At 39.4% G+C, this 213,174-nt stretch overlaps 2 protein-coding genes across 10 annotated transcripts; one reads left to right on the plus strand and one right to left on the minus strand.

Annotated features, from left to right (window-relative positions):
- Window positions 1-54,080: 54,080 nt before the first annotated feature.
- Window positions 54,081-118,297, plus strand: APPL2 (adaptor protein, phosphotyrosine interacting with PH domain and leucine zipper 2). Of its 3 annotated transcripts, none has more exons than XM_010599895.3 (21): window positions 54,081-54,289; window positions 64,314-64,412; window positions 82,380-82,439; window positions 82,976-83,047; window positions 86,423-86,510; window positions 89,480-89,521; window positions 89,872-89,930; window positions 90,689-90,835; window positions 95,461-95,543; window positions 100,542-100,700; window positions 102,115-102,303; window positions 103,803-103,845; window positions 103,936-103,992; window positions 104,086-104,174; window positions 106,427-106,585; window positions 106,756-106,808; window positions 109,202-109,376; window positions 114,538-114,574; window positions 114,792-114,932; window positions 115,964-116,011; window positions 117,427-118,297. In XM_010599895.3, exons 1-21 carry the CDS (start codon window positions 54,236-54,238, stop codon window positions 117,559-117,561), a joined length of 1,989 nt encoding a protein of 662 aa, XP_010598197.1. In that variant the 5' UTR covers window positions 54,081-54,235; the 3' UTR covers window positions 117,562-118,297. The 3 variants fall into 3 exon arrangements, with proteins under 3 accessions (XP_010598197.1, XP_010598203.1, XP_064139740.1); XM_010599901.3 differs by having other exon boundaries at window positions 117,641-118,297; XM_064283670.1 differs by lacking the exons at window positions 54,081-54,289; window positions 64,314-64,412; window positions 82,380-82,439 and having other exon boundaries at window positions 83,002-83,047; window positions 86,406-86,510.
- Window positions 118,298-123,493: 5,196 nt separating this feature from the next.
- WASHC4 (WASH complex subunit 4) lies at window positions 123,494-192,523 on the minus strand. Of its 7 annotated transcripts, XM_064283664.1 has the most exons (34): window positions 192,391-192,523; window positions 188,593-188,732; window positions 184,714-184,767; window positions 184,544-184,609; window positions 183,737-183,782; window positions 183,227-183,294; window positions 179,503-179,585; window positions 177,697-177,739; window positions 177,112-177,215; window positions 175,782-175,902; window positions 175,001-175,124; window positions 174,773-174,900; window positions 173,359-173,519; window positions 168,014-168,140; window positions 161,692-161,817; window positions 157,111-157,218; window positions 156,454-156,600; window positions 156,248-156,327; window positions 151,653-151,758; window positions 150,947-151,063; window positions 149,440-149,608; window positions 149,148-149,302; window positions 147,352-147,426; window positions 146,969-147,073; window positions 144,872-145,006; window positions 143,278-143,386; window positions 139,731-139,797; window positions 139,187-139,273; window positions 136,563-136,710; window positions 130,198-130,294; window positions 129,408-129,604; window positions 129,043-129,142; window positions 126,049-126,124; window positions 123,494-125,620 (listed from the first exon to the last, which is right to left on the minus strand). In XM_064283664.1, the coding sequence occupies exons 1-33, from the start codon at window positions 192,449-192,451 to the stop codon at window positions 126,057-126,059; spliced, it is 3,522 nt and encodes a 1,173-aa protein (XP_064139734.1). In that variant the 5' UTR covers window positions 192,452-192,523; the 3' UTR covers window positions 123,494-125,620; window positions 126,049-126,056. The 7 variants fall into 7 exon arrangements, with proteins under 7 accessions (XP_064139734.1, XP_003405355.1, XP_064139737.1 ...); XM_003405307.3 differs by having other exon boundaries at window positions 123,494-126,124; XM_064283667.1 differs by lacking the exon at window positions 161,692-161,817 and having other exon boundaries at window positions 123,494-126,124.
- Window positions 192,524-213,174: the final 20,651 nt, after the last annotated feature.

Raw genomic sequence — 213,174 nt, forward strand, 5'->3', positions numbered from 1 at the left:
CTCCCTCCCTCCCCCCTTCGTAACCACAAAAGTATGTGTTCTTCTCAGTTTTTACTATTTCTCAAGATCTTATAATAGTGGTCTTATACAATATTTGTTCTTTTGCCTCTAACTCATTTCGCTCAGCATAATGCCTTCCAGGTTCCTCCATGTCATGAAATGTTTCAGAGATTCGTCACTGTTCTTTATCGATGCGTAGTATTCCATTGTGTGAATATACCACAATTTATTTACCCATTCATCCGTTGACGGACACCTTGGTTGCTTCCAACTTTTTGCTATTGTAAACAGAGCTGCAATAAACATGGGTGTGCATATATCTGTTTGTGTGAAGGCTCTTGTATCTCTAGGATATATTCCGAGGAGTGGGATTTCTGGGTTGTATGGTAGTTCTATTTCTAACTGTTTAAGATAACGCCAGATAGACTTCCAAAGTGGTTGTACCATTTTACATTCCCACCAGCAGTGAATAAGAGTTCCAATCTCTCCGCAGCCTCTCCAACATTTATTATTTTGTGTTTTTTGGATTACTGCCAGCCTTGTTGGTGTGAGGTGGAATCTCATCGTAGTTTTAATTTGCATTTCTCTAATGGCTAATGATCGAGAGCATTTTCTCATGTATCTGTTGGCTGCCTGAATATCTTTTTTAGTGAAATGTGTGTTCATATCCTTTGCCCACTTCTTGATTGGGTTGTTTGTCTTTTTGTGGTTGAGTTTTGACAGAATCATGTAGATTTTAGAGATCAGGCGCTGGTCGGAGATGTCATAGCCGAAAATTCTTTCCCAGTCTGTAGGTGGTCTTTTTACTCTTTTGGTGAAGTCTTTAGATGAGCATAGATATTTGATTTTTAGGAGCTCCCAGTTATCGGGTTTCTCTTCATCATTTTTGGTAATGTTTTGTATTCTGTTTATGCCTTGTATTAGGGCTCCTAGGGTTGTCCCTATTTTTTCTTCCATGATCTTTATCATTTTAGTCTTTATGTTTAGGTCTTTGATCCACTTGGAGTTAGTTTTTGTGCATGGTGTGAGGTATGGGTCCTGTTTCATTCTTTTGCAAATGGATATCCAGTTATGCCAACACCATTTGTTGAAAAGACTATCTTTTCCCCAATCTACTCACACTGGTCCTTTGTCAAATATCAGCTGCTCATACGTGGATGGATTTATATCTGGGTTCTCAATTCTGTTCCATTGGTCTATGTGCCTGTTGTTGTACCAGTACCAGGCTGTTTTGACTACTGTGGCTGTATAATAGGTTCTGAAATCAGGTAGAGTGAGGCCTCCCACTTTCTTCTTCTTTTTCAGTAATGCTTTGCTTATCCGGGGCTTCTTTCCCTTCCATATGAAATTGGTGATTTGTCTCTCTATCCCCTTAAAATATGACATTGGAATTTGGATCGGAAGTGCGTTATATGTATAGATGGCTTTTGGTAGAATAGACATTTTTACTATGTTAAGTCTTCCTATCCATGAGCAAGGTATGTTTTTCCACTTAAGTATGTCCTTTTGAATTTCTTGTAGTAGAGCTTTGCAGTTTTCTTTGTATAGGTCTTTTACATCCTTGGTAAGATTTATTCCTAAGTATTTTATCTTCTTGGGGGCTACTGTGAATGGTATTGATTTGGTTATTTCCTCTTCGGTGTTCTTTTTGTTGATATAGAGGAATCCAAGTGATTTTTGTATGTTTATTTTATAACCTGAGACTCTGCCAAACTCTTCTATTAGTTTCAGTAGTTTTCTGGAGGATTCCTTAGGGTTTTCTGTGTATAAGATCATGTCATCTGCAAATAGTGATAACTTTATTTCCTCCTTGCCAATCTAAAAAAAAAAATACCCTTTATTTCTTTGTCTAGCCTAATTGACCTGGCTAGGACTTCAAGTACGATGTTGAATAAGAGCGGTGATAAAGGGCATCCTTGTCTGGTTCCCATTCTCAAGGGAAATGCTTTCAGGTTCTCTCCATTTAGAGTGATATTGGCTGTTGGCTTTGCATAGATGCCCTTTATTATGTTGAGGAATTTTCCTTCAATTCCTATTTTGGTAAGAGTTTTTATCATAAATGGGTGTTGGACTTTGTCAAATGCCTTTTCTGCATCTATTGATAAGATCATGTGGTTTTTATCTTTTGTTTTATTTATGTGATGGATTACATTAATGGTTTTTCTGATATTAAACCAGCCTTGCATACCTGGTATAAATCCCACTTGATCAGGGTGAATTATTTTTTTGATGTGTTGTTGGATTCTATTGGCTAGAATTTTGTTGAGGATTTTTCCATCTATGTTCATGAGGGATATAGGTCTGTAATTTTCTTTTTTTGTAATGTCTTTACCTGGTTTTGGTATCAGGGAGATGGTGGCTTCATAGAATGAGTTGGGTAGTATTCCGTCCTTTTCTATGCTTTGAAATACCTTCAGTAGTAGTGGTGTTAACTCTTCTCTGAAAGTTTGGTAGAACTCTGCAGTGAAGCCGTCCGGGCCAGGGCTTTTTTTTGTTGGAAGTTTTTTGATTACCGTTTCAATCTCTTTTTTTGTTATGGGTCTATTTAGTTGTTCTACTTCTGAATGTGTTAGTTTAGGTAGGTAGTGTTTTTCCAAGAATTCATCCATTTCTTCTAGGTTTTCAAATTTGTTAGAGTACAATTTTTCGTAGTAATCTGAAATGATTCTTTTCATTTCATTTGGTTCTGTTGTGATGTGGTCCTTCTCGTTTCTTATTCGGGTTATTTGTTTCCTTTCCTGTTTTTCTTTAGTCAGTCTAGCCAATGGTTTATCAATTTTGTTAATTTTTTCAAAGAACCAGCTTTTGGCTTTGCTAATTCTTTCAATTGTTTTTCTGTTCTCTAATTCATTTAGTTCAGCTCTAATTTTTATTATTTGTTTTCTTCTGGTGCCTGATGGGTTCTTTTGTTGCTCACTTTCTATTTGTTCAAGTTGTAGGGACAGCTCTCTGCTTTTGGCTCTTTCTTCTTTTTGTATGTGTGCATTTATCGATATAAATTGGCCTCTGAGCACTGCTTTTGCTGTGTCCCAGAGGTTTTGATAGGAAGTATTTTCATTCTCGTTGCTTTCTATGAATTTCCTTATTCCCTCCTTGATGTCTTCTATAACCCAGTCTTTTTCAGGAGGGTATTGTTCATTTTCCAAGTATTTGATATCTTTTCCCTGGTTTTTCTGTTATTGATTTCTAGTTTTATTGCCTTGTGGTCTGAGAAGATGCTTTGTAATATTTCGATGTTTTGGACTCTGCAAAGGTTTGTTTTATGACCTAATATGTGGTCTATTCTAGAGAATGTTCCATGTGCACTAGAAAAAAAAGTATACTTTGCAGCAGTTGGGTGGAGAGTTCTGTATAAGTCAATGAGGTCAAGTTGGTTGATTGTTGTAAGTAGGTCTTCCGTGTCTCTATTGAGCTTCTTACTGGATGTCCTGTCCTTCTCCGATAGTGGTGTGTTGAAGTCTCCTGCTATAAATGTGGAGGTGTCTATCTCACTTTTCAATTCTGTTAAAATTTGATTAATGTATCTTGCAGCCCTGTCATTGGGTGCATAAATATTTAATATGGTTACGTCTTCCTGATCAATTGTCCCTTTTATCATTATATAGTGTCCTTCTTTATCCTTTGTGGTGGATTTAAGTCTAAAGTCTATTTTGTCAGAAATTAATATTGCTACTCCTCTTCTTTTTTGCTTATTGTTTGCTTGATATATTTTTTTCCATCCTTTGAGTTTTAGTTTGTTTGTGTCTCTAAGTCTAAGGTGTGTCTCTTGCAGGCAGCATATAGATGGATCGTGTTTCTTTATCCAGTCCGTGACTCTCTGTCTCTTTACTGGTGCATTTAGTCCATTTACATTCAGCGTAATTATAGATAAATAAGTTTTTAGTGTTGTCATTTTGATGCCTTTTCATGTGTGTTGTTGGCAATTTCATTTTTCCACATACTTTTTTGTGCTGAGACGTTTTTCTTAGGAAATTGTGAGATCCTCATTTTCATAGTGTTTGACTTTATGTTAGTTGAGTCGTTACGTTTTTCTTGAGTTATGGAGTTGTTATACCTTTTTGTGGTTACCTTATTATTTACCCCTATTTTTCTAAGTAAAAACCTAACTTGTATCGTTCTATATCGCCTTGTATCACTCTCCACTGGCAGTTCAATGCCTCCTGTATTTAGTCCCTCTTTTTGATTATTGTGATCTTTTACCTATTGACTTCCATGATTCCCTGTTATGTGTATTGTTATTTTATTTATTTATTTTTTTAATTAATCTTAATTTGTTTGTTTTTGTGATTTCCCTATTTGAGTTGATATCAGGACATTCTGTCTTGTGACCTTGTATTGTGCTGGTATCTGATATTATTGGTTTTCTGACCAAACAATATCCTTTAGTATTTCTTGTAGCTTTGGTTTGGTTTTTGCAAATTCTCTAAACTTGTGTTTATCTGTAAATATCTTAATTTCGCCTTCATATTTCAGAGAGAGTTTTGCTGGATATATGATCCTTGGCTGGCAGTTTTTCTCCTTCAGTGCTCTGTATATGTCATCCCATTCCCTTCTTGCCTGCATGGTTTCTGCTGAGTAGTCTGAACTTATTCTTATTGATTCTCCCTTGAAGGAAACCTTTCTTTTCTCCCTGGCTGCTTTTAAAATTTTCTGTTTATCTTTGGTTTTGGCGAGTTTGATAATATGTCTTGGTGTTTTTCTTTTTGGATCAGTCTTAAATGGGGTTCGATGAGCATCTTGGATAGATATCCTTTCGTCTTTCATGATGTCAGGGAAGTTTTGTGTCAGGAGTTCTTCAACTATTTTCTCTGTGTTTTCTGTCCCCCCTCCCTGTTCTGGGACTCCAATCACTCGCAAATTATCCTTCTTGATAGAGTCCCACATGATTCTTAGGGTTTCTTCATTTTTTTTAATTCTTTTATCTGATTTTTTTTCAGCTATGTTGGTGTTGATTCCCTGGTCCTCCAGATGTCCCAGTCTGCATTCTAATTGCTCGAGTCTGCTCCTCTGACTTCCTATTGCGCTGTCTAATTCTGTAATTTTATTGTTAATCTTTTGGATTTCTACATGCTGTCTCTCTATGGATTCTTGCAACTTATTAATTTTTCCACTATGTTCTTGAATAATCTTTTTGAGTTTTTCAACAGTTTTATCGGTGTGTTCCTAGGCTTTTTCTGCAGTTTGCCTTATTTCGTTTGTGATGTCTTGAAGCATTCTGTAAATTAGTTTTTTATATTCTGTATCTGATAATTCCAGGATTGTATCTTCATTTGGGAAAGATTTTGATTCTTTTGTTTGGGGGGTTGTAGAAGCTGTCATGGTCTGCTTCTTTATGTGGTTTGATATGGACTGCGGTCTCCGAGCCATCACTGGGAAACTAGTTTTTCCAGAAAATCCGCTAAAAAAAAATGCAGTCAGATCCCTATCAGAGTTCTCCCTCTGGCTCAGGCTATTCGGATGTTAATGAAGCCGCCTGACTGGTACGCTGGCTCCAGGCTCTGAAAACAATCGCTGCCTCTCCGTATTTGTTCGTTCTCCATCTCTAAATCTGTGTTTGTTGTTCAGGGTTCGTAGATTGTCACGTATGTGATCGATTCACTTGTTTTTCCGAGTCTTTGTTGCAAGAGGGATCCGCAGTAGCGTCCACCTAGTCCGCCATCTTGGCCCCGCCTCCTCGAAAAATAAATTTTTGTACAAATAGAAAACATAATATGATATACTTATCTCAGAATATTCGTATTAATATTGCATGACCACGATAACATAGACACTGACTTAATAAAAAATTGTGAAATTCTACTTCAATAGAAACTTAATAATGTTAAAAATTGATAAAGCAAGTATAAACTATTATTTAGATATGTGAAGGCAAATACCAGAAGATACATATAAAAGAATTGAAAGTGGCTGCTTCTGGGAAAAAGAACTGGGAAGCAAGGAGGGAGTTGGGGGACTATTTTTTATTTTTAAGTCTTTTATCTTTATTTAGTGTTTTTTATCTTTGTGCATTATTTGCTTTGATAAAAATTACAAAATTAAAAGAATTTTTCCTTCCTTCCTAGAAGTATAGAACCCGGCTTCCTCCTTTATATACTGGACTGAGTCAATCCCAAACAGGATGATATGACCTAGGATTTCCTGGGATAACTCCAATAAAGAGGTTATTAAGGTCCCTGGGCACTAACTTTGGGTGTCCCTGAAGGACATAACACTGGAGTATGGGATCATTGTCTACATAAGTACACAGATGAGGTTCAAGCCTATTTTATGAAGTAAATATGGCAGGACTGGGTCTTCTGTTTCATTCTGTTCCTTTGTTCTGTCCCATTAGCCTCACGGGGAGGTGGGTCTTTTAGATAACACATTAAGGGGACAGAGAAGGAAGAAAGGAGGGAACCCAAGGGTGAAGAGACTTCAGGCCTCCATCAAATCAGGACACTGAGCAGACTGGAAGATGACTCTGGAGGAACAGTTAAAGAAATGTTTTGCTCCATTCTCTGACTCCAAGTGTGTCCATGACTGGCTACAAGAACTAGTAGGTTCTCTCAGGTCATGGACACGTCTGGTCCTGCCATTGCAGGGTACAACTACAGGGTAATGTGAGGTGTGATTCGGATTCAGTAAGCTAGAGAATCTGGCATGTGGTAGGCCTTGAACATCAGAGTTTTCTAGAAAACATAACATCTTATTTTCAGGTTATCTGTACCAGGTAATTTATAACAATAAAATTATATAAAGTTTTATACATCTGAGATTATATGATTTAATTATTTCAGAATTTTGATGGAGGATAATGCTAAGGAACAAAATTAAATTTTTTTTCTTCCATGTCCTAAAACTGTGGTCAATATCAAAAGTCATTTTCATGAAAAATGACCATGGATATTTTCACTGGATCTCATTTTCCTTCACTGAGATGTATAAAGTTTAAATTTTTCAGATGATCACGAACTCTCAGGGTCTGACCATGTATGGTCATTAAATATTTGAAAGTTTTCTTATCTGGACCAAAGTGACATTCCAATGGTGAGCTGAATTTTGGCTCTTGAAATCTTAAAACTCCCTTTATTTTTTAAACCATATTTTACCTCATCAATATCGAAGTATTAAATTTTTTACATAAAATTCAAACAGTCTGGAAGCATACAGAGTAGAAAATTAAACTCTTCCTACCCTTAACCCTACGGTCCAGTAGTTAACTACTGCTAACCATTTGGTGTACACTCATCTGTGCTTTTTTTCTATGTGTCCATTTGGGAATATGATTAAGCAACCCCTCCAAGGGTATCCTCTGATCACTGTTCCTCTCAATTTCCTGGTCCTGCTGCTGATCTTCACTCACTGGTTCCACACTCATTTTGTTGATGTGCACAATCCATTCTTCGTGGGCTATACCCTCCCACCCCCAACACCATGAGTAATTGATACATCTATAATCCATACCCCCTTGCAGGGCCCAGGAAGTGCATGTAACCATAGGGTTCCAATTTGGGACCTCATCATTCCCTTCCCTTCTCAAAACCAGCTCGGAAAAAGTAGCAGGCATTACTAAAGGGAAAAAGAAAGGATTTTAACAAGCTGAGGAAAAGAATTTTAAACTGTCTCCTAAATACTACTTTTCTCACTGACTACAGGAAAAAGCAGTCCGTGTAAACCCTTTCCCGGGTTTACATGCCAGCTCTCAATTCTATGGATTACTGGCTTTTGGTTTGATGCTGATAAGTCATATTTGCTTGCTCCTCTAAACCTAGCATCTCTCTGAATTTCTTATCACCAACCTGTTCTCTAAATCTCCTTAACCAAAAGTTAGTGCTTTGATCAATCCTTCCTTTCTCAGTCTCTACCTTACCACCTACAGATCTCTGAGTAACAACCAAAACCCAAGCTAACGGTGGAATTTGGACAAGAAAAATGGAGAGATGCTTTCAAACAAAAGGAACAAAAAAAAAAAAACAAAGATGAGGAAGTGAGTCAATGAATAATAAAGTTAGTTAGATTGAGAGAAGCCCTGTCATGGAAACAAACAACAAAGAGACCACATAGTAGGTAATTGGGAACTATTATAAGCTTCCGAGAAATATTAAAACACATTATAAAACTACAATGGTAAAAACAATGTGGTATTTGTACATGAGCCAGACATATTAAAATATGGCATATGAAAATTTAGTATGTGATGACAATGGCATTTCGAATCAGTAGGGAAAAGCATTAAGATTGGGACAAAGAAGTAGCCATCTGGAAAAAAATGAAGTTGAAGTCAAACTTCATATCTCACCCCAGAACAAATTCCAGTGAATTAAAGTTTTAAAAGTAAAAAGTGAAAGTTTACAGCTATTGTTATTTGTTGTTGTCAGGTGCAGTTGAGTAGGTTCTGACTCATAGTGACCCCATGTACAACAGAATGAAACACCGCCTGCTCCTGCGCCATCCTCACAATCATTGTTATACTTGAGCCCACTGTTGCAGCCACTGTATAAGTCCTCCTCGTTGAGGGTCTTCCTCTTTTTCACTGACTGTCTACTTTACCAACCATGATGTCCTTTTCCAGGACTGATCCCTCCTAAGAACACGTCCAAAGCACATGAAGAAGTCACGCCATCCTTGCTTCCAAGGAATATTCCGGCTATACTTCTTCCAAGACAGATTTTTCATTCTTCTGGCAGTCCAATATTCTTCATCAACACCATAAGTCAAAAGTATCATTAGTAGTTTACAGCTACTAGATAAAAACTTAGGAGAATTTTTTTAAATAAACATCAAGTATGAAAATCTTTCTAAGAATGAAACAATTCCCTAAAGTGATGGAAATACTGAGAAATTAAATTTGTCAAAACACAAGCAACAAACGAGAGGAAAAATATTTGAAGCTCTAGACTGAAGGCTAATTACTCAAAAATACAAAAAAAAAAAATTTTCAAATCAATAAGGATAATTTCATAGTCCAATAGAAGAACAGGTAAATATTATGAACAGACTGTTACTAAAAAAGAAAAAAAAAAACAACTAAATGGTCCTTAAACAGATGAAAATTAGAAAAAAGTGTAAATTACACCCACACTGAGGTAACAGTTTTCCTCCATCAGATTAGCAAACTCTGTTAGTGAGGATTTTTAGGAACTAGAGATCTTCTCACACAGAACTGGAGAGAACATAAATTGGTAATTTTTTCTGCTGGCAATACCAAAATTACGAACTCACGTAGCCTGTGATCTAGCACTTTTACTTATAAGAATTATTCTTACTGATATACCACACGTGTAAAATAATTTATATAGAAAATATTCATTGCAGAATTGTTGGTAATTGCAAAAAATTGAGAGCAATCTAAAAGCCAATCAATAGAAACCTATTTAAATTCATTTTCCATGTCATAGTGCCCTACAGTCTTTAAAAAGAATGAAAAACAGTTTTATGTATTGATATGGAATGATTTCCAAGTTATAATATATTGTTAAATGTAGAAAAGTTAAGTGCAGAACAGAACATACAATTTGCTATTACTGATAGGGAAAACAGGATGGATAAAAAGGAATGGATGGATAAGGTTTGTATTTGAGTTGGTAGTATTAAACCCATGTCATTTTCCTGGGTTTTAAGTATGTGCTATGCTTATGCAAGATGCAACCATTGGGGGACGCTGGGGAAAGTATACACAGGAAGGATTTAAAGGATTAAAATGGCTGAATGAGTGGGGAAGGTATTCTTAAGTGGGTGGACTAGGAAGACCAGTTTTTTTGTTGTTGTTGTTAATTGTCCTTTAAGTGAAAGTTTACAGATCAAGTCAGTCTCTCATACAAAAACTTATACACACCTTGCTATGCACTCCTAGTTGCTCTCCCCCTAATGACACAGCACACTCCTCAGAAGGTTCTGAGCAGTAAAGTTGTTGTTGCTGTTGGGTGCCATCAAGTCAGTTCCAACTCATAGCGACCCTATGTATCCACCCTGTGTTCCCCATGTCCATTCAACCAGCTCCTATCCCCCTCTTCCTTCTCATCTCACCTCCAGACAGGAGCTGCCCACATAGTCTCATGTGTCTACTTGAGCGAAGAAGCTCACTCTTCACCAGTATCATTTTCTGTCTTAAGAGTCCAGTCCAATCCCTGTCTGAAGAGTTGGCTTCTGGAATGGTTCCAGTCTTGGGCTAACAGAGGGTCCAGTGACATGATCTCCAGGGTCCCTCTAGTCTCGGTCAGACCATTAAGTCTGGTCTTTTTATGAGAATTTGAGATCTGCATTCCACTGTTCTTCTGCTCCATCAGGGATTCTCTGTTGTGCTTCCTGTCAGGGCAGCGATCAGTGGTAGCTGGGTACCATCACTGAAGACCAGTTTTGGCTGAGTTTTTGCAATTTCTTGTGATTCATAAACTATCTCAAAATATAAAGTTAATTTAAAATGGAATTAATATATGTAAGCATGTATAGGACGGCACAGGACAGGGCAGTGTATATATGTATTTGTGTATGAGGGCATAATATCTAGAAGGAGGGACGCAAAATCAACTGAAAACACTGATTGTCTATGGGAAGGGGAACTGAGTGGCTGAGGAGCCAGGGGGAGGTATTTCTCTGTATACTCTTTTGTTCTCTATGAATTTAAAACCTTGTTTTTAAAATACACCTTTTCAAAGAAGGTTTTGAGCAGTAAAATTGTTATTGCTGTTATGTGCTATCAAGTAAATTCCAACTCACAGCGACCCTATGTCCAACAGAAAAAAACACTGCCTGGTCCTGCACCATCCTCACAATTATTGTTATACTTGAGCCGATTGTTGCAGCCACTGCGTCAATCCATCTCCTTGAGGGTCTTCCTCTTTCTCCCTGACCCTCTACTTTACCAAGCATGATGTCCTTCTCCAGGGACTGGTCCCTCCTGATACCATGTCCAAGGTACGTAGACAAAGTCTCGCCATCTTTCTAAAGAGCATTTTGGTTGTACTTCTTCCAGATTTGTTCATTCTTCTGGCAGTCCAGGGTATATATTCAATATTCTTTGCCAAAATCATAATTCAAAGGCATCAATCCTTCTTCTGTCTTCCTTATTCATTGTCCAGCTTTCACACGCATATTAGGCAATTGAAAAGACCATGGCTTTGGTCAGGTGCACCTTAGTCCTAAAAGTGACATCTTTGCTTTTTAACACTCTAAAGAGGTCTTTTGCAGCATATTTGCCCAATGCAATGAGTCACTTCATTTCTTGATTGCTGCTTTCATGGGCATTGATTGCAGATCCAAGTAAAATGAAATCCTTGACAACTTCAATCTTTTCTCCATTTAACATGTTGCTTATTGCTGCAGTTGTGAGAATTTTTGTTTTATGTTGAGGTGCAATCCATACTGAAGGCTGTAATCTTTGATCTTCATCAGTGTTTCAAGTCCTCTTCACTTTCAGCAACCAAGGTTGTGTCATCTGCATATCGCAGGTTGTTAAATGAGTCTTCCTCCAATCCTCATGCCACATTCTTCTTCATATAGTCCAGCTTCTCTACTTGTTCAGCATATAGATTGAATAAGTATGAAAAAAGGGTACAACCCTGATGCATACCTTTCCTGATTTTAACCCACTTAGTAACCTCTTGTTCTTTTCAAACAACTGCCTCTTGGACTATACACAAGTTTTGCATGAGCACAGTTAAGTGTTCTAGAATTGCCATTCTTCTCAATGTTATCCATAATTTGTTATGACCCACATAGTCGAATGCCTTTACACAGTCAATAAAATGCAGGTAAACCTCTTTCTGATATTCTCTGCTTTCAGCCAAGATGCATCTGACATCAGCAGTGATATTCCTGACACCATATCCTCTTCTGAATCCAGCTTGACTTTCTGGCAGTTCCTTATCAATATACTGCTACAGCCGATTTTGGATGATCTTCAGCAAAATTTTGCTTGTGTGTGATACTAATGACATTGTTCGATAATTTCCACATTCGGTTGGATCACCTTTCTTTGGAATGGACACAAATATGAACCTCTTCCAGTTGGTTGGCCGAGTAGCTGTCTTCCAAATTTCTTGGCATAAACAAGTGAGCACTTGCGGTGCCACATCTGTTTACTGAAACATCTCAACTAGTATCTCGTCAGTTTCTGGAGACTTGTTTTTCCCCAACGTCTTCAGTGAACCTTGGAGTTCTTCCTTCAGTACCATCAGTTCTTGATCATATGCTACCTCCTGAAATGGCTGAACGTCAACCAATTATTTTTGGTACGTGATGAAAGTGAAGAAGAAAATGAAATCATAAGGGAGCATTAGGTTTCAACCCTGGGTTTCTCAGAATGTGATCACCCAATAGTGAGAATAGTGTTCCTCTTTAGACTTCAGAAAGGAAATGCCTGCATTTCCTAGTGTTTTGCCTTGCTCTTTTTAAAAAATAATTTGCTGAATGAGCATTTTCATACCAATGTATTAAAAAGGAATACTTAGCAAAATAATGTTAGAGATATTTGCAGTCAATCATCACTAAGATCTAAAAATAAATTTCCTTCCTTTCCGGAAATACTGATAATTTCTTAAAATTTCTTTTAATTTTATTACATATTGTTCATTAAGAAATAATTCCCAATTCCACCCTCCCTTCAGCCCCTGGTAATCACTAATAAACTTTGATCTCTATGCATTTGCCTATTCTAAATATATCATATAAGTGGGATCATACAATAATTGTCCACTTGTGTATGCCTTATTTCACTTAGCATAATGTTTTTATGGTTCATCCACACTGTAGCTTTTATCAGAACTTCATTTTCTTTATGGCTAATAGCCCATGTATGTATATGTCACAGTTTATTCATTCATCTATTGATGAACACCTGAGTTGTTTCTTCTTTTTGGCTATTGTAAATAACGCTGCAATGAACATAGATGTAAAAGAGTCTGTATGAGTTCCTTCTTTCAAGTATCTTGGCTATAAACCCAGGAATGGAATTCCTGGCTCACATGGTAATTCTATGTTTAACTTTTTGAAGAATTGCCAAACTGTTTTCCACAATAGCTGCATCATTTTACATTCCCACCAGCAATGTACCAGAGTTCCAATTTCTCCATATCCTCACCAACAATTGTTATTTTCTGTTCTTTTGATAATAACCACCCTAGTCGGTATCTCATTGTGGAAAGCATTTCTTAATAATTAAGAAATGACTCCTCACTTCCAGAAGTGATACAACCAAACAGATTTAAGAGCTAATGTTTGCCTTTTTACATCTTAAAGACACACCAAATTTAAAAACCAAGTGTTAATTGTTGGGTACTTACATGGGTTTCTTGTGAAATCAATCTTTATTAACCCACGACCAAATGCCTTGGTCTACCAGCATAAAAGGATCTCTTCAGTTTAAATTCCAAAGAGCCCTGCACAGATGTGGAGCTGAAGAACATCCCTTTCAACCCATCAATCTCCTAACTTCCTGAACCAACAACCCAACAATCCAGCTTCTGTGACCTCCAACCACTCAGCTGCACAGGCCTTAACCCTTAAAGTCATTTTTTGTATCTCTCCTGTTCACCCTCAAAATCCAATCAACCACAAGGCCTTTTCAATAAAGTGCTTGTAAAGCACTGTCCATATTTGATGTCCTCACTTCACCTTCTTTATTCAATTCAGTCCAGTCGGGCTGTCATCTCCATCATTCCTCCATTATCAAGGTCACCAATGTTCTACATCTAGGCATAGGCAGCAGCTCCCTTTCCATCTCCCTCTTAGCTCTACTTCTCAGCAACATTCCCAAGAGTTGACCATTCCCTCATTCTTAAAAGTCTTCCCTGAGCTTTTGTTAAGTCAGACTCACCTGGATTTTTCTTCTAACTCAAAGGTTAATTCTCCTCAGTCACTTTGTTTTTCCCCATTTACCAGGCACATCCCCAGTGGCACAGTGGTTAAGTGTTCAGCTGCTATGAGTCGGAATCGACTCAATGGCAACAGGTTTGATTTTTTGGTCTACCAGGTCTCTATATTTTAGGTGCCCCCCCCCGCCAGGGTTCTGCATTTCTATGCTGATGATTCCCAAGCTCCCCTTCCCCCTCAATCTCTAGACTTAAATTTATCCACTTGGAGAGACTTGCTTTTGTTTTTTCACTTTTTATTCCAATAATATTCTTTTTAACATACTCTGAGTCCCCACTAAATTAAGTTGGAAAGGTACTCATCTCTACTGAAAGCCAAGGTACTTAGGAAGATACTTAAGCAAATGCCTAATCACTTAAATCATTTTTGGAACAAGATAAAGAATAAATGAATATGTAAATCTAATATCGCTACATTCCCATACATACCGCTACATGAGATTTGGTTGATCCAATTAAAATTAACTCACGTTTACTAAGTGTCACATATGAGGAACTACACTGAGTACAAAAATGAGTGGGTCCACCAAAAGCTTCAGGCAAGTGAATAAACCGCTAAATTTTCTTGTAAAATTATAGGATATTTACTTAAATGATGCACATGTTCATAAATGGGTATTCTTAGCCTTCATCAAATTCTCAAGTGTATCAAAGTGTGTCTATCACATACAAAAAGTTAACACTCACTGATCAGAGTCACCCATGCCCACAGGAGGGTCATGGCCACAGTAGTCCTCAAGCAGCAACAGGACGTATCACCAGATGGGTAGTAGTATCTTAGTTTCAGGAGGATCTGCGCCAGGGACGAAGGAGAGTTCCAGCCAGTGGACAGAGACAAGAGCATCATCCAGCCCCTAGGGAGAGAAGACTGCCAAAAGCTCTATCCATCACCCATACAATGTGGGTGAGGGTGAAAGACTAGAATCGGGTGGCTTCTGTGGTATCCAGGGAGTCACTCAGGCTCCATAACTACCCATCTTGGGCAGTGACAGATAGTCCAATCCCCCCTGCTGTGCAAATGGGGCGTTTTACACATTTTCAGGCTTAGAAAGCACTGATTTAGGGGCTGAGTCTAAAGATTGGAACCTTCAGTAGAGCATACCCTTGGCATTCATGGATTTTGGGTGATGGTTAACTTGAGGTATGGGGACATGTACAGAAAATCAAATAACTCGACTACAAATAAGGGTAACATCTTCTCCCTGATGAGAGAAGAAAATAAATTAGGTAGACATTCCAAGAAATTTGGGATAGAAAGGATAGGAGTTGATGAACTTAGCTTTGTGAGTGAAGACGTCCAGCAAGCACTGAGCCATGCGGGTTTATAAAACTATTCGATAACCAGAGGCAGCAGTGAAGGAAAGAGATGACTTGTTGCAGAGTGCAATAATTAAGCAGCATAGAATGGTGCAAGTCTGGAGCATAGCCTGGAGCAAGACTTCTGGGTTCAAATCCTGATTCTGTCATCTGTGTGGCTGTTTGACCTCAGGAGGGTGATTAAACTACTCTGTGCCTTGGTTTCCTCATTTTTACAATGAGGGTAATAACAATACTTACACCTCATAGGATAGCTGTGATGATTAAATGGGATAGTCTTTGAAAAGGGCTGAGAACAATGTCTGTGACATAGTAAGAGCTCAAAAACGTTATTAAGTCAGGGTTGCAAACTAGCAGAAGGTCAAGTAGGTGAGGGCATATTCTGGTCTGATGAATTCATTGGTTGGCAATATGGTTGAAGATAAATAAAAATGAAAATAAAATAATGCAAAGAGGGAGTAATAGGCTTGGAGGATACAGAAGAGTCAAGAGCTAGAGGAAAAGATAAAAGGACAGAATAGGTTTGATGGACACAAGATAATAGAAGCAAACAGATATGATGTTTTGATAAAAGGGGAATTTCAGAATTTTAATTTCTAGAGATGGCTCAGTTGGAGAAACAGCAAGTCCAAGGTGAAACTAGCAAGTGGAGGTGGCCAAATGGATTGAAGACTAATGTTATTGGAACAGAAGAGTTGGGGGTCAAGAATCTGGGAGGACAGGAATATTAGGTGGCTGATCTAATGGAGGTTGAAGGTCCCAGATACAATAAATGCAGGAGAACAAATGCCGAAAAGCCAAAAGCCAAGATCCTGTAGTCCAAATTGCTTTTCCACTCTGTGAACCCTCTGTCTTTTCTCCATTTCTAAGGCATCTGAGGATCATGCATACGGTGCGTTAATGGCACAGGTTTTGGAGTCAAGTCATATTAGTTCCAGTTCTGCCTTCTGTTTATTCACTGTTAACATTAATTTCAACTCTCTATTTCTCACTTGTAAAATGGGACTCATAGTATCTGCCTAGGAGGGTTGTAACATTTAAATGAAATAATACTGTATGAAGCACTTACTGCATAGCTGTTGTTAGCTGCCATTGAGCTGGTTCCGACTCATAGCAACCCTATGCACAACAGAATGAAACACTGGCTGGTCCTGCCCCATCCTTACAATCACTGCTATGCTGGAGCTCATTGTTGCAGCCACTGTGTCAATCCACCTTGTTGAGGGTCTTCCTCTTTTCTGCTGACCCTGTACTTTGCCAACAAGCATGATCTCCTTCTCCAGGGACTGACCCCTCCTGACAACATGTCCAAAGTATGTAAGACGCAGTCTCACCATCCTTGCTTCAAAGAAGCATTCTGGTTGTACCTCTTCTAAGACAGATTTGTTCGTTCTTTTGGCAGTCCATGGTATATTCAATCTTCTTCGCCAAAATCACAATTCAAAGGTGTCAATTCTTCTTCGTTCTTCCTTATTCACTGTCCAGCTTTCACACGCACACAGTGCGATTGAAAATACCATGGCTTGGGTCAGGCGCACCTTAGTCTTCAAGGTGACACCTTTGCTTTTCAACGCTTTAAAGAGGTCCTTTGCAGCAGGTTTACTCAATGCAATGCATCTTCTGATTTCTTGACTGCTGCTTCCCTGGCTGTAGATTGTGGATCCAAGTAAAATGAAATCCCTGACAACTTCAATCTTTTCTCCATTTATCATGATGTTGCTCATTGGTCCAGTTGTGAGGATTTTTGTTTTCTTTATGTTGAGGTGCAATCCATACTGAAGGCTGTGGTCTTTGATCTTCATTAGTAAGGGCTTAAAGTCCTTTTCACTTTCAGCAAGCAAGGTTGTATCATCTGCATAACACAGGTTATTAATGAGTCTTCCTCCAATCCTGACGCCCCGTTCTTCTTCGTATAGTCCAGCTTCTTGGATTGTTGGCTCAGCATATAGACTGAGTAGGTATGGTGAAAGGATACAGCCCTGATGCACACCTTTCCTGAATTTAAACCAATCAGTAACCTTTCGTTCTGTCCGAATAACTGCCTCTTGATCTATGTACAGGTTCCTCACTAGCAGAATTAAGTGTTCTGGAATTCCCATTCTTCACAATGTTATCCATAATTTGTTATGATCCACACAGTCGAATGCCTTTGAGTAGTCAATAAAACACAGATAAACATCCTTCTGGTGTTCTCTGCATAGTTAGTGTTAGGAAAAAAAAAAAGAAGGTCTGTGTCTGATGCTCACAGCTAGGTCATTTATGCTCCTGTTGGACAGGACATCAACTTCAGACATGGCCACTCTGAGACCACAATACAGTGAGACAAAGCAAGGTCACTGTGCAGCCCATGAAACACCAAACACCCCCCTTTCACAGATAAAATGAGTGACTGCTATTTTTTTTTTTTTTTTTTTTACCAATTACAGCTTTATTCTCATCTTCTTCTGCCTTCTCTATAGATAAGATTTACCAAGATGCCCAATCATAGGATTACCCCTGCTTTCTGACAGCCTAATCTATAGTGGGCCTCCGCTACAATACATCCTCCCCAAAATTCCCCCCCAAAACCCAAAGCCAATACAGTTGCTGTTGAGTCAACTATGACTCATGGCAGCCCCACGTGTTTCATACTCCATGTTTCAGAGTAGAACTGTATTCCACAGGATTTTTGATAGCTATAATCTTAGCAGAAATTGGTGCCACTAGGTACCAATGAGTGGATATGAACTGCCACCCTTATGGTTAGTAGCCAAAAGCAAACTGTTTGCACCATCCAAGGTCCCTGAAATTACCCAACCAAACCTCAAATCCTGTGACAGTTTCTAACACTCTCTTACTGCGACATCCCTTGGTTTCTTATGATATGTGTTCTTCCTCATTGCAGTGAGGAAGAAACCCAACTTGTTCAACTACAGGTGTGTTCCTGGTAGCCTTTCGCTGAAGGACAGTGACAGTGCTCAATTAACGATAGTTATTATTTTGGGATTTAGTTTCTTTTCCTCCTCTGATGCTGGAATCTGTTTGCAAACTGTAAACGTTGTATTTCTCATTGGTATTAAATTGGAAAATTCAAAATAATCCTAGCTCTAAAGTTCTGAAAGTCTGTGAGTCTAAATTTGACACTCCCAAAGATGAAATGCATTACTTTAGTCTACGTGGATTTCATTTGAAGTACATAAAGAACAAATATCCCACTACCCATCTGGAGGTATTTATATACAGCCACTGTTCTCAGATGTTGCTGTAATAAAAAATAAATTTCAGAATGGCCAAAACCATGTGTCCTACATTAACTTGATGACATTGTGAGTTGGTTTCATTAAAAAAAAAAAAATTTGGTATTTTTAATCTCCTTGGGGATCACTGAGTGCTGCCTAAAAAGGAATTTCAAGGTAATGCAAAATACTTTTTTATCTAGAACTCCCTGCACAGTGAGTGCTAGGTTATTATTTGGCTCATAATCACCCGGCCCTTGTTAGTTCAGCATGTCCCAGATGTTACAAAGTTGTAGCCTATTTTATTTTTTTTAAAAGGCTCATTTCTGATCCAAGTACAATGAAAACTTCACAGGACGGCAGGGACATGTTGGTCCTTAGGAGTAAGGAGGGAGTCAATGGCCTTGGCATTATGAAAGGACATCTGAAGCAACTGTTAATAGACTCCTACTACTCCCTCTTTATTTTTCCCTCTCATTATATCCACTAGAAAAATCATTACAGTTCTTTTTAATTCATTGCTTTAACAGGCTGCCATTCTCTTTTTCTTTTCCCTACAACACAAAATAAACTCAGCAAACATTTTTTGAGCACCTACTACAAGCAAGGTACAGTATTACACACTGTGGAGACTATAAAGACAGATAAGACATGTCCTCACCGTAAAAGAGCTTAAGAGTGGGAGACAGGGTAGAATGAACAAGGGCACAAATGACTAGGTTCATGCAGAATGGGATAAAATGAGTTTATAAACCGTAGAGAGGTGCCTGGTTAAAAAGCATTTGAGGGAGAGAAGCTGCCATTGAAAAGGTGTCAGCTACTCCTCTAAATTGAAATAGTAAATCATCTTGCTGCAGATTTTCTTTCTTTTGGGAAGAAATACGTAGGTGGTTTCTCTTAGGGTTGTACACGAAAGGGAAGTAGGTACTTAGTGCCCTGGGAGACGATATAAGGTGACCCTCTAGATAATCAAGAGTATTAGAAGCTGTTAAATAATAAATTTTTAAAAAGAATATTACCATGACTCTGATACAAATGTAAAAGGAATATGTGTGTCAAGGGTTTCATTTAACTCATTAATTAAAGAGGGAACTAGTAGGATGTTACAATTTAAAGGAGGATTCAAGTACCACACTTACATAAGTCAATCAGGGATGCTAAAATGATTTTACAAATAGATGCAAAACAGGTTTTTATTTATTTATTTATTTATTTTTGCAGTGAGAGGGAAGATCAGTTGTCCTAGAGCAGACTTAATTTGCATGTTTATGGAAAATTATCTGCACTTCTATCAGTTATCTGCAACCTACCTGAGTTATGAAATAGCTCAAAGACAATGAAAGGCACAGAGCTACCAGAGAATGAGATAACCCAGGAAGATGTGCTAAATAACACCTCGTTTTTTGTTGAAGATGCAGTAATCTTTTAGTCCATTCAAAATTGTTCACAATTTTTTTTTCTGCAAACCTCTCTGGCTGAGATGGTCCCAGTCAAATCATACTGACAGAGGACTGCAGAGCCCCAAAGAGAAACTCTCCATAAGGGAAGGGGTGACCTAAGCTCAACACCAGGTCTTGGCATGTGGCTGAAGCAGTCCCTCTACTCCCAAGTCCCATGGCATGGTGGTCATGTTGCAGGAACGGTGACAGAGTATGCAAGTGTAAGTTCCAGAGCTGGAATGTTAGAAACCAAGCAAGAGGCCTGTGTAGGGATCTTGGCCAACAAGAGCATGACCACAGAGGAGAACAAGGGCTGATTTAGAAAATAATATTGGAGTCATTATTCCCCGTCCTTGAGTATAGAGAATGTGACCCAGCTGGAGCTGGACACACAAGGGCTCACAAGGACTCACAAGGACACATCAACTGAGCCCTGAGATAAAGACAATAGATAGGACAATCCTGGAAATTATCTTTTAGGGAAGAAAAATCTCTTTTACAGAATCTTTCACGTAAGCCAGAACACAAAAGACTTTCCACTCTTATCTTTTTATATTAACATTTAGTGAATAGAAATTTGTTGGACCAGTGAAGACCCTCCTGACTGTCCCTACTGAAACCTGTACAGATGATTGCTGAGAAGGACAATTCAAAATGTAGGGTCACAGTTTCTAGACAATCTGTGAAAAGGTGAAGCTTTCAATGGTTTTGCCCATTTTGTAGTGTTAATATATACCGATGGCTCTGTAATGTTCTTTGGACTCGGGCAGACATGGCTGTGGCAGCATGCTTGCTCATTTTTCCATTCTTGCCAATTCTGTAATATTCTCTGAACCCAGGTAGCCATTAGCTCTGGCAGCATGCTTGTCTGCTTCTCAACTTTTGTCTTTTTGAATATATGCCAAATAAAACTTTCTTTTTGCTTTACTAAACTTTGTGATTTTGTTTCCCCCTACAACAGGACCTAATAACTGTGCTACATGGGCTTTCAATGGTGGTACTAATAGTAGTTGAAAATTGGGACCCCTATTAGACTGGTCAGATTTTCTACTTCCTTGGCTTCATGAGGCGTTTGGAACTGGTTCCCTGGAGTCTGAGCATTTCAGAGCACGCAGAATTCTGAAAAACTTTAATGTTTAAAACCAAAACCCGTTGCTGTCAAGTCGATTTCAACTCATAGCGACCCTATAGGACAGGGTAGAACTGCCTCATGTGGTTTCCATGGAGCACCTGGTGGATCTGAACTGCCAGCCTTTTGGTTAGCAGCCATAGCTCTTAACCACTACACCGCCAGGGTTTCCCAATGTTTAAAGAGCAGGTAAAAAATTGAGGCTGGTAATTTCTTAGATGTAAGTTTCAGGATGGTGGTAGATATAGAAGCCAGATTGTATGTAAATAGTTAAAGAATGAGTAGACAGTTAAAAAATGAAGGCAATGAGTGAAGCTAATAATAATTAATAATAAAACAGATGTTATTCTCTAACTATTTGAAGAAACTGGAATTGGTTATTATCCAGTTAATTGTTTTTTAAAAATCACCTAAAGCATAGAATCATAAAAATTTATACTAAATACCTTAGACATTACTAGGACTTAAAACACGCAACTGCATATAGAGTCACCGTTGCTATACTACAGCCAAAACCTTTTATTAGAGTATAGATCTGGAATTGGTTCTATTTCACATTTCTTAAGTAAGCCATATCGTTTGCAGAATTATTCTAGAATTTAACAATTATCCCCAATATTTTCCATTAGTTTTACCCATATCTAATTTTGCAGTAATTCTTAGGGATTCACTTTTATCAAGTCGTTCCAAAACACTCACAAAGTATTGGAAACAGGTTCCACAGAAACAACTCTTTCTGCATTTATATGTCATTGATTTAGTACCATTTAATTATGTAGTTAGCTCAATATCATCACTTAAAACAAGGCCAGGGGCCGACTGTGGAACAGACCATTAATTGCTCATATGCAAATTCAAGTTCAAGCTAAAGAAAATTAGAACAAGTCCACGACAGCCAAAATACAACCCTAAGTATATCTCATCTAAATTTAGAGACCATCTCAAGAATAGATTTGACGCATTGAACACTAATGACTGAAGATCAGACGAGTTGTGGGATGACATCAAGGACATGATACATGAAGAATACAAAAGTTCATCAAAAAGACAGGGAAGAAAAAAAAGACCAAAACGAATATCAGAAGGGACTGTGAAACTTGCTCTTGAATGTAGAGTAGCTAAAGGAAAAGGATGAAACGATGAAGTAGGAGCTGAGCAGAAGATTTCAAAGGGCAGCTTGAGAAACCAAAGCATTATAATGAAACGTGCAAAGACCTGATAGAAAACCAAAAGGGAAGAACATGCACAGCATTTCTCAAGCAGAAATAATTGAAGGAAAAACTTAAGACTTGAGTTGCAATATTGAAGGATTCTATGGGGAAAATATTGAACAATGCAGGAAGCATCAAAAGAGATGGAATGAACACACAGAGTGACTGTAACAAAAAGAACTGTTTGATGTTCAACCATTTCAGTAGGTAGCATATGACCAAGATCCAATGGTACTGTAGGAATAAGTACAAGCTACATTGAAGGCATTGGCAAGAAACAAGGTTCCAGGAATTGATGGAATACCCACTGAGATGTTTCAACAAATTGATGCAGTACTATAGGTTCTCACTTGTCTATGCCAAGAAATTTGGACGACAGTTACCTGGCCAACCAATTGGAAGAGATCCATATTTGTGCCCATTTCAAAGAAAGGTGACCCAAAAGAATGCAGAAATTATTGAACAATATCATTAATATCACATGCAAGTAAAATTATGCTGAAGATAATACAAAAATGGTTGTAGCAGTACGTCGACAGAGAACTGCCAGAAATTCAAGTTGAATTTGAAGAGGACATGAACAAAGGATATCACTGCTGACGTCAGATGGATCTTGGCTGAAAGTGGAGAACACCAGAAAGATGTTTACCTGTGTTTTACTGACTATGCAAAGGCATTAGACTGTGTGATCATAATGAATTATGGGTAACACCGAGAAGAATGAGAATTCCAGAACACTTAATTGTGCTCATGAGGGACCTGTACATAGACCAAGAAGCAGTCATTTGAACAGGACAAGGGGATACTGCATGGTTTAAAATCAGGAAAGGTTTGTGCCAGGGTTGCATTCTTTCATCATACTTATTCAATCTGTATGCTGAGCAAATAATCTGAGGAGCCAGGGCATCAGGATTGGAGGAAGACTCATTAACAACCCATGATATGCAGGTGACACAACCTTACTTACTGAATACAGAGAGGACTTGAAGCACTTACTGATGAAGATCAAAGACTATGGCCTTCAGTATAACCTAACCCAAGCCATGGTGTTTTCAATTGCCTTATATGCATGCAAAAGCTGGACAATGAATAAGGAAGATCCAAAGAGAATCGATGCCTTTGAATTATTGTGTTCGCAAAGATAATTGAATGTACCATGGACTGCCAGAAGACTGAACAAACCTGTCTTGGAAGAAGTACGGCCAGAATATTCCTTAGAAGCAAGCATGGTGAGATTTCATCTCACATATTTTGGACATGTTATCAGGAGTGACCAGTCCCTGGAGAAGGACATCATGCTTGATAAAGGAGAGGGTAAGCAAAAAAGAGGAAGACTCTCAAGGAGATGGATTGACACAGTGGCTGCAGCAATGGACTCAAACACAGCAACAATTGTAAGGATGGCACAGGGTGGGCAATTTTTCGTTCTGTTGTGCATAGGGTGGCTATGACTCCAAACTGACTCAATGGCACCTAACAGTAACAACAACAATTATGTAGTTACAGTAACAACACAACTGAAATAAACAGGTTTGGGGCCAATTGTAACTCAAATGGTGGGAACAGTGGTCCCCAGATATTCAGCATGCCATAGGCCTGTCATTGGCATCTATCTGTATGTTTTAAGAAGCAATGGAGTGTGGGGTTCAATCCAACGACTAAGTTAAGCAGAGGATAGTGAAAAGTGCTTCTACACAATAACTAACATTTGTTGTATTCTTATTAGTGTCAAGTATCCAAAAGTGGCTTAAATTTTTTTTAAGGCTTGCATGCTTTTAGACTTTATTCTGTTACTTTAATGACTTCTTTTTTATTATTTATTTTTTAATTTTTATTGTGCTTTAAGTGAAAGTTTACAAATCAAGTCAGTCTCTCATACAAAAATTTGTTTACACCTTGCTATGTACTCCTAGTTGCTCTCCCCCTAATGAGACAGCACATTCCTTCTCTCCATCCTATATTCCCCATGTCCATTTAACCAGCTTCTATCCCCCTCTGCCTTCTCATCTCCCCTCCAGACAGGAGCTGCCCACATAGTGTCATGCGTCCACTTGAGCCAAAAGCTCACTCCTCACCAGTATCAAATGTGGCTTAAATTGTATCTCATTTAATCTTCTCAGCAAATAATGCTGTGAATATTATTATCTTCATTTTAGAATAGAAATGAGAAAATTGAAGCTCAAAGAAGTTAAGTAATTTGTCCAAGGACACAACAAGCAAATAAGTGATAATAACAAATTTTAAAACAGAAAGTCTTATTCCAAATTTGGTATTTTAACTTCTTTTGTACAATATTCCCTTTTGAGAACTTTGATGGTGAACAGGAAGAGAGGGGAAGGACAGCTTCAAAGCTGTAATATACATTAATTGTTTTGTCTCTTGGAATAGCACACTGATTTTTCTTTGGGATAACACCCCTTCCTTGCTCTCAGGTCCATGTAGATTAAGTGGAATTTACCACCATGAGCTCCATGAATGACCATGTGACCTAGAAATGGCCAATGAGACTACTTCATCCCCCAACCAATGTGACTGACTGAGAGATGGGCATATGACTCCAGCCAGGCCAATGAGTATCAGACCTAGGCTTTTCCAAGTAATGCTGGAAAAGAAGAGGATGTTTTCACCCCTTACTCTTCTACCCTGAGGATCACTAGCTGAGGACCTTGTAAGCCTACAGCTGCAGGAATATGAGTGGTGTTGGAAAAACTCTGTCTGAACTTGAAGCTAACACAGGAAAGCAAAGCTTAGACCAGTTTCTAATGCTGTACAAAACCTGGCTCCTATCCTCAAGGAACTGCTGGTTGAAGTCAAAAATCTCATGGAAATGTTAAACTTATGCCAAACAAAAAAATTTTTTTAAATGTATTTCTCTATTTGAATGTGCCTTGTCTATCTGTGTTTATTTATCCCCTTTTTTCCTTTTTGCTTCCCATCCTTCCTCCATTACCCTTCTCACCCACAATCCATACCATTACCCACTGCCGTCAAGTCTATTCCAACTCAGCAACCCTACAGGACAGAGTAGAACTGCTCCATAGGGTTTCCAAGGCTGAAATCGTTATAGAAGCAGACTGACACATCTTTCTCCCACAGAGTGGCTGGTGGATTTGAACTGCCAACCTTTGGGTTAGCAGACAAGCACTTTAACCACTGTACCACCAGGGCTCCTTCTCTAATTACGGCTAATTATAATGTTGTTTTTCAGTCTGGAAATATATTTACTGTTTAAGCTTCCAGGAAAACATGCAGATACAAAAGGACAAGTATTTTAGCTGAGGGACCTCTTTTCAAGTGAAATCTTACCTGGAATTCCAAAATATAAAATTGTAGCTATTCAGGTAAAAAGTAGTGCAGGGTACCTGAGAAACACAGGCTGACAACCTCTGCTGTGACAACTCCTTAATCCAACAAGCCCTCAGATTTGTGGTACATTGATGGTGGGTCCTGACAATGTACAGAATAGAATTTTGACAACCTTAATGATTTTTTTTAATTCTTCTAAAATCTTGTCGTATCTAAGAGGATCCATCAAACTGACATTCTGTATACTCTGCCAACATCATTATTTCTTTAAACAAGCAGAAAACTCTTTATACTCAGCAAAAAAAGAAACTATAAAGAGAAATTATCTAGTATCATCTCTCTTTCTCTCTCTTAACAACTTTGTGGCTTATAAACAGTCCCCCATGCATCTGTCAGATCTATCCTGAAGTACAATGCTGTCAATGATAGGATAATATCCACATGTCTATAAGGAAGACCAGTTAATTCAAGTTTATTCAAACTGTTATTCAAATTTACATAAAACCACTAAGGCCAAAGATGAAGAAATTGAAGATTTTTACCAACTTCTGCAGTCTGAAATTGATCAAACATGCAATCAGGATGCATTGATAATTACTAGTGATTGGAACGCGAAAGTTGGAAACAAAGAAGGATGGGTAGTTGGAAAACATGGCCTTGGTGATAGAAACGATGTCAGAGATCACATGATAGAATTTTGCAAGACCAATGACTTCTTCATTGCAAACACCTTTTTTCAACAACATAAACATACACGTGGACCTCACTGGATGGAATACTCAGCAATCAAATCAACTACATCTGTGGAGACAGACAATGGAAAAGCTCAATAACATCAATCAGAATTGGGCCAGGGACTGACTGTGGAACAGACCATCAATTGCTCACAAGCAAGTTCAAGTTGAAACTGAAGAAAATTAGAACAAGTCCATGAGAGCCAAAGTGCAACCTTGTGTATATCCCACCTGAATTTAGAGACCATCTCAAGAACAGACTTGACGAACTGAACACTAATGACCGAAGACCACACAAGTTGTGTAATTACATCAAGGACATCATATAGGACGAAACAAGAGATCATTATAAAGACAGAAAAGAAAGAACAAAATGGATGTCAGAAAAGATTCTAAAAGCTGCTCTTGAACGTCGAGCAGCTAAAGCAAAAGGAAAAAATGATGAAGTAAAAGAGCTGAACAGAAGATTTCAAAGGGCAGCTGGTGAAGACAACGTATTATAACGACACGTGTAAATACCTGGAGTTAGAAAACCAAAAGGGAAGAACACGCTCAGCATTTCTCAAGCTGAAAAAATTCAAGCCTCGAGTTGCAGTACTGAAGAATTCTGTGGGGAGAATATTAAATGCCACCCAAACCAAAACCAAGCCCAGTGGCGTCAAGTTGATTCTGACTCATAGCGACCCGAGAGAACAGAGTAGAACTGCCTCACAGAGTTTCCAAAGAGCACCTGGCGGATTCGAACTGCCAACCCTTCCATTAGCAGCCGTAGCACTTAACCACTATGCCACCAGGGTTTCCATTAAATGCCACAGGAAGCATCAAAGAAAATGGAAGGAATACACAGTCACTGTACCAAAAAGAATTTATCGATATTCAACCATTTCAGGAGGTAGTATATGATCGGGAACAAACGGTATGAAGGAAGAGGTCGAAGCTGCACTGAAGGCACTGGCAATAAACAAAGCTTCAGGAATTGATGGAATACCAACTGAGATCTTTCAACAAGTGGATGCAGCGCTGGAAGTACTCACTTGTCTATGCCAAGAAATTTGGAAGACAGCTACCTAGCCAACCAACTGGAAGAGATCCATATTTGTGCCTATTCCCAAGAAAGGTGATCCAACTGAATGTGGAAATTATTGCACAACATCATTAATATCATACGCAAGTAAATTCTGCTGAAGATCATTCAAAAGCGGCTGCAGCAGTACCTCCACAGGGAAATTCCAGAAATTCAAGTCAAATTCAGAAGAATGGGGGATATCATTTCTGAAATTAGACGAATCTTAGCTCAAAATAGAGAATACCAGAAAGATGTTTACCTGTGTTTTACTGACTATGCAAAGGCATTTGACTGTGTGGATCATAACAAATTATGGGTAACATTGAGAAAAATGAGAATTCCAGAACACTTAATTGTACTCATGAGTAACCTGTACACAGATCAAGATGCAGTTGTTTGAACAAAACAAGGGGATACTGTGTGGCTTAAAGTCAGGAAAGGTGTATGTCAGGGTTGTATCCTTTTAGCATACGTATTCAATCTGTATGCTGAGCATACAATGTGAGAAGCTGGACTATATGAAGAAGAATACGGCATCAGGATTGGAAGAAGACTCATTAACAACCTGTATTACATAGATGACACAACTTTGCTTGCTGAAAGTGAAGAGGACTTGAAACACTTACCGTTAAAGGTCAAATACCACAGCTTTCAGTATGGATTACATTTCAATATAAAGAAAACAAAAATCTCACAGATCCACCAATAAGCAACATCACGACAAACGGAGAAAGATTGAAGTTGTCAAGGATTTCATTTGACTTGGACCCACAATCAACACACATGGAAGCAGCAATCAAGAAATCAAATGGGCAAGTCTGCTGCAAAAGATCTCTTTAAATTGCTAAAAAACAAAGATGTCACCTTGAAGACTAAGGTGCGCCTGACTCAGGCCGTGGGTATTTTCAATCACATTATATGCATGCAAAGACAATGCATAAGACTGAGGAATTGACGCCTTTGAATTATGGTGTTGGCAAAGAATACTGAATATATACCATAGGCTGCCAAAAAAACAAACAAATCTGTCTTGGAAGATGTACAGCCAGAATGCTCCTTAGAAGCAAGGATGGCGAGACTGTCTCATGTACTTTGGATGTGTTATCAGGAGGATCAGTCCCTGGAGAAGGACATCATGGTTGGTAAAGTACAGGGTCAGCAAAAAAGAGGAAGACCATCTACGAGATGGACTGACACAGTGGCAGCAACAATGGGCTCAACCACAGCAACGATTGTGAGGATGGCACAGGGTGGGCAGTGTTTCGTTCTGTTGTATATAGGGTCTCTATGAGTAGGGACCGACTTGATGGCATCTAACAACAATAGACAGACAGTAGATATGGACTCAACACAGTATTTTAACTATGACAACAAATCGAAATGACTAGAAAAACAGAGAAGGGAATATCCTTGGAGAGCTCAGACCTGTGTTTCAAGCCTCTGACGTAGCAGCAGAAGTAGCCGTTATTCAGAAAAAAAAATTAAAAAGTGAATAGCTGTGATGTTTAAGGTTAGAGAATATTAAACAGTGAATCAACAAAATCCTCCCCAGCATCATCACCATCATCCCAGATGTTTTAAAGCACTGAGCTTGTGTCAGGCACTGTGTTAGGTGGGCTGCACACATCAAGCCAATCCATTCTCATCAGGGCCCTCGAAGTGAGGTACTGATATTATCCCTGAAAAATTAAGTGACTTACTTGCTCACAGTCACATAACTGGTAAGAGACAGAGCCGGAACCAGACTCCAGGTCGAGCTATCTCCAAAGCTCTTCAGAGCAACTGAAACTTGTAAGTACTGGACCTCAAGGATCCTCAATGGCCCAGGGTAGATTTACAGCCAGGGGCTTTAGCACTCCCTGTGGTTTGGTCTCACACCCCCTCTACACTAGAAGAATGACTATGTGTAAGGTTTCACAATGCCAGGAGTCATGATACCTTTTATGGCACCGTTTAGCTCAATGACCTTCAGCAGAGACCTCTCCTTCTTTTTCTCAATAGTTCTGTGAGTTAAAGAGAAACAGGTTTTATTATTACTTAATCCCATTCTACATGCGGTACTTGGTGGCTAGCGTGTGGAAGCTATGCCACCAGTATTTCAAATACCAGCAGGGTCACCCATGGTGGACAGATTTCAGTGGAGCTTCTAGACTAAGACAGACTAGGACGAAGGACCTAGCAGTCCTTCTGAAAAAACTGGCCAGTGAAAACCTCTGAATAGTGATTGTGAGAATGGCATAGGACCGGGCAGTGTTTCATTCTGTTGTACCTAGGGTTGCTATGAGCCAGAACCAACTCAACAGCACCTAACAACAACAACAACAATAATCTCATCCCAAAGGAGGAAAAACAGAGGCATAGAATGTTATGAAACTTTCCAGGGTCATACAAGAAATCTTTACTAGGAGCAAATTTCTCTATAATGAACTGCTCAGTTTCATGTACAAAGAACTTGTGGACCCAGAAGCACAGCCTGGGCCCTAAGCTTCCTAGTTCTCAATGTGTGTAGTAAGGGGCCTGAAGAGGACCTTACAAACATCACGAGAGCAAATGTGTACTAAGCTTTTACTGTGTGATGTGCATTATACTTTTTATGCTGTTGTTGTTAGGTGCCATCGAGTCAGTTCCGACTCATAGCGACCCTATGTACCACAGAACAAAACACTGCCTGGTCCTGCGGAATGCCCACAATTGTTAGGCTTGAGCCCATTGTTGCAATCACTGTGTCAACCCATCTCCTTGAGGGTCTTCTTCTTTTCCGCTGTACTTACCAAGGATGATGTTTTTCTCAAAGGACTGATCTACTTATACCTCACACCAATTCTCTGCAATAGGTACTAGTACTTCCCCCCTTTAAGGAAACGGGTTCAGAGTGGTTGAGAAACTTGCTCAAGATGACACAGCTAGCTGGGAGCAGAGCTGGGCTTCAAATTCACTCAGTCTTATTTCTCACTCATGTTCTCAATCTGGAACAAACAGGCCATGCCCAATACACAAAAGTACTACGTTCTAATTTATCTGCTTAGAATTGGAACATGTTTCCTTACAGAATAAATTTCTAAATGTTAGGACTTCCAAATCAACTTGTAGAGGCCTATTTATGCCTTGGTGTTGTTGAAATTCTCCCTATTTTCAGGGAAAATAGCAGGAACAAGCTGTTTCAATGATGGTAATGAAAAAAAATATAAAAGCAAATATACATGAATAATGAACTTTTTAAACATTGTGCACATCTTCATTAATACTAGAAGACGTAAAGGAAGTAAATGAGAATTTTTGTAGAGATTCTGAAATTTTTTTCCAACCAATTTCAAGAACTTTAGAGGTGATTACTGTCAGCCATTTGCTATGGATTCGCTCTTCCTTGGTCCAGATGCATCAGCAGCACCAATCATGTGTTCATTAAAAAAGGTAGAGGTTTTTTTGTTGTTGTTGTTTACCCAACGAGAGGTGTGCGATGCAAAAGAAAGTGCATGAACTCTGTAACTGAACAGAGGAATTAAAAATCAAAACTCTGTCAAACAGAGAAGCAATTAAGAAACCTCAGTCCCATTTTAGCAGGGCATAAATGAGTTTGTAAGTGGAAAGCATTAAATTTTGAGTTCTCTGATAATTTCTCTGAACAGAATAGGATGTGGGACCTAAAGTACCTTATAATAGATAGCTTGAGGAATTGGAGTAGCTATGTGAAAAGGCTTAAAATTAAGGAAGGTTAAGGTTTCCAAAAGCAAAGAAGTTTCTTGATTTCAACCAAATGCTTCGAAGGCCAGAGTGGCAAAGTCGGGGGCCTGGGGACCAGGGTTTCAGAGCATATCTAGGTCAATTGTCATAATAAAACGTATTAAGAAAACATTCTGCATTCCACTTCGGTGACAGGCATCTGGGGTCTTAATTGTTAACAAGTGGGCATCTAAGATGCATCAATTTGTTGCAATCCATCTGGAGCAAAGAAGAATGAAGAACACTAAAGATATATGATAAAGATGAGCCCAAGAGACAGAAAGGGCCACATAAACCAGAGACTCCATCAGCCTGGGACCAGAAGAACTAGATGGCACCCAGCTACCACCGATCACTGCCCTGACAGGGAACACAACAGAGAATCCCTGATGTAGCAGAAGAACAGTGGGATACAGATCTCAAATTCTCGTAAAAAGATCAGGCTTAATGGTCTGACTGAGACTGGAGGGTCCCTGGAGGTCATGGTCCCCAGACCCTTTGTTAGCCCAAGACTGGAACCATTCCCGAGCCAGCTCTCCAGACAGGGATTGGACTGGACTACAGGACAGATAATGATACTGGTGAGGAGTGAACTTCTTGGCTCAAGTAGACACATGAGGCTATGTGAGCAACTTCTGTCTGCAAGTGACACGAGAAGGAAGGAGGGGACAGGAGCTGGTTGAATGGACACAGGGAACACAGGGTGGAGAGGAGGAGTGTGCTATCTCATTGGGAGGAGAGCTGCTAGAAGTACATAGCAAGGTGTGTATAATTTTTTGTATGAGAGACTAACTTATTTATGAACTTTCACTTGAAGCACAATAAATACACAAACAAATTTTTTTTAAAAAAGAAAGGTTAAAGTTTATCAGGAAAAATGAAAAATGTGCAACCAATGTCACAAAATAATATGCGTATTAACTGTTTCATAAGAAATTAATTTGCTCTGTAAACTTTCATCTAAAGTACAATTTTAAAAAAAGGGAGAAATGAAATCTAAGGAGAAATTAATACATAAAAAAATCAAATCTGGTCACAGACTTGAAAGAAATCCATTTTTGACCAAATTGAGAATACTAATGAACACTGGAAGGAGATACTTATGGACTGAATTACACCCCCTCAAAAGAAATGTGGAAGTCATAACCCCTGCACCTGTAATTATGACCTTGTTGGGAAATACAGGTTTTCTTTTGTTATGTTAACAAGCTCATACCAGAATGGGGTGGGTCCTAAACCTAATCACTTCTGAGTGGTGTCTCATAAAAAGAGCAGAATAGAGAGAGATACATAGGGGAAGAGACCCTGTGAGAAACCAGTTACAAGTAAAGGAACACTAAGAAATGCCAAAGTAACTCCCAGGACTACCAACAAGGAAGGACCCTTCCCTAGAGCCAATGCTCTGATTTGGACTTCTAGCCTCCAGAACTAGGAGACAATAAATTTCTGTTCTTTAAAGCTACCCACTTGTTTGGTATGACAGCACAAGGAAACTAAGACAGAGGTTCACTGAACTGGAACCTCACCAAGATGGTCTTCATTGCGGTCAGACCATAGAAGTATAGGACAAGAAGAAACTGAAAAAGGAACCAGTTCTACTTTCTAGAACAAATGCTGGAAAATGAGGCCCTTTTGAAAGCTCAGTAACCATCCATTTTTATTGAATATTTTACCTTCTTTAATTTGTACTTTTGCAGAGAGAGAGAAAGAGAAAGAAAGAAAGAAAAACATGTAAATTTCAACATCTACTATATGAAAGCTAATTCAAAAAAGATATTTCTTTTTCCATTTGGAAAATAAGCACACGGGTAAATTACCAGTTTACATTTGGTTCCTTTTAAAGGTTCTGTAAAACAAAGAATTATTTTGTCTTTTGACAACATTCTTTTCATAAAAGAGCTATTGTCCAGGGACAGATTTCATCATTTTAGTAATGGAGTGACCCTGTGGTCACAAAATGATAAAAGAACACATAGGTCTTTTAGCCTTCTTGAGATAAGCGGTTCCCTTGGAAACCGCGGGTACCTACAGCTTCTTCATCTCTACTGGCAAGATTTGAATCAGGTCTTACATATGGAACCAAAGCACAGAGTAAGGGCAGAGAGATCCTTGAAGTCATCGGCCAGGCCACAAAATTTCCTTTTGTGTCATTTTTCTCAAAAGCTGCTTACAATCCATCCACATATGAGCAGTTGGTATTTGACAAAGGCCCCAAAACAGTTAAATGGGGAAAAGGCAGTCTTTTTAACAAATGTTGCTGGCATAACTGGATATCCATCTGCAAACAAATGAAACAAGACCCATACCTCACTCCATGCACAGAAACAAGCTCAAAATGGATCAAAGACCTAAATATAAAATTTAAAATGATAAAGATCATGGAAGAAAAAATAGGGACAACATTAGGAGCCCTAATACATGGCATAAAGAGTATACGAAACATTATTAAGAATGCAGAAGAAAAACTAGATAACTGGGAGATCCTAAATATCAAACACCTATGCTCATCTAAAGACTTCACCAAAAGAGTAAAAAGGTTACCTACAGACTGGGAAAAAGTTTTTAGCTATGACATTTCCAATCAGTGCCTGATCTCTAAAAGCTACATGATACTGCAAAAACTCAACTGCAAAAAGACAAATAACCCAATTAAAAAATGGGCAAAAGATATGATTAGACACTTCACTAAAGAAGACATTCAGGTAGCTAACAGATACATGAGGAAATGCTCACAATCATTAGCCATTAGAGAAATGCAAATCAAAACAACAATGAGATTTCATCTCACTTCAACAAAAAAAATACAAGGCTGGCATTAATCCAAAAAACACAAAATAATAAATGTTGGAGAGGCTGTGGAGAGATTGGAACACATATACACTGCTGGTGGGAACGTAAAATGGTACAACCACTTTGGAAATCGATTTCGCGCTTCCTTAAAAAGCTAGAAATAGAACCATACGATCCAGCAATCCCACTCCTTGGAATATATCCTAGAGAAATAAGAGCCCTTACACGAACAGATACATGCACACCCATGTTCACTGCCGCACTGTTTACAATAGCAAAAACATGGAAGCAACCAAAGTGCCCATCAACGGAAGGATGGATAAATAAATTATGGTATGTTCACACAATGGAATACTATGCATCCATAAAGAAGAGTGATGAATCTGTGAAACATTTCATAACATGGAGGAATCTGGAAGGCATTATGCTTAGTGAAATTAGTCAGTTGCAAAAGGACAAATATTGTATAAGACCACTATTATAAGAACTCGAGAAATAGTTTAAACAGAGAAGAAAATATTCTTTGATAGTTATGAAGGGGGGGAGGGAGGGAGGGTGGGAGAGGGATATCTAGCTAGATAGTAGATAAGAACTATTTTAGGTGACGGGAAAGATAACACACGATACAGGTGAGGTCAGCCCAACTGAACTAAACAAAAAGCAAAGAAGTTTCCAGAATAAACTGAATGCTTTGAAGGCCAGTGTAGCAGCGGTGGGGGTTTGGGGACCATGGTTTCAGGGGACATCTAAGTCAATTGGCGTAATGAAATCTATTAAGAAAACAATCTGCATCCCACCTTGGAGAGAGGCATCTGGGGTCTTAAACACCAGCGAGCAGCCATCTAAGATGCATCAATTGGTCTCAACCCACCTGGATCAAAGGAGAATGAAGAACACCAAGGACACAAGGTAATTATGAACCCAAGAGACAGAAAGGGCCACATAAACCAGAGACTACATCAGCCTGAGACTAGAAGAGCTACATGGTGCCCGGCTATGATCGATGACTGTTCTGACAGGGAACACAACAGAGAACCCCTGAAGGAGCAGGTGAGCAGTGGGATGCAGACCCCAAATTCTCATAAAAAGACCAGACTTAATGGTCTGACTGAGACTAAAAGGACCCCGGTAGTCATGGCCCCCAGACCTTCTGTTGGCCCAGGATAGGAACCATTCCCAAGGCCAACTCTTCAGACAGGGATTGGACTGGACAATGGGTTGGAGAGGGATGCTAGTGAGAAATGAGCTTCTTGGATCAGGTGGACACTTGAGACTATGTTGGCATTTTCTCCCTGGAGGGGAGATGAGAGGGTAGAGGGGGTTAGAAGCTAACAAAATGGACACGAGAAGAGAGAGTGGAGAGAGGGAGTGGGCTGTCTCATTAGGGGGAGAGCAATTGGGAATACGTAGCAAGGTGTATACTGGTTTTTGTGTGAGAGACTGACTTGATTTGTAAACTTTCACTTAAAGCACAATTAAAAAAAAAAAAAAAGCCCTGATGGCACAGTGGCTAAAGCACTCTGCCGCTAACTGAAAGGTTGGTGGTTTGAACCCACTAGCAGCTTCTTGGGAGAAAAATGTGGCAATAAAAAAAAAGTTGCTTACAGTTCTGGGAAGAACAATCCAGGTTCTGTCTGTATTGAGGATACTCAATAATGGTGCGATGATCTGACACACACGTGGCTTTTTCCTCTCCAAATGTAGGTGGTAACATATAGCACTCCTAGATCGAAGCAGCTTTGTAACAGCTGCCTTTAATAACAGGGCATCTTACCTGGCCTTGCCACTCCAAGAACTGGCCTGGCATTTAAACCTTTTTATTTTAGTTAACATGTGTTGAGTACTTGTCATGTGCCAGTGTTTGCTTGACATGCATTTTCTTAGTTAATGTTCACGGCAACTAAGGCACAGAATGGCTAAGTAACTTGCCCAAAGTCACACAGCTAGAGAGTGGCAGTGGCAGTATTCAAACCCAGAACCTGCATATTTAATCACTGTACCACACAGCCCCTCATGCTAAATATGATGAAGGCCATCTTATAACCTCTTACCCCAGAAACTTAGGCATGGCTCAGGAAGAGGAAGCTACTAGCCAGGAGGTTGATGGGTTCTTAGGAGTCTAAAACAAAAGTTCCCAGACAGGAAATTCCAAAAAAGTAAAAACAAAACAACCTCTGACTTATAAAATGACAACCCTTCTCTCAAAACTACAAAATAGGGCAAGAATTAAAGGTAAAAGTAAGCCTCAAAAAGTTAAATATAGAATTACCATAAAAAACAATCCAGCAATTCCATTCCTAGGTATATACCCAAAAGAATCAAAGACAGGTATTCAAACAAACAAATACATGTACACGACCATTCATAGCTGTGCTAGTCACGATTTTCAAAAGGTGAAAACAGCCCCATGTCCATAAATGGATGAATGGATAAACAAATTGTGGTATGTTCACATGTACATGAATGACAAATGTTCACAGCAGCACTATTCTCAATAGTAGAAAGGTGAAAACAACTGAAATGTTCATCGGCTGAAGAATGGATAAACAAACTGTGGTATATACATATAATGGAATATTATTCAGTCACTAAAAGGAATGAATACTGCTAATACATGCTGTAATATGGATGAATCTCAAAAACATGCTACGTGAAAAAAACCCAGACACAGGGGTCACATATTGTATGACTCCATTTATGTGAAATATCCAGAATAGGTAAATTCAGAGAAAGAGAAAGCAGACTGGTGGTTAACAGGGACTGGAGGGGGGCAGAAGGAGAATGAGAGTGACTGCTTAATGGGTTTCCTTCTGGGGCAACAAAAATATTTTGGAACTAGATTAAGGTGATGGTTGTGTAACATCGTGAGTACACTAAACGACAATGAATGGCATGCTTTAAAATGGTTAATTTTACGTGAACTTTAGCTCAATAAAAAAAGTGAAAGTAAAAAAGATGAAAGAATTAAGCTGTCAAGAATACAAACTCACTGAGCGACATGTGTTACAAGTTAAAGATGACAGGTATGTATTGTCTGTGCAGCTTTTATTGCATTTTATTGACAATTACATAGGGAAATTATTTCAAAACGGCCCACGCCAGTTTATTAGCATTAAAAATTCTAACTTACGCAGGATAAAACAACCTGATATGATTGCTACTTTTACATCATTTTATTTTGCCTTCATCTTTTCCTGCTGGGAGTAGCATACTTCGCACATGAACCTTGTATCGTTCCCTTGGATGTACTCCAAGTTCTCAAAGGCTCCAATATAACCCCAGGAAGACATCTGTCACAGACTCAGCAGTGCTTCAGGTGATGGTATATGTTTTCTCTTCTTCCCTACATTCCAATGAACTGAAGTTATTCTTTAGGAAGGAGCATCTTCAAATTATGTGGAATCCAATGTTGACACATGATGGCTTCTATACTTACAATTACGGTTTTGTAACATCACCATCTATGCCGTTCAAATTATTATCTGGATGTACTATGAAAGCCTTATAAGACATTTCACAGTCAACTATAAGTTTTTTCAGACTATACACGTAAACTTATATTAGAATGTATGTGTACTGGAGCAAAACAAGAAATAAATTATAATTTGAAACTTCCCATGTATGATGTATACAAAATAACTATATGTCCATATGCTTTGCTTAGTAACGGAGGGAGCCAAACATTGCCAGGATTGAGAAAAATATGGATTTCTTCCACAATGATGTCCCTTGATTTGGAAAAAGCCACTCAACTTTACCATTCCATTTCCCCATTTGTAATAATAAGCTAGATGAGATTACTTAAAACCATTAAAGCTTTTCTCCAGGAGCTCTGATTACTTTTTCAGTGAGGTTGTTGTTGTTAGGCTCTGTCGAGTTAGTTTTGACTCATAGCGACCCCATGTACAAGAGAATGAAACACTGCCTGGTCCTGTGCCATCTTCACAATCGTTGTTATGCTTGAGCCCATTGTTGCTGCCACTCTGACAATCCATCTGTTTGAGGGTCTTCCTCTTTTTCGTTGACCCTCCATGAGATTATTTTTTAATATTATAGCAGAAGTTTCATATCATACATAAATCAGCTAATTCTGCAGTACAATACATATAACCTGTCTCTAAAAAGAAGCTCTCTGCCCCATTCACATTATGCTAGGTTTTTCTTCGAGCATGGCATTTTGGGGGAGGGAATTGAACTATGGCAATAAATGATCTAAATAAGTTTCATCAGTGAAACTCAGGTATAATCATTGTATTTCAATCTTTCCTTCTGGTTTTCAGGGTGATAGTAGAGAAAGAGGGAAAGTAATCTATTCTCCTGCCCATTTCTAATTCTTTGACTGAATCCAGAGCCAAGAATCTCTTACCTACAGCTGGGAATGTTCCCACTGTTGGTTTCTGGCTTGTATCTATCATTTCTAAGAAAGTCCTCTTTATCCGTCAACGTCCCAAACAAAAGCTGTTCTCTATGAGGCCTCCTTAGACCATCCCCTACGGTCCTCCAGAAGGCTTAATCATGCCTTCCACCATGTCTAATATCACTTTGTAACTAACACTCTATTTCTGTCATCTTAACTTGTAAAACTTGTTGCTCAGTGGTTTTGAAATCTTGATGTACATCTATATCATAGCATGTATTAGCAGTATCCATTCCTTTTTATGGCTATATAATATTCAATGTAACACATAAACCATTATACTATATTTGGGGAGGAACTGCTTTTTATTTATCTTTGTATTTCAGGGCCTAAATTTATTGCACATTTATCACTGCCAGGTAACATGCTGGTCCTATTTATTGAGTTGATTCAAAGTAATGCAGTGAGGTCTCAGGAACCTCACTTAACAACCCTCACTTTAATGAATACTATGAGAAGAAATGGATGGGTTTTTGTGGCATAGACTGTTTTCGTATATCCATTTTCCCTCTCATTCATAGTAATAGAACCCCTGATTTCTGGGTGGGCACATGGCAATACAGAATAAAGATTAATTTCCTGGACTCCTTTGCAGCTAGGTATGGCCATGTGACTCAGTTCCGCCAAGGGGTTGTAGGTGGAAGTACCATGTGGTAGCTTCTAGGAGTCTTCTTGAAAAGAGAACTGACACATAACACTTACTCTTTCTTCTCTGCCCCTTTCTACTTTGTGCTTCCTGGAACGCAGATTTGATGGCTGGAGTTGAGCAGCCCTATTGGATCATGATGTGACCTATGGAGACTATATGTGGTAGGGGCATCAAGATAGAGAGAGCATAGATCCCTGAGGGTCTCATGGAACAAAACTGCTATGCCAGCCATAGACTGCCCAGTTTGGACTCATGTGAGAGTGAAATAAACTATGTTGGTTAAGCCATGATTATTTTGGGTCTTTGTTACTCATAGGTGAACCTAACCCTGATACTGTATTGGATTCTTCTGTTACCAGGGTGTTTTGAAATATCTTATACAGGAAAAAAAAAAAAAAACCTTTCCCCAGAGGTTTTGATGACTCATATCTGGAATCTCTGAACTGGAAAATCAAATGCATTAATATCACCAATCACATACACACTCGTATACACACATCATTTTGTATATTAATTAGAAGCTTTTGTTATTGAGTGCTTACTGTATGTAAGATGCTGTGGTATACTTTACATGTGTTATTTTATTTCATCTTCATAAAAACCTTATGAGGTTGGGACTTTTATTATCTTCACTTATCAGAAAGGAGGCTGTGGATTAGAGAAGCTAAGTAAACAGCTAGCAAGTGACCAAGGCAGGCCTAAAGGCAGGGCTGACTTCCTCACAAGCCCGTGTGCTTAACCACTACTGAGCACATCCTGCAGGGAGAGGCTAAGCAGAGACCCTTCCTCAACCTAACACAGAGCACTGCTTGCAAATCTATTCAGTGCTAATGCTGCGCATGCCATGTTATCTGGGAATGGAAGCTGCTTCAGCCGTTCTGCTGCGTGAAATGTGACCACTGGGTACAGCCTGGAGAGGGATTTGGTATACAGGAGAAAACTGGGGCCAGAGGCTAGGAAATTCGCCTTTTTGTGAGTAAGTCTGGGGGAAGGGGAGAATATGGGGTTGAACAGAGGCAAAAGGGTACAGAGGGGAGAATGAGTCCCACAGCACAGACAGAGAGCTAGGTAGGTCAGCCCACAAGCTAAAATGATTTTGGTCATGGAAATGAAGTCAGATATAATGACACAAGTGCACGGAAACCATCAAGCCAGTTTTGTATTTGAAGATAGGAGAGTCACACTTCAGAAATGCATATTTAACATTAAAGGCATTCTGGAAAAAATGATATATACATTTTGCTACTCTGGTTTCAATGATAACATCTGGATCATGTTGAAAGAGTAACAAATTCCCTTTCATCATCTATAGTATATAGACTCTTCATTCAAGAAATATGAACTGAGGGATGACTAAGTGTGCAGGGACTGTGCTAAGCAGGGACTGAGACACACGTTGGAATGAGGCCCTCAAGGAGGGCACAGTGGAGAGGTGGGGAGACAAACATACAAAAAGATCCTCACAGCACAGTGTGCCACGTGCTGTAATGGAACCAAGTATAGGGCTGTATGGGGCTTAAATGAGAAGCATCATATCTTGGGGTCAGAGAGGGTCTCCAAGATGATGGAGCAGAGTTTTGGGAAATGACTAGGATGTAACCAATAGAGATGAGAGAAAGAGGGGACAGAATGTCCCTAAGAAAAGGAACAGTGTGTGCAAAGGCTCAATAGAGCCTGTCACCTTCCAGGAATGGTGGTGTACTTAGCAAGGCTGGAGCCCAGGGAATGAGGCAAGATATGGCACAAGAATAGAAGAGATTATCTGTTGACAATAAGCTGTATTAAATTTATATTTATACGGTCAACCAACATTGACAGTCCTTCTTTCTGCTTTCCATGATAGTTGAAAAGGTAGTGGTTTCAAACCTACTACTCCAAAGAACAATGTATTGAACCCACTGTTTGTACCTACCATTCATCCCCCCTTCCTTCCTATCAGAACCCGTTCCCTTGTTCTTCACACATGACCACTCCTGTCCACATGACTCTGCTGGTGCTGATTCAACTCCAGATTCAGGGGTAGATTCTTATTAGTCTAAGCCAGAGGCTGGTGAACTACAACCCAGGTCCTGCCAGCTGTTTCTCTACTGAAGAACACTTTGAAATTACAGGAGGGCAGAAGGTCAAGGGGTTGAGGGTCGGGTAAAGAGAGGGAAGAATAGAAAATAGGCCTGTTACTGAGAACTCTAACATTCTAACAAGAATTCTGTTCTCTCTGGTCAGCTTGAGCTGAGCTCTGCAGATAGCTGCACTCCAAATGAGACATGTGCGATCTTGATTACCAGGTATGGTATGTGTTACGAGAAAATACACCTCAAATTTGTGAGAGAAACAATCAGTTGAGATGAAGAGACTGAAGACAGTACTCAACTTTCAGTAACGTTCTTGAGCCTAAGAATAACCTCTGGGAGAAACTCATGATACAGGGGATAAAGGGCTGATTTCAAGTTCACTCTACATTGATCTTTGCAGTGGCTGGGAAAAAAACCCTGGCAGGGTCAAGCATCTGTCTCCTGGTATGTGAGAATGGAGCTGAGAAAGAGAACACTGAGCAGAAAGTGGAAGCAGAGAAAGTCTTAAAATATGCATGACTTGATCTGGTTACTTCATGGGAAGCACAGTGAATGGGGAGGAAAGGAAATGACATTTGAGTACCAACTAGAATGCTGACTGAAACATGGAACTCAAAGCCCTTAGGCTCCCTCTCCACTACTCATCCAAACACTTCTCTCCACGTGGCTTCATCCTCTTAGATCTGTGTCCCAGAATCACCGGAACCATGTCCACTGGCAGTTGCAGGCTCACTTCTGGCTCAAGAGGAAAATGACATCTCCTAATTTGAAAAATTCTAGGGAAGGACTTCGATCATCCTGGTTTAGGACACCTACCTGCTCATTCATTGGACCACTAGCTATGGCTGTGACTGTGTGTTTGTATATCATGAGGTACCATAATGAGCGCAGCCTAGGTCAAGGCCACATCCCTGAGGCCAAAGGAGGTGGGGTCTATTACCAGAAGAAGATGGGGAGAGAAATAATGCAGAGACCCAAACAAGAAAAGTCTACCACGTCCCAGGCAAAACTTCATCCTCAACTCATCTCTCCTCCTTTACCTAACCTAAACTCTCCCTTCCTCCTACTCCACATCTCAGGAGATGGCATTATCCAGTGGCTGAAGCCAGATACCTAGAAGTCAAGCTATATTCTTCCCTCTTGCTTATCTTCTACTTGGAATCAATCTGCTCACTAAATCCTCACACACCTATCCCTTTCTCACCATTCCTTTTGTCCTTCTCTTGCATAGACCTTACCATTCTTTGCCTGTGCCTGCCATAATAATGGGCCCTCTTGTTCCCTGTTACTCTCTCTAACTTCCACACTTTGGTGAGAGTTATTTTTCCAAAATGATAATCTTATCGTGTTTCTTCCCTGCTCAAGGTCTGTCAATGGCTCCCCATCAGAACTGCTATATAATTTGTGGGGCCCAGTGCAAAATGAAAATGTGGGATCTGTTTTTTAAAAAAGGAGGAAAAATGCCAGTGAAGGTGCTAAAACACAAAGCTTTTTTCTTTATTTCTCGGTCTCTCCTTTGACTGTTTTTAATTTGCCATTTAATGCTGTTTTAGGTAAGGAAAAATTAAAATTTTAAATTATTAGCATGAATTTTATTGTTCATCTTTATATTGGCAATGCCAGTTTCAAATGCAAATACAAGAACACTGCCTGGTCCTGCGCCATCCTTACGATTGTTGCTATGTTTGCGCCCATTGTCATAGCCACTGTGTCAATCCATCTCGTTGAGAGTCTTCCTCTTTTCTGCTGACCTTCTACTTTACTAAGCATAATGTCCTTCTCCAGGGACTGTTCCCTCTTGATAACATGTCCAAAGCACATGAGATGAAGTCTCCCCATCCTTGCTTCTAAGAAACTTTCTGGCTGTACTTCCTCCAAGACAAGGTTTGTTCATTCTTCTGAAAGTCCATGCTTGTCATGGATTGAATTGCGGCCCCAAAAATATGTGTCAACTTGGTTAGGCCATGATTCTGAGTATTGTGTGGTTGTCCTCCATTTTGTGATTATAATTTTATGTTAAAGAGGATTAGGGTAGGATTGTAAACACCCTTAACCAGGTCACAACCCTGATCCAATGTAAAGGGAGTTTCCCCAGGGTGTGGCCTGCACCACCTTTTATCTCTCAAGAGATAAAAAGGAAGGGGAAGTGTGCAGAAAGGGGGAACCTCCCACCACAAAGAAAACACTGCCAGGAGCAGAGCACATCCTTTGGACTCAAGGTCCCTGCATGGAGAAGCTCCTAGACCGGGGGATGACTGATGAGAAGGCCAACAGAAAGAGAAAGCTTTTCCCTAGAGCTGATGCCCTGAATTTGGACTTTTAGCCTACCTCACTGTGAAGAAATAAATTTCTCTTTGTTAAAGCCATCCACTTGGGGTATTTCCGTCACAGCAGCACTAGATAACTAAGACAACGATATACTCAATGCTCTTTGCCAACACCAGAATTGATGTATTTGAAATTTATTCTTAGCATTCTTATGTATCAACCTGAGGTTTTGAATTTTGGAATATTCACACTACTAATCTTCCAAGTTTCTTGCTTAATGACCAAAAGTTATAAGGGCCAGATAATGATTTCTCTGGAGCATTTCCCAAACTCTCACTATTTCTACTTTAAAAGTCACTGGTAGCAGAGGGCCTAGTTGCTAATTTTGAAGAAGTTTAATTAAAGCCAGTGATCTTATGATTGAAATGTTATTTTCCTAAACTGTGTCTTGTTTTATGACTTCAAATGGAAACTCAAGTGTTACTTCCCCAGAGTATCAAGGAGGTGATAACAAACTGACCCCGAGCGGTCAGGTCTTAAGAATATCCCTCTGTAACCTTTTTTAGGCCAGCTTCTCTGTTTACTGTTGCATCCTTTTTTGTGGACATGTTATCAGGAGGGAACAGTCCCTGGAGAAGGACCATCACGCTTGGTAAACTAAAGAGTCAGTGAAAAAGAGGAAGGCCCTCAACAGGATGGACTGACATAGTGGCGTGACAATGGGCTCAAACAGCAATGATTGTAAGGATGGCACAGGACGAGGCAGTATTTCATTCTGTTGTACACAGGGTCACTATGAGTCTTTTTTTTCTTCCTCTCCCACTAACTCAGATATATTCTCATGAGAATCTTTCCTGACTAATTCATTCTAGGGAACTGAGGTAGAAACCACTGTTCCCAAATTGTTACATTTCTTTTTCATTAATACAACTCTTGAGTCACAATTTTTAAATTTATTTTTATTAAGATCTGATTCATACACCATAAACATCACCATTTTCAAGTGTATACTTCAGTGGTTCTTAGTATTTCACAAGGTTGTACAACCATCACCAGTCTCTAATTACAGATTTTCAGCACCCTCAAAATAAACCCTACACTCATTAGCAGTCGTGCCCCTTTCAATTCCCCGGCAATGACTAATCTACTCTTCCTATGGATTTGTCGATCCTAAACATTTGATACAACTGTAATAATAATGTGTGGCATTTTACGTCTGTCTGCTTGTACGTGGCGTAATATTTTCAAGGTTCATGATGTCGTAGCATGTGTCAGTACCACATTATTTTTTGTTGCCAAATAATATCCATCGAATGGATATACCACACTCTGTTTATCCACCCCTCAGTAGGCAGACATCTGGGCTAGCTCCACTTTTTGGCTACTATGAACAATGCTGCTATGAATATTCACACCCATATTTTTGTATGAGCATGTGTCTCCAATTTTCTTAGGCACATACTTGGGAGTGAAATTTCTGGGTTACATGAAAGCTTTAACTTTTTAAGGAACTGCCAATCTCTCTTCTGCTGTAACCACACCATTTTACATTTCCACTGCAGTTTGTTAGGAAAACCCTTGATTTTTAGCTGGGCATAATGAGTCTGGAAAAAAAGATCAACTTTCCAGCTGCCTTTCTATCTCTGTATCTATAAGTTCTGGCTTATGGGATGCAAGCAGAAGTGGCATGTGAAATTTTCCGGGAAGGATCTTCAAACCTTAAGGCATGCCCTTCTTTGTTGCTTTCTCCAATTTGCTGATGGGAAAATCAACTTAACGAGGAGGTAAACCAGCCATCTAGGCCATGGAGTGACTTTGGGAAGAGAAATCAGACCCATTGGCGCACAGGACAGAAAGGATCTGTGCTTGACACTGGGGAGGCCCATGCTAGCCCTGGACTGACCACTTCTGGATTTGTTGAGTGTGAGACAGAAATCAACTTTTATCTCATTTAAGACACTATTATTTTTTCTTATTTTCCACTGTTGTTAGTTGCTGTCAAGTTGGCTCCGACTCACGGTGAATGAAACGTTGCCTGGTCCTGTGCCATTTTCATGATCATTGGTATGTTTACATCCATTGTTGCAGACACTGTGCCAATCCATCTCAATAAGGGTTTCCCTTGCCTTCACTGGCTCTCCACTTTACCAAACCTGATGTCCTTTTCTAGCAATCAGTCCTTCCTGATGACACATTCAAAGTAAGTGAGTCAAAGTCTGACAATATTCTGTGATCTATAGCTTATATATTCATAGCAATATTCGATGACCCAAATCATTGGGTAATTTACAGAAATAGATTGCCAGGTCTTTCTTTCTAGTCTGTCCTAGTCTGGAAGCTCCACTGAATTCTATCCACTATGGGTGAAGCTGCTGGTATTTGAAATACCAGTGGCATGGCTTCCAGCATCATAGCAACACTGAAAGCCACCACAGTATGACAAACTGACAGACAGGTGGTGGCTTTTCTTACTAGTTTCAGCCAAATCTATTCTAATCAATTACTATAATGAATTCCTCCATTCACTTGCAAATTCTGACTGAAAGCCCATTGGGGCCGTGCCCTGAGTTGGTGATAAAGAAATAAAGATCCATGAAATAAGGACCTTACAGTTTAGGGGTTCACAGTTACATCAGGAGAGAAGACACAAAAATAAATTAGATACTGACACAAGCATAATAAAAGAATTACCAAGTCCCACAGGCAGATGGAGGAAAGACAGATGAAATCAACCTAAAACAACTTAGAGAAAGTCTTGGTTTAGCCCAGATACCCCACTAGTTTTTCCAAATTCCCAACAAATATTAATCTTTGGAATTTGGGAATAAGACATCATGACTATTTGGAAATATTAGGAATTCCTGATATCACAGCTATTTTTAAAAATACTTCCTGCCTGACAGGGAACACAACAGAGAATCCCTGATGGAGCAGGAAAACAGTAGGATGCAGACCTCAAATTCTCATCAAAAGACCAGACTTAATGGTCTCGCTGAGACTGGAGGGAACCCAGAGGTCATGGCCCCCAGACCCTCTGTTAGCCCAAGACTGTAACCATTCCCAAAGCCAACTCTTCAGACAGAGATTGGACTGGACTATAAGAGAGAAAATGATACTGGTGAGGAGTAAGCTTATTGGCTCAAGTAGACACATGAGACTGTGTGAGCAGCTCCTGTCTGGAGCTGAGATGAGAAGGCAGAAGGGGACAGAAGCTGGCTGAATGGCCATGGGGGATACAGGGTGAGAGAAGGGGTGTGCTGTCACACTGTAGGGAGACCTAAGGTCACATGACAATGTGTGTGTAAATTTTTGTATGAGAAACTGACTTGAATTATAAACTTTCACTTAAAGCACAATTTAAAAAAATATTTCCAAGGTTATATATTCTTTAGTCATCATCAAAGATGTCTAAACCTAGAAAGTGTTGTCATTTGTTTGTGCATCAGTCTCTGCATCTGTAAAACAATACTTACGCTTCACTTCCCGTTCTCCAAGACAACTATTTCATACCCCCTCCTATCTCCTCAAACCTCCAATACCCCCTCCCCCATTACCGCTTTACGCTGATGGCCTTGCTTCTTATTTTACTGAGAAAATAAAAGCAATTAGAAAAGAAACTTCTTTATCCTCCCCCATTTAATCTAGCAACCTACTGTCCCATGAATCACTCTGAATGTACTGTCCTTGCCTCTATCTAAGGCCATTCTCATCACTTGGGACTTGGAATCTATCCCCTTTTGTCTACTCAAGGCCTTGACTCAATAAAAAACGCTCCCTTGTTCACCATCGCCTGCAATTGCTTCTCTTCTATCATCTCTCCCTTACTGAAAAAAACTCCTTGAAAGAATTGTCTTTGTTGCTTACACTTCTTCCATCAGTCGTTCTTGAAAACACTCCATCTTGTTTTCAAATGAAGCATTCTTGTCAAGGTCTCTTATCAAGGTCCACAATGACCTTCATATTGGCAAATCCAAACATCAATTCCCAGTCCTTATTCTTGATCTCTTAGCTGAATTTGACATAGTGGATCTATCCTTTCAAAAACACTTTTTCCTCATGTGGCTTCTAGGATGATATAGTAGTCTCCTGATTTTCATTAGCTGCTGGGTCTTGCTTGTGGTTAAGTCTTCCTCCTCTCTTTTTTCCTATCTATACTCACTCCCAAAGAAATCTCATCTACTCTCATGGCTTTACGATGATGAGCTCCAGAGATTCATACCTTCAGCCCCAACTCCAGACAGTTATATCCAACTACCCCCAAGACACTTCCACTTGGATGTTTAAAAGGCCTACTCCCACCCCTCTCCACCTCCCCCCTCCCCCCCCCACCCAGGGTTTCCCATCTCAATAAATAAATAAATCTCACATCCTATATACAGCATGTTCTTTCAGGTCTACCTTCAAAATATATCCAGTTTTCAATTACTTCTTACCATTTCTACCACTACCCTAGACTGAGACCTAGATATTGCAATCTCTAGCCTAAAGTATTGCAGTAGCCTCCTCAGAACCTAGAAAAATCCTTTTAAAATATATGCCAGATCCCATAACTCAGCTGCTTATAGTTAGAATGACTTCCTGCAATAGTTCCGAAGTCCTTGCCATGGACTTATGGTCCTCTGTGATCTGTAGCTTGCGGCCTCTTCAGCCTCATCTCCTCTTGTTCTTTCCCTGCCTTACTCTACTCTAACCACACTAGCCTTTCTGTTCTTCCTCCAGTTGGTAAGCATGTACCTGCCTCAGGGCCTTTATACTTGCTCTTTCCTTCAGTCTTGGCTTGTTCATTCACTTTACTCAGTTCACAACTCAAATGCTGTACTCCTCAAAGAATCCTTTCTGATTACCCTGCTTCCCACTATCCTTTATTCCTTTACCCAGCTACTCCTTCCTCAGAGCATTTATCACTACATGTTGTGAATCTGTATTTGTTTATTGTTATCTCCTCTATTAAAATATAAGCTTGATTAGGGCAGGGACTTTTGTTTGCTTTGCTGCTGTATCCTCAACTTCTAGAGGAGAATTTAGCATTGTAGTAGGTACTTAATAGTGAATGAATGACTGAAAAAAAACTTGTAACATTCTGGCATCAAATGAAATGGTATCTGTGAAATCACTTCTTAAACTCTGAAGTACTAATCATTGTGTAAGCTATAAAAGCACATATTATATTTTAATAACCATTCATTAAGCAACTGCTTTGTCCCAGGTAATGTACCTGGCACTATAATTATAGGAATACGTAAGACAAATTTCCTGCTTATTCTTCAGCCGGGGATTTGGAAGGTGGGAGGGAAAGGAAGGCACATGAACAGAGGTAGGTATTATGCCAGAGGAGTCCCTGGGTGGTGCAAATAGCACGCCTGGCTGCTAAATGAAAGTTTGGAGGTACAAGTTCACCCAGAGGCACCTCGGAAGAAAGACCTGGAGATCTACCTCTGGAAACGTCAGTCATTGAAAACCCTATGGAGCAAGTGCTACTCTAGCACACACAGGTTCACAGTGAGTCAAAATCCAACGACAATGGGTTTTTTATTATTCTAGAATCATCTAGCCAAATGTTATGAAAGCACGCTGAAAGGAAGATTTATTGTACTTGGGGGGACAAAGAGTCACATTTATGCAAGGATTTGAGGGTTATGTCTGGGTTTGGCAGGCAGAGAAGCAAGAGAAAGGGTACTGTAGACAGAGGAAAGATTCCCAATGTGTGTAACGTACTATGCAATCCGCTAAAGGTCTTCTCAAGACAGCGCTTTCCTCGCTCCTACTTCTCTCTCTCACTTCAGAAGACACAGACCCTCCCAGACACCTGTTTGTTTCTCACTGTGCCCTTTTTCCTGTTGATTTTCAATGGATAAAAAAGGTTACAGCTCCATAAAGTTCATCATCTACCACTAGAGAACAAGGCAACTCTCAACTGTCCATCTTTGTCCTTCCTGTCACCAACCACATAGCTGTCCAGGAATTTCAGATACAGTTGGGTGGACGTTCGAAATCCACCTGCATAATTAATAGCTTACTAATAACAGACATATATCTAACGAAACTTTTAAATTTTTCATGTTAATTACATAAAAAGTCCTCTTACATAGTTTCGTAAAAAAAAAACAGTTTCTTACAGATTAGTTATTCAAGAGGAAGATACTCGGCTTTGGAATTTAAAGGAAAATCATGATAAAGACAGGGCAAAATAAATGGGAGGTCCAGTGCGTAACACTGAGCAGTCTATAAATATTTATTAAATGAGTGAATGATTGAATTAATTAACACGTGGGGTAATTTACAAATGTGTTGTATTCCTAGAACTGGTTTTGTAACTTAGCTGTTTTGAATTTGGGATGTGTTTTTTTGCACAATGTTATAAATGGTAATTAAGTGCCAAGAAATCCCACTAAGACTATTTTGCCCATAACGTAGCAATAAAATGCAGAAAAGTAATGGCACAGAGTAAAAACGTAATTTAAACAATTTTAAATATTGTTGTTTGAGGAAAAGTAACTTTAATCAGAAGATGAGATGGCAGATGGTATGTGAAATACGTTGTGGCAACTCCCAAAGGGAATTCTGAGCTCATTAAGATTTCTAGAGCCCAAGAGTTCTAGAGGTCATTGCCTCCTACTTCCAAGTTAAAATGGTTGTATTTCTTTCCCTTGATAAATCATATCCCTTATAGTGTTCTTACAATCAGTAATATTGTTGCTTGCTTGGTAGGCAACCAGTAACTGTTACATTTTCTTTCAGAACTGTATGGGAGGGTAGGAACAGAGCAAGAAGGGATGGGGGAAATTTCTAAGTAACTGAAAGAGTGGGAAGAGATGAGCATGTCATAAACAGCAAACATTTATTTGTTATCATGTGCCACAGTATCCAGAGTAAATGAAGGTGGTATTCTGTGCTCTCAAAGGGTTTACTGTTTTTTACTGTTTACAGACAAATATCTACACAAAGAAAGAAAAAGAGCTACTGGTAAAATACACTGGAACATCAATGCCGTGCTCAGAAAAGGGAGTGATTCTTGGGGATTGGAAACCAGGCTAGGGGAAGGGAGAGTTTGAGGAAGAAAAATTCACACGTGAGAGCATCTGGGAGATTGTATGAGGTGAAAAGAACTGAAAGGTTGTTGTAGTTCTTAGATGCTGTCAAAGTCTGTTCCAACTCACAACAACCCTATGCACAACATAACGAAACACTGCCCTCCTCTTGCACCATCCTCACAGTCATTGCAATGTTTGAGCCCATTGTTGCAGCCACTGTGTCAATCCATCTCATTGAGGGTTGTCTTAGATCTACTGCTGTTATAACAGAAATACCACAAGTGGATGGCTTTAACAAACAGAAGTTTATTCTCTCACAGTTTAGGAGGCTAGAAGTCTGAGTTCAGGGTGCCAACTCCCAGGAAAGGCTTTGTCAGTTCTGGGGAGAAGTCCTTGTCATCAATCTTCCCTTAGTCGAGGAAATTCTCCATGCAGGGACCCCTCATCCAGAGGACACGCTCCACTTCTGGCGCTTCTTTCTTGGTGGTATGGGGTCCCTCTACTCTCTGCTCGATTCTCTCCTTTATGTCTCAAAAGAGATTGACTCAAGATACAACCTGATTCTGTAGACTGAGTCCTGTCTCATTAGGATAACTTCCTTTAATCCTACCTCATTAACATCATAGGGGTTAGGATTTACAACACATAAGATAATCACCTTAGATCACAAGATGATGTACAACCACACAATACTGAGAATCATGGCCTAGCCAAGTAGACACACATTTTGAGGGGACACAATTCAACCCATAACAAGCATCTTCCTCTTTTTCAATGACCGTCTACTTTACCAAGCATGATGTCCTTCTCCAGGGACTGGTCCCTCCTGATTATATGTCCAAAGTATGCAAGACAAAGTCTCGTCATCCTCCCTTCTACAGAGCACACTGGCTGTACTTCTTCCAAGACAGATCTGTTCATTCTTCTGGCAGTCCATGGTATAGAGAATATTCTTCTCCAAGGCCATAATTCAAAGACATCAATTCTTTGGTCTTCCTTATTCATTGTCCAGCTTTCACATGCATATAAGGCAAGTGAAAATACCATGGCTTGGGTCAGGCACATTTTGGTCCTCAAGGTGACATCATTGGTTTTTAACACTTTATAGGGGTTGTTGCAACAAATTTGCCTAATACAACACATTGTTTGATTTCTTGACTGCTGCTTCCATGGGTGTTGATTGTAGGTCCACATAAAATAAATTCTTGATAACTTCAATCTTTTCTCTTTTATCATGATGTTGCTTAATGGTCCAGTTGCAAGGATTTTTGTTTCCCTTATGTTGAGGTGTAATCTGTACTGAAGGATGCAGTCTTTGATCTTCATCAGTGTTTCAAGTTCTCTTCACTTTCAGCAAGCAAGGCTGTGTCATCTGTATAATGCAGGCTGTTAATGAGTCTTCCTCCAGTCCTGATGGCCCGTTCTTCTTCATATAGTCCAGCTCCACAGATTATTTGCTGGGCATACAGATTGAATAAGTATAATGAAAGAATATAATACTGATGCACACCTTTTCTGATTTTAAACCACTCAGTATTCACTTGTTCTATTCAAATGACTACCTCTTGGTCTACGTACAGGTTCAGGAAGAGCAAAATTAAGTGTTCTGGAATTCCCATTCTTCCCAATGTTATCCATAATTTGTTATGATCCACACAGTTGAAAGCCCCTGCATAGTCAATAAAACAGGTAAAGATCCTTCTGGTATTTTCTCCTTTCAGTCAATATCCATTTGACATCAATAATGGTATCCCTCATTCCACCTCCTCTTCCGAATCCAGCTTGAGTTTCTGGCAGTTCCCTGTCAATGTACTGCTGCAACTGTTTTTGAAAGATCTTAGCAAAATTTTACTTGCATATGATATTAATAATATTGTTTGATCATTTTCACATTCTGCTGAACTGCCTTTCTTTGGAATGGGCACAAATACGAATCTCTTTCAATCAGTTGGCCAGGCAGTTGTCTTCCAAGTTTCTTGACAAAGACAAGTGAGCATTTCCAGCATTGCATCTATTTGTTAAAACGTCTCAATTGGTATTCCGTCAATTCCTGGAGCCTTGTTTTTCCCTAATGCCTTCAGAGCAGCTTGGACTTCTTCCTTCAGTACCATTGGTTCTAGATCATATACTACCTCCCGAAATGGCTGAACATCAACCAATTCTTTTTGGTACAGTGACTCTGTGTATTCCTTTCATTTTCTATTGATGTTTCCTACATCATTCAATATTTTCCCTGTAGAATCCATCACTACTGCAACTCATAGCTTGAATGTTTTCTTCATTTCTGTCAGCTTGAGAAATCTTAAGCGTGTTCTTTCCTTTTGGTTTTCTAACTCCAGATCTTTGTACATTGCATAATACTTTTGTCTTTTCAAACTGGATGGAACTTGGTAAAAAATAGAGGAAAAGGAAGAAAGACGGTGTGGGTATGATTCTACTCAAGGGGAAGAAAGAATATGGTGGGGAAAAGGTTGTTAGATGATTTTTGCATGGAGGACATAAGATGATTCAGGACAGGTTGGAACTGGCCAGAGCAGACGGGGAGTAATGGCCTTGGAGTTTTCAGGGCCATCTGTGATTAGAGTTTCAGATGACTCTTTAATATACCTAGGAGCTTCTACAGAATATAGAATTTGTATAACTGATCATATCCTTACTGTTGATTTTGGTGACATGTGTCCTATTGGACAAATCTTACCAAGGAAAAACAAAAACAACCCAAACGAATTGCCATCAAGTTGATTCCACCTCATGCTAAGTCCGTGTTGTTGGAGTAGAACTGAGCTTCATAAGGTTTCCAACGGCTAATGTTTTAGCCTTTCTTCTGAGGTGCCTCTGCTGGTGGCCTTGAACTGCTACCTTTCAGTTAGCACCTGAGCGCTTAACTGTTTGCATCATCAAGGAACTCTGGATAAATCTTACTGATTCCTAAAGAAGGAAATTCTGAAATCCTTGCCTTTTATATAAAAACACGTCAAGTTCCATTGTCTTCCTCATTGCTCTCCTTCCCTTCCTTCTTTTCTTCTCTAGATTTCATTAACTATTTGACCCTAACCAAATCACTTAATTCTCTGGGTTCCATTTCATTACCTCTAAATAACAGCGCTAGATTCTCTATCCCTTCCAATCCTAAACATTTGATTATAAAATTTCTCAAAATGTCAAAAACCAAAAACCAAACCCAGCGCCATCGAGTCGATTCTGACTCATAGTGACCCTATGGTACAGAGTAGAACTGCATCATAGAGTTTCCAAGGAGCGCCTGATGGGTTCGAACTGCTGACTCTGGTTAGCAGCCGTAGCACTTAACCACTACGCCACCAGGGTTTCTTCAAAATGTCAAGACCTCGTTATACTGCTCAAATCAAATAGTTGTGCCTTCCAAAACGGTTACTTCTGTACATCACGTGTAATTCAGTTATCCAGTTTCTTTCTAAAACAAGGTGACCTCTTTGCTCTCTGAGCTGTTTCGAGGCATTCAAATTTGTCTGGAAAAAGTGGTGTGTGAAGTTTAAGGTTTTCCTTACAGTAAAAATGGGGCGCAAGCGACAACAAAATCTTTTCGCTATCTCCTTTGCTTGAAAAGTCTGAGTAGCCACAACAGATAAAACCTTACCTTTTTACCCTGGAGTTACCCTTCTTGGAGTTTACATGCATTGGCTGGCATAAAAGTACTGGGGGGCCTTTCACCACCGGACTAACACTTCAGACCTCCACTGAGCAGCAGCGCCGGCCCCGGCGGTCCGCGGATTCCCGCCAAGCGTCGGACTCGGGAGGAAGCGGGGCAGCCACACTTCCGGTGTCCCGGCCAGGCGCTTGCCACACTTCCTGTTGATCCAGCTTGGCTGAGGGCTGTGCTGGGAGGGCCGGCGCGCGGGCGGCGGACGCTGGCCAGACGTGGACGCGCGCCGGCTGCCGCGGGCACTGAGCGTCCGCCTCTTCGCGGAAAACCACAGCACCCTCGGAGGCAGTATCGCCAGTCCTCTGTCCTTCCATCTGCCCCTTCTCCAGGCCTTGCAGCATCATGCCCGCCGTGGACAAGCTCTTGCTAGAGGAGGCGTTGCAGGACAGCCCCCAGGTACCTCCCGCCCCTCTGGGCTCCCTTGCCTGCAGGGGTGAGGCCGAGGAGGCCCCTCCAGCCCCTGGGTCCGCGCCCCTGCCCGGCACCCTTAGGGGCGCCTCCCTCCGGGGTTCCTCGGAGCTGAGGAGGGGGCGGGCCCGGCCCTGCGCCTGGGAGGGAGGACACCCCCGAGGCAGAGCTAGAGAACCAGGGAAAACCTCCCGCGGCGGGGGTCCTTGTGTCACGACCCCTTCCCAAACAATCCTACATGGAGGCTGCCGACTCCAAATCCTGGCTCCAGCATTTACCAGCTGAGTTCAGGAGAATATCTTAACTTTTTTGTATCTCACTTTTGTCATCTGTAAAATAAGGATAATGATTTTACCTGCCTCGTGGGGTTGGTAGGAGTATTGAATAAGGAAACGCCTGTAAAGCTATTAGTGTACAATGTCTGATTCACAGTAAGGAGACAATTTTATTTATTATTATTATTATTATTACTGCTACTACTGATTTGGTGAGCCAGAGAACCTGGATCTCTTTCCCAGCGGTACCAGGCTCCCTTTGGAACTGTTTTCCCATATGGGAAGAGGAAATTACAGTACCCGCCCCATTTGTCACCCCGGGGAACTTCATTAGCACACAAGAGATATAAGTCAAGTCCTTTGAGCTCTACAGACGAAACCGGGTATGTGAATGTAACGAGTGTGGCTTCATAACTCTGCATCTTTCCCCAGGGAACTTTTGTTCTCCTTCTTTTAACATTTCCCCAGCTATGTGTCTGTCCTCCTGGTTCATATCCTTGGGTCATTTAAATAAGTCTCTTTATTCCCTAGCGCCTCAACTCTGAAAAATTAGAATGGAATTAACCTGTTTTCCTTTCACAGTTTGCCCTCTTTTTTGATTCTGTTCTCTATCTCTTTTGATATACAGGAAACCCTGTGGCACAGTGCTTAAGAGCTAAGGCTACTAACCAAAAGGTCGGCAGTTTGAATCCACCAGTCGCTCCCTGGAAACCTATGGGGCAGTTCTACTCTGTCCGGTAGGGTTGCTATGAGTCAGAATTGACACAACGGCAACGGGTTTAGTTCTTTGGTTTTTTATGGACTTACCTATGCACACGCTACATCTCCCCAGTTCAGAATAACTAGTCAAAAGGGCTGTGTACTTAGTTTTTTGTGCCCATTTCTTTGTGATCCTCCATGTGTGGGCAAGAAAGGAGCTGTAAGCCAGCCGTGATTTTTTTTTCCCCTTTTGGCAAATTCACATCCACTGGTCTGATTGGCCTTTCAAAGGGCTCTTTTATACAATTCTAGTCTTCTGGGGTTTTAATTAGAGGACCAGAGACCTTGGTAGAAAGCGTGTCATCATCTTCACACCTGTCGTGTGGAGTCTGGAGATACTAAGGGTGGAATTTTTAAGGATCATTGTGAACAAGAATTTCTGTTTATAGTTGGGGAAACTGAGATGCAAAGATAGGTTGCCTTCCTAGACTGACATGGAGATGACTGAGCCAGGTTAGACAGGTCGGTTCTCTAATACTCTTAATACATGGAGAACCTGATTCTCCATGCTATCCTTACTGATAAATCACATTCCGAATTGGCTGAAAGGACGTGCCCAGCTTTGAGGAAGTAGAAAGAGAACTGATGAACAAGTCAGGAGACCTGGGTTCTTCCCACTCTGGCTCTAATACTAACTTGTCATGTGGTTTGGGCTAGTCACTTAACCCCCACCCTGTGCTCCCTCAGTTTTCTCATCTGCAGAACAATGGGCCCACAGCAGTTGATCTTTAAGGTACTTTGGAAGCGTAGCATTCTGTCACATTGTCATGGCTTGTAACTTCGAGCTGGTGTGTGGAAGAGGAGGTTTAGAGGCAATACCTTTCCTATTTAATGTTCCCCTCATGTAGAGAATTTGTCCCTGCTTTTGAGGCTTGACTGTGGTCCTGTAATCAAGCAGAAATCAGCTCTAAGTTGTAGGGCAGAACAGAAACCAATTTTAAGGAAAGTCTTTGATACTTATTGGAAACCCTGGTGGCGTAGTGGTTATGAGCCATGCTGCTAACCAAAAGGTCAGCAGTTCGAATCCAACAGGTGCTCCTTGGAAACTCCATGGGACAACTCTACTCCCCTGCAGGGTGGCTATGAGTCAGAATTGACTCGACGGCAGTGGGTTTGGTTTAGGTTTTGATAATTACCAGCTCATATTTATTTAGCCTTCTTTTTTATGTGGCCTGTGCCTCGTGCAGCTTTGCTCCCAAGGAGACTTGAAGACTTGGAGCTGGAAGGAATCTAATCCAACTCCTTGATCTTATGTGTAAAGAATAAAAACAATAGCAAATGCCTGTAGTATGCGTTTTATGTGCCAGACATTGTTCCTAAATGCTTTTACATATATTAACTCATTTAATCCAACAACCTTTGAAGTAGGTCTTCCATTAAAAGCACTGAGGAGCAGATAAATTGCCCAAGACTACACAACATACAGTGGCAGAGCCAGGATTGGAACCCAGGCTGCCTGCCTACACTGGGGATATCACTGAAGTTAACACAGCTACGTAGCACTTGCCTTTTCCGTCATCAGTGACCTAAAATGTTTCACTAAATGAAAAAGATTCTAAGAAACCATCTATTGTTCATTTCCTCTAGTTTTGTGTAAAGTAATTATGAGTCGTACCAGTCACCTGGTTGTACATGGCTAATTAAATGAACACAAAAGCTTTTGTGTTTGAACTGAGTGACCCAAGAAAAGCTGAATAGCAGTTGACTGCCCTTAGACTCATCTATTTATTTTCTCTTTTTTAGTTCAGAGGGTTGCACAATACATTGTAAAACTAGCTATGTGCATGGTATTATTTGGGCTTACCTCAACACATGAAATATGGAATGTTTTAGGGATTAAGATACTTGTCTCCATTACTGTTTGTGAGCCTCTGCCGCTCACTAGGCACTGCTAGATGCTGGGAATGTAATAAGTAAAATACAAGTGTCTGCCCTCAGCTCGTTCACAGTCTGTTCTTGGGCACAGGTAAGTAAGGCAGCAGTTGCAGTACGGTGTGAACACTGCTGTCATGGAACATAAATGCAGCTTTGAGCTCCTGTAGCTCGTACTTCTTTAGGAATGTACTCTCTTGTCCTGTAAGTAGTATGCTTTTGAGATAAGGTGAAGACAAAAGCACTGCTACTTTTTTTTTTTTTTTGCAATTAGCATAACTACAGCACCAAGAAATTAAAGACTAAATTCTAATTAAAATTATGCAGTGATTGGCCCACCTAGGAACAATCCTCTCTGTCCAAACCACACCAGAACACCTGTGATGTAGTTCCTTGGCAGACATTACAGGTGAGCGTACGACAATAGGATGACTAAGGAGAAACCAGCTCCAGTCAGCTTATATCTTGCCTCCAGGCAGGACTGTAGGCTGGGAATCAAAAGAGTGTGGTCACTGCTCAGACCTGTCCTGCTGGGATGATGGACACAGCCTCCTGCAGTGATGGAAACCTGGCATTTAGTGCCAGACACTTGGGTTTTCATCCCAGCCCTGCTGCTTCCCAGCCATGGGAGGTTGAGCAAGTTCCTTCACCGTGATGAACCTCAGTTTGATCATCTGTGATATGGATTAATGTAACACAGTATCTGCCTCATAAAGTTGGTGGAGGATTAAATGAAATAAATGTTTAGTGCCCAGCGCAGGGTCTGGCACATAGGAGGTACAGAGTAAGTGGTAGTTTTAGTTTTCTTTCCATCCTCTTTATGGAAGACATTTATGTAAGTCCTCTCTTTTTGTCTTAATTTTCACCTTCCTTTGTATTTTATTCCTAAGAGTATTAAAACCAATAAATGGGATCAGCAAAATGGCATCAGTAGTATTTTCTTAAATTAAATATCCTCAATCCAATTGTATCACCCCCTTTCTTTCCCATTCCCCTAGACATTAATTGTAGCAAAGAAAGCTGGAAGGATGCCACAATCATAATAAGCTGTAGTGGGCTTCTGCAGCATTGCGAAGGAGCCCTGGTGGCACAGTGGTTAAGTGCTCGGCTGATAACCAAAAGGTTAGCGGTTGGAACCCATCAGCTGCTCTGAGGAGGAAAGACATGGTAGCCAGCTTCCGTAAAGATTTACCATCTTGGAAGCTCTATGGGGCAGTTCTACTCTGTGCTGTAGGGTTGCTATGAGTCAGATTTGACTTGACAGCAAGGGGTTTGGTTTTGAGTTTATATAGATTACTGGAGCCTTGGTGGTGCAGTGGCTGAACACTCAGGTTGGTGGTCCAAACCCACAAGCTGCTCAATGGGAGAAAGATGTGGCAGTCAGCTTCCATAAAGATTTACACCCTTGGGAACCCTGTAGGGCATTTCTGCTCTGTCCTATAGGGTCACTGTGAGTTGGAATCAACTAGACCGCAATGGTTATGTAAACTACAGGGTCGCTGCAGCATTAACGTGAAATTATACATTGTAAAGCACTTAGTGCCTGGTGTATAATAAGCAATCACTAAAATTCGTTATCATCAGCATCATCCCTGCTGTCACTGTATGTCAAGCACTAGTTGACACTTCGTTATGAACTGCCAGAAATTCAAGCCAGATTCAGGAAAGGACATGGAACCAGGTATATCACTGCTGATGTCAGACTGATCCTGACTGAAAGCAGAGAATACCAGAAAGATGTTTACCTGTGTTTTATTGACTGTGCAAAGGATTCGACTGTGTGGATCATAACAAATTATGAATAACATTGCGAAGAATGGAAATCCCAGAACACTTAATCGTATTCATGCAGAACCTGTATTTAAACCAGGCAGTCATACGAACAGAACAAGGGGGAGGATACTGTGTGGTTAAAGTCGAGAAAGGTATGCATCAGGGTTGCATCCTTTCACCATACTTATTCAGTGTGTATGCTGAGCACATAATCTGAGAATCTGGACTGTATGAAGAAGGACATAGCATCAGGACTCATTAACAACCTACGATGTACAGATGACACAACCTTGGTTGCTGAAAGTGAAGAGGACTTCGTTTGGTGTAAATTTCTATGGTGAAAACACCATAAAGATTTACACCAAGCTATGGTGTTTTCATTCACCTCATATGCATGCGAAAGCTGGACAATGAATAAGGAAGACTGAAGAAAAATTGATGGCTTTGAATTATGGTGTTGGTGAAGGATATTGAATATACCATGGACAGCCAGAAGAATGAACAAATCTGCGCAGGAAAAAGTACAGCCGCAATGCTCCTTAGAAGCAAGCATGATGATACATCATCTCACATACTTTGGACATGTTATCAGGAGGGATCAGTCCCCGGAGATGGACATTATGCTTGGTAGAGGGCCAGGGAAGAAGACGAAGACCTTCAATGAGGTCCATTGACAGAGTGGTTGCAACAGTGGGCTCAGGGATAACAATGGTCATGAGGATGACACAGGACCCGGGTAGTGTTTCATTCTGTTGTACATAGGATCACTGTGAGTCGGAAGCGACTCAACGGCATCTAGTAACAACAGCAATAATCTTATTTACCTGGCTTATTAGTGCTATAGCCTAGATTTGGACCTTGTAGCGACATGCTCTCAAGGTAATTACAGATCCTTTGAGAGACCTGAGTGGACGGTAAACTCCTGGAGAAGATAGAGTCGGTTCTTCTCACCTTTGAATCTCAATACCCAGCACACTGTTTAATTAAATGTTAGGCAATGGCCGGGATGAATGAATGGATATTGAATGACAGACCCCCTCCCCAGTGTAGGTTCTGAGAATGTTTTCAACAGTATGTTTTGTCTTTTTCTCACATAATTTTTTCAAATATTTTAAAAACCAAACCCACCATGCTCAAGTCGATTCCAACTCATAGGAACCTTATAGGACAGAGTAGAACTGCCCTGTAGGGTTTTCCAAGGCTATAATCTTTGCGGAAGCGGACTACCACATATTTCTCCCACAGAGCAACTAGTAGGTCAAACCACCAGAGTTTCAGGTAGCAGCTGAGCACTTTAGCCACTGTATCACTAGGGCTTCTAAATATTTTCAGGAGTTGTAGTAGTGAATTCTAAACCAGTGTTTTTCACCTACCAGTCAGGATCCATTAGTCCGTTATGAAATCCACAGCCGGCATTTTGGTTACAAATGGGTAGAACAAAATTGAATTGAACAGAACAGAATAGAATCGAATAGAAAAAAATCAGTGTGATAAATGTTGTTTAGGTCTTGATGTGAAATGTATTTCTTACTGTGGATTATAATAAAAATATTTGAAGAACCCTGTTCTGACTCACTCATTGTACACAACGAAAGCTCTGTGATGGTGTTTTGCTCTCGTTGGGAGCGCTTTTTAAAAATTATCTTACAGTTGATTTATTCATTTACTTGTCCTTCATTTGTAGCATTGTGGTTCTTCTGTCGTTAAGAATTGGTACAGAAGAAAGTACATTGATCTCAGAGCAGTTATTTTTGCCCTTAAGGACACTGGGCAAAGCTGACATAGGCCTTTTCTGTTGTGAAGTACACCAGTTTTTGGAATTTAATCAGGGGTAGAACATGTGTGGTAGGAGGGAACCATCCAAATGCCTGAGTTCCTATTCCAGTTTATTGGGAATGCTTTGGGGTCAGTTATTGCTCGCTTACCCCAAGTAGGTTAGAAAAAGAAGGAATTGAAATTTAATTTCAGGGAGATAATGAGCCTTAATGGATTGTTGTTTGTAAAGTGCTTTGGTATCACCTCATTAAAGGCATTTCTGTAGCTTAGGCTCTATTCTAAGCCTGATGGGTTATTTTCTGAAGTAAAGATCCCATTATCACTGAAGTAGTAGTCCCTCGAGTAGATGTGGTCTCTTACATAACACCTTGATAGCTCTTCATACGCCATCCGATATACTCTTTAGTGTGTGCCAGGCACTGTGCATGAAAGCAACAGCAAATACCCTTCCTCTAAGGACGTTGCTCAGCTGCTTTCAGAGCACTGAGTAGTCATTCTTCCCGAAAGAACCGAGCTAGCATTCTTGTTAAGTTACTGTTTGAGTCTTGTGCCCAGAGCTATTGCTGCTGAGTCCAGGGTTTGTGAAATTTCCTGCACATGAGTTTAAAAGTTAGTTGCATAAAATATGACAAAAAACATGGGAATTGACTGTAATGTCTTAAGAGGAAAAAATGACACATTACTGCAAGATGTCCAAGATTGCAGAAAAGCAGACAGATGGTTAACTGCCGGGGTAATTACCCTCCAGCAGAGTTGGAGTCCTGACCACACCCCAGGTACACAGATAGGCCTAACCTCTTGTTTAGTTTATGGACTTGAAGAGAGAGGCTGCCCTTTTTTTTTAAATTGTGCTTTAGGTGAAAGTTTACAGCTCAAGTCAATCTCTCATACAAAAATTTATATATACATTGTTACGTGACCCTAGTTGCTATCCCTGTAATGTGACAGCACACTCCCCCTTTCCACCCCATATTTCCCGTGTCCATTCAACCAGCTCCTGTCCCTTTCTGCCTTCTCATCTCGCCTCTGAACAGGAGCTGCCCATTTAGCCTCCTGTATCTACTTGAAATAAGAAGCATACTCTTCACGAGTATCATTTCATGTCTTATACTCCAGTCTAATCTTTGTCTGAAGAGTTGGCTTCAGGAGTGGTTTTAGTTCTGGGTTAACGAGAGTCTGGGGTCATGTGTTCTGGGGTTCCTCCAGTCTCAGACCATTAAGTCTGGCCTTTTTACTAGAATTTCAATTCTGCACCCCAGTTTTCTCCTGCTCCATCAGGGACTCTCTGTTGTGTTCCCTGTCAGGGCAGTCATTAGTGGTAGTCATGCACCATCTAGTTCTTCTGGTCTCAGGATGATGGAGTCTTTGGTTTATGTGGCCCTTCTTGTCACTTGGACTAGTATTTTCTTTTTTTCTTTGGTGTTCTTCATTCTTCTTCGCTCTAGGTAGCTTGGGACCAATTGATGCATCTTAGATGGCCTCTCACTAGCTTTTAAGACCCCAGATGCCACTCACCAAAGTGGGATGCAGAACATTTTCTTAATAAACTTTGTTATGCCAGTTGACCTAGATGTCCCCTAAAACCGTGCTTCCCAGACCCCCGCCTCTACTACTCCATCCCTCGAAGTGTTTGGTTGTATTTGGGAAACTTCTTAGTTTTTGGCTTAGTCCAGTTGTACTGACTTCCCCCGTATTGTATGTTGTCCTTCCCTTCACCTAAGATAATTCTTGTCTAGTATCTAGTTAGTGAATACCCCCTCCCTCCCTCACCACCCTCGTAACCATCAAAGACTGTATTCTTCTGTGTTTAAACCTTTTCTTGAGTTCTTATAATAGTGGTTTCATACAATATTTGCCCTTTTGCGACTGACTATTTTCACTCAGCATAATGCCTTCCAGATTCATCCCTGTTATAAGATATTTTGTGGGTTCATCATTGTTCTGTATCGTTGCATAGTATTTCATTGTGTGAATATACCATAATTTGTTTACCCATTCATCCATTGATGGGCACCTAGGTTGTTTCCATCTTTTGCTATTGTGAACAGTGCTGCAGTGAACATGGGTGTGCATTTATCTATTTGTGTGAAGGCTCTTATTTCTCTAGGATATATTCCAAGGAGCAGTATTGCTGGATCATACAGCAATTCTATTTCTAGCTTTCTAAGGAAGCACCAAATCGATTTCTGAAGTGGTTGTACCATTTTACGTTCCCACCAGCAGTGCATAAGTGTTCTAGTCTCTCCACAACCTTTCCAACATTTATTATTTTGTGTTTTTTGGATTTTTTTGTTGTTGTTGGGGTGAGATGGTATCTCATTGTAGTTTTGATTTGCATTCCTATAATGGCTAATGATCATGAACATTTCTTCATGTATCTGTTAGCTGCCTGAATGTTGTTAGTGAAGTGCCTATTCATATCCTTTGCCTATTTTTTAATTGGGTTGTCTTTATCTTGTTGAAGTTTTACAATATCTTGTAGATTTTAGAGATTAGGCCCTGATCAAATATGTCATAGCCAAAAATTTTTTCCCAGTCTGTAGGTTGTCTTTTTACTCTTTTGGTGAAGTCTTTTGATGAGCTTAAGTGTTTGATTTTTAGGAGCTCCCCGTTACCTAGTTTCTCTTCAGATGTTTGTGCATTGTTGTGTTTTGTATACTGTTTGTGCCATGTATTAGGGCTCCTAGCATTGTCCCTATTTTTTCTTCCATGATCTTTATTGTTCTAGATTTTATATTTAAGGTTTTGATCCATTTTGAGTTAGTTTTTGTGCATGGTGTAAGGTATCGGTCTTGTTTCATTTTTTTGCTGATGGAGATCCGGTTATGCTAGCATCATTTGGTAGACTGTTTTTTCCCCATTTAACGAACATTGGGCCCTTGTCAAATATCAGCTGCTCATAGGTGGATGAATTTACATCTGGGTTCTCAATTTTTTTCTGTTGGTCTGCGTATCTGTTGTTGTACCGGTATCAGGCTGTTTTGACTACTGTGGTGGTATAATAGGTTCTAAAATGAGGTAGTGTGAGGCCTTCCACTTTGTCCTTCTTCAGTAATGGTTACCTGGGGTCTCTTCCTTTTCTATACTAACTTGGTGATTTGTTTCTCCATCTCATTAAAAAATATCATTGGAATTTGGATCGGGATTGCATTGTATCTGTAGATCACTTTGGGTAGAATTGACATTTTCACAATACTGAGTCTTCCTATCTATGGAGGCTGCTCTTTTAACACCTTTTTTATTGGATGGACTTTATTGGTGCTTAGAAAGTCGCTAACACTAGGACAGATAATAGCCCTTCAATACTAATCTTTTAAAAATTTGATTTTCCTACTCTGATATTCAAATTGTATTTAACTGCTCCTGTGCTGTATAGTCTATGAAGGATTAGAAAAGGAGTTTTAAATTAAAGATCCAGGAATCAACATGTACTGGTATTAATAATAAAGTCAGAGAACAAGCACCTTCTCCCCATTTTAATTTGTATGTATGTGTTTTCTACCTCCTTTGTTTAACTTTTCCATTTAGAAATAAAATTGACTTTTCTTTTCTTGCAGACTCGCTCTTTACTGAGTGTATTTGAAGAAGATGCTGGCACCCTCACGGATTATACCAACCAGCTGCTCCAGGCAATGCAGCGTGTCTATGGAGCTCAGGTATGCTGCTGCCCCCTCACCTGGAGAGGAGCAGAGTAACAGCTCTCTGCCCTCATCTTGAATTTCTCTCAGGAGGTTGAGGAATTTGACTCAGAAAAACACTATCTAAAATTTTGAAATAAAATCAGAATTGTTTCTCTCATTTCTTTTCACTTCAAAAAACTAAGGATAGTCTGTTTTCGTTGCTCAAGAAAGAGAATAATTTTCCTGTAACTAGGTACAGTAGAGAGGGACCACATAACTGCTTATAATTTTTTTTTTTTAATTCAACTCCAAAGGGAAACATTTGAGTCTCCTCTTTCTACTTGTGAATGAGTGGGTTCAGTATTGGATACGTGTTCTTTATCTTTCTCATAAATGGGCAGTCTTAGATGTCAACGTGGGAGGGTAGATATGTTTTTTCAAGTGCTTCCGCTGAAAAGACTTGAGTCACAGCTCTGAAACTAGTGGGTGGCTTCTTTGTTTTGAGGAACAAACATCTCTGGCTTGAAAAACCAAGGAAAATAAATTGCTGAGTAGCAAAAGTAAATCATTTTAAGATTAAGAAGTGCCCATGTGTGTTACTTCCTGAAAGAATGCATGTGAGTTAGCTAGAAATAAAATTCTTTATGTTACAGATTGTCTTAGTTATCTAGTGCTGCTGTAACAGAAATTCCACAAGTGTATGTCTTTAACAAACAAATTTATTCTCTCACAGTTTAGGAGACTAGAAGTCTGAATTCAGGGTGCCAGCTCTAGAGGAAGGCTTTCTCTCTCTGTTGGCTCTGGAGGAAGGTCCTCATCTCCTTTCAGCATTTGTGGGCCTGGCATTCCTTGGAGGTCTCCAAGTGTCTTGGCATCAGTCTTACCCTGGCTCTAGGAGGTTCTCAGCACAGGGACCCTGGATCCAAAGGATATGCTCTGCTCCCAGGTCTTCTTTCATCATGGTAGTGAGGTCCCTCCTCTCTCTGCATACTTCTCTCTCCTTTGATCTCTTCTAAGACAAAAGTTGTGACTTAGGTAAGGTGATGACTTGAATAAGGGTGTGACTTGAATAAGGCAGTGTGACTCAAGATACACCCTACCTTAATCCCACCTCATAAAAGTTCTAGGATTTAAAATGGGGAATATTTACATAATATCACAAAATGCAGGATGATTACATCAGATGAAAAAATGGAAGACCATTACACAATACTGGGTGTCATAGATTGAATTGTGTCCCCCCAAAATATGTGTCAACTTGGTTAGGCCACGATTCCCAGTATTGCGTGGTTGTGCTCCATTTTGTGATTTTTGTATGTGTTATAAATCATAATTTCTGCCTGTGATTAAAGAGAATTAGGATGGGACATAATACCCTTGCTCAGGTCACATCCCTGATCCAATGTAAAGGGAGTTTCCCTGGAGTGTGGCCTGCTTCACATTTTTTCTTACAAGAGATGAAAGGGAAGCAAGCAGAGAGTTGGGGACCTCATACCACCAAGAAAGCAGTGCCAGGAGCATAGCATGTCCTTTGGACTTGGGGTTCCTGCGTGGAGAAGCTCCTAGGCCAGGGGAAGATTGATGACAAGACCTTCCTCCAGAGCTGACAGAGAGAGAAAGCCTTCCCTTGCAGCTCATGCCCTGAATTTGGACTTCCCACCTACTAGAGTATGAGAAAATAAATCATCTACTTGTGGTATTTCTGTCATAGCAGCACTAGATGACTAAGACACTGAGAATCATGGCCTAATCAAGTTGACACATATTTTGGCGGGATACAATTTAATCTATGACACACATCAAAATATGGCAACTAGTCTTTCTCATTATTGATCCCTTGGTGACTTAAATCTATATGTGTTAATATGTTTCTGTCTTACTGATGATATCAAAGACATACTGTATTTAGTAGTATATAGCTCTTGATACTTATATATAATTTATTATTATTCTTGTTCTATTAATCACTAATTTATTTATGCAAAGGAGCCCCGGTGGCACAGTGGTTAAAGCACTCAGCTGCTAACCAAAAGGTCAGCAGTTCAAACCCACCAGCACTCCGCAGAAGAAAGATGTGACAGTCTGTTTCTGTAAAGATTTACAGCCTTGGAAACCCTGAGGAGCAGTTCTGTTCTGTCCTGTAGTGTTGCTGTGAGTCCGAATCGACTTGACGGCAATGGGCCATTTATCTAACAGATAGTTGAATAACTGTGTGTGAGGCATAGTTGTAAGTTCTGGGGATAGGTCAGTAAACAAAAATTCTTGTCCTGTGGAGCTTATATTTTTTGTGAGGGGAGATAGACAATGAACAAGATAAATACATAAATATGTAAAGTATATAGTGTGTTCGATTGTATCCACCATGAGCATGGGGATGATGCAGGACCAGGCGAGAGTTTCGTGCCATTGTGCAGGAGGTCACCATGAGTCAGGGGCCGACTGGACAGCAGCTAACAATAGCATATAGTGTGACAGTAGTTGATAAGTTCTGTGGAGAAAAATTAACCTGGGAAGGGGGGCGGGGACTGTCAGTCTAAATAGGATAGCCTGTTGAGAAGATGACATTTGAATAAGACCCAGAGAGATAAGTGAATGGACTGCGTAGCTCTCTGAAGAGAGAAAGTTCAAGTGCTTATTTTTATTGATGATAAATGAATTGATAAAAGATACTTTCATGGAAGGTTACTTAGTTTTGGGTACGTGTGTATATAATTGTTGACAAATAGCCTTTATGAGAGAGACAACTTTGAAATACAGGTGGTAATCATTACAAACTATTTGAGAAGAATGAGAAAGATGATTTTGAAAGGTAGGAAAAGTATTTTCAAGAAAGGGTTCTGTTATGACTGTCGTTAGGATTGTTATTGTTGTTGTGTGCTGATGAATTGATTTCGACCTTATATGATAGAGCAGAACTGTTCCTAGGGTTTCCTAGGCTGTATTCTTTACAGCAGCAGTTCACCAGGTCTTTTCTCACATGGATCGGCTTGTGGGTTCCAACCGCCAACCTTCTGGCTAGTAGCTGAGTGCTTAACCAATGTGCCACCAGGGCTCCTTTTATTAGGATTACTGTAATGAGATTTCTTATAAAGAATAGTATGGACTATGCAATGGGGATCATGCATTTTAAACTGTATAAAAAAAAAATAGGGAAGACTTTTCGTGAAACGCAGTAGGTAGTCAATAAATGCTTGAATGGAATTAAGCATTTATATAACATATATTTGAGTGCCAGCTATAGGTTAGGTACCTGGAGATTATAGAAGTAGACTCAGTTCCTGCAATCAGCTTGTTTACAGCTGAACTGAGAGACAGACAGCCAACTACCAGAAGTTTTAGGGGAGCTAGGAGAGTCACCAACCCAGAGGATTTGCACTGGGCACCGAGAAGGAGGATGATTGTGATAGTTGTGATTTATTGAATACTTCATAGCTTCCAGGCAGGCACTGTTTCAGAGGCTTTTACATTAATTATCTCATTTAAATTCCTCAACAATTCTGTGATGTGGGCATTGTTATTATTCTCTATTTATAGGTCAAGAGACTAAGGAATTTGAAGATGAGTAACTTGTCCAAGTCCACCCAGTCAGTACATTGGAGAGGAAGTCTACAGCCCAAGCCCAAACCCTTAATACTAATAATGGGGATGGTTGCCTGAACTAGGGAAGTGACAGTAGCTATGGAAAGAAGTGGTTGGATTTCAGAAGTGTTTAGAAGGCAGATTGGTGGTATGAAGAGGTAGGGTGAGTAAGGGATAACCCAGCTCTTTGCCTTGAATGGAGTGCATAGATGGTAGAGCCTGGCAAGAAGAACAGGGTGTGTGTTGGGGGTGAGGGATGGGAGGAGGCAGCTCATACTTCCAAGACTGATTTTGAAGTGTCCATGGGGGATTTTTTATGGGGGATTAGGAAACCCTGGTGGCATAGTGGTTAAGAGTACACCTGCTAACCAAAAGGTTGGCAGTTCGAATCTACCAGGTGCTCCTTGGAAACCCTATGGGAGCCATTCTACTCTGTCCTATACAGTCACTGTGAGTTGGAATTGACTTGACAGTAGTGTTTTTTTTTTTAAATAATGGTGCATTAAAGTGGGAAAAGATGTCTTGAAAGTTCAGATCCAGAGTTCAGGGCTGGAGATGTATATTTGTAAACTGTGTAATGTTATACAAGTGTAAATTATTAATTAGATCTCATTTTGACTACCAAAAGAATGAAGTACTCATTTGTGATTTTGTTTGTTTGATTTGGTAAGACATTCAGAATTCAGGGTCATGAGTACTTTGTTGATTTTTTTAAAGCTATGTTTATTCATATTATATGTTTTTGTATTTTTCCTGAAACATTTTTAACGTAACAAAAATAGGGATTTTTACTGGGCTTATACCTGAGCTTGTTTGCTCTTCAGTGGTTTGAATATTGTCATTAAATGATTTGTCTCCTATTTGAGGCCTTAAAGGCCCAAAGCTCAAAGGAGTGTATTTCTGCCACCCCCAAGAGTCTCTGTTCTGCCTTTCCATGTCTGTCAGAATCATTTACTTGGAGATATCCAGACACCCTATTATGCCTTTTTTTTTTTTTTTTTGAACTAGAAAACTACATTTTGCCAAAATTAAGTTGGTCTTGCATTCCAAGAGGCTATAACCAGCTTTTAATTCACACCACATGACCATCACGTGGGTACTCCTACTGGCCAGAAACCCATTCCCCTGCCTCACAGTTTCCTGCAGCAGATGCTAGTGAGAATGTCCGGTCAGCGCTGCCAAACTCAGCCACTGATTCAAACAGTGATCAGCTGTATTCACGTTGGCTGGGTGAGGGTCAGTTGGGTTTTCAGGTTTCTTTGAAAGCTCGTGTTATTTTTTTAGTTTAAAAAAAAAAAAAAATTCTGACTCCTCTTTGATCAGTTTGTTTGGGTGTATATTAAGGTAGTAAAACTTCTCAATGTCTTCACTGAAGTTTTTCTTCCCTAAGTTATGTTTTCTTGGTTTAATATCACTTTATTTTTTAAAGACTGTGCCCCCAGGCATGCTGAATTAGATTTAAAAAAAAAAACCAAACCCAGTGCCGTGGAGTCGATTCTGACTCATAGCGACCCTATAGGACAGAATAGAACTGCCCCACAGAGTTTCCAAGGAGCGCCTGGCGGATTCGGACTGCCGACCCTTTGATTAGCACTGTAGCACTTAACCACTACGCCACCAGGGTTTAAACTTAAAATTTCATTTTTTAAGACAGAGGCACTTAGCAAGATGTATTTCTTCATGATTATATTTTAAAAACCAGGTTTATGCTGCTGATAAATGATAAATAGTCATAAAAGTTAGATATTTTAACCAGACCACATGGTAAATTTCTAGATTCTGATAAAGCGAATGCTGCTCAGACCTTCACTGAGAAAGAGGAAGAGTGAGAAAAACTGAAGGAAAGTTGTGTGAGCCGTTTTGCTGATTGTAGCTGGTTTAAAGGAAATTTATTTGGCCCAAGCTCTGGGGTAAAGCTGTAGGCTATGGCTGTTTTCAGCATCTTACATTAGACCCTGGAGTTGCATCTGATCTCTTAACTGTTAAGTGTGCCTTTGCACAGGGTGGGAACTCCATTGTGGGTTATTTGAATGAAGGAAGCTGTACAGATCTCTACTGTATTAATGAAGCACAGAGATCTGTTGTATACATATTCAGTTAAATCTGCTCAGATTTTGTATTTAGTACATTTGATAGGATACTTGTTTTGATTCTGTATACCTGCATAATTTCTGTTTCATTTTTTTAATCTTTTAAAATGGATATAACAGAGTCTGACCATGAAATCTGCTTAGGTACTCTGCTGTTCTCATCTCAGATATTTTACTGAGGAAAACAAGCAGGTGAAGTGATGTTCCTGGCTGCTGGCAGTAAGACTGTTCCCGGAAGTATGAGTGAAACCTTGTAGCTCTCATACCCTTCCTATCTCCTCTAACTGGTGACCAGCCTCTGTCATTGGCTCGGGTAGTCTGGGTGGAATTTTTTGACGTGAGAATCATGGTTAAGACTCTTTCATATTCCTTCAGCCACTCAGGCTTAATCAAACATAGTCACATGTCTGTAACTGCTCTTAACCAAACGTTTCAGAGTTCAGGACTACTGATCCTAAAAACTGAAACCCTGAATTGGAAGTGGGAATAGTATCTTCTCAAACTGGGGTAAAGTCAGTTGCAGGGGATAAGAATGAAATACTTAGAAGGGAAAATATGCATAAATCTAGTATAAAAAAGAAAATATTTTTCTTTAGGAATGGTGATAAATACAGATACCGAGTTAAACAAATTAATGTACCTACTGGGAACATAGACAGAAACAAATAAACTACCCAGACTGACTCAGGAAGAAAAATCTCAACAAACCCATAACAAGTGAAGAGATCAAATCAGTAGTCAAAAATCTCCCAACCAAAAAAAAAAAATCCTGAATCAGATGGCTTCACTGGGAAACTCTACCAAACATTTAAGAAAGAATTAAAACCAATCCTTCTTAAACTCTTCCAAAAAGTAGAAAAGAACATATCCTAATTCATTCTGTGAGGCCAGAATTACACTGATACCCAGCTAGACAAAGACATCATGAGAAAAATACAGACCAATATCGCTAATGAATATAGATGCAAAAATGTTCAATAAACTACTAGCAAACCATATCCAACATCATATTAAGAGGATTATACACCAAGACCAAGTGGGATTTATTTCAGGAATGCAAAAGTGGTTTGACAATAGACAATCAATATTATACACACTAAAGGTGCTGTCTGACACACAGCGACCCCACATACGACAGAGCAAAACACTGCCCGGTCCTGCACCGTCCTCACGATCGTTGTTATCCTTGAGCTGTTGTTGCAGCCACTGTGTCAATCCATCTCACTGAGGGCCTTCCTCTTCTTGTTGACCCTCTACTTTAGCAAGGCTGATATTCTTCTCCAGAAACTGATTCCTCCTGATAACATGTCCAAAGTATGTGAGATGATATATCACCATCCTTGCTTCTAAGGAGCATTCTGGCTTTATTTCTTCCAAGACAGGTTTGTTCACTCTTTTGGCAGTCCATGGTATATACAATATTCTTCGCCAACACCATAATTCAAAGGCATCAACTCTTCTTCAGTTTTCCTTATTCACTGCCCATCTTTCACATGTATATGAGGCAAAAGAAAACACCATGGCTTAGATGAGGGTCTCCTCAGTCCGTACATCTTTGCTTTTTAACACTTTAAAGAGGTCTTTTGCAGCAGATCTGCCCAACACAATGCGATGTAGAAGGAAATGAACCACACGATCATCTCAATCAACAGAGAATAGGCATTTGACAGAATCCAACACCCTTTCATAATGAAACACTCAACAAACTAAGACTCAGGGAAATTTCTTCAATATGATAAAGGGCATGTATGAAAAACCCACAGATAACATCATTGGTCCATGTTCAACCATTCAGGAGGTAAGCATATGATCAAGAACCCATGATACTGAAGGAAGAAGTCCAAGCTGCACTGAAGGCATTGGCGAAAAACAAGGCTCCAGGAATTGATGGAATACTCACTGAGATGTTTGAACAAATGGATGCAGCTCTGGCAGCGCTCACTTGTTTATGCCAAGAAATTTGGAAGACAGCTACCTGGCCATCTGACTGGAAGACATCCATATTCCTGCCTGTTCCAATGGAAGGTGATCCAGCAGAATGCAGAAATTATCGAACAATATCACACACAAGTAAAATTTTGCTGAAGATCATTCAAAAGCAGCTACAGCAGTACATCAACAGGGAACTGCCAGAGATTCAAGCTGGATTCAGAAGAGGATGTGGAACGAGGGATATCATTGTTGATGTCAGATGAATCTTGGCTGAAAGAAAATACCAGAAAGATGTTTACCTATGTTTTATTGCGTATGCAAAGGCATTCGACTGTGTAGATCATAACAAATTATGGATAACATTGCAAAGAATGGGAATTTCAGAACACTTTATTGTGTTCACGAGGAACCTGTGCATAGACCAAGAGGCAGTTGTTGGAACAGAACACGGGGATACTGCGTGGTTTAAAATCAGGAAAGGTGTTCATCTGGGTTGTATCCTTTCACCATACCTATTCAGTCTGTATGCTGAGCAAATAATCCAAGAAGTTGGACTCTGTGAAGCAGAACATGATATCAAGATTGGAGGAAGACTTATTAACAACTTGCAATATGCAAATAACACCACCTTGGTTGCTGAAAGCAAAGAGGACTTGAGGCACTTACTGATGAAGATCAAGACTACAGCCTTCAGGATGGATTACAGCTCAATGTAAAGAAAACAGAAATTCTTACAACTGGACCAATAAGCAACATCATGATAAATGGAGAAAAGATTGAAGTTGTCAAGGATTTCATTTTACATGGATCCATAATCAATGTCCATGGCAGCAGCATTCAAGAGCTCAACCGACGTATTGTATTGGACAAATCTGCTGCACAAGACTTCTTTAAAGTGTTACAAAGCAAAAATGTCACTCTAAGGACTAAGGTGCACCTGACCCAAGCCTTGGTGTTTTCAGTTGCTTATATTCAGGCTAAAGCTGGACGAATGAATAAAGAAGACTGAAGAATTGATGAATTCAAACTATAGTATTGGTGAAGAATATCGAATATACCATGGACTTCAGAAGAATGAACAAATCTGTCTTGGAAGAAGTACAGCCACAATACTCCTTAGAAGCAAGGATGGTGAGATTTCACCATACATACTTTGGGTATGTTATCAGAAGGGACCGCTCCCTGGAGAGGGACATCAGGCTTGGTTAAGTAGAAAGTCAGCAAAAAAGTGGAAGACCCTCAACGAGGTGACTTGGCACAGTGATTGCAACAATGGGCTCAAGCATAACAACAGCTGTGAGGATGGCACAGGACAGGGCAGTGTTCCATTCTGTTGTACATAGGGTCTCTATGAGTAGGAACTGACTCGGCAGCATCTGACAACAAAGATGTTATCTGTGGGTTTTTCATACATGCCCTTTATCATATTGAAGAAATTTCCCTGAGTCTTAGTTTGTTGAGTGTTTCATTATGAAAGGGTGTTGGATTCTGTCAAATGCCTATTCTCTGTTGATTGAGATGATCGTGTGGTTCATTTCCTTCTACATCGCATTGTGTTGGGCAGATCTGCTGCAAAAGACCTCTTTAAAGTGTTAAAAAGCAAAGATGTACGGACTGAGGAGACCCTCATCCAAGCCATGGTGTTTTCTTTTGCCTCATATACATGTGAAAGATGGGCAGTGAATAAGGAAAACCGAAGAAGAGTTGATGCCTTTGAATTATGGTGTTGGCGAAGAATATTGTATATACCATGGACTGCCAAAAGAGTGAACAAACCTGTCTTGGAAGAAATAAAGCCAGAATGCTCCTTAGAAGCAAGGATGGTGATACATCATCTCACATACTTTGGACATGTTGTCAGGAGGAATCAGTTTCTGGAGATCATCAGGGTTGGTAAGGTAGAGGGTCAGCAAAAAGAGAAAGGCCCTCAGTGAGATGGATTGACACAGTGGCTGCAACAACAGCTCAAGGATAACAACGATCGTGAGGACGGTGCAGGACCAGGCAGTGTTTCGCTCTGTCGTATGTGGGGCCGCTATGTGTCAGAACTAACTCAGCAGCACTTAACGACAACATCATTGATGTGTATAACGTTGTCTATTTTCGAACCACTTTTGCATTCCTGAAATAAATCCCACTTGGTCTTGGTGTATAATCCTCTTAATATGGTGTTGGATGTGGTTTGCTAGTAGTTTATTGAACATTTGTGCATCTGTATTCATAAGGGATATTGGTCTATATTTTTCTCGTGATGTCTTTGTCTAGCTGGATATTAGGGTAATTCTGGCCTGGTAGAATGAATTAGGATGTGTTCCCGTCTCTTCTTTTTGGAAGAGTTTAAGAAGGATTGGTTTTAATTCTTTCTTAAATGTTTGGTAGAGTTCCCCAGTGAAGCCATCTGATCCAGGACTCTTTTTTGTTGTTCTTGGGAGGTTTTCAATTACTGACTTGATCTCTTCACTTGTTCTGGGTTCGTTGAGATTTTTCTTCTTGAGTCAGTTTGGCTAGTTTATATGTTTCTGTCCATGGGTGGCACAAACCATTAAACGCTCTACTATTCACCGAACGATTGGTAATTTGAATCCATCCAAAGGTTCCTCAGAAGACAGGTCTGGTGATCTGCTTCTGAAAGGTCACAGCCTTTAAAACCCTATGGAGCTGTTCTACTCTGCACAGTAGAACAGAGATGGGGATGGTCACTATGAGTCGGAACTAACTCCGTGGCAACGCTTTTCTAGGATCCATGTGTTTCATCTGAGTTATCTAGTGTTAGCATACAATTGTTATGGTATTCTCTTATGATCCTTTTTATTTCTAATTGGTCAGTAGTAATATTCTCACTTTTATTTCTCATTTTAGTTACTTGCATCTTTTATCTTTTTTTCCTTGTCAGTCTGGCTAAAAGAGCCAACTTCTGGATTCGTTGATGCTATCTATTGTCAGAGCTGTGTATTTTAATAAAAGTAATAGCCTCCCTTTATTTAGACACATAAAAGTGCCACACACTAGGTTAGCCATCTTCTGTGCATTCTGTCATTTAGCTTTCACAATGAGGGAGAGGTATTATAATATGTGTTTACAGATGAGGAAACTGGACTTAGGAGGTCATGTAGCTTGCCTAAGGTCATATAACTGCTGAGTGGTAGAACCAGAATTTGAACTCAGGTCTTTGACTCCAAAGTCTACACTCTTACTGTTTACCATATACGTACTCATTTGATACAGTGGTCTCCAGAAATGGTAGGAGAGCCTAAGGAAGTGTGAACTTTCAAAGGTTGTCCTTGTCACTGTAGAAAAACAACCCCCATTTATCAGCCTAACAGTTTTGTACGCTGTTAGAGGTAGGACCCAATTCCTTTTTGTATTCCAGAGTAACTTTCCTTATTTAATTTTTATTCAGAATTGTTTTAATCGTTACATTTTAATACCCCTGAAAACCAGTCAAATAGAAGTTTATGTGATGGGAACTGAGAGAAAATGTGTATGTAGCCTTGAGTATGAGGGTGCAGAGGTCCTGGATGGTTGCTGAAAACAACTTCATGGACTTGGGTTCCTGCACTTGGTTTGCGTATGTGGTCTTATGCTGGCGTTGAAGGTTTTCAGATTTGCACAAAAGATTGTTCTGGTCTACGGTCATTCACTTAGGTACAAGTGTTAAGTGTGTGACCTTTGAGTTCCAATCTTGGCTCAGATGCCTGCTGCATGACCTTAGGTAAGTCACTGGATTGCCTGAGTTTCCTCATCTGTCAAACAGAGGTCATTATAATACCTCGTGGGGCTGTTGTGAGGGTTGATAGAGTTACTGCCTATGCTAAGTGTCAAGATCAGTATGCAGCACAAAGTGCTCTCAGTGCTAACATAACCATCTTCCAAGTCTTAGAATAATTGTAGTTATGATGGCTCTCTACACTAGAGCTGCTATTTGGGTTAAATAGAAGTGTGATCCTCTAATCCTGACTTTCTTGAAGGAGCAATATGTACTTGCTTTCTTCACTTCCTCACTGGATATTTGATATTTGCTCCTTAGGGCACCTTAATCTGGTCTTCATCCCAACCCCGTGGCAGGGGGCTGCCTAAGGGGGACTAGTCAGGAGACCATTTAAAGAAGTTGAGCAAAAGGTCAAAAAGGGTCTGGCCTCTCCATAATCAGCCCCTGGGCAGCATCTGATTCTGTGAATAATACCGCCTTTGAAATGGTCTTGTGACAAGATATGTCCTGGGTCTCTTCCTAGTTTCTACCCATCGTTCTCTTTCCTGGTACCTTTTTTGCTGACTGTTCCTTAAGTCTTGGTGTTCTCCAAAGTTCCATCGGAAGCCCTCTCTAGTTACACTCTATTTGCCCGCTGGGCAATGATAATCATTTCTAAATCTCTGTTTTTAGCCTTTGTCTCTTTCCTAATCTCTAGGTCTACATTCCAAACAACTTTTGCCTATTGTCATTTTTTGGTCTTACCCAGGCTATTGCAGTGCTCTCCTAAACCGTCTTCCAGTCCAGGAAGGTTTCTTCTGCCTTCAGTTCTCCCTCCACCCTATAGCTAGATACAACTCAACCACACTGAAACCTCCCTTTGCTGCCACTGCTTAAGATGCTTCTGTGACTCCCTATAATCACAAGGTGAAACTTTAAACTTCTCAGCAGGACACATGAAACTCTTGGTGAGCTGAGCATTAGCCGCCTCCTCTAGCCTCGTCTGTGGCTGATCCTGGATGTACCAGGCGCTCTACACACTTTATGCCTTTGCTGTGCTGTTCCTGCTGCCAGGAATCCCCATCAACTTCTTGCCCTGGCAAATGACCTCCCCAGCCTTTAAGACTATCCTCAAGTTTGAGAAGGTATCTCTGTCACTGTTCGTTCTTTCCCTCCTTGCCTAGCCAAAGTGCCGTTCACCTGAATGCCCAAGTGTACTTGTTGGTCAGAGTACTTAAGGTTGAGTAGGGGTTCCTTAATCCTGTGTGGACTGTGAGCTCCAAGCGAGCAGATTTTCTGTACTTCTGATGCAGGGCACCTTACCTGGCCCCATTAAATGTTTGATAAATAAGGATTGAAAGGGATTGAATTTAGGACATCTGCTCCTAAAAGTCAGCACATCCCAACTCTTCTCTTCATTGTCATTCCCAAATCTGTATTCCTTCCTCAGTTCCTTAGCTAAGGGCACTGTCCTCCACCCAGTCATCTACACGGGAAGCCCAGTTTTCTTTGACTCCTCCTTCCTTCACACTCACTGCATCATGTTTTTGCCGCAGAAGTCCCTCTCAGATCTATGATTTCTTACCCTTTTTCTGGCTCAGTCTCAGACCCTTTTTGATCTTTTCCTCAACTTCTTCAAATGGCTTCCTGACTAGTCCCCCTCAGGCCATTCTCTCTCTCCCCCTCTGGTGTTTCCTTCCCACTATAGCCCCTTAGGAGTCCCAGTGGTCTAGTGATTAAGAACTCAGCTGCCAACAGAAAGGTCAGCAGTTTGAATCCACCAGCCGCTCCTTACAAATTCTGTGGGGCAGCTCTACTCTGTCCTATAAGGTCACTATGAGTTGGAATCGACTCGACAGCAACAGGTTTGGTTGGTTTAGTTTATGGCCACTTATGGTTTTTCTATATAGCTCATGTCTGATCTTGTCATTCTCCTGTCCGAGTTCCTCAGCACTTCTCTGTTTGCCTCCAGTCAAATAAATAAAGTCCAAGTCCTCAGCAGGCAGCCCCTAGTGTTCTGCCCCAAATGCAGTTTTTCAGCCTTTGATCTTGCTGCCCTCCTCACTACCCCTATGCCTAACTTGCCTCGAGGGACTCTTGAACTAGTGGGGCCTTGACCCCCAGCTTGTGGTGAACACTGAGATGAAAGAGAGTTTGAACCACTTTGCTTTAGGCAACATCTCTGACCAAATACTCGGTATAAATATTCGGTATAGATTGAAGCAAATGCCTACATTTTGACTTGACTCCTGAAGGCTTTCCTTTGTCCCTGTTCCCACGCTCTCCGTTCCCATTCACCATGGATGATGCTGCCTGTAGAGGCCTTTGGCTGGTTTCAGGTGACAGCTGCAGTTAGTAAGCTCTCTGTCCCGTGGTAAGCTAAAACATCCCCTTGCCAGAAGCTCTGTTTTCCTTTCATCTTTGCTAACCACTTGTCTCTCTCCCTTGGCAACAGCCTTGGGCGTTCCTGTTTAACACAGGAGATACTCTCAATTAACCTTTTGTCAAATTGTCTTTTTCCAGGATTCCTATGAGGCATCAGAGAGTACGGATAGAAAGTAGGGAGCTATTCCAGGGTGTCAAAAAGAACCGTACTCATGGAAATCCATTTCAAATTGGAATTTTAGGCCACCTCTTTTGCATGACTATAGAAAGTCTGGGAATTATGTTCATATCTAAAGGTCCTGGAAGGCCTGCCCCCTGAGTACTACTAACTAGATACAGTTTTGGACTTTGGGTCAGAATAACCTATTGTTAAGAACTTGGATTTTAAGATTTAGACCTGAGTTGAGACTGTGCCATACCAATCACTAGGGTATAATTTTAGAAAATTGTTTATCATTTCTGAACCTCAGTCCCCTCATATGTAAAATAGGGATAATAACAGTACGTACCTCATAGGTGCATATAAAAGACTAAATGTGATAATATATGAAAAATGCTTGACAACAATGTCAAGTACCTAGAAAAAAAGACCCAATAAATGTTAGCAGCTGTCTTTATTATTGTTATTACTAATATGTACTCTTCAACCAAACTCTAGTTTTGTAGGTCTTATTGCAGAGATAAATAGCTGGGTGTGGGCTAATTACATGATGTTGGCCCTTTGTGTACAGTAGATTAAGCATGAGTCAGATTAAAGTTGGTCGAGTTCAAAAGACTCTTGACATAATGTGTCTCCCAGGAGAGATTCATTTCCTTTCAGGGCAGGTGACAGGCCATTTCGTAGATATATTTTCCAGTGCAATTGTACTGATAGAACAGAATCTTAATTGGCTTTGCACTGTGAAAATAAAACATATTTGAAAATACACAGCATGAGGTATTTCTAGGTGAGACCCGGCAGGGTCTAATTGTACAAAATAGTTTTGGAAAGCAGCCGTTTATGTTGTGACCCTTCATCCCTGAGCTGTGGTGGATGGAATTTGTGTACGTGGCATATGAGTGTTCTCCCGTTTTGCCCTGGGTGCAACTGACGCCAGCCAGCTCCTGGCAGCTTTCCCATTACTATTCAGAGCACTTGCCGGTGAGTTCTAAACCAAAACCAAAAACCAAACCCGGCACCATCAAGTTGATTCTGACTCATAGCGACCCTATAGGACAGAGTAGAACTGCCCCATAGGGTTTCTAAGGAGCAGCTAGTAGATTCAAACTGCTGACCTTTTGGTTAGCAGCTGAGCTCTTAGCCACTGTGCCACGAGGACCCAGTGAGCTCTAAAGAAGGAGAGAATTCAAACAAAGTAGAGAATTCAGACAGCCTATGGTCCCTGCTTTTTATGATGGCCTAGAGGGTAATTATCATATCTATTGACTGGTCTCTAAAGGATGCACATATGGGAGAGTACTATTTTGGAGTTAGCTAAAATAAAGAATGAATTAGTACAGTAGAAAATATTCCTCAAATCTGAAATAGTATAGCTTAATGGAGAACCTTTTTTTTCTGAAGGAGGTGTGGCAGAAGAGTGGGTCTTTTGATATGCTTACTGTCTAAAGCCGGGTTGGTAAACTATGGCCCTTGGGTTGGCCGCTTGTTTTTGTAAATAAAGCTTTATTGAAACGAAGCCATACTCGTTTGTTTATGTATTGTTTATGGCTGTTTTCATGCTACAATAGCAGAGTTGAGTAATTGTAACAGAGACCATATGGCCCATAAGCCGAAATATTTACTGTCTGTCCCTTTACAGAATGTTTGCCAACCCCAGTGTAAAGCATAGGCCTTCTCATCTCTTCTCTTTTAGTAGGACTTGGGATCATAGAGAGTGGTAGCAGGTTTTAGAGTTGGACAGACCTGAATTCACATCCAGCCCTGCCACTAACTGGAAACCCTGGTGGCATAGCGGGTAGGTGCTACAGCTACTAGCCAAAAGGTCGGCAGTTCGAGTCTGCCAGGCACTCCTCCGAAACTCTATGGGGCAGTTCTGCTCTGTCCTGTAGGGTCATTGTGAATCGAAATCAACTCAGCGGAGACAGGTTTGGTTTTGGTTTCCTGCCACTAACTAGCTGTGTGACTTTGGGCAGGTGGTTTAACCTCTCTGTGCCTCAGTTACCTCATCTGTAATATCAATTTAATAATCGAACTTACCTTCCTGAATTGTCAGAATTAAATGAGATAATGCATGGAGTGCACTTAGTGCAGCATCTGGCATGAGTTAAGCACTCAGTAGGTGTTAGTTGCAATTGTTATTACCATTCTCTGGGTCAGGAGGTTATATTCCATATAGCGCTGCCCCAGGGTAAACGCCAAAGTAATTGAACAAATCCATCTTAAACCCACTACGACTAACTCAGGGAAGAGGAGCAAGGAATTGCTGATACAGCAGCGTGTCAGCCCAGTGAGTGGGATAAGACCTTTATCCCCATGCACTCTGATCTTCAAAACAGCTTTTTAGGGACGGTGGTCAACAGGTAGTATTTCCGAGTCATTGTTTCCCACTTGTGACGTTTCCTTGTAGGTTAAGAAGTATTTTTCCCCTTCCACACCGTGATTCTAGATAATTGCTTTAAACTTTAGATATATCTTTTAATGTTCATTCGTTCATTCAGCAAACATTTATTAAGTTCCTGCTGTGTGCTAGGAACTATTGCAGATTGCTGTCTAAATGAAGGACACAGTGCTTGTGGATCTGCTTGCTGGCTTTCTACATGGCTTGACTACATGGCTACCAGCTCTGGTCAGTTTCGAAAGGGGGAGCAAAGCAGTGGGATGCCACAACCAGGAACTTTTATTCTGCTTGCCTGACTTTACTCTGGAGGAAGAAGGATGAGAGTCATGCCCTCATGCCCTGTTGATGTCTGTTCTTTTGGGCAAATTGAGGAAGTCAGGCCACAGGTTGTCCAATTGTCTGCAAAAAGGATGCAAAAAGTGGGATTGGGCACTGATGGGTCTTGCAAATGAGAACCAAGAGCAATAAAACAACTCCTGCAGAGTTACTGAACTCTGAACTAAAGAAACTCTGAACTTCCTCTTAAAGGAACAGCAAACCCGGGAGAATGAGAAACTAGGCAGAGGCCTAGGCTGAGAAGGTGGAGGCCAGTGGCTGCCACTCATGTGTGCCAAGTCACCCTCAGTGGCTCTACCCCTCTCTTAAGAATTAGCCTGTCCCTGAATAAGGCTTATCTGAAGATAAGCTTTAACTGAGCTTCAGAAGTGTAAAGTATGTTGTCCAGAAAACTGCTGTGTAGCCATAGATTGTTGTTGTTGGGTGCCATTGAGTCGATTCCGACTCATAGTGACCCCATGTAACAGAGCAGAACTGCCCCGTAGGGTTCGTACAGAACCAGATTGCCAGACCTTTTTCCTACAGCGCCCTTGGGTGGTTTCAAAGTGCTAGTCTCTTGGTTAGCAGGTGAGCACTTAACCATTGCTTCACCAAATAAGAGGAGAGGAAAATGGGCGGTATTGGGCAGTAAAAAATGGCTCAAAAAAGCATTGCAGATCTTGAAGAGTAATGCTTTCCTTAGCTTTCTGGGACACTTGGGCTTAGCTGTGCTTCTGTGTTACTGTCCGTCATTTCTGACCTAGTGCTCTAAGTGGTAGAATCTGAGCATGTTGCAGCACTACTTAAGTTCTAATTGCGCTTAGAATACAGTCTGAATTCTGGGCCATGGGGTCCTGCATGCACTAACCTCTGCCGGCACTGCCAGTCTTGTTCACCTTGCACCCCTCAGCTGTTGCTCCAGCTACACTCCGCCTCATAGGTCTTCAAGCAGGCTGTGCTCTTCTTCCTCATGTTGTCCCTCCTTCTAGACAGTGTGTCCCCATGGCTGACTTTCTATAGGTGTCTCTGGAAACATCTCTTCCTTAGAGACCGTCTAGGTCCTTCTGTCATAGCCTCCTAATGCATCCAGTGTTTTCCTTTCCAGTTCTCATCATATTTGTAATTTTTGATGTCTGCTTTCTCAGTAAGCCCTGTAAGGACATAGTCCATGTCTTTGTTGTTCTCCCCTGTACTCCTGGCACTTAACATAATGTTTGGCACATTATACTTGCTAGCTATGTTTACTGACTGAATGAATGATTAGAAGGAACAGTGATTTGGAAAGGTTTTAAAAAAATAAGGTTTAACCTTTTAATTTGTTTTTGTCTTGTTTCCAAATAATTTTTGAGCAAAGTATTGTTTCATAGGCACACACACATCTTTTAAGGAATTCTCTGACATGACTTTTTTCATTGACTACATATGCACTGGACAAATCTTACTTTTCTCTCTACAGAATGAGATGTGCCTGGCCACTCAACAGCTTTCTAAACAACTGCTGGCATATGAAAAACAGGTAAATTGATGTGTGTATATGATGCTGTACTCTGGACTTCTTTAAGTGGAGTTCTTTTAAAGGAGTTTTCCAGTGGCATCTTTTAGAAGCTTTCTTCTCTTCCTTTTTTTTCCCCCTGTAATCTTTTCTTTTGTCTTTTTTTCCCTTTACACTGACAAATTCTAACTGGTGGTCATCCTAAAGTCTTTATGATGTATTCTAATGGGCCTACAGAAATAATCAACTGCCCCTTGAGGGTTCATAGTCTTTAATGGACTACAAATGAATCAACTCTAAACAACTCCAGGAAATAAACATTTAAATAAAGATACCATTATGTCCAAGCAGAAGAGTGATGGCCAGCCAGAGGCCATTGAGGACATTGCTGAGGCAAGGCAAGGAGAAAGCTCTACTTTTCTTCAGTAAACTCTTCTGACATGATGTGCTCTTGAGAGAAGAGAGGAAGCTGGTGTGGAGGGCAGTGTATGGTGGGGCTGTGCTGTAGTGCCACGTCCGGCATTCAGATGACACCTGGCTCTTTTATTCTTTGTTTTTAGAATTTTGCTCTTGGCAAAGGAGATGAAGAAGTAATTTCTACGCTCCAGTATTTTTCCAAAATGGTGGATGAGGTAAGATAGTGACCTGGCAAATTTGTATTTGATTCTTTCTTGAGCTTTCTTTCATCTTTATTTTGGCCCACTTTACACTTACAGGTATCTACTTAAATATCCTGAATCTCAGCTTGTTGATCTTCCAAGGTTCATTGCAGAAAGGAAGTTGTATACTGTTATGTTTATTTCTGGTTTGAGGGGAAAGCCTTTGATATACATGAACAATAGACCAGAAGAAAGATTTCTTAGACCCATTTCCCAAGGAGGGTTTCATACACCCATTTTTCTAGCCGTGGGGTATAGCACATTTGCAATATTTGTGAAAACAAATGTTGTTAGAGGAAAAATGCATAAATCAATTATAAGATATATATATAAGAGCTCAGATACTATTGTTCTGGGAAGAACCCTCTTCAAAATTAGGCAAGTATAAACAGTCCCATCTTTCAAAGAGTTTGCAGTACTTAAAATAGAAAATCATGATAAAGAGTAAACAAAAAAGAGGATGCGCAGGTGTCGTTCAAATGTACAGTCATTGATACGAAGTAGACACTGTCTTCAATTTGAAAAATCAGAAACTTTCATATAAAATTGTACTGGTTATATTTCCATTCATTCAGCAAATCAGCCAAACAAGCCATTATTCCATTCAACAAACATTTATTGACCACTTACTGTTTAGCAGACATTGTTGTTGGCACTGGGGATAAAACAGTGAACAGGTCATCCAGTTCTTATTGAGCTGCTGCTTCCATCCAACTATGGTGGCTCTCTTTAAAATGTGTGTTGAAATGGATGAATATCTATTCCTGAAGAAGAAGAGGATGAATAGGAAATGTAATTAGAGAGGGAAAAAAGACAAGGTTTTTTTTTGGAGGGTGGGTGAGGAATTTCTCTTAATTAACAGTGAATAGACAATCCAGGGGGAGGGGAGGGGAAGAAGTGAGAGCCTGCACCTGCTGAAGTCCTGTGTTTTCTTGGCTAGAAGAACGCTGCTAAGGAAATGTGGTTAGTTGTTGGATCCCCAGAACCAAGATTTCCAGTTTAAAATATTTACTCACAACCACATTTTCACGGGCAGGAATGATTCTTTAGTGGGGGTTGAATGATTCCCAAAAGATGGAAGCCTGCAAGTGTGATTCTGTAGGTAGCATCCTGCTGTGAGTTGGAATCAACTCGACTGCAGCGGGCTTGGTTTTGGGTTTTACAATGGCGTCTGTGGAGTAGTGGTTAAGAGCTGTGGCTGCTAACCCAAAGGTCGGCAGTTCGAGTCCACTAGCCGCTCCTTGGAAACCCTGTGGGGCAGTTCTCCTCTGTCCTGTGGGGTTGCTGTGAGTCTGAGTCGACTCAACAGCAACAGGTTAGGTTTTTGGTTCTATAATGACGTCCTAGAAGTTCACCCCACTATCCATCTGTCAGTTTGCCATACTACAGTGACTTCCGTGTTGCCGTGATGATAGAAGCCATACCACCAAGGTCACCCATGGTGAACAGGTTTCAGGGGAACTTCCCAAGTAAAACAGGCTAGGAAGAAGGGCCTGGCAATCTACTTCGGAAAATTAGCCACTGAAAACCTATGGATCACAGAATATTGTCCAAGATTCTGACTTGCTTACTTTGGACATGTCCTCAAGAGGGACTGATGCTGAAGAAGGACATGATGTTTGGTAAAGTGGAGGGCCAGTGAAGGCAAGGGAAACCCTCGATGAGATGGGTTGACACAGTGGCCATAGTAATGAACTCAGACACTCAGGAAGATGGCACAGGACTAGGCAGGGTTTTGTTCTGCTATACGTGTGGTTGCCATGAGTTGGAACCAACTCGATGGCAACTAGCAACAAGTTTAGCACTTGTTGGGGGTTTTTAAACAAGCTTCTTGAATTAGAGACCTAAGACTGTGAAAGTAGTGAGCTCCAGCTGGGTCTGGACCTGGGCAGAGGAAAGTAACCTTTGAGGTTGTTTTCTTTATCTACTCCTGAACCTAAGTCAGGTTGAAAATTGTTTAAAATGAGTAATTTGACTCAGAAAACTAAAAATGAAATAGGAGACTCATGTGGCTGTGGCTTATATTTATAGAATACCTTAGAGTTAGATCTTCCATGTTACAAGGCATAGAGAGATTTCCAACCTTAGCGATTTCCTCAAAAGCAAGGTTTCTGGATCACTTCCTTAGACTGTATCTGCGACAGGACCTCGTTATCATTACAGTTTCCGTTTATTGAGTGCCAAGTATATGTCAGGCACTCTGTTCTGAGCATTTTCTGTACATTTTACCATTTTATCCTCACAGTAGCCATATAAGGAAGATGGTATTACCCACATTTTACAGATGATGGTACCAAAGCTTTGAGAGGTGGTCCATGCTCCTTTACTCTCCTCAGGGAAAGTGCTGTGCTTGAGAAGTGATTGTCTTCTACATCTCACAAGCTCCAAGGCAAAAAGTTAATGACACGAGCCCCTTGATCCTTAGGAGGAAAATGAGTAGCTAGGAAACTTGCCACTCCTGAAGTGCATACCATTGGAAAGCCACTTAATCTCCCTGAATTTTGATTTCCTCATCTGTAAACGGCAGTCATAGGAAAGCCCACTTAATTGGACTGCTAAAAAGATTTAAATGAGATAATGTATACCTCATCTATAAATTGTGGATAATAATACCTAACTCACAGAGTGGGTGAGAACTCAGTGATAACAGAGCTGGCACAGAGAAAGTGCTCAGAAATGGTAGTGTTGGTAGTGATGATAATTTTTATTCCTCCTAGAAAGACAGGCTTCAGTAAGCCTTTTTAGAAGGGGAGAAGGAATCAACAACTGTTAAAATTATCAAATGAGGATGATCAAATTGCATACAGTCACTTGGTTTGGGGAAGGTCCTTTTCTAAGGAGCAGAGAGGCCTGAAACCTGGCTGAATTGTTTCAGCAGGGAGTGTTCTTTCTCCAAAGTTACACACAGCCCATAGCCGGCTATGGGGTTAGGGTGTAGGTTCCTAGCCGGCCTGTCTTTTAAGTGTGATTTCAGCCCTCTCCGAGGGCCGGAGAGCTCACAGTGGCCTTGAAGCAGTGACCTGTGTTGAGCAGTGGCAGTAAGCTGTACTCACTGCAGGCACACAAAAGCATTCTGATTGTTTAGGGTGGGTGTGACCCAGGTTGAGAACACAGAGCCAGAGTTTGCACAGTAAACAGAGTAACTAGGCGCTTGACTGATGCCCAGTCAGTTACGACCTTGTATTTAGTTTTTTATATCATTGACTGCTTCATGAAGGTCATTTATTTTCTAAGGAAGCGTAACAGTTTTTTAACCACGCAAAAGTGTTCGGTCTGATCCTTGGTGAAATAAGATGGTGTCAGTAATAATGTATGTAATTTTCTTGAATAGGTTCCTCTTTCTTTCAGCTTAATGTTCTGCATACAGAGCTGGCTAAACAGTTGGCAGACACAATGGTTCTACATATTATACAGTTTCGAGAAAAGGATCTCACAGGTAAAGTAACTGAGCTCAGCACCAACTACCTCTAAAATATTGTTCAGTTCATTGAATAATAATTGTCACTGCATTAATTTCTTTAAACCTGCAAATTAGTGAGAAATGCCTTCTCACTGAGTAGTTCAATTCAGCAGACTTTTATTGAATCCCTACTGTGTTCTTCCTCACCTCAAGGAGGTCACGGGCTAATAAGAAGACAGACTCAGAAACAAATAAATATAATATCATGTGATGAGGGCAGCAGGACAAGGTGTACAGGAATAGAAATTGCACATAGAAAAAAAGGCACGATCACTCTTTGAGGGGTAGAGTGCCAGGGAAGGCTTCCTGGAGAAGGTGGTCTCTGAGCTGGGGTCTGGGACATGAATAAATGCATACCAAGTTGACAAAGATGGTGAGGCTTATATTACAGGTTAGGGAGTATGTGAAAAAGTACAACGTACTTCGAGAACCCTGAGTGGTTTGGAATGTCAGATGGGAGGCTTGCAGTGGAGAGGGCAGGATGAGGGCCATCCTTTTATCTGTGCTGGGCTCTGGGGATGCAGCTGAGAATGAGGCAAACAGGGTCCCTGTTCTCGTGGAGCTGACATTTACTGAGTGAGGGTATCTGTGACTAGTTCAAAAAGCCTAGTTGGTCTTTTGGACTAACTTAGGTTCTTCAACTAAAATAAAACTTTAAAATAATTGCATTTCTCTTAGAAATTGAGGTAGTAAAAAAATGAATATAAAAAAGAAGAAGGACCATTCCTATTGGAGTGTTAGAAAAGGGAGTCCAAATTCCCTAGTCCTTTTGTTCTTATTTCACTGAGAATATTAATTGCGAGAAATTAAAGAATTATATTTTCTGGAAGAACACTGATATAAAGAATTGCAGACCAAAAAAAAAAAAGCAGAGTCTAAACCTGAGTACTAAAAGAGCTGTTCAGTATAGTACATTCTCTTTAAAAATATGTCACCTTAAAAAAAAAAAAAATTTTTTTTTTAAGTGGAAAAGATACTAAGTCTAAGGGCAAATCTTAAAGATGAGATTCACTATGATCATGTCACCAGAGGCTGTAGGTGCCAGTGATAGAATGGGCATAAACTCTACTCAAGAGTAGTATTGACAAAACTAAAACTTGATAAATAAAGAATAAGAGATTGATTTAGCTGTGTAAAGAGCACGCTTGATTGAGCAGGACTTTTAAGTGCTGCTAATGGATGATTACACATGAGGGCAAAACCTGCCCAACACAGTCAGGCTGGGTAGCCAATACTAACTGAAAGCCTCAGTGGGTGCATTTTTAAATAATGCTTTCTTCAAACAAAATTTTTAGAAATGTGGTTTAAAGATATTTTCCCCAAGTAAAATCATTAGAAATGTGTGAGGATCTCAATTTTAAAACAAACTCCAAGTGTGTTAAAAACAAAATAATCATCCCCTAAGACCTTTGTGGAAACCTGGTGGCACAGTGGTTAAGTGTTACGGCTGCTAACCAAGAGGTCGGCAGTTCGAATCCACTAGGTGCTCCTTGGAAACTCTATTGGGCAGTTCTACTCTGTCCTATAGGGTCGCTATGAGTCGGAATCGACTCGACAGCAGTGGGTTTGGTTTGGTTCGGAAGACCTTTGTTGTCAGATTTGTGTCTTTCAGGTTTGCTTGTGGGAGGCGAACGTAGGATTGAGAGTGCCCCAACTTCGTTAATGGCAGTGGCCTTCCTCAATCCAGGGTGACTCAGCTTTTAGTACTGTTAGCTCAGGATTATGATTGTTCTTAAGGAGAAGTAAAACTTTATTAACAGCAGAAAGAGAAACTTAATATCTGTGAGACGGTTACTCGCGTTATCCTTTTCTGATGATACAAAGGTGTACATTGGAAGTGTTTGGGCTAGGTCATACCTGAGTCAGCCTCAGAACCAAATTAGAAGCTGGCATCCCCTGTGCTTAGCCAGTGGTGTTTTATCTTACATTTTGCCACCTTATTCATCCTTTACCCACTAATACAAGTTACACAGGCTGAGTGAAGAGAACCCAGGAGATAATAAGGAAGCTATTGAAAATTGATAGGGGGTGATAACCTCAGACTCTACTCCCACAGAAAGAAAAAGATGAGAGAGAAAAAATGCAAGAGGAGAAAGTGAGAAAGCTGCCTAATATCAGGGAGGATAAGAAAAATGTGAATGAAGAGCAATGTAAAAACTGGAGTCAGTTAATGAGGCAAATTGAAAACAATGTAGATGATGTGAAACACTTTGTTTTGTTTGACAAAATAGAAGTAGATTGTTTTAGAACTATAGAAAGCAGTATTTTCTTTTAAGTATCTGTGTGTTTAAGTTTTTGATCTTGGACAGTCATTGCTTACATTTCCTTTTTTGAAATTTCGTTTTGGTCTTGGACTTTGTTGGGCATCTTTGTGTCTGATGGGTGTAGCACCCATATTGGGTAATAGCTACTGCTGTTGACTTCTGCAGGTACAGTACACTAGATTGCTTCAGATGTTTTCATTAAAATGAGAACGCCATGTTCCTTCTCAGTGATAACTTTAATGTCAGATGTTAAAATGGCAGGGACATGAAATTTCTAGAATATGGGTGTAGACGAGGCATTCTGAGGAAAGATATATTAAGACATTCTACTTAGGGGCTAAAGAATGAGAACTTAAGTCTCTATTCTTCGGTCTCCATGAAAAGTGCCTGACCACCAGGGAGTCCAGCCCTCACCTGGAGTGCCCGCTTTTTCACAAATCCCAAGCACTATCAGAGAGGAAAGTTGGGGTGCAGCTCCAGTGAAACCAGAATTCCCAGGTACCAGGCCTGGGCCCTAGGAGAGCAGAGGATCTGAGGGGTGGCGGTGGGGGGAGGGGGGGGCATGTTAGCAGGCCTTTCCTCCTCCACGCATATCCTTTTATTTTCTTTGGAAAGCACAGAGCTCTGGATTGGCATATTTTATTTTGCCTTGATCTAAGATGCTTCCTTTTCTCTTTTCAGAAGTAAGCACTTTAAAGGATCTTTTTGGACTCGCCAGCAGTGGTAGGCATCTTCTTTATTCTTGATACACTCTGGGTTTAATATGTGTGTGGGGTGACTCATGATGACCCCATCTGTGCAGAGTAGAACTGCTCCATAGGGTTTTCAAGGCTGTAACCTTTTGGAAGTAGATTACCAGGCCTGTCTTCCGAGGTGCCTCTAGGGTGGGTTTGAAACGCCAGCCTTTCAGTTAGTCCAGGGCTTAACTGTTGCCACCACCCAGGGACATGGGGTTGCCATGAGTCAAAATTGACTCAGTGATAACCAACAACATGTGGGATGGGGAGGAGAAGCTAAATGAGTGTACTTGCTTTTCAACCTGTGTGGGTGCTAAAATGTAACTTTATTTTCAGAGCATGACCTCTCAATGGCAAAATATAGCAGGCTTCCTAAAAAAAAGGAGAATGAAAAGGTAAAAAATACCTTGCGTAGTACTTTTTACTTCATTTACTTAAGCTCCTTTTGTGTCTTCCTCTTGTGAATCCGTGGCATTAAAAGTGTTCGATGATTTTTTTTTCCTGTTTTCCCTATACATGGTCTTTATTATTTATTCTGAGTCTTATAACCAGACTTCCACTTCTGTATTCTGGCTTTCCAAATTGGTTTATTAAACTCGACTGGGTGTTATAATCACACTATGATTTTAATGTGGACTTGCTACCTGGGATGGTTAACTGACTCATAAGCCACATGGGTCATTTGAGCTCTATGCCTTCTAGGTTTTTTTTGCAACTACAGGTAATATTTAGTATTTTCACATACATACTTTTTACTTTGCTACATGAAATTTTTAGGCTAATTATTTTCTTGTGATACAATCTTCTGAGTGAACCAAAACGTTGCTGACTTTTTATGCGTACTGCCGTGTTGTTTTCCTAAAGGACAATAACACGTTGTAGTTCTACAAGCAGAAAGTATTGGCTTCACTTCATTGAACCCTCCCGGTTACAAAATGTTATTAAACTTGATACTGTTTTGTTTTGTTTAAACTCTAGTGCTTGTAATTTGGCTTATTTTTGAAATAGAGGGGGAACCTTACCTGGGTTTTATTATATTTGTCATGAAAATGGTTATAATGAATAAGCAAGCATATTTTGAAGTCACATGTTCTTAACAGAATTATCTCATACCTGAGACAACTTGAAGTTTTCCTTTCAACTTGTTAACTAGGTGAAGGCTGAGGTGGTGAAAGAGGTAGCAGCTGCACGGCGGAAGCAGCACCTCTCCTCTCTTCAGTACTACTGTGCCCTCAACGCGCTGCAGTACCGAAAGCGGGTGGCCATGATGGAGCCCATGTTGGGCTTTGCACACGGACAGGTAGGGACAAGGCCTGAGCCGGCTGTGGAGAACAGCCTTACGTTCTGCTGAGGTGTCACTGAGGAGAAACTGAAGCACCATCATCAGAAGCAGCACACTTGCACACCCTCCCTGGGAGCAGCCTGAGGTTCAGGACTAGGAGAGCTGCCAGCTGAGTTGGGTCATCTTTAGCTGGGCTTGTTAGACCATATGTTCAGGAAGTGATGGCCTTGATCCCAATCCTCCCTGGGAGAGGAGCCTGCGTGGCCTTTTGTTTTTGACCAAATGAAAGGCAGGCCTGGCCCAGTTTTCTTAGAAGAGGCTTACAGTTCAGGTTGGTGCAGCAAGGCTCATGCCTTGGATTCTGCACCTGGCCTTTGCCACTGTACATTGTAAGAACCAGCCTCAGCTGGGTTCTTCTTCTCAAGTGTTGCCTTGCTGAGGTAATTGCCAGCACCTTAATACCTGGAGCATGGGGAAGTGTGGCCGTTTTTTCTTGATGGCTTCTCAGTTCTCAGAGTATTTATTTGGTTCTTTCCCCCTATTAGGTGGTCTACTGAATAGTTAGGTTAAGGAAGGCCCCAGTTTAAGAATGGGGGCTTAGCCAGCATGGCGGGGAGAAAAATGCATATGAATGTGAGGCTGATGGCACCACCTCATCACTGTCCACCCCTACCCGGCATTGCCCCCACTTGCGTTAACTCCGGCACCTGACTTCGGGCATGTGAAAAATGCACTGGGCATCTTCTTTCAGCAGATGATCTGGGAACACAAAGGGATGTGAGGAAGCAAACTGTTGATAAAAAAAAAATGTAAAAACCTTCCTCATGTGAGCATCTGTTACTTTTATAAAACCAGGAACCCAAACCCATTGCTGCTGAGTCAATCCTGACTCATAGTGACCCTATTAGACAGACTCGAACTGCCCCATAGGGTTTCCAAGGAGTGGCTGGTGGATTTGAACCGCAGACCTTTTGGTTAGCAGCCAAGCTCTTAACCACTGTGTCAGCAGGGCTCCACTTTTATAATACATTTTAAAAATATATGTTTCAAAAAACACATCACTTTCATTCAGGGAAAAGAGAGACAAGACAGAATCTTTTGAAGTCCAAGCTCAATTGTCTGTTTTCTAAATGTGTTTGTTAAACACTATTGAATAGTGAGGACACTGAAGTTAACTTATGCCTTCAGACAGACAATTTAAGTAGAACAATATCGTCTTTCTGTGTCACCTGAGTGAAGCTGGGTTAAAGCAAGGAAAACCGCAAATGAGCACTGTCCACCTGTGAGCTCCAGTCCTTGAGAGCTGTCCACTTCCTGCCACTGGGCATTAGTGCCCACAGGTATGCACACGCTAGCTCTGTTGCACTCACTTCCTCCTCATTAAGCTTTGGTGGGTGTTCGAGCTTCATTAGAGAATACTACCATTCCCTTTGTTCTCTTCAATACTCCTGTCATTTCTCTCCTCTCACAATTGACAGTTCTTGTCTTTGGAGCAAGTCCTGATGGCACAGTGTTTAAGCACTTGGCTGCTAACTGAAAGATCAGTGATTCAAACCCACCAGCCCCTCTGCAGGAGAAAGATATGGCAGTCTGCTTCCATAAAGAGTACAGCCTTGAAACCCCTATGGGACAGTTCTGCTCTGTCCTGTAAGGTCTCCGTAAATCGAAATCAACTGGTCAGCAACAGGTTTGGTTCTGGTTTTGTCTTTGGAGCATGTAATCCCTGCTCAGGTAAAGGGCCCACCACCAGGGGGGTGTCGGTTCCAGAGCCACAGGCAGAGACAGAGTCCTGACTTAATGTCTGAGAAAGATGAACTGCTGCAGGCCCGATGGGCTTGGGGAGCTTCATTGGTTAGAGGAGGGTCCTTATAGGGCCAAACCAGCCCTGGCTTGATAGCAGCTGGTTTTGCTGTGTTCCATAACCAAGGAAGACACCTGTTTTCCCAGCCTGGACTTTTGAAGTGACTGCTACTGGCCACCGGGGAGAGGGGACACTCTGGGTGTAGGAGCATAAACAGACCCTGTGCCTAGAAAACCAGAACAGAGCACACGGTCATTGTTGGATGTCAGTAGCATCATTTTCAAGGACTGAGAATGGCCTGTTCTATTTTTTACATGAAAAACATCCAGTTTTCAAGACGCAAGACCAAGTAGCCCCTTACCCTACAGATTTCTGTAGGGTGAAAGAGAAAACTACAGTTCTTTCTCTTAGACAAGTTTGCTGTTCATTGCCATGAGTCTTTTGGATGATTCAGAAGAATTTGCTCTCCTTCAGTGTAATCAGCCCTTCTAAATCAGTGTTTTTTGCCCATTCAACAATGTTAGCTGATGGTTATATGACCATTGTACTTCTGCAGTTCATTGAGGCACACTGGGTCTTTGAATGAAATTCCAATGAATCAGGCTTCTCAGTACCACCCACTTTTGTGGAGGTGTGTTGACTCCGTTTCTGTCTTCTCTGATCCTTGTTAAACAGGTTTTCAATTAAATCATGAATCAGTCCTCATGTCTACGAACAAACTCAGGTTTCACAATCTGTGTACAGGTTTATGAGAACACAAAAATGGAGTCTCGTATGTACAGGATAAGTATTGTGGAATGTGGCTGTATCCCTCCCATTCATTCATTCATCAGATGTTCTCTCAGGGGTTACATGAACACCTGCCCTAGGAGCTTCCAGAACAGTAGGCATGGACTTAGAGTGTAAATTCCAAAGGAGTTCAGGGAGGGGAGGGAGAGTAGAAGCCACCATGATGCTGTGACTTTAGAAATGCAAAATGCCCATTTAACAGACTGATATCTATGATTTACGTATGATTCCGAGATCGTGGACCTAGAACATCTCCCTGCACGTATTACTGTGCATTGAGAAACCAGTTGCCATCAAGTCCACTCCAACTCATGGTTAACACCATGTGTGTCAGAATAGAACTGCACTCCTCAGGAAGTAGATCACCAGATTTTCTTCCGGATACCTCTGGGCAGACTCAAATCTCCAAGCTTCTGGTTAACAGCTGAGCACGTTAACCATTTGCAGCACCCAGGGACTCCTTGCATCAGGAGAATCATAGTCGCCGTCTGTTTTTATACCGTGAAAACGAAGGACATTAGTGCACATCCTTCCCCAGGGTGTCTGGAGAAGAGATATAAGAGTGTCAGAACTGTGCTGATAACCTCTACTAGCCTCCTCAGAGCGAAAGGTAGATTTCCATACCCACACCCCAGGGCAAGGCCTACTTCCTCATTAGACGGATGAGCTGGGGTAACGCATAAGAGAATCCCCATGTCCAGGCCCAGTGTTTTCCCTCTCTTTCATGACTTAGGCTTGCGGTTTTTACCTCTCAACACTCCAGGTTATAAAATGGAGCAGTTCATACCCAATATCCTGATTTTTTTAAAAGTCATCACCATAAGAACAAATGGAAACTTGAGCTTTTCAGGGTAGAATGATCGTAGATGGCAGCAGGGCACAGAAATGTCCTTCTTTTTCCCATACCTCTGCCCTTAATGGTTTGCCAGAGGACCCAAAACTTCTGGGAACAGAATATACAGAAGTCATAGGAAATAAGGAATTCCTTCTATTGGTACCCAAAAACCAGTAACTGCAGTTTCGTTTTCAAACTGTGTAACCCTCAGGTCTCTTAGAGGCCACACTTTCCTGGACAGAGAAAGCATCATAGAATGTTGGAGAAAAGGCGAGACCTCCCCTGAATCAAGAACATACATAGTGCTTGAGCCATGCCGCATCCTTTATGTACATACCTATTGCCATCGAGTCCATTCCAACTCATAGTGTCCCTATAGGACAGAGGTTGTGATCTTTACAGAAGCAGACTGCCACATCTTTCTACCACAGAGTGGCTGGTGGGTTCAAACCACTGACTTTTTGGTTAGCAGCCAAGCGCTTTAACCACTGCACCACCAGGGCTTCCTTACATACATAATCCCCTGTAGTTTGATGTCAGCGTTGGAAGAGGCTTCCAGCCTAGGCTACGTAGCCTAGTTTTCCCAGTGCAATATCTCAGCCAAGTCACCATCCATCCAGCCTGTGTTCAGAGCCCCGTGTGGCTAGGTGAGTGGGCTCAGTTGGATGGTAAGTCTTCAGGGTAGGGTTGTTTCTTTGAAAGCCTCGTGCTGCGCTACATCTAGGGCTTGTCAGTTTCTTGCTGGTGTTGTGCATAAATCTGTCATTTGTCACACACCAGTTTAGCACCTGGAGATACAAAGGTGAGTAAGACCTAATCTTTGCCCTCAAGAAAACTTAGTATCTAAAATTCACACAGGTAAAAAGCCGATAATAACAAAAGTACTTAAATATCAACAATAATCATTGAAGCACCTAGTATGTACTAAGAGCTTATATGTCATTCCTGATACTTACAGCCTTTCAACTAGAGAGCTGAGTGTCACTATCACTAGCCCCATTTTACACAAGCATCTTAACAGTTGCAGTCGGGATGTTGGGAGTAACCATCACATCACCCAGTGTTGTGGAGGCTAGGGTGGAGATGCAGCAGGCGCTGTGGGTGAGGAGGGGCCAGTCAGACAGTGTCAGCCGCTCCTTGCTGTCAGTCTCACATTAAATGAATTCATTGATCACCTTTCTAAGATGATTTTCAGAATATCTTAATTGTGTCTTTCAGATAAACTTTTTTAAGAAGGGAGCAGAGATGTTTTCCAAAAGCATGGACAGCTTATTGTCCTCCGCTGCAGACATGGTTCAAAGGTAACGCCACACTCTGGCGTGGATCTCGTTGTGTGCCTTTTGCCTCCTGCTAAATCAACCTCTCTGGGAGTTGGGGAGGGCTGCCGACTTCAGAGGGTCACACAGAGCCCCTCTTCACTCCGCTGACTCTCAGAAGCAGCACCTTCCCCTCAGCTACCAACATCTGTGAATATTGGTGGTCACTGTTGAAGAGCAATGATCTCTGCAGATCCTGGCCTATGTGGAGCCCACAGTCTTGTCCATACATCACAAGGCTAAATAGCAATAAAACCTCAGCAGGGGCTCTTCCTGCATCCATGTCCCTGTCCTTAGGGTCTCCTTTTGTTAATATTCAGGTTTCACATTTTAAAAGCAAGTCTAGTTTTGATTTGAGGTGAATTTAAAAGAGCCCTTTGCTTTTCTCTTAGAAAGGTAAATGGGGCTAGCAGCCAGAAGTGCTGTGACTATCCAGGAAACTCTAGCCATCACATTAATTTATAACAGATAAGCAAGGTTTTAAACCTTTTTTGAATTAATTTCACAAGCTGCAGTTCAGCCTTGCCAATACTTAATAAAGAATACATCACTCTCCTGCCCACACTGAATCAAGCTGTGGCTTCTCTCACTCCTCCCCACCCCACTGCTCCCCCCACCCCCATCATCAGCTTCCATGAGAGAGGGTGCCAGGAGAGTCACAGGCTCCCCAGCATCAAGCTCATTTCATTAAGAGCTCAGACATGTCCCGTGAGCACTTTTCATGATTTCTGGGGTATAGAAATAAGTTTCTCTGTATATGTACTACATAAACTGGAAATACTAGTTTAGAATTGTATTTCATGCAGAAAAAATGAAGAGAAAGTTGCCAGTTTTCTTGGGGACGTTGCATTTTAACATACCTTCCCAAGGCCAAGCAGTGGGATTTATATAGGCAGACATCTGCCTGACATTTTCCAGAAATAAAGAATGAATCCCAGGAAAAGTCAGGGCTGAACATTCTTTACCAGCATGTGGGGAGAGTGGTAGTTTATGAAAGCACGTCATCCTTTCTGGATGAACTGAGCTGTTTTCCCTGATAGCTAGCACCAGTGAGTGATCCAGGTTAAACTTAAGAGTTACACAAATTGTTTATGAAATATAAGTTCAGTTTCCTGCCTTTTAATTTGATCATTTAGCCCCTAAAACAATTTTACTTCAGAGAGAAAGTAAAATAAGAAACAAAAAATAAGAGAGCCTACTAAGTTGTTACTTCCTCATGGTACCCCCTCTCACTTATCTGTCACTCTGTCTTTTTTCTCGGCCTACTTTAACTCTTAGAATTCCATGGCTTTCCATGTTTTGGGAGAGCCATCTCTGCTTCAGATTCTTTCCACGTACTAGGTTTGTTTTATAATGGACAGCAAGACATTTGTGCCCACGTTTTTGAGATGTCATCGTGTGTACTTACTGCAGATCCTCAAGCCTCTGTCTTCCGTCCTTGTCAGCATTTCCATGAGCCATCATTAGGTCAGCCAAAGCACTGACCAGCCATCCTGACAGGACCCTGATGGGGCGTTAAAGTCAGAGTGGCCGCACAGCCTGCTCCACATGGGCCAGGTTTAGCTCTGTGAGTCATCCCTCTGCTACCTGACAAGGGGCATTTAGTTACAGGGGCAACATATAGCAGGCAAAGTACCCAAACTGAACCTTGATTCAGTGCAGGAGTTCTGATTTTCCCAAGTAAATTTTATATTGGTGACCAGGTAAATACTGCAGCTCTTATCCTCAGTGGGAGCTGGTTTTGCTGCCACGCTGCCATGCTTCATCCACCAGCCAGCCCACTGTGGCCTCAGGACAGGATTCGGTGGTGGCACCAAAGCTTTGAGGTCCTTCTGCCATGAAATGGATGTTCCAGGTGCTTTGCTGTACTTAGAGCGTGTGAGAGAATCCAGAACCAGCCTCAGTCCAGATAGGGTGGCTCTGTTTCAAGCCACTCCACAGAGCCTAGGGGTTTACTCTTATTCCTTAACGCCAGAGGGATACATTCCCACCTTTTGTCTTGGAGTTCTCCTGTTTTGTTTTATTTATTTATTTTTAATTTATTGTGCTTTAAGTGAAAGTTTACAAATCAAGTCAGTCTCTTGTACAAAAACCTACACATACCTTGCTGTGTACTCCTAGCTGCTCTCCCCCTAATGAGACAGCACACTCCTCCTCTCCACCCTGTATTCCCCGTGTCCACTCACGTGTCTGCTTGAGCCAAGAAGCTCACTCCTCACCAGCATCATTTTCTGTCTTATAGTCCAGTCCAATCCCTGTCTGAAGAGCTGGCTTCAGGAATGATTCCAGTTTTGGGCTAACAGAAGGTCCAGTGATCGTGACCTCTGGGGTCCCTCTAGTCTCTGTCAGACCATTAAGTCTGGTCTTTTTACAAGAATCTGAGGCCTGCATTCCACTGTTCTCCTGCTTTATCAGAGATTCTCTGTTGTAGTCCCTGTCAGGGCAGTAATTGGTTATAGCTGGGCACCATCTAGTTCTTCCAATCTCAGCCTGGTATAGTCTTAGTTTATGTGGCCCTTTCTTGTTTTTTTATTGTACTTTAGATGAAGTTTACAGAACAAACTAGTTTTTCATTAAACGGTACGCACACTGTTTTTATGACCTTAGCTAACAACCCCAGAACATGTCAACACTCTCCCTTCTCGAACTTGGGTTCCCTATTACCAGCTTTCCTATTCCCTTCTTCCTTCTAATCCTTGTCTTTGTCCCTGGGCTGGTGTGCCCCTTTAGTCTTATTTTGATTTATGGGCCTGTCTAATCTTTGGCTGAAGGGTGAACCTTGGAGTGACTTCATTACTGAGCTAAAAATGTGTCCAGGGGCCATACTCTTGGGGTTTCCCTAACCTCCATCAGGCCAGTAAGTCTGGTCTTTTTTTGTGAGTTAGAATTTTGTTCTACATTTTTCTCCAGCTGTGTCCATGACCCACTATTATGATCCTTGTCATAGCAGTTGGTGGTGTATCTGGGGACCATCTAATTGTGCTGCACTCAGTCTGGTGGAGATTGTGGAAGTTGTGGTCTTTTAGTCCTTTGGACTAATCTTTCCATTGTGTCTTTGTTTTTCTTCATTCTTCCTTGCTGCAGACGGGGTGGGACCAGTGGAGTATCTTAGATGGCTGTTCACACGCTTTTAAGACCCCAGATGCTACTCACCAAAGTAGAATATAGAACATTTTCTTCATAAACTATGTTATGCCAATTGAGCTAGATGTTCCCCAAGACCATGGTCCCCACAGCCCTCAGCCCAGCAGTTCGGTCCTTCCGGGGGTTTGGAAGTATCTGTGGAGCTTCCACGACCTTGCCCTGTACAAGTGTTTTGTTTTTGTTTAATTAAATGAAACATGCTTTTAAAAAATCTTCAAGGCTCCAGGACCTGCAGAAAGTGTTCGTGATGGCATCTCAAAAACATGGGCACAAATACCCCGCCATCCATTAATTTAAAAAGAAAATTGAAAGCAGTCACTTTTCTTCCTGTTCCTTTAGTTCCTAGGACCCTCAGATCAGCTGCTCAAGAGTTTTTGAACTTGGGATCTCTATGGAGTGGGGAGTGGGGAGGGAGAGTCACTATAAATTCTCTGAAATTAAAAATTATACTCAAAATATCATTTGGTAGACATGTATTTTTGTGGGGGAGACAATCCTTATCGTTGATCAGCACTTCAAAGAGGTTTGTCACCCACAAAAGGTTAAGAACCTAAGTGGTTTTGACTACTTTGGGCTCCCCTCTTCCACCCCCTGCTTCATTGTTTTTCTCTCATTCCATTCTCCCAACCTTGGCAGTGTCAAGCAGGTTAAGCTTCTGAGGTTTGTTCTCCAGTTTGTTTCTCCTAAGGCCACCCATGGTAGAGTTCCCAGTTACCCTTCCCAGTGTCAGAAAAGCCAAAATTAATTTTGACTGTCCGTATCAAGCTGGATTAAACAAGATACAGGCAGTTACGTTGTGAATCTCCAAGAGGAGAATATAGACATATATAAGCCCAAACTCACTTAACTACAGAACGCTTTGAGACAAAATTTCAATGGACTGACTTCGAGAAATGCTGGACTAGCTGGTCCCCAAGGTTCCTTCTGACGTCAGCGTTTGTGATTCTGCCTTGTCTCCCTGTGCACAGTGGAGAGGTAGAACAGCTCCTCTGAAGTTTGCTTTCTCAGAGGGATGGGTCACTTTGGGCAGATCGCATTCAGAACTTTATAACCAAGACTGTCACCACTGGGTGGGGTAGCCTGTGAAGGCCTCACTTTGTGGGGAAAAGGGCAGCTACTTGTTTCAAGCTGAAGCTTCCAGGTTTTCCACACCTCAACACATGAAAGCCAGAGGCTAACGTCCCAAAGCCTGGACACCAATCCATTTCTCCTTGTGGTACTCTGGGCCATCCTGACCAGCTGGCCTGTACAGTGTTGGGCAGTTTTATGGCCCTGGTTAAAGAAGCCTTGCCCTCGGCTTTGTTGCTTGTTCGTACTACTTCCTGGTCTTTCCTATCCCCAGTGGCCATCCCCACCCCTCAGCCTAAACCAAGAGGTGGGCAGTACGGACTGCTGCTTCACTCTTTCCTTTGTGATACTTTCCTAGACTGCCCACACATGTGACTTCTGAGGGTAGGCTCATCAAAGTTTTTCACCCAAAATTTGTACCAGCAGTTCTGAGCATGGATACCACTTTGTCAGCAGAGATTCTGTAGCTGGGTTCTGGCATAATCCAGTGGTGTTCCCTGTGTTCTGTTTTTAAACTGCAGTCACATAAATGCTTTCAGTAACACAGACTCGAGTTGCTGTGACCTCACAGCCTTCAAGGCCTAAGTTAGAGGGCAGGGAGTTGTAGCCACGTAAAGGCAGCAACTCCCTTTGGACCCCACCCAGCAACCTCTGCAGCTCCCAGGACTGCTCTGGCTTGGGGAATGGGGAGCGAGCGGGGTGATGGCTTTGCTTTCTGCTTCTCAGCAATGCTGGGTTTGTCAGCGACTAATTAACACCTTCTGTCTTCAGCATTCAGGTAGAACTGGAAGCTGAAGCAGAAAAGATGCGGGTGTCCCAGCAAGAATTACTTTGCGTGGACGAATCTGTTTACACTCCAGACTTCGATATAGCTGCACCACAGACCAACAGGAACCTCATCCAGAAGGCTGGTTACCTCAATCTTAGAACGTGAGAAGACACTGCCTGCCTCTTTTCCTGAAGCCTGTTTCCCCTAGCAGTGGCTGAAAAGCAACCTCTTTGTGCCCCATTAAAGCCCGAGGGTGGGGTGGGGGAGATGGGGAAGAACTCCAGCACAGCACCATCCTGCCTGAACACAGGGAGCCTCTGGGGCTAGGGACCCAAACTGCGTGAAGACATGGGGCCTGAGACAGCGTCAGATGACTAAGTACCCAGTGCCACGGGCTGCAGACACTGCAGACTACCCGTCCTTGGTCTCCATGGCCATTTGTAAATAGACCACACTTAGCTGTTGTTCTCCTGGACTACTGAGAGTTAATCTCCAGCCCCTCTCCATCTGCCACGCCACAGATGACAGCAGTGCACTGGAGACCCACTGCTGAAGCAGGAGTCTAAGGGCCAGGAAGCTTTTAGATGCAATTAGATTCATATAGGTTGAATCACATAATTAACACTCATGTCTTTAAATGTCCATTTTGAATTAAAGGGATGATCAGGTTTAATTACTCTTAGAGCAGAGAGAATATTGTCATGGTATGGGGCTGAAGAGCACCAACTTTGGTATCAGACACCCTGGCTGGGCTAAGCCTTGATTTTCATCTGTGAAATGGAGCTAATAATTGTACCTACTTCATGAGGTTGTTACAAGGATTAAATGAATTAATTTTTAGCAGGTAGTAACCACTCAGATATTAGCTATTACTGTATTTTTTTAACCATTGTAATTACTGAAGCAGGAAACCCAGTTCTTTTACACATAGTTGCTACTCAGTATGTATTGAATCAAGTAAACATATTTGATTATCTGCCAAGTGCAGGATATATGAAAAGGAATTGCCAGCTGTTCCCTTACCAGGGTGTGGAGTTCCTCCAAGGCTATAAACTTACAGAGCTCATAATCTAAAATGTTAACCTGTAGTTCCATAGGGATAGGAACTGAACTTTCCTCCTGTAAGCAGCCCACAAAACCCAATCTGCTGAGAGCCCCCAGGATTCTGGGGGATGCTCTGTGGCCCGAGGTGACCCTGGTGACACTATCTAGATTCAGAGCAGTTCAGCTCTGATCTTACAAGAATGGTCTTCTGGTTTTTGGTTCCTCCTTGTGGGGTTGGACTAATTCTAGTTCCAGATACCGGCTTTAGAAGCCAGCGCGTGGCTGTGCTGGGGGTAGGCATGTCCTGGCCGTCCTCTGGAGTTGGCCCTGAGACTGGCGTTTCTTACATGAACAGAGCCCATTATCTCCCAGATGATTCAAGCTAAATTGTACCTCTTCTGCTACTCATTTCACTTATTTTCAAAGCAGTTTCCTTTTAATATAAAAAAACATTTCTAAAATGCTACCAATACCCATGAAGAGGCAGCAGGACTAGTACTAATGGCCTTTTTCAAAACACAATTCCTTCAGTAAAACAGGGCTGGTCTCCACCACCTGGGAGCGACTGTACTTCTTCACCCAAGGCGGGAATCTCATGTGTCAGCCCAGGGGAGCTGTGGCTGGAGGTCTGATCCAGGATCTGGACAACTGCTCGGTGATGGCAGTCGATTGTGAAGACCGGCGATACTGCTTCCAGATCACCACTCCAAATGGAAAATCGTATGCCTCATAAGTTTTATTTGGGAGAACAAGTGTAGTGACTCCACCCCTGCCAAGGGCTTCTAGCTCATTCGTACGTGCCAGCCCCGCATGGGAGAGGCCCCATTCCGAGTATTGTTGACCTTTCAGGAGCATGGTGTCATGCTCTCTGTAAATAAACACAAGTGGCCCATATGGGGTCCAACCTGCCTTATTTAAGAAACCTCCACGAGGGTTTGTGGCTTTGGGGAAGAGATAACCTACGTGTGTAAGATGGCGATAGAAACAGTTTTTTGTCGGCATAGATTCTCAGAGAGCGAAGGCTGTGGCTACTTCTTGCCTGTTCCTAAACCAGCATTTATGTTGGTATCACAATGGGGCAGGGAAGAGGAGTGTGGGTAAGGAAGGCCTTCCTGAGAAGTCAGTCTTTCCAGCTGAAGCAGGAGATGAGGACAGTACCTGCAGCTGTAGCAGTGTCATTTCTTAACATGCTGTTCCCACATACCCCCTTGTACCCTGGGCCCAGAAGAGGTCATACCTTTAAAAATGGCAGCCTTGTTGTCATTCACAGTGGATTCCATCTCAGGGGGCTCCCCTGTTACTGGGAGCTGTGGCTTTCACGGTATACTCCAAGGAGTTCAGAGTCCCATGGATGCTTCAGGGTTCACCTGAGGGAGAGGAGTGGCTCAGTCCTACACTCAGAGCTGCTCTGCTTGTGTTTGCTGCTTGTGTTGGGGTTCTAAGTTAGACTTTATTTGAACAGTAGAGTGTTTGGGGTGGGGGCCAGGGGTGTTGTTGAGATGAGGGGGTGATGTTGAGATGGTGGTGAATGTCTCTTCTCCCAGGTTGGCAGAGCAGTTTTAAACATCATACTCCTCCCTCGGTGATGGGAAATGACCTAGGAATGAAGATGCCTATATTCTTGTCATGGTCCTATGTGGTTACTTCACTCCCCTGGGCCTCAGTTTCCTCAGATACAAAATAGGGATAAGATCTATGTTCCACCTCCCATAGATGATGTGAGGAGCAAAAGAACTAGCAGATGTGGAATCCTTCATAGCGTTAAGGCCTTCACAAAGGCAGGGTAGTAGTATTTTTATCATAGCCCTTGGCCTTCCACATGCAGGTTTTTCAGTTCTTGGAAGAGTGGAGCGGCTACTAGTCCTTCTTTGGGTATGGTTGGGAAGGGCAGCTGGGCAGGGGTCCTGGTCGTCTTGGATAATCTAAGCAGGGTCAACAAGGATGGTCCTTACTGTAGAATCCAACTTGGGCTAGAAGATCTCAGAGTCCAACCCTCTCAGGTTATAGGTGAGACAGCTGAGGCCCAGCAAAAGGAAGTGTTTGTCCAAGTTTACCTGGTGAATTAGTGGCACAGCCAGACTGGGAACCCCATTTTCTTTCCTTCCCATCATGCTGCCTTCCTGGCCCTTTCCCTTCAGCACCCAGATGAGTGCCTTTGTGTAGAATAGGCCTCAGCCACCGAGATCAGAAAGCACTTAATTAGATGCATTTTATTTCAGGGGAATAATTCTCCAGGCAGAGAGCAGAAAGGAAAATGACGAGGTAAAGGTTTTGTTTGTTTCCCATCTTTCCTATAGTGGGTGACTTTGGGATTCAGTGAATTTTTTTTTTTTTTTTTAATGTCCTCCACAGTGGATATGTGCAATAAACAACATCTCCAGACAGATTTACCTGACTGACAACCCAGAGGTAATTAGCAGCTGCCTGCATCTCAGCCCTTTTCTTAGTCTGAAAGGTTTGTGTCCAGCGGGGACTGAGCGTGCCCTTCCTGTGGCTTTTTAGGCAGTTGCCATCAAGTTGAATCAGACGGCACTGGAAGCAGTGACTCCCATCACAAGTCTTGGGAAAAAACAAGAAAACTTCAGCCCCAGGTAACTAAAGAACAAAGGAAAACTAGCTTTTGTGCAACACTGACTTTGTAGGAATTTGATATGAATTGTTATTTAATCCTCACGAACTACCCCAGGGGCACTGTTTAGCCCTTTTACAGAAACACTAACTATGGCCAGGAAAGGTTAAATATCCCCCTCAGGTTCTCACGGCAGATGAATGGCAGAACCAGGACTCAAACCTGTCGGGCTTCAGTGTCCATGGCCTGTCCGTTGGATCATGCTGCCACAGTCCAAGCAAGGGGCCTGCTAGTCAATCCTTCCCACTGTATCAGCGTCACAGTTATGCCAGGAACAAAATCACCTTTTAGGGGTCCGTGTTAATGTTTTTATATGTGCATTGCATTTTCACATATTTTTTAATATTTCTAAATTTTCACAATTGTTTGTGTAATAACTATACAGTATTCCATTTATTTTTATTATTCTGTTGAATATTTCGGTTGTCTGCCCTTCGTTTGCTGTTATCATCTGTACTCTAATGAACATCTTCATGCGTGCAGCTTTTCTCTGGTTTTGACTATTGCTTTAGGATATACTCCAGGAATTCCACCTGTTGTCTGGTTGGCATTTTCCATTGTGTTAAACCGTAGAGGTCCATATTATTTGTCATGTTAATGAAAAGCATGGCATCAAAGAGTACCTTAAAATCATGAATGTATTTGGTGCTCATCTTCAAGTGGAGTGGTAGAAAGAACCTCATTAAGTATTTTATAAACATCATCTAATGACTCCAGAGGTAGGTAGGTAACTTCCCAGGGTCTCCCTGTCATCAGTGTGGAGCCAGTGGTCACGCCAGCATTGAGTCACGGGAGAAGGAATAGGAGAAGATTAGGCCAGAAAACAGGTGTGTGAGCCCGACTGTAAAAGAAAAGACTTGGGCACCCTGCTTGGGAGTTAAAGGCAGTGGAGCACAACTGAAAGTTTTTAGACAAAGGGTGACATACTGAGAGCCGAGTTTAGAAAGATTGTTCTCTAGCACTAGATAAGAAAGATTGGAGCACTGGGGGCAGGGAAGGGGCCAGGAGAAAGACCAGTGGGATGTTGTAGTAGCCGCTGAGTAAAGAGAACATGAGAACCCAAACAAAGGTAATAACGGGAGAGAGGTGACAAGTCTGAGCAACATTTCAGTGATAAATTTAAGGATTTACAGTTTACACAAGTAGCATAATTACTTAAGTGCAACTGCTAGGAAAGCACCACACAAACAGAAATAAAGACCAGGGGGTGGGCGAGAAGCTACAGGCATGTTAGATGGGCAAGGTGGAGCACACGCTGGTCTTGGAGTTAGGAGACCTAGCAAGAGCTCTGCCTTGAACACAGCTACGTGTCTTAACATCAGTCAGTTAGGTCTCTGGGCCTTCGTTTCCTCACCTTTGTGAACTATAGAGATGAGAAACTAGATGACCTCCCAGGCCCCTCAGCTCTAATACGCCATCATTCCAGGGTGCTGGTGTACAGTTTAATGTTAGTAGTCAGAAGGTGTGATTGCTTTTCTAAAAACACGTAATTTGCAGCTCAGATTCAGTTACAGAGAAGCAGTAATTGATTTTTCTCCCTCATTCTAGAATAAATTAGTCATATTCTTAGATAGAAAGGACCCCACAGAAGGGACACAGGAGAATATCTGAAAAAAATTACTCTAGCCAGCCTGCTGCAATTACCCTAGAGACTGGAAGGGTGACAGATGTGGCTGCCAGATAGCCCCAGGTTCTCTGTGTGTGTGTGTGTGTGTGTGTGTGTGTGTGTGCTTAGTTTAGTTTACTATCTTTCTTAGGGTCATCTCATTAAGAACAAAGAAATGTTTTGATGACAGTGAGGAAGAAGCAAAGAAATCGTCCTTTTGGGAAAAGACTGTCATTTACTTCTAAGCAAATAATATGTGCCAAGTTATAAATACGACTTAGCTATAGCGTCTGCCCTGAAAAAACCTTTCTCACAGGGAGAAGTTACAAACAGAAGATGACCACAGAATGTAGTAAGTACTGTAGCACAGTGCAGAAGGCTGGGCAGCAGAGAACTCTGGGCAGCAGGGAGATCTGAAGGTTGTTAACCAAGGACACAAATGAAGTTTTAGAAGATTCATTTTTAGGATGGATGGAGGGATTAATTGAAATCCTCTCCCTTATATTTCCATTCGTAAAAGTCACATCAACATTCAAAATATAAGCATTTCATTGTAAGGCATAAGGTTAAGAGGAATATGTTTGATTTGTTTTTCTCTTATACTCTAGTCAGAACCAGAAAACTTCAGAGATGGACAATGACAAGATTGTGCCCAAAGCAACAGCCAGTATACCTGAAGCTGAACAACTGATTGCACCCGGAACACCTATTCAGTTTGATATTGTACTTCCTGCTACAGAATTCCTTGATCAGAACAGAGGGAGCAGGTAGGGGCTAAGAGAGGTTATCTCTGGGAGAGAAGAAAATAAACTTAATGTCGCCGGAAAATAAAATCAAGTTTATTTTCTTAAAGACTGCTGCTATTCTGACTTACAGTTCAATTGTTACGTGTCATTTTAACTGAAGCTGTTGTGTTTGGCTCTGGCTATTCCCCTAGGCGGATCAACCCTTTTGGTGAAATGGAGGATGAAACGTTTCCAGAAGCAGAAGGTAAGGGGCTAGTTTGATGGTCTTATTCTTTCCTCTGTACAGAATGACAGGGGCCACTGACATGAGATGTGAAATCACGATTTGGAACATGAATTGAAATTATGACCCTCAGATTTGTTGGTCCTCTGTGAAAACTCATTAAGACACATTTAGTGAGGGCAGGTTTTAGATAAAAACTGAAAAGACTTTCTACATCTGTTTTACCATTAGTCATGCCCATATCCGTTTTATAGCTCCTGCAGAGAGATGTTGCCAAGTCAAAATCTGGAGTCATGTGACTACAAAAGTCAATTCGGAGAGGATAAGATGGTCACATTAAATGCAGTCTTGGTGAATCATGAAATATGCTGTCTCATTTTAGAAAACCAAGAGTGCAAACAACAACTCATTCTTGAAGATGACATGAATAAATATTTCAGCTGTTCAAGTTCAGATTTTGTTATTTGATTTACATTCTTGTAGTGTACATAAGAATCTCCTGATCAGAACCTATTAACTCAAGTTGTACAGGATATGAGTTCCCAGCCAAGAGAATTTAGTAACTAGAAGTGCTGGGAAGATCTCATTTTACCACAGCTTCATGACTGGAGCCTGAAACATCATTAGAATGAAGTCCACTTATTTAAATTTAAAAATAAGACTTGAGAATTGACACTATTGCCATTACTTACAGCTTGGGCCAAAAAAAAAGTTTTTGTGTGTGATGTTAATAGGCTTGCCTGAAACCTGGCTTGCTCCACCTGAGTCCAGCTGACTTTCAAATCATCCAAACATATTAGAGGACCAACAGTATTAAGTATACTTGTGAACAGTCCACATACCAAAAAAACTGCCTTAATATGTATGTAACCATTTATAACAATGGTTATATATGTATGTATATGTGTATATATATATATATATGTATATATATATATATATACACATATATATATACATATACACACACACACACACACCAAAAAAATAGCCAGACCCATTGCCGTTGAGTTGATTCTGACTCATAAAAGATCCTGTAGGACAGAGTAGAACTGCCCCATAGTTTCCAAGGAGCACCTGGTGGGTTTGAACTGCTGACCTTCTGGTTAGCAGCAGTAGCTTTTAACCACTACGCCACCAGGGTTTATATACACACATACATATATACATACCCGTTCGGGATACATGTTGCCATCAAGTTGATTGCAACTCATAGTGACCTTATAGGGCAGAGTAGAACTGCCCTAGATGGTTTCCAAGGAGCGCCTGGTGGATTCGAACTGCCGACCTTTTGGTTGGCAGCCATAGCTCTTAACCATTAGGCCACTAGGGTTTCCTCATATGTACCCATTGCCTCATATATATGTATGTGTATATATACGTATATATATATGTATGTGGAAACCTTGGTGGCCTAGTGGTTAAGTGCTACGGCTGCTAACCAAAAGGTCGGCAGTTCGAATCCGCCAGGCGCTCCTTGGAAACTCCATGGGGCAGTTCTGCTCTGTCCTATAGGGTCGCTATGAGTCGGAATCGACTCGACGGCAGTGGGTTTGGGTTTTTTGGGTACTTTTTTTAACGTATGTACATATAGAACAGTGCAGTGAGGATTCTTCCAGTTTGTGGCTGCCGTTGCAGAGGTTTGTCAGTTCATGTGCCGTTATCAAGATGCCAGGACTGGCAGTTCATCAGAATCTAATAAGCAAATTATTTTAGTTTGAGATCTCTATTAGTTTATGAAATATCATTGCTGCCTGTAATAATGTGTATACATTGAATGAGACCCAACGTCAGGTTTTATTTTCTGCATATAAGTATTTTTCTTTAAGAAGACTTTATGAATGGACCAAAGTAACGAATTTCCTTTTGTCTAATGGAAAAGTTCTGTTCAGAGAAAAGGTAAGATACATACACTGTCACTTACGTAGAGTCACCTAGAGTTTTAGTACTGGAAGGATGTTCATGTGGTACCACCATCTCATTTTACACGTGAGGAAAAAGAGGTGCCTTAGGGAGCCCTGGTAGGACAGGGGTTAAGAGCTTGGCTGCTAACCAAAAGGTTGGCAGTTCAAATCCACCAGCCATTCCTTGAAAACCTTATGGGGCAGTTGTACTCTGTCAGATAGGGCCACTATGAGTCGAAATCAACTCCACAGCAACAGGTTTTTTTTTTTTTTTGTCCTTAGTCTAATGAAGTAGTTCCAAACAAACTGACTGTGAACGGTCAATTTCAGAGTTTTGGCAGTTTGGGGTTTTTAAAAGCAGTATTGAGAAATTTTCATAGAAAGTCCTCCACAAAAAGCAAGCAAAAGCTGGGGTCTTCAGTTTTTCTCAGACCAACACATCTAACACTGGTATGCAGACCAACAACAGGCAGGAAGTCAGTGTGATCCTAAGAAAATGCTCTTTTCCAGATTCTCTTTTGCAACAGATGTTCATAGTTCGGTTTTTGGGATCAATGGCGGTTAAGACAGACAGCACTACTGAAGTGATTTATGAAGCGATGAGACAAGTATTGGCGGCTCGGGCCATTCATAACATCTTCCGCATGACAGAATCCCATCTGATGGTCACCAGTCAAACTCTGAGGTACGTTCTGTTTTCTTTTCAGACTCCCTCCCAGCTTCGTCTGATTCCCTGTTGAGGCACATTCACCCATCTGGAGTACTCAATGCCAGAATATTTGTTTGCTTGGATTAAATTCCGCCCCCATTCCTTTTTACATTGCGATTTTCTAAAATTTATAGAATAAAAATGTTCCCTAACGATGAGAACTGGTATCTTCAGAAATTCAGTGATGAGTGAATAGTACTGATTATAAAGATGCCATCACTCTAGAGATATTCTTTTATGTCTCAGAGCTTGAAAACGGAAAGCTTTTGTTGTTTATTTCTGAGAGTACTGTTTGTAAAAATTAATCACAATGAAAACGGACCAGGAACCTGCCTAAAATAACTGGACCACCCAAAGAAAATCTGATTATCTCATGGGAGGGTTAAAATAAAGAGGCCAAACAATGTTAACTATATGACTTGGGGTTTCAGGTAATAAAATCCATCTGCGTGATGGCAGATGACTGCCAGCAAATGTCTATCAAATGATAGCTGTGAGCACAGGCTTCCCTAAGGGCTGGGCTCTGCAGGACTGCAGCCACACGTAGCACGTGCAGCAGACACAGTCTTAACTGAGATGTGTTTAAGTGTAAAATTCACAACAGATTTCTAAGACTTCGTTCACACAAAAAAAGAATATAAAGTATCTCAATAAATTAATTACATGTTGAACTGGTAGTATTTTAGATATATTGGATTTAAGAAAATAGATTAATTTCACCTATTTTCACATTTCCTAATGTGACTGCTAAACTGCTAGAAAGATATAAATTACATATGAGGCTTACACTGTATTTCTGTGGGACAACACTACCTTAGAGCCAGAATGTCTGGGTTTATTCCTTGCTTTGACATTTATTTACTGTATGACCTTGGGCAAGTTATTTAACTTCCAGGCCTCAGTTTCTTCAGCTACAAAATGTGAATAACTATATTCATGCCCTATAGGGCTGTCATAAGGAATAAATGAGTTAATACATGTAAAAATAGTGACTGGCACATGGAAAGTGCTCAGTAAATGTTACCTTCAAAAGAGTTAACTAGGACTTTAGCTAAAAACCAGAATATAATCTTTCATTCATTAAATCAGTCTTTTTCATTTATTATGAACATTATCCTTAGAATTAGATTCTTAGGAATAAAATCTTTTATTCATAGCCTTTCTCTTAGTATGTCCTGAGCATTTTGCAGAGATTGGCTCATTGTTTTTATGTGGATCCAAATGGTCATGGAATAATTTCCACCAAAAAAGATCAAAGGCAGTGATATATGTAAGAAGTACTGTGAAAAACTGTAGTGCATCAAAGCACACTGTGAAAAAAGCAAAAAGACAACCCACAGAATGGGAGAAAGTATTTGCAAATCACATTATCTGATAAGGGTCTGGTATCCAGAATATATTAAAAAAAAAAATCTCCCACAGCGCAACAAAAAGACAGCCCAACTAAAAGCAAAGGAATTGGAAAGACATTTCTCTAAAGAAGATAAAACAAATGGCCAGCAAGCACATAAAAACATACTCGGCATCACTGGTCATTAAAAAACCGGTCGCCATCGAGTTAGTCCTGACTCACGTTGACCCGTGTGTGTCAGCGTAGAACTGGGCTCCATAGGGTTTTTAATGGCTGATTTTTTAATGGCTGATTTTTGGGGAAGTAGATGACCAGGCTTTTCTTCCAAGTCACCTCGAGAGACACGCACCTCCAACCTTTTGATGCTGTTTATATGAAATATCAAGAATAGGCAAATCCATAGAGACAGAAAGCAGGTTAATGATTGCCAGGGGTTGGCAAAAAAGAGAATGGGGAGTGATTGCCTAATGGGTACAGGGTTTCCTTTTGTAGTGATAAAAGTTTTCTGGAAATAGGTAGTGATGGTTGCCCAAATTGTGAAAGTACCAAATGTCATTAACAGTAAGTTTTAGTTAAACATATTTTACCACAACACACATACACCTCCATAGTGGAATTCATAGGTTTTGAGACTATTTAGAGATCACACAAAACAAGATGTTGAGAGACAAATCCAGGTTACCTGATTTAGATAGTAGACTTAAAAGTTACTCAGAAAACATGATACGCATTTTTAAGTTTTCATTTTTAGAGAAATTTTACAAAATATCTCAGAAAGTTATCCCGACTTGAGAGAAATCTTTTATGACATATACAGGCAGTCCTCAGATTACGAATGAGTTCTGTTCCTGAGTCTGTCTTTAAGTCAGATTTGTATGTAAGTTGTTACAGTTAGGTATGGTTCATATCTAACGTCAGTCAAATGTTTGTCTTAGTATGAAGTATATAGTGTACCTTTCTATACATAAAAAACATTAAAGAGACACTTTCAGATACACTAAAAAATCTTTAATAAAACAGTAATAACAATAATAATGTTTTGGTGCACAGCGCTCCTTGCCCATTATTACAAACCATTGTATGTACCTCAAATTTTTAGTATAACTGGTTGGACGTAAATTTGACGTTCGTAACCCAGGAACTGCCTATATTCTAAAAAAAAAAAATCATTCATACCCATTTATTGATACATAAATAAAAGTATTATTTTACAGCTTTATACTTTGCTTAAAACTCCACATGCATTTTCTCAATAATTGTCATAACCACCTTTTTGAAGTGTGGGTTCTTATCCCAGTTTTACAGATAAAGCAGTTGAGAGAAGTCAGGGTGACTTTCCCAAAATCAGGAAGTGAGTAGCCAGGTTAGAATTCAAATGGGAGGCCTCTGTTTATAAATCCCACTCTTTAATAAGTATAACTGTGTATATTTCAAATTGTAACCATCTTTTCTTTTTGGTAACAACTTTATCGAGATATAATCCACATACCATACAATCGAGCCATTTGAAGTGCACAATTCATTTGTTCCTAGTCTATTCACAAAATTGTGCCACCATCACCACAATCTTAGAACATTTTCATCACCCGAAAAAGAAACCCTGTGCCCATTAGCAGTCACTCTCCTTTTTCCCTCAACGCACCCAGCCCTAGGCAACCATGAACATTTCCTGTAAATGGAACTGTAACCACTTTTTACGAAGAAAATAGATTTTTGCTTTCACTCATAAAATTTATAGCAAGTCAATAATTTAAATATGTAATTAATACTATAGGTTAATTATAGCAACACAAGTAGAAATTTATATACCTATAAAATAGGTGGCAATAAACTAATTATGTATTTTGTTTCCCTAGGTATATCAATTTGATTATTAAATGATGCTTAAAAGATTATTAAAGAATATGTTCTAGAACACCTTCTTAAATGTTACCCCACCTACACCAAACTGATATAAAAGTTTTATCAAAATCCATTATTCTCTCACACTCCCCAATATTAAAAAAAAAAAAAAAATTCTTAAATTTGGAATAAGTTGATCCAGCACTTCAGAGCAAACACAAAATGTCAATGAATACTTGCTGAGGAGGCAGGTGTACAGATGATGATCCATCCATATGATACAGCAGAACTGTTGAGAATCTTAATGCTGCCTCTTTTGGTAAGCACAAAAATATAGCTCAAACTAATTCTTCTTTTTGCTTTAATCTTCCATTTAAAATGCCCTGCACACCTCAACAAGGCTGGCATTAATCAAAAAAACACCAAATAAGAAATGTTGGGAGAGGTTGTGGAGAGACTGGAACACTTACACACTGCAGGTGGGAATGTAAAATGGTACAACCACTTTGGAAATTGATTTGGCAGTTCCTTAAAAAGCTAGAAATAGAACTACCATACGATCCAGCGATCCCACTCCTTGGAATATATCCTAGAGAAATAAGAGCCTTTACACGAACAGATACATGCACACCTATGTTCATGGCAGCACTATTTACAATAGCAAAAAGATGGAAGCAACCAAGGTGCCCATAAACGGATGAATGGATAAATAAATTATGGTATATTCACACAATGGAATACTACGCATCAGTAAAGAACAATGATGAGACCACTATTGTAAGAACTCAAGAAAAGGTTTACACACAGAAGAAAACATTCTTTGATGGTTAAGAGGGTGGGGAGGGGTATTCACTAATTAAATAGTAGACAAGAATTATTTTAGGGGAAGGGAAGGACAGCACACAATACAGGGGAAGTCAGCACAGCTGGACTAAACCAAAAGCTAGGAAGTTTCCTGAATACAACCAAACACTTGGAGGGACAGAGTAGAAGGGGCGGGGGTCTGGGTTCCATGGTTTCAGGGACATCTAGGTCAACTGGCATAATAAAGTATACCAAGAAAACGTTCTGCATCTCACTTTGGTGAGTGGCATCCAGGGTCTTAAAAGCTAGCAAGTGGCCATCTAAGATGCATCAATTGGTCTCCACCCGCCTGGAGCGAAGGAATATGAACACCAAAGACACAAGTAAAGTATGAGCCCAAGAGAAAGGGACACATAAACCAGAGACTACGTCAGCCTGAGACCAGAAGAACTAGATGGTGCCTGGCTATCATTAGTGACTGCCCTGACAGGGAACACAACAGAGAATCCCCCAGGGAACAGGAGAAACGTGGCATACAGACCTCAGATTCTAATAAAAAGACCGGACTTAATGGTCTTAAGACTGGAGGAACCCCAGAGGTCATGGCCCCTGAACTCTCTGTTAGCCCAAAACTAAAACCATTCTCAAAGCCAACTCTTCAAAGATTAGACTGGACTATAAGACATAAAGTGATACTGGCGAGGAGTGTGCTTCTTAGCTCAAATAGAGTCATGAGACCATGTGGGCAGCTCCTGTCTGGAGGTGAGATGGGAAGGCAGAGTGGGACAGGAGCTGGTTGAATGAACACAGGAAATACAGGGTGGAGAGAAGGAGTGTGCTGTCATTTAACGATATGTGTGTAAGTTTTGGTATGAGAAACGGACTTGAATTGTAAACTTTCACTTAAAGCACAGTAAAAAATAAAATGCCCTGCACTTTAACGACACAGGTTCAACAGAGGCAGAAATCATGGTGCACTGTGGGTGGCCACATTGAGCTGTCTTGCCTCACCCTCAACTAGGCTCTTTTGTTTTTCATGTTCAGGGGGTATTTATGTGATTTCAGTCAGAACTTCTACAGACTCTTCTAAGACTAAATTTATCCAACATTTGTGACATAACATATCTCTTAAAATTTCAGGTTGATAGATCCTCAGACTCAAGTAACAAGGGCCAATGTAAGTAAGTTCATATACATTGAGATCAGTGATAACTCCTTAACTTACCTTTGTATCCACTTTAAATACAAAGCAAGCACTTAATAAATATTTGCCAAATTAAATGACTGTCACTAATGGTATACTTTCTTGGGGTAACTTTTTCCATAGAGAATGACCTGTTATTTAATTCCAGTTGTTGTATGATATTCAACCTATTCCTTTTTTTTCTCCCCAGTTTGAACTTACCAGTGTCACACAATTTGCTGCCCATCAAGAAAACAAGAGACTGGTTGGCTTTGTCATTCGCATTCCGGAATCTACAGGAGAGGAGTCTCTAAGCACATACATTTTTGAAAGTAACTCAGAAGGCGAAAAGGTCTTATTATTTGTTCATATTAAGATGCCATATCTCATTCCAAACAAGTCACTTTTTTAAAGGGGTTCTGCACTCTCCCCCTGGATATACAGTTGACTATTCTGCATATCCCCATCCAGGAGTCCAAAGAATTCCTCCTAGGAAGGCCCTTCCTGTTAGTCCCTGGGTGGCAGAAATGGTTAAGTGCTGAGTACTAGCCAAAAGGTTGGCAGTTTGAACCCACCCACGGGCCTCTGGGAAGACAGGCCTGAGATCTGCCTCCAAAAGGTCACAGCCTTGAAAACCCCATGGAGTAGTTCTCTGTACACATGGGGTCACCACGAGTCAGAATTGACTCGAAGGCAGCTAACAACAACAGGAAAACCCCACTAAAAGAAAACTTACTGGAATAAAATTTTCCCCTGGGAAAATACATACCAACTAAAATGGAGAGGATGAAGAAAAACTTAATGGCAAGATGTAATCGTTTAGTAAGGGTATCAGAAAAGGCTAAAAAGTGGATCCCCCCAAATTTCTTCTTTAAAGAAAAAAACGCAAAAATTACAGTGGAGATCAACTAGTTTCAAAGAGCAAACCAAGGAAGAAGACATCTGGCAAGTGCATCTGAGTTATTCTTTTGTTTAGTATGAAAACTTGGTGACTGCATTTGCTACTCAGAACCAAAATTAATCAGTCCTTTTTTCAGTAAGTATCTGTTCCCCACTGTGTGTATGAACATGCAGTGGCTAAGTGTGCTTTAGAGAGAAAGGAAAAGAAATACCCTATCGAGAATTCCAAACACTAGAATAATTTAGGTTTCTGCTTACCTGGAGTGTTTTTTGTGTGGCACAGATTGTCAGCAGGCGGCCAGGACAGCTGACACAAATAGAGCTCCACATGCTGAGTCCCCTAACAGCCAGGTCCTGTGTCTCCATGTTAACGTGAGCAGACAGTGACCCCCATCCTATACGAATAATCACATTTTTTTTTCTTTCTAAAATCCGTTATTCTTTTCCACCTTTTCCAAACACTACTTTTCTTGTCTTTTACAGATATGTTATGCTATTAATTTGGGAAAAGAAATTATTGAGGTTCAGAAGGTAAGGTGCATTTTAGTTTAACAACTATTCAAAAGACACCTGTATACATACTAAGATTTCTCTCTAAAAGAAAGATGATGCTCACTAGGCAGTGTGGCCAGGTTAGAGATTTCCTTCTGAGCGTTCTAACTAACCATCCATCAGACATTTCTGGCCAGCTGGCTCCACAGTCTCTGATAACACATGTGGAGCGCTTAATAAAGATCACAGCTGCAGCTCCTGCTTGCTTTTAATCCATCTTCTTGCTTGCATACTAGTTGGCTAGCTGTTCCTTTCTTTCCAATTAAGATGGTACAAACTTCAGTACTTGCATGTGCTCTAAAACCTTGCTCCTCAGAGTACGGCCAGAGGACCAGCAGTAACAGACATCACCTGGGAGCTTATCAGCATTGAAGATGCTCAGGACACCCACTCCTGCCCCATCTCTCAGTAGCTTAGAGTATTTCATTCACCAAATTTTTGAGAGCTTAGTTGTTAAAAAAAAAAAAAAAAACCTCAAATTATAGCAGTGAACAAGACAGATACGGTCCCTGCCGCCATGGTCCGTCTAGTTCAGTGCTATCCAGTAGAACTTCCTGCGGTGGTGGAAATCTATGGCTGCACTATCTAATACATAGACTGAAATGTGGCTAGTGTGACTAAGGAGCTAAATTTTTTATAAAATTTTTTAATTTAAATTTAAACATTAGCATGAACCGAGTGGTCACCATATTAGACACTGCAGTTCTAGTCTATGGGGGAGGGCAGGAAGACCAAGCACGGAGAGTAACATACACGAAATAAGAGCAAGCACTGCAAGATAGTATTCGGTGGTATAGATCAGGGGTTGGCAAACTTTGTCTGTAAAGGGCTGGATAGTAATCCTTTAGGCTTTGTGGGCCCTACCATCTTTGTTGCAACTACTTGTAACATGAAAGCAGCCACGGACAGTATGTAAATGAATGGGCTTGGCTGTGTTCCAGTTAAACTTTATTTACAAAAACAACTGGTGAGCCAAGTGGCCATGGTTTGCCAACATCTGGTACAGATTAAAAGAAAATAAAAGGGTTGAATGATAAAAGTTTTGTGAAGGAAGCTCTTCTATGGACTCTTGGGCTTTCATAATAGTACTCTCATACAGTATTTGTCTTTTGTGATTGACTTATTTCAGTTAGCATAATGCCCTCCAGAGCTATGGACTCTTTTGGGGAAGATTATGGTTTGACTATGTAAATGATATTTTGGCTGAAAATCTGGCCTAGATTCTAGATGAAGTAATGCCTTGAGTTTTCAAGAGAGCAAGGAGATCCACCTGAAGGCACACACAGACAAGAGAAATGAGGCTAGATTATGTAAGACATGGAAAGCCAAGCCAAAGAGGTTTTAAATGCATCTTAAAGCTTTTTCTTTTTTCCCTCTTAAACTCGTAACTTCAGGATCCAGAAGCACTGGCTCAACTAATGCTGTCCATGCCACTAACCAATGATGGAAAATTTGTACTATTAAATGATCAACCAGATGACAATGATGGAAGTTCAAGTGAAAATAGAGGCGCAGAATCTGAAGCGTAACTCACTTGCGCCTTTGGGGGAAGAGCACACGGGAAGGAGAGCTACCTCCTTAAGGGTTTTCAACTTCTCTGACATGCAGGCACACTAACCTGGTTTCAGAATGCTGACAATCGTTTGTGGAAAGTACTCTCGATGCCTTGGTACTGAGACTTGGGAGGGAAACAGTAAGAAATGCTTGACAACACATTTCTACCCATCTACAAATGTTATTTTAGGTGCTTTGTGGTAAGTCCTTTTCTTAGATTGCATTGTTCAGCACTCAGAAAGAAACATGCATTGTTCACTTTGACTGTCATCTATTCTCAGTTTCTAGTATCCTTTTTTAAAAATGACAAAAGCCTAGATTTACAATTTGATAAACACTAAATATTTCCTATTAATATAATCTATTTTTGTATTTTACTTAATGAGCTTTAAGTGCCTGTCGTTCTGAGAACTGTATATTTATAAACCAGCTCGTCTCATGATTGGACCTGATGGCATTAATTTGTGCAGTTAGGGGAAGAACCCTGCTTTGAGGCCCAAGCACTAGCAGACATGCAGGTGTAGTTTTGATAACTGTTCCAGACATCATGCAATCAATAGATCTGCAGATGAGTCCCACATAAAGATGTTTAATTTTACATTGGAACCTTAATAAACCAGCATTCAGAAGTTGAATGCCCTGTTAAGTATGATTGTTTTTAGTGGTGGCTCACTGTGGACTGGGTGTAGCTCTCCCAATTCCTGTTTCTTCTGAGCCAGACCCACCTCAAGGAAGGGACCAATTAATTTTAAAACTTAGCTTGAAGTACAGCTGGTCATGGGGCTTGGTACAGAACCACTTCCACCCTGATCCACCTGGTTCCTAGCATCCCAGTCCACTAGAGTATGCCATGCCATTCCCTCCTACCTGTGACATAAGCAGCTAAGTATAAAGATCTTGAAGTGGTACGGTGTGTTTAATTGTAACCATATTCAGCAGAATATCCTTGTCTTTGTAACAGATTAACCTAGCAATACATGCTAGCAAATAAAAACTGTCATTCTGTTTCTTCTGTGTGGTTATTTTCTAGAACATTCCTGGAAGAAAACTAAAGTCAGTTCTGTAGCTTTAACAGTTAATTTCCAAAAAAACTAGGGCACGAGGAAAGCACAGCAGAGGGGGATGTACTACCAAAAATACCTCTATTCAACATAAGTAGAATAATGTGATCCCACTGCCAAGTTTTTAAAAGGTATTGAAAATAACCTCCTTTTAAAATGTTGGATTTTCATAAAACCACTCTTGCCACCCCAAATTAAGTTACTATTATAGGGTCTATATGAAGACTCCACTCTTAAAATATATACATCATCAGAGACATAGTGAGCTGGTCTGAGACAGTATGAAAATCATTAGTTCAATGTTAACTAACGCTGCCTTGTTGTCATGTGCCATTGAGTCAATTCTGACTCCTAGTGACTGTATAAGACAGAGTAGAGCTACCCCATAAGTCTTCCTGGGCTGTCATGTTTACGGGAGCAGACCCATGGAGCCGCTGGTGGGTTTCAATCACAGACATTTCTTTTGGTTAGCCTGATAAATTTGTATAACTAGAAGGTCCGTAGGTTCTGTGACAGGCTGCAAGAGCCACAGTCCCCCAATTTTTTTTTTTTTTTTAGAATTGTTCAGGATGAGGGAAAAGAATCTTACGTCCTGAATAATTACTAGGCTGGAAACTAAAATCAGTTTTCTAAGAAATACTATTAAGAATGTGTGGCAGAAATAAGATACAAAGCATACACATAAACAAAACAAAAAGATGGAAATTCAGTACATTAAAGTTAACTTCCATCAAAAAACACCATTCAGAATGAAGACAAAATTAACTGAAAAGATATTGGCAAGTACATGTGACCAACAACAAATCAGTATCCAAAATACATAAAACAGTCCTATAATTAGTAAGAAAAGGATAAAAAAAGAAAAAGTCATGAAGACACTTCATAGGAAATACCAGGGCTCCTAAACATACAAATAGTCTCATACAGTAATCAGAGAAATGCAATTAAAACTACACTGAGGTACTACTTTATTATCACCAGACTTCAAAAATTACAAAGTCAGTCAGTGCCAGGTGTTGGTGGAGATGGGACAATGACAACAGTCTGGCATTCTATCTAGTAACCTGAAAGTGCACCTGCATGACTACATAGCAGTTTTACTAGTAGGTACATGCCCTGGAGAAACCCCTCACATGTATACCCAGAAACACACAGTAAGGATTATAGCAGCACTGTTCATTGTTAGGTGCTGTGGAGTCAATTCCGACTCGTAGTGACCCCACGCACAACAAAACACTGCCCGGTCCTGTACCATCCTTACAATCATTGTTACGGTTGAGCCCGCTGTTGCAGCCACTGTGGCAATCCATCTCCTTGAGGGTCTTCCTTTTTTTTGCTGACCCTCTACCAAGCATGATGTCCTTCTCCAGGGACTGATCCTTCCTGATAATGTGTCCCAAGTATGTGAGACAAAGGCATGCCATCCTTAGGAGCGTTCTGGCTGTACTTCTAAGGCAGGTTTGTTCAATTTTTTGGCAGCCTATGGTATATTCAATATTCTTCAACACCAAAGATGTCAATAATTCTTCGGTCTTCCTTAGTCATCGTCCAGCTTTCCTGTGCATTATGAGGCAACTGAAAACACCGCAGCTTGGGTCGGGTGCACCTTAGTCCTCACGGTGACATCTTGGCTTTTTAACACTTTAAAGAGGTCTTTTGTAGCAGATTTGCCCGATGCAATGCGTCTTTTGATTTCTTGACTGCTGCTTCCACGGGTGTTGATTTTGGATCCAAGATGAAATCCTTGACAACTTCAATCATCTCTCCATTTATCACGATGTTGCTTATTGGTCCAGTTGTGAGGATTTTTGTTTTATGTTGAGGTGCAATCCATACTGAAGGCTGTGGTCTTTATTCTTTGTCAGTAAGCACTTCAAGTCCTCTTCACTTTCAGCAAGCAAGGTTGTGTCATCTACAGAGCACAGGTTAATGAGTCTTCCTCCAATCCTGATACCGTGTTCTTCTTATAGTCCAGCTTCTCAGATTATGTGCTCAGCATACAGATTGAATACATATGGTGAAAGGATACAACCTGGCCGCACATCTTTCCTGACTTTGAACCATGATGTATCCCCTTGTTCTGTTCAAATGACTGCCTCTTGATCTATGTACAGGTTCCTTATTAGCACTGCTCACAGTATCCCAAATTTGTAAATAACCTACATGGCATCAACAGTAAAACAGATAAAACTGCTCTGTGTTCATATAAAGGAATACTAGAGAAGTAAAAATACATGAACTACAGCTATATGCATCAACAGGGATGAATTTTTAAAATAATATGGAATGAAAAAAGGCATTAAACACAGTAAGGTTCCATCTCTATTAAGTTAAAAAAAAAAAAACATGCAAACCACCACCATATTATTTAGGAAAATACAGATAGGTTGGAAAACTAGAGAAAAGCAAGAGAATCGCTTTTCTGTCTCTGGTTTCTTCAGGTGGAGAGGGAGCTGAGATATGGGAGGGGGGACAGTGGGAGCGTCCAAGGTGGTGGTGATAGGCTCCTCTCAACCTATGTGGTATGCTTCTATTTTTACTCTTTAAACAGTATATACATATTACTCTTGTGCATATATTTAATTTTTAAATAATTTTAAAATCAAGAAACACTGGGTGACTTGCCCTTTCTCTCAACTGAAGTGTGTTCTGATGCATATTAAAGCACTCTATAAAAATTACCTGGTGCCATGTAAATGAAAAGTGGGAAGGAATGAAAATGGGACCTTTTAAGAAGCCACCTATCCTCACTAATTTTTATTTGCCAGTGTCATCCTTAGTTGTTTATTTCATATCCCTGTCAGATTACCTTCTTTACAGAAGAGCAGGGCCTTCCTTACGTTGTCCACACTGAGGTAAGCCATTTAAAAAGGAATCGTTCTTATGAGACCCACTCAAAGTCAAACAGATACTGTTTCTTTTCAAACTTTCCCATCTAAGAGAGTAATAAAACAGCTAACTTACATGCCAAGTGCCTTTCTACCTATGAGAGTAATCATAATAGCTAACACAGCAGTTACTGTTTCCTAAAAGTGCTTGACACAATGTAACTCAATCCTCAAATCTATGAGCTACATATTGTATTATCCCCATTTTATACCTGAGGAAATGAAGCACAAAAGTCAAGTAACCTACTTAGAAACAGCAAATCAGGATTGTGATCAGTCTGGATCCAGAATCTGTTGCTTCGAACCACTATGAGCTATATATTCCCTCACAGGGTCAAAGACAAAGCAATTTCCAAATGTTTCTCAATACATTAAAGTTTGGAGAGTTTCTGATATTTAGTAGTTACATCAACTTACAGCGCATCTTTAATGTCATTATCTTTTGTGCAGATTTCTGAAAAGACTAAATATTTTAACATTCGTTTGACATACATAGATGGGTATGTTGCTGAATATATCTCCACTCATAAAAACTGTCAGTTTGTCGTCCTGTGGTGGCTTGCAAGCTGCTATGACACTGGAAGCTATGCCACCGGTATTTCAAATATCAACAGATTCATCCATGGTGGACAGGTTTTAGTAGCGCATCCAGACTATGACAGACTAGGAAGAAAGGCCTGGTAATCTACTTCCAAAAATTAGCCAACAGAAAGCATACGGATCACAACAGAATATTGTTCAATATAGTGCAGGGCGTTACAAGGAAGGACCAATTGCTAGAGAAGGACAACATGTTTGATAAAGTGGAGGGCCAGCAAAACGAGGGAAACCCTCAATGAAATGGATTACACAATGGCAACAATACACTCAGATATACCAATGATCGCGAAGACGGCACAGCAGCTGGCAGTGTTTCACTCTGCTGTACGGGAGTCGGAGCCAACTTGATGGCAACCAATTAACAATAAAAACAGGAGGTATCTGGTGAATGAGGTGGTAAAGCAGCACCAAACTACTGAAGTAGAGGAAAATATCCGTTTGCTTGTTCAACTTTTTATATACTATATATAAAAATTTTTATGTAAACTAAATTGTCTTTGCCATTACAATCTGAGTTCAGTGCATATCTATAGATTCCCACTTATTCTGGACTCCTTTTTACTTGAAATCTTTGACAGTGTATTAACTCGTTCCTAACACTGAAAAACCTTTGTTAAAAATTGCACCATTAAAACTACCCTAAAGAGAACACAACAGAGAACCCCTGAGGGAGCAAGGGAGCAGTGGGATGTAGACCCCAAATTCCTGTAAAAAGACCAGACCTAATGGTCTGAGACTAGAAGGACCCCGGTGGTCATGGCCCCCAGACCTTCTGCTGGCCCAGGACAGGAACCATTCCCGAAGCCAACTCTGCAGACATGGATTGGACTGGACAATGGGATGGAGAGGGATGCTGGTGAGGAGTGAGCTGCTTGGATCAGGTGGACGCTTGAGACTATGCTGGCATCTCCTGCCTGGTGGGGAGATGAGAGGGTGGAGGGGGTTAGAAGCTGGCGAAATGGACACGAAAAGACAGAGTGGAGGGAGGGAGCCAGCTGTCTTATTAGGGGGAGAGCAATTGGGAGTATGTAGCAAGGTGTATATAAGTTTTTGTGTGAGAGACTGACTTGATTTGTAAACTTTCACTTAAAGCACAATAAAAAATAAATAAAAAATAAAACTACCCTAAAGAAGGACCACTATCAGTCTGAAACTCTTTTGCAATATGCAGCTGGAAAAGAATCACACTAAAATTATTAAAACTGCTACCTTTTCATTTAGCAAATCAGCATAAAAGTAACATGATGACGATGGATGTGATGGTGTCATCTTCCCCACAATCCTAGAAATTTCTCACCTCAGAAGGCGGCGCAGCAACCACACTTACACCTTTAACCAAGAACAGTTTCTCCAGAGTAGTATTTAAAAGGCTGTTTATTATTAGTTTCATTTCAACTCATGTTTGCAAAGAGGAATACAGTTATTTCCAACATATTATTAAACACTGCAAATTAATGATTCCTTCTCTGAATTGGGATTTAAAATAAAAAATTCAGGCAGGATCTTTTTATTTGAAACTAACAAACAATGGAAGGATCAAGAATTCATAAAGGAAAGAAAAGTTCTTCATCTGTGAAAATGGAGAGGAGCCAGTGCCCCTACTTCTATTCTCGAAATTTGCTGCCCATGTGGATGCAGCCATTTTTTTTTTTAAAGAGAGATTCCATATATTTATTAAAGGAGACCCCAAAGAAGTTAAGAACTACTGGTTTAAGACATTCATTTTGAACATAAGATCCAGGGAAGGGCAATTTTTGAAATTACATTTTATTGATGTTTGAGTATACATATTGTATTTTACTCTTAGAATGGTAGAGAGCGGGAAGCCTCACACAAGTGAGGTAACAAACTATCTTTTACAAAATTCAATTAGAACTGGCAATGTTATGGTTAGTCCTTAATTCCTGAGAATTTGAACATCATTAAGTTTTTTGTGAACTTCAATGCTCACATTAATTTTTAAATTATAGTATGTCTGAAAACAAGAAAGTATTTTAGCAAGAAAAAATCATCATCCAAATGTGTACAGTAACTTAGGTGTGACTACACTCCAGTTCTGTAGCTCCGAAGTTTAAAACCATTAAATATGCTTCACCTTTTCAGAGATTTCATTGCAAATACGTGAATTTTTTATAATTTGTCCAGACTGCAGTGACATTATTTTGAACTAAAGGCAAAATAATAACCCATCACTTTCTTCTCAATTGTAGAGATCCAGGAAGTCAGCATGTGAACTTCATCTAGTATTGATAAAACAATTAATTTACATGTATGGGGGTATGAATGGAGACATCTGATTCTCTTCTGATCACAATTTCTATTCCTATTAAAGGGGGTGCTTTTAAGAAAGAGGAAAAAAAAATACTCTTGCTATGAAACGGTAACTAATTTGATATAATAAAATACAAGATCATTAATAAAAACATTTACTATAATCGAAATATAAATTATTAATTATGCAGCATGCTTTAGGGCCATTTCTACAGTTAGTATGAATTACAAATATTAAATGCCTTTCATCCACCCATTGTTCATAATTCTGTAAGTCATGTTTACATAATAAACAACATTTCCTACAGTCTGTTTCTTTCGACTTTAAATCAAACAGTGAACATATTTATCTTCGGCTGGGAAAGTTACCCGATCTAACCCATGTCTACAGGCAGGGCATTGTACACCCATTCTAAAAGCTGGAAATCAAAGAACAATGTTAGAATTACTCGCAGGATGTATTCGAAGAAATGCTTAGCAGGCAAATGCAATGGAAAAATCAAGTTTCCCACCATAATGTTTGTATTTAAAGTTTTAAAATTTTTTCATTGCAAAGGTATTTTGTTGTATTAAAAGATTATAAGCCATGATTAACTATTTAGCTTGCATACTCTTTACAAAAATAAAGCTAGCAGCTCACCAGAAACTAAATGTACTCAAAAACCTTTTTGTATTTTTTAAACCAGTTAATGATCTAATTTATTAGAACTTTATTCTCACAGTGGTAATTTTTTAAAAGCCTGCACAGTGCAATGAGTTTATACTTGCTTTAAAGAAAAAGCCTGCCCAAACCATCACCAAGATTTCAACTGAACCATAATGTAGAAGAAACCTGAGTTCGGATGTAGAAGAAAGAATACATCAATATCCTCTGATCCGTTCATAGTGCCTTCCCCAGAAGGAAAGCTTCAGGCAGGACTATATGGCTTTATCTGGATTTGCTTTCATCTTGACTATCAAGTAAATCTTACATTTAAAGCAGTTGTTGGAGGTTAAATGTTCCCAAAGCAATGTAAACTAGTATAAACTGTCACACCAAAGACAGCAGCAGCTCTGTGAGTCACATGAAATTAACAATGAAGGACTACTCCTCGGTTTAGACTGTACAGGAGTGTTCACAGCACACCTGTGCCTCACCTCTGGTATCCAAGTCATCTTCATACATTCCTTTTATAATGATGATACAGATGCTTCATGGAGTTCAGGCTCAATTCCTTTTTTTAAAAAATATGTGTTTACTGGCTATACATAGTATATGCAATGAATTTCCAATGACTTAAGACAAATATGCATCAAAGACCTTTGCAAATACAAAGTATAAATACTCACGTACATTACAAGAGATGTGAAGTGGCAGTTTAGGAATTTGGATTTGCCCTTAAGTAACTTCACTTCAAATAACTGTTCCTAGGCACATCCTCCAGGCTATAATCCTATTTTAAGTCTCATTCTCAACCTTAACAAAGTAGAACTTTTGGAAGAAGAACGAACCTAGCTTTAGAGCACTGCCTGAAAAAGTTCCAACATCGATATATTTTCCAGAGATTGACCCAGGAAACAATTCATCAATAGCTTATTAACATCCATGTGACTGGCAAATAGCATTAACACAATTCCACAGATTTCCTAGGATAATGCATACCATCAGTATCATTTCACAACAGGCTCGGCAGACACAGTGCTGTCGGACGGGTCTCCGTTGCTTGTTTTAGTTTCTTCTGTAGGCATGAAGTGAAAATAACAATGGGCACATTTAAGTTCACTTGCAAAAATGAATGAAAAGGTGAATATTAAAATTTGAGAGCAGAGCTATGTTGCTTAATTTCAAATTAAGAAAATGTATCCACCAAATACTTCTCTAATATCACAAATTATACCTAGTTTTTTGTTTTTTTTTTTTTTTAATCTAGGTTATATACTGCAAATGTAAAGTTCTGACTGGTTCTTAGTGAGTGTGGAATCGAGAGAGATGAGAACTGTATCTGAGGTGGGGTTTCAAACGGTGTAAGTGCCTTCCTCCTGTGGAATCTGGACAGCCCCTCCTCTAAGGAAGGTACACCCCACGCTGGCCTCCCCAGCCAGCCACGCTGGCCTCCCCAGCCGGCCACGCTGGCCTCCCCAGCCGGCCACGCTGGCCTCCCCAGCCGGCCACGCTGGCCTCCCCAGCCGGCCACGCTGGCCTCCCCAGCCGGCCACGCTGGCCTCCCCAGCCGGCCACGCTGGCCTCCCCAGCTGGACCAAGACTCCCTGTGAGAGTAACCCACTGTTACTGATAGAAACACAGCTGCAAACTGAAATCTCAAAATTCTCCAAAGTAACTTCCCATTTGTATTTATAATTTATTTTTTAAAGCCACTTTTTATGATATTTGTGGCTTTCAGTGTAAAATGTCATGTGTATATATATTAATATGTCTTTTATGAGACAAAAACCAGTTGACAATTTATCTGACAAATTTGATTACATCTCTAAGCAATCGTTAGCTGAAATAAATAAAAAGTTCTGAAACACAGGAGTGACCCAGGCATCACCCAGAACCCTAGCGAGTTCCTTAACAGGAATGGACCAAAGCAAGGAGTCCTACTGCCATGAGACTGGAGGGTGGGTGGGTTGGTTGGTTTTAATCCACCTGCTGAGTTTCCCCATCGCCTGGGCTGGAGATAAAGTTCTGGCATCATGAAATGTCTGAACAGAACCTAGGCAATAACTTAGTTTCTTCACATTTTAGATTATACTCAACTCAAATTCTTCCAAATGGCTTTGCAAAGTATTATCTTAGCCTTGAAAATGGACTCAAACATAATATATACACATATTTTCATTTAATAAATACTATCTCCCAGGTAGAAGCCTGAAATCATTTTTCAAGCACATGCTTATTACTCAGTGGAGATTCAAAAAATGCCTGCATTTGCTCCTTACTAATATGTAATACTTCATTTATGTAACACTGTCAGGGAATAGGGTCGTTCACATAAATGGTTTATCTGAATCAGTCACCTCTACTCAGTATTTATAAAAAAAAAAAAGTATATTTTAAAATTTAACTGACTTATAAAAATAGAAGATTAATAAAAACATCTTGTTTTATGAAATACAAGTTTTATGTTTTATTTAGGAAACTTTTATTAATTACAAGTAAGAAAAAAGGGAGCACACATGAGAACTGGAAGCGTCAATTCAGTTGCTCTATGTAGTTTTAAGCTTCCAAGCAGAGCAAGGAGGAAAGCCTGAGGTACATAATTTCCATGGCAGAAAAAGAAGTTCCTCAGGGAAGACAACTGTTTCTAAATTCCAATCTGGGAGAAATCTATCATGGAAGACATTAGGTATAAAACAATGAGCAATCTTCTCAAGCATACAAATGTATGAACAGGTGAGGGAGGAGGAATGAACAGGTGGAGGAAGGGAATTTTTTAGGGCAGTGAAACTATGCTGTATGATACTGTAATGGTGGAAACATAACATATACATTCGTCAAAACCCACAGGACTATACAACACAAACAATCAACACTAACCTAAACTACTGACTTTAGTTAAGAATATTGTATCAGTATTGTTTCATCAGCTGTAACAAATGAACCACACCAATGTAAGATATTAACAGAAACAATATGCAGGGAGTAGAGAGAGTTTTGGGGAATACTCTATACTTTCAGCACAATATTTTCTGTAAACATAAAACTGCTCTGACATATAAAGCTATTTAAAAACTGGGGGGAAAAAAAAAGAGTGGTGTATAAATACTCTCCTGCCATCCTACATAGAACACAGTGGACAGAACCCAGTTCCTTAATGACTCAAGTTCACTGATATGACTATCAGTTATTACGGCTATATTGCACCATGATTCACCAGGGCCGGGGGGGGCAGAAGGCTGTTTACCACAACACTGAAGAGCCCCTGCCATTTTATACCTCCATCACCTACCACATCTCATTCAGTCAATGTCTAGTCATCAGTTCTGCCTTCAGCAACAGTCACGGTTCCTCCTCTAATTTGTTCCTTATAATCTGAGCTCCACTGCTAACCAAAAGGTTGACAGTTCAAATCTACCAGCCGCTCCTTGGAAACCCTATGGGGCAGTTCTACTCTGTCCTATAGGGTTGCTATGAGTCGGAATCAACTCGATGGTAACGGGTTTTAATCTGATATAGATTGAGGGATGAAAGAAAAAACTAAGCTTGTTAAATTTTATTTAAATTAAAAGATAAAACTGAATAGGGAACTAAAGGATTACCACAGGGTGAAATGCATAAATTATGTAAATTTATTTTGCATTACATGATCCACAAAGGCTTTTCTTTCTTAAAGACTTATTTCTAGCTCGATAACCCAAAACCAAAACCAAACCCACTGCCGTCGAGTCAATTCTGACTCATAGCGACCCTATCGGACAGAGTAGAACTGCCCCATATAGTTTCCAAGGAGCACCTGGCGGATTCAAACTGCAAACCTTTTTGGTTAGCAGCCATAGCACTTAACCACTATGCCACCACGGTTTCCTCTAGCTTGACAGTATCTGCCAAAAGGACAAGGAAGCTAGAAGTCTCACCAGATAAAATGGGGGGGGATCAGTGTCTACTATTTAAGAAAGACTTATTGGTCTTTCCAAACGTAAGCCACTCACTGACCTTCCTTCTCTTTCTTTTCCTGGTTTTCTTCAGCTGCGGTCTTGTCTGCTCTGAAGAAAATTCTTGCACTGCTCAGTGAAAAATAGAGCAATTCAAATTCCTAAGTAAATAAACAAAAAAGAAATTGAAATCTGAAAATATTACAGCAGCATATCCAAAGTATATTTTAATGTCTCTTTTTAAAAGCTCCAGTGGAAATCATAAATACAGAAACTGACTTAAATAACTCATCTGCTCTTAAGATTTGACTCAAATGGCTTCCAAACGGCATTCACTCTAAAAAAAATATCCTTTCACCACTATTCACCTCACTTGTTAAAATGAGGACTTCTGTATGACTTATGTTTTTCAGACATCTCCTCTACCTGCAGGTAGACATCCAGTCGCTTCTGGGTGAGATTCATGGTTTGTAGTAGTTTTTCATCCTGACTGGCTGACTGCCCATTCTGTTGCTTAGCAACTGCTCTTATCTCCTTCAGGTACTTCTCTCTAACAGACTGGAACCAGTGAAGTGAGTCAAACTCCTGGTACTGATCCAAAAGCTTCAGAATGTAAGCCACACCTGCAGGAATGAACAAAACCAAAATTCAAGTACAATGAGTAAAGAAGTTGTATTCTGCTCCTTCACCAATAATTCCTCTTTCAGTTTACATTTCAAAGCATAAGTCAACAAGTTTGGCAACATGATTTAATTCCTCCTTTAAAAAAAATGATGTAAAAGTATAAAGAATTACAGATAAGTCAGCCAAAAAAAAAAAAAAGCCATGAAAATCACCTGGAAAAATACATGGCCATAAAGGTAGGATAAAAAAAAACTGCCACTGCTTAAACAGACAGCAATTGAGGGAGCTGTAGGGAAACCAGGTAAAGTAAGCACAAGATTCTAAAACTGTAAAACCATGACAAAGACGAAGCCTACATATTAGGTCAAACTAGACTAAGGGAACAGTAACATGAAGAACACATTAATGACAGTTAAAAATGAAGGAAAAACAAGTACTGTCAATCATATGGCCCAACTGAAAACTAAACAGTAAACGATGCTTTTGAAAAACAAATTCATAAAGAACACTTTGACCTATACAGCAAATACTTCCAAGAATCCATGATAACGTGAACATAAAATAAATGGAAAAACAATTCCATTAAACTTACCCATGGCAAAGCCATCATCAGTAAAAGCAGCTCCAATTTTATTCTTTTTATTTAATTTTTCCTTGCAACTAATGGAATGCTCTACAAAGTTGAGGGTCTAAAAAGAGAGAACAATGTATTAGAGAATCAACTGTGCTAAGAAAATCTTCAAAATGTAGTTCCTAAACTAGACATTTTAAAAATTAAAAGTAGAATCTCTTGTAGGTTCCTGTCCTTTGGATTTGAAACATCTGCCTCATACAATAGCCTCTTGGTGAGGACACAAAAGTGTACAAGTGTCTCTTAATGGCTCTTCTTTCCAGGTCCTTTAAACATGAGCACTCACTGAGTCTCCACTGAATGCTAGCACAATGCCTTGTATATGGTTCATTAATAAATATCTGCACTTCAGAGATGAAGACGCTGAGGCTTGGGATATTTAGTAACTTGCCCAAAGTCATATACAGTAAGTGAAAGGTAGGGCAGAAGAGTAAGCCTGCTTTGCTTCACAGCACATGCACTCTCAAGCCCACCCAATTCTTTCTAAAATACTATTTCTTTTTGTGGTTCTGGTTAAAAAGCATCAGTCATCTTTCAAAGGCTGAATTCCTCAATCCAAAATTTAAGGCCCTTTATAATATCCTTAAAGAAACACTTTGCCACAAACTTATTTACACACTGTACGTACCCATGCTATAACTGGTTTGGCCACTTCATAGCTGAATGACCTCAAATAAGCTAGTTAACCTTTGTGAACCCTGGCCTCCTCTGTAAATGGAGATAATAAATGTACATACCCCTCTCATGTTGTTATGGTTAGGTGCCATCGAGTCAATTCTGACTCACCGTGACCCCATCTGACAGCGTAGAACTGCCCGATAGGGTTTTCTTGGCTGTTACCTTTACAGCAGCAGATCACAAGGTCTTTCTCCCGTGGAGCTGCTAGGTGGGTTTGAACTGCCAACCTTCTGGTTAGCAGTCAAGCATGTAACTGTTCGCACAACCAGGGCTCCTACGAATTTCACAGGGTTGTGAAAATTACCTGACATAATTCCCTGGACTATATGAACAAGAATGGGGCATCAGAACTGGTTGAAGACTCATTATCAACCTACATTATGCAGATGACACAATCTTGCTTACTCAAAGTGAAGAGGACTTGAAGCACTTACTGATGAGGATCAAAGACAATAGCATTCAGTATGGATGACACCTCAACATAAGGAAAACAAAAATCCTCACAACTGGACCAATAAGTAACATCGTGATAAACGGAGAAAAGACTGAAGTTGTCAAGGATTTTATTTTCCTTGGAGCCACAATCAACACTCATGGAAGCAGCAATCAAGAAATCAAAAGACTCATTGCATTGGGTAAATCTGCTGCAAAAGACCTCTGTGAAGTGTTGAAAAGCAAGGACGTCACTTTGAAGACTAAGGTGCGCCTGACCCAAGCCATAGTATTTTCAATCACATCATATGCATGTGAAAGCTGGACAATAAAAAAGGAAGACCAAAGAATTGACAGCTTTAAATCATGGTATTCACGAAGAATACTAAATATACCATGGACTGCCAAAAGAATGAACAAATCTGTCTTGGAGGAAGTACAACCAGAATGCTCCTTAGAAGCAAGGATGGCGACACTATGTCTTACATACTTTGGACATGTTGTCAGGAGGGATCAGTCCCTGGAGAAGGACATCATGCTTGGTAAAGTAGAGGGTCAATGTAAAAGAGGAAGACCCTCAATGAGATGGACTGACACAGTGGCTACAACAATGGGCTCAAGCATAACCACCATTATGGGCATGGCGCAGGAGCAGGCAGTGTTTCGATCTATTGTACATAGGGTCGCTCTGAGTAGGAAGCAATTCGACAGCACCTAACAACAATACCCTTAAGAACTCAGCATATACAACCACTGTGGAAAACGATACAGCACTTCTCAAAGAACTAGAAGTTGAAATACCGTATGATCCAGCAATCCCACTCTTAGGTATATATCCTAGAGAAATAAGAACAGTGACACGAATAGATATATACACACCCATGTTCATTGTAGCATTATTCACAATAGCTAAAGACAGAAACAACCCAAGTGTCCATCAACGGATGGATGAACAAACAAATGCCTCTATAGGGTTTCTAAGGAGTGGCTGGTAGATTCGAACTGCAGACTTTTTGGTTGGCAGTCAAGGTCTTAAACACCACATCACCAGGGCTCTAAAAATGTGGTACATACATATGACGGAATACTATAAAATGATAAAGAATAAAGATGAGTTTGTGAAACATAACACAGATGTATCTGGAGGACATTATGCTGAGTGAATTAAGTCAATCACTTTTATAAAAAGTCAGGAATAAGTTTATACACAGACAGCAACTTTCTCTGATGGTTATCAGGGATGGGAGGGAGAAGAAGGGAGAATCACTTACTAGATGGTAAACGTGTTAATTCTGGTGAAGGGAAAGGCAATACACAATATGGGGGATGTCAGCTCAACATGACTAAGGTAAATGAAGACACTGAGAGGTATTCAAGAATAAAGGACAGGTATGGTGTGGTAGGGTAAATGTTATATACAATTCTGCAACAGTGAACAGCAACCAAAAATTTGTGAGTGGCTATGTAGATACATATGCTATAGAGGTGGGGGAGGGTGTATGGGAGTACATGTGCATGCATACATAGGTATAATTGTGGGCATCTGTATAGACATATACGTATGTGCTGCATATATATTCATATATATAATAGAGCATGTACGGAAACTTCTTAGACATCACCAAACACCTCATGGGACTGAGTTACTGGGCTTGAAGGCTAAGGACCATAGTCTCGGGGGATATCTAGGTCAATTGGCATAACACAGTTCATAGAGATAATGTTCTACATCCTAGTTTGTTGAGTAGCATCTGGGGTCCTAAAAGCTTGCGAGTGAGATACAACTGTTGGTCTCTTCCCGTCTGTGGCAAAGAAAGAGTGAAGGAAGCCAAAAACTCAAGGAAGCAATTAGTCCTTAAGACTAATGGCCCACACAACCACAGCCTCCTCTAGCCTGAGACCAGAAGAACTAGATGATGCCAGGCTACCACTAACAACCTCCCTGGCCAGGGATACAAACGAAGGTCCCGGTTAGATTGGGAGAACATAGAACAAAATTCAAATTCATAAAAAAGACTAGACTGACAGAGACGGGAGGAATCCTTGAGACTATCACCCAAAGACATCCTTTTAACCCAGAACTGAAACCACTCCCAGAGGTCACCTTTAGCCAAATAATAGACTGGCCTATAAATTAAACAATAACACCCATGAGAAATGTGCACCTTAGAACAATCAATTATAGGAGACCGAATGGGCAATATTTGCCCAAAGGTGAAGATGAGAAGGCAAGGAGGGGCAGTGAAACCGGAAGGATGGAAATGGGGAAGGCAGGGTAGAAATGGGAGAGTGCTGACACACTGTGGGGACAGCAATCGATGTCACAGAACAAGCTGTGTATAAATTGTTGAATGGGAAAGGAGTGTGCTGTGTAAATTTTCACCTAAAACACAATGTTCAGAAAAAAAAAAGGAACTCAACGCACTGCTCGGCACGGTGCTGTTGTGCTTTCACAAATGCCACCTTCCTCTCCATCCTAAAAGGCCCACTCACAGGAGTAGAGTGGCCAGTAGCAAAGCAAAATAGTGCTGTATGAACAAAACAGTGCTTCTCTTGGGAACTGAGCTCCTCCAATATACCTTATCTAACCGTATCATTTATTCAACAGAGTCACTGAAGCTTACTATACACCAGGCATGATGAATTACTTAAGATTGGAAAAAAGAATACTGGCAAAGAGCTCACACTCTGGAACACCACCACCCTGGAACCCCACCGTCTGCTGCACAGAACTGCCTGAGGTGATAGAAATATTCTGTACCTGCACTGCCCAGCAGTCATAGCCACTCTACCCCTCCAGAGCAGCACTGTCCATGTGTAGACACACGTGGCCCTTAACACTTGAAATGTGTCTAGTGCAACTAAGGAACTGAATTTTGTATTTTATTAAATTTTAATTAATTTAAATTTAAACTTAAGGAGGCACATGTGGCTACACATGGACAGCACTGCTCTAGAGGGGTGGTTAAGTGTCGTAACAGCCTACACTGGAAATAAAAAAAATCAACTTTCACATTTATTGCCTGTAAAACTTATCTGGCAATTAATCATATATTTTTAAAACTTTTACCAACTTATTTAAATCCTTTTTTAGATACTATGTTTGTTTTTTTTCTGGAACTGGATTGTAAACTCAAGCACAAACATACTGTCCTTTATTTCTTTGTACTGTTTTCTCCATCGTCAACTGAATTCTGATGGGTGCCCTGTAAAACTTCAGACTCCATACTATGGCTTCAGTATGCTGCCCTTCTAATTTAAAGAAATACGGTCAGAACTCACTCTGAGTTAACCACACTGTTGTCTAAGTACGCCTAAGTCAGACTCACCTCCCATTTGACACTATCTTAAGATGAAAAAATGACACCAGATCAACATGGACATTTCTACTATATCATAGCTGTAATTATGATAGAAAATTAACAATAAATGTACAAAAGAAACAGTAGAAATTCACTAAGAAAAACAATCTGTCTACAGACCATCAGCTACTTTCAATGGATAATGATGGTTATAATTTGTAAGAAGATATGTACGAGTAACAATTCAGGCAGCAATATGAAAAGACTTTTAGATTTTGGAGCTATCTATTTACTAATTAAAAAACTTAATTATAGAAACCTTTAGGGAAAAATAACTTACTGCTAGTATGGACCTCGCTAATCTCTAACTCCATTTTCCCCACTGGAGTAATTGCTTTATAATGCAATTTTTGATAACTTGACTTATTTTCAGAAGGCAACTATAGAATTAGAGCAGAACATGTTACACTCAGGCAGTCCCCAGGCTATGAATGTCGAATTTAAAGACAACTTGTACTTGTCCTTTAATTTTATGTAAATTTTCCTTTATTTTGAAATGATCAAACCAACCACTACTCACATCAAATTCTTTATCACAATCACCTTCACTTGCTGCATGTGCAGATTTTAAACCAGTGAAAAGGCTTCAGAGCCTTTTCTTGCACTAAAGTAAGGCTAAACAAGAACCGTATCCACCTGTTCCAACTTAGCTACAAAGTCAACTTAAAGGCATAGTTAGAACAGATCTCATAACCCAGGGACTGCCTGTACTATAATAAGGAAGAAGCACTAAAAATTTAGTCTTGATGCTAGTTACTACTACTGGACAGACAGTAGTTATCCTCAAACAACATGCTTTTAAGAGATGTGATTGATCTAAGATACAACTAACTTGTCTCTACTCATCCAGAACAAAAGAGAAAGAAGGAAACCAAAGACCCAAAGAAGAAACTAAAGGGCTGACAGCCCTCATGAACCACATCCTCACCTACCCTGACTGACACCAGAAGGACTAGATGGTGCCCAGCTATGACTACCTACTGTTCTGATCAGGGACACAATAGATGGTCCTGGATAGAACGGGAAGAAAATAGAACAAAACTCAAATTCTTAAAAAAAGGTCAAACTTACTGGATCGGTGGAGACTAGAGGAACCCCTAAAACTGTTACCCTGAGGTACCCTTTGAACCTAGAACTGAAACCACTCCTGGAGGCCACCTTCCAGTTAAATAACAGGTTGGATCATAAAATAATATCACCAGTGAATACTGAGGTCTTTTAAAAAGTCATTTATATGAAACCAAATGGTCAACATTTACCCTAAAGCAAAGACAAAAAGGTAAGAAGGGGCAGGAAAGCTAGATTAATGGAAAAGGAACAACCAGAGTAGAAATAATGAGAATGATGACATACTGTGAAAAATGTAACCAACGTCACTGAACAATATGTACAGAAATTGTTAAATGGGAATCTAATTTGCTATGTAAACATTCACTAAAAACAATAAAATATTACAAGAAAAAAAAAGACATGATAGAGATAACTTCATACGGTCACAGTTAAAGTCAGTCTCAATTAAGTACTTAAAATGATTAAATAGTATAACTGCCCAAGGACTATGGGGTATGCACGTAATGGCGTGCACTTAAGTCATTTAAATCACACCAGGATTTCTCTAGCAGTCATTAACAAATAAGAATCTATCTTAACTATAAGTCAGTCTCATTCTGCACAGCTAACAAACACCAATTCCCATCCATATTCACTGAGCTCATGTTTAGTTTTACCTACAATCATCAAGTCAATAGCCTAGTCTGTATGCATTTCACGCTGCAATGAAACTGGATTTACTTATTAATAACTATTTTTTACATTTTTTTTTAAGGATTCATTTTAGGTACTAAAAATCCTCACCAGAGGGGGAACGATGATATAGAAATTTCGGAGATGTATATTCTTTGGCCTTCGAAATTCTGGAGCAAAAACATCCACAAGCATTTTGAAATATTCTGTGCCTTCAGCAGAATTTCGTGTGTGATCACTGAGGACTGAATCCAAATGCCTAAAAAACAAAAATATTTTTTACTCGGTTCCTCTCTCAGAAGGAGCTGTGACTTTTTAAATCCATTTTTCATCAGGTTAGATGAGCACACTCAAAAGTAGGAAACATTATAAGACATTTCTAAGTAAATTCCCTTGGAGTTCAGCATGGACTCATTCTCTTATGGACAGAACTTGATAACAACATCGACTCATGAACTTAGTCCTTAAAATAGAGTAAGTAGGGCATCTTGGAGTTTATAGAGCTGCGTTTCTTCTTCCCACTCCAAGTCTGTAGAATCCCATTTCACTGTAAATAAAATCCTCTTCATCTTAAATGTCTCACTTAATGCTTCTCCACGCCTCCTTACTACAACTGAAATCTGCTCTTTCAAAACTCAGCTTGCCTCTGAGCCTTCAGAAACATGAGCTGCTTTTTTCCCCTGCATGCCTCATGTATAAAAATCCCTCGTGTACAGCTACTTCACTTTCAAGTGGTTACTCTTCTCCCACTGCAAGGTAGAAATCTCTCCTTTGAGGCTCAAAGGATCCAACTATCCTACCCAACCACTTCCTCCTGAACTCAGGCATCTACTCCCTCTTTAATCACTGCCCTACATTTATCTAGGACTTTGATACCTGCTCAGATCCTCCTCTATCATATCGGAAGGCTTTGCTCTCCATCTGGATAATCTATTAATTATCGCAACCCCACAAATCCTTGACTTTACCTTTATTTCACTTCACTGCAGGCATCGCTTCTCTTGGACAAATCTGGGCCGTGCCACTACCAGAGACAACTTTACACTAGAGATCCTAAGATGATACCCTACTCTCTGACCTCACTCTCTCATTACCACTTCATCAAATTTTTGAACTTTCCTTTCTGTATCCCTAATACCATGAGTTAATATATAAATTTAGAACACTTTATCACACCCAAGAATAAAATACAACATTATCTAATATGCAATGCATATTTGAATCTCTCCAATTAGCCCCCATTTAAGGAGCTTTTGTCCTTCATAGTGATTTTTTTCCCCTACCTAAGATGCTATTAAGGTCCAGCCACTGCATTTGGTTGTCGGGTTTCTTCAATCTCCTTTAACCTAGAACAGTCTCCTTGCTGTTTGACATTTGACATTTTTTAAGTCTAGGGCAGGTGTCTTATATGGTGTCCCATATTCTTGATTTCTCAGATTGTTCCCTCATAATTAAACGTCCCATTGGGTTTTTTTGGGCTGGGTATTGTTGGGGATGCTAAATTTGATCACGTGGTTATGGTGACATCTACCAATCTCTCCGCTGTAAAGGTACTTTTCCCCCTTTTGTGATTAATAAGCCATTTGTGGGATCATTTTTTAATACTGAATGAACAATCTGTTCTCAAACAACTCTTCATCCAATATTTTAGAATCCATGGACAATTCTTGCCTGATTTCAGATATTATGGTGGTGATTGCAAAATGGTGACTCTTTTCCTAAATTTTCTCATCCCTCCTACATGTTTAGCTGGCATTCTTCTATTAAAGGAGCTTTCCCTCTCTTCTCTCAACTTTCGTATTATCATCACGACTTACGGATTCTTTCTTTTTTCCATTCAATTTATTATAACCTATATCTACCATTATTCTTTTCAATATTCGAATTATCCCCAGTCTGTCCGGGGTGCCCCTTCATGCCGGACCAAACTGTTGTAATTAATAACAATAAAGCCTGCAGTATTCCAAACAAATTCTTAACAATTTTGTATACTGTCTTCTTTTCAAGTGTTAAGTTATATAAAATCACTATTGGTTCAAGTATGTTGATCTGCACTGTCCAATACAATAGCCATTAGCTATTTAGATTTAAATTAAATAAAAATAAATTTATTTAAATTAAATAAAAATAAATTTTAAAATTCAGTTTCTTAGTTCCACTAGTCATATTTCAAGCAGACAACAGCCATGTGTATTAGTGGCTACTGTACTGGACAGTGCTGCTCTAGAAGAGAAGAAAGGGAGGACTTGTATTCTAGAACAGTGGTTGGCGAGTAGGAATATAATGTGAACCACATATTTAATTTTCAACTTTATAGGAGCCACATTTTAAGAAAGATAAAAAGAAACAGATGAAATTGATTTTATTAATGAGATATTTGGCACTTTTTTTTTTTAATACTAAACCTTCAAAATTAGTTGTGTACTTTACACTTTCACAAATCTCAATTCGGACTAGCCACATTTCAGTGCTCAGTAGCCCCAAGTGGATAGGGGCTACCACATTTACACAGTACATTCTAGAAGATACTTTTTAATGAGGTAGGAAAGATGTTAGAATACAGTAGTCTTAAAAATAAAAAACTCATTATATTTCATCAACTGAGACCATAATTTGTATAATAACATTGACATATAAATTATTTTAAACATTATCCTCTAGTCTTTAATGTTTTATATAACTTAAACACACGCTTTTTAAATCTCCGAATTTAGATTATTTCAAAATTAGATTACCTTGCTGCTTTTAATGTTTCTTCTGCAAGACCTTCTTCTTTCACTAGTTCTTCAAAATTCACAATATCTTCAAGATCAGGCACAAATCTGCATAATAATTTGGGAAGGAATTTGGTAAAACAGATTGTAATAAATGCATTGATACATACATGAAAGTAGTATTGCAGGACTCTAAAATTTTCAACTATATATTTGGAAAGAACTTGGTATTTCAGTTACATTATTAGTATTACCACTTCAGTTCCAAAATAGATAATCAAATTTTAATCCTTAAATTCAAGTAATATCTAAAGCCATTCACAAACTGTACTAATAGCATAAATTAACTATAACCTTAATAGAAATAAAGATTTTTAAAGATAAAGTCTTAAAACTTACGGAGAAAAAAAATTAACTAGTAGAATTAATGGTTTTCTTCCCTATATTATCTCAAACTATATCAACAAGAACACCTTCTCTACAGTATTACTTATAAAAATAATAGATTTAAATGAAACAAATGTAAATGGCATAAACAAGGCAAAAATGATGTTTATATCCTTACCTAATGGCATTGCTGCTACAATGAAGACCACCGGATCTTATCATTCGTACATAGCCCATAGCATTACCTTAAAAATCACACAAAAAAATCAAACTTTATACAAATACCTGTAAGCTCTAATAATCAGGAATACAGTTACATACAGCAATCAATTACAATGGTTCCACTTCTAAGTACCAAAAGATTGTCCTGTACTTTCTTTCTTATTTCATACCTATGTATGTCTATATTAAATATTTTCAAATTTAACTTTCATTTCATAAACCAAATTTAAAAAATGATGACTACATAGAAAAGATCAAGCAATTTTAAATTTCTATAATTTCTTCACTCTCACACTAAAATCATTACCCTCCTCGCCTCCCCCCCCGCCCACATAGCTAAAAGTGATATCAAGAAATCTTTATTCGATGCCACCCAAATTTATATCTCTAGTCTGGACCTCGCCTCTGGACTATAGGCTTTTTTATCCAATGCCTATACCTAAATGCCTAAGAAGAATTTTAAATTCAATATGTTCACATCAAACTCAGGATATTTATCCCCAATTCTATTTCCTAACTCAGAAACTAGGAAATCCATCCTCCTAGCTGCTCAGCCAATGCTTGGAGTCATCCCTGATTCCTTTTTTTTGCTCACACTTAACAGCCAATCTGTGGGCAAATTATGTTGACTCTGCCTTCAAAATACAGTCAAAATTCAACCACTTCTCATCGCCTTCACAGCTATCCCCCTATGCCAAACCACCACCATCTCTACCTAGATCACTGCAATATGGCCTCCTGAGTTTCCTAATTCCTACACTTTGCCCCACCCTCAATCTTTTATCTGCATAGCAACTATGATTCTTCTAAAACTAAGTCAGAGCACATGACTCCTCTCCTGAAAATTCTACAATGGCTTTCCGCCTCAGAATAAATTCAAACTGCTCCCATAGTCAGCACAGCCCTGCATGATCTTGTCCGTTGCAGCTGTTCTGCTACCGTGTCCTCCCACTCAGGGCGTCACTAACTTCATTCCAGCCTGACTATTCCTTAAAAACAGCTACACAGATTCAGGGTTTTCTACTTACTGTCATCTCTATCTGGAGTGCTGTTTCCCTGGATATACGCCTGGCTTATTTCTACACTTTGTGTAGGTCCCTGTTCAGCTGCCCCTTTGTCAGGACTTTCCCTGAACATCACTGAAGACAAAGCACTCCTCACCCTCATCACATCTTATCCCGCTTTTATTTATTATCACCGACACATTATACACCTTTTTGTTTGTGTCTCCCCTCATTAGAAGAAAGATCCAGGGCCTTTGTTTTCTTTACTGTCTTGGCACACAGTAAGAACTCAATAATTATTACTGAACTGAAATTACTTGGGAGAAAGAACAGACAAAAAGGTAAGAAGCAGCAAACATTTCACAAGCATTACAGTAACATATGCTTTACATATACTACCTCATCTGATGTTTTTAATAACCCTACAAAGTAGATATTATTGAATCTATCTTAAGGCCTATCCCAATAAGAGCAATGATGTTAAAATATCTTTGTCATGTGCATCTTAGAAAAATCAAATATGTAGTTACATTTTTTCCTCCAAACTGTCAGATCAATCTTTGGACTGATCAAAATGTATTAGTGAGAGGCAAGTATAGTGTAGTGGGTAAGAGCAAAAGCTCTGAAGCTAGACTACCTGGGTTCAAATCTGCACTCTGCCATTTGTTAGCTATAAGACCTAGGTCAAGTTATATTCGCAGTTTCTTCATCTGTTAATTAAGCTCCATGATAGAAAAAAAAAACTTTAGTTTACTTTCATATATATTACCAGCACCTGAAAACGTTTGTCCCCAATAAATGTCTGAAATGAATGAACAGAAATAATAATAAAAAAAAATTTTTTTTCTTTTTTTTTTAATAGTATAGTTGTGAGTTTTGAATGAGTTAAGATATGTAAAGAACTTACAGCAATACTGGCATACAGTAAATGCTCAATAAATGTTATTATTTCAGCAGGTAAGGTGTAAGACAAAAGGATTTCTCATTTTGCTCCCAGCTCTGAGATTACTCATTTTCTCAAGATATTTAACAACAGATTTATAAGGTCTACCTACAAGCCAGGAATGCCAAAGATTGCCAGCAGGGTTACTAGAAGCTGAAACAGACAAAGAAGGACCTCCCTATAGAGCCTTGCCCTGAATTCAGACTTTTAGCCTCCAGAACTGTGAGAAAATAAATTTCTGTTCTTTAAAGCCACACATTCGTGGTAGTTTTTGTTACAGCAGCACTAGAACAAAAAACAATTCATTTAAAAATTTAAGTTTGTATTCTGTGACTTTACTCCAGAATTAAATGCTTGGAACATCTTTCCTGCTAGTAAATTGAAAACCCCTTGAGAGCAAAGGTTGTGTCTTTCTCATCTTTTGTATTTCCAGCACCTTTTTTTTTTAACATAGTATCTTGCATAATAGATTCTTAGTAAATGTTAGATCATTAGGAGGCATAATTTTACCAAAATATAGTCTATTAGAATTTACTAACTGCTTGGTGTCTACAATTATGAAGAATGCAAAATAAAATATCTTTGGGCTTAGAGCTGAAAAACCCTAGGTTAAGTCCTAGCAATACTCCTTTCTCTGAGTTTCTTTTTCATCTTTAAAATGTGACTGCATGCCTACTGTACAGGTTATTGATAGAGATAATGTATATGAAAAACTAAGTATAAGTGTAAAATTTTATGTATCTATGATTTTTTTTCATCTGATTCCAGCTTTTAAATATAATGTAATATATTTCAAGGAAACCCTGGTGGCATAGTGGTTAAGTGCTACGGCTGCTAACCAAAGGGTAGGCAGTTCAAATCCGCCAGGTGCTCCTTGGAAACTCTATGGGGCAGTTCTACTCTGTCCTATAGGGTCGCTATGAGTAGGAATCGACTTGATGGCACTGGGTTTGGTTTTTCTGGGGTTTAACATATTTCAAAAGACGAGCTCTACTTACGTGGCAGAAGGACACTCAAGAAGTTATATACATAAATATGAAAAGATACAGTATAGAAAAATTAAAACAACACATTCATTATCTTGTTGTTGTTAGGTGCCATTGAGTCAATTCCGACCATAGCAACCCTATGTAAAAGAGTAGAACACTGCCCAGTCCTGTGCCATCCTCATGATCATTGTTATGTTTGAGCCTATGGTTATCTTTAATTAAATTTGTAATTTATTGATTTGTAATTATGAATATGGTCTTTGAGATGAGCTAGTTACTTATTAAATATATTTTAACTTAATTGAAGAGTTTTATTTAACATATATTAACCTACAGTCTATCAATCATTTCTGCAGCAATAGTCTAATCATATCTGAAATTTTTTTGATAATAAAAGAACAAAAAATTACCCTAGTGGGGTACAGCTGAATTCAGGTATTTACATAACAAGCTGTTTATTAGTATGAGATATTTAATATATGATATATAAAAGAAAAAAAGATAATTTTTTCCATTTTTAGCCTTAGGATTTGTACTTCATTTTCCAAAACTTTTAAAATAGCTTACCAATTTGGCTGATGAGTTGCCTGAACTGATCAAGGTAGCTCTGTCCCTCTGGTGTTATTCCAAGTTTTCTGATGCCTCGATTGAATTTTTCTGCTCTTTCAAAAGGATACTATAGAAATAATTTTAAAACAATCTTTATTAAAGATCCCTAAAGCATAAAACACGTACCAAATCAACCATGTCAATTTCCTTTCTAATTCTGGATTGCTGTTGTGCTTTAAAAAAAAAAAAATCACTCAAGTCTAACGACAAAAAATTCATAGAGCAAAAATTACCAGTGTTCAAAGTCAACATAAATTGAACATTTTTCTTTTTGACGTTAACTACGGGGAATGAAAATTAATGCCATCAAACTTTAGTTCCTCTTAAAAATTTCTAGTTGCCATCACCAATGAAAAATTACTTTTCCAATCCTGTTTGACTAAGTAAGGAAATTATCTACTGTATAATAATAACCAAAGCATGCAATTCTTACCATGATTTTATCTCAGAATACTAGTAATTTCTGTTCCATAAAAATTAGGTAGTTAATACAATTCTCTGTTGGTAACTATAATCTGCAATTTTAGAACTGAGCTCCACCAGGTTTTCAATGACTGTGATCTTTTAGAAGTAGATTGCCAGGCCTTTCTTCTGAGGTGCCTCAAGGTATTCAAACTGCCAACCTTTTGGTTAGCCACTGAGTATTTAACCATTTATGTGGCCCAGGGTTTCCACATCTTAAGAAGGGGTAATGAAAATAGTTCCGGATATAAGAGATAAAACGTAAGACCCTTTCAGGCTATTAATTTTCTATTCACATGGTTACATGCCTCCATACTGTTACCACTTACAACTTTACCATGGAAACTCAGCCCGGAGGGTGAAGGGAAACAGCATTTTTATAAAGTATTGGTAGACATGTCATTTGGTACAGTATTCCTGGAGTGCTTGGCAATATGCTTCAGAATTTTAAATACTCATGTTCCTTGTCCTGGAAATTTCTCTTCAAAAAACCTTCCTTTCAGAAATAATCTCATAGTATACACAGATAAATGTGTAAGGATGTTACCTCCAACACTTTTGTAACAGTGAAAAATCAGAAAAGCTTAAGTATCTGTTAATAAAGGAGGTGGCTAAATAAGTTATGGTATACAGCCAAACTATCAACTCTTAAAAGAATGAAGTAGATCTATATGTACTGACACATGAAACACACACTGCAAAATAATATGTATAGCATTACTCCATTTTGTTAAAAAAAGGCAATATATGTATGTGCGAATACACGTTTACTGCACAATATCATGAAAACCATCATACTACACTGTTAACAGCAGCTACCTCTAGAAAATGAGATTAGGAGGAAAGGGAAATGAGGGAGGACACTTGCTTTATGCACTTCACCTTGTTTAGAATGTTTCAAAATGAGCACATATCACTTTTGTGTTATTTTCAAATAAACAAACAACTTGCTACATTGATCATTTAGTTTCTCCTTACACTTTAATATACTAAAAACCCAGTAGAGATTTAAATAATGAATTTTAGCATAAACACTTGCTATATTCTGAACAGTTGAATCAAACTACCTCAGAAAGAATATATAGAGTACCTTATGATCATTTTGGTCCTTGATTTCCCGGAAAAACCGAATATCTTTAATCAATCTGGATTTGATATGTTCATCATACATAAATTGGCTAAATATATAGAACTTCTTTTTCAAAAACTGGTAGGTGAAATTAACCTATACAATTAAAATTCAAAATATTGAAAAAAGTTAACATAAAAACAAATTTTAAATCAATGCTACTGAGTAACAATTATCTACAATCATCATAAGGTCTAATGTGACCTGAAAATATTTACATAAATGAAGTTTTGTACTGTCCATAAAAATTTACAGAATTTTCTATAAGATCTTCTATGTCTTTACCAAAAAAAAGAAAAAAATGGAAAATACTCTCATAATAGGATTAAGAACTGTAGTAAGAATCATAAAACCAGACTCAAAACTCTGGTTTTTATGCCATAAACTACAGTTAGAAGTTCTCATATTCTTCTATCTAGATTAGTTATTACTAACCACATTCTAGAATGAGATGCAAGAAACATGACAGTCTTTGAACCTGCCTGAAACTACCCCAGCACAAATAACTATCCTCCTGCTTAGACTCCTTTAGTACCCTAACTGGCCATTCCACTGCGGCTCCATACCAGTGAGTACTCCACACTGCAACCAGCGTAATCTGTTCAAAATGCAAACCTTCTGTTTAAAATCCCCGAAGTGCTTCTCAAGGCTCTTAAGATAAAGACCAAAATCCTCAACAAAGCGTACCAGGTCCTGCAAACTGTGACCTCTGCCGACTCCTCAGCCTCATCTTTACAGTCTTCCCCGTTCCTTTCCGTGCACTACTTTCTGCTCAAAGGCACCACATTCCTTCCCACAAGAAGCCCTTTGCACAAGCTATTCTCACTCTATGGAATGCTCTCCTTGCAATGGATACTACTTCCCCTTTCAGATCTCAACTCTTCCTACAGGGAACCCTCTTCCTACAGGATATCGCTTCCTACAAGGTGCCCTTTCCTTCTGACCCTTTACACCCCATCCAAGCAATCAGAACATGATTTCTCCATTATATGCTGTCATGGAATATATCACAGGAAAAGCATGCTCTTTTCCTTCAGTCACCTACATTCATTAGTGTGACTAACTGATCAACAACTATGTCCTTCAGTAGACTGTAATCACCACACATGCAGGGACCACGTCTTGTTTTTCTCACTCTAGTGCCCAGCACAGTGCCTAAGACACATAAAATACACTCAGTAGTATCTATTATGTGAATGAGTGTTCGGTAGATGAATGAGTGAGGGCAAGGAAGAGTTTATTTATCCACAAAGATTCAGTTTGTCTATCCTTAGGGCTTCACACATGATCTCTACATGGATGACTCCTTATTTCAAATTTCAAACTGTGAATTTCTAGGTTGGTAACCAGCAAAACGGAGCTCTAATCACATCACTCATCAGTCCAACAAACTTCAGTGGCTTTCCCACCGTATACTAAAACGGTCCCCACTTCACTTTTCAGTCTTTTCCCTTTTCCCTCAATCCCAAATCTGTAGAATACTGCTTTCTATTTAAGCATTCTTTCTTCTCCCCTCAAGGCAAAATTAACTGTGCCCTGACAACCAGGTAAATTCAGAGACTTTATCTTTTTCCACAAAGAAAAAAATAGCACACAAGTTTCAAATGATTTCATCAAGTGACTGAATGCCCATTTCTAAGGAGCTCCAAAATATTTTTAGTAAATTCCTATTTATTTGAATTTTCTTCCCCCAAAGAACTTTCCCCTGAAAAGTGGAAGAATGATGTGAAATAAACTCCTATCAATGATTTACTTTCCCGAGCAACTTCCAGAGAATCCACACAGATAAATATACTCATGTCCTCAAATCTCCAAAGCTATGTGTAAAAATGACCCTGAGATGATAAAATACTTTAAAGTGCCTTTTTTAATCACAGAGCTCCCATCACGTCCAATACAATTTAGCGTCATACAATTTAATTATAGCAACCTGAAAAATAGAAATCCAGGTATAATACAACAGGTAATACGTGTTTACCAGATTAGTCTATCAAAAGATATTTTCCAGACTACTAAACAGAGGTCCACTACCACCCCCCATTTAAAAAAGGTCCTTACTGTTGTATTCATGATTCCTGTGCCATGTGTTCTAATTGAATTAGCAATGTGCCGAATATTAATTGTATTCAAATGTTTATTATTGCTAGTTCGTTCAATAAAGATCTGCAATGAAAAAAAGTTATGCAGTTATCAATAACAACACAACCCACAGGCAATACTGGCCAGATAGTTATCCAAAGAGAATTTTACAATCTGTTTCATTAAAGACAATCTAACTGAAAAGCCATTCCAGATAAGAGTACAGTCAAAGCAAAGGAATGAGGAGGATGATCTCTAAAGCATTTTTTGTTTTGTTTATGTTACTAATTTTTAAGCTTAATTCCTTGCCCTTCCCACCATATACCCACCCACATTAAAAAAAAAAAAACTCTCAAACTCACCTGATTGTTGAGATTATAGAGGTATCGAGACACAAATATATGAATGTTTCTCATAATTTCCAAAACATCCAGACCCTACAACACAACCCATACAGAAATTCTACTACTAGTTTAAGATAAGCAGTTAAACTTGCATCAATACAGTGATGTACAGATTATGTTAAGTTCCTAATATTATTAAATAATTTTAAAGAAAGAACAACTATACAAAAGGTATGACCAAAGGTTAAAAGAGCCTTCTGAAATGGACCATCAGGACTATCTCCTTGGTAACCTAGCTGCTTGTTTATTTACCTCACTTGTGTAGTCACAAACAGTTAGATTTAAGTATTCAAAGATCCACAATCATTTTCTCTACCCTCCTTGAGAAGATTTTGGTTTGTCTAAGGATCTCCACTACACTTTTTCAAAAAGCAAACTAATGGGTAGACTCTAAAAGGTAGTCAGGAGATGACAGAGAGCACTGATAAAATATCTACTATTTTTCAGGTACTATGCAAGGTCTGGGAGCCCTGCTAAGAACCTGACTGCTGATCAAAAGGTCGGCAGCAGTTAGAATCTACCAGCTGCTCCTTGGAAACCCTACAGAGGCAGTTCTACTCTGTCCTGTGGGGTTGCTGGGAGTCGGAATCAAATGGACAACAATAGGTATCAGTACAGGTGTGTGAGGTTTATTATATGTAACTCTGAAAAATAAATAAGGTATTATTATTCCACATTTCACAAGCGAAGACTTTGAGGGGACTTCTCCAAGGTTAAATTGCTAGTAAGAGGCAGAACCCTAACATTTAGAAAGTCCAATTCCACATCCGTATGCTTCTTTTGCTTATAACAGACTACCTTTAATGTACAAGTGATCTGTTAAGGATGCTTCATTCTTCAGATATTATTCCAACACCTAACGGTATCATATAAATGATTCTACTGCTTTCTAATTAGGGCTCTTTGATCATATACTTATTATAGCTTTTATCAGAGACTATTCTAAAAATCTGTCTACTCATTTTTTTCTCTCATTAGGTTCTGAGTACACTGGCTGAGACTGTTTCTACTTAAACCTTTGATTGTATCCCTAAATCTAGTTTAATGTCTACCATGTAGTAGAGTTTGTCAATAAATATCTGATATATAAATAAGTGAATGAAATTGATTCTAGAAATGGTCTATATGCAATAGAATGAAAAAAAAACTTACGGCAGTGGTACTGAAATTCTGGAACTGAATGAGAGTTTTTCAGTAAATACATGAGACAGGCCTCAATTATTTTAGCAGGAATTACATGCAAATTAACTAGTAACATAAGCTTTTCCACTCATGATATTGCCATATTGTAAATTAGCACACTGAATTAGCAAAGCCGAATGCTTCTTTATACTGCTCACCTTAAGAACAAATACATTTATAATCATATAAATTTAGCCATTTTTCCTAAGATATTAAAGGTTACAAACATGTAATACCAGGTCTAAAATCCATAACTGTGACCTTTACTGAATTTTTCACAACTCTGCAGAAGTCACCTCACTATCCCAACATGTTTCTCAAAAGCTGTATTTAAATCTTTGTATTTTAAATACTCAACACAAAACTGATTGTAAACAAACACCCTGTGGCAAATTCCTTCACAAACCAAATGAGCACAATCTAATATTTTGCTCTTGCCAAATACGAGGTTTAATTTAAAAAAGATATATTCTTTAAACAAACTAAATAAAGGAAAAAAAAAAAAAGACTTCTTAAAGAAAAGGTGTCAGCATGCTACAGTCACACGACGGTAGAAACATTTGATACTATACCTGCTCCAGAGTCTGACTAGGGAGATGCGCCTCTGTCATGACCAATCCGTAACGCTGAGTCGCTAAGTTTCTCATCTCACTATAAGTGGCCCAGTCATGAAGGGCTACTGTTGTTAGATTGTAGAAAGTCTTATCTAGGTAGTGAGTTACATAAGCTACAAAAAAAAAAAAAAAAAAGATCCTAAAACATTTTGACTCATGAAAACAGTAGAAACGAGAAAGGAGATAGAAAAGGAAATAAACTTGTCTTTGTACACTAAGGACACACTAAGAAGGAAAGCAAAACACCCACCTCGAATGTCAATGAAACGATCGAAAAACCGAATTGGGTTCAGAGAGAAAAAATGGGCCAGATCTTTCATGCCAACTTTGAAAGGGTTTCGGTCATCCAGTTTTAAGTGAGTATGCACGGAAAGTCGCAAATCCTTCTCTATTTCTTTGCACAACTTGTCCAGCAAATGCTATTCACAAAAGAATCAATATCTTAATATTTCAAATAATATTCCAATTATGTTATTTCCCTAGGTGCCTATGCTTTGACTTTAGAGCTTTATAGTTAGTGCATTCTTAATAGATAACTTCTACATTAAAGGGAGTCTGGTGTAATCAAAAGAACCAAAAGGATTTGGAATCAGACTTTCTAAATATTATCATGAAAAACTGTTAACCTGGTTTCATTATTTAAATATTCTACGGTTAAATCTTATTCTTATTGGGAACATGAAATCAGGAAGCAGGTAAATAAATTCAAAGCCTTTGTTTTCATCAGTACTTTTAGTTTAATATCCACAACAAGAAAATCAAGAGCTAGTTAGTGATTGCTTCATTAATAAGGAACATGGATACCATACTAATACTTAAATTACAAAAAAGCACACAACTTAAGGGAACAATCAACAAATGAGGAAAGGCCCTGAAAATATCTAAGAGAGGAAAGAAAAAAAAGAGAGAGAGAGAGAGAAAATGTTTCCTTGCAGTAATCATTCAAAATTCCAAAATTTGTCAAGGTAAAGATAACAAAATAAATCATCTTTTCTGTTCTACCATGGAATTCTAAAAACTGGTCAGACATATATAATCTTTTCTAAGTGAGAATACTGAATATAAGAAATTATATAAAATATCTTATAACTTAGCAAACCTAAGTTTATACTGTAAAATGTACTCATTCGTAATTCCTCCCCCCAAAATAAAAATATTACTAGACAGAAATTCAATTTCAAAGATATCAGTGTTTATAAAACACATTTCAGTAAAACAGAGAGGGGTATACTACATTGCATTCAAATTTTTTTTTTTTTTTTTACACAAGTAATAAATTTCATCTTTTTAGTTAGTAGCTCTCCATTTAGATAGCAGGTCTCCAAATAAAATTTAATAAAATCTTAATAGTTAAGACGCCTTAACTGTATTTATCATTAGACGCACCCAGCACTCAAACTCACTTTGCATTTGCATTTTTCAAATAAAAAGAACTTTAAATTCAAATATACTATTCACTAAGCAGAAAATTTCCAAGCTCCCGATCCTGGTTTTCTACATAAAATTTAAGAATTAAGGTCAATTTAGCATAACAGTGATACTGTAACCAAAAATAGTTTCTTTGTTCTATACAGTGATTCATAAATGTTGTTGTTGTTGTTAGTTGCCATTGGGTCAATTCCGACTCAAGGCAACCTCATGTGTTATAAAATTATGAAAAGTAATTTTAACGAGAGATTAATTTGATGCAAAATTTTTTCCAAACACTGCATTCCAAAACATGTTTTATGTTTTTTTAATCTCAAATATGATATTACCTCATTTAAAATTTCCATAATTTCCTTGTCATAGCAATCCAGAAGTATTTCATAGGACTCTAAATGCCTTGCGTGCATCATAGCAGGTACACAGTCGCGTAAAGCACTGAACATGTACTATGAAAAAAGTTAAACGTACATGAATTTACAAGACCATATTTCTAATCTAAACAATATCAAAAGTCAATTATCTACCTCGAAAGACAAAAATCTCAATCTGAAGGACAACTGTGTTTTCCCCATGATTATCTTACTTCCCTAAATAAAACAAGAATCCAATTTTATTCACTAAAGTATACAAACACTTTTACTAAATATATAAAAATTCGCATTCACTTATCCTTTCCTTTCTTGAGCAATCAAACACACTTACTCCCATAAAGAAATAGAAAGGTTTGAATAATGTGAACTCTATTGTCTACTGACAAATAAATGCCAGGCTATTGTGAAATAAACTGAAATCAAGAGAAATGACAATCATTAGGAATATGAAAGGAGGAGTTAAAGATATTAAAATTAACTGCATTAGTATTAACTACAAAATGTATAAATGTTAATTCAATAGGCATAGAACCATCCAAAACAGTACTAACATTCAATTTTTACATGGTTATTATGTCAAACTATGTGTTCTATTTTAGACAATTAGAATGGTTTATACTAAAAAAAAATTATGGCTTTATTCTTTATGTTATTTTTTACTTACATGTAATCTGGCTGCATCAATGGCATTTTCATACACATCATCTAAATAAATTGGGAAGACAGCTCGATGCCAGTACAAAAAACAACAATCACATTGTGTTTGGACTCTACAATGTAAAGTAGTAATTAGTGATACCAAAACGGAAATATCCCAAAGAATAAGGAAAGGAATAATGCCATTTACTATAAGGGCAATACCTCTATCTTACTCATTTTTACATGCCCTACATCATTTAACCTAAACTTGGTACAGGAGAGTCATAAAATGTTTTTTCAAATTGAACAAAGACAACAAAACATTCCAATACTTAGCATTGTGAGAATTCTGCAAATATGCTTTAGTTTTAAAAAAACACTTAAAAAACAGATACCTTTTAAATAAGATGGTTTAAAATAAATTAATTTTCAATATTATTTCGTATGATTACATATTTACAATACTTGCATCACAAGCACCATTGGAAAGTCACACCTTTTTAAAAACTGTGACCAAAAAATAAATAAATAAAGGTCAGACCTAACACTTCTATAATCTTTGCCATGTGACTACTTCACACCTTATGGGACAAAAAAAAAAAAATTAAACATCTTGTAATAAACACAAATAGAAGGCTGTAGGATGGAAAGTTAAATACCACTAGCTACAAAAACATCAGCTTCTCAGAATAACAAAAATGTTATAAATATGAGCATTAAATGAAAATAATGTAATCTTAACTCAGCTGGGACTCAAAATTAAGAAGACCTGCTTTCGCTTCAAAAAACTTGCTGCTTATTCAATAAACAGAAAAATATAAAGCCACAAGGAGCTATAAAATTGAGCCTTTCTCATTTGACAAAGTCCAAAACCCATTCCTGATAAAAACTCTCAATAAAATACGTATAACCAAAACAAAAAACCAAACCCATCACCGTCGAGTTGATTCCAACTCACAGCGACTCTATAGGACAGAGCAGAACTGCCCCATAGTTTCCAGTGGTGCCTGGTAGATTTGCAATGCCAACTTTTTGGTTAGCAGCTGTAGCTCTTAACCACTACACCACCAGGGTTTCCAAAATAGGTATAGAAGGGGAGTTTCTCGACATAATAAAGAGTATCTATGCAAAACTTTGTTTGTTGTGTACGCAAAACCAACGACCAACATCATTCTTAACGGTGAGAGGCTAAAAACATTCCCCGCCAGAACAGGAACAAGACAAGGATGCCCTTTACACCATTTAACACGGTGCTGGAAGTCCTGGCTAGAGCAATAGGGCAAGAAAAAGAAATAAACCAAAAAAACCAAACCCACTGCCGTCGAGTCGATTCCGAGTCGACCCTACAGAACAGAGAAGAACTGCCCCATAGAGTTTCCAAGGACCACCTGGTGGATTCAACCTGCTGACCTTCTGGTTAGCAACCATAGTACTTAACTACTACACCACCAGGGTTTCTAAAAAGAAATACAGGGCATCCAAATTGGTAATGAAGAAATTAAACTGTCCCTATTTGCAGATGATATGGTACTATACACAGAAAACCCAAAAGACTCCACAAGGAAACTACTGGAACTAATAGAAAGATTCAGCAGAGTAGCAAGATACAAGATAAATATACAAAAATCAGTTGGATTCCTGTACACCAATAAAGAGATCGACAAAAAGGAAAGCAGGAATACGATACCATTTATAATTGCCCCTAAAAAAATAAAATACTTAGGAATCAATCTAACCAGGGCTGTAAAACACCTATTCAAAGAAAATTACAAAACACTACTGTAAGAACCCAAAAGAGATCTACATAAATGGAAAAACATACATGCTCATAGATAGGTACTCAACATTGTGAAAATGGCAATTCTATCCAAAACAATTTACACATACAATGCAATCCATATCCAAATACCAAAAATATTCTTTAAAGAAATGGAAAAACTAGTCATTAACTTTATGTGGAAAGGGAAGAAGCCAAGGACAAGTAAAGCACTACTGAAGAACAAAAATAAAATAGGAGAACTCGCACTACCTGACCTCAGAACCTACTATGCAGCTACAGTTGTCAAAACAGCCTGGTACTGGTACGACAGAAACACTGACCAACGGAACAGAATTGAGAACCCACCCAGATGTAAATCCATCCACCATCACCTGATCTTTGACAAGGGCCTGAAGTCCATCAAATGGGGAAAAGACAATCTTTTTAACAAATGGTGCTGGCAAACCCAGATGTCCACCTGCAAAAAAATGAAACAGGATCCATACCTCACACCTTATACAAAAACTAATTCAAAATGGATCAAAGACCTAAATGTAAAGCCAAAACTGTAAGTTTATAAAAGAAAAAGTAGGATTAACACTAGAGGCCCTAAGACACGGCATTAGAAGGATACAAACCATAACCAACAACATACAAACTCTGGAAGATAAGCTAGATAACTGAGATCTTCTAAAAATTAAACACTTATGCTCATCAAAAGACTTCACCAAAAGAGTAAAAAGAGAACCTACAGACTGGGAAAAAAGTTTTGGCTATTACAAATCAGACAAAGGTCTAATCTCTAAAATCTACAAGAAAATCCAACACCTCTACAACAAAAAGACAAATAATCCAATTAAAAAATAGGCAAAGGAATTGAACAGACACTTCACCAAAGAAGACATTCATGCAGCTAAGAGACACATGAGGAAATGCTTACAATCACCAACCATTAGAGAAATGTAAAATCAAAACCACAATAAGATATCAGCTCAACCCAGCATTACTGGCACAAATTAAAAAAACAGGAAATAATAAATGTTGGAGAGGCTGCGGGGAGACTGGAACTCTTATGCACTGCTAGTGGGAATGCAAGATAGCACAACCATTTTGGAAACTGATATGGTGCTTCCTTAGAAAGCTAGACATAGAAATACATGATCCAGCAATCCCACTCATAGGAATATATCCTAGAGAAATAAAAGTCATCACACAAATAGACAAACGCACACCCATGTTCACTGCAGCATTGTTCACAATAGCAAAAAAATGGGAACAACCTAGATGCCCATCAACAGATGAATGGATAAACAAACTGTGGTACATATATACAATGGAGTATTATGCAATGATAAAGAACAATGATGAATCTGCAAAGCATCTCATAACATGGATGAATCTGGAGAGCATTATGCTGAGTGAAATAGGTCAATCACAAAACGACAAATGTTGTATGAGACCACTACTGTAAAAACTCCTGAAAAGGTTTACACACACAAAAAAACAATCTTTGATGGTTACAAGGGAGGGAAGTGGTGGTAGGGGAAGGGGAGGAAAAAATACTAAATAGACAATAGGTAAGTGGTAACTCTGTGAAGGGTAACACAGTACACAATTCTGGGGAAGCCAGCACAAGTTGTACAAGGCAAGGTCATGGAAACTCCATAGACACATCCAAATCCCCTGAGGACCAAAGTGTTGGGCTGAGGGCTGTGGGGACCATGGTGTTGGGGAACATCTAGCTCAACTGGCATAACATAGTTTAGAAAGAATACATTCTACATTCTACTTTGGTGAGTAGCATCTGGGGTCTTAAAAGCCTGTGAGTGGCCATCTACTGGTCTCACACCTTCAGGAGGAAGGGAGACTGAAGAAAACTAAAGATACAAGGGCAAGATTAGTCCAAAGGACTAATGGACCCCATCTACCATGGCCTCTACCAGACTGAGTCAGTACAACTAAATGGTGCCCAGCTACCACCACGGACTGCTCTGACAGGGATCACAATAGAGGGTCCTCAACAGAGTTGGAGAAAAATACAGAACAAAATTCTAACTCACTAAAAAAGATCAGACTTACTGCCCCAACAGAGACTGGAGAAAACCTGAGAATATGGTCCCCAGACACCCTTTCAGCTCAGTAATGAAGTCACTCCCAAGGTTCACCCTTCAGGCAAAGATTAGACAGGCCCATAAAACGAAATGAGACTAAAGGAGCACACTAGCCCAGGGGCAAGGACTAGAAGGCAGGAGAGGACAGGAAAGCTGGTAACAGGGAACCCAAGGTCAGGAAGGGAGAGTGCTGACATGTCATGGGGTTGTTAACCAATGTCATAAAACTATATTTGTACTAACTGTTTAATAAGAAACTAGTTTGTTCTGTCAACCTTCAGTACAGAAAAAAAAAAAAAAAATTTTTTTTTTGAGCCTTTCTACTCAGAACTTAGCGACTACCAACAATGTAATTCAAATTCATGTCGCAAAATAAAATCATAGAAGGCTATGTGTCATGGCTTTCTAAAGTCTCTCACAAATAGATTAAACATTGTGCTAAAGTAGCAATTTTGTAAGTTCAGTAGAGACCCTCCTCACAACAACCACAATATGTATTATGGTTTTTGAGGCTGCATCTGCTTTTTCTCACATGAGTTCTTCCAGAAGTTATATCCGTGATGGATAAACAAAGCCGAAGCAGTACGATCCCTAAACAGTGTCATTTTGGTCACGATAGCAAGGGAGTCACACAGAGGAACTAACCGTCTATCTGGATTTTACTTCTTTTGCTACACTAAAAAGAAAATTCATGCTTCTATGAGCTCCATGTCTTGACTATCATTACTCAAGTATCCTAGTCTTACTTACCGTTCTCTAAGTTCACTGATAAGATCCAGCTTTTTCATGACCACTTGAAGCGGAAAGAGTTCTTCGTCCTTAAATGTTTTCTACCAGGGAGGGGAAAAAGAGGCACAGAAGTTGCATTTAAAGTAAGAACAGATTTCTTGGGTCATTAACAAGCCAACTGTGAAATTTCAGGCCTCATTTTCATTTCATGATAGCAATACACTTACCATTTGTGTGCCAACACTTAGTGCCAAAGAAACTATTAGTCGTCTTTGCTTTGTGCTTGGTCCATTTAGTGTATTTTCAGCCAAAACTAGAGCAGAGAGGACATCAAGACGCTGTTCACTGTATTTTTTGTCAGAAATTACTCTTTTCTTAATGATAAAAGAAAACAGGAAATTGTTAGTTTTGTTTCTGAGGCAGTAACAGGAGACTGTGAAGAAAAACTTGTAGGGTATTTTTCTACAGTTCAATTTAGGAGACTGTAGACAAATACTTTCCATGTTGAACTTTTCCTGACAGTATTGTACGCTTTACTTGTATTGCATTATTTCTTGGCATTACCAGAGATAGTAAATCTATTAGGCATACTTTAAAATTTTCATATTAATTTAATAGCAAATCATTCCTAAAACATACTTATCAAATGTCAAAAGTTAATACAACGTCATTTTTGACAGAGGTACATTAATTATTAGATGCTGTAACTTCAGGGAAAGACGACCCTGATAATTTTAAGTAAGAATCACAAAATACCATGAAGAACTAAAATCGAAGAAAATTGATTGAGAACATTATATTTGAAAGAATAGAGAAAACTGGCTAAAACGGAAGAGCAAACTCAACGATAACATAACTAAGCTGAAAAAATAACCATTACGTACCTTGGCCACAGAAATAGAATTAAGAGCCTGATGCTGAAGGTGCTGTGTTATGTGAGAAACTGAATCAGCCACGACCATGCTTCTTCTGTAGAACATATGCTCTATTGCCTAGAAAGAATTAGAAGGAATTCCGTGCATAGTAACTGTTTTTAAGAAGCTTCACACTCACTTTTATTATTTAAATTACTTTATTTACTTGTACAGCTACCCAAAGGCACATGAACAAGGACGGTCACAGTATTATAGGTAATAAAGAAACCTGAAGACAGGATAAATGACAGCACTTCCAGTGTATGGAATACTATGCAAACATTTAAAGGATGAGACATGGATGAATCTCAAAATCATTACGATGAATTAAAAAAATCAGACATAAAAGAATACATACTCAATAATTCTATCTAAATAGTATTCGCAAAAATGCAAACTGATCTACAGAGACAAAAAGCAGGTCCCTGGCTGTCTGGGGCCGAGGGCAGAGGGAGGGAGGAATGGACTGAAAGCGGCCCAAGAAAAAATTTTTGAGGGTTATGGAAATGCTCTGTAACTTGATCATGGTGGTGGTGTTTCACAGGTATACAGATTCGTCAAACACGTCAAAATGTACACTTTAAATGAGAGCAGTTTACAGGAATTATAACTCAACAAAGTTGTTTAAAAAAAAATGAATGAGGCATATGGAGACCTTAAGCTTATGGACTCCTGAATTAGACTGCTTGGGTTCAAATTCAATTCCATCACTACTTAACTGTGTAACCTTGCGCAAATCACAAAATCTTTCTGGTCGCCTTAGTTTCTCATCTGTGAAACAGGGATAATAACCGTACCTATTTCACCAAGTTATTCTGAGGATTAGAGTGAATACATTTAAAGCACTTAGGACAGTTCCTGGCAAATGGTAAGTACTACGTGTGTCAGATATTATTCTATCACTATTAAAAAATATGCTTTTATAATACGATAAATATATACCTTACCAAATAGGGTATATCGTTGCAATATAAGGATGACTCAAGATAGGATTTTTTTTTTAATTATTACTCTAGACATCACTAATCTTCAAATAGAGGCCACAACTATTTGTTCACCGCTAGAGGTCCCTGGGTGGTACAAACAGCTTGCACTTGACTACTAACCTAAAGGCTGGCAGTTCGAACCTATGCAGTAGTATCTCGGTAATAAGGTCTGGCAATCCATGTCCATAAGGATTACAGCCAAGAAAACTCTTCAGAACAGTTTTATTTTATAAGACATGGGGTCACCACGAGATGAAATCAAGTACATGGCAACAGGTTTGGGTTTTTGTTTATATACCCAGTGCCTGACAGGGTGCACAGCTAACAGCATGAGCTCAGTAAATACCTGCTGTATGAATGGATTTAATGAGCTCTAGAAGTAATTTTTTTTTTTTTTTTAAGTAATGCAGTGCAATTAATTACTTTTGTGTGTGACCTTTCTAGGCCATGGTCTTGTAACTCCCACCCAGATGACTGTGTGATTGGGTAACTGTGGCCTACCAAGGGGACTGGTCACTTTTGCCTTAAATGACAGCCAATTCCAAAGCAGAGAAGAGGAGCCCACCACCACCACCAAGGAAGGACAGACCAGCAGCAAAGATCTGGCGGCAGGAGATGGCAGGGTGGGCTTCCCAGCCCATGGAGAGAGAAAGCTGAGTGCCCTTGGGCAGAGACTGCAAGGGAGAAGCATGCCTGCAAGCACAGCTGGGGAGAGGCTGTCCTGATGAAAGAACTGTATTCTGAGTATTCCGGAGCCTGAATTTTAACTGTTACTTCCCTTATAATAAACCCCATAATCGTGAATATGGTCTTTGAGTTCTGTGTGGTCAGTGCAACAAATTACTGAACCCAGCAGAAAGAGTGCTGTGTAAGGGACAGCTGATGTCAGAATTAGTAAAGATGGTGGAGAGAGGAGGCATGTCTGACCTCTGCCTCCCAGGAATCGGCCTTGGGCTGTTGATCTTGGTTCTCCGTCCACCTTCTGGGATTGGAGGAGGTCAGACACCTCCCCCAAGCCATTTTTACAGGTAATGAAAATAAATGTAATAAAATTCAACATACATGCCTTAAAAAAAAATGCAAAAAAATTTGGAATACTCAGCTACTTTAACAGGATGTGACTACAGTTTCAACTTATAACTCCAAAGGTACTTAATGGTTAAATATTAGCAGTATTATAAATAAAATCAAGACTAAAATAGAGTATTATTATAATTATTAGTTAATTCTATTTTGACAGTTTTAGCTAATGCAATAAAGAAAAAATAAAAATACTGAAAGGTAAGAAGCACAATTTTAACAACATCTAGAATATCCAAGATAATGAAAAAATATCAGGATTAGTAAATGCTTGATAAACCCAAAAACCCATCGCCATCCAGTCAATTCCGACTCATAGAGACCCTGTGGGTCAGAGTAGAACTGGACCATAGGGTTTCTAAGGAACACCTGGCGGATTTGAACTGCCAACCTTTCTAAAACTGTTACAGAAAACACGTTTTTAAATCTCTTTAAATGCACAGGTGAGCTTACATGAAAGCAAGGGAATTTATCAGAGGCCTAAATAGCAAGCAAGCATAACTCTAGAGAGGTAAGCAAGCAATGAATTTGACAGCTGCCCTGAAGAGCTCTGCCACTCTGTGATGACCCAGAGCACTTAGTTTTGAATCCACATTTGAGGAATGGAGACAGGAGAGGAAGTCGTAAGGTAAGAAGTCAAATTGAGACCTCCACCTAAGTCCAGACTCTAGAAAATACTACCCTCAAAGAAAGGATTAACTTGGAAAGAAACCTGTTCCACAGAAGTAAATGCTAAGAAAATGTGCTCATCCTGGCCTTGGTGCTGAGTACTAAGAAAATATTTCTCCATGATTTCAGTAAGAATTCATTACTTTTGTGGCCCAAAAAATGCCAAACTGAGATTTTAGTTAAAATGCTCCCAAATTACTGGTGCCTCTCTGGAGGAATTTACCATTAGCCCAGACCTCAAGGAATTCATATAAATAAATTTCCAACAGTCCTGAGCTCACAAAGAAGAACTGCGAACCATATGAGTAAATAAACTAATATGAACTATAACCAGCAGAAATAATAAAACTATCCACTCATAGGTATATACCTTAGAAAACCTCTTGCACAATTATACCAAGAAATATATAAGAATAGAAGTATTATTTAAAATAGCAAAAACTGGAAACAACCCATCTTCAGCAAAGCCGCACAGCAGTGGAAATGAATGAACTCTAGCTACTCACCCCAATATGGAGGAATTCAAATACAAAATTTTAAGCGGAAAAAGAAAGTCCCGGAATGCATAAATTATTACTCCATTAATATAAACTTCAAAACATGTAACTAAACAATGTATGGTTTATAGAGTCATCCATATGCAGTAAACTAAAAGAAATGCAAGGCAACTAGAAGCCTAAATATCAGGACACCGATTTCCTTTGAGGAGGGCAGGGAGGGACACACAAGGAACATTTAAAATATTGGTTCTGTGTACAGTGGATATTTTAGTGTTTGTTTTACTGTTTTTTTCCTAATAATACACACATATGTATATATATTTATCTATGCATATGTTTAAGGAGATACATATATGTTTTTACGTATACTTCTGTATTTCTATTTCACGAAGCCCCGGTGGCCCAACAGTTAAGTGCTCAGCTGCTAATCAAAAGGCTGGTGGTTCACACTCACCAGCGGCTCCAAGGGGGAAAAAACCTGGCAATCTGCTCTAGTAAAGGTCACGGCCTAGAAAACCTACGGGGCAACTCTACTCTGTCACATGGGGGTTGCTATGAGTCAGAATCGACTCAGTGGCACCCAATAACAATATTTACATTTCATAAAAATAAATGTGACTCAATGTATCTTAAAGAAGGGTGGAAATTAAAAGGTACACTCTCCAAAAAATCTTTATTCTCTTAACAAATCTATTATTAGCAGAAATTTACCAGCAAATCTTAGCTTCAATTTTCACAAAAGGTTAAACGTACTCTCCTACCCACAAGGGGTTTTATTTTTTAATATATGCAAAAGTGCACTTAGATTTCTAATTCATTTGGCCACCTCTACAAGGAGCCTACTGTTCAAATCACAAGATTACAGCACCTTTTCTAAATGACAGCACATCTCTAAATAATTATTATAAATATTACCAAATAAACAGCCTCATGTTAACTAGTCTTATACTCATTTAAACACTGTACGATAATGGATGATGTTACATGGGTATGTTTTTAAACTCATGTAACATGCTTTAACCATCTATGAATAAAGCTTAAGTAATATTCCTTAAGCTAACCTTTTCATTTTCCTTCTTTTCTCTCCCACTACATGTTAACTATCAATAAAGTTGAAATATAATGGCCATTCACAGGATGTTACTCAGAAATTTTTTTCAATGGGTAGTTCCTTTACCCACATGTGAGACAAGTACCATTTCCCATAATTTTCTGTTCTCATATAAAACAAAAGAAATCCAAGAAGTAAAATTTTATTAAGACCATCTTAATTGAAACTCTGTTCATTTCTCAAGATAAAATAATCTGAACCCTACCTTAAGAAGTTCAACAAGCCTGCACAATGCCTTAACGGAAGTTTTGGTCATTGGCTTTTGCATGGACATGTAGAGATTCATTGTGGTTTTAATAATGTTACTAATACCATATGCATATAAGAAGCCCTGTAAAAAAATAAACACTCATTATAATCATAAAGAAGATTTCATTTCTTCAAGATTTAATTCTCTATGTAATAATAACTATTACTCACCTTAACAATACTTAGTGTTTCTAAAGTTCATTTTAAAACCAAATCTTAAGAATTTGAAATAACTTTTCCCCACAGAGACAATGTTATATATCGTGGTTAAACTTCAAAGCAGCCCTTAAAAATGTATCTGGCTTCCTTAAAAAGCTAGAAATACAATTACCATATGATCCAGCAATCCCACTCCTCAGAATACATCCTAGAGAAATAAGAGCCTTTACACGAACAGATATATGCACACCCATGTTTATTACACCACTGTTTACAATAGCAAAAAGATGGAAGCAACCAAGGTGCCCATCAATGGATGAACGGATAAATAAATTATGGTATATTCACACAGTGGAATACTACCCATTGAGAAAGAACAGTGAGGAATCTGTGAAACGTTTTATAACATGGAGGAACCTGGAAGGCATTACGCTGAGTGACATTAGTCAGTTGCAAAAGGGGACAAGTATTGTGTAAGACCACTATTATAAGATCTTGAGAAATAGTTTAAACTGAGAAGAAAACATTCTTTTGTGGTTATGAGAGGGGGGAGGGAGGGAGGATGGGAGAGGGGTATTCACTAATTAGACAGTAGATAAGAACTACTTTAGGTGAAGGGAAAGACAACACACAATACAGGGGAGGTCAGCACAACTGGACTAAACCAAAAACAAAGACGTTTCCTGAATAAACTGAATGATTTGAAGGCCAGTGTAGCAGGGGCAGGGGTTTGGGGACCATGGTTTCAGGGGACATCTAAGTCAACCGGCATAATAAAATCTAGTAAGAAAACAATCTGCATCCCACTTTGAAGAGTGGAGTCTGGGGTCTTAAATGCTGGCAAGCAGCCATCTAAGATGCAGCAATTGGTCTCAACCCACCTGGATCAAAGGAGAATGAAGAACACCAAGGACACAAGGCAATTACGAGCCCAAGAGACAGAAAGGGCCACATAAACCAGAGACTACATCAGCCTGAGACCAGAAGAACTAAATGGTGCCCAGCTACAACCAATGACTGCCCTGACAGAAAACACAACAGAGAGCCCCTGAGGGAGCAGGAGAGCAGTGGGATGCAGACCCCAAATTCTCATAAAAAGACCAGACTTAACGGTCTGACTGAGACTAGAAGGACCCCGGTGGTCAAGGCCACCAGACCTTCTGTTAGCCCAGGACAGGAACCATTCCCGAAGCCAACTCTGCAGACATGGATTGGACTGTACAATGGGCTGGAGAGGGATGCTTGGTGAGGAGTGACCTTCTTGGATCAGGTGGACACTTGAGACTATGTTGGCGTCTCCTGCCTGGAGGGGAAATGAGAGGGTAGAGGGGATTAGAAGCTGGCGAAATGGACACGAAAAGAGAGAGTGGAGGGAGGGAGCGGGCTGTCTCATTACGGGGACAGTAATTGGGAACTATGTAGCAAGGTGTATATAAGTTTTTGTGTGAGAGACTGACTTGATTTGTAAACTTTCACTCAGAACACAATAAAAATTATTAAAAAAAAAAAAATGTATCTGACCACCTATAATGTACCAGAAGTTTTGTACTGATGAAATCATAGGATGCAACTGAGGTGAAAGATTCTTTCCATTAAAAAACAAAACCAAAAAAAAAACTCAGATAAACAATTTGGATGTGAAAAAGCATCCATTCATCCTGACATTATCAGACAGGTAGGGTGATAAAGATGCCTATGCACTACTATACCTTAAGGCAAGAGCTGAGGACTCTAAGAAGCTAGGAATTGAAGAGCAGAAAGAGGAACAGAGCTGCTCTCTAGCTAAAACAGATATCCAGAGGTATTTCTGAGTCCCAAGACAATCCCCCCTTTCCTTTTCACCTATAGGAATCCCCACTGTCCATCTATTACCATTTCCCCTGCCTACTAAGACAGACTAGGAAGAAAGGCCTGGTGATCTGTTTCAAAAAATAAGCCAATAAATACTTACAGATCACAATGGTCCGATCCCATTGTGCATGGAGGTGCCATGACGCAAGACTGACTCAACTGCATTTAATAGCAACCTTGTTTCTAATCATGCATCAAGCTATCTCTCCTTCCAGCCCAATGAGAACAGATTCTCTTCCACCGTACCATTCAAAAAGGAAGCATAGGTCTTGTGATGGTTAATGAAAATTTTAATGCTAGTAAGTTCAGGAAAACAGGATGGAATAAGAAAATAAGAGAAAAAAATATTACCTCTCATATACTTTTTTTCATTTGGTCTTAAAAGGGACGTATAGAAACACTAATAATGGAGATTCTTTGGGTATACAAAGGACTAAAATAAGATACACATACAGTTTAGATACGAAACCAAACTCTACTGTTACAGATGTAGCCAAGAAGGTAGGGAGACGCCAGTGACTCTCAACTTTTTTCCTGCCACGTCGTATGTGAAATAAAATACTCTCCCATCAGTAAGTGGCTTGCAGGAGTGATAATGTGGGGTTGGAGGTGGGGCTTCTCTGAACCAATAACAGCTCAGTGGTGAAGAGATTAAGATTGATGTATTAAATTAACAGAATTAAGAAATGGCAAGGACAACAGCATTCTGAGAAAGGTCCCAATAAGACCAAAGCTTGGGGATCAAGCAGGAAAGGGCCACATGTCCCACTTTGTCAGCTACAGGGTTGTTACACTAGACTCTGCCCTAGCACAGGGCTGGGAAACAGAAAAAAGCAGAAACAAGAATAGCAAAAATATACTTTACACAGGCAGAAAAGGAGCGTTCCTTTTTGGGGGGAGTGGAGGAGGCCTTAAGGTGCAGACTTCCTGGGTCCACACTACTCCATTCCCAGATGGCCGTTAATTCATGAAGAATTTGTGGAGGATGCATTTAAGCATCTAAACTGGGAAGGCGGCTGTGTTTCATTAATGGCAGAGTAAGTAACTTGGGCCAACCCTTCCACTAAGAACAAGAAAATCTGGGCAAAACATTTCAGAAAAATCTCCTGGAAGAAATCAAGGAGGTATCAAGAAAATAAAGAACTATAAATCTGGGAGAAGACAGAAATCCAGAGAAGCGAGCTTGGCATCTGGGGCTGCTTTCCCTTAGAGGTATCTGCCCATTCCAAAAGTAGAGAATGAAGACTGAGAACCAAACATATCTTTTGACACTATCTCACAGGGAGTTCATGGCCCATCAAGGAGAGGAGGAGTCCTGGTAAACCACCTAAGCTTTGGGTTAGGATCCTAAAGGACTACCCTCTAAAAGTTAAGGGTAAGTGGAAAAAGACCAGCCCTCACAAGGATTAAAGTCCTGCTTCAAATCATTTCAATCCATGACTGCGTTGAGGTGATATGGGTTAATGGCTATCCTAGACTAGCTGTGTGCCAGCAGAAAACATAAATCCTCTCCAGAGAAAGAAAACCATCCAAATCTTCAAACTGTGTCTATGGCTCTTTTTTTTATAAGTGTCTAGCACTCTATAATAAATAACCAGGCATAGAAAGAGATAAGACATATCCAAAAACCAAGACAAACAACAGATAATAGAAATATCCAGATAAAGAAATTATCAGACATGGGCTTCAAAATAACTATGCTAATATATGTTGAAAAAAACAAAACACCAAATTAGTATTTCAAAAGAGAACTGGCAACCATTTTTAAAAATAAGCTAACTGAAAAGTTGTAAAATACAGGTAGTCCCCAACTTATGACATATCCAAGTTAATGACTAACCACGCTTGCGACCATTTGGAGGTTTTTTTGCTACATCTTATCGTTAGTAATATGTACTACATGCAATGTTGCAGTACAATATTTGCTGATGTTATCATTCTTAGATGTTCTCTCACAAATGTTTAGATGTTCAATGTTATGATTTATAGAGATACTGATAATAAAAGGCAATAATGATAAAAATAAAAAACAAAATAAGATAAGGTATTCGACATAACGTCAGAATCGACTTACAATGGAGTCGCCCGAACAGAACCCTGTCATAAACTGGGAACTACCTGTAATTAAAATTAAGAACTCAGTATATGGGTTTAACAGCAGATTACACGAAGCTGAAGAGAGAGAAAATAAAGCAGAAGCAACACTTGTGAGTTAATGGGAGACAATGTTGCACAAATTCAAGAAGCTCTACAAGTCCAAAGCAACAAAAACACGGAGAAAACCATAATAATGTCATTTCGTGTGTCATAATGATATTGCTAAAGACAAAATGTAAACCTTATAAGCAATTAAAGAGAGACACATTATCTTCAAGAAGTAACAAGACTGAAAACTGACTTCTCAACAAAAACAAAGGAAGCCAGAAAACAATACAATGACACCTTTAAATGCTAAAACAAAAAAACCTGTCCACCTAGAATTCTATACTCAGCAAAACTGCCTTCAAAAATGAAGTTGAAACGAACACACATGCTGACAAAAGCTGTGATAATTTTCACCAGAGGCTCATATTAAAGGAAATGCTAACAGATATTCACAAGTAGATGGATGAAAGCTGACAGATGCAAGGGTGAGAAGCAAAAGCAACAGAGTAGGTAAACACACGGGTAAATTTAAATGAACAATGACTATAAAAACAACAACAGTAACAACATCTTGTGAGGTTCAAAATATATATGCAATCAAAATATACAACAGCAGCACAAAAGGTGAGTGGGGATAACTAGAATAAAATGTTCTAAGACTCTTACACTATCTGGGAAGTGATAAAACTACTAATTTAGGTTAGATTTAAGTCAGTCAAGAATGCATCTTAAATTCTCTGGAGTAACCATTAAACATTAAAGGAATATAGAAATAACAAACTAACACAAAAAGGGAGAAATAAACTGATTAAAAAAAACAATCCAAAAGAGAGCAAGAAAGGAAAAAAGGACACAGACATACCACAAAAAAAAAAAAACCAAAGCCAGTGCCGTCAAGTCGATTCCAACTCATAGAGACCCTAGAGGACAGTGTAGAACTGCCCAATAGAGTTTCCAAGGAGCGCCTGGCAGGCAAATAGAAAGCCATGAGTCACACGGTAGTTTGAACTCCCAAAAGTATCAGTAAAGATATACACACAAAACGGTTCAATTAAAAAACAAAGATTATCATACTAAGGGGAAATATATGCTGCTTACAGGAAGATACACAGTAAATATAAGAAGACAGGAAGGTAGAAATGACCAAAAAAGATATGCCATAAAGACGTTAACCAAAGGGAAATTTGGAAGAGCTATGTTAATATTACACAAAAGAGGACTAAGGCAAAAACTCTGAGTTAAAAAGAGACATTTCATAATGATAAAAGGTTCACACAAGGAAGCTAAAACAATTCTAAATATTTATATATACAACAAAAATGACAGAACTACAAGGACAAAGAGACAAATTGACAAAGTGGGAGATTCTAACTCAACTAGCAGTTACCTGCTATCAACTAACTGATGAGCAAGCAGACAAAATAAATAACGTGATCTATTTGATGTATATAGGACACTAACAACCTGCTGCCGTGGAGGTGATTTCAACTCATAGTGGCCCTAGAGGACAGAGTAGAACCGACCCATAGGGTTTCCAGGGAGTGGCTGGTGGATTTGAACTGCCGACCTTTTGGTTAACAACTGAGCTCTTAGCCACCAAGGCTCCATACAGACCACTACAAATAACAAATGCAAGAGACACATTCTTTTCAACTATATATGTTTACCAAAAATGACCACAAGCTGGATCATAAAGCAACTCTCAACAAATTCCAAAATACTGAAATTTGTGCTAGAAGTCAATAACAAAAGGATAACTAGAAAATCCTCATATTCGGAAATTAAGAAAAACCTTTCAAAATAATCCACAGATCAAATTAGAAATCACTGTGAAAATTTTAAAATATTTTGAAATAAAGGACAGTACAAATACAACATATCAAAACTTATGGAATGCAGCTAAAAAGCTACGCTTTGAAGGAAATGTAGAGCTTTAAATATATTAGAAAATCTAAATTAATGAGTCATACACAGATCCAAACATAAATCAATTTTCATTTCAGTTTCAGTTTTAAAAACAAAAACATATCCTTCCTTTACCAATTTTTCCCAAATCTCTGTAACTCTTGTCAACTGGATTAACAGTGACCCCCAAAATATTTTAAGTAATAAGATGGAAGTACCTGTATAAAAATATTACATCTATTAGTGAGGTCTTCAGCAAACTTATCCATTCTCTGCTCTTTGGATAAAATAGATTCCATTTTCATCATCCATGAGCTCACAAAGACGTAGTAAGACTGCACATCTCTAACAAAGAAAAATAGTGAGGTTACTCAGCACAGGAAAGGAAACTTACTTCCATTTCTTCATACTGATTAGAATATTTCTTGGCAGCAGCTATTTTATCCGCCTGATTTTGGAAAAACAGATATCAGGTAGACATATACAATTTCCTCATTCAGTAAATATTTACTGCGTGCCAGGTGCTATTTCTCAGCACTGAGGGCAAAACAGGGAAATCGGCAGTAAACGAAACAGACAAAATCTCTGCCTCCTAAAGCTTTCATTCTAGACAGTAAAGCTGGACAATAAAGAATCGATAATTAAAATCATTAGGATATCAAACAATGACAAGTGCTATGGAAAAAAAATTAATCAGGGAGAAGGGACAGGAACTGCGGTGGAGGGTAAAATAGAGTGGGTCAAAAAAGGCTCCGCAAGAAGGTGATCTGGGGCCAAGACTTAGAGAAGGGGAAGGAGAAAACCATGCAAATACCTAAGGGAAGAGAACTCTAGGGAAGTAACAAAAGCAAAGGTCCTAGGACAGGAAGTGTGTCTGGTATGTTTAAGTAATAACGAAGTCGATACTGAAGCACAGTGAGCAGGGATGAGAACAGAAAAGATCAGAGAGGTAAAGGAGGGGGCAGGATTTGTGTAAGGCCTTGAAGGGAGTAAGGACTTTGTGAGATGGAAAAGTCACTAAAGGATCTGAGCAGGGTGGCTGGATCTAAGAGGTATCAATATCACTTTGGCAGATAGTCTTAAAAATAAACTATAAAGAGGACAAGGGCAGAAGTAGGAAAACATTTAGGAAGCTACTATAATAATGCAGAAGAAAGAAGATGACATCTTGAACTAGAGTAGGAGCAGTGCAAGTGGTCAGAATCTGAATATAAAAGCTAACCTTTCCTGAATGCTTTCAAATGTGCCAGCCACATTCTAAGCACTTTACACAAACGAACTCATTTAATCCTCACAACAGCCTTATCAGGTAGGTACACTTATCTTCTTTTTATAGAAGCAGCACCTGACGTACACATACACAAAGGTTAAGTAATGTGCCCAAGAGCATACAACTAGAAAGCAGCTGAGATTCAAACCCAAATCCGGGAAGCTTTCCCGTCCTGCTGTTGTTGTCATGAGCCAGTGGAATGGATTTCTACCGGTAGCAACCCTGTAGACAGAGAACTGCCTCCAGGGTTTCCTAAACTGTAATCTTTCCAGGAGCAGATCTCCAGGTCTTGTCCCTCTCAGAGCCAGCCACTGGTGCGTTTGAACCACTGACCAACTGGTAAGCAGCCAAGCGCTAACCACTGTGATACCAGTGCTCCTTTTTCCTATCCTGAAGAGACTAAATCAATAATGAACATAATTATCTCTACTATGCAGGATGATTACAAACACTGAATCATTCTACAAATACATCTCAACTGAGACCATCTCACTCAAGACAGGAACTTTTAACCCACAAGCTGAATTTAAGGTATCCTTTTTTTTTTTCTTTTAAAAACTTAATGTGCAAAAAATGGACAACTCCCCTTGTAGAATCTGATGTCACCAACTCTTTGCGGAAACTTTTCAGTTAGATAGGCTACAAAAGTGTCCCACTACTGCCAGTCAGAATCAGCTAGAAGACAGCTTTCCAGGACAAGTCACTGAAAACTCAATCAAGATTAGAATTCCAGCCTGAGCTGTTGACTGGCCATACTGCAGGGCAATCTGTCAGTTTTAAGAACTCAGTGTGAAGACAGACTACCCCAAAACCTTGTTTAATAAATGTGTTTTGAGGAGGTGAACCCTGGCATCAAATCTGAGAAAAAAAGGTTTCCTGCACAGCCAGAATTCCATTACAGTAAAGACATCAATGCTCCTACTTCTGGCTTTGCCTTGAATATGTGGAAATGTATTGTCTGACTTGTGAAGAATTCAATCGAAAAGTTGGGAACACAAAAAAAAGCACAGTCCTCGGACAGTATCTTCACTTTAGAGGAGGGAAAGGGGCTGTAATCAGAACTCAACAGGGACACGACGTATAGAAGGGAAGGAAAAGGCATGAGCAAGAACCAGATGGAAGAGGCTTAGACTATGGCGCTCTCCCTGATATCGACCATATCAATAACATTATGAAGGCAACTAATGCTTACAGTACAGAGCGTTTAGTCAGTTTTAGATCAGACTTTGTGGGAAAAGGCAGACATTTGTCTGTCCTTCCACCCGTCACTCCTAGAGATGCCAGATGATCTCTGTCTTGTAAATGCGTAAAAATGAAACTGTTTCAAGTTAAAAAAAAAAATTGACAGAGTCCAAATATGGCCAACGGTCCTGTCCGTCTGTCAGCTTCATTTTAAAGTACAAACAGGAAAAACATTAAGGGGAAAAAACAACTTTTGGGACCAAATATAAAGTACTAAACAGTGTTAACACCTATATGCCATTAGGGCTTTGAAATGAAGGTTTATATCCCTACTTCTGAAGTCATTATTTTTCAGTGTCAAAATGGCTGTGAATGAAAAGCAAAATGCAGCAACTCATAAACCCCAGGCCCCAGTCAAGGTGGTAGTTGGGGCATTTGGCCACTTGGGGTCTAGCGTATAGTGTGTGGATAGGGAAACTGTCCTCTAAAACTCCCTCTTCACTTACATAATCAACTCAGGAGCCAGACCTTGGGACAGCTCTTAGTCACCCCCTCAGCTTTCTCTAAAATGTTAGGACAAAGCTCTTGCTGGTCACATCATCTCCCTTCTCCTGGGTTTCATTTTTATGAGGTGGATTTTAGGTTTCTCTGGCAGAATTGCAGGGGAAGTTAAGAAGATAACTGCCTCTTTCACCTCTGTGTAGCTCTCCAGTGACTGTACAGGTGTATCTTTGAAATCCAAGAATTTGGAAACAAAATTTTATCATGTGATGGGTATTTGAAAGCCAGCTGATTCAGTCTCCTACGGAGTAACACTCGCCTCCTCTACAGCATCTCTGACTGACCTAAGAGTGGTAAAGGAGCACACATGAACTCTCAGAGCAGTCTACACAACTCTGTCACAGGTCTCTAGAGTTAGGCTGGCAAGGATCTGAATCCCATCACTGGCACTCTTGCAAATTTCTTCATTTCTTTAAACCTCATTTTCCTTATCTGAAAATGGGATTAAAAAAAAAAAAAGGCAGAGTAGTAGCTAACAGCTTGGGCCCTATAGCTGAACCACCCAGCTCTGTCATCTATGAACTGTTTAAACTTGGGAAATTTAATTTTTCTGTACTTCAGTTTTCTCATCTAAGTTGGCATCAACAACACTATCTACCTAATAAGATTTTCTAATGATTAAATGAAATAATACATGTGATGCTCCTGGAATAATTATTATAGCTTATAATAGCTTACACTGAGTAAACACTCTGTAAATATTAGTTGTTACCTTTATTTCCCTCGAAAAGATTGTTAGAGGGTTTACATGAGACATGTTTAAAGCCCTTAGTAAAATGACTGTTATAACAGTTAAGAGTTTGGGCCTGTTGGCAATTATTATTACCACCTGACACCTTCATCGTTTGGTTCTAGTTCAGCCTTCCGGAGCCACAGAGGTCAAATTTGTTCCCTTTCCAACCTGAAAGGCCCCTGCGTATTTAAAAAACCTACCACCTCATTTCTCAGGTTTCTCTTTTAAAAGTCAAACTATTTAGAGACACTTCAATGAGTCCTCAAAGGGCAAAGTTCTCAGGTCCTCTAAATCTTGATCAGCTTCATCTGACACTACAGTATGTGGCCCTCTTACAATGAGGCACCAGCTGTTATCTTACCACTAAGGACTCAACAGAACTACCAATTCCCATTGCCTAGATATTACTGGTTTCCTTAACCTGGGTACAACCGTCACTAATGTAATCTAAGTATATACTGGCATTTTTAGCAAACTCATCACATCGTGAAAGAATATCAAGCTTCCGATAACTAAAATACTTTTTTTTTTTTTTTTTTTACTTACAGCTACTAATCCTGAGCCTTGTCCCTTCACCTTATATTCCTGAATTTATCTCTTATTCTAAATTCAAACATCTTTATTCCTCTGTTTTAGGATATACTAGAGCCCTCTGAAATCGCTGCCATTAGCAGTCCAGCCTAAGTCGGGTTGCAGTTTTCCACTGACTTTAATCACAGGACCTGGGCATGTGGAGAGATGCTCTAGAGGATCCCCTATATAAGAGACACACTTCACCTTCCCCCATTGTGGAATAGCGGCCCAATTTCCCCTTGATAGTCAGGATTAAGAGAAGGTAGGTAAGTACCCCTATTATGCCTTCAACCATGTCACAGATAAAACTGTGACCAGCACAGGACGAGTGGCAGAGTGCACTAAAAATCTTCACTCTGCTCCTCATGTGATTTTAGCAGTATACTCAGGAATGTGCGTTAAGTTTAATTGTTGAAGGTGGGTGACAGGAACAGGGGGACTCTTAATACTGTTGTATTTTGTGTATGTTTGAAAACTTAACATAATAAAAGTTTAACAAAAAATTAGGTTATAAATACCAGAAGAAACAAAGAGTTAAAGATGTTCTTCGGGGGACAGGACTGGCAGACGGAAAGAAGTAGACATTTTTTACTTTAAGCCTTTAGGACTTTTTAAATACGCACATATATTACTTTGACAAAAATAAAAATAAAAGGGTAAAAAAAAGAAGTGCATTAAGTTGAAGCCAACTTCTCCAGAAGTCATCACGGATACACTGTTTTTAGTGGCATCGACTGCAACTGAATCAGAGGCTTCACTTTGTCATTCCATTTAGACAAAAAATACTTAATACAGCTGATAAAAAGAACCCGTATATATACATATACCATAAAGTATAAATTGCCTACGCCTTTTTTTTAAATAAGCCTAAACCTTAAAAAAACAAAAAACTTGAGTTTTCCTGGAAAATAAATCTCCTGCAGATTGCCAAGCCTGTTCTCTTAAAATGCAAATTATTTTCATGGAAGTCAGAGCCCTGGTGGCACAGTGGTTAAGGGTTTGGCTGCTAACCAAAAGGTTGGCAGTTTGAATACACCAGCCGCTCCTTGGAAGCCCTATGGGGAAGTTCTACTCTGTCCTATAAGGTCACCATGAGTAGGAATCGACTCAACGGCATCAGGTTTTTGGTTTTCATTTTCAGATAAGTAAGTACATTCAATTTTATAATGCAAATCCTTTTTAGTATAAGATCTGAAAATAAAAAATATCTTAATATTTTCATTATGCTTGCTTATAAAACCTACTTGGTAAGTGATTGAGCTTTCTGCTGCAGGAAAGTATCCCTATGCATTTTAATGGCTTGAAGACTTTTTCTGTCTATAAGTTTGGCAGCTGCTGGTATCTTCTGGATCAGAAAATTATCGGGAAACCAAATAATATTAGCAGTTAGAGTGATGGCTGGTACCTGAAATAGTAAAAGTAAGAAATAAAAACTATTAAGTATAGACTAAATAATAAGCTGTTCTACAATATATAATGGAAGACAGAACTCATTTCAGGAAAAAATAACCACAAAATATACTCATTAACATGGGACAAATATTTTACTGTGGCACAAAGTTAAGGGATTTCTGTATCTAGTGTTGAGCACGACAATTATTTTATTCCACCTAAATATTAAACACAAACTCATGAATTTTCAGATGAATAAAAATATGCAAAGGCACATAAAAACTTATATCCTCATGACCCTGGCTTTCACTCTACACTAGTCAAAAAATAAAAAAGGCTGAGTTCTTACGGTCACATATGACTTGATTCTACACACTAACTAAATTTCATATTTTGAAATCTGTTGGACATCACAGAAATAACATAAGGGACCACATCTACCACGGCCTCCGCCAGACTGAATCCAGTACAACTAGATGGTGCCCGGCTACCACCACTGACTGCTCTGACGGGGATCACAATAGAGGGTCCTGGGCAGAGCTGGAGAAAAACATAAAACAAAATTCTAACTCACACAAAAAAGACCAGACTTACTGGCCTGACAGAGACTAGAGAAACCCTCAGCGTACGGCCCCCAGACATTCTTTCAGCTCAGTAATGAGGTCACTCCTGAGGTTCACCTTCAGCCAAAGATTGAACAGGCCCGTGGAATGGAACAAGACTAAAAGGGCACATCAATCCTGGGGCAGGAATTGGAAGGCAGGAGGTATCAGGAAGGCTGGTGATAGGGAACCCAAGGTTGAGAAGGGAGAGTGTTGACATGTTATGGGGTTGTTAACCAATGTCATACAACAATGTGTGTACTGTTTGATGAGAAACTACTTTGTTCTGTAAACCTTCATCTAAAGTAAAAAAAAATAGCAAACTTGTAAAAAAAAGGTTATTTAAAATTTTTTCTACTTCAATAATGGGAATGAGGGGGCAATAGAAGGAGAAGAAGGAAGGAAAAGAAGTAGTATTAGTAGCAGAAGTAGAACGTTAACATACACCAAAAAAATGAAAAATGTATATCAATATGTATTTACGGTAAGTGCAGCTATGAGGTATTTTCATTTGTTACATTACTTATCTCCGGAATTCACAGACTTTAAAAATGTGTATTAAATTTTACTTTTTTGAATAGGAATAAAATATATTTTAATATATATTTCTACCTAATTTTTTTTAATCTATTCAGATTGAAAACATAAAGTTCTAAGTTCTTACCTTCTTACAGATGTCCAATAAAGACTTATAAAACTTTTTATCAACTGTTCGAAAAATTTGAAAGTGCAGCACAAAGAGTCCACAAATTCCAACATACTTGTCTCTTTGGTCAATTTCAGAAGGTTCTCCTTATAAAATATGAAAGAAAAACAGAACAAACATAATTAAATTCTGCTGTCAAGAAAATGCAAACTTTAAACAAAAACCAAAAAATGCATTTTACATTACCAAGTTTGGCTTCTACATTTGCAAAAATTGAGCGAATACTATGTGCAAATTCTTCAGCAAAAGTGCTATTTTTTGACACAGATACTCCTCCATTTAGAGAATCAAACTGTTGTTCTATACAGGCCTAGGCAGGAAACATTAAAGAGAAATTTAGATTCTCAATAATAAGCTACTAAACAAACTTAAATATAGTGTGTGATAAACTTTTACAATTATCATCTTAATTTTACTATAAGTGAAGCTTAATTTAATGAACTACATGCAGACTCGTATTTCCTGAGCCTAAGAAGAATTAAAGTCTTAAAAAGTGGTATAGTGATTAAAAGCTGTGGCCGCTAACCACAGTTTGGAATCCACCAGCCACTCCTTGAAGACTCTATGGGGCAGTTCTACCCTGTCCTATAGGGTCACTATGAGTTAGAATCAACACGATGGCAACAGGTTTGGTTCTTGGTTTAAAAGGTAGCCTTACAAACTTAAATCTACAGAGTAACAGCATACCGAAAGCTTAACCAACTCCTTGAATAGCCTCAAAGATCCTTGAACAGTTTGAATTGAAGGGAAAAAAAACTCTCTTCCTAAATACAACTAGCACACTATTATTTTTGTTTGCTGTTAAATACTGAAATAATTATGTTTTAGTGCACTAGCAATGCTTCAAGCCAAAGCACTTTTTAAAGCAACACATACTCAACAGTATTCTATAAAAGTATCCCACTATAATTCTGAGCTGGATCAAATAAAAAGCCCAAATGGTCTTGTCTGATACAGATCTATTTACCTGGAATATCATTCCATCGAGCAACTGCCCTTCTAGTTTCAGTAAAAACTTTTCGAATGGCTTTAGTTTTTCTTCTTGAATCCCAAATTTTGAAGGATTGTGATGCACAGATTTCAGTAATCTTGTGGAAGAACATAAGAAAGATCTTAAAATGGCCCACTGAACACTTAAAATTAAAAATTTTAAATTTCCCCAGATATCAATTACAATTTACAATTCTTGTTTGGCTCTATACCTTTGAAAGTTTGAGCAAAAACAACCCTGATATATTTAATTTTCTTATCATACCTTTTTATATCATCTTACATTCAGATGCCTAGTGCTCTGAACCTACCAGATATTTAGTGAACACTTACGAGCTGAATAAAATAAAATACCCTCACTTAAACAAGTCCTGGAGTATATAATACAATGAAACTAAGCTCAGGGGGAAAAAAAAAACCTGTCACATGGACGGAACATAAAGAAAAAACAAATCTGAGCCTTAGGAAATATGGCACATGACCAGGCAACATTTTGTTATGCTACATGTAAGGCTACCATCAGCTGGAGCCAACTCGGCAGCAACCATCAACAATATAGACGGGCTACACTCTCAAATATACTCATTTGAAAATAAAGACTGATTACTGTCTTCATAAAATATTTGACACGTTGTTGTTTGTCATCAAGTCGGTTCCGACTCATAGCGACCCTATGCACAACAGAACGAAACATCACCCCGTCCTGCGCCATCCTTACAATCATTGTTACGCTTGAGCTCGTTGTTGCAGCCACTGTGTCAATCCATCTCGTTGAAGGTCTTCCTCTTTTCCACTGACCCTGTACTCTGCCAAGCATGATGTCCCTCTCCAGGGACTGATTCCTCCTGACAACATGTCCAAAGTATGTAAGACGCAGTCTCACCATCCTTGCTTCTAAGGAGCATTCTGGTTGCACTTCTTCTAAGACAGATTTGTTCGTTCTTTTGGCAGTCCATGGTATAGTCAATATTCTTCGCCAACACCACAATTCAAAGGCGTCAGTTCTTCTTCGGTCTTCCTTACTCATTGTCCAGCTTTCACATGCATATGATGCGATTGAAAATACCACGGCTTGGGTCAGGCGCACCTTAGTTTTTAAGATCACATCTTTGCTTTTCAATATTTTAAAGAGGTCCTTTGCAGCAGACTGACCCAATGCAATGCGTCGTTTGATTGACATGAAAAAAAATCTAAATACAGATCTCCAGATCATATAAAGGATTTGCATTATTTCTATTTGTTTGCTTTTTACTAACATACTAACTATACGAAGTAAGACAGTATTTTTAAATATTTAATTGGCTCACCTTTTGTACATAGTCCAGTGGTCTTTCAATGTGACATGATTATCAATGATTTCATCCAAGGTGAGCAAAACTGTTAGCAGCTCTCCCAAGTGCTCATACATAGTCTGTCAAAAAACCTTTAATGATTATCATTTAATCACTAGTTAGAAGTTAAGCTTTGTGTGGATTTTTAAAGTAAAATACATTTGAGCTAATTAATGAAATAAATTGAATAAATTGAAGCAGCTGTTAAATCATTGTATTAAGCTACAGATCTGGTCCTCAGATTAGCCTTAAATAGATAAATACTTTGCCCAATATTCCATCCTTGTGATCTTGCAAATTTCACTGCCCAAAGAAACCATGTGGAGAATCTACACTGGGCCACTACTTGGAAAAGACTAAGAATGGCACTGATTGTGGGTAGTGATGCCTCATCACCTCAAGGATGAAAGAAAACAAATGCCAAAACAAACAAATAAATCTTTTAATAGTCTTGCTATAATTGTTGTACTCCCCAATCAAAAATATACCAAACAGGTACATACACAAACTTCAAAGTAAAAATGCCATAAAAATTCATTTTACAGGTCAAATTACTCTTACCTGAAAATGAACTCCAGTTGTCTCTATAATTTTGGGTGCAATCCTGTAATAAAATAACATGCAGGTAAAGAAAGTTTCCTTTTTTGTCACAGATCTCAAGGAATACACATGGCAGCAGAAACGTAGAATTTTAATATGTATTTATCTTTTTTAAGAATTAAGTCACTAAAATTTAAGAGATCCAAGAAATTACCACCATACTCCACTTCCCAAGAAGGGCACTAATTTGCACATACTGAGTCTGGAATAGTCTTGCTTATAACCTGCTCATGGGCAGGGATATGAAAACATGTGGTCCACTGATAACATTAGCCACTGAACCCTAAAGGATCTATCTTGGGATGAAGGTGGAAAAATAATAAAACTGATTTGCCTATCTTTCTAAACTGTTAGAATTTCTCAACTCCCAACTAGAATTTTTGTTATCCCACACAAATTTGGGAACTAGTTCCTTCTTTGGTCAGGCTGATTTCTAAGTTCTCATTCCTACTGAAAAATAATGCACGGTACTGGAATTATACCAAAGTCAACAGCCACAGGGTAATTCAATTTTACTTCCTAGAGAATTTGCTCAACATTAGATAACCGAAGATAATAACTGTAATCAAAATACATACAGATATTTCACAAATAAAATGCATTCTTTAAAAGATTAAACATAAAATCAGATAAATTTCATCCTTCCGGGGGGAGGGAGTACTCTTAGAATTACACACCATGTACTGGGGAGGGGACAACTACGCTCTCATGTTCTTCTGCCATGAGGGGAACTTTGGTAAAAGGACAGAACATAAGATAAATACCTAACTTAAGGGAAAATCATGGGAATGAGAAACAATTAACACAGTCTTCCAGTTCGTAAGGACAGTCAAGATGCAGCATGATATAACAAGAACAATGAATGAACTGCCCAGTGCCTAGAACAGTACCTAAGCTGCAATGGAATCTTGGCAAATAATTTCTCGGGGCCTCAGTTACCTCTTCTGATAATTGAGAATTCCTAGTCATATACTTAAAGTTATCGGAAGAATATAATTAAGTACTAAGTGTGGAGCAGCTGTTAAGTATAAAGCATTAATCAAATGTGATATATTTCTTGGGTAGTAAAAACAGCAAGGGCTCTATGAAAATTACATCATCTTTCTTGATTTAAGACAACCAACCAACCAACCAACCCAGTGCCACTGAGTCAATTCCGACTCACAGCGGCCCTATAGGACAGAATAGAACTGCCCCACGGGGTGTCCAAGGAATGCCTGGTAGATTTGAACTGCCAACCTTTTGGTCAGCAGCCGTAGCACTTAACCACTACGCCACTAGGGTTTCCCGATTTAAGGCAGTGGTCCCCAAACTTGGATGATCATTAAAATTAATGAGGAATTTTTTTTAATGTAAATTCCCTAGCCCTGCTCCCCAGAATTCTATATTTTAGGAAAAGTCCCATATGACTCACTGAGTCAGGGAACCATTAATTTAAAGGAGGCAGGAGAGGAATAAGGAGAGAGAACATGACACGTGCATTAATTCCATATTAGCCTTTTCTATTTAATCCGATTAGTCTGTCAAAATTCTCAATCAGACATATAATGGGTTGATTCAATGTGGGAGGGACCTGTCTTATCTACCTATGTAGTACACTACCAGGTAGTGTCTGAAATATTTTGAGTGTTCACAAAATGCTGAGTGAATGAATGAGTGATTGAATGAGTGAACAAACAAAAAACTATTTCAGGTAATTAGCTAGTTTCAGAAAAACATTTCCTGTATCTCTATCATACAAGTAAAAATATTTCTAAAATCCATTACTTGTTACTGATATAGAGGGCAGCCAACTGATGGACTACATTCATCACCACTTCATAGCACCTGGTAACAAAACAAGACAGTTCCTGAAATGACAAGTTGGGTATATGTTATAAAGTTGCTTTTTAATGTCTCCATTTCTGACTGAATTTTATGGTAACAACTCTAAACAAAATAATTTTCCAATAAAACCTCCTGTTAACAAGCACCCAGACAACTTCAAACATTCCTCAAGCAAACAACGCTTATGGCTCATCTCCTACATCCCAAAGTGATTTCTGCCTCTACCCCCACAGCATGTCATTCCCACTTCTATCATAAGCCTTATGCTTTAGTTGCTAATATAAACGTAAATGACACGGACTGTCTCATTCTTTTTTGAATATCCATTACCTAGCTTGGTGGCTAACACACAACCGCTTCTGAGTAAAAGTCTGTCCTACTCAATGAATAAATGAATGAACATTTGAATGAATGAAGGAGCTAAAAAGCTGCCAGTTTAAAAAGCATGATGATGAGGGGAAGGGATCTCCAGAAGTCACTCTGAAATAACTGAAATGTTTATTACTTTTAACCATATGCATAAACGGGCTTGGCATGGACCAAGTGAAGTATCAATTATGTTTGTCATCCCATCTGCCACGTTGCAGACCTTCTGAAACTGTTTTACAGAGCTCCACTTTTCAAATCTATAGGAAGTTTGTATCTAATATATTTAAAACCTGATTAAACGTACAGCTGTTCTAAATTTTAAGCTCTGTAAAGGCAGGGACTTCTGTACGGATTTGTGCACTGCTGTATCTCCAGCACCAAAAACAGTTCCTAACATATATACTAAGCTCACAAAAAATATCGGCTGAAAGTTTAAAAATGGAATTTTATGCAGCTGTCAATGAGATAAAAAAACAAATTAAATTTTAAAGTTTATTAAAATAATGTCTTTCAGTTGTATTTCAAACAGGCTTTGTTTTACATTTCTTATTAAAGTTCTAAAATATCTTCATTTCTTGATTCCAATTTCTATGAAATTCTGATTTCCTCCTCTAGATTAAGTTCAGCTCAAGTCAATAAAGTTTAATTTTCAATATTTATGAAGTCTCTTTCAAAATATTTTGTCTCTATATTCACAGTTCTATGACCATTCAAAAGCATCAAAATGAGAAAAAAAAAAAAAAAAAAACCAGTTGCTGCTGAGTCAATTCCGACTCTTGGCAAGCCTATGGATCAGAGTAGAACTGTGCTCCATTGGGTTTTCAATGGCTGAATTATTTGGTAGTGCATTGCCAGACCTTTCTTTCACGGTGCTTCTGGATGGGTTTGAACCTTTTGGTTAGAAGCTGATCGTGTTAACCGTTTGCACCACCAAGGGACTCTGGTCATTTTTCAAGTATACAATTTAGACATAAATATCAACTATGTGTACTTGTAAAATGGATCAATTTCCTATTTAGGTTCTGACCATAACATAAGCGATGTCATTGGCAATTTACAAGACATTAAAGGGAGAGTTAGTGGCTTCTGACAATAAAGTTAGCCCAAATACACTTCTTACATTCCAAATTAGCTGAGACAGGTTGATTGTTTAACACAAAAAAAGAGGGGGGCTTTCCTTTTTGGGTAAGTACAAGCAATTTCAACATTTAAGATATTCTCCAAATCTGGAGTCCAAAGAATTCTCAGCAGTTCTCATGAGAAGGCTGCTAATTTCTTCAGATATAGCAGAGCAAGTTTGCCTATCTAATCCATTTAGATTTTTAACATGTGCTCCTACAAATTATATTCCATAGCAAAATTTATATTACAGTGAATGTAAATGTTTAAAGCTACCTCTCACTAGGATATAATAGCAACTAGCTAGCTCACTGATAGTAGAGAGATATTTTCTTATCTAAGTAAAATTTCTTATTTTAAAATTTTCTGAGTCTGTTATTGATTCGACAGCAGTGGGTTTTTTATTCTTTAATAAAATGAATCAAAGTATGGCCCCACTTATATAAAATAGATCAAAGTCTATCAGTGGTTACCAGGGGTGGGGGGAAAGAGGAAAGAGGTAGACATTGCTTGGGTTACTCTGAACTTCCGTTAGGGGTGATGGGAAAATTTGGAAACGGACAGCGGTGATGGTTGTGCAACGTGGCAAACATAATGTCACTAAACCGTACGTGTAAAAAAATGTTGAAATGGCAATTTTTTTTGTTATATATATATATATATATGCTCAGCACAATTTAGGGGGGAAAAAAACTAAATCAGAACCAAATGTCAGAATCCCTTTGCTATTCAAAAGCAATCATTAAAAGAAGAATATCTGATATGGTGGCACACTGTTAAGTCTAACTTAAAATAAGAGGGGCTCATTGTAAATAGCCGAATTGGAAACCAACGTTTGGTAGCAGTATGAGTTTAGGCAATAAAATAAACAGCACCATTTGTTGAGTAACTTTTGAACTATATTAAAGACTATGAATGATACTACTACTTTGCTTTTAAGATAATAAATATCTGCAAGGCAAAACTACCCTAAACAAAGTCAAAAGACAAATGACAAACTGGAGAAAAGATACCTGCAACTCATATAAAGACCTAATATCCTGAACATGTAAAGAACTTCTAGAAACCAACAAAACACCAACAATCCAACCAAAAAATGGTCAAAGAATACCAACATTTAACAAAATACTAATGATCTTAAACATATGAAAAGAGGCTTAACTTCACTTGTAAGAGAAATAAAAATTTAAAAATAATTCTGAGATATTGAAACATTAATGCTAAATTTCTTTATGTCACAGAAAACTACAAGACAAAACCCATTTTTATCAAGTTCAAAAAGAAACAAAACTAAACATTTAGGAATTAAATATATAAGAAATTAAACAATTTTGAAAATGTAACACGGAGGGGGGCCGTGATTAGAAAACAGTACCCAAGCGGATGCAATGACACCTTTAACATTCTAGCTCCCACGTCAGGAGGTAAGTCTGTGGTGGTTCATTTTATTATTAAGCCTCATACCTTACACATCACATATGGTCTTTTATACATATCGATTATACATTTTTTTTTTAAATATATAAACGGGGTAGACAACAGTTACGTACAGTGTGCTATCATATCACTTCCATACGCCCAAATGATCCAAATCTCAAGGACATTATCTCTGAGGTAGGTAGGATTATGAGTAGTTTTTCCTTATCTCCAATTTTTCTTTTTCCATTTCTACAAGCATTGTTTTTGTAACGGGGAGGGAAAAATAGAAGTTATTTTATACTTTTGGTAAAATTAAACCAAAAGATCTAGAATAACTAAAACTTGGCAGTGACAAAGAGAATACCTAAATTGAAACATGGGGTTAGAAGCATCAGGTGGTGCTGCTTTTAACACCCTCATCATCGCTCATGTAACAGCTTAATCATCTCCATTAACAGCCCTTCTTGACATAAATTCTCTTTTACCAAGTTTGAATTACTTTAAAAGGCACACTGACAAACTGTCCATAAATGAAATTATACAAAGAAACTCATTTTGACACCTGTTTCCCTAAAAATGCTATGGAAATCTTTTAGGCGTTACTCAACTCCTAAACTGTAACCAATGCTGTTTAACTATCCTATCCTCAGAGCAAACCTCAGCATCTGAAGGTTTCAGAAGTCTTTTTTAATTATGTGTAAATAACTCAAAGTTTTCAGGGAAAAAAAAAGCTCGATACAAATCAAAAATCACTTACCTGTAAGAATGAAATAAATCTTCCCATTTGAATTTGGCAATCGCCTTCCACCATGCTGGAATCGGTAGCTTTAAAAGACAACATGAGAAGTCATATTTCAATGTTTCAGATTAAACTCAATCTACACCAAAGGAAAAAGAAGTTATTTTTATAGTCCCATAAAACACAGTCTTTTACTACTGAAAACAAAATGAGACAATCATCAATCACACAAGCAGAGGTAAACATGTTTCACTACTTAATGAACTCAATGAAAATTCTCATCTAGTTACAGTACTGTCACTTATAAAAGCATCACAAACAACTCTGGTAAACTTGCCACTGCTTCGTCACTCAGGTTTTTTTCACCTGTTCACCAAACAAAAAGCCAACAAAAAACTCTGCAAGCTTATTCCCGTACACTGAGACAATATATCATCATGGCAGCCCTCGAATTGTCTGTTAGCGTTTGTTCATTTCACCCTCAAGAAAGGCATCACCACATTACAACTTTGAAATTTTAAAACTTACCTCCTTCTCCGTAGAACAAGAGGCCATTATAAAATTTAGTTTCAGCCTGATGCAACAAACAAAAAAAGATATTTTTAAAGTTATGCTGTTCTTTGGTTCCTAGGGCTCTTTCAGTTACCTATAGTTAATAGAGGACTGTATCATTTAAATACAAAATCACTTAAATTCAAAAAAACATTTATAATACAAATAAATTCAACTTATCTTTACTGTATCAAAGATGTTACTGATACTCAGGAAGTTTTTCTAGGATTTCTTTAGCCTCTACTATGTCTTACCCAACCATTCTGCTTCAGATCCTCCCATTAGTTCATGGGAGACAGAAGACAAACACATTCAAAAAGGAAGAGAAAAAATGAAAATTTACCCACTTCCACCAGAATTTTAATGACTCATGGGTAAAGAAACACAAAATTAATGTATATTAAAGATTTAAAGCTTTTTTAAGAAATCAGTTCTATCTAGAAAGCCAGCATATGTGGCAAGTAACACACACTTTGGAAATATGCAGACCTAGGTTCAAACTGTCACTACCACTAAGATGTTAAGCAAGTGATTCTTTCTAAACCTGAGTTTCCTCATCTATTCCTCACCTACCCCTCTGTGTTATAAAGGATTATCTAACAATATTAGCAAGGTATCTGGCACATAGCAAGTACTCAATGAAGGGTACTCATTATTGTTACTATTACTTTAAATAACTCATTCAATAACCAATAAATATTTATTGTATACTGTAAATATATAGGAACATATTTGATTTTAAATCATCTCTTTTTAAAGTCTTAAGACAGTACAAATAATTACCTCATATTTTAATTTCTTGATTTCACAACAAAGTGCAGCATAAACAGTGATGACTTTGTTTAAGACCTAGTTTCATTAATTAAAAACATAAAGGAAAAAAGTAAATTATAACAGATAACTTTTTTTAAAAGCATTTTTAAAAATGCATTTTTAAGTTTAGGAATCTGTACCTTGTTTTCGGTCTTTATAAGTTCCAAAAGGGAAGACTGTTCATAAGGCAGAAGCTATAGAGAGAAACAAAGGAAAAGAGCATTTCTTTTTAATTTGAAAAATCCTGTACAAAATTTTTAAATACAAAAATTGAAACTATCTCCATTCTATTTAAACTTGTGTTAGACTCTGTACTGAGCACCAGCACCATACCACTTTGTTCAAGAAAAACTCATTGGACAGTATAATAAGGAAAGTGAACAAGCTCGAGAAGAAATGGCCCCAACATGATAGGACCACGGTGCAAAAACCTGAGCTCCTCCCTAAGCCATCAGGTGGCTGATGGTGAGTGCGGTGCAAGAAAATGCAACGTAATACTGAATGTTATTCAGCTCCATTAATTATGACGATGGAAAAAGACCTCTCATCATTTTGGAATTTGCCCTGCAGACATAAATAAGGTAAGTAAGATGTTGTAGCTAAATGGGTCAAAATAAAATCTCATAAAGAACAGAACAACATAGAAAAGAAAAATTATCATAGCTCCTTGTACAACTCTACGGCTCAGACACATTTAAAACACAGTGTGCAGTTCACTTACCTTCTAAGTCTAGCTCAATTTCCACCTCTTTCATAAAGCCTGCCTGATCATCATCTACAAGTGATCTCTTTATTAAGTGTCATCTTCGATCTCTCTTTCGACAATGACTACATACTAACAAATCAGTATTTTCTAAGTAAATTATGCGTATCTTTCTCCTTAGGTTATAATTTTTGTTTACAGGGATTTTGTATGAGTTGACTTTCCCATAGTACTGAGCAAAGTACCTTGTATAGTAGTGTTATGGAACGAACTGTGTCTCCCCAAAACTTATGCTGGAATTCTAACCCCCATAGAGGTGAATATAATCCTATTTGGAAATAGGGTTTTGTTATGCTAGTGAGGCTATATCCATGTAGGGTGTGTCCTAAATCTAATCACTTCTGAGTTAGAAGGAGCAGCACAAACACGGAGACAAGCAAGTACAAATGGTTTGAAGACAGCCAAGGAACTGAGGAAAAGAGTGGCTACAGACATTGAAAGAAACAAGGATCTTTCTCCAGAGCCTACAGTGAGAGAAAGCCTTCACCTACAGCCAGTGCCCTGAATTCGGACTTGTAGACTCCTGAACTGTGAGGAAATCAATTTCTATCCTTTAAAGTCACCCATTTGTGGCATTTCTGTTACAGCAGCACTAGGAAACTGAGACAAACAGAAATACAGCAAAATAATTGCCGAATAATGAAACTATAAAAAGGTTCCAAAGAAAGGAACGGTGGAGGCAGAGGAAGAGGGAATGTTTCCACATGAGGATACAATTTAAAAGATTAGAATTCTTCGCTTGGAGAAGATAAAAGCTGAGAGAGGACTTAACCCTTTTATCAGATCTGAGAGTTGAGATGAACACAAGATTTTTATTATAACTAGAAAAGGCCCTTTCAACTCATTCAAGTAATTTACACAATTATCTTAAGTGACAAAGCCAGGAATCCATATCAGTTTGGCTCTAGAGCCTGTGCCCTTATATTCACGACTCTAAGCTGCCTCTCTAACGCTTTATATATTTGAAAACTGAAGTCACTTCCCTCCCACTTTTTTCTCTTGCAGGCTAGATAGGCTTAGCCTTTAAACATCCTTCCCTCAAATTTGTCATTGCCTCTGTTTGTTCTTCAATACTTTTTTGAGAATCACTGTATGTAAGTTAAAGGACATCCACAAGAAAATTGTCATCTGTACTGTCACTTGCCATGAAGTCATATGTTTTATTTTTTAAGACTTGTTCTTGAGCTTTAAGGGTCTCTCCTGTTGCCGTCGTTGTTAGGTGCCCTCGAGTCAGTTCCGAACTCATTCTGTCGTTGCCTTTTCGCTTTTTTGACAGTGTGCCTGATGCTCTACAGTTGTTCACAGTACTTCCGAACTCACAGTGACCCCATACGTACGCCACATCGAAACACTGCCCGGCCCTGTGCCATCCCTACAATCACTCAAACATTTCAGCCCACTGTAGCAGTCACTGTATCAATCCATCTCATCGAGGGTCTTCCTCTTCTTCACTGAGCCTCTACTTTACCAAGCATGATGTCCTTCTCCAGTGACTAGGCCCTCCTGATAATATGTCCAAAGTATGTGAGACGCAGTCTTGCCATCCTTGCTTCTCAGGAGCATTCTGGCTGCACTTCTTCTAAGACAGATTTGTTCATTTTTCTAGCAGTCCATGGTATGTTCAATATTTGTCGCCAACACCATAAATCAAAGGCATCAATTCTTCTTCAGTATTCCTTCTTTATTGTTCAACTTTTGCATGCATGTGAGGCAACTAAAAATAACATGGCCTGGGTCAGGCACACCTTAGTCCTCAATGTGACATCTTGACACCATAAGTATGGTAAAAAAGTACAACCCTGATGCACACCTTTCCTGACTTTAAACCATGCAGTAACCCCTTGTTCTGCTCGAACAACTGCTTCTAGATCTATGTACAAGTTCCTCATGAGCACAGTGTTCCAGAATTCCTGTTCTTCACAATGTTATCCATAATTTGTTCTGACCCACACAGTGAAATGCCTTTGCAAAGCCAATAAAACACAGGTAAATGTCTTTCTGGTATTCTCTGCTTTCAGCCAGAATCCATCTGACATCAGCCATATTCCTGGTTCCACGTTCTCTTCTGAATCTGGCTTGACTTTCTGGCAGCTCCCTGCTGATGTATTGCTGCAGCTGCTTTTGAATGATCTTCAGCAAAATTTTACTTGTGTGAGATATTAATGATATTGTTCGATAATTTCCGCATTTCATTGGATCACCTTTCTTTGGAATACACATATAGATCTCTTCCAGTCGGTTGGCCAAGTAGCTGTCTTCCAAATTTCTTAGCACAGAAGAGTGAGCATTTCCAGCTCTACATCCATTTGTTGAAACACCTCAATTGATATTCCAGCAATTCCTGCAGCCTTGTTTTTCTCCAATGCCTTCAGTGCACCTTGGTCCTCTTCCTTCAGTACCATTGGTTCCTGATCATATGCTACCTCCTGAAATGACTGAACATCGACCAATTCTTTTGGTATAGTGACTCTGTGTATTCCTTCTATCTTCTTTTGATGCTTTTTGAGGTGATGAAAACATTCTGAAATTGACTGTGGTGACAGTTGCACATTCTATGAATATACTAAAAACCTCTGAATTGTACACTTTAAACAGATTAATTGTATAGTATATGAATTATAGCTACACAAAGCTATTTTTATAAAGTTAATATGCAACTTAGGACAGTATGTGGTACCTAATAAATGTTCAATAAATATTAGTCATTATTTAAACAACAGGGTATAGTTTCAAAGACTGAACTACCTCAAAATGGAAGAGAGCAAGAGTGATTGACTTTACACATTAAAAAGACATCACTTTCACATTAAGATCCCCTAAATAGCATGAGGAAACTTCCTGAAAATAATGGAAGCATTCTATATCTATGTTTGGCAAAAATCACTGAACAGTATACTTAAAATCTGCGCATTTTACTATATGTAAAATAATCACGATAATAACAAAAAAATAAAGACTGAATATTCTATCACAGCCCTCTTAATTTTCTTAATGATGAAAAACAAATGCTCCTTCAAATAGCTGGAGTTTGTCTCATTCTTTTACACTAAGGGATAAAGATATTGAATTTTTGTCATTCTTTAACAACAAAAAAATATATACCTTCCCTGAATGGCTTAAAGGAAATTAAACATTTTTTTCTCCAAGTTTCTTTCAGCTCTCTAAATCCAAATAATAAAGCATATTGTCCATTTAAAAAAAGGTTTCAAGATATAACATGTCCTAATAATATAACCGTAAGTAAAAAAATAAAAACCTTTAATGCTATCGGGTCAAGATTGAAATCCCACACATCTCCAATTGAGTCATCCAGGGCGTCTTCAATTCTTCTCAATTGAGATGTATATTCCTCAAGAAATTTTCCATAATTCTTCAGCTGGACTTCCGCATGAATTTCTAAATTTAAATTTTAAAACAATTTATGATAAGTACAATTAACAAGTTACAGGAAATTTATGGCAAATAATCTCAAAAATCACAGCAAAGTAACTACTAAGCATCATTAAATTTTATTACTTTAAAATGTCTGGATTTCTTGAAAATAAAGTTTCAAAGTTAAACAGAATAATTCAGCTTTCAATCGCCTCCAAATAGATTAGATAATTTTATAAAGAGTAGATGTTACTATACATATATATATGTACATAAAGATATAATCTTAAAACTCTCAACTTCACAGTGTTACAAAAAAGTCTCTAGCCCTTTACTCCATATAGGGCTAGTAAACAATCTAATAAATGCCTTAGACAACTCAATGTCCTCATTCTACATTTTAGTCACAAAAAACTCTTTTGCAAAAAAGACATGTTCGTGACCTAAAGAGGGTGCAAAAATCTGTGTTGTCATACAAGCAAAATTTAATAATGTAATTCTTAATTCTATGCACAGTAAACTACTGTTTCAAAATATACCCACATATTCTTTTTAAATAGAGATCTTAGACCTGCTTCATCATAGGGAACATTATTCCTGTAATACCCGATATTTCCCAAGATATTTTATTTATTTAAAAAATCAATTTAGAAAAGCTAGGAGAAAACACTGGCTGAGTACAGAATATTGTGCCAGTTTTTATAGAATTTTCATAGCAATAGATGACTCTTAAGATTATTGGAATAAAAACCATACCTGTTGTCATCAAGTCAATTCCGACTCAAAGCAACCCTATAGGAAGAGAACTGCCCCACAGAGTTTCCAAGGAGCAGCTGATGGATTCGAACTGCCAACCTTTTGGTTAGTAGCCAAGCTCTTAACCACTGCTAGACAATAAAAGTTTTGCCTACTCATTGAAATAAATGAAAGTAAATCTTGTGTTTAAGAATTCATTATTCCCGAAGGCAACAAATTCAAATCCAACTCAGTTTCTTTTAGTGATGTGGATACTTTACTGACTCCAGTGTTCTAGGAAAAGGCAGAATTTTTTCCTCCTAAAATTATCAATGTGAAGCAACTCTAATGCAAAAAAAAAAAAAAAAGTGTTCTGACTCATGATGTATTCAAGTGTAAAGACCTGGCTTTCCCTCTCCCTTTCTGTAACTTATATTCTGAATCTTAGGTGGGTCAATTTGGTTCATTAAAGTATCTATCTCATTATAGCATTAATCTAGGCGATTTTAAAAAGCGATTGGTCTACATTTGATTCAAACTCCAAAAACTAACGAAAACCAGGCATACATAAAAGATGAAAAGTCTTCCTTACAGCTTAAATTTAAGAAATGCATAAGATTCTCAGTATCCCAAGTATTAGTCTCATTTACCTGGGAAATGAATAGTCAAAGCTGCATGGGAAAGCAAATCAGTACTTAATAACAATGCTAGAAAAACAGCCAACGAATTTCTCATTTCCCCAGAGAACATGGCCCCGGGACACCCTCTGAACTCAGTGCCGAAGTCACTCCTAAGGTTCACCCTTCAGCCAAAGATTAGACAGGCCCATAAAACAAAACCAGATAAAATGGGCACCCCAGGCCAGGGGCAAGAACAAGAAGGTAAGAGGGGGCAGGAAAGCTGGTAACAGAGAATCTAAACTTGAGAGGCGGAGAGTATTGACACGTTGTGGGGTTGGCAACCAATGTCACAAAACAGTATTGTGTTGTTTAATAAGAAACTAATCTGCCCTGTAAACCTTCACCCACAGTACAATTTAAAAAAAGGGGAGGGGAGGCTTCAAAAACTTATCACTCATTTCATCTACTTGGGGATTCACAGAGTAGCAGGCAACAGAAAACCTATAACAACATTGTAAAGGCCCTTCTACAAGGTAATGAATAGCTATAAAATTGGTAAAAGTTAAAAAGGTGTGACACAAGAATTACACAGTGGTTCAAAAGTAAAATTCCAAAATCTAGCTATATATTTATTTCCTGCATTCTTTGTTTTATCTTTGTATCCCTAAAAGTTAGCACAGTACGTAAACCAACAACCAAACTCATGGCAACCCTATAGGACAGAGTAGAACTGCCCCACAGGGTTTCCAGGGCTTCTTTATGGAGGAGCCCTAGCAGCACAATGATTAAGAGCTCAGCTGCTAACCAAAAGATTGGCAGTTCAAATCCACCAGCCACTCCTTGGAAACCCTATGGGGCAGTTCTACTCTGTCCCATAGGGTTTCTGTGAGTTGGATCGGACTTGACAGCAATGGGTTTGCCTTTTTTTGTTGTTGTTGAATATTTTTGGAAGCAGGCTGCCACAGCTTTCTCCCACAGAGCAGCTGGTGGGTTCAATCTGCAGACTTCTCAGTGCTTTAACCACTGCACACCGGGCTCCTGGTATAGTACACAGTATATAGAAGATATCTGTTGAATGAGATTATTCTAATGGGGACTATTTTAAAATCCGATAGTGTACCTTTCACCTTTGCCCATAGAACTTCACACATGACAAGGTACACCTCACTGTTTAACCATAAATACTCTCCCCAAAAGATGAAAAAAATGTTGTTATTACCACTGAGATGACTTTTTTTTTTTTAATGCTGCAAAAAAGTTAGTATCTTTTGGAATGTTTTGTGAATAACTACAAAGCATCCCGGGTGTAGCTCACCCTTCTTTAAGAGACTAGTAAAACCTAACTACATCTCAGTTTGTAGACATTAGTTTTCTTCGTAATATCTAGCAAAATCCAACTGGGATTCCAAAAAAAAAAAAAAAAAAGGATTCTACTTTGTAAAAAAAAGGTATTCTACTTTATGCATTACAAAAGAAGTTCATAAACAGTATGCCCCTATACAATCCTCCTATATAGACAAATATCACCAAAGAAACAGATTGCCAACTTATATTAATCTTAGTTTCACTAAAACAATGAATGAAATTGAATTTGTTGAGTTTTGGGGGGGGGGGTGGACTTCTAAGTTAAAACCAGACAATTCAGTTTTATGCAAATTTTGATGTAAATTTGCTGTAATTTTTGAAGCCCTTCTAGTTGCAATAGGAAACTACAGAGCACCACTGAAAAATACCACCCAGCACAAATATAGGCATGAAGTAGATAAACTGACATTCACGTGTTTATTTTTATCGTGTGAAGAGTCCTTTTTCGCTACCTTCTTCGGTTATAAAAATGTGGAAAAAAAACCACTCAAACTTCCAAAAGTTGGTATGAGATGAAAAAAATGAAAAACAGGAAACCGAAACAGAAACCCTGACATCAGCTTCTTCACGAACTGAACGCTTTGAGAATCTGGCGAAAACCAGACACAGGACCAACCTCAGCTCCCCAGGGCTGCCAGGACTCCCGGAGTGCGCCCCACCCTTGTCCTGGGGCTGCAGAAAGTGGACGCCGCTCACCTCGGGGGACCTAGGGGTCGCTAGGAGCAAGACCACCAAGCACGCCGAGCCCCGACGGGGCCAGCCTAGCCCATCACTGCTGGGAATCCAATCCCCAAAGTAACGCTTGACGGCGCGTCCCTCTCACACCCAAAAGGGTAAACAGTGTCCTGAATCCGACGGCTGAGTGGCGACCGCGACGCAAAGCCCTCCCGCAGGAGCGCTCCCAGGGCTTAGGCGGCCCAGAGGAGCGTCCACCCGCAGCCCTTGCCCTGACGCTCCCTTACTCTGTGAGCCGTCGTCAACACGGTCGAACTCCCAGTCCGGGGACAGAGTCTCCACCGCCATCACCCCGGCGCCTCCCACAAACACCAGCCCCAACCAGCCCGGGCGGCGACAGCAGCCTCACCCGGGCCGCTGTCACAGCACGTGACTTCCGGCCCCAGTCCCGCCCACGCTCACGCGAGCCAACCGGGCTGGTCGCCCGTGAAGGTCGCAGAGGCCGCTGGGAAAGCGAGTCCTCCGCGGCGACTCAACGCGGTAGCCATGGCGGCGGCGGTGCCAGGTTGGGCCTCGTCACCCTTCGCTGCTCTCCTCATGCGACATTGAAACCTTCGGTTTTGCCCTGCTGTCCCGAGGCGATTTTTAGTACTTGAGAGAGTTGTTCTCTCTGTCTAGCCTAAAAATGGCAAAATTGATGGGCGAGGGGCTTAACTGGAACGGTCCGCGTGGACGACGCTGGGCAAAGAAACCCGGATATTTCCAACTCCCCCTCTTTTGCATGTCCTGTGCGGATTGTTTTTGAGACAAGACTGCTGTGAGAGAGGGGTTACTTTACCAACACTCTAGGGAAAAGCTTACTACGTTACTTACCTAGCGCCCATCGGCTTTCACCCGCTCCTTTTAAAGAGGGGAAGAAAAAAGAAGCGTTGTTGAAGTGCATTTTAAAATGCTCCTACCTTCGACCTGGCTTATCCAGAAATAGGAATCTGTGTATCTAGTTACTCTGCATGTACCCAGATATCTGCGCAAGCATTTGCGTTGCAGCATGGTTTTTAACAGAAGCTCTAGGAGCCCTGGTTGTGCAGTGGTTAGGTGAGAGGGCTGCTAACCAAATCCACCAGCGGCTACTTGGAAACCCTATGCTGAAGGTCTCCTCTGTTCTCTAGGGTCGCTATCAGTCAAATTTGACCCGATGGCAACAGGTTTAATTTTTTTAATAGGAAACAGGAGCCCTGGTGGTGGAGAGGTTAAGAGGTGCAGGCTGCTAACCAGAAGGTCCGCAGTTTGAATCCACCAGCTGCTCCTCGGAAACCCTACCGTGCAGTTCTCTGTCCTGTAGGGTCGCTGTGAGTCGGAACCGACTTCGAGGCAACAGGTTTAATATGAAACGATCTCCATGTCCTTCAATAGAGAATAATTATATATGTTGTAATACATTCATACTATGAAATACTAGGTGACTGTTAAGAAATAGGTTTGTAGCCGCACGAAAAACCGACAGGTGGCAGTTTCAGGGTACTGTGTATGTTGTGATTCCATTTGCTGGGTCCTTATCGACTCGACAGCAATGGGTTTTGGTTTCTATACATGTGTATTTGCATATGTGTATATAAAAGCATCTACCACCTATCTCGTTTTGTTTTTGGACTGTGATGGCTTGTGTGTTGCTGAAAGGTAACCCATCGGTACTTCAAATACCAGCAGGGTCACCCATGGTGGACAGGTTTCAGCAGAGCTTTCAGACTAATACTAGGGAGAAAGGCCTGGTGCTCTGCTTCCAAAAATTAGCCCATGAAAACCCTGTGGATCGCGAAATACTGTTCAATTCTTCAAGTCACTTACTTTGGACACATCATCAGGAGGGACCAATCACTGGCAGAAGACATCATGTAAATTGGAGGGCCAGCGAAGGTGAGGGAAGTCCACGATAAGATAGAGTGATACAATAGCCACAAAAATGGACGCAAGCATCCTAACAATCATGAAGGTGGTGCAGGACTGGGCAACATTTCTGTTACACATAGGCTCACCATGAGTCTGAGCCAACTCAACCACAACTCACAACAACAATGTAAATGCATAGAAACAGAACTCAAATCATACTTGAGAGAACAATGGCCATCTGTGAAAGTGTGTGTTGGTGAGTAGAAAGTGAGATTTTCAAGTTTTATCTCCTTAGGTGTTTTTGAGTCTTTAACCATGAGAATATATTAAGGTTGACTTGTGTAATCTTAAAAAAAGTACTAAAAATAACAAAATCAATGCAGAAGAAAAAGGTCTCTTGAAGAGCATTCCTATGAGGCTCTTGGATCTGCAGTAGGTCAAGTATTTACAGAGTGCCTGCTATGTACCAGGCATTAAGCTAGATGCTAATGTTAATAGATTAGTAGCAAAAGGCCCTGTCATGTAATAATTAAATGCACAGTTTCTAGAGCCAAACTGCCCAGGCCCAAATCCTGGCTCTTCAACTTAATAGCCACGTGATTTTAAACTAAGTAATTTAATCTCTGTCTCATTTCCTCATTTATAAAATGAGAATAATACTAGTAAATGCCTCAGAGGACTGTTTTAAGGACTAAATTAATTTATACGTGTTTGATGCATAGAACAATGCCAAGCATATGCAATAGAAGTATTTGCTATTATCAATCAATATAATCTTATTTTTTTTTAATTTCAGGGATTACCTGTTTTGAAATTAAATATGTTTAAATCAAATTGCATCACCTAGAATTGCAAGTATTGTTAGAGAATTAGAAGTTAGATACTAAGTATAAAAGCATACTCATTATAAACTAGAAGGTGCTATCTGAAAGTTATTTATTATAATAATAATAACAAAAAAAAAACCAAACCCACTGCCGTCGAGTCAATTCTAACGCATAGTGACCCTATAGAACAGAGTAGAATTGGCCCATAGGGTTTCCAAGGAGTGCCTGGTGGATTTGAACTGCCGACCTTTGGGTTCGCAGCTGTAGCTCTTAACCGCTGTGCCACCAAGGTTTCCATTTGTTATAATGGATGTCCTATATTTCTTAGGGGTAGTTTACAGAAGGCAGATAATAATTCCAAGGATTCAAAATCCTTCTTTCCACTTACCATCACTCACGATAGTACTTTCTGGAAGGCAAGCTGGGAAACAGAAGGAGAAATATTTTCTATGAACAGTATTGTGCTACTTTGAGAGCTTCTATGAAGAACTTCAGAATGGCTGCCCATAAATCCTTGCCTTTTTTTAACCCACACTCTGACACCCATAATTTATGTACCAGTTTATTCCATGCCATATGTGTGCATACATATTACATAGCTAAGGTTTTGGTGAACTTGTTTCTTAACAAACATTTCAAATATTTTCTTACAATAGAAAATCTATAGTAATAACTCCCTAAGGATGGTTCACTTGCAATTTGTCAAAGTCCTATGCGTACCGGTCAAAAAGATTCCTAATATGTTAACATTCATGCATTTATTTACAAAATAATTTCTCACCTAGACAGTTACCATAGACCTGTGAGAAGTCTTCTCCCTTCCCTGCTCATGCTGCTTTCTGAGTGAAGTTTCTCAGAATCTATCTGATTAGGTCACTTCCCACTTTAAATCCTCCAGCCGATTCCCATGGCCCTTGGCAAGGAGTTTAAGCCTCTTAGGATGGAACACAAGGCTTCTTCTAATTTACCCTTTGATGGTTTTCTAAAGTTTCCACCCCTCCCACTCCCCAACTGACACTCAGTTTGCTCTACTGAGATACCAAAGCATTTGCAATTTCTCAAACGGGTCCTACTGCTTCCAACCACTGTGAATTTACATGTGCAGATCCTTAGCTGAGAGCATGCTTCTAGGCTGTGTCCTCCTAAACAACTATAATTTTGTCAAAACACAGTTCAGACATTAGCTTATGTCAGAGATTGATGGCCTCCAAAGATACGTTATTCCTTTCTCCCTCTAAGAACCCCACTTTTTAATTGGGGCACATGGCCATCCAACTCAAAGATTTTCCAGCCTCATCTATAGTCAGATGTGGCCATACCATTAAGTTCTAGCCAATGAGATATAAGTAGTAGTTTGGAATAATTTTAAAATAAGAAAGTAAGCCAGGAACAGCAGCTAACACTCTGCATTTGCTGTGTGCCCTGCAGGCCCAGTGTTTAAGGGCCCCACCACTAACCAAAAGATTGGCTGGAGAAAGACCTGGCAATCTGCTTCCATAAAGATTGCAGCCAAGAAAACTCTATGGGACAGTTCTACTCTGTCACTGGGTTGAAAATCGGGTGGACAGCACCTAACAATAACAAGAATTTTAAGCCTTTTACATATATCACTATATTTAATGTTTACAGCAACACTCAGATTCAGCCCATTGATCAGCAATACCATCTCTGTCATGTGTGAAATTTTCATGTATTTATAGGTCTGTTTCTGTGTTATTAAATTCATCTATCTCTATGCCAATATCTCCATTCTTAATTATAATAGTTGCTATCCAGTAGGACAAGCCCCATGTCCGGTTCTTCCTCAGGGGTTATCTTTATTTTTGGCCCTTTTTTTTTTTTTCTGTGCTTGCCTTTGCAAACATATTTTAGAATCAGCTTGTCTGGTTCCATAGGAAATCCTGTTGGAATTTTGATGAGGCGTGCGCTAATGGGTTTTTTTTTTTAAGTCAATTTGGTAAGAATCGATATCTTTTTTATTTTGAGTCTTCCTAACCCTTATCATTTATTCAGGTTTTCTTTAATGTTTTTCAAGAAAGCTTATACTTTTCTCCTTCCAGTTCTTACACATCTTTTGTTAGGCTTTTTCTTGTTTCCAGCATGAATTTTATTTCCATCTTCAGCTGGCTCTTTGAGTTTTTATTTTTTTAATTTTATTGTGCTTTAAGTGAAAGTTTACAGCACAAATTAGTTTCTCATTCAAAAATTTATACGTAAATTGTTTTGTGACATTGGTTGCAATCCATGCAATATGTCAGCACTTCCCCCCTATCCCTTTACACCCTGGATTCCCTGTGTCCATTCATCCAGTTTTCCTGTCCCTTCCTGCCTTCTCGTCTTTGATTTAGGGCAGGTGTTGCCCATTTGGTCTCGTACACTTGATTGAACTAAGAAGCACCTTCCTTGGGCTATGATTCGTTTTATCAGCCTGTCTATTCTTTGCCTGAAAGGTGGACTTCTTGAGTGTCTTCAATTCTGAATTAGCAGGGTATCCTAGGTCCATAGTCTCGGGGGTTCCTCCAGTCTCTGTCAGACCAGTAAATCTGGTCTTTTTTTGTGAATTTGGGTTTTGTTCTACATTTTTCTCCCACTCTGTCTGGGACTCTCGGTTGTGATCCCTATCAGAGTGGTAGGTCGTGGTAGCCAGCCAGGCACCATCTAGTTCTTCTGGGCTTAGGTTGGTGGAAGCTGTGGTTCACGTGGTCCATTAGTCCTTTGGACTAATATTTTTCTTGGGCCTTTGGTTTTCTTCATTCTCCTTTGCTCCAGATGGTATGGGACAAATAGATGGCCACTTGCAAGCTTTTGGGACCCCAGACCCCATGGTAGGATGTAGAACATTTTCTTTATGAACAGTGTTATGCCAGCTGACCTAGATGTCCCCTGAGACCATGGTCCCCAGTTCTTAGCTCCAGTAACTGGGTCTGTCAAGTTGTTTAGATGTGTCTAGAAATCCTCTATGACTTTGCCTTGGTCAAGTTGTATAGACTTGCCCTATATTGTGTATTGTCTTTCCCTTCACCAAAGTTAGCGCTTATCGACTATCACGTATTCATTATGTATTGCCTATAGCTGCTCTTGGAGCCTTGGTAGCGCAGTGGTTAAGATCTGGATGACAATGGGTTTGGTTTGGTTTTGGTATGGCTGCTTTTGCACTACAATGGTAGAGGTGAGTAGTTGCAAAACAGAGCATAATAATGCCTAGAAAGCCTAAAATATTTACTATCTGGCCCTTTACACAAAGATTTGCTGACCTTTGGTTTATAGTCATATAGCTGTATAAGGTTTATTAAGAAAAACAGCAAATCTTTACCTACCTCCTCCTCATTATCCCTTCCCAGAGACAACCACTTTCACCTTTTTTAGTTGATCATCTGTTGTTTACTTCTATGTGTCTAAATAGCATGATTATAATACTACTTCTTGATTTTTCAATACTGGCTAAAATCTATTTTCTTCCCACTATGGAAGATGAGGACTTAGCTATCTTTTTCTATATCTCTGCCATCCCTCCTTCTTCTCAATATCATTATATAATAATTTTGCTAAGATCAATATTCAGTGTTATGATTCTTCTAATGTGATTCATATTTGAGCCATGCAGCAGACGCTGATTTCTTTTCTAATGCAAAGCTTTTTATTTTTCCTGGAGTCATTATCTTGTATTCTTCTTGTGTTTTCCTTAGTTTGATTTTCACCAATTCAACCAAAACTCTTCACCAATTATTTGAATTTCCCTTCAGGTCCTTCAGATACACTGGGTGCTCCATTCATTTTATCATCTGAAGAAGTCTCCTGAAGCTTTGTAGCCTACAACAATCTGGAAATTTTTAGCAAGTTCAATGTCCATTATAATTTCTTCTTGACCCAGTGTCTTAGTTTCATAGGGCTACCATAACAAAATACCACAAAGTAGGTGGCTTTAAAGAAGAGAAATTTATTGTCTCACAGTTCTGGAAGCTGGAAGTCTGAATTCAGGGTGTCAGCAGAGCCATGCTCTGTCTGTCTATTATAGGGGACGATCCTTCCTTACCCCTTCCAGCTTCTGATAGTCCTGGGCGTTCTTTAGCTTTTAGATGCATCTGCATCTGGGATCTGTCTTCCCCGTGTATGTGTCCTCGTTTCCGTGCCTGTTCTCCCCTATTATAAGACACCACTCCGAAGGGAGTAGAACCTACCCTACTCCAGAATGACGTAGTTAACTGATAATATCTTCAAAGAAAAACCCTATTTCCACATATAGGTACAGGGGTTAGTACTTTAAAGTACCACTTTTGGGGGGACGCAATTCAATCCATAGCACCCAGTAATCATTGTCATGTCTCCTTTTTTTGTTTTACTCAAACAAAACAAACCCATTATAATCCGTCTTGTCGATTCTGACTCATATAGGACAGAGTAGAATTACACCAACAAAACTTATTTTCTTACAGTTCTGGGGGTCAAAAATCAGTCCAAAATTAGTCTCACTGGTGGTGTAGTGGTTAAGAATTTCGGCTGCTAACCAAAAGGTCAGCAGTTCTAATCCACTAGGTGCTCCTTGGAAATCCTATGGGGCAGTTCTTCTCTGTCCTATAGGGTCGCTATGAGTCGGAATCGACTCAACTGCAATGGGTTTGGCTTGTTTTTTGTTTGGGCTAAAGTCAGGATCTCAGCAGGGCTGGTTCCTCCAACTCTTGCTTCTGTGGTCACACCTCCTACTCTGACCCTCCTAATCCTTTTGCCTCCCTCTCATAAAGACCCTTGTGATTACACTGGACCCACCAGGATAATCCAGGATAATCGCTCTATCTCAGAATACTTAATTTAATCACATCTGCAAAGTCTTTTTTAACATGTAAAGTAACATATTCCTAGGGTTTGAGGATTAGGATGTTGATATTTTGGGGGGTTTATTATGCAGCCTGCCACAGGCTGTCAGCTCTTTGAAATCAGGGACCATGATTTACATCCTGCATTGAACAGGTCCTGATACTTACTAAATAGTTGGCACAGTGGTTAAGAGCTCAGTTGCTAACCAAAAGGTTGGTGGTTCGAATTCACCAGTTGCTCCTTGAAGCCCTATGGGACAGTTCTACTTTGCCCTGTATGAGTCAGAATTGACTGAACCACAACAGGTTTTTGTTTTTTTTTTTAATGGAGATAGTTACCAACCACCTAAATTTGTAAGAACTTCAAATTTCTGAGGTTTTTTTAAAATGTCTTTTTCAAAACTGGTTGTTCTAATAGTTCAAGTGGCCCCATTTTTAAATAACAGCTATAAATATAGGAATTCGAGGATACTGAAGTCTTTCCTGATAATTCCGTATCTGAATTTCCTGTGGTTCTCCTTTCTGTTGTCTGGGCTTTGTTTTCTCTTGTTTTTCCATCATTTGGTCTTGTTTCCTGGTATACCTGATAATTTTTTTAGCACATCCTGGTCTACGTGTATGAAAAATTGTAGAGATCATTTAAGACTTTGAATGATGTTAGCTTCCTCCAGAGAGGATTACCATTTCCTCTGGAAGGCCATTAGAGTAGGGGGAGATTATTTAATCCAAATTGTGATTGTTCTGATACAAAACTGGATTTCTGTCTTTGTGAGGTCTGGTCTGTTTAATTAGCTGTTACCTTAATCTAGGGTTGTAACTCCACAGGGATCCTTGGAAGGTCTTGCCAAACCTCTGCTCAGCTTTTCAGCCTGTCAGCTACTGCTTTTTGCTACTCAGCCTCTTTGACTTGGAGCTGCAAATAGCAAATGCCTTGAGGTGAAATGTGGTGCAGATGTAAGGCTCACCTCTCTGGGCCACGTCTCAAAGACTGTGGCTCCTCAAATCCTTACTGTCCTAGGTTTCCAGTGCCTTCAAAAAGATTTTTTTTTATATTTTTTCCAGTTGTGCTCAGCAGGGGAGCTGTTCTGATGTAAGCTAGGCAGCCATAGCTAGAAGCCCTGAAGACTTTTCCATTTTTTTTTTTAGCAAAGGTATAATTGTTTATGTCTTTGCTTCCATTCTTGCCCTCCTTCTCTTAATTGAGTTAGTAGTCAGAGTTTTATTTTTAAAATATAATCAGAGCATGCTACTCCCTTGCTTAAAAACCGTTAGTGGCTTCCAGTTGTACTTACAATAAAATACAGCATAGGAAAAGCCCATTTACTTCTCCAGCCTCGTCTAATTTTGCTCCTTATGTTTTAGCTCCACATGAATGCCTTCTCACGCTGTGCCTTCTTTTTGCCTGAAAAATTCTACCCCCACTGGCTATCTCTCACTCATCTTAGACATCTCAGATTAAATGTGACTTCCTTAGCAAGGCCTTCCCTGACCACATAATCTCCAATAGGTACCCCTTTTACTCACTATATATTCTTTTCCTTAGTAGCACTTATCGAAATTTTTTGATCATTTTATTATGTTGAGATTTACTTGTTTAATCCCCATCTCTCGCTAGACTAAAAGCTCTATAAACCAACATCCAAACCATGTCTCTTTCAAACAATTCAGTGTTAAGTATATTGCTTGCTACACAGGTGATTAATATATATTTGTTGAATGAATAAACCAGTAATTATTTTTTAAATTGCTTTGAAGTATTTTGCAGGAAAATTAGTTCTTCAGTAGGTGGCAGTGTTTGTTAAAGAATCAGCAAGAGTTAAAAAAAAAAATCGTTCAGTAAAATGACTTCCTTAATTATTTATTTCTTCAACCAGTATTTAATTAGGACCTGCTTTCTGTTAAGGAATTGAGATACTGCAGTAACCAGAACCCTTCAAAGAACCCAATTGCCTGATAAGAAAAACTCCTTCTCTCTTTAAAATATTTTAACTTGTTAGTTGCCATCTAATTGACTCTCATTCATGGTAACCATATGTATAACCAAAAAAAACCCCAACCTTGTTGCCATCAAGTCAATTCCAACTTAAAGTGACCCTACAGAACAGAGCAGAGCTGCCCCATACAGTTTCCAAGGAGCACCTGGTGAATTCAAACTGCCAGCCTTTTGGTTAGCAGCCGTAGCTCTTAACCTCTACACCACCAGGGTTTCCCTATGTGCAACAGAACAAAACATTGCTAGGTCTTGTGCCATCTTCATTGGTATGCAGAGTCTGTTATTGTGGCAATTCACCTCATTGACAGTGTTCGTCATTTTCACTTACCAAAAAAAAGCCCATTGCTGTCCAGTCAATTCCGACTCATAGCGACCCTTTTCACTTAGGTGTTGGCAAAATATAGTTGGTGAGTCTACTGCCTGTATTTGTAAATAAAGTTTTATTGGAACCCAGCCATCCTCCATTCATTTTCATATTGTCTATGACTGCTTTCACTCTACGACAGAATTAGGTAGTTGCAACAGAGACAATATGACCCTCAAGCCTAAAATATTTACTATCTGCTCTTTTAAAAAAAGGTTGCCAACCCTTGTTTTAACTCCAAAAGAGAAAAATGAGCAAAATGTATATATATGTAAATAGGGATAAATATATTTTTTCTGTATAAGTTATAGCTGTCCCTGGGTGATTACAAATGGTTAACACACTTGGTTACTAACCTAAAGGTTGGAGATTTTAGTCCACCAAGAGACACCTCAAAAGAAAGCCCTGACAATCTACTTCCAAAATCAGCTATTGAAAACCCTGTGGAGCACAGTTCTACTCTGACATACACGAGGTCACTATGAGTCAATATAATTTATAACCTAAAAAGTGGGTTAAAATAACCTAGTTTAAAAAGCGTAAATATCTTAGAAAAACTTAATCATTAATAAAATAATTGCCAAGGAGATTTCTGGTAATGGAGGCCACATGAAATGGTCAAGTAAATCCATTTACAGTTAATAACCAAGAAAAGTTGACAGAATGTAATAAAAATAACTATTTAAATATCACATAGAAACTAAAGTCTAGCAGAAACCATAGGAGAATTCACACAGTAACTGGTAAAATGTGAGTTTGTGGCTTTTGCTGTGGAGTACCCCTTACCCCCTCAGGTCCAGCTGTGAAAAACTGAAGCTTTACTGGCTCAAGGCAGCAGCAGACTTAAGTTCAGAGTTGTGAGAGAAGCTGAAAATTTAAGGAGGAATACTGGAAGCAAGGAACTCACAGAAGGTATGAGACTAAAAATCTGAGTATAAATTCTGGATGACCACTAAACCACATGCAGGGGGGCTGGAGAAATAGCAGTCAGGAGTCCTGGAAAGACAGAACTGCACTGGGTGAGATTTGCAAGTTTGCTGCTCTTTTGACTGTATATAATTTTTTTTTTTATTCCCCAAAAATGTGTACCTCATACAGCAGAAAGCTGAAACCTTATGGGTTTCAGGTAAGAGAGAACAGAGGTGACAGAGTAGCTCGAAATATAGAAGGGAGCTACAGAGGATGAACCCCCAAATCTGAGTATGAATGCTCAGGGTTAGTCAAATCCTTGGCTATACTAAGAACTGAACAGAAATAAAAGCTGCTGCACTCTGTGGGAAAGAGGGTTTGAATCCAAACAATTTTACTTCTTTCTAAAACAAAACATCAGTGATTGTCAGGAAAACATAACAGAATCCAGAGTGGCTACATTGTATTACTTACAGTCCTCTAGTTCTCAGCCCAGAATTACTAGACATGAAAAATAAAAACAGGAATGTATGATTCACACTCGGAGGGGCGGGGGGTGGGGGGAGGCAGACTACAGAAAATCTAAGTAGGCCCAGATGTTGGATTTAGCAGATAAAGACTTCAAAGCAACAATTACAATTCTGTTCAAAGAATTAGGGAATTATATTCAAGGAATTAAAAAAATATATTGTCTTAATGAGTAAATAGATAGGGACTATCAAAAGAATCAAATGGAAATTCTAGGACTGGAAACTGCCAATAAGTAAAAAAGATTAATTTAGTAGATGGCACAATATATTAGAGATGATAGCAAAAGAAAAAACTAGTGAACTTGAAGGTAGATAAATAGAAATCATATGATCAAAAGAACAGAAAGAAAAAAGAAAACCACATATAAGTACATCAGAGTAAAACCACTGCCAAAAAATGCCAAAGATAAAGAGAAAATCTTGAAAGCACCAAGAGATAAATGAGATCACTCACAGGGAAACAACCAAAAACCAAACCAAACCCACTGCCGTCAAGGGTAACAACAGTATGAATAAAATGACTGGTGTTTTATCAGGAAGAGTAGAGGTCAGAAGACATTGGAATGACATATTCGAAGTGCTGAAACTGGGATAAAAACTGTCCACCAGATATTTTATATCCAGCAAAATTATTCCTTAAAAATGAAGGCAAAATAAAGATACTTTCAGATAATGAAAAAAGGAAAGAATATATTTTTACAGAATTGAACTATTAAGAAATGCTAAAGGAATTTCACTAGGTTGAAGGTAAATCATAGCGATGGTAACTTCGATCTACAGGCAAGAATGAAGAGCACTGAAAATAGAAAATACATGTGTAAATATCAAAGACTATATTTTTCTTTTTCTCTCATTGTTCTTTAAAATATATATGATTATTTAAAGCAAAACCTAGTGGATTTTTAAGGCACAGTGAAACCTTTGAGAGCCAGAACTTGATGGGACTGCCTTGTGTATCCGGGTCTTGCAAGTTTTCCACCTTTGACAGGGTGCATCTTGCCACTTTTCTATTGCTTATTTTAGTGAAAAATATTCGAGTTTTCCTTCTTGGCAGGTCTCTACCTTACATTATTTCTGGCTTTCGCAGGTTTTACTGCATATAAAAGAAATAATACAAAGAGTGGGAGAAGGTAAATAGATACATGCAGGTTTAAGATTCTTACGGCTTGCCTAAAGTAATTTTTTATTAAGGAGCCCTGGTGGCAAAGTGGTTAAGCTCTTGTCGGCTAACTGAAAGGTCGGCCATTCGCACTCACCCGAGACTCCACGGGAGAAAAGAACTGGCCATTGGCCCCATAAAAATTACAGCGTAGGAAACCGTATGGGGCAGTTCTACTCTGTCACATTGGGTCATTATGAGTAGTAGAAAATAACTCGAAGTCACTGACAACAACAACAAATTCATTACTAGCTGCAAATACATTTTGATAAACTAAAGCTGTACCCTAGAGCAACAAATTAAAAAAGCAAAGACATATAGCTAAAAATCCAATAGAAAAATTAAAATGAAATTCTAAAAAATGTTTTATTTACACAAAGAAGGCAGGAAAGAAGCAGCAGAGGAACAAAATCAGAAGAGACAAATAAAAACCAAGTAAGAAAATGGGAACACCTAAATCCAACTATAACAATGATTAGATATAAATGCACTGTAAACCCAATGCACTATAAAAACCCAAACCCAGTGCCGTCGTGTCGATTCCGACTCATAGCACTAATTCTTCCAGTACTGTTTTTTTATATATACTCCAGTAAAAAGGAAAAGTTTGGATTTCCACTCTGAGCTATAATGGAGTTACAAGGATTGAACTTAACCTGCTGCCCTCAGAAAACTAAAAAATACATGAAATATATGAAACTAGACATGCTATTTCAGAGATTTGGAAACAGGCAACACAGTTCTCTGTTCCCTGAGAAGGGAAACAAACAAGGGTACCTCTACCATCTCCCTTGCTTTCTGCCTGAAGGCAATTTTGGGACCATGGGCTTGTTATGGATTCAATTGTGTGCCCCCAAAATACACATTGTAAATCTTAGCCCTTATACCCATGGAGGTAATACCATTTCGGAATAGTGTTTTCCTTGTTATGTGTGTTTCAAACCAAACACTTTTGACTTTGAGATATAAAAAGAACAGATTAGGCACAGAAGCAAGCAAGAACAAATGGGGAAAGATTGATGCTGCGTGGAGATCACCAGGAGCCAAGGAACAGAAGTTGGAAGAGATAAGAATTTGCCCCCAGAGCAGACACAGAGAGTCTTCCCCTATAGCTGGTGCCCTGAATTTGGACGTCTAGCCTCCTAAACAGTTAGAAAAAATTTCCAATCGTTAATAATGGAGATGAGAGTTCGGAGAGTCTGAGGGAACTGGAGTAGCTGGGAAGTTTTCCAGAAAGTAGAAAACTAGTCCAGAGATGGATTATCCAATTGGCAAGGTAAGCATGGTCCTCACCTTGCTTACCAGATCATCTGCAGTAAATAGTTTCACATTTTTTCACCACTTCAAGGATTGTGCTTCTAGGTATGGCTGGCATCTCTCTCCCAACCCCACAGCACCTTCCTACAGAAGCAAAGCCTCTTTTCAAATTTACAGTCCCTGATGGGCAGATGACCCAGTAAGCAAGGTAAACATGGGCTTACTAATCTATAGTGAACAATTTCACAGGGGTTTCATCACACCTTTGACGTGAAATTGTTCACTACACATGATCTGGTAAGCAAGGCAAGCACCGCACTTACCTTGTCTGTTGGATAATCTGCTCCTGGAAACTACAGAAATAGAGTTCAAGAAATTTGCTTAGGGATCCACTTAAGTCTCTGTTAAACAGAGTTCTAGGTGACACATGTGTAAAGTGAGACTCCGCAAAGACGGGAAAATAACAACCAGAGAGTCGAAAGCTGAACAATTCCCAGAACTTGAACAGGGTGAGGAAGGGTTGGCGCACTGACCAGCCAGAGTAGAGTGTCCTTGGTGATCATCCAGTGCATCTTGTGGAATAACACTTTAGTAGTAGGACTGAGGAAACCCTGGTGGCGCAGTGGTTAAGTGCTACGGCTACTAACCAAAGGGTCAGCAGTTCGAATCCACCAGGCGCTCCTTGGAAACTCTATGGGGCAGTTCTACTCTGTCCTGTAGGGTTGCTATGAGTCGGAATCGACTCGATGGCACTGGGTTTGGTTTGTTTTTAGTAGGACTGAACTACCCCTGAAGACTAGGTTTGTCCTAGTAAAAGGTTAAACTGGTCCTAAAAGAGATCAGACTGATCCACAAGTAACTTAGCTGTCTGCCAAAACAAAGCCCAACAATCTTTAAAAGATTTGCACTTGCTGTTACCTGTGCCTCTGATGCTGTAAAACAGTGTGGGAGCAGTGTTTGACCTCCTCGTACTTCACAAGGGAAAAGGAGAATCAGGATCAACAGCCCAAGGCTGATTCCTCCTCTCTCTGCCATCTTACTAATTCTGACATCAACTGTCCCTCCCATAGCACTCTCTCCTGGGATCAGTAATTCATTGCAGCAGTCACACAGAACTCACAGACCATACTCACAATTAGGGGGTTTATTAGGGAAGTAACAGTTACAATTCAGGCTCAAGAACACTCAGGGTACAGTTCTTCCATCAGAATAGCATCTCCCCAGCCTTGCTCCCAGGCAAGCCTCTCCTTTGCCCTCAGTCTCTGCCCAAAGGCACTCAGCTTTCTCTCTTCATGGGCCAGGAAGCCTACCACGCCATCTCCTGCTGCCAGTTCTCTGCTGCTGGGTCTCTCCTGCTGGTCTCGCCTTCCTTGGTGGTGGTGGGCTCCTACTCTCTGCTCTAAAATTGGCTCTCTTTTAAGGCAAAATTGACCTATCCCCTTGGATTACCATATGACACAGTCCTGCCTCGTCACCTGGGTGGGAGTTACAAGACCATGGCTAGAAAGGCCACACAAAAGTAATCACACCACAGATGCCATTTCCTCTTTTATCTTCTGGTAACTTCTCTTTCCAAACTCAGCTTTTTGGGGTTAGTGGGAAGGCCAAATCTATTGTGACATCTGCTATTATGACACCTAACTAAGCTAGTTACTCTTTCTGTGTTTCTTTAGCCTTGATTCAGCCATTCCTTGATTCATTTATTCATCCATTCACTAAACATATACTCTGTAACCATTAGGTAACAAGAACTGTTCTGGGTACTGATGTACAGGGTTTATAAGCATACTCACTGTCCTTGAGTTGGTCCTCCTGATTTGTGTTTCCATAGAACTCTGCGTTTCAGCTTTTATAGCACTGGTAACACTTAATATTTGTACTCTCTGCTGGACTCTAAGCAGCATGAGGAAAGAGAATGGATCTGCCTGTTCATTTCTCTATGCCCAGCATCTATCACAGTACCTAGCACATGGTAGGGGCTCAAAAATTATTTATTGAACAATTGTCTTTAAGTTTGACAGACATACAGTCTGGTAGGGACAGAAAGCAGGTTGCCAGACCTTTCTGTGATGCCACTGGGTGGGTTTGAACCACTAACCTTTCAGTTAGTAAGGAGCACACACCATTTGTGTCACCCTTAATGAAAGCGGGAGTGGTTATTTTTACCTAGACTAGCACTTCTCATGTGCACCATTATCTGGAATGTTTACTAGACTTCCTCCTTTTTGGTAGGTGCTAAACTCTAATTTCTTGGTACTGATAAACTCTGCCTTGCTTTGAAGCCATTTTCTGCTTGGTTTTATAGTCCTAGTCCTGTTTACCTTAGGAATCAGTTAATACCTCGAAGTGAAAACAGGTGTCATGGTTTGGGTGCACTTCTGCATCTACCTTCTTTCCAAGATCTTGGTTCCTCAAGTCCTGCCTACCCAGTTCCAATTGTTGTCCTCTCTATTCCATGAGATTGCTGAAAATTGTGCTAACTTTCTCTGCCTCTTAGCATCTGCTGGCTTCTCAGCTTCTCTTATACCAAGTGTTAGTAAATGTCCCAAAGAGGAGCACACAATGCAAAATGTTGGACTCAATTCAGTGAGCTTCTTTTCACTGCAGATGTCTTAGTCATCTAGTACTGCTATAGCAGAAATACCACAAGTAGATGGCTTTAACAAAGAGAAGTTTATTTTCTCACAGTCTAGTAGGTTACAAGTCCAAATTCAGAGCATCAGCTCCAGGGGAAGGCTTTCTCCCTCTGTCAGCTCTGGAGGAAAGTCCTTGTCTTCAATCTTCCCCTGGTCGAGGAGCTTCTAAGGTGCAGGGACCCGGTGTCCAAAGGATGTACTCTGCTCCTGGTGCTACCTTCTTGGTGGTATGAGGTCCCCTGTCTCTCTGCTTGCTTCTCTCTTTTGTAACTCCAGAGATTGCCTCAAGACACAATCCAATTTCACAGGTTGAGTCCCTGCCTCACTAACACAGCTGCTGCTCATCCTCCCTCATTAACATCATTATTGTTGTTGTTGTTAGGTGCTGTCGAGTCGGTTCCAGCTCATAGCGACCCTATGCACAACAGAATGAAACACTGCCGGTGCATCATAGAGGCAGGATTTACAATGTATAGGAAAATCACACAATACTGGGAATCATGGCCCAGCCCAACTGATACACACATTTTTGGGAGGACATAATTCAATCCATGACACTGAGAAATATCAAGTCTTGAGTGCTGTGTTAGCTTTCTAATGCCTGTAGACAGATATGCTTAAAAAAATGTATCTCACTGTACTAGCTGTTCTTGATATGAGTGTTTGTCTGCTACAAAGGACTTTATCATAGCTGGACAAGGAAGTCTTTTTTGTGTTGTGTTGATTTTATCAGTCTTTTCAAAGAACCAACTTTTGATTATGTTTATCCTTTTTTATTATATGTATTACTAGGGTTCTACAAGAAAAAAATGTCAAATAAACGTGTAAGAGATTTATTAAGGGTATCTGTGAAGGCCATTGGGGAGGGAACCAGGGTATGCTGGGAGTCGTAAAGTCATAATGCAAGTCTGACCAGTAGTGAAGGAGAGAGGGAAGGAAGGAAGTCTGTGGAAGACTGTTAGAAAACTCAAAGTTTGGTAGGCCAAGAGGGGAGCCCTTGAGCCAAGCTCACACTGTCAGAAGAGTCCTGCCTATCCCAGGAATATCCTGCCTTAGTGTTTGTCTTAGTTGGGGTTCTTAAGAGAAACAGGACAACAGAGAGAGAAGAAGAGAGAGAGAGAAAGAGATTTACTTCAAGGAATTGGTTCACGTGATTGTGGAATGCTGGCAAGTCCAAGATCTGTAGGTCAGGCAGTAGGCTGGCGACTCCTGCAGGTTTATGTCCCAAATGCTGTAGATCACGTGATGAGAAAAGTAAAATGATAATTCTTCCAAAATATCTATAGTCCAAAGGTAGAACACACCTTAGGGAAATGCCCTTTTCAATTGAGTGATTAGATTACATTTGGAAGGTAATATGCTTTACTTAAGGCCAACTGATTTAATTACATGTAACTTTTTTTTTTTACTCCATAACAGCAACTAGACTGGTGTTTGGTTAAACAACCAGAACTTAGCCAAGTTGGCACATAAAATTAACTATCCTGGTATCCCTGTTACTTTCTGATTTTATAATATGTATATCAATCCTGTTATTAAACACACCATACTGTATTTTTATGCAAATAATGGATGCCTTCTACTTTAGTCTGCCAGGCACACTCTCCCCCCATGAAGGTATTGTTGTAAGTCTGCTATGCTAATTTTTTTTACAGCTAGCACACTTATGAAAATACCTTGCCAGGGGAGGGTGCAGTTGGCAAACAAACATAGAGGATGCACATTATTTACGTAAAATACGGTAATCTACTTGCTCAGTAATCTAATCTCACATCATAAATATATTTCTAAACAATTTATAAATGAGCACACGCATTATTAGCTTCTGTTTTTCTACCCCTTGGGGAAAATAGGAAGATAGCAAGTTTTAAAATGTCAGTGGGTAGGCTTAAGGTTACCATCCATTATAATTTTGGATCAAAGGGAAAATGTTTATATCAGTGGAAGTAAGATCCAAAAGGAGCACCTAGTCCAAAAGCTGAGAGATTCTATACAAGTGAAAGATAAAGGAAAAAAAAAAAAGTTTATTACAAACTCCTAATACATGTTTAATACTCATTGTAGTACAGTGGTTAAGTACTCGGCTGGTAACCAGAAGGTTGGCAGTTTGAACCCACCAGCTGCTCCACAGGAGAAAAGACCTGGCAATCTGCTCCCATAATGATTACAGCCTAGGAAACCCTATAGGGCAGTTCTACTCTGTCCTCTAGGGTTACTATAGGTCGGACTCAACTTGATGGCAACAGATTTCTTTTAATGCTGATTGTCATGATGCATCATCATAAATTTGTCCCAAGAAGACATAAAACTCATATACCTAATCACATCAACCACAGGAAAAAAAAATGAAATAAATATTAATCTCAAAATGACATTTATAAAAGTAAGAGATCTAATTCTTTACTAGGGACAGTTTCCACATAATGCTTGTATTAGTTAATATAATTACATCAAGCTTAATTCACTTAATCATAATACTTGAAATTATCAGAATTCAGCTCATCCTTTTATAGGTTCCTGGGCCAGTACTCAAAAGTGTTAGTTTTTATCATAAGATTATTTTTTAATTCTCGTAAAAAGACCAGACTTAATGGTCTGACTGAGACTAGAAGGACCCCGGTGGTCATGGCCCCCAGACCTTCTGTTGGCCCAGGACAGGAACCATTCCCAAAGCCAACTCTTCAGGCAGGAATAGGACTGGAATAGGAGATGGAAAATGATACTGGTGAAGAATGAGCTTCTTGGATCAGGTGGACACTTGAGACTATGTTGGCATCTCCTCCCTGGAGGGGAGATGAGAGGGTAGAGGGGTTAGAAGCTGGCGAAATGGACACGAAAAGAGAGAGTGGAGGGAGAGAGTGGGCTGTCTCATTAGGGGGAGAGCAATTGGAGTATGTATATAAGGTGTATATTTTTGTGTGAGAGACTAACTTGATTTTTAAACCATCACTTAAAGCACAATAAAAAAAATGCTGAGAGAATGAAAGGTTAAAAAAAATTTTTTTTTTACTTAAACAAGAATCAAATATTAATATAGCCTCAAGAGTTAATAAAAATGAGAATTTATCAAGAAAACTCCATTCTAATGTACTGTAAAATGGAGCATTCAGCAGAATAAAATAAAATAATAAAATATAGATAGCTATGTTTTCAAATAGTCAAAATGGCCACAAGCCAATCTGAGTCAGATAAGTAGCCAAAATAAAGGTGTATTGAAGCCCATAGAATTTTATTCTCAAACTCCTGAAGTTTAACTGTGAAAGGAAGTTTATAAATTACATGGCTTTCAGTTTCATAAAATTCTGAATGAACTGTCTAGGAAAAAATAGATCCCTGAACAACAGACTGTATTTGCACAGGGCCCCTGAATGTCACATGTATTAGTCACAAACTGAAAAACTTAGGTCTGTGGCAGACTAGTAAAGATTTCAGTTGGGTGTTTTATAAACTCAAAATCGTAAACCACTCTTAAAGAGTTTTCTGTGGGAATTCTTGGATTTCTAGTTGGCACATTATCTACTTTCTAATGTGTGAATTTAATTCAAACATTTGCAAAAAGTTGTGAAAATTATTGTATTTATAGAAATGACAAAAATGAATTTAACAGCTTATGCACGTGCACAGGAGCCCTGGTGGAGCAGTGGTTAAGCACTCGTCTGCTAACCAAAATGTCGAGGCTTCAAACCCACGACCCACTCTGCCAGGTAAAGGTGTGGCAGTCTGCTTCCGTAAAGATTACAGCCTTGGAAACCCTATGGGGTAGTTCTACTCTGTCCTATAGGGTCACTATGAGTTGGAATCTACTCAACAGCACACAGCAACCATGCAAATGCACACTTCATTCACATGTTCAACAAAAATAACAAAAAGTTATTCTAACACTATAAAAACTGAAAAACACTAGCTACAATGGACAGCTCTTAAGTTAGCACTGTTGTTGTTAGATTCCATAGATTCCATACTGACTCAAAGCAACCCTGTGTACAACAGAATAAAACAGTGCCCGGGCCTGCACACTGCCCAGGCCTGCACCATCCTCACAATCATTGTTATGCTTGAGCCCATCATTTCAGCCAGTGTGTCAATCCATCTCCTTGAGGGTCTTCCTCTTTTTTACTGACCCTCTGCTTTCCAAGCATGATGTCCTTCTGCAGGGACTGATCCCTCTTGATAACATGTCCAAAGTACATGTATTTCCCTTTTGGTTTTCTATCTCCAGGTCTTTGCACATTTCATTATAATACTTTGTCTTCTGGAGCCACCACTGGAAATCTTCTGTTTAGCTCTTTTGCTTCATCATTTCTTCCTTTCGCTTTACCAACTCTGCATTCAAGAGCAACTTTCAGCGTCTCTTCTGACATCCATTTTAGTCTTTTCTTTTTTTCCTCTTTTTAATGGCCTCTTGCTTTCTTCATGGATGATGTCCTTGATGTTGTTCTACAACTCGTCTGGTCTTTGGTCATTAGCGTTAGTGCGTCAATTCTATTCTTGAGATGGTCTCTAAATTCAGGTGGGTTATATTCAAGGTCGTACTTTCGTTCTCCTGGACTTGTTCTAATTTTCTTCATCTTGAACTGGCATATGAGCAAATGATGATCTGTTTCACAGTCGACCCCTGGCCTTGTTCTCACTGATGATATTGAGCTTCTCCATGGCCTCTTTCCACAGATGTAGTTGATTTGATTCCTGTGTATTACA

Source organism: Loxodonta africana, chromosome 4 (assembly GCF_030014295.1).
Source record: "Loxodonta africana isolate mLoxAfr1 chromosome 4, mLoxAfr1.hap2, whole genome shotgun sequence".
In the NCBI taxonomy this organism is placed as follows: Eukaryota; Metazoa; Chordata; class Mammalia; order Proboscidea; family Elephantidae; genus Loxodonta; species Loxodonta africana.

Excerpts from the sequence above, each read along its gene's own strand:
- WASHC4 (XM_064283664.1), bottom strand. The coding sequence starts at position 192,451 with ATGGCGGTGGAGACTCTGTCCCCGGACTGGGAGTTCGACCGTGTTGAC. Across the intron at positions 149,609-150,946 it reads TTATGGAAATTTTAAATGAG|CATTTGCTGGACAAGTTGTG; the intron begins GTAATATCATAT and ends TTTTGTGAATAG. Across the intron at positions 130,295-136,562 it reads ATATCATCGTTCCCCCTCTG|ACCCTCAACTTTGTAGAGCA; the intron begins GTGAGGATTTTT and ends CTCTCTTTTTAG.
- APPL2 (XM_010599895.3), top strand. The coding sequence starts at position 54,236 with ATGCCCGCCGTGGACAAGCTCTTGCTAGAGGAGGCGTTGCAGGACAGC. Across the intron at positions 103,993-104,085 it reads ACCTGACTGACAACCCAGAG|GCAGTTGCCATCAAGTTGAA; the intron begins GTAATTAGCAGC and ends GTGGCTTTTTAG. Across the intron at positions 109,377-114,537 it reads GTCACCAGTCAAACTCTGAG|GTTGATAGATCCTCAGACTC; the intron begins GTACGTTCTGTT and ends TTAAAATTTCAG.